The 288,358-nt window shown below is 40.4% G+C and overlaps 3 protein-coding genes and 1 long non-coding RNA gene across 26 annotated transcripts; 2 read left to right on the top strand and 2 right to left on the bottom strand.

Annotated features, from left to right (window-relative positions):
* Nucleotides 1-56,518: 56,518 nt before the first annotated feature.
* Nucleotides 56,519-90,782, bottom strand: LOC113598660 (uncharacterized). The gene is made up of 2 exons (XR_003419317.2): nucleotides 90,425-90,782; nucleotides 56,519-58,343 (listed from the first exon to the last, which is right to left on the bottom strand). It is a non-coding gene; the product is annotated as an uncharacterized LOC113598660 (long non-coding RNA).
* A 47-nt stretch (nucleotides 90,783-90,829) lies between these two features.
* On the top strand, nucleotides 90,830-105,209 carry CCDC28A (coiled-coil domain containing 28A). Its single transcript, XM_015080180.3, has 6 exons — nucleotides 90,830-90,992; nucleotides 92,848-93,047; nucleotides 93,983-94,146; nucleotides 99,485-99,639; nucleotides 101,536-101,558; nucleotides 104,639-105,209. The coding sequence occupies exons 2-6, from the start codon at nucleotides 92,890-92,892 to the stop codon at nucleotides 104,691-104,693; spliced, it is 555 nt and encodes a 184-aa protein (XP_014935666.3). The 5' UTR covers nucleotides 90,830-90,992; nucleotides 92,848-92,889; the 3' UTR covers nucleotides 104,694-105,209.
* A 1,978-nt stretch (nucleotides 105,210-107,187) lies between these two features.
* On the top strand, nucleotides 107,188-188,859 carry ECT2L (epithelial cell transforming 2 like). Of its 17 annotated transcripts, XM_053222176.1 has the most exons (26): nucleotides 107,195-107,483; nucleotides 107,748-107,876; nucleotides 117,972-118,063; nucleotides 119,876-120,072; nucleotides 121,113-121,239; nucleotides 122,391-122,503; nucleotides 140,788-140,950; nucleotides 143,765-144,017; nucleotides 144,866-145,034; nucleotides 145,783-145,921; nucleotides 148,158-148,326; nucleotides 152,276-152,404; nucleotides 158,528-158,620; nucleotides 160,642-160,824; nucleotides 162,619-162,722; nucleotides 163,120-163,242; nucleotides 167,871-167,957; nucleotides 170,147-170,361; nucleotides 171,645-171,792; nucleotides 173,215-173,288; nucleotides 173,388-173,544; nucleotides 174,696-174,761; nucleotides 176,703-176,791; nucleotides 185,278-185,450; nucleotides 186,821-186,944; nucleotides 188,199-188,859. In XM_053222176.1, exons 5-26 carry the CDS (start codon nucleotides 121,138-121,140, stop codon nucleotides 188,254-188,256), a joined length of 2,931 nt encoding a protein of 976 aa, XP_053078151.1. In that variant the 5' UTR covers nucleotides 107,195-107,483; nucleotides 107,748-107,876; nucleotides 117,972-118,063; nucleotides 119,876-120,072; nucleotides 121,113-121,137; the 3' UTR covers nucleotides 188,257-188,859. The 17 variants fall into 17 exon arrangements, 15 of the variants coding, with proteins under 15 accessions (XP_053078152.1, XP_053078159.1, XP_053078158.1 ...); XM_053222177.1 differs by having other exon boundaries at nucleotides 107,188-107,876; nucleotides 145,786-145,921; XM_027056760.2 differs by lacking the exon at nucleotides 107,748-107,876.
* A 138-nt stretch (nucleotides 188,860-188,997) lies between these two features.
* Nucleotides 188,998-275,861, bottom strand: REPS1 (RALBP1 associated Eps domain containing 1). Of its 7 annotated transcripts, none has more exons than XM_027056769.2 (20): nucleotides 275,304-275,859; nucleotides 228,735-228,858; nucleotides 227,010-227,206; nucleotides 226,732-226,885; nucleotides 225,883-225,944; nucleotides 225,136-225,298; nucleotides 224,791-224,854; nucleotides 223,323-223,477; nucleotides 212,027-212,148; nucleotides 208,458-208,538; nucleotides 202,898-202,985; nucleotides 201,602-201,703; nucleotides 199,802-199,874; nucleotides 198,362-198,480; nucleotides 197,486-197,550; nucleotides 194,953-195,138; nucleotides 193,875-193,970; nucleotides 192,075-192,223; nucleotides 191,272-191,377; nucleotides 188,998-189,266 (listed from the first exon to the last, which is right to left on the bottom strand). In XM_027056769.2, the coding sequence occupies exons 1-20, from the start codon at nucleotides 275,454-275,456 to the stop codon at nucleotides 189,198-189,200; spliced, it is 2,328 nt and encodes a 775-aa protein (XP_026912570.1). In that variant the 5' UTR covers nucleotides 275,457-275,859; the 3' UTR covers nucleotides 188,998-189,197. The 7 variants fall into 7 exon arrangements, with proteins under 7 accessions (XP_026912570.1, XP_026912569.1, XP_026912568.1 ...); XM_027056768.2 differs by having other exon boundaries at nucleotides 199,802-199,871; nucleotides 225,820-225,944; nucleotides 275,304-275,858; XM_027056767.2 differs by having other exon boundaries at nucleotides 208,458-208,535; nucleotides 225,820-225,944; nucleotides 275,304-275,857.
* Nucleotides 275,862-288,358: the final 12,497 nt, after the last annotated feature.

Raw genomic sequence — 288,358 nt, 5'->3', positions numbered from 1 at the left:
GAGTAAATGGAAAACACAACTAGACTCTAGTTATGCTGCAATCTGTATGGGTCAGGGTTCTCCAGAGAAACAAAACCAATAGGGTGTGTGTGTGTGTGCGTGCATGACCATCGTCTAGACAGAAAGATATTTAAGGAATTGGCTCACGCAGTTTTGGGGGCTGGCAAGTCCAAAATCTGCAGGGCAGTCTTGCAGGCTAGAGACCCAGGGAAGAGCTGATGGTACAGCTCAAGTCTAAAGGCAGAAATTCTGGAGGCAGAATTTCCTCTTCCTTGGGGGACTTCAGTATTTTTATCTTCAGACTTTCAACTGATAGGATAAGATCTCCCAATTACATTATGGAGGGTAACCAGCTTTACTCAAAGTCTAATAGTTAATTCTTTTTCTTTAAAATTTTTTTAATGTTTATTTATTGTTGAGAGAGAGAAAGAGAGAGAGAGAGGGAGAGAGACAGAGATGGAGTGCAGGCAGGGGAGTGGCAGAGAGAGAGGGGGAAGACACAGAATCCAAAGCAGGCCCCAGGCTGTCAGCCCAGAGCCTGACACGGGGCCTGAAGCCATGGACCATGAGATCATGACCTGGGCCGAAGGTGGACGCTTAACCAACTGAGCCATCCAGGCACCCTGATGTTAACCTTATCTAAAAAATACCTTCACAGCAATATCTAAATGGGTGTTTGACCAAACGCTGGGTGCTGCTGCCCAGCCAAGTTGACACATAAAATTAGTCACCACAAAAGCCACATCAGAAAAGTGGAATAAGAAATAAAGGCAATAAAATTAACAGTTCTTCAGCCCTTTATTACAGTTTTGTCTATTTTCCATCTTCCCTTTTCTCTCCCCCAAATTCTGTATTTATTTCTCAGTCTTCCTGTCTACTGCTCTTGCTGTTAGGAGAGGACTTTCAGATGCTCTGGGCCAACCTAATTTTCTAACAACTTCCTTCCTCCCTCCCTTCCTCCCTTCCTCCCTTCCCTCCTTCCCTTCCCCCTCCCTTCCTCCCTTCCTTCCTTTTTTAAAGATTTTATTTCCAAGCAATCTCTACACCCAACGTGGGGCTCAAACTCACAACCCTGAAATCAAGAGTCGCACACCCCACCGACCAAGCCAGACACCCCTCTTAACTTTCTACAGACTCAGAACCTAACCACAATTTTTTACTTCTGTGGCTTCAACTAGCACCACTGTGCAGATTAAACCCAAAATCTGGGCCGCCTGGGTGGCTCAGCAGTTAAGCATCCAACTTCGGCTCAGGTCATGATCTTGCGGTCAGTGAGTTCAAGCAAGCCCTGTGTCGGGCTCCATGCTGACAGCTCAGAGCCTGGAGCCTGCTTCATATCCTGTGTCTCCCTCTCTCTCTCTCTCTTTGCCCCTTCCCTGGTTGTGTTCTGTCTCTCTCTCAAAAATAAATAAACATAAAACAAAAGTCTATTTCAAAAGAACTCCCATTGCCAAAATCCTGCTGAATACAGGATTGGCAGCTTAAGTTGTATGAGTCCAAAGGCTAACAAAACTGTCCCCCAAAGCCAGCTCCTCCTCTATTCAAGCATGACTAGTTCCCCACTGGCCAATGAACTCAGCACCAGGTTTCTTTACCTGGTGACCAAGTCCCTCCCCATTTAAGCCCCAGGCTCTCTCTACAGTTAATCCCGGTATTGCATTCAGTCATGTATTTAACATACGCTGGGTCTAGTAGGGGGTGAAATGATGTGTTAAACAACATCAGCTCTCGGCGTGCCTGGTTGGCTCAGTCAGTAGAGCATGCAACTCTTGATCTCCGGGTTGTGAGTTCGAGCCCCACGTAGTGGGCAGAGCTTACTTAAAAACAGACAAACAAAAACAATGTCAGCTCTCAAGGCACTTGATCTGTAAGGACACACACAGTTAAGTACAAACACAGTATAACAGACAGATGCTCTAAGATGGGTAGGTCTGGAGTGCCTTGAGAACTCAGGAGAGAGCGAGGCACAGAGAAACCAGCAAACAGTCTACAACATACCTCAAATGCCACATCTCTAAGGGTCAGTAGATTTAGCCAAATTGACAAACTGCAGGAAAGGCCACCCAGTCAAAACCAACAGCAATTATAACTTGGCAGGGAAAGTTAACAAGGAATCGAAATATGTTTATTTAACTAAAGGATTGGAAAAATCAGCTTTACAACTAAACACAATTCAAAAGCCACATCTACTAAAATGATCTGATTATAAAATAAGGAAATGAACGTTGCTCCTCATCAGGGAAATACAAATCAAAACCACACTCAGATATCACCTCACGCCAGTCAGAGTGGCCACAATGAACAAATCAGGAGACTATAGATGCCGGCGAGGATGTGGAGAAACGGGAACCCTCTTGCACTGTTGGTGGGAATGCAAACTGGTGCAGCCGCTCTGGAAAACAGTGTGGAGGTTCCTCAGAAAATTAGAAATAGATCTACTCTATGGCCCAGCAATAGCACTGCTAGGAATTTACCCAAGGGAGACAGGAGTGCTGATGCACAGGGGCACTTGTACCCCAATGTTTATAGCAGTACTTTCAACAATAGCCAAATGATGGAAAGAGCCTAAATGTCCATCAACGGATGAACGGATAAAGAAATTGCGGTTTATATACACAATGGAATACTACTTGGCAATGAGAAAGAATGAAATATGGCCTTTTGTAGCAACATGGATGGAACTGGAGAGTGTTGTGCTAAGTGAAATAAGTCACACAGAGAAAGACAGATACCATATGTTTTCACTCTTATGTGGATCCTGAGAAACTTAACAGAAGACCACGGGGGAGGAGAAGGAAAAAAAAAAAAAAAAAAGGTTAGAGAGGGAGAGAGCCAAAACATAAGAGACTCTTAAAAACTGAGAACAAACTGAGGGTTGATGGGGGGTGGGTGATGGGTATTGAGGAGGGCGCCTGTTGGAATGAGCACTGGGTGTTGTATGGAAACCAATTTGACAATAAAGTTCATATTAAAAAGAAAATAAGGAAATGAATTAAACACATCTACACAGAGGCTGATATAGTCAAATCAATGCCATCTTTCAAATTAGTGATCTTGAGATAGTTAGTCCAGGAATAAGCCTGGAAACTATCGCTCTATATCAAAATTTGAATACCTGGTGATAGCTTTACGGACTTTTGCTGCGTCATGACTTCAAATGGTAAAAACTGAAAACCAACCCAGATGTCTATCGATAGGAGGATTACTAAACAGTGTAATGAGGACTGTAAGAACAGACACCAAAATGTTGATGAATCTGAAGCAGGCAGTAGGGCTGGCTGTGTGGGGAATAAAATTCTGTAACAAAGGAATCTTTTCCACGACAATTTAATCACACAGCTAATACGTGCATACAAACCAAAAATATAAACGTGCTAACAGATTCCAGATTCAATTTTGTAAAGATTTTGTAAAATTTTTGTAAAACAGATTCCAGATTCAATTTTGTAAAAACAATGTTTTTAGCAACACCGGCAACACTGGATTAAAGACACACTCTCTCAACAGGACTATTATAAAAAGAATGCTTTCACTGCAATGTACAGAATGGTACTTCCATCAGGTTTTTCTTTCAATGTCAAATTGCATCTCTCTATTTGTAATGATCAGTGTTCCAGAACTATGTTCCACGGGAAAATTCAGGGCAACAACCACTACTACAGTCAACATCCCCGTAATGTGGCAATTCCTTAGCAAAGGCAAAGAAGTAGAGAGAACTACAACCCAGTCAGAGCTCTCAATGCAGGAACATGGGCGCCTCGGTGGCTCAGTTGGTTGAGCGTCTGACTCTTAATTTTGGCTCAGGTCATGATCCCAGGGTCATGGGATTGAGTCCCACGCTGGGCTCCACACTGAGTGTGGAACCTGCTTGAGATTCTTTCTCTCTCCCTTTGCCCCTACCCCTGCTCATACACTCTCTCTCTAAAAATAAATAAATAAATGCAGAACAGCAGAGTCCCATTTCAGAACTTAATTAATAGCACGAGCCTAACAAGAAAAACCAAAGTAGAATTTTAAATACCTATTTCTGGGCTGTTTCAGAGTTCAAAGTCCAGTGACAGTTTAAGCATCAATTCTTTAGTTGAAGGCTTTTTGCAGGACCATAAAAGGCACAGTCTGCCATATAACAGTGTCCTTCTCAATGAAATCACAGCATGAAACAATGCCCTTTCTCACTGAAAGAAAAATGAAAGAATATTTCTACAACTGGTCAAGATGGGGTGAAAGGGAAAAAAGAATCAAAAGAACAATGAAGCAACTTGTGGCACCGTTAAAAGATAGCTTCAAGTAACAGAAAACTTCAACACAAGCACTACTTTCTAATCTACACCAAAATTTTGGATTTTGATGTTATGTCATAACCTGAGATAATGCAGCAAAATCACCTGAGTGAAGCCTCCGTTCTGCTGTGTAGAAAAAATTAGGGTGAAGCCTCCATCCTGCTGTGTAGAAAAAATTAAAGAGGATAGCATGACCATCACTCAACACAACATAATTTCTCTTAGAAACGACTGAACGGAAATGCATACACTCAGGACGGTATTCTACAGAACAGGGGGGAACACGCAGGATAAAATGTCGATGTTTGGTCAACCACAATGTTTTTGGCTCTCTTCTAGAATTTCATTCACTCACCAAATCCCACGAAAGTCAAATGCAGAGCGGCTTACAGAAGGAATTTCAGACGCTTTAACTGCCAGCTCAAGGAATATATCCTTATTTTATTCATTATCTTCTTTACTTTCATACCCTTTCCACCTAGCCATGGACATTCATTTCGAAGGGGAACTATCTAATGAGAGGTATTGACAGCTGGAAACATCCATAATTTTCAAAACCTGTTGTGTGCCAACTGGCAATAATAGTTATCGGGGAAAGAGGACTATGTAGAAAGTTCATGACTTAGTTCTACAATTTTAGCAGTTAATATTTAACCCTTCCTCTGAAATCAGAAAAAAAAAAAAACATTATAATATCTTTCTTACAGGCTCTGTGAAAAATTTAGGACCACTCAGAAAGAACTCTATAATGGACATACATGCCAAATATTAAACCAGCATGGACAGTCTCAACTTTAAGCAGAACTCCAAGGAGAAACAAAATTCCCTTTTATTACCCCAAATAGAGAAAAGTGTTTACTGTATTCAGTGACCAAAGTCACAGTATATACTGAAGTCGCCAGAAATTCAATTCTTACCCGACCATCTGTTCTATCTGACATCAGTTCAGACTATCACAATTTGGAATCTTTATTTTTCTTACTGTTTGTTTTTTTATTTTGAAGGGGAGAGGGGCTGAGAGAGAGAATCCCGAGCAGCACGGAGCCTGATGTGGGGTCAGTCTCATGACTGCAAGATCATGACCTGCACCGAAATAGACTCAGATGCTTAACTAACTGAGCCATCCAGGCACCCCTAGAATATCACAATTTGGGCAGCTACTGAGTAATTTTTAAACCCCCCAAAAAACAAAAACAAAAAGTACTTCTTCTTTTACTTTAGATTCTAGAGATGATGTAATTTCATTCTCTTACACATTTCAAATGAGGAAACGGAGGCCTAAAGAGGTGACAGAACCTTCCCAAGTGTCAGAGTGTTAAACACTAGAACGTAAAACCTTCAAAATTCCAACACTCTTTCAACTTCATCCATTGATAACCACATTTAGATCTCTCTCTGTCTGAATATTTGTATGTGCATATAAAGAATGTTAAGAAGCACCAGGCAGCTACCATCCCTGAGTTTATACTTCAGCTCAACTTCAGAGAGAGAGATATAACAGTAAAGCAAATCATTCCTTAATTTTTATTATTATTTAAGAAGAAAAGAAAGACATTTCGAAAGAAAGGGATCTTGAACTCACCCCAGAAATACAGGTGCCATTTCCAACAAATAGAGAAAATTTAGGCTGAAAATTGCCTAAATCATTCTAGGATCGAATATAATTAGGAACATCATTCTAACATATTCTCAATCCAGACATCATGCTTGAGACCCTAACCAGACAGGGCAGATGTTAGTCTTAAATAACTGATCACTAATCCGATTGTTTATCACTATTAACATGGCAGAAACAAAGGATGTGGGGCAAACACAAGCAAGTCGTAGCAGACTTGCTCAGACTGTGACAAACCAGCTGAGCTATGAAAAAAGGGGTTAGTGTTAGGAAAAAAAAAGGACATAAAGCTAGACATTTAGGAATATGAATAAAAAGTAAGTTAGTCTCTATACGACTTTTAGCTCATAAAATTTTTTCATAAGATTTGTCTCATGTGATCATTACCAAACTCTGGAAGCTAGACAGGACAATCCTCCCATGTTGCAGAAGCGGAAACCAAGACAGGCGACAGGGCATGGCCCGGGTCACAGAGTCAGCAAAGAGATGGAACTGAGAAGCCCACGTGCTGACCACGGAAGTTCAAACATCAGATCAGAAAATGCCTTGTGTGTCAAGACTTTAGACTTTAATTCGTAGGTAATGAGTTTTCAACTAAGAAGTGACATAAAGACTGTTTTAGCAATATGGAAGTTCCTCAAAAATTAAAACTAGAAAATCCCCTATGATTCCCCTTCTGGGTATTTAATCCAGAGAAAATGAAAACATTAATTTGAAAACATACATGCGCTCCTGTGTTCACTGTAGCATTATTTACAATAGCCAAGATATGGAAGCAACTAAGTGCCCATTTACAGGTGGATGACTACAGATGTGGTGTGTATATAGAGTGGAATATTACTCAGCCATAAAAAATAAAATAAAATAAAATTGTGCCATTTGTGACAACAGGGATATGGACCTAGAGGGTAGTATGCTAAGTGGAATAAGTCAGAGCAAGACAAATACAATCTGATTGATTTCCTTACGTGTGGAACCTAAAAAACAAAACAAACAACAAACAAAATAAAATAGAAATAGAATCATAAACACAGAAATGATGGTTACAGCAGGGGGGTGGTAGGGGCGGGGGTGAAATAGGTGAAGGAGATTAAGGGGGACAAACTTCAAGCTATAAACTAAATAAATCACAGGCATGTAGCAGCATAGGGAATGTAGTCAATAATATTATAATAACTCTATATGGCCACAGATAGTAACTAGACCTATAGTAGGCATTTCATAACATATATATATGTCAAGTCACTATGTTATATACCAAAAACTAATATAATATTGCTGTCAACTATATTTCAACAAAAAAACCCAATGATGACTAATTTAGGAACATTCATTTGGAAGCAAAGTCAAGGTGAATTTGACAAACCAAGGAATGACTGCAGAGGGAAAATTCTTAAAGGACTACTGAAACGATGTGGTCCTCAAATGACAAGGGCTGGTAAGTATACTATGGGGGCCCGTTTCTAGTGGTGATATTACGATATAAGAAGTACACATATATATGGTCTTGGTTTGTGGCACACAACTCCCAGGACCCTTGCAATTTCTGGAGGGGCAAAGATGATTGTCATTCACAGCAAGCCCCTTTCCACCACACTGGAATATATGTCAGTCAGGTAACTCTAGGTGATAGGGGCTGGTTACCAGCCACATGATTAGAAGGTTAGAACTTTCAGCCCCACCCACTGTCACTCCCACCCCAACCTCTGGGGAAGAAACAGGGGCTGCAGATGGAGCTCAACCATAAACAGCCAAGGATTTAATCAACCAGGACGATGTGATGGGCCCTCCATTAGAAACCCTAAAAAATGGGCTTCTGAGAGCCTCCGGTTGGTGAACACATCCACGTGCCAGGAGGGGACACCACGATTCCTCGGGGACAGAAGCTCCTGTGCTCCCCATGCGTACATCTTCATCTACATCTTTTCTTATGGACTTTATAATGGACTAATACATATTAAGTAAGCATTTCCCTGAATTTTGTGAGCTTATAGCAAATCATCAAACCAGAGGAGGGAGTTGTGAGAACTCCCCATTTATATCCAGTTGGTCAGAAATATGGGTGACAACGTGGGACTTGCAACTGGCATCTGAAGACGGGGCAGTCTTTTCAGACTGAGCCTTTAACCTGTGGGGTCCAGGTAATTAGTGTCAGAATTACTCAAGGGAAGGGGAAGACCCACACAGTTGGTGTCAGACATGTTGTCAGTGGTTTGCTAGTCTTGGTGATGAAATGGTTAAACTGCCCCCCAAAACAAGGGTTTTTTCCTCCTATCAGCCCTCCATGCAGGGTCCACTCAACCCAGAAGACATCACCACCACCTACCCCCAAAGACAAAATGAGACAAACTGAAGACCCACCTCCCATCTCTCCTCCTGGGAGCAGACAGAAGTCTCCATTTAAGAGTGGACTGAAGCTCACTAGGATAGGCCGTTAAGCCCCTGCCTACTCTGCTACTTTTATGGTCCCCCCCCCCTCCGCCATGAGTGTGGTGGCCCCATGACTCATACTACAGAATAAGGAAGACCTTGTTCAGAAAGAAATTGCTCACTGGTTTGCTACATAATGGGAGAAGCAAGGGAAATGAAAAGTCAAAGCTAACCCCTATGATCTGGTCTGATAGCTAGAAGAACAGTGGTATCCCCAACAGAACAGGGACGGGGGAGGAAGTGTGCAGGAAAGATGTTCTGTTTGAGAAGACAGACAGACAGACACATAGAAAGTGTCCAGGGGCTCTAGACAAAGGGGGTGAAATGAATACAAGCATCAAATCTAGACCCCTTTCAAAGCCCCACTAAAACTGCAATAAACGAACTGTTTTCAAAAAGATGGGGAGAATGGGAGGAGAGGTAACAAGAAAATTTTTGGAAGCTGGAATAGGAAACAAGTTGAGCAGTACCTGACTTGAGACTTGATAAAGCCAATCCTAAACCAGCGTGGAGGAAAGCTAAGAACCTATTCAATTTACACTGCAGAGTTCTCAAAGTTCAGGCATGGGTTGTAACAAGTATTCTGGAAGTAGAGGTCAACTGATTTTCTTGGGAAAGGGGTAACAGTTAAAATAAGCATTGACTGAAGATTGCATCTGCAGTCTGAACACCACATCCCCCATCCCACTCGAAGCCACCAGTCACTGCCCCTCACACACCCCGGCAGAAGACTGGAAGTTAATTCTCAAAAGAGGTTAAAACAGAGGGTTTCTGGCTTGAGAATACAAGGCACAGTCGAGAACCCACCAAAAGCAGAGGGATTAAGTAAACTGATGCACTCTGAATGCTAAGATACCCAGCCTTCTTTCCACAGTCTCTGGATAGCTGACAGCCAGGACTCACCCTCCAGCTAAGAGATTAAACAAGTTTTCTCTGGAGAATCTGACCAGCCTACAATGACCTAAGGTTACTGACAACAGGGATCCTGCACATAATCTGCCCACCCAACCAACAGGCTGCATCAAAACCCTCAGACCCTCAAAATGGCCTTTCATTCCCCCACTTATAAATGAGTAGACAACCAAAGACTACCAGACATCTCAGGAAAATCACTAAAATGAAATACAGAGAGACCAAAAAAGAAAAAAACAACTTGGAAGAAACACTGTTGAAGGTAAATAACACTTATAAAACTTACGAATATTCTCAAAGAGATAAGAAGAGACAGTACATCAATGAATTAAGAGCAGGTGCTATACAAAGGAGAAATGAAATAGTAGAAATGAAAAGCCCAATAGGAGGGCTGCAAGAGAAAGAAAAAGAAATATCGCAGAAAGGAAAACAAGACAATGAGATGGAAAAGCATAGAGAAAAGATAAAGGTGGAGGATCATTCCAGAAAATCTAACATCTGAAATTACAAAGAAGAGAGAAAATTAGGGAGAGGAAACGAAAAATTATTTCAAAAACTTCTTTCAAAACTAAAGCAAAAGATTTTCTAGATTCAAAGAGCTCATCAAGTATCCAACAATATTAATTAAAACACACACATTCACACTGAAGGACATCACTGAGATTTTGGAACACTGAGATTAAAGAACTGACTCTAGGGACACCTGGGTGGCTCAGTCGGTTAAGCGGCCGACTTCGGCTCAGGTCATGATCTCGCGGTCCGTGAGTTCGAGCCCCGTGTCGGGCTCTGTGCTGACAGCTCAGAGCCTGGAGCCTGTTTCAGATTCTGTGTCTCCCTCTCTCTGACCCTCCCCCGTTCATGCTCTGTCTCTCTCTGTCTCAAAAATAAATAAACGTAAAAAAAAAATTTTAAAGAACTGACTCTAAATCTTCTAGAGAGGAAAAGGAAGTTACACACAAAGGGTCAGGAATCAGGATGTCTTGAGCTTCTCTGCACCAACATTAGAAAACTAAAGACACCAAAAGAACTAAGAAAGCTATGTCTTCAAAACAGAAAATTTAAGTAACAGATTTTTAACCCAGGATTCCTTACCCAGCAAAACTATCAATCAAATGAGAAATAGCCTGTTGTACAGTATTTCTTAGGAAGCTACTGGAAGCAGAGCTCCACCGAAATGAAGGACTAAACCAAGAAGAAGGTGTTGAGGGAGACAGGCATCATGAGAGAAGAAGTCTCTAGAATAAGGAGAAAAGAGTGACAGTCATGCACCAGCCACAGAGAAATATCAACCTAGGTTGGAATCGATCCGAAAGCTCTGGGAGAAGAGCGTCTTCAAAAAAAAAAAGATAAAATTGATAGAATTCTTAAAGTAAAAAGAAAATACTGACAGGGTAGAGTTTGCAGTTGAGATAATAACAAACACATAAAACACACACACACACATCCCCAAAAGGGCCGGTATTTATGCCAGGGAAAACAAAAGGTATACAGTAAAGGAAAAGTAATCATGTCTGATGAAGGGCTCTGCTCTAAACAGCGTATGCTGTCTTAACGTCGTAAACATCGAAAGCTGAGCTACACAAAACCACAATATAAGTGTACAGTGGGGATATGGGGATGCGAGGTGAACGTGTATGGTGGGAGTCAGGTGGAGGAGAAGGAAACCAAGCTAAATTTTCACCTTGAGAAGTCAACAGATAATACCTCAGACTACAAAGGAAAACATGAAATAGCAAACCGAGCTGGATGTTTAAAGATATAGAAGTATATTTCTCAAAAATCAGCTAAAAACTTTAAATGACTATCCATGACCTTTGGTTCTCCACTCTAGTCAACCTACACTGCTCATTTCCATGGCCTGAAGCCAGCTCATCATCGAGGGAAAGGTTTACAGTATGAAATGAGTCACCATAAATCTTCTACAGCCACTAGGGAAAAGTCAAAGCAGGTAGTTTAACTGTCCCATAGCAGTGACCTCTTAGTCTGTCCATGCTAAAGACAATATATGACCTTTCAAAGTGCTGTAGTAACCATTAGTCAATGAATAATTTTATCACTGCCTCCTCCTTATGATTTTCTTTCCCCTCAATAGCTATACTTCTGATCACTCAGCACTCAACAATAAAACTTAAAAATTAAAGTATTTAACTATTATCTCTAACCAGGAAAATAAAAACCACCATATATGAAAAGCATACTTCAGCTTGGTCTAGATCCACAATGCTACCTGAGAGCTAACATGATCTATTTCTAACAGGAAATGGGGGGGGGGGGGGGTGAAACTGAACAAAAGAGACACAATAGGTAATTCAGAACACTTTCCAATTCTTTCTAAAACAGATATGACCATGGCTCACCTTAACATACTCCATTATGACTGTCAAAACATAAAGGACCCAGCAGAGTAAAAACATTTCTAGATTTCTCCCATTACCTCTTCTCCATTAGCCCAAATAATCAAGAAAAAAAATGAATAACCAAATATGCCACTATGATTAGAATACAGTAAAAACTGTATATTTCTTAATTATGCTAAATATTAAATTTTAGCTGTTCATATGTTTTCAGTGAGAAAGCCTGAGGAATGTGCAAAGTGATTTCCCAGTGGGGAAATATTTAACTAGGGGGGAAAAAAAAAGACTATTGTTATTTGGTCCTGCCCCATTAATATAAACAGACACTTAACGCAGCTAAGATTTAAGTAACTAGAACAGTTTCCCAGACTCAGCATTTTTTACCTCCCCTTCCCTTTCTCTCTTCGTTTTTATAGTTACAAAGAAAACTGTCCAGATTCATTTCTGGCTACAGAAATGGGGAAATCCAGCTCCATAGAACACAATCATTGCACAGTGTTCTAACAGTTCTTCACTGAATTTTTTTCAAAGTTCAAGCTAAAAAACAGAAGTTCATTTTCACCTTGGAAATCGAACTTGAAAGAAAAATGTGACCTCCCAGAATTTAATTCCTTCCAAGGAACTCCCTCAAGAACATAAATTGTTCAGACATAGCCACTTGGGGAAAACATTTTCAAGTCATGTTTGATACGTGAAGCTACATGGGACTTGACAGGAATAATTTTTAACAAGCTCAAGTCTGTCTTTTCTTTACATGTTCAACACGAATTAAAAACATGTACTTTACCAAAAGCTCGCTGGATTCTATAAACAATTCAGATCCTTTTACAGAGAATGCACAAGGGAAGTGGAAAGGAACTGTAATGCTTTGCATGTTGTTTGCTTAAAAAAAAAAAAAAAAAAAAAAACCACAATCTTTGAATAGAAATCAAACGTAAATGCATGCCCATATAAAACAGAGGTAAGTAAAAGAAAAAAAAAAATGAAGTGGGCTTTTCAAACTGACAAAACTGACTGTTACCCATTTAAACACTCCTAAAAAAATTTTAAAAGAGCCAGTACAAGCAGCCCCTTACAAACAGATATAAAAGTTCTGCATATACCTGCCAATTGCCCTACATGACCCTGCAGGCCACTGGTGGTTCACCTTCCCTCAGCTGGCCTGGAGCTCCTACCTGGAATGAACATCCACAGCCAACATTCTGGCTGAGTACAGGGTCTAAAGTGCTCAGTCCCATGCACCCACAGTCCATAGAAACTCTCCTATCCCCTGCTTCCCAAGCTTTACATGCACATGTCCTGCTATCGTAAAACCATGAGGTCTATCTCCCCCTAAAAAAAGGAATTTGGAAGCCTGATCTAAGTCACTCATGTTACGGAGGAAGCCAAGGTCACACAGCTTAGGGAAGGGGTTGGGAGGATAGAAAACTGTGATCTTGTATCCTGGCTGTCATTTCTAATCCATTTTGCCATAGAAAATTCTTCCATGATGATTAGGCCCTGCAGCGCAGCAGGTCTGGGTATCGATATCTCAGGAAGAACAGATTTTGGGGGGTGCTGCCCTGTGCCTGGTTATGCTTTACAAGCATGGTTAGTAAGAGGAAATGTATTTGTCGGTTTAAAATAACTTACAAATTAACTTTTGTAACTTGACAAGTTTCTAAACTACAGATTACATGTGTAATAAAACCAACCCATTGGAACTCAACAAACCAAAACCCCTAACTTGATTTTATCTGATCTCAATTTGAAAAGAGGAAAACAGCATCAAAACGAACTGATATCAGAGGTGTAACCAAAACACCATTTTTAGAGAACATGCTGAATAAACTGAATCCAATATTCTAGACTCTCAGAACTGAATTATCAAGATGCCCAAAACAATGATCTTAACTCTCACATTAAGTCCAATTATCAAACCTAGCCATCAGCTATCCAGAAAACTCATTTAACCACAGCACACGCACACTCATTAGGAAATTTTAAGAGTTCGATCAAATAATTAAGTCCAAGCCTTTATTCCAACGTCTTAACTTTATGTTTAGATTTTAATACACTCAGAAAAAAAGGTAAAAAAATAGTTTTAAAAAATAGTAAGAGGCAGTCCAAAGTACCAATTAATATTTATTGTTCATTATGGGCTAGGCACTGTTCTAAATACGTCATTTTATCTGTACAACCATTAGTATGGTGCCAATTTTACAGAGACAAAAAATATTAAGCACAGAGAGGTTATGTAATTTACTCAGGGTCACACAGCTAGTAAATCTTATCTCTTAACCGCTATGCTCTGCTGCCTTTTACCAAACTGCTATAATTATCTCTCATTTCTCCAAACTACAATGGATTATACTACACTAACAGCTACTTTGTGGGCAGATTATTAACTAAGGAAGTCATCCATGGAAAAGCTGCATTATATCAGGTAGAGCAAAGTAGGATTCAGCTACAGCAACAGAACGCCAACCACTCAGTACGTTCACACTGGTATATTTTTCTGGTGTTTATTCAATGTGTATGTCCCATCCACAATTAAGATTTCTCATGTCTGCCTAAGGTTTTCCTAGTTACGTCTTCTAGGAGACACTGAAATATCGAAATGGGGGTTTTACATAATCAGTATTTAGAGAGAATAATCCTCTCTTCTCAGATTTTGTTTAGAAAGTATGTCCCTACCCTGTGATTGTGGTGAGTCACCTCCCTGCTCTCTGGATGTTGTTTAAAGTTCCTAGGGAAAGGGAAATCAGAGAGGCTGCCTTCAACCCTGAGGATGAGGAACAAACCCAGGGGCTGGGATACTCATCTCCAAATACTCATCTCCCGCTAGCCAGCATGCCTCTAACGCACAAATCGGCAGGGAGCCAACGACTCTTAAAGCAAAACTCTCATTGTTGCACAGTAACGAAGCATTAGTTCATAAACCCATAGTGTCCTGGACCATATGGTCCAGCTTCTAGAGGAGCCTCTGGGGACTCAGCTTTGGCAGCCCCAGTCGCAGCCCTCGAACCAGCACAGGCGGCAGGTCTCCGAGCTGACTCACCTCTCTGGCTCTGCAGACTGCTGAGCCTATCCCCACGGACTCTGATTTAGAAGGTCTGGTGTGGGGCCAAGATTTTGCATTTCTAGCAAATTCCTAGGAGATGCTCATGCTGCTGACCCAGGAATTACAACTTCAGAACTGCTGATTTAAGTTCAATTCTTGGCTGGTGCCACCAGAAAGCACCACATAGCTGAAGGTATTCGCCATCAACAGAGGCAAATGTTCTAGAGAGTGGAGGGAAGGCCAGCCAGTCTCATCCTATCCTCCATCCCTAACAAGTAAACTAAGGAAACCTTGAGGTACAGGCTTGAGATAGTACTTTACAATGTGACAACATTTAAACATGGCAAGCTTGGGGAGAGAAGGGAAAGAGAATAGTCTCCCCTAATAGAGCAAATAAAAATAAGCTAGACATTGAGTGGTGCCAGGGTGGCTCAGTCGGTTAAGCATCCAACTTGTGATGTCGGCTCAGGTCATGATCTCACAGCTTGTGAGTTCGAGCCCTGCATCGGGCTCTTTGCTGACAGCTCAGAGCCTGGAACCCGCTTCGGGACCCTCTGTCTCTTCTCTCTGCCCCTCCCCCACCTGCGCCCTGTCTCTTTCTCAAAAATAAATAAACATTAAAAGAAGAAAAACAGAATAAAATAGAAAATACTGATCAACTCAGCCCACCTCATTAATTTTTCAATATTAAAATGAACTTGAAAATTCACAAAAACAGAATTGCAATCATTCACATTTGGTGTTAACACAGAACTCACCTATGCCATATTTTGTCTCTACCCCTTAGCAGTTGTATGACCTTGGGCAAACTACTTTACCTCTCTGTACCCACTCAGTAAAATCAGTAAAATGGGGGTGGTACTATGTATCTCCTCCAGTTTTTATGAGGATTAAATGAAACTGGCACATAGTAAGTATCCTATAAATGTTAGCTATAAATGTTATCCCATAAATGTTCATATGAATTATTTTTATTGAGCAGACCTTGCAATTTGCAAGCAATATATTTAGATTATGTAAAATATATTAATGGCCCTCAAAGACATTTCTCCCACTTCCATCATGCCTTCATTCCCTGCCATCATTACCATGGGTGAATTTGCTCAGTCCCTCGATGTTTCTATAGACTACTAATTTTTCAATTGAACCACCCAACATTTAGAATAAAAGGAATAAGTTTAATCACCATCTTCCCACAAAACAAGAGCCAAAGTTACAGCACGAGACAGTTGACAGATCGTTGTTTTTTAATCTTGTCGAGCTAAATCTAAACAGACACGTATGTTGCAAGGGCAGGCACCAGCCAAGGTGAGAAACCTAGAGACAGATGTCTGATTAAAGTCTTGGTAAAGCGGGAGGGGAAATGGGTTATCTGTTTCTTAAAGGAAAAAGAGAAATGTAACTTCTCTTTAAAAAACAAAGCAACATAACTTATTAGCAAACAGACATACTACTCAGCTAAAGAACCAATAAGGAGAGGACACAACCAACCATCTTTTGACTCCATGATCTGTTTGCTGTTAGGATACAGAGAACTGTCACTGGGGGTCAACAACCTTAGATACAAAATAGGGTTAATTTTTCCAGAAGATGGGGATGGCATCAGAGACTTAGCAATCTACTGGGCTGATAGAATTCCACCACATCTCCTCCTAGATGCTACCTTATGAGTGCAATTTACGAGCTCACAAATAACACAGAGAAGAATCCCTAGGGAGCCCCAGAAGATAACAAACCTCTGTCCACTTGATAACTCTTGTGTAAACAGACTTCAGAAAACAGCAAAAGGACTTCACTTGGGAGCCCACACAAAATAAGAAGCTGTCAGAGAGATGCACCCTAATGCGTCTCCTCTTTAAAACAGTCTCTGGATGTCTATGACCTGGGGAAAATTCTCACAATGTAAGCTAAGTTTTAAAAAATCAGGACACAAAACTACTTATAGAGAATGATGCCCTATGTTCCATTAAAAAATGTTATCTGTTGCTATATTTAGATATAGAGCCAGTCATATAGATAGATCAGCAAACAAAACAAAACAAAACAAAACAGGAATTGGACACTCTCTGGGTGGTGATACTTTTTCTTCTTTACATACTCTGCATTTTACAGGTTTGACCTTTATGGTGAATATACACTAATCTTACAATCAAAACTATTTTATGACCTACTTCCTAAAAGTTAAGGCTTTTTAATGTACTTCTACTTACACAAAACTTACATCATAGGTTGTGTTATGTTTCTGAGGCTACACCCATGAATAATGTGTAATTAGTCATTTCTGTATTAATTCAGTGCAAACCTTTCGTCTTAAGCAGGTTAACAAACAGGAAAAAAATGACTCAAAAGACCACAGTTGCTTCCTCCACATGTAGGTCATGTCACTCTGTCACTCAGTGAAATTAAAATCCCAAACAGACTTCATGATCAGATGCATGTATTTAGCCAATGAAAACACTATCTCAGAGTAAAACATTCACACCAAAATTCAAATGCAGCCCTATAGTGGTAAGAGTCCCCTCCCAAGCCAGGAAATAATTCACATTCAGCATGCAGGATATCCAGATAGAAGGCAGAAAATGCCCACTTTTAAATAGACTCAACCTACACTGTGTTGCTACAGACATTTAACACAAGTCCCTCCTCCTTTTTCCTTTCTTAATAAAGGAAAAGATTAATCATCTCTTGGGAAGCTCCTATTTAAAATATACCTAAAATGAAAGCATTGGCAATAAAAAAAAAAAGACCTTAAATTAACACTCTATTTCAATGTTAATTAATCTAATTTTTACCAAATGATTTGCATTTTCGGACCAAAAAAAAAATGCAACTTCACAAATAGAAAAAAGAAACTGGCCAAGAGACATACAGAAAAATAGTGAAAATAATCACTTTGAATTATGTATATGAATAAAAAAGAACAGGATAATCCTGAAGTTATGTGTATGGTAAATGGAAGGAAAATAACGTTAAATAATATTTTTATATTTGCATGAAGAAACTGGAAGGACAAGGAGAAACTAATAAAAGTGATTATTCTAGTGGGGGTGGGGGGAGATAGCAAAGCAGATAGGGGACAGAAGCAGGAGACTTCATTGCACAGCTTTTTGGATCTGTTTTTTCCAACAATGTAGATATACTGTTCAATAAATTAAATAAAAACTGATGCTAAGATGCTTGGGGCTGCATCATGATTTTCCGGCAAACTCAGCCCTCACCTAACGTAGAGGTAAAGAGCACTGGCTGTGGAGTCAGGCTGCCTGGAGCTTCTGAACATGCCACAGGCTAAGCTAATGGGTGTGACTTGGGGGGGGCGGCGGGGGAGGCAATGCCCTTGCCTCAGTGATGGTCACAGTGGCCAGGCCATGAGCTGGGAAACCACAGTGCTCCTCAGCAGTAGCTCTCAGATGCCAAGAGAATGAGGCATACACAGCATAGCATCTGCTTAGTTCAACTTCCTTTGCTACACACGGTCTCTGAGCCCTCAGAACGTCTCATTAGACCTCTAATACTGTCACACAGAAAGCCCCCATTCGATTTTACCGTGTGGTACTGCAATTTAAACCAGCCCATTACCACGTAGTCCTCTATATACTGCTGATAACATCTTGACCAGCTTTTATTTTTAATTTTTTTAATGTCTATTTACTTTTTTTTTAAATATGAAATTTATTGTCAAATTATTTACTTTTGAGAGAGAGAGACAGAGAGAGAGAGCACACATGAGCAAGCGGGGAGGGGCAGAGAGAGACGGAGACACAGAATCCGAACAGGTTCTAGGCTCCGGGCTCTGAGCTGTGAGCATAGAGCCCCACTCGGGGCTCAAGCTCACGAACCGAACCGTGAGATCATGATCTGAGCCGAAGGCAGACGCTTAACCGACTGAGCCACCCAGGTGCCCCTTGACCAGCTTTTAAAATCAGAAAGGGAGCTGGGAATCGAGGAAAGTATAACACAGGACATCCCTGCAGGAATAACCTGAAACAGTTGTCTGTCCTCCCAGAGCAAGATGTTGCTTTTCTGCATGCAAGGAAGTTTCTTGTAAAACAAATCAGAAGAAGAAGTCAAAATAAAGCATTACTAAAAAAAGAAAACTCCACCAACCCACCAGGAAAAAAAATCTTCCAGATTTATATTTCTTTCCAGAAGGTTTATATTTCTTTTCTAGAACTTAATTTTTAAACAAAATATGCTCTGAACATTTCAAATCAGTATTTTACATGTGTGGGAAGGCCTCCGTCCACATGTTTACAGGAAGGTCTTCTGAGTTAGATATATTCTAAAAATCCAACTTAAATTGGCAATCAGGACTTCAGAACAGATTTTCTTTTAGAAACAATGTCACGAATAAAGGTGAACTTTATTCCTGAACTTTTTTTTATTTTTTCTTAATATTTACTTTTGAGAGAGAGAGAGACAGTGTGAGCAGAGGAGGAGCAGAGAGAGAGAGACACACACACACACAGAATCTGAGCAGACTCCAGGCTCTGAACCGTCAGCACAGAGCCCGACACGGGGCTTGAACCCACAGCCTACGAGATCACAGCCTGAGCCGAAGTCGGACGCTTAACTGACTGAGCCACCCAGGGGCCCCTATTCCGTACTATTTAGTTACGCATCTGCTCATTCACGCGAGACTGTAAAGTACCTGTCTTATTCATCTTTGAATCCCCATAACTTAGCACCAGTACAATATCCCAAGATACATCTCCCGATTGGACGAACATCCTGCCGCCCTCCACGGACAAGATTCCTAACACACAACAGAGACCGGTGTTTCCAAAACTTGGTTAATCAGAATCACCTGGGGGTACTTGTCGGCCAGGCATGTTCCTGGCCTCACCCCAGACCTGATGACTCAAAATCTCCAGAATCGCGGGGAATCTGTTTTTAAACAAGGCCCTGGTGTGTGTGATGACTCAGAAAGTGTGGGAAACACGAGATGAATGAAATAGTGCTAACATGTGCTCCGAGTTCCAGGATGCCCAAGGAAAGCCGAGGTGTGAGCCGAGCCTCCCGGGCTCTGGGTGGGAGCATGAAATCAAGTAGCAGCAGGCTGGGCAACTGAGGTAAAGGGGAGTTCCTCCAGCTAGGAAACCAAGTGGGAGCTGAGCGGGTGTGCAGCTCCTACAATAGGAGGAAATAAGGGTGAAGAGGGCTCCGAGAAAGAGGACATACACACAAAGGCCCCGAGAGAAGGGCTCGCTCTTCCAAGCCTCCTGTAAAGCAGAGGGAAGCAACAGCCCTTCACACATTGCTGTCAGGAACCATCGACGCTTTCAGATCCCCAGGCAGAACGCTCCGGTTTTTCAATCAGAAGGTCGTTTTTGATTTGTTTTTTTAATGGGTATTTGTTTTTGAGAGAGAGAGAGAGAATGAATCCCCAGCAGCTTCCAACACTGAGTGCAGAGCCGGACATGGGGCTCGATCCCACGACCTGAGCTAAAATCCAGAGTCGGTCGCTCAACCAACTGAGCCACCCGGGCGCGGCCAGATCAGAAGTACTTTCGTGTTCATCACCGACACCCGCTGTCCCCTACTTTGGGCAGCTTTCACCGCACAGGCTCCAGCTGAGCAGCCTCACAGGGGTCGGCCGGGGTAACAGGCACACATCGGTGCACACACAGATGCTAACTCGGCCTTCTCAGTCATCTGCACAACAGGAAATGTTAAATACACGTTAGCGACGCGCCAGGAGCTGTGAGAAGTGGCTTAGATGCAGGTCTCAAATTTCTTAGCCATCTACTGAGAGGTTTCAAAACAAAAAGACGAGGAAAAAGGAAAAGACCAAAAGACAGGGGCTTACTCCCTCAGATATGTGCCAGGACTTCGCCACATCTTCTTGGGGTCGGTTTTCCTCATGTGAGTGCACAATGTCATGAGTCCCAGAGAGACGGCACCGCAGGATTTCAAGAGGGACAAGCCTGCCGTAGTTCAAACCCCAACTCCCTCGCTTACTAGCTGTGAACGTGGGTCAACAAATGACTTGTGCCTTAGCTGCATCACCTGTCAAACAGACACAATAACAGTATGCACCTCCTGGAGCTGTTGTACACACAGCAGACCCCCCTCACCCGCGGTTCCGCTCTCCACGGGTTCGGTTGCTCGCCGTGGCCGCAGTTCAGAAGCGGGCAATCCTCCTTCTGACACATCTCCAGAGGGTCAACGGCAGCCTAACACGATGTCAGAAGAAAACATAGTATGCACAGGGTTTGGTACCATCCAGGGTTTCAGGCCCCCACTGGGGGTCCTGGAAGGTCCCCCCACCGCAGATAAAAGGAGACTCCCGTATTAAAGAGTCTGGCCTAGAGTAGCTGTTGGCGTTAGCAGGCAATACGAAGTCACCAGAAAGCCCAATACCAAAAAGTTGGGATTGCACTCCTACAACCGCATTGATATTAGTAACATCATTTTTTACTTGAGGGATGCTAAATGCTTTGACAGACCTGTCATTTGATCCACAAGGAAAGGGACTGAGGCTGGGACCCCCAGGGCCTTTTCTCAGAAGAGCCCTCCCTCAAAAACAGAAGCTCCCTCTCTTCTGCTACATTTGTCTAAGGCATTGCTATGGTGCTCCTTCCGAGAAGTGCCGACCACAAAGGTAACATGTGAAGGCAAGATTACCATCGTCACCATCCTGTTGATTCTGAACTTCAAATCCTGCAGAACTAATCTATCCCAGGGTAAAAGCCAATTTGAGGAGAAATTAGATTAAAAAAAAAAAAAAATCACTAGGTGCCTAGCTAGGTATAAAGCATTTTATTTTAAACCTAAAACTTAATTTTTTTAAAGACATTAAAATGACAGCCCAAGGAAAGCACTGCATCATTTTTTTTTTCTGAATTTTCTTCCAAAATATTAAAAAACTCAAATATTTCTCTCATTAAAAAAAAATTTATTTGCTAGTCTCAATGCAGAAGAAATTTTAATATTGGGTTTTCCTCTTATATACAGGGAAATTAGATTATTGCTAGAATCACGTTCCAAACCTAAACGTAGGTAGTTTTTTGAACCAGGTAATTGTATTATACCCAAGAGTCAATAAGTAAATTGATGTTTTGGCTTAAAAGGACACTTCACAATTACAAAAATAAATAACTCTCTTGTAGAAATCTGACATATGGCAAATGCATTTAAACTACAATTCTCCTTCCATAATGATGTTAGCACTTTTTAAAGATGAGGAGGAAGCCGTGACCCCTAACCCCTCAAGACATCAAGCTCCATGCACTCCATGTGGGTCAAATATGATTAGAAAGAGTCCCTATAGTCATGAAGAGTTTATTTCAGACACACACACACACACACACACACACACACACACACAAATGTTTAAATCCCTAATCATAAGAATCAGAGAGGGATTATCATCGATCAGTGATATTTGCAAGTCAGTGTAATATTTGCTAGTTAGTATAATATCAGTGATATTATACTAAAATCATCAAATAGTAACTCCTCATTAGAATCACAAAATGCCAAGGTAGAGGTTATTTTAGTCAAAGTCTCTATTTAAGGAAACTAATGCCTGGAGGTGTTGAATAAATTAATCGGAATCTCCACCAGAAAATGGCAGCATGAAGTCACATTCCAGTCTCCCAATTCTCAATCCAGTGAGACCTCCTGTCCATTTCAGGGCTCCTCAAAGCGCGCTAAGCACACGGTGGCATTTGTTACTCATCCCGAAGCTCTGGCTCAGTAAGGCTCGGGAAGGATCTGGAAATCCGTAACTTTAACGAGAGTTCTAGACAATTCTCAGTGTCAGGCAAGCACAGAAAACACTGCTTTACTTCATACAGCCTCCTTAACCCGAGGCGCAGCCTGACTGCCTAGCTTCTGTCAGTTTCTGTCAATACATTCAGGGGCCCTCCAGGGATTAGAGGGGGGTGGAAACCACATTCCGACACCAACACCCTCCCTAGCATGTGGTATGTTTCAATGAAAGCAAGTCTTAAGCCAGTTTCACCAGAAATACAAACATTTTATCAGCAGGCAGGCAGACACAAATAGAACCACACTACCTGTTCTTAGAAGGGCAGTGAAGCCTCCACTCTCTGTCTTTAGAATTCTGACAGGTACCTGCATAGAAGGCTAATTCTGAGGAAGAAAGACATTCTGACATCAGGACAGCCAACCCTCTGGTTGGGACAGTCTGCTGTGATGTAGGACAATGCAGCTAGAGACCTCGAGCACCATCCAGCAGTATTAGGCTATAGCATCTAACACAGGCACTGCAAACTCACATCTTCTTCATGTAAAGACAGTGCCTATAAAAATCTTTCTGCCAGCCAACTATCTTCAACACCACTCATCTCTCCTATAAAAATTGTGTACCTTTGGCTCAGGTCATGATCTCTCAGCTTGTGAGTATGAGCCCCGTTGTTGGGCTCTGTGCTGACAGCTCAGAGCCTGGAGCCTGCTTCAGATTCTGTGTCTTCCTCTCTCTCTGCCCCACCCCTGCTTGTACTCTGTCTCTGTCTCTGTCCCTCTCTAAGTAAACATTAAAAAAAGAAAGAAACAAATCACACAGGGCTTGAAAGAATGAAACAGGCTATGAGGTTGGGTGCCTACTGATTTCTGCAAAGTTTGTTTTGACTGTTTACAGACCGGAGAGATAACTATCCACATTTCTAGCTATTACTATTTTCTTTAAATCTTTTTTTTTTTTTATGTTTATAGAGAGAGAGAGCACAGGGGTGGGGGTGCCCACGAGTGTGGGAGGGGCGGAGAGGGGGGGCAGGAGAGAACCCCAAGCAGCCTCTGCACTGTCAGCCCAGAGCCAGCTGGTTACGGGACTCAAAATCACGAACTGCAAGATGATAACGTGAGCGGAAACCAAGATTCCAATACTGAACCGACTGAGCCACCCAGGCACCCCTACTATTACTATTTTCAATTAAGCACTTATTTTGTCAGCAAAATTAATGAAGTTTGGCTTCTAGGGAAAGGAGCATACTAGTGCTTCAGCACAAAACCTTAAAAAGATAAGAGTTTACTTTTTCATTTGTTTTTAAAGTTGTTTGTCTTGTTCATGTAGATTTGGAGCCATGAGTATTATAGTCCCTCCTGACGGTTCTTCTCAACAGTGAGCACTAAGAAACCAAGTATTGGTTCCATTCAAATATGTACTGAGCTATTCCATTCCAGGCACTGTTCTGAGCTTTGAAAAAAACAAAGATGCAGCCACCCTTGACCTCAAGCAGCTTGCTGTCTAGCAAAGGGGAGCAGAAGTGAATACACAATTTCAGCCCATGCTGGTAAATGTGGTGATAAAGAGATACACTGGAGGCCCATAATGGATGCTGTTGGGAGCACTCCTTCCAACCTGGGGATGTCGGGACAGCATTAGGGGAGTCTTTAAAGATCGGTAGGAGAAAAAATAATGTACGAACTCTCCAACTTACGACAAAAAGTTATTTGGGATAACTACCTGTGAGATTTCGAGGAACGGCAAACCTGATGATTTATTTCTTAGAATCATAGCCCACGGCACTAAAATGCTGTTTCCGTATTACAAAGATAAAGTCCCCATGTTTTTGAAACAGCTGCAGAGACCCATCAGGCAAGGCAATATGCAGCATCTCCCGCTGCAGCTCAGGCTTCTGGTAAACTCTTTAGTTCCGTTACTTGTTCCTTGGGAGACTTGTTAAAAGGGTTATCTGACAAGAAGGATGAAATTAACAGTCACAGTTATCCTTTGGACTGTTTGTGGAATGTATCTAAACTTTGTTCCTATTTCTCACGTGACCCTAAAAGGAAGGGATATAAGTTGTGGGACCAGCAAGTGAGCCAAACAGAAGGTCTGGGCTCCAGGCCTGGCTGTGCTATGAGCCCAGCACACAATTAAAGTGAATCACTTCACCTCTCAGACTCTATCTCCTCCCTTGTTGAGTTAATGAAGTAGATGGCCTTCACAGTCAACTCCAAGTCTAAAAGTCTACGTGCCCATTCTAATGGAGTACGTTATTCGGAAGACCTGCCTAAAATGGTACCAAAATGATTTCAAAATGTAGCTTTCACTTTAGGAACAAATTTGAGGCATTTTTTTAAAACCTAATAGAAGTTAAGTAAAACGAATACATAGGTGTTTCACTGCTCTTTACCAATAAAAAAATTAAATGTGTGAAGGTGAGAAACCAAAAACTAATGTCTTTACAGTTCAGCTTTCTTCTCTATACATACACTGCCATGCTCACACATAATTACATTCCATAAAAGCCTTCTTTCTCCGTCATAAAAAAGAAAAAAAAAAAAAATGATGAGCCAGGTTTTCTGGTATAAAATCAAAGCCATTTAAGGTTCAAACAAACTTATGAAAAGTTTTTAAGAGAGTTATTTCAGTCGCTAATTAGGACAATTTTAGTTAATTTAGGGCACTTGGGCAGTTTCAGCTTTGAATATTAGCTGATTGGTGCATAGGCACACAAAGAGTAATGGTTAAATGCAAAAACAAAACTAGCAAAAGGAGGAGTTCGTCAGGGAGGTTTTTCTTGTTCTTTAATTCCCACAATAGATCAGTTCACTTAGCAGTCAGATCTGCCCCATCACATCATTCCTCACGGGTGAAATTCTCATTCACCCACACAGTCACTCCACACAAAAAAGACATAGAAGCAATGAGGCATGATGAGACTCCGCTAGGACAGTATATCCGGATGCAAGAGGTCATTATTCACAGTAAACAGATAGATTCCGTCCAACAACTTGATGAGACCACCTGGATTTCCCCCCCCTCACTTGGGGGGTTGGGGGAGGGGGAAAGCTCTCCCCAGTTGGGAACTGTCCACAACTTAAAAGGATCTGACAACACAGTGAAAGAGATGTAAAATGTAAAGTCATCACATGATAACTTCACAACGTGGAGAAAGGTGCACAGCAACAATACGTGAACACTTCCGGTTTTAAGGTAATTAAAGCATAGCCAAGTTCTTCCAGCAAGGGGAAAAAATGGAAAACCAGCTATTTGAGACAGTGTATGAAGTGACGGTGAGAGAGACAGTATTTCATCCAGAGCTGTGGAAATCTAGGCTCGTGTTCACCAACACCTCCCCTCATAGCCTGCAATCCATCAACGAGCTCCAATTTATTCTTTACACTTAGGATTAGGACCAAGTCCATGTACTAAAAGGGGAGAAACCACACAAATATCACATTGAAAGTGTCTCTGCTTTGGGCCAGCAGGAAATTCCAGTTACTTCATTCACTGGGGCTAGTTAAGCTGCTGAAATGAAACCGGTGCTTGGAGAGATCACTACGTCAGGACACAGACTTGATTTTCAGGATTGGAGGAGGTCAGGCAAAGATGAATGGGATTCAGTCTAAACTCAAGGTCAAGGTCCTTTGAATCACAAAGGGCTCGTGGGGTGGGAAGGCAAAATGGCCCGAGCACACATACACACACACACACACAGGCGCGCACACACACACCCCTTCACTCAAAGTCTGCATACTTTGATTTGTAGGTAAGAGCGCCGGTACGCGGTAGGCAGAGAGGCGACCAGCAGCCCTAGCGCTCACTGAGATCCCCTGAGGTTGTTACAGAGCCTGCCGGAGTCTCCAGGACTGTAATCATTCTATATATCCATACCTATATTGCACCCTGACTTCTCTTCTCGTATAGGCTACCTTCCCCTGACCCTTTCCCACGACCTTGGCTCCTCCTCTGTCTACAGCGCCCCCGGGTCTCCTCTCTGCCTCCCCACACAGAGAAGGACCGGGCAGGGGGACGGGCCAGCCCGATTCCCACACTCCGCGCCCACTCGTCCAGAGACCAAGAACCTCCCGGAATCCGAGTCTGAGGGCGCCGCACCGGCTGCCACCTGCAGCCGTGCCCACCCGAGAAGCCGACCCTCGAAGGACGCGAGGGGTCGGGGGCTCGGCGCCGCGGCCCGAGAGCCGACCCGGGGCCGCCAGGGGGCGGGAGAGAGCAGCTGGCCCGGCACCTCCCCACCTCGTTCCCCTCCCCCGACCCGCCGGCCACTCACGGATTTTCACTCGGCGGTGGTCTAGGCGCGCGGCGGCGGCGTGCAGGGCGTCGAGGCGGCGGTGCAGCGCGGCGGTGCGGCGGCCCAGCGCGGCCGCCTGGCCCTCGAGCTCGCCGAAGATGTCCCCCGCGCAGCGCGACAGGTCGGCGAGCTGCGCCAGCAGGCAGACCAGGGCGTGCGAGCTGACCTGCTCCAGCGAGCGGAAGAGCGGCGCGCCCGCGGCCCCGGCCGCCTCCGGCCGGCGCAGCCGCGCGGGCTCCACGGTCCTCTGGTGGAAGGGCATGGCGAGGGGCGGGGGGCGCGGGTTCGCGGCGCCGCGGGCCGCCCGGGGCGAGCGCAGCCCTCAGTCCACCCCCCGTCGGCGCGGGGCGCGAGTGCGCATCCAACACAAAGGAAAGTCCGGACAGCGGCGGGGCGCCGAGGGGCTGCCCCGGTGGCTCCTGCCGCGGGGAGGAGGCGAGGCGGGCAGGAAGGACCGACCGACGGACGCGCGGGCGGCCGGGCGGGCGGGGGAGCCCGGGCGGCCGCGGGGAAGGGCTCCGGAGGGTCGCAGCCGCGGCTGCCTGGGGCCCGGCCGCGTCCTCCCACCGCCGGGGTGCGCGGGGCCGCGCGGCGAAAGGAAGTTCAAGGAGCAGCTCCTGGGCGCGGGGCGCGGTGGCCACGGCGGCGAGTGGAGACGGGAGTCCCGCTCAAGTTTGCAGGGAGGCAGGAAAGAGCCGGCGGCTCCTTCCCTCCCTCCCGATTGGAGAGGGAGGAGGAAGCGGGGGAAGTGCCGCCGACACCGGGCGCGAGGGAGGGGAGGCGAAAGAAAGGAAAGGGGGAGGAGAAAAGGGCCGGCCCGGGGAACCACCTGCGGCTCTCGCGGCCGCCGCGCCCAGCGCCTGAGGGGAGGCGGCGGCCCCGCGCCCCAGCGGGGCTCGCCGCGGCGGCCCGGGGCGCACGGTCCGGGGGCTCCCAGCTCGCCGCCCCGCTTCCCTCCAAAGCCCACCGGCGTTTGGGCAGAGCCCTCGCCCGCCCCCGGGGCCCGGCGCGGGGAGGGGTGGAGCGCAGCGCGGGCGCCGCGGAGGCGGAGGCGCCGGGGACGGCGCGGCGAACCCCGCTCGGGCTGCTCACCTGCGCTCCGGCCCGCGGCGGCCGTGAGTCAGGCGCGCCCCGCCGCGCGAGGAACGCTCGGGGCCTCCGAGGGTCCCCCGGGCTCTCCCAGCCCCACCTTGGAAGTCGGCCAAGGCTTCTGGCGGCTTGGGTGGACCCGAAGGAGAACATCATTAAATCGCACAGTGGCCAGGGGGTTCTGTAGCCGACTAGGAGTCCGAGTCCCCATCCGATAAAACCTCTGAGGACCTCTTTTCTGAAGGGCTTCGAGGGAGCTTTTCTTAGCAAGTTGGCTCTCTCTCCTCCCACCGGAAAGGTTCTTGGCTGGGAGTTTCTCCTCCCAAGCCTGGGGGTGGGGAGATTGGGGAGTAGCAGAAGGGGACCAGAACCTGGAAACCTGAATTCGGTGCCTGGAAGATGCTTAAACTAACTCCTATTGACGCGATGATCGGGGGACAGCCCCCTAACTCAGACCTTAGGGTTAGAAGTATTTGAAGAGACTGAGGCCAGATTCCCAAAGCTAAAATCCTACTGGTCTCATCGCTACGTTTGCCCAGAAAAGGAACCTAGGTTCTTGGGTTTCTGCCCCCCAATTGACCCACACTGCTGTGCTGTCGGGTTGCAGTTTGGGAACCAGTCTATCAAAGCTGTGCTTGCTGACTGTACTGCAAAGTGGATTCTTCTCCCAGCGAGACAGGAGGAATGCAAGACAGGCAAGCCTGAGAGAGCAACTTGAGATAAAAATTTAGTAGGCAGAAATGTCTTGGGGTCTTTCCCCGGTCGTACAGCAGACCGTCTTTCACAATAGGAGTGAACAACAGTCTCCTGATCACCCACTCTGACCACCCTCGGGGTTGTTAGGAGGCACAAAGGAACTACTGCTCTCAGTGACAAAATGGCCTGGAATCCATGAAGCACTGTATAAACGGCAGGTACAGTATAAAGGTGTGCGGTTTCCTCAAGAAGTGTTTGTCGGGTGCCTGTTGAGGCATTGGCTAGAGATGCGGTAATGTGCACAATTAGCTGCATCCCTGCTATCATGAGGCTCCCCGTCTAGTGGACCACAAACAACATTTCAAAGTCATATACCATATAGTTCACCTACCTAAAGTGCAGGGGCACCTGGGTGGCTCAGTCAGTTAAGCTTCTGACTTCAGCTCAGCTCATGATCTCACGGTCCGGGTCCGTGAGTTTGAGCCCCGCGTCGGGCTCTGTGCTGACAGCTCGGAGCCTGGAGCCTGTTTCGAATTCTGTGTCTCCGTCTCTCTCTGCCTCTCCCCCGCTCACACTCTGTCTCTCAAAAATAAAAATATTTAAAAAATCTGTTAAGTGTACAATCCCGTGTTTTTTAAAATATATTCCCAGTGTTACGCAAGCATCATTGCAAAATCAAATTTAGAACGATTTCTAAATTGTTCTCAGTCGAGTTAAGTGGCAGACTTTGGCTTTGGTCATGATCTCTCGGTTCGTGCGTTTGAGCCCCACCTTGGGCCCTGTGCTGTCAGCGCTGAGCCCACTGTGGATCCTCTGTCCCCCTCTCTCTGCCCCTCCTGCCCTCTCAAAAATAAACATTTAAAAAAAAAAAGAACAATTTAATCACCCCTTCATGCTCCCCCTCACAAACAGTTGTCTTTAGCACTCACTCATCTTTGTTTCTATGTATTTGCCTCTTCTGAACATTTTGTATAAAAGAAATCATAAAATATGTGCTGTGTTGTGTCTGCTCTTGCTTAGTGTATGTTTCAAAGCTCATCCATGTTGTACCATATATCAGAACTTCGATTCTTTTTTATGGATGAGTAATATTCCATTGTATGGATGTTCCACATTTTGTTGACTCGTTCATCCATTGAGGGGCATTTGGGTTTCCACTTTTTGGCCATTATGAATACTGCTGTGAACATTCACGTACAAGCTTTTGTGTGCATACGTTTTCAGTTCTGACAAAAACATACCTAGGATTAGAACTGATGCATCCTGTGGTGACTATGTTTAACTTTCTGAAGAACAGCCAGACCATTTTCCAAAGCAGCTGCACCATTTTACATTCCCACCAGCAGTGTATGAGGGTTCCACTTTCTCCACATCCTGACCAACACTTGTCATTATGTGTCTTTTCCATCATAGCCATCCTAACAGTTGTGAAGTGGTATCTCCTTGTGGTTTTGACTGAGATTTCCCTGAGAGCTAATGATTTTGACATCTTTTCGTGTGCTTTCTGGCCACTTGTTTATGGAAAAGCTTCCATCTGGAGAAGTGGCTGTTCAGATCTGTTGCCCATTTTTAAATTGGGTTGTTGTCTTTTTGTCATTAAGATGTAATAGGTCTTGGGGCGCCTGGGTGGCTCAGTCGGTTGAGCATCCAACTTCGGCTCAGGTCATGATCTTGCAGTCTATGAGTTCAAGCCCTATGTCGGGCTCTGTGCTGACAGCTCAGAGCCTGGAGCCTGCTTTGGATTCTGTGTCTCCCTCTCTGCTCCTCCCCCACTCATGCTCGCTCTCTCTCTCGCTCTCTCTCTCTGTCAAAAATAAATAAAACGTTTTTAAAAATTTATTAAAAAAGATGTAATAGGTCTTTATGTAGTCTAGATACATGTTGTCTATCATGCATAACCTTTACTGCTCCAATAGTCTTGTGGTTAAACGTTGTTCTTTATGTGTTCGTCCTCATCCCTTGAACTTGTTTCTTAGTCTGGAAAGATGTAGTTTAACCACATAAACTAATATAAAAGGAGCAAGGACATGTTTGTAAATTTGTAAACCTGAGGCAATATGACTAGATTTTTTTTTTTTATCAAATGATTTCACTGCTCCAGAAGCTGAACTGAAACTCTATACGTTACCAGAACATCGAATAAATAGGATTCATGGAGAGTATCCATAAGAGCAACTTAAGTTCTATTGCCTACTGTCCCATTAACAGTCCATTCTAGGATGATAATTCTTCCTCTTCACCTGAATGACAGTCCCATAACTATTCTGTTCTCTCGGGTAATAGGAAATCCTACTGTTATTCTAGGAGATAAGACATGATCTCAATTCAGTAATTAAAATTACTTGCCCCATTCCCCAGCAGGGACTTTCTCTGGGCAGAAGTCCGGGCATGGGGCCTTGGGCCTCTCCATCTCACCCTATCCCTGCCAACTTGCGGACAGCGATATGGAGAGGGATTCGTGGAGGGGCAGGGAAGTTTGTACTAGACCAGCGCTCTGACAAAAGGGCACCACACCCTCTGGGCCTGGTGGATATGTGCATTTTCTGTGAACACTTCCGTGGCCCCTTCCTGGGAAGGCCTAACCATTATTTCCTGAAATAAGGCAATGAATTCTCTTGAACTGCTTATTCGACCTCAGTCTTGGTTTTCCTTCAGTCCACTCCACACACACTGGGGTCCTATGAACCCTCTAGTGGGACCCTTTAGGCAGAATCCCTTTTAAAATGACCGCAGGCTGATCCCCTACTGTGGACCCTACATACCAGGCATATCTACGAGGTTCATGGTTAAAAGGTAGAACATTCACCAGCCAGGCATAGCCCTCTCTCTACTGTGCTGCCATAGAATGTAGAAATTTCCTCAGGTGGAAGTCTAGCACCCACCCGCTGTTGGCCAGCAACATGTGCCAAGCGCTCAGAGGTCCCGAGGAACCCCTCCTCACTGGGCTTGGTATTGGATGCCAGTGTCCTTGCCCACTGTGGAGGAGGAGGAGGAAGGAAGAGAAGGCAGAACTCCCAGTGCAGCTCTATCCAAACACAATCTCCCCAATCTTCAGCCACCTCACTCTCAGACCCTCTGTATGAATGAGAATCTAGCCAGCCCTCCACCATTTGCTTTGAGATTTCCACATTGTGCTCTTCATCACAACTCATTCTGGCATCCAGCATCTGTCTTTTCCTGGTGCATCAGTCACAACTGACCATTTAACATTCTGGAAGGTAAGAGAACAAAACATTATGCGAATTTATCCCAAGAAGAATTGAATGCCAGCTACTAAAGGGAGGTGGGAAAAGAAAACAGTTTGGAAGAGAAGAGGTTTGGTGTGACCTGCCTTTAGAGTGTCTGATGGGCAGGAAAAGATCTGAGGGGGGAATCCACAGAGGAATTGGGGGCCGCGGAGGTGACGCTTAACAGTCATGAGAAGAGATGTCCCAAGAGCTGATAGGTGAGTGTAAGGAGCCATGAACAGACAGCCAAGGTCCAAGTGAGGGAAAGCCCCCAGCCAGAGGGCAAGAGAGGAAAGAAGCATTGAAGGAAACAGGGAAGGAGGAGATCTGAGGGGTGATTCACCAATGCGAAGGGTAGAGGGGCATAACGGTGGAAATGCGAGGGAGGCGTTTCTGGCAACTCCCAAAAGAGTGATTACATTATGACAGTAAGGACAAAAGCCAGATCTCAGGCATATGAATAGAGAGGGTATACATGTGATAGAACTAGAACATTCATGGAGAAAACTGCCTGAAGAGAAGCTCAAAAACTGGTTAGATGAAGCAGTATTATATATATATATATATATATCCCCTCGCAATGGTACTGAAAACCAGATATGGCTGAAACTGCTTACTCTGTTGGGCCATCCTTCCTCTTTCTGCCGACAGGACTTAACTTGTTTACCAGTATGTCCAGCCTCTTGACATCAGTCATAATTTATCTAGCCCTTTCTGTGTCGACAGTGATTAGTCAGGTGTGGCCCAGTTCTAAGCCAACGAGTTGTAAAGAGAATCAGGAGGCTTCAGCAAATATTTACCTCCCTAATGAGAGGAGGTGGAGAGGAGAAAGGCCAACTCATTCTCATCTCTGGTCAGACCCCCGACTTGCTGCCTTTGGATGCACTCGAGTGAGGATGGGGTGTTTGGAGCTACAGCAGGATCTTGAGACCAGGAGGGGCAGACCAGAAGAATCAAAGCCATCGTGCAGATACTGAGCTTACCCCACAAGGATGACTACACGTGCTCGTAACGTAGAAATCCCTGTGGTCCGGGGATCAGGAGCATTAATTAGCATTGCCTGGGAGTTTGCAAGAAATACAGACTCTCAGGGCCCACCCCAGGCCAACTAAATGAAGATCTATATTTTAACAAGTTCTCCCAGTGATTCAGATGTATTTTACGGTTTGAGAAGCACTAGCTGAAACTTCTATTGGATGGGTTTTTCTGTTACTTACAGTTGGATACATAGGCATTTATAAGGTGAAGAAGTAAGTCATCAAAGGATTGAAGATTCTGAAGAGATTTAGATGGATATGGAAAGATGAGACCAAGAATAAAAGTGAAGTTGCCCCATGGCCCGGGTCTCAGTAAAGACAGCAAACTCATGTTTGCAGTGGATGTCATAGGCAATGGTGAGGAGTTTCTTAGCAACTCAACAAGTGGTGAATACAGGAACTACCAGAGGAGGGCTCAGGGAAGTTGGACAGCTTGGGTAAGGAGTGGAGCCCATGTACACAGATCTACCCTCTGCACCCTAAAACCCCGGAACAGAGATAGTGGATGGCTCCAGATCAACGTAGTGTGAACATTGGCCAAGTAGCATGGGGCTGGGGTGGCCACGGTAATGGCGAGGGTCATCATCAAAAGGCTATGGAGTACAAGGTGGATTAAACAGTGTAAGTAAATGACCTAAATACAACAGCAAAGCTTCACATACAATCTGGGGAAGGCCCGAGAGAATGTTCAGTGGTTATGAAGGAGTAGAAGAAAAAATAGGCAAGAGCATGGTGACTAGAAGGAGGGGCACCAGGGGCACTTGGGTGGCTCAGTCAGTTGAGTGTATGACTTCGGCTCAGGTCATGATCTCGTGGTTTGTGGGTTCAAGCCCCATGTCGGGCTCTGTGCTGACAGCTGAGAGCCTAGAGCCTGCTTTGGATTCTGTATCTCCCTCTCTCTCTGCCTCTCCCTCACATGCACTCTCTCTCTCTTTCTCAAAAATAAAAATAAAACATTAAGAAGAAGGGGCACCAAATTTGAAATCTCAGAGATTAAGCAATGACTTATGATTATGTGAATTTAAAATAGAAATGTTCTTGGGGCACCTGGGTGGCCCAGTCAGTTAAGTGTCTGACTTCGGCTCAGGTCATGATCTCACGGTTCGTGGGTTCAAGCCCCACGTCAGGCTCTGTGCTGACAGCTCAGAGCCTGGAGCCTGTGAAGATTCTGTGTCTCCCTCTCTCTCTGCCCCTGCCCCACTCGTGCTCTGTCTCTCTCAGTCTTTCAAAGATAAATAAATGTTTAAAAAAAAATGTAAAGAAACATTCTTAATGAGAAAGAAAAGTTCAGCAACCCACCAGGGGATGTGTGGTTAATGTATTCTTGATAATTATCCAAAAGGTAAAAATTAAAGTCTACCTTTAATAGAAACAAAGTACTCTTCCCATTTGAAATGAAATACTTTCTATAGTGCTCAATAAATTTTTTTTCCTATCATATTCAGTAAATCTTACCAAATGTGACTCAAACTTTAAATGATAATGGATGTAGGACTTCACCTCAGGGGCTTGGGATAAAAACTGAAGCCAACTGTATTAGCTTCCTCAGGCTGCCATAATGAATTACCACAAACTGGGTGGCCTAAAACGACAGAAATGTATTGTCACACTGTTCTGGAAGACAGAAGTCTGAAATTAAGGTGTCAGCAGGACTCTGTTCCCTCTGAAACCTGTCAAGGAGAATCCTTCCTGGTCTCTTCTAGTTTCTGGTATTTGCCAACCATCTTTGGTGTTCTTTGGCTTATGGGTAGATGTGTCATTCCAATCTCTGCCTCTATTTTCACATGGCCATGTTCTTCCCCAATGTCTCTGTCTCTGTGTCTCTCCTCTTCTAATAAGGATGCCAATCTTATTGGATTAAGGGCGCCCCCCCCCCACACTCCAGGAAAACTCCATTTTAACCTAGTACAAGAGCCAATATCCTGCTTGCAAATAAGGTCACACTCTGAGTTACTGGGGGAGAGGTCTTCAACATATCTTTTTAAGGGAAAAACTCAGTAACACTAACCCAGTGAGACCAATTGTTTTGGATTAATTCCTTAAATAAAGAGATACTTCGTGCCCAGATTATTAGAGGCCAAAACCCCACAATGGCACATTACTCCCAGTTCCTGGTTCTGGACCTCTCTGAGTAAGTAAGGACAGTGGGTGCCAAGGAAGGGTGATAGGGTAGAAACACCACACAGCGCTGGTGTTCTGGGCTCTGCTCACATCACTCTTGTGGCGGTCACCCCTTCTTCTCACTCTATATCCCGCAAGGAATTGGGCTGTACCCACATCTCTGTTAATCTCTGTTCAAGAGTCCTCAAGAGCTGAGAAACCAGTAAGGTAGCCCAGCAGCCCTAGGCTACATCCGAATGTGAAATCAAGACTGGCACTCTCCATTCGCATTTTTTCATTAACATACCTGAAGAAAGAATAGAGAGAAATCCTACTAAATCAGTTCTAAGACCACAGTTGTAGAGGTCTGTATATTTTGTAAAGACTCCCAAAATGAGTGGGAAATAAAATAAGAAGTTCTGATAGAGTATATAGTATTTTCCACCTTTTGGACATATAGTACAAATTGTTATTGTGTTAAAGTCTAATGGTTGCTATATTGTTAGTATTATCTTTACCCAGCAGGGGGGGAATGCAACAAAGTATCATGGTGTCAGAAAAATACACCAGGCACTGTGGCATGTAGCATTCTGCCCAGGAACTACTCTAGTTTAAGTGCAGGATTTGCCAAGTGGTAGAAATTTCAGTCTAGCTAGTCTGGAGACTTGTAGAAACCAAAAAAACAAAAACAACAACAACAAAAAAAACCCCAAAAACAAAACACACACACACACAAAACAAAACAAAACAAAACAAAAAAACCAAACTTTTCTGCTTTTAAGAGACACTGGCAGGCAAGTGGTAATTTCCCCAAAATTAAAATGACACTGGCCTTTGACGAGCCAGAGATCTTCAAGTGCAAATCTGATTGTGTTCCTCCTCAGCTCAAAAACCTTCAAAGCCTTTTCATTATCTTAAGGATTATCTTTAAGGAGGATCATAAAGTCCAGACGGTGCTCTCCCTATCTTTCTCCAGCCTGATTTCCTGCCTGCTCAGACTATGTTTTCTTCAGTGAGAACATTCTCATCCTCTCTCTCTCTATCTCTCCCTCTCCTCTCATATTCTCTTCTTCATAGTTAATTTGACTCCCTCTTAAGAGTATGATTCCAATGTCACTTTCTTGACAAAATCTGCTCTTGCTTCCCAGCTCCCCAGCCAGATCAGGTCTCCCTGTGATAGGTCACTATACTTCTTGAACATAAGACAGTTTGTACTTATATATTTACGTGACTTTTAAATTATTATCTACATAAGAGCCCGGAAAGGAAATATATCAACTCAGATCGTTCGATTAAGAAAATTTAACAAAGAGACAGTGCACAGAAGTGTAAGTTAAGAATATGCCAATATCCTGGGTGGCTTAGGAGGTTAAGCACCTGTCTCTCGCCTTCGGCTCAGGTCATCATCTCACAGTTCGTGGGTTTGAGCCCTGCATTGGGCTCTGTGCGGAGAGCACAGAGCCTGCTTGGCATGCTCTGTCTCTTCTCTCTCTCTGCCTTTCCCCCACTCATGCTCCCGTTCTCTCACTCTCACTCTGTCTTCTCTCTCTCAAAAATAAATAAACTTAAAAAAAAAAGAGTGCCAACAATAGATGGCTGAGACACCCAAGGACCAGGAACAGTGGGAAGCCTTTAGGACCTTTTAGTCTGAAGGGTAGTCTGAAGGGTCCTTTAGTCTCCCAGGACTGAAGTCATCCACCTGCCTGCCGTTCAGAGTACCAGTGGCCAACAGGCATTAGCCAAATCCCTCTCTGGGACCTGTCCTCCACTAAAATGAACTTCCTCACTGAAGACATGCTGTCCCCCCACCCTACGCAGCAACCACATCAATGACTGATCTACACAGATGTAAAGGGCTAGCCCACTTGGCCCAAGTCGAGACAACTAACTGCAGGGCCATCCCAGCTCACTCTGCCCAATCCTGTGTTCCTCTCTTCCCTACCCCAAGTAGTAACCCCAAAAGCATTCCCCAGGAAACCTCTCACAGGCAGAGTATCAGAGTCTGTTTTCCATAGAACCCGACCTGGAAAAGGGTCAAAGGAAGAAAGTGTTACCCAAGCACTGTGAGGCCTGGTACCACGGAGAAGATGATCTCCTCTAAAAGACGAAGCACAGGGGCACCTGGGTGGCTCAGTCAGGTAAGCATCTGACTCTTGATTTTCAGTTCGAATCTCAAGGTTCGTGAGTTCGAGCCCCGCGTCGGGGTCCGTGCTGACAGCTCGGAGCCTGGAGCCTGCTTCGGATTCTGTGTCTCCCTCTCTCTCTGCCCCTTCCCTGCTAGCTCTCTCTCTCTCAAAAAAAAAAAAAAAAAACACACTTAAAAATTTTTAATAAAATAAATAAAAATAAAAAGTGAAGTGCGTTCACTGCCAAAAAAAAAAAAAAAAAATGTAGCACTTAAGCAAAGAAAGAGTGGCGAAGAGCTATCCCAACCTCTCCCGTCCCACTTGTCTGTCTTGCCTGTACTTCACATTGCTAGAAGCCACTGGGTGGTGGGGATCTGAGTCCCAGGGTCAGACAGATGAGAGAATAGATGAGGGGAGAGAGGAACAGGCACAAATAGAGGCTCACAAGAACAGTTCACAAGTTTTGCCTCTTAGCACCTATTTTCGCTCTTCCCTCAGATGGGAAGACTCTGATCCCCCCCACATGTGGGAAACACCTTGAGCTACTGTCAGTCAGAGGTCGTGTCAGTTCAGTCACATTATGAGAAGGACCGAAACTGTAATCATAACTCCCTTCACGACTGCACACAGGGCAGCTCCCACAGGAAAGTGGGAGAATAAAGGAAAAAATCAATTAGCGTAAGTTAGGCACCCACCTCTGTAACTAGTCTTGACATCAGAGCTGATGATCACAGCTCCCTTCTTCTGCCGTGTTCTCTTTACTCTTGGTCAGCACTGGTTGGGGTGACCCAGACCTTTATTCCCGCAGGTTCTGAGTCCTGAGGACAGGAATTTTCCATTGACGGTTTTGCGAAGCAACAACCAAATTTCGCCTTAGTAAGCAGCCAACACATCCCGTGACAGGAGGAGCCTCGAATAACCAAGCGGGTAGTCTTAGCTTCCAAATTAATGGAACCATGGCTGTGTTCTTGAGCAGAACGTAAGCTTTTTTCTCCCTTGTGAACAGGGGCTTCCAATGAAAAGCCACATGGCAAGGGGGACTGAGAGGTGCCACATGGGAATCCGCTGTGGTGAGCATGACAGAGAGAGAACAAATAGAAAATGACCAGCACGATGAGAAGAAATGAGAGAAGACGTGGCTCCCACCAGGGACCAGGGAAAGTAAAGGTCAGGAGAAGGGGCGTGCCAAATCTCTTAGACGTGGAAGAGATCGAAGATGAATCCTGAATATATAACAAGTTAAAAATAAAAATAACTATACCCCTTGGTAGATGATCCAACAAGTGGTTAGAAATAGAGCCTAATGCTCAAGTGAGAAGAACAGGTTGGAAAATACGCTTTGGAGGGGTGGTCATAGGAGTCGTTAAGTGAAACTCAGGAGGTGGATGAGATTCAGATTCAACAAACATTTATTGACCATCCTCCTGGAGATTTCCAGTCATCGTTCTCACAACAGTGTTGCATAATAAGTGGAACCGTCTCCAGTTCTGGCATGAGAAAACAGAATTAGAAAGATGAAGTGACTTTCTCAAAATTGCACTGAGGCAAAGAGCCTAGGGATCTCACCAAGGGAGAGAGAACAGACAGGGAGTTGTATTTCTGAGCACTTCTTATGCACGAGGGATTGCGCTAGGCATTTTGTTCATATTATCTCACTTAATCCTCACGTAATCTGATGCTCAGTTTTATCGCACCCATTTTACCCATGACGAAACAGAGATGCTCCATGGAGTTAAGTACCTTGCCCAAGATCACAGAATTAGGAAGAACAGAGTCAGAGTCTGAAGCCAGGTCAGGCACCAAAGTCTGTAACTGTTCAACTGTATCACACTACCAGGGGGCACAGAACACATTTAAGTGTTGAGAGAAGAAAAAAGATCCAAGAAAGAAACAAAAAAGAATTCCTCAAAAAAGCATGAGGAAATCCCCAAATAACCTAGTATCTTGGAAGGCGACGAAGGGGAGGAGTTTTTCACTGGCAGAGCCCGTGATGTCATGGAAAGTGCAGTGAATTCTAGCTCCAAAAGTGCTCCAAATGGGCTGTGAGACCCTACACCAATCTCTTAGCTTATCTGGGCTTTATTCCCTCAAGATAAAAAGTACAGAGGCTTTTACTTTACCTACAAATTTACCTATATTCATACTCATCATTAGCTCATGTCCAGGCAGATGTTCTACCTGCCTGTGCTTAGGATTCCACCCCTTCCTGCACCCTCCAACACCTTGCTCCTACAATTACCCCCTTCTTTCTATCTTTGATCTCTCTCTCCATTTGCCACTTCAGCACTTAAAACATACCCAAGTCTCTGTCATCAAAAGATTAAACCCCTTACCTTCATCCTGATTCCCTATATAATTAGCCACCCGCACCCCCCCCCCTTTCCCTTCATAGTCAAGCTTCTAGAAAAGTCTGCATTCATAGCATCCAGGTCCACAAACCAAGCCACTGCAATCTGCTTTCCCAGCCCTCCTGCCTCTGAAATGGTTCTGCTGATGTCACTTCCTGCTCATTCTGCCCCTTGACTCTATGCTGCCTCTCACATTATTGGTCATTCCCATTTTCCTGCAACTGTTCCTAGGTTTTCTGTCATGCTGTTCCTTACTCATTCTATAGCATATTTTGCTACCTTGGGGAACCAGAGTTATGAACACACTCTTCAGAAAATGCAGCCTTTATCTTCCTAAACCACCAAAGCCAACACACAGATCCTCAAGAAGCCGATGGACCTCGATTCCTACAGGCCTCTTGAGCAACTCAACCATGCCTATGACTTCAGTATCGCTTCCTACCTAACTCTTTATATCTTCAACCAGGGTTGACAACTCAGCTCTTACCACTCACCAGCTGTGTGGCTTTAGGACAAGTAGTTCACCTGTCATATCTCCGTTCCTTGTCTGTAAAACAGAGATCAAAATAGAATAATCCTGATATGAATGTTGTGAGTTACAACATGTAAAATTCTTCAGGCGTTGCCTAGTACCATGGTTAGTAATTAATAAATTTTTGTTACATAACTAGATCTCTCGACCTCCCTCCGTCCTCTAAGTCAATTTACTCAACTGATAAAGAATATTTCAACCTGAAAGTCCCACATAAATGTCCAAAACTGAGCTCATCTACTCCACCACCCTTCAGCACCTCTAATACCTGGACTAACCTTTACAGCACGCCAGAATCATGAACAGAATAGCAGTGATTTATCTATCAATGATTTATCTATCAATTATTTTGTATCTATCAATTATTTTTTTCAATATTATATGTTTTAAGTAATCTCTACACCCAACGTGGGGCTCAAACTCACGACCCCAATATCAAGAGTCACGTGCCCTACCAACTGAGCCAGTCAGGTGCCTCAATCCATCAACATTTTTGAGATAGAGTTGGTCAACTGCTACAAATCTGCCTCCCCATTTGTATCCCTCCATCTTGTCTATGTGGAAGTCTATCAAATGTCTTACTGAAATCATGTTGCCATTCTTTTGTTCTATAAGCAACCATCACAAGAACTATTGAAGGACCTGTGATTCAGAAAGGAAAATAGCTACAGAAAATTAAAGGCAGAAAAAAGAAAAAAATCTTTAAAATCTCAATCAGAGCAGTTAGATACAAATCTTTTACTGTTATTCAACATATGAAGTTTACAAAGAATAATGAATGGCAAAGATAAAAAGAAAACCTGAAATCAGGGGGAGCCTGGGTGGCTCAGTCTCTTAGGTGTCAGACTCTTGTTTCGGCTCAGGACATGATCTCCCGGTTCATGAGATCCAGCCCCGCCTTGGGCTCCACACTGACAGTGCAGAGCCTGCTTGGGATTCTCTCTCTCCCTCTCTCTCTGCGCCCCCCCCCCCACCTCACATGCTCTCTCTGTCTCTTTCAAAATAAATAAACTTAAAAAAAAATTTTTTTTTAAAGAAAGAAAACCTGAATCAAAACCACTTCTCTTAACCAATTTCTCCAACACCTTATTATGAAGGAATTGGAAATACCAGTATTATACTAACATGTATTATTTTTAGCACGTTGCTTCCATATTTATACTTTGCGTAACTGTTTAGTAATCCATATTGGATCCTTTCCATAGTATGGATTACTCCCTGCAGAGCTGTTCTTACTCAGCAATTTTTGAAAACTCAGCTGGCCTTTGTCAACAGATAATACAAGAAACAGCTTATAAACTAATTATTTTGTTTGCTTTGAACATTGTTTACAATAGCTTCGCTTGAAAAGTTCCTTTTAAACATGTTATGAAAGTTTTGTTTCCCAGAAGTAATGTTTTGTCTCTCATGGTTAATTAAAATTTTGTAAATGACCGTAGTTTCCTTTTCACTTTGGTTTCCATGAAATTTCAAGACAAAGTTACTATTCTACTGTCGTGTCTATGTTCTCCTGGCCAGGATATATGTCTTCTATATGTCTTCAATACCACCACCACAATGATTAATCTCCTACTCTATTTTCCATGGCCATCATTTTTTTAAGTTTATTTATTTAGAGAGACAGACAGACAGAGAGAGAGAGACAGAGAGAGACAGAGAGAGAGAGAGAGAGCAGCACAGAGCCCAAGTTGGACTCAATGTTATGAACTGTGAGATCGTGACCTGGGCTGAAATCAAGAGTCAGAAGCTTAACTAACTGAGCCACCCAGGTGTCCATGGCCATAGTTTTAAAAACATTGTATTCATTTCCTTTTTTGCATGTCTACCTAGTGAGCTGCCTCAAATCCTTGGTTAAAAAAGGTGAGGTGTGCATTAATTTTAGATTAGTTATAAATTAATTGCTTAATACGGGTGCCATCATTCCCAGTTAACCCTCTTACTATTTTTGATGTTCTAAGGTCACGAATAGTGTTTATGCATCATCCAGGGGATGTGCCTGAACCAAATGAGCCCACCTGGCAACTGCAGTGACCACCCACTGCCTGCACTGCCCAGACCAAATATGTCCCGCCCCACGTGGGTGTGCCAAGTCACCTCAACCATACAGTGGACCTCTCTCTTATCCAGTGTCCATGCACCAAATGTGGTTTCGTGAGATGATAAGGTGACTCAGATGAATTTATTATTCAATAGATTCATCATTTTCCTTCTCCAATTTCTAATTGAGGATCCTAACTCCATGCCTCTTACCTCTCCTTCCTCCCTCTTCTGGCCATTTAATGATTTCATTCTTCATTTTCAAAAAGAAGAAATGGATATAAAACATGAACGAACGCTACGCTGTTAAAACTGTGTACCTGAGACCAGAAAGAATTCAGAGACCGGTTCCCTCTAGTCAAAAGGAAAATGAAGGACATTCTTTTCTCATTTCAGGAAGCTCTGAAACAAAGTTTCTTCTAGAATTATCTGCAGAAATCTCTTGCATTTCCCACATGGAGTAAATATCTAAATTGTCTACGTCTTTTTGATCATGGAGTTCTAAGCAAGACATGGTCAGGAAAACTGACCTTTCTCAGTTACAGAGAAGTTATTTGAAGTTTAGGCTCCTTGATCTACTCTTTTTTCCTTTTTCTTTTCCACCCCTAGTGAAACCTAATACATGTATGTATATAACATTCTTTAAGGAAGTAATTATGTAGATACAAGGAAGATGTAATTCTCTTACTTAGTAAGTCTCCAGGAGAAAAATCTACAATGAGGGAAAAAATGCTTTCAGAGATGTACAATCCTTTGCTTTCATTTTTCTCACATCTTGTGAAAGGGCTACTTGTAATTCTACCTATTTCCATTGAAAACTGCAAAATGTTAGAATTTTTAATTGTTTTATCATACTTCAATAAACAAACATGGTAAGGGAACACTGTCAGTAACAGAATAGTTCATCACCTTGTGCAGGGGATTGATCGTTTGTACTATTTGCCCATCCCAAGAACTGAACCCAAAGAGATTCTTAATTAATTTGGGAAACTGGAACATTCTCAGAAACTTCCACAATAATATATCTTAGTCATAGGTGACTTTACTATGGAGGCAATGAAGCTGAAGCCTCAGGGCCTCTTTACTGGATTTTTCCTAAGCCCCGTAAGGGGACCTTAATGTGTCCACAGAGTCACATATTTTTGTAATATTTGCAAAGTCAATTGTTTGGTATTCTTTTTTTTTTTTTTTTTCTCAGAAAAGGACTCCAAAATTACATAAGCTTTGGACTGCATAAAATCTGGATGTATGCCTCATCTCAATGAAAAGCATTTTAGCAGTTTATTTTTCTCCACAGTAAGACTGTAACTATAGCAAACCAGCTCTCTTCTGTAAAATATTGTTTTAAGTGCATACGATGGAGAAAGAATGTGTGCCTATTTGGGTCATTTAAATTAGGCCATTTAAAAAGTAATATGGAAATGCAATTTGGAAAACAGTGCCTTCTTACTATTCAAATAACTCCAACTGTAATTTCAAGAATTAAGTTTTAACTTCTATTAATCATTTGGCCATAACTCATGTTTCCCAATAAACTAGGAAAACTTGGCAATAATTCAATATACAATTAAGATTTTATAAACAGAACCAATTTTTTTTAAGTTTGTGCCCATAAAAAGTTGAAATAATATGTCTTCCCCAGATCTCCCTATCTAAACAAAGTATATTAAGAAAAATAAAATCAACCATTAAAAATTGTATGTCCATTATAACCTGTGGGTTATAATATAGGAGACTAAAGTTTTCTCAAATAAGAATGTTTACAACATATGAGCATCTTTCATCAAAGAGCCCTCTTTCTGCAGTTTAAATCCTAAACTATGCCTCCTGATCTTAGCCACAAGGAAGTTAAAGAAAAAGGTAGTTTATAAGACAGCTTAGTAGCCAAGACCACCTAGATTTTTGTGAGCCATAGTCAACACCTCAAATTATACTGAGAAACAGACAGGCAGGCAAGGGGAAATGTGGAGTGCAATTCTGAACAAGTTATAATTTCATTCCTTGTGGCATGTGCCCCTTAGCTCAATGTCACATGATCTGTGGCTCCCGGTGGCCTCTTAGAGCAAGTTGCAGGCATCCAGCCTAATGCTCACAAAGGCCACCTGACACAGTACCCTCAAGACTGTCACCCACAGTAGGTGCTCACCCCTAAATACCTGTTGGTGATATCCCATGATGACTATGGCAAGCCAATACTGAGGATCTATTTGACCTTGCCCACAGCTCCCACCTAGGTCAACTTCTGTGCCCTTCCACAAAGTCTCTTAGATTTGAACTCCAGTGCTGATTCCATAGTTGAAATAAAAGACTCAAAGATTGATTTTTGCACTTAAAGAGTGAAGAGATTTGGTCAAGGACAAGTGTCTCAACTTCAGGGTAGGGAGGAAGAAGGCTAACAATTCCAGAAAGTGTCCTGATATCAGAGTTACATCAGTGCCTTTCTGCTTTAAAAGTGACCGACATTTTTTTTTTTAATGTTTATTTATTTATTTTCAGAGAAAGAGAGAGCATGAGCAGGGGAGGGGCAGAGAGAGAAAGAGAGAGAGAATCTCAAGCAGGCTCCGTACTATCAGTGCAGATCCTGACCCGGGGCTCAGTTTCATGAACCATGAGATCATGACTTGAGCCAAAACCAAGAGTTGGATTCTTAATGAATGAGGCACCCCAAAAGTGACTGACATTTTTGAGGTACATACAATGTGCTGGGCATTAGGCCATTGTCTATACATACATGGGCTATACATGCATTATCTCATTTAAATAACCACTAACAGGCCTATGAAGGAGGTTTTCTTTTTTTTTTCTTTTTTTAATGTTTATTTTTTTTTATTTCTGAGACAGAGAGAGACAGAGCATGACTGGGGGAGGGGTAAAGAGAGAGGGAGACACAGAATCCGAAGCAGGCTCCAGGCTCCGCGCTGTCAGCACAGAGCCCGACACGGGGCTCAAACTCACACACTGTGAGATCATGACCTGAACCGAAGTCGATCGCTCAACCTACTAAGCCACCTAGGCGCGCCTGAAGGAGGTTTTCTTATCGCTGCCACTTTACAGGTAAGGAAATGGATTCAAAGGGGTGGTGTAACAGTGAATAGCTAGCAAGTGAAGGAGAACTTTTGGATTAATTAATTAATTATTTACTTAAAGTAATTCCTACACCCAATGTGGGGCTTGACCTCACAACCCCAAGACTGAGTCATATGCTCTCCCAACTGAGCCAGCCAGGCACCCCCAAAATTCTTGACTTAAACTCAGCCTGTCTTAATCAAGACCTTAGTTTTGAAGACATTGCTAATGTGTCCCAATGCTTGAAACAGGAATTCCTGGCAATCTGTGACAGGATTTTATTTGGGACACAGATGCTTACATTAAATATCGAGAGTCATGTTCTTTTGAAAGTCTTTCAGTCCTTCTTTTCCTATCAAGGAGAAGGGTTCAGTTTGGTGCTGAATTGTCACCATCTCACTAACCCCTGCTCCTCTGCTTTTGTGAACAAGGAGCCCAAACCATAGTCTCAACCCTCGGCGGGCAGTGGTATGTAGCTGGAATTGAACAAGTATTTCCATGGTGTTTACTTTCATACACTTTACGTTTACGGAGTGTAATGTGGGTTTTTCATCATGTAGTAAAACAAATTTTCTTTTTCAGTAAACATATATAGTGATCATGTTAAAGAAAAATATTAGGTACATGTAATGATCAGCTTTATGGCTAGGCTATAATCCCTAGTGATCTCATCAAACACTAATCTAGGTGTTGCTATGAAGGTATTTCGTAGATATGACTAACATCCATAATCACTAGATTTATGTGAGGGGTTATTCCGGATTATCCGGCTGGGCCCAATGTAATCACAAGGGTCCTTAAGAGAAAAGAGGGAATAAAGAGAGCCAGAGAAGGAGCTGTGAGGACAGAAGGGATACAGCTACAAGCCAAGGGATGCGGGCAGAAAAAGGCAGAGAGTGGATTTTTCTCTTAGAGCCTCCCCAAAGGACGCAGCCCTCTGGACACCTTGACTTTAGCCCAGCGAAGCTGATTTTAGACTTGTGACCTCCAGAACTGTAGAAGAATAAATTTGTGTTGTTTTAAGCCACTTAGTTGGTGGTATTTCTTTACAGTGGTAACAGAAAACTAACACACTAGTCTATGATGTTTGCTAGGTCTCAAACAGCAAGAGTTAGCCTTTTTACAACACCTGCCTAGAAACTCTAGGGTCAGACTGTTTATTAACTGACTTGGAGAGGGGACGCCTGGCTGGCTCAGTCAGTAGAGCATGTGACTCTGGATCTCAGGGTTGTAAGTCCAACCCTATGATGGGTATAGAGATGACAAAAATAATAATAATAATAATAATAATAATGAGAAGAGCACTCTTCTCCCTAAATTTTCAATATGTTAGTTTATGCCTGCTAAAATGTTATTGGTGCATAGTAGGTGCCTGGGTCACCATTAGGTGCCTGGGTCACCATTAGGAAGCAGTCTTAGGACTGCTTCTCAACGAACTGCCCGACAGACTCCCAGGCCTTTTGACCCTCTGCTCTTATTGTGAATTTCTTAACCATCTTTAGGTCTGACCACCCAGTAGCTATAACCTTTTGATATGCCACTGGCCTAGAAATTGTTCTCCTTCTTGATTTCTGACTTCTCATTTAACTTAAACTTCTTATTTTGTCCTAATCTCTGTTTCATGATCTAGTGGCTGGTTTCATTCTCGCCTGGATCTCCAATGGGTACATGAACCTTATGCATTACTCAAGTACAGTGTTTAACCCATCGCAAGCATTGGCTTCTGGTCAGGAACTAGGCCTTTTTTATGGACCTCAAATTCAGAAGAAAAAGACTCCTTTTCTGGGGCGCCTGGGAAACTCAGTCAGTTGAGCATCCAACTCTTGATTTCAGCTCAGGTCATGATCTCACGGTTAGCGAGTTTGAGCCCTGCGTGGGGCTCCACACTCACAGCACATTCTCTCTCCCTTTTTCTCTGCCCCTCCCCTGCTTGTGCTCTCTCTCAAAATAAATAAACATTAAAAATAAATAAATAAGGGGAGCCTGTGTGGCTTAGTCGGTTGAGCGACTGACCCTTGATTTTGGCTCAGGTCTTAATCTCACAGTCTGTGAGTTTGAGCCCCGCGTTGGGCTCCGAGCTGGCAGTGTGGAGCCTGCTTGGGATTCTCTCTCTCTCTGCCCCTCCCCCACTTGTGTGCATGCTCTTTCTCTCTCTCAGAATAAATAAACTTTAAGAATAAATAAGTAAACTTTAAAACTGAATTTTTTTCTAGTATAGACCCATAGCTTATTTTTAAACAGTATCTTAAAATAATAAATGTAAAAAAAAATTTAATTGCATAGTACAAAAAGGTATTGAGCTTATTTTGAACCCCAGTTCCATTCTCCAGACGCAGGTGTGTGTGTGTGTGTGTGTGTGTGTGTGTGTATAAGACAGAGAGAGAGAGACAGGGAAAGTTATTCTTCCAGATGCATATGCATGCAAGGTTAGGTCTGTGTAGACTTGAATAGCAGGATTCTGTACACTGTTTTCCACATTGACTTTTTTTTTTACAAAAATATAATAATAATATTTCTTAGGGTTGTTGTGAGGATTAATCAATTAATCCTTAGTTCATCCTTGAGCACTAATTTTGTTCAATAAAATACATAGATTCTCTTTAAAAACAAAATGTCTAAGGTTCTAAAGGATGTTACTTAAAATTAAAGAATCTACTCAGTCAGTAATTTTTATTATTTCAAGTATTTTTATTATTTTTAAGTATCATTTATCTCTGTAAATAATACTTAATAAGCGTATTTTATACTCCTTTAATCGACATGAACTTGTAATTTTGTTTGTTTTTCAAAAAAATACTTACATAGAGCTTTTCATTGATGACTCAGCCTGTAAACTTGTAACTTTATATACATTCTAACAGGCATGTAAGTCACAGTTTGTGTAACCTTTTCCTTGATGTTGAACATTTGCGTTATTTCTAGCCTTTTGGTATGATATATAGCACTAGTAAAATTAAAAAATCTTAAAATGGAGAGAGATTTTAGAAATAGTTCCTTAATACAGGTATATCCTATGACATTCCATATTACCTGGGTTCTGCTTAATACATCTAGCGAAACTGACTGTTTCATGGAAAAGCCCATTCCATTTTTTCCATTTTGAACTGTTCCAATACAAAGTTCTGTACCTTTAACTCCATTTGTCCTTGTCCAGGCCTCGTTCGAGCCCATCCTGTATTTGCAGTCTGGACTCCAGACCTGAGGTCAAGACTCTCACCCTGTGCCCTAACCCACAGGCACCCATTATCCATCAACAACACGAACTTTTAAAAAAAAATATATCCGTTTTCAATGGAACATTTTTTTAAGGAGGTTTATCATATGTTTAGTCTTGATGCTTTTATATTTCCACAGAATGTTTCACAATTATATTTGTTAGTTGAGCAAATGTAAAACAAAGCTATATATTTACTTCTGATAGATACCATAGGCAAACCAGATAAAAATGTTGCTCAGTATATATTTTCAAGTTACTTTCACTTCTTAAATGAGTAGTGCTAATTGGCATTGACAAAATAATCATTGCCACTAAGTGAGCTATATCAACTCTTCACACGGAATTTCTGACACAAAATAGGATTAACAAACTAACAGCTGCTCTGCTAAACAAAGTTCCCTGGAGAATTAGAAGCTGTCAGCTTATGGCTCAGATGAGAACAAACTGTATTATACAGTCACCACAACATACTACAAAGTTGTGAAAACTATACATTTCTCCGGTTTTCTGGTATTCTTTGTACAAGAACTTCTAAGCTTAGGAATTCCAAAGAAGTTTAAATGAATACTAAACTAGCAATTGAATAATTTCAAATTTTAAGAAGGGAATGGAAAAAGTTGAAAATAATGTCATAAAGGGATCCCAGGATTTAAAAGGAAAATGTTGTGGGGCAATCTAGGCACAATTATAATGGTGAATGGGGACTAGACACATTGATTGTGAGATCCCATGGCTGAAGTTCAGGTTCCATGAGGGCTCTGGGACAGCGTTTTCACCCAGAAAAAGTCTGGCCCATTGTAGGCACTAAAACTAACAAAATTCCATGATTATGCCGGAAAATACAAATATAAACATGGATAAACACTCCACATTCAAACTTACAATGAATTGTTAACTAATCTTAAGAACGAAGACTAAATCATCTTAACCACAAACTTTATATTTTATTGAGACATGCAAATGCTGAAAGAATTCATTACCAGAAGACCTACACTTTTAAGAAATATTAAAGTCCTTCAGGCAGAAGAAAAATGATACCAGATGGAAATGCAGATCTAAACAAAGGAATAAAGAACACTGGAAATTGTAGTTATATGGGTAAATTATATGATTTTTTTTCTCTCGTTATTTAAATCTCTTTAAGTGATATTTGAATGTATAAACGAATATAATGACAATGTATTATAGAGTTAACAACATGCATAATTAAATTATTATACCAATAGGGTAAAGGCTGGGAGGAGAGAAATGGAAGTACACTGTTATAAGTTACTTTAAAAATGTGAAGTGATGGGGGTGCCTGGGTGGCTCAGTCGGTTAAGCATCCCACTCTTATTTTCAGCTCAGGTCATGATCTCGCAGTCTGTGAGTTCTAGCCCTGCCTCGAGCTCTGTGCTAACAGTGTGGAGGCTGCTTGGGATTCTCTCCCTCTCTCTCTGACATGTGGTCATGAAAGGAGCAAATCGCATCCACGAGCATATGTAAGTCTTTTAAAGAATAAAACCTACAAAACAAACCTCTAGATTTCCGTATGTGGACATGCATGTAGGTAAAGGTAGAGAAGACAGCAAGAACATTCCACCTCCAGCTGATAACTGAGTTCACCTCCAGGAAGAGGATGAGGATTGAGAGGAGTTACAAGGATATTTTCAGTTTGCCTGTTTTGTTTGAAGTTTTTACACAGGAATCAACACAACAGAATTTGTTTAACTCAAACAAATGAAAGAGCAGGAATAATTTGTACTCAGCATAAGCAGTATGCTAGCTAGCAGTATGTGAAATAGGTAAGGTCCCTGCCAAATGGAAATGGCTAAATGTACACAGTCTTAGGGTCAGTATGTTAGGGGCCTATGCACATAACTTCCAGTAATAAAATAACCAAATCAGTAATAAGAAAGAGAACTTTTTTTAAAGATTAATTAGGATAGGATATAAGGAACACACCATGTGTTACGTTTATGAATAGAACATTAGATTTTCTAAGGAACTGTTCTTAAGTTCATCTACAGGTTTCTTGTCAGAAACCGTGCATTTTCCCGTGGAAAAAATGTTTAGGTTTTCACGAAATCTGTTATATCACTGTTCTTTGGTAGGAAGCATCAGAAATACTCTGGAAAGTAAGGCAAAAAACTTACTGAACACTACGGAGGAGCTCACAGAATCTAGGAGACACGCAGTTTCAGCCCTCAGGAAAAACAAGAACCAAGTGGCCCTTGGATCTAGGCTCCTGGTGGACAGCTGGAAACATCAGTCTTTCTTGGCAACTGGACTCTCGAATCTCATGATACAAGCAAAGTACCGGGAAGCCCTCAAGTCTGTCTCAGCTTCCTCTACACCTAACACTGCCAGTTCAGGTCCTGAGAATTTTGAGGTTTCTGAAGACTTTCTGAGCTCACATCCCAGCTATGTTACTTACGAACCATGTGACTTTGAGCAAGTTATGTGACCATAACTACTTTCATCTATAAACACGGGATAAAATTATACCTAGCTCCTAGAGTTTTTGAGAGGATTAGGTTGTAGAATGCATATAAAATTATTAGCATAGAGTTTGTATTCAACTGACACTGGCTATTATTATTTCCTATTCATGAACAGAAATATTCCAAAATGTTAAGTATTCATAATAGCAGATGTATGAAAGAATCTTCTCTCCTTTTACAAATTTACTGTAACAAGAGTGTCTTTTTTTAATTGTAAAACAAATATTTTTTAAGCTCTGAATTGCAATAATCTGATGACTAGAATCATATAGGATTTGCTACTCAAAATTAGATATTTTTTGATCAAGGAATAATGTTTAGATGTCTTTAACAGAGTTTAAGAACTACAGTGTGAAATTTTACCCATGAAAATTAGCAAACTTTTTGCCTCCTAGACAAACATAATACAGTTCTTTAATCGGAACTGTTTTAGCTCAATAGACTCAAGTGATTTTCAAAAGTATGTATCTCATTGTTTGCCTCTTTTTTCCTATATTCACTATTCATGATAGTCTTGTTTTGGTCTTGAACAAATAAACATCAGAATATTTAAAAATACTGAGCTGTCTGTCCTGGGAAGAACTACATCCCAAATGACTAAAACCAAAAAGGTCACAAGATGTTTCCCTTCATTTTGTCATTTGATCTTAGATATGCTGCTTTCAAAACACAAGCTACAGTAAGTAGCTATTTAGAGACAAGACAGCCCAAATCTATCATTTAAAAGAGGAAATAAGTGGTGAGGACATTGCATTCTTCAACTGGAACTTCTGAACTGAAAAGTTTTTGTTTGAAAGAATTCCACATGACAAGGTATCAGTGAGACAAAAAGCCCCAGTCAGTGGCGGCAAATATCGTAAGCTGGCCACCTGTCCAACCAGCCTCTTTTTCTAGTGTGCTGGTTGGAAACAGAGATACTTGCTTTTCTAGACTGGCTGAATAGAAATAGGGTGGCCATGTGATTCAGTTCCAGCCAATATAGTATAAACAGAAGTCTCTGCTTACAGCTTCTAGAAAAGCTGTTTTAAAGACTGGGCTGGCAGTTTCCTTTGCACTTTGCCCTTCCTTCTTCCTCCTTCTCCCACTTGTAACTAACATGTTGCCTGAAATGAAGGTATCTTTCAATGTTCAAAATGAGAGCCACATGAAGGCCTTGCTAAGCCACCATTACAGCTATGGAAGCTTACTCCCAGATACCTTGTTGGTTGAAGTAAATATATCCTTCACTTGTTTAAGCCTCTCTTTCTTGGGTTTTCAGTTGCTTGCTGGCCAACACATTTATAACTGATAAAAGTAACATATCAGGGAAAACAGATTGCTCTCTGACATTAGTAGTTTATTTTTCCAGAGATTATGAAAGACCTAAAAAATGTTTTATCAAACCGCACTAGGAAGGCTTGAGAAACTTCCTTTATGTGATGGGCAATATGAATTTTGCTTCCCTAAGCATAAATTGATTCCTGAATCAATGTAAGGACAGAAACGTTTAAGCAAAATTAACATTTAAAAAACTTTCACTTTTGTGGAGAACGAATATATAATTTAAAGATAGTACCAATGAAATTCTGACATGTACATATATAATAGAGTCAGTCTTTTCAGTTCTTTCCCCCAAACAAGTTAAAAACATTCTTCACTACTAATATGAAATATCATGACATAACAATTACATAATGTTTTTCATTCTGGGGCTAGGGTGGGGTCTGTGAAGTAAATAAATGTGGCAACTCTCAGAACCAAACTGAGATAACCGAGCTCTCAACCGCTCCCTTCCCTAACCCCCTACCCATGACACGATGTGAACTTTGGAGACAGCTCTAGCCTGTTTCTATTTTTTATAATCAAAATGACATAATTGAACCTTAAGCTGATCTAGATTAGGCCAATCTCCTCTCAAGGAAAGAGACTTCTGAACTATAGGCAAGGTCTGGCTGCCATGAACGCTCTATGTCCACCTGTGAGATGTACACTTGAAGACCTCTGTAGATCTTCCAGATCAGAGTTCTCAGTCCCCAGGGATTAGCAGATGGTCATCACATGTATAATTTAAGGCATGGAGTTCTCCTGGGTTCACTCAGGGACACCCTTGGGAAAAAAAGAAATGGAGGAAGAAAAGACTCTATAAGTCTACCCCTGCCTCCACACCCCCGCATCTGAGCCTGAGCTGCTGTGCTGCAGGCACATCTACTTAAGGGGTTTTGACGTAAGTTTTCATTTGTGGGGAGTTTATATTGCTTTAAAAGAAAGGAAGGAAGGAAGGAAGGAAGGAAGGAAGGAAGGAAGAAGGAAGGAAGGAGAAAGAAAGAAGAAAGGAAGAAAGAAAAAGAAAGAATAAAGAAAGAAAAGAAAGAAAGAAGAAAGGAAGAAAGAAAAAGGAAGAAAGAAAGAGAAAGAAAGAAAGAAAGAAAAAGAAAGAAAGAAAAAGAAAAGAAAGAAAGAAAAAGAAAGAAACTATAACTGCATTAAGGTACATCCTAGTGCCAATTTTATTTATTTTTTATTTTTTGAAAAAAGAGTTTATTTTTAAGTAATCTCTACACCCAACGTGGGGCTCAAACTTAAAACCCCAAGATCAAGAGTCGTATGCTCCAGGGGCGCCTTGGTGGCTCAGTGGGTTAAGCGTCCGACTTCACCTCGGGTCATGATCTCACGGTTCGTAAGTTCCAGCCCCGCGTTGGGCTCTGTGCTGACAGACAGCTCAGAGCCTGGAGCCTGCTTCAGATTCTGTGTCTCCCTCTTTCTCTGCCCCTGTCTCTTTCTCTCTCTCTCTCTCAAAAATAAATAAACATTAAAAAAATTAAAACAAACAACCAAAAAGAGTCATATGCTTCACCTACTGAGCCAGCCAGGTGCCCCCATCCCAGTGCTAGTTTTAAATGCAAATACATTACTTGGGAGAGGTAACATTAATTCATCATCATTTCTACACACCTTAAAAACTAGCTAAGTTAGCAAATTAGTAAATTAGAGCATTGGAACAGTCTGGGACTATTCATTTGACTCTCAGATGGTTAATTCTTCACTTGTATTAAATAAAAATTGGTGTAATCCATGACCTTACATTCACATCCAAACAAATGTTGAATAAGTCACTTAATAGTTTCATAAACGTGGGCAAGTTAACTTCTCTAGGCTGTTGTAACAGAGCCACCACCTCACCAGATATGTGTTCCCAAGAATGTGTATGAAGCACCTAGAAGCACAGAAGACCTCTGATTAACTGTCCTCGGCACTGAGTACTATCAGCTTACCCTGGAGCAGAGGAACAACAGTCTGATATTTTTCCAAATTCTGCCTTTAGCTCAGTTGAAGCCTTCTGGACTCACCTCAATTCTTACTGTTGCACTTAGAAAAATTATTTTAGCGACAATGTTTCTTATTTCCAAATCTGAGCCATCAGCCATTTTTTATTGCTATAGTGCCTCATCCTACCATAAGGGTCTCTAGAGAGATACGACGTGAGCTCTTTCAAGGGAAATGCGCCTTCGTGATTCCTATGACCAGAGGGTCTGCCTGATATTTATCTCTTACTCGGTGAGTGGAGCCAGACAACATAGAAGCCACAAGTATGTCTCCCCCTTGGGCCCAGAGCAGAACCAGCCTGGGTTTTCTCACAAGTGCAGGCTCTGAGAGTGAGACCATGGATGAAGAAGAAAACAAACTCTCCAAGTTCTGCAGGGGGAGAGGGAAAGCGACGAAGCATAAGAGAAAGAGTAAATTGATGCCTTTGTTCCTCCAGAATGGCAGCCCCATTGTGCTGCTCATGTCTTTGATGTGTCCTTTAATGCTAGCCAGCGCATGATGTCAGACGGGGGGTGGGGGGGGTGGACCTGTGGTCACCTCATGCTTTCAAGGCTTGCTCTAGTCTCAACTCCCTCAGAACCACAGAAGTCCATGTTCGCCCTTTCCTCGTATAAAGCCATGTAGCCCTTACTACTCTTATCTGTAGCTCTCACTCGGAAGCTTTTACTTTTTTGGATAGCTTTTAGGTAGATGATAAATTCTTTGAAAACAGGATGAACACATTAGAAACAGATTTTAAACACAACAAGCACTTGCTAAATGTTTATAACGGATAATCAAGAGGAGGACCCCCTTTTGATGAAAGAGAACTTCTTGGATTAGAAGGGATTTGGAAGACTTCTTGTAAGTCAAGAAGTGTCAAAGAATGGTATCTAGAGGATCCACCAGACTAGAAAATGGGTCTCCAAGCATGAGAAAAACAAGACACCACAAGAAGAGGAAGTGGGTTTCGAGGCTAGGGGTAAGGTCAGTGCTTCAGGCACTGCAGGGACAACCACAAGGAGAAATTCTAGCCAGGAGAAGTCAATGCATCAACTCAAGTCCAAGACCGGGTAGCATCTGGTGGGTAGATCCGCATTTGAACCATTCCTCGGGGCCTCTTATGTGGCATTGGGGGAATACCCACTGTAGGACTTTGGACCACTGTGATTTGTCTATTGCAAAACATATGTACATAGTTGTCATTTGTTTATCTTTAAATAAAACTTGGTTTTACTACACTATAATTATTGAACTTGCAAGTGGAGTTCGTGCCAGTTTACTACACTATCAAATAGACCATTTTCTTGGGTTTTGGCTCATGCCAGAGAACGTGATTTTGGAGTCAAAATACTGTGTCACTTAAACTTTCAGAGCCCAGTTTCCTCTTTTCTGAGATGACAAAATTCCGCATCTTAACAAACCTTTGCTTCTAGTACCTTATCAAGCGTAGAGTAGACACTTCGTGAATATTAGTTTCCTTCCTTTCTTTATGCCATAAGTATATCTGGCAAGATGATTATAACTTGAGACATTAATGCATGTTTAAGCTATAATAAATGTTTCCTGTAAGAAAGTAAAGGAAATACCTTGAACTTTCAGAATCACTGAGGAAAGCCCAAGAAAGTATTTTGTTACTTTGGTCTTGTTCTTCCCCAAAGTAAATGACCTATTATGAAAAGCAAATCTGTCTTTCAATTAGGTTCTTTTTGTTTTAGGAAGTATTTTTCCTAAAATCAACTATAGGAATTAATTTACTTCCTTCAAAGAAGGAAATACTCTTTCAAGGGGCATGGATTCTTTTTACAACCTTTCTCATGCATGATGATCCTTTTATACCTGCATTACACATAATTTTAATTGTAAATGCTTTTGAAAAGTAATTTTAAATGGCATTTTCACTGTTTGATTTATAAGCTTGAAAATTAGTAGATTTTGCCTATATTTCTTAAGAATCTTTAAAAAAATTTTTTTTAATGTTTATTCATTTTTGAGAGACAGAGTGTGAGTGGGGAGGGACAGAGAGAAAGAGGGAGACACAGAATCCATAACAGGCTCCAGGCTCTAAGCTGTCAGCACAGAGCCCAAAGCAGGGCTCAAACTCACTGACAGTGAGATCATGAGCTGAGCCGAAGTTGGATGCTTAACCGACTGAGCCACCCAGGCGCCCCGGCCTATATTTCTAACTATCCATGTAGATATTCTTCTAAGGGCTCTTTGCACATCAAAAGGTTATGTAAATAGATACTTTTTTAAATAAACCTGAGAAAAACAGGAACCAATAATCTGTATTGGTCCGGAAAAGAGCAAACACAAACTTAACACTTTTCAATGCATCATGTTACAAATATCTTTTTGTTATGGTTAACAGGCACTAATGAGGTTGGAGGATATTGATTATATATACATCATTGTATTAGAAAAGAAAATGTCTATTCAGATACAAGTTACTATCTGTTGATCAAGAGCAATCATTAATAAACAAGAAAACAATGCACTTCAATCAGCTAATATTTATTGAGCATATATTATATGCCCAGAATTATGCCAGGTTCTACAAATCTGGCTGTGAATGAGACCCCTTACCTCTTACAAGTTACATGGTACTTTCAAGGATACATCAAAATGATAGAATCACGTATGTTTTTATTTTTTACTGCACAAAAACACAAATTAAAGCTTAACAAATTTAAACATATTAATTTTATCATTAAATAAATCAACAAAGCCAGAAGGTAGAGCCAAAATGGAAACTTAGCTGTAACAGCTACCGGTTTTATGGCCACTAAGCTAATTGGAAACTATTCTCTTCCTTTACAATTCGAATTAGCTACAGAAAGCCCTTCCACTCCCATAGGGCATATGAGCAACAGAAATTGAGATCAGAGGTTTGGAGGAACAGAGACAAAGTTCATACAAAGTAAAGCCATAGGTACCAGATTGGATTATTGCTCACAATTCTTCCCTCGGTCCCTCGGCCACGGAAACCTACAGCACACCAGAGTGGATGGGTGTTTCCCCCACTTTACTGATATCGTGTTATGTAACTTGCTCTGGTCCATGGAATGTCAGGCAACATGACATGAAGAAAAACTTAAATGTCCTCACGTCCTTTGGCTCAGTGTCTCGCACTCCCGTGACTGCCATGAAGACAGCCGATGCCAGTTAACTCTTGTCTCTTCAGTCTGGGCCCCAAAGTCAGACAGACAGGCAGTGCTACCCTTGACCCAAAGCCAAGAGCCAAGCTGTCCTGCAGCAGCCTAATGTGGTGCAACACTGCAGACTAACAGGCAAGACCAGAACTGCTTCCTGGTACGAGCCAGAGTGGTCTTGAGATCTTTGCTAGAGTTTTGGACCAACAGGTGACTCACTCACCACTGCTAGTTAAAATAGGCAGCGTATGGACAGATTCTAGTAATCCAACTGAAAACTAGTATGCGGACTTTATATGCAATTGGAGGCAGAGAGACTCTGTCAAACTGTACCATTAGTTTAAAAGCCCTAACAGAAGTAACAGACAACACTAGTGAATTATGGGACTTAGGTGGGAGTCAGCGGAAGGTGCAGAAACTGGGCCAAAAATGAATGAAGCAGGTCTAGACGTGGTAGGCTTGCCTAGCTGCTGAGAGTTGGCATGTCCCAGCGACAAAATGACACAGTCACCACAGGTGAATTGGTCTCCTGTTGAAACACAAAGCCTCTCTTTTCAATCCGTAGTTGAAACGTATTTTCATAGATCAAACACATTTCATAGAGTCATTTCATAGAATGAGACTTTGATATCGATATATTTGAAAGGCAAGCACAATAACGTTCTTCGTCTTAGCAATGAAGGAAAAGTACAGAAACGGACTTGCTATATAAATTCTACATTTGTACCAAGAGAAGGCTGAACGCTGTCACGGCAAACTCTGTGAATGAAGGTTTCACAATAGTTCAAAAAAAGAAAAGCAATGAAGAAATGGTTCACTACATAGCACACGCCTCACGCGTAGGACACGAAGTTGTGCAGAACTCAAAACAACCCGCAAGGTACTCATCAACGCCACATTCTTTGGCATTTGGGGAGAAGAAATTTAGTTTCAGAAAACAAAAAAATAACATTGTTGATTTAAACTCTTCTGGTTTGGTGGTTATGTTGGTGCCTCGTTTTTGTTTGTGTTTTACAGTTACAATAAACGTTAGAGGCAAGAGGTTTGCTTCAGTTTGTATGTTGTCGTGACAGAGAACCTAAACTCAAACTCGCTTAAATAGGAAAGAAGATTTATTTATTCACGTAGTGGAAAAGCCTTGGGGCTGTTTACTGTCATGAGTGGCTTCATCCAGGAGCTCCAAAAATGTAATAAAAATTCAATTTCTCTTAGTTTCTTGGCTCAGCCTTCTGCTGTGTCAGCTTCATTCTTAAGATTCATGCGGCAGCCTCTGGCATCTCCAGGGTCGTGTCTTCCTTCTTGCTACGAGGTCCTGTGGGAAGAGAGAAAGTAGACCCCATACAACTGCAGTATTCACCTCGATGGAAGCAATCACTACATTCAAGGCCACAGGCTCCTATGGCACAACCTAAAACACACAGACAGTTTTCAGTGAGAGGAGAAGGTGGGGAAAGTTTTCCCAAAATGAGTCCTATTAAGAAAATAAGTGGTGGGGCGCCTGGGTGGCTCAGTCGGTTAAGCATCTGACTTCAGCTCAGGTCATGATCTCGCGGTCCGCGAGTTTGAGCCCTGTGTCGGGCTCTGTGCTGACAGCTCAGAGTCTGGAACCTGCTTTGCATTCTGTGTCTCCCTCTCTCTCTGCCCCTCCCCTGCTTAGGCTCTGTCTCTCTCTGTCTCTCAAAAATAAATATCAATAAACAAAATTTTTTAATTAAAAAAAGGGAAGAAAAGACAATAAGTAGTGACTTTGGGTGGATAAGGAAGATCGAGCATCTTCTATAACAGAAGTCAGCATACATCCTACTGCTTCTGTTTATACGGCCACTAGCAAAGAATGGTTTTCCCACTTTTAAATAGTTTGGGGGAGGAATTTTATTTTATTATTATTTTTTTAGTGTTTATTTAGTTTGAGAGAGAGAGAGAGTGTGTGTATGAGAGAGAGCAAGTCGGGGAGAGGCAGAGAGAGAGAGAATCCCAAGCAGGCTCTGTGCTGTCAGTCCAGAGCCTAATGCGGGTCTGGATCTCATGAAGTGTGAGATCATGACCTGAGCTGAAATCAAGAGTCAGACGCTCAACCAACCGAGCCACACAGGCACCCTGAGTGTGTGTGTGGGGGGGGGTGGAGGGTGGGGGTGGGGGTGGGGGTGGAGTGTTAAAAAAAATAATAGTTCATGACATGTGAAAATTATAGGAAATTCAAATTTCAGTGTGTCCCAAATAAAATTTTATTGGAACTCAGCCACACTCATTAAGTTATATAGTGTCTCTGACTGCTTTCGTGCCGTAATAGTCACGACAGAGATGATACAGCCCACAAAGTCTAAAAAATGTACTGATTGATCCTTCAAGAAAAACTTTGCCAACCCCTGCTCTATAGGCTTATACCTATTGTTTTAACACATTAGAAGGTAGCATTATTGTTAAAATTATTTAGCTCAAGAATCATGGTCTTCAGCAGCGTATGTACTTTGAATGTAGATCACACATTCGCATTTGAGAACTTCAGTTTCAGCTATAGGATACTAAATATCAAAGATGTAACACTAAGCAGGATTTCAGTTAAATAAAAGAGAAATGGACATTGCCCAGAAAATGAGGATTCTAATAATGACAAGGAAATTTTGAAATGCTCCTGTGACATCACCCCCAGATGTTCATCCCATTGGACACAGGCAGTGCTATGTGGGAGAGTTGGAAGACATGAGGTGAGACACTTCTGTCCATAAGGGAGGAGAGGACGGATGCTTGACAGCCAAGCATTCAATTGTTTAGGACACATCAGTTACATGTCTCCCAAGTCCAGTCTCTTCAAAGCAAACCACCCTGTCCACAGCCCTGCCCATGATCTGGCTCCAAGCACATCACCGTGGGGTGCCCAATCCATAGCTCAATCAATGGCTCATCAACAGTAAAAGCCCTTGGAAGGGGACACCTGGGTGGCTCAGTCAGTTAAGCGTCCCACTCTTGATTCCAGTTCAGGTCACGAGCTCACGGCTCTCGAGATCGAACCCCACACTGTCAGCAAGGAGCCTGCTCGGGATTCTCTCTCTTTCCCTCTCTTTGCCCCTCCCTGTGCTCTCTCTCTCTCTTTCTCTCTCAATATATATAAATCAACTTCAAAAAAAATCTTAAAAAAATAAAAGCTCTCAGAAATGAACAGGAGTATTAGCTTCCAATAGTTTCCACAACAAATTGCTACCAACTGGATGACAAACTGCAGGCCCAACTGGAGGACAAATTTTTTTTTAAAAATTTAAAAAAAGAAAACTATAAATTAATATGTATTTTTAATCATGCATACATATGTTTACATATAAACTGCAATTATCATCATTATCTAGCATACAAGGAACCTGTGCTAGGCATTGTAAAGATATTAATAGAGGGACACCTGGGTGGCTCAGTTGGTTAAGCATCCAACTTTGGATTCCCACTCACATCATAATCTCATGGTTTGTGGGTTTGAGCCTCACGGCAGGCTCTGCACTGTTAGCTCAGAGACTGCTTGAGACCCTCTCTCTCTCTCTCTCTCTGCTCCTCCCCTGCTCATGCTCACTCTCTCTTCCAAAATAAATAAATAAACTTAAAAAATATATAGATAGATTCAGTTGCTTTTCTAAAGGAACTTAAGACAAATGAGAGTATGTGTTTCATAGCATACATATTAGTTTTGAAGCATTCTATAATATGTTATATTATAAATATATATATATACATATATATGTGTGTATATATATATATATATATATATATATATATATTTGAAATAGCAATAAGCTAACCAATGGAAAACTCCCCAAACAGTACTACACCTATAGACACATGCACACATGTTGTGTACAGAATTTGGTATATGAAAAAAATGTATTTTAAATCAGGGAGAAGAGGATAGATTATTGAATCATTGGTGACGAAATAACTAAGCATTTTTTTAAATTTCATTTATTTTGAGAGAGAGAGAGAGATGGAGGGGGGTAGGGGCAGAGAGAGAGGGAGAGAGAGGATCCCAAGTAGGCTGTCAGTGCAGAGCCCAACGTGGGGATTGAACTCACGACTCATGAGATCTGACCTGAGCTGAAATCAAGAGTCAGGTGCTTAACTGACTGAGCCACCCAGGCCCCCCTAAATAACTAAGCATTTTTTTAAAGTTAGGTTCTTATCTCATAACTTGTACCTAAATAGGTTCCAGGTAGATGAAATATTTGACTAAAAAAAGAAATCATATAAATATAGGGGAAGAAAATATAAAATGATATATTTATATAATCATGAGGTGGAGAAAGACTTTCTCAGCATTACACCGAAGACAGCAACCGCAAGATTTTGTGAGATTTGACTGCTATAGTGAACCCCGCAGAAGGTGGTCCCTCCAGAACAGACTCCAAGTGTTGTCCATAAGACAACAACCCTGCCCTATGCCAAATCCACAGAGCTGCATTCTCATTGCATCTACATCAGAACCACATGACCCGGCTCCGCTGGCTCAAATGTATCAAAGCAGCAGCAGATACCTGGCCCAAGTTGAACCAATAAAATGTACTTTCAAAGAATCTGGATTTGGGACAAAGAGCTTCTGGTTCAGTCTGATTGCTATATTGAATAGGGAACATGCAAACATAAAAGACACGGATGGTCATTTTCTACCCACCCTGAAGTAAAAAAAAAAAAAAGAAAAGAAAAAAAAAAGCTGTACCGCCAAGACCTGGAAATGAAGCAGAATACAGAGAAAAGCAGATATGGAGAGAGCATTTCAAACAGTGAGCTTCAGACACTTTCTGATACCTGGCTACATTGTTACCTTTGGGTCCGCTGAACTATATCAACATATGCATTGGGTGGGAGGTACAGGCTTCCAGCTGAGGAATGAATCAGTCACAAGGATGAAAGTCACAGCGTAGGGGGGCACCTGGCTGACTCAGTTGGTGGAGCATGTGACTTTTGATCTTGGGGTTATGAGTTCAAGACCCCTGTTGGGTGTAGAGATGACTTAAAAACAAACAAACAAACAAACAAACCTGGGGTGCCTGGGTGGCTCAGTCTGTTAAGCATCTGGCTCTTGATTTTGGCTCAGGTCATGATCTTGCGGTTCGTGGGTTCGAGCCCCCCCTCGGGCTCCGTGCTGACAGCTCGGAGCCCGGAGCCTGCTTCGGATTCTGTGTCTCCCTCTCTCTCCACCCCTCCCCCATTTGTGCTCTGTCTCTGTCTCTGTCTCTCTCTCAAAGTGAAATCAACATTAAAAATATTTTTTAATAAAAAAATCTAAAAAAATTAAAGGCTTTTAAAAGTAAGGTACAGCCATTGTGCTGTATGGTGACAGAAGGTAGCTGCACTTGTGGTGGGCACCACACAACATACAGACTTGTTGAATCACCGTTGTGCACCTGAAATTGATAAGAGTGCGTGTCAACTATACTCCAGTTGGAAAAGAAAACAAAACAAAACAAAACAAAAAACCCTAGCAGGAACCTTTTGTGTACCTCTCCCTTTCTTACATCTGAGTGGGATGCAAATGATTCCACACAAGCCTTGGCTCTTTTTCTCTCTCGGCACCTCGCCTGAAGAGCGGGCCTCGCAGTCTTGTTTCCCGCCCGCGGCGTCTCTGGCACGGTGGCGTAGGACCGTGGTAGCCCACGGCACCGACACACTGCACGCAGAGGTGCACACGCAGCAGTGGGGGAAAGTGCTTCTCATCTGTTCCTTCCACACGGTTCTGCCGAAGGTCTCAGTAGGAATGAGCACTAATCTTTTTTTATTATTAAAAAAATTTTTTTAACATTTATTTATTTTTGAGAGACAGAACATGAGTGAAGGAAGGGCAGAAAGAAAGGGAGACACAGAATCCGAAGCAGGCTCCGGCCTCCGAGCTGTCAGCACGGAGCCCGACGCGGGGCTCGAACTCACAAACCATGGGATCATGACCTGAGCTGACGTCGGATGCTTAACTGATGGAGCCACCCAGGTGCCCCAGCACTAATCTCTTAATGATGCAGTCTAGTGTTACACTTCCCTCCTTCCCTAGTTCACTTTCCTTGGTTTCTCATTTCTACTTCCTGGAATCACATCCCAAAGACACTACCACCATGTAACCCGAGACCAGGTTCTGCTTTTGGGGAAACCCAGAATAAGCAAGTTGATATCAGAAGTGGCCACAGAAAGAAAACCCTCAGGACAGGATTCTAAACCTGGATCACCCACTGGTCATGCAGCAAAAAGAAACCCATTGTTGGTAGTGTGTAAGATGCCTATAATCTCTGATGACAATGGTTTCATGAATTGCAATCATCTATGTTGGATTGGACTATGATGAAAGTGGAAGGCAAAGCATGGGGTTATGTGGTAATTTGGCAGTCGTGTAGACGGCAATGGTGATTATAAGAATTATAGAATGGTTTGGCATTTGTTCGCTGTTTTCCGAGTCTTGATAAAAGAAAACATACTCATGTCATCCAACTACCAACCCGAAGCCTACCATAAAAATACAAAGTCCTCCATGGCAGTGTCCTTTTGACAACTGGAACTGGATCCCCTGGATCTCTATATGGAAAAAGCGAACGTTGAGCTCTATTTCATACTATACCCTAAAATTAATTCTAGACAGGTATCATGGACTTAAATGTAAATAGTAAAATGATAAAGCTTCTAGGAAGACAACACAGGAGAGCATATTCATGACCTTAGGGTTAAACAGAACATAGAGCACTAACTATAAGAAAAGATTGATAAATGGACTGCATTAAAGTTAAGAAATTCTGTTCGCTGAAAGGCACCATTAAGAGAGTTAGAAGGCAAGGTGTCTGGCTGGCTCAGTCAGAAAAAACATGCAACTTTTGATCTCAAGATCATGAGTTCAGGCCCCATATTGGGTGTAGAGATTTTTTTTTTTTTTTAAAGAGGGTTAAAAGACAAACAAGGACTTGGAGCATGTATTCAACAAAGTACTTAGATCCAGAATATATAAAGAACTCTTACAAATCAATAAGAAGAAAAGTAGCCTATATGGCCAGATATTTATTTATTTTTTATTTTTTTTAACATTTATTTATTTTTGAGACAGAGAGAGACAGAGCATGAACAGGGGAGGGTCAGAGAGATGGAGACACAGAATCTGAAACAGGCTCCAGGCTCTGAGCTGTCAGCACAGAGCCCGATGCGGGGCTTAAATTCACAGACCGCGAGATCATGACCTGAGACGAAGTCGGACACTTAACCCACTGAGCCACCCAGGTGCCCCATATGGTCAGATATTTAAAAACTGCCCCCAAAACTCTCACAAAGAGGATAAACAAATGGCAAAATGCATATGACAAGATGATTAATCTCATTGCTCATCAAGGAAACACACATTATAACTTCAATTTGATAGTTCCACACTCCCACACGAATGACTTAAATGAAAAGGACTGTTAATGAGAAGTGAGTAATCGGTGAGGATATGGAGCACCTAGAATCTTAAACGTTGCTGGTAGGGGCATTTAAATCAGTACAACCACTTTGGAAAACTGATTGACAGTATTAGAGTTTTATGTACGTACGGCCAATAACTGGAAAAATTCTACTCCCAAAAGAAAGGAGGGTCTACATGCACCAAAAGTCATATGTAAGAATGTGCATAGCAGTTTTATCGTGATAGCACAAACTGGAAGTCACCCAAATGTCCATCAGCAGGAGAGTGGATAAATGAATTGTGGTACACTGTGGAATGCTCAACAGCAATGAACATGAACTAATGCTTCATACAACACATGAGTGCATCTCACAGATGCAATGATGAGCAAAAGTACAAACCACAGATTCTTTCATGTGAAGTTAAAGTATAGGAAAAATGCATTTATGATAAATGAGGTCAAACATTGATATCTTTGAGGGGAAATCGTTGATTGGGAGAGGGTCATGAAGGAGCCTTCTGGAGTGCTGGAAATCTAGAGTATCTTGACTGGGTAATACTCGCAAGGGTGTACATAAATGTAAACATACATCAAGCACTATGCTTAATATGAGTACAGTTTGCTGTATGTAAACTATAGCTTGATAAAAAGTAAATAAAAAGAAAAAAGGGTAAAAATGAAAATGAAAAATAAAATATCCCTCGTTTCCCGTGTCTGTAGGGCAACATATGCCAAAAAAAAAATATATATATATATACATATATATATATTTTTATATATATATATATATAAACACGGACTTTATATATATATATAAATACATATATATGTATATATATATATATATATATATATATATATATATATATATATATATATATCAGACTCAAGATTTAATTGTAATGGTGACAAAACCACAAAGGAGAGTGAATGCATGGTCTCAAAAAGTCCTGTATGCCAAAGTCAAGGCTGTGGTAGGAAAAGTTGTATCCTGACATCTGAGACGGTGACATTTGGGTGGATAAGCTGAAATATCTTAAATCCCCAGATTCCCATCAATCTTTTGCCAGGAGAAGCAACCCCTTCCCCCTTGCTAGAGAGAAAAATTTCACAATGGCTGGAAGCTTTGCAAAAACCTTACCTGAGTCAGGCGTCTTGCAAGACAATGCTTTTTTTTTTTTTTCTTTTTTTTTTTTTCTGTGTAAGATCTGCCACCACATCCTTCATTGCCTCAGGAATAACAAGTGTCTACTGGGAAAATACATTTCCTACTCTAGGAGGAAATAGCTTATACAATCAAAACAATTACAGGACCAGAATAATAAGTACTGGCAAGAACTGGAAGAACATGTGTGGGAGTGTATTTTGAGAATGTTCAATCGGGGTGGTGGTAAGGGGAAAGAAAATAAATCTGCATAGTGGGGAACTTGTTGACATTAAAGCACTCTCCTGTGACGTGGGGTTATGCCTCCTGGAAAGGAAGTCTTAAGTCATCTTGAAATGCTGCTCAGATGGGCTCCTGAAGGTTGGCCATGCAGATTTCTTGCTGTATATGAGGTTGAGATGGCAGAATGGTAAGGAAGGGGTCTCAAGGCTCGGAGAGGTAAAAATGTTAAAATAGATTAATTACACTTACTACATTTGATCAGAGAACCCTCTATCTGACTATATTCCCCAGAAAGCCCTAGAGAACACGGACTTCAATAAGGGAATAAGAAATGCACCAAGAAGTTTGCATTGGGTTATTTGAGAAACTCAGTGATACATCTCCTCTATATGTTGAAGAGAAGTCTGCCTTGAAACCAGCCTTCAAAAGAGGTGATAGAATTCTAGAATGACAGAGGCCAGGGAGTGGCACCTACCAACAGAGTCAGTATGGACAGAACTACCATAATAGTAGGCTGGAGTGACAATCAGAGTACCTCTACCCACAGAAATCCATGCAAATGGTTAATAGATTACGATGTTCCTAGAATCAAGACAGATATCCAGTCAAGGTATTACTTATTTGCCTTATAAAACAGCAACAACAACAACAACAACAACAACAACAACAACAAACAGCTGCTAAGATTGATGTCAGCTACAAAATGGAAAAATATTGTGGTCTCTCATTCAGTTTTAAACCAGCTCATAGACCAGAGCCTATGATTAAAGGGGAGTATGGGTCTCTTTGAGGAAGGACTTTATAATACCTCCTCAAGTATGCATAATAAACATCCCCCCAATCGTGTAGCCATTTACTATAGAAAATGAATGCTGGAGAAAGGAATCTTCCCAGACTTTTTGAAACTGTTACATAATAGGCTCTGAACTGTCACTGAAACAATCAAAGCCAAAATGCCATCATGGACCAGTGGGTAGAGTAAGGACTTATGGATGTCAAGTGATGAAGGCAGAAGTCTATGTTACTGTGAGGCTAAAAATATCTTGAAGATATAAAATAACTTTCCTAATGTGAAATTTGAATGAACATACTTACCATTTGGTAGAATTTTCACACTCCCTGGCCAACCATGTAAAAGTTATTGCAGGGTCGGTGCGGGGCAGGAGGGGCACCTGGGTGGCTCAGTTGGTTAAATGTCCAACTCTTGATTTTAGCTCAGGTCTTGATCTCAGGGTCATGAGTTCAAGCCTGACATTGGGCCCCACACTAGGCATGAAGCCTACTTAAAAAAAGGGGGGGAGGTATGAAGAAATCCTTGAAAATGACCCCCTCCATCCCTAATCAAAATGCCAAGACAGTAAATCGAACATATCCCAAGAGAAACTTCAGGAATTCACACAACTTGCAAATATTTAAAGGAGGCTGAGGTGTTGGTTTCCGTCATATTCCTGTTTTACTTGTATGACCTCTGCAAAAACCAGATGGATGATGTGGCTTAACGGTGGTGTATTAACCTTAACCGCTCGGTAACTCCAACTGCAGCTGATAGGCTGGATATAACATCTTTAACACAAAAGACCAGTACAAGCTCTGGTATGTGGTATGCAAACAGCTCTTGATCTTAAAAACATGTTCTTTTCAATACCCAAGGGTAAAGAAGATGAAAAACAGTTTTACCTTACACGAGAAGGACAGAAGTACATTTTATTGTGTTGACTCAGGTCTATCTAAACTCTTCTGGCTTCTTCACAATATTGTCTGCAAAATTCCTGATCATCTTGACATTCTCCAGAAAAGCAAGCTGGTCCACGATGGCATCGTAAGTAGGCTTGGCGAACAGGAAGTGGCAAGTACTCTGGGTGGCCTAGTATGACCTCTGCGTGCCAGAGGGAGGGGGATAAACACTACACACGACTCACAGGCCTGCTACTTCAGTGAAACTTTTAGAGATCCAGCAGTGTGGGATGTCACAGGCCACCTAAGGAATAGGACAAACTTGTACCTTGCACCACGAGCACTAGGAGGCACAGACAGGGCTTGGTGGGGCCTTCAGATTTTAAACGCAGCATTTACTGAATTTGGGGCTATCGCGCCAACCTATTATTGAGCAGTTCAGAGGGCTGCCGGCTTCAAGTGGGGCCTCGAGGGAAGAGAAAATGTTTTAGCCGTTTTAGGTCACTAGGCTAACGGAGAATCAATTGTATTAGAAGTATCCTTGATGTGTAAGGATTTAAAGGTACTAAGAATCACTGGTAAACCTTAATAGAAGAGAGGCAACCCAGCCCCTAGGTTTATGGTGGAGAGTGATGCTTTGGTGGCAGAGAACTAGTTGCCGTTGGAAAAGTGGCTCCTGGTGTGCCAGTAGGCCTCAGTACAGACTGAGCTCCCGACATGGGACGTCAAGTGACTATGTAACCAGCGCAAGCCATCATGAATTCGTGATGATAAGATCCATCAGACAGTTAAGTTCAGACTGGTGTAGCAGTCGCCTGTCATAAAAGGTAAATGGTACACACAGGATGGAGGTTCAGCATGTCCCCAAGGTTTGTGTAAGTTACATAAACAGGTGGCCCAAGCTCCCCTATCTCCTACTTCTATTGCACTGGTGCCTCATTTCGTACTCTGACCAACTGATGGGGAAAGATAAAACTCAGGCTTGGTTGTCAGACAGGTTCACTCAATATGTTGAGGGAGAGCCAAGAATGCACTGCTTGATACACACAACTCCATACAAAGACATACAGAGACAGACTTAGATGTGCCAATAAAGTCTAGCATTTTCTTTGATCATGGATGTGGACAGCAAACCACTGACGGACAATATCTGTGACATGGGGATAAATACAACTCATAAATATTTTCATGTTACATTATTATTTATGGCTATTACTACGTTGAAATTGGTAGTTATTAGTTATTACATATTTAATCAACAAAGAAACACAATTACTACATATTACTCTACGTAATTTCTTTCATAACCCCTTGTATTTTATCTTACGCATTTCAAAACACTATTTTGAGGAGTCCACTGGCTTCACCACGTGCTACAGAGGTTATAGCACAGAAATAACCGAGAATCAGGTCCAGAAGACACTCATCTAGCAGTGACTATGGGCGTATGTAGGGATAATCATGCCAACATTGTCCATCACACAGAGGAGCTGTATGTCCGTTGTTAGAATGGAGAAGTTAAATGCTGTAGCTTTATACTATAGATACATATACTAAAACATGAATTCATCTTAAAATCATAGCATTGGGTGAAGAAGTAAAGACATACAGCAAAATCTATGTGGTCTAATTTAAAACCGTGGCACACATGAAACGATACTACATATACTTCCATTTCTATGTATTTGAAGAACATATACGTACTCAAGAACCTGTATTACAGACGTCACACTGTAGAGTAGGAGCCTAGGGCCAAGGGTAGGTATAGGACAAGAGGGCTGCAGAAGGAGGGTGGAAAATGGAAAAAATTAGCTACCGCATGAGAGGAGCCTTGTGTGAAGCAGTAAGAAAGGCGAGTCATGAACCGAGAAGTATGCATAGTTCATCCTGCTGATTCAAGTTCAAACAAATAAGCCAAAAGACCCACCATGGGGTAGGATTGGAGTGAGGATGAAAGAGGAGAAGAAAATGGGTGACAGTCATAGAGGAGGGCACTTGTTGGGATGAGCACTGGGTATTGTAAGTGATGAATCAAGAGAATCTACTATATACTCTGTATGTTACCTACCTTGACAATAAATTATATTAAAAAAAAAAAAAAAGACCCACCATGAACAATATGTAAAGGCAAATGAAAGGCTAGGGAAAGTAATCACATAAAAAATAAGGCAAAGAGTTAATTTCTTTAATGCAGATGCTGTTATCAATCAATAAGGAAAATAAACAGATTTTTTAAATATGGACAAAAAAATGAAAGCAGGCAATTCACAAAAGAGGACACACATATACAACAAGGAAATGTTTAAAGTCACAAATAATACAAGGTAAAATACCCAGTGTTGTCAAGGGAGGGGAAAATCTAACCCTCTCAAGCACTGCTAGAGAGGAAGGGAAAAGTGGTACAGAAGTTCTGGAGGGAAATCTGGCCTCTATTAAAATGCCATGAAAATCTGCTCTAAAAAGCTGCAAATCCTTGGCACAACATTTTCACATGCAGAAATGTATCTTAAGGAAATAACCAAAGCCCACGAAACTTAGTTACAGAAACTTAGCTACAAAGTATTTACTGTAGCATTGTTTCTCACAACTGAAATGAGAATAAGGTGATTCAATCTTGGCAAAGTGAACTGTAATATATTCATATTATAGAATAAGATTATGTCACTGAAATAGTATCAATAAGATGGGAATGTGTTTAGGGACACCTGGGTGGCTCAGTCGGTTAAGCGTCCAACCTCGGCTCAGGTCATGATCTCACAGTTCGTGTGTTCGAGCCCCTTGTCAGGCTCTGTGCTGACAGCTCAGAGCCTGGAGCCTGCTTCAGATTCTGTGTCTCCCTCTCTTTCTGCCCCTCCCCTGCTCACGCTCTGTCTCTGTCTCAAAAATAAATAAACATTAGAAAAACAAAATTTTTTTTAAAAGATGGGAATGCGTTTAAAATACAGCGAAGTGGAAAGACATACACTTTGTGTAATATGAATAAATTTGTGATTTAACATTTATATAGTATTTTGAATCATAAAAGATTCACATTCATTAAAAGGATTTGGAAAAGAAAGGTCAAGAAGATAGAAATCACCCAAAGTTTCACCAAACAGATATATTCACTGTTTATACTTTAATGTACATTATATGGATGATAATCCAATGTAAACAAATGGAATAAAAATATGTTCTTTGGGAACCCAATGTCAAATTTAATTTCTCATCCAAATGTTCACAAATGAGTAAATCCAGTATGTACTATTTACCTTTATGACGGATTACTGCTACATCCACCAAAACTTTGACAGAACTAGTAACACAGAAAAGCTGAGATGCAAATTAGGTAAAAATTTCCAAATACTGATTACAAAATAAATGATTGAAAAGAGTAGGAAAATTGAATGGAATAAGACCCATGTATAATTAACATTTATTTATGTGTTTGTTTGTTTATATTTTTAAGTGTTTATTTTTGAGAGAGAGGGAAAGGGAGGGGCAGTGAGAGAGGGGGTACAGACAGAGGATCCAAAGCAAGCCCCACGCTGCCAGCAGGGAGCCCAAGGCAGGGCTCGAACCCATGAACCATGAGATCATGACCTGAGCCACCAACTGAGCCCCCCAGGTGCCCCAACATTTCTTTTTATCTAACCATCTCTGACCGTCAAGTATGAAGAAATTCATGATAAACCACTAAGAGGACACAAGTTAACATTCAAAGCTTGGGTTCTGGAGACTGGATGCGTAGGCTTGAATCACTGTTCCAGCACTTACAAGCTCTAGGTCATTGGGCAACCTAATGGCTCTGACCCTTGGTTTCCTCAGAATGGGGATGATAATAGGCCCTACTGTGGGGCGAAACGAGATAATATATGTAAAGCATTGAGAACTGTTCCTGGTTCTCAAGGAGCACACTGTAAACGTTAACTACTGGCTTTGCAAACACCAGTCAAGCAATGGAACCACGGTTTAAAATAGCTATCTGAAACCCTCTCCATCGTGTGTATTGAAAATGTAATTCAGTATGAAGCTGCACGCACATTACATTCCTTTCCTTCAAGTTAGCTCAGGAGAACTTTTTTTTTTTAAGTGGGGGGTTGAGAGAGAGAAAAAGAAAGAGAGAGAGAGAGAGAGAGTGAGAATCTTAAGCAGCTTAAGCAGGCTCCAATCTCAATGCAGAGCCTGGAGCCTGACATGGGGCTCAATCCCACAACCCTGGGATCATGACTTAAGCCGACATCAAGAGTCAACACTCAACTTACTGAGCCACCCACGCGCCCCAGGAGAGCTTTTTAATACCAGTATAAATACTCACGGCCACCATCAGAACTGTTAAAGTGGAGAATGACCGCCCTGCTGGATAGAGGCTGTGTGTGTATATGACATCTCAAAGTCAGTATACAGTCTCTAGGTGGATTAACTCTCCCGGTCCTTTCCGGATTCTTAGAATTGGGATTATGACACTTTCTATGCCCAATATACATTTTGATGTTGGCCTACAAAGATATTTAAGGCTCGATACTCATCTTCTCAGAACTTAAATCACTTAAGAGGATGATGTCAAAATACTTCAAAAAAAATAACTAAGCAGTCTTAGTATCTTAATTTTCTATTATTGCTGTAACAAATTACCACAAATTTAGTGGCTTCCACAAATGTATTATCTCACAGTTTGGGAGGTCAGAAATCTGAAATGAATCCCACAGGGCTAAAATCAAGCTGTCAGCAGTTCTGCGTTCATCCTGAAGGCTCTCATGGGAGTATTTGTATTCTTCCTTCCAGCTTCTAATGCCACCGACATGCCTCAGCTCATGACGCCCTTCAAAGACATCAATGTCAGGCTGAGTCCTTTCCATGCTGCATCTTGTTGGTTCTCTTCTCTGCCTCCCTCTTCCAGGTTTAAGGACTCTTAAAATCACAGTGGGCACACCTGGACAATCTAGAATACTCTCCCTGCCTTAACATCAACTGATTAGCAGGTTTAATTCTACCTGCAATCTTAACTCCTCTTTACCATGCAACCTAACATATTCATAGGTTCCAAGGATTAGGACATGGACATCTTTGGGGATTGGCAGGAAGATTACTCTGTATACTGCTCCTAGTAAATGATAATGACCTAATGAGGTAAAGAAATGGTACTTAACAGGAGTTTGGTGGCGTTTAATGTCACTGCAGCTGGGGATGGTCACGGAAAGCTTAAAGGAAAAGGTAGATTTCTTCTGGTCCTAAATGGATAGTTTTAAAAGCGGAGGGGTGTGGTTCCGGATCAGAGAAGGAAGAAGAACAAGGTCTGGAAGATGTAAGAAGTGAAGTGGAACCAGGGGACAGGGTTGCTAGGCTAAAGCAAAGGTTCACAGAAGGGGAGAATGAATGGGAACCAGAAGGAGAAAGGCTGAGGAGTTTCAGAGTCATCCTTTCTCAAAAATAACTGACCCCAGAGTGCTTTTTATAATTATAATGTATTCATAGATGACCATCAAAAATTAAAAGCTGTTTAATGTAACAACATCTTGATTAAACACCGTTAGAAAACAGTAGATACAGTGCCTGCCTGCACTAAAGTAGGCAGCCCAAACTGTCCCCTCAGATGAACTGCAAGAAATGATCAAATGTGGACATTCCTCCATTTTTAAGATTCATCCATAAAAAAAATCAAAACCTTTCATGAAGAACAAATGATATCTATTAAATATCTCTCATATTTTTATTATACAAAATAACACGCACAAATATTAAATGGGAAAGGGGTTTTTTTCCCCGTAATGTGGCCACTCGATGTTGAGGGTCACGCTGAAGGTCAGGTCCTCGTATCAGTTGCGTTAAGTCTACTCCTTCAGGTTGTCCTCACAAAACAAAGCTGCATTTCATGAGGTGCATCAGAGAAAAGGGAATATTGCACATATTGTGATAACCAAGCACTTTTTAAAACAGGCTGTTACAAAAATAACTGTGTTTTCTTTTTCTTTTTCTTTTAATGTTTATTTTTGAGAGAAAGAGAGACAGAGTGTGAGGGAGCAAGGGGCAGAGAGAGGGAGACACAGAATCTGAAGCAGGCTCCAGGCTCTGTGCTAACAGCTCAGAGCTGACAGCTCTGTGTCATCATGACCTGAGATCATGACCTGAGCTGTGAGATCATGACCCGAGCTGAAGCCGGACGCTTAACTGACTGAGCCACCCAGGCGCCCCGATAACTGTATGTTCTCAAAAGTTCACTTCTACACTGTTAATTTTAGGTTTTTTTATTTCTTAAAAATGTAGGGGGGCCTGGGTGGCTCAGTCGGTTGAGCGTCCGACTCCAGCTCAGGTCATGATCTCACGGTTCGTGAGTTCGAGCCCTGCATCGGGGTCTGTGCTGACAGCTCAGAGCCTGGAGCCCGCTTCAGATTCTGTGTCTCCCTCTCTCTCTGACCGTCTCCCGTTCTGTCTCTCTCTGTCTCAAAAAAATAAATAAATGTTAAAAAAATTTGTTTAAAGATTTTAAAAATGTATTGTGTACAGTGGTAAAAACCCAAGTCTCTAACTGTACAAAGGGTGGAGAGTGAAAAGCCAGTTCCCCCACCCTTGAGCCATAAAACCCAGTTCATCTCCCCAGAGACAACCACCTGTCGTTATCTCGTGTCCTTGTAGACAGTACCTTTACACCCAAATGGCAGCATATTCCAGAAACACTGCTCTGGACCTTGTTTTTGTCATTCACTTCCCAGCTTTTTAAAAACTGATGGTGCCACTGTTCAGCTTCACCTTGAAGTAGTCAGAGATTTGCTTTTGGATTCAGAAAGTGTGAGGGGCGCCTGGGTGGCTCAGTTGGTTAAGCGTCCGACTTCGGCTCATGTCATGATCTCGTGGTCTGTGAGTTCAAGCCCCGCATCGGGCTCTGTGCTGACGGCTCAGAGCCTGGCACCTGTTTCAGATTCTGTGTCTCCCTCTCTCTCTCTGACCCTCCCCCATTCATGCTCTGTCTCTCTCTGTCTCAAAAATAAATAAACCTTAAAAAAAAAAAAGAAAAAAGAAAGTGTGAAAAACCCAAGACAGCTTTTTTTTTTTCTTTCCTAATTGGCCTCTTTCAGCCTCAGATTCATGGGGAATGAGTGTAGTTAGAAAAGTTTAATTTATAATGGAAATGGAATAACATCATAAATCCATGTGGCAGATGAAACAGGAAACCACCCTACTACCACTAACAAATCAGAAAGAAACTAGTGATCAGGAGGTAATGACATCTGAAGCTCTTGCCCAGATAATAAAGAGAATAGCGAAGATTCCACATTGAAGGAGGTGCCTAAAAGGAGTAGAGGAACTAGGTTAGAATGGGGATAAGTGAGAAGGGAAGACCTTCTTCTAAGGGCCTGAGACTTTCTTTGCCTTCCTTTTCAGAATCAAGAGAAAGTCCAACCTGTGAAACTCTTCTGTGAAATTGCCCCAGCCCTTCCTTAGGAAGTTTCGTAGACCTGTACTGCCTGCTATGGTAGTCTTGGGGAGATGGAAAGGATTAGGAGACCAGGGAAAAGAGGAGATGTCCTATCCCTTCTCTTCCCAGATTCTGGAGGAGAGGGTACAAAAACTCTAGGTAATGGCAGTGAACAAGGCCAGCAGGTGACCTGAGGCATAGCCAAAGATGGTGGGAAAGACACACGGCACTAGACAGAATAAAGGCAAGAGGCAGCCCACCCAGCGGCTGAGTCTGCTAGTTGGTTTGGGTTTGAGTAAGCACACCATAATTTACTGATCCAAAATGACTTATCCTCTTTATGACTCAGCTTCCTCATCTATAAAATGGGGCTAGATATCTGAAGACTTAAGGCAAGTGTGAGTGTTAAGTAACAAAATATGTGTAAAAAGCTTAGAATGGTGCCAGGCATATTGTGAGTGCTCAATAAATGTGTGCCCCAATGATGACAGCAGTGGGTTTCAAAGTGACTTCAGGCCTGCGTGGCTCCCGACACTGGCCACCTCCTCGCCCACTCCCATCCCCACCAATGCTGTTTCTCAAACTCACCAGGGTTCTTCTGGCATCGAGTGTTCACATTAGTAGCCTCCTGTGCCTCCAACACCCCTTCCCAGATGCCTTAATGGCTCACGCCCTCACCTCTCCAGGGCTTGCTCATATGGCACCTGCACTGAGGGATCTTCCTGACTACCAACAACTCCCCCCGCTCTCCCTTCTCTGCTCTATTTTTCTCCATGACACATCTCACCATATCTTATCCATCATATTTTTCCTGTATCTCCTCCCCACCCTACATCCTCCCACTCACTAGATTGTAAGCTCTGTGAGAGCAGATGTTTTTGTTTTGTCTACTGATGTATCCCAGAGCAGTACTGGCATACCATAGGTGCTCAATAAATTCTCCTTGAATCAGTGAGTGAATATTTCCTAGTATATCCATTCTCCAATTTAGGCACATTTATACATGTATATTACTTCCAATTCTTGCTATTACAATATTGCAGTGAATATTGTATGTGAGTGTATCTAGAAGCAGAACTACTGGATCATGAGTTAAGCACAACGTTAATTTTCCAGATATATTTTCAATCAACTCTCCAAAGTGGTACTTATCATATTCCCATATGCAGTGTGAGACTCCTGCTTCATATATTTTTTTTAATTTGAGAGAGAGAGAGTGAGAGGGCATGAACAGGGGAGAGGCCCGGGGGTGGGGATGGGGAGAGAGAGAGAGAGAGAGACAGAGAGAGAGAGAGAGAGAGAGAGAGAGAGAAAGAGGGAGAGAATCTTAAGCAGGCTCCACACTTAGTGCAGAGCCCAAAGCGAGGCTTGATCCTATGACCCTGGGATCGTGACCTGAGCCAAAATCAAGAGTCAAAAGCTCAACCGACTGAGCCACCCAGATACCCCAATCCTTTTTCACATTTTTTTAAATTTTTTTTTCAACGTTTATTTATTTTTTGGGGGACAGAGAGAGACAGAGCATGAACGGGGGAGGGGCAGAGAGAGAGGGAGACACAGAATCAGAAACAGGCTCCAGGCTCTGAGCCATCAGCCCAGAGCCCGACACGGGGCTCGAACTCACGGACCACGAGATCGTGACCTGGCTGAAGTCGGACGCTTAACTGACTGCGCCACCCAGGCGCCCCTGCTTTTTCACATTTTTGATGGCACTTGATATTGTCAGACTTTTCAGTTTTTGCAAGTCTGAGTATTCAATGGTATCTTATTTTAATTTTCATTTTCATTTACCTGATTACTGGCCAATTTGAACATCATGTATTTGTTGATCATTTTGATCTTCTCCTTTGTGAATTACCTGTTCATGTCTTTTGTCCACATTTTTTATATATTCTATATATATATTCTTTTTATATCTTTTCTCTCTCTCTCTCTCTCTCTCTCTATATATATATATATATATATACACATAATACACCAATATTTTGTTAATTATATGTGTAGCATGTAACTTCTTCAGTCTCTCGTTTTAACTTTTTAAAAGCGATTTTTGATGCACAGAAGTTGGAACTCCATTGCTAAACAAAGACTGTCCCATGTTAATAATTTCTTAAAGGTGTTTAGAATTTTTCTTACATATATATAGATTTAAAAATACATTTTAGAAAAAAAATTTCCATAGGCATCCATTTTTTGGTAAGATCTATTACCATCTTATAGAATACCAGTGTTCCATGGACAGATTTGGGGAATGCTTCTCTAAGAAATAGGGACAGCCAGGAGGCTTTTGAGCAAGGTAGCGATGTGATGGGAACAGAGAACACTACTTACTATTTTCTTTTTGTTCTACCTGGGCAAGTTTGCCTCTGCCATCTTGACTTTACAGAGTTGTTCAAAAAATCTCAACTGATTTACACAATGGCTAAATTTATCATTCCATCTGAAGTTCTTGTTTTATCAAAACATTTGGCTAGGCTGACATCACCCTGCATGCCAAGGAGCTTAACAGGGTCTGGGTAACTTCTTTTCTAAAATACTTAATGGGAAATCTATATGCCTAACTTTGTATATGAAAGGTGTAATGTAGCTGTTAATATTCTGGCTATGCTAAAATTTGAATTATTTTTAAATATTTATTTATTACTGAGATACAGAGAGAGGCTGAGCATGAGCAGGGGAGGGGCAGAGAGAGAGGGAGACACGGAATCTGAAGCAGGTTCCAGGCTCTGAGCTGTCAGCACAGAGCTCCACATGGGGCTCGAACTCACAAACTGTGAGATCATGACGTGAGCCGAAGTCGGACGCTTAACCAACTGAGCCACCCAGGCACCCCAACTAAAATTTTTAACATTCTGGAATTGGGGTCATTTTAGTTAACCTAAATGCCTGATGATTATCAAGTGATCATTAAATGCCTAAAGTCCAGTGTGACAGAGGAGACTTTGAGCCCAAATCTTCTTTCCTCAGATTGTCAAGGAAACATTCTAGAGTCCTTATCAACTTCTATCCTTTAAAGATAGAAATGGTATGAAGCTACTTCTTGTAACTCAATTCTCATCCCCTTCCTTCTCACTCAGTTGCAGTCTCAGGTAAACAACATTGATAATTTAAATGATGTTTAATTTCCTCATTGTGTCCCACCTTCTATTCTTTTGACTTCTATTCATCTTCATTCAATTCTAAATTCTAGATGAAAGGAGTTAAGAGTAAAGTTGTTTAGGCATTGTTAGTTGAATGATAAATACAATTCATTCAAAGCAACAAAAAATATACTATTAAAATATCAACCAATTTAGCTTAGAGACTATTACCTTTTCAAATATCATAATTATTGATGTTTTAATGAGAAGAATTATTAAATAATTTCTAAGTCAGCCAAATAAGACAATAGTATGACAATCACTAAGGACAAGAGATAAAACTAAAGGCATATTTTTAAAGCAACCAACTTAAATGTTTATAGTCCCATGTGTATATAAAAGAAAAATAATTTGGGACACCTGGGTGGCTCAGTTGGTTAAGCATCCGACTTTGGCTCAGGTCATGATCTCACGGTTTTGTGGGTTCGAGCCCTGCATCGGGCTCTGTGCTGACAGCTCCAAGCCTGGAGCCTGCTTCAGATTCTGTGTTTCCTTCTCTCTCTGTGCCTCCCCTGCTCATGCTCTGTCTCTCTCTGTCTCTCAAAAATAAATAATTAAAAAAGTTAAAAGAAAATTAAAAAAAAAAGAAAGCGAATTTAATGATGAAGTAATGAACAGACAGGAGCAATGGTTAGGTTTGTTTCACTATAAAGTACTTGTTTTAAATATTTTGTCACCATCTTGTAAACCTCTCTCTTTTATGTAACAAAATAGCATCAATCAGGGGCACCTGGCTGACTCCGTTGGTAGAGCATTCGACTTCTGATCTCAGGGTCATGGGTCTGAGCCTCACATTGGACATAGAGATTACTTTTAAAAACCAGCATCAATCATTTTTCTCTGCTGATAGATTTAACTACTAAGAGATTCTTCTAAAAAAATTTTTTAATGTTTATTTTTGAGATAGAGAAAGAGAAAGAGTGCAAGCGGTTGGGGAGGGGGAAGGGGGGGCAGAGAGAAAGGGAGACACAGAACCTGAAGCAGGCTCCAGGCTCTGAGCTGTCAGCACAGAGCCCAACACAGGGCTCGAACTCTTGAGCCGTGAGATCATGACCTGAGTCGAAGTCTGACGCTTAACCAACTGAGCCACCCAGGCGCCCCAAGAGATTCTTTATATATCATAAAAAGATCCAAAGTGTAAAGTTAATTTTAATGCTACAGCATGTCCTATTCCAGACACTTGTCTGGATCTTTGAATTTCTCTTCATCATGTCCTAATATATGATCTCTCTCTCTCTCTCTCTCCCTCTCTCACCCCATCTAACAATTTCGCCTCACTCTTTGTGAGCATAGATTGGAAGAATAGTAAGGGCGCTCCTACACCCCAGAGAGAGTTTAAGTGATCACTGGAAGGGATGGGGAAGTCTTTGTGAACAACATATGGAAGTTCTTAGATGTGGGGTATCGTCCAAATAGCATCGCCTTGAAAAAAATCTCCCACTGAAAATTGAAAAATTTAATAACCTTAAAAGTCTGCTGAGTTACAGACAGGGCTCAAAATCATTTCTCTTTCTTCAGACCATACTAAGTAGTGAGTCAACGTTACAAAAGTAGGGGGGAAAAGCTAAAAATATTTAATATGAAAAAGCTACGTTTTTTCTTTTTCTGTAGTGTCCTCTTCCAGTGACAAACTGAAACAGTAACATTTATCAGTCTGGTTACAGAACACATTTATAAGTGACACCAAGATTTGGGAAGAGCAAAGTATGGTAAAGGGGAGAAATTCAAGGTTTTACAAGAAAAGGTGTGACTAAAATATTAGAGAAGTGTACAGAAAAAAAAGAATAATACAATTTTGGGCAGTTACGACTGACACATAAGGTGACAGATATAAAGGTGGTAATGACTAAAAGAAAAAGATCTGGGACTCACAAATATATTTCATTGTTTCAAAAAGCTGTGCTATATTAATGGCATTACAGCGTAAAAGACCTACCAGATGATCCTCTTTCTCAGAGTAGGTAAAATAAATCCCGAGCCATCATGCTTGTTACTTGAGGAAAACAACAAGATCCTGTTTACCTTCTTTCGGTCTAGTGTAGATTTCTCTCCTACCTGGTCTGAAGCTCACACGATTAGAACCACGCCTTTAGGTTACATAATGCATATAGGGCACTGGCCCAGAGGATACGATTGCACCCAGTGGATGGTGAAAGGCTCTCCTTAGCATGGATTCTCTTGTCAGATCACGCGGTCATGGATGGATGGATTCCTGTCTTACCCTCCCTTCTGCTGAATGCCTGTTTCTTTCAGGCAGTAACTTGGAAAAATGAATGGGATATAGTCTTTTTCCTTTAGGACCTCCTTGTTTGAGAGAAGACACTAATAGGAAGACAAATACAATGCAACATGATATATTTTTGACTACAATTGACAAAGGTTGAAAAGAGTAATATCCAGCATTAGCTAGAACATAAGAAAACAGCACAGAAACACCATTTCTAGAAGCTCAAATTGGTAACAGGTTTTCTGGAGGACACTGTGGCACTGTGTACGAAAAACCTTAGACAGCAATAACAAGTAAATAGAGTTCACCTCAACAGATCCTCCGAGCTCAGGATTTATCCTAAGGAAGTCATCAGACAAGTTTGCAAAGATGTTTGCACAAATATATATATTGAAGCATTTATGAATAGTGAATATACTATAGTGTCCAATAACAGGTGATTGGTTAAATGAATTTTGCTACATCCATACAACAGCGTATTATCACCATTAAGAGAGCTACAGATTTATGCAGTAAGAGATATGCTTTTGATATATGTTTGAGTGAAGGGTAGATTACAAAGCATAATACAGATGTGATGAAAATGACACTTAACCCCTGTGGTCTTCCTCTGCAAAATCTGTCACGCCAGTCTAATCATGAGAAAAAAAATCATACAACGTCGAATAGTGAGTCATCTTACAGTATCTCTGACTAGTACTTCAGAACTGTCAAGGTCATCAGAGCAAAGAAGTCTGAGAAACTGTCAGAACCAAGAGGAGTCTAAGGTGACACAAAAGAAAAATGTAATATGATATCCTGGATGGGATCCTGAAACAAAAAAGGACACTAGGTAAAAACTAAGGCTATCTGAAATCTGTGAACTTTAGTTAAAATAAATGTATCAATATTGGCTCAATAATTACAACAAATGTATCATATTAATGTAACATGTGAATAATGAGCAGTGATTTGAGAACTCTGTACTAGCTTTGCAATTTTTCTGTAAATCTAAAATGTTCTGATAGATTTTATTTTAATCAATAACAATCAGTTTTAAAGATATATATTTACTATATATAAGAAAAAGTGGGGAAGGATATACTTCAAGGGGTTAATTTTTTCAGTTAGATTTATTGAGGTATAATTTATATACAGTAAAATGTACTTTTTTTTATTGTGCAGTTCTGTTAATTTTAATATACATAGTCACGTAACTACCACCCTAATCAAGATACAGGACACTTCCATCAGCCCTAAGGCCCAGCCCACTCTCTGGCAACCGCTGTTTTCTTTTCCTTTGCCTTTTCCAGAATCCGTGTACACAGAACCACACAGGATGTACTCTGTTGATTAAATTGTTTTTTTCCTCAGAATGTGAGACTGTGGGTAGTAATTTCCTTATTCTTCTTACCTTGCTTATTTGCATTTTTAGCTTTTCTATAATAGACATAACTTTTGCTATTTAGAATAATAAAAGTAAAAAGTAATCATAATGGGCATTTTATTATAAGTGAAGAGATAATGCTACTGGAGTACTTATGAGGACATTTTTGTTGAAGATATTCAAGCTGCAGGATTATTCTACTAAAGAGTTAAATTCTAAGTGGCAACAGCAGTTACGAGGTGGGTTCTAGGATCAGCTAGAGCTAGGTAAAAATCCCAGCTCCACTACTGACCAGTTGTGTGACCTTGGTAATCTATTTGGTATTTTTTACCTTTAGTATCCCCATTTTAAAAATAGGGTTAACACAGTACCTGTCTCATACAGTTGTTAAAAGAATTAAATGAGACTGCATGCAAATTTGTGCATCACAGATATTAGCTACTAAAATCATTTATATCGTTTATTCTCATTCTCGTGATGATGCTATCACTATGATTACTGAGCTGTTGAGAGGTGGAGGATACAGGGTCGTTCTCGGCCAAGGAAGAAGAACTCACGAGAGCAGAGTTATGGAAGTGCCTCCAAGGACACAGTGGCAAGTAAGGGGCCAAGGGAGAGGAGGCAGATACCCAGAGCCAGGTTGTGAAGGGCATGCTCACCCAGGCCAAGGAATTTGTTCCTTACCCTTAGGCCCGAGGACAGAAACCATTTTGTTTGGTCATGTAAGTTGTACCTCTGGCTGTCTGTCTCACAGTAGCTTCATTTTTTATGCCAGGTCAGTCTCCCCTTTCCCCCTTCTACTCCCCAGGCTGCCAAAGCATTCTGTCCATTTCTCTGTCACCACATGTAAAATGGGGCACTGTAATCACCTGTTTACAAGCCTGCATCTCCAGGTAGGATGAGCTCCTGTAGACTCTGTCCCCTACCCCACATTATATTCCAAAGAGGTAGAAAATCCCTACCAAATATTTAGTGAATGAACAGTTACATTTTCTCAGGACAAAAAGAAAACAAAAACCATGAGAGGTTACAATTCCTGGTAGATATGTTTCCATAAGGAGAAAAAGATGAAATTCTAAGAACTGAATGATCAGAAGGAATAAACAGGATCAAAGGGGAGACAGACCAGAAGCTCTGCAGGAGGCTGGAAGGCTGGGGAGGTGGGGGCTGGGGGGGGGAGGGGCCTCAAGGCATGTTACTTAACAGTTTTGACTAGAAAATTGGGCAGCTATCATCAATTAACTCTTGATATCCTACTATATGCAGAAAGTGGTAGTTCTGTATATGTCAATATGAAACAAAATGTAAGATACATTGTTAAGTGAACAATGTGCCTATGCTAAGGGTGTAGGGGAAACATGTCTGTATACACACATGTACACATATATCCATACACTTATACATGCATGAGATGAAACCAATAACACGGGTTGTCTCTGAAGAGGAGAGTTCTCTTCATTATAAAATTTTTACTACCTTTTACTTTGAGACCACTTACGTACATTAATCTACTCAAAATTTGTTTTTAAAGAGATCCATAAAGTGGTATTTTAGAATACATTTCTAAAATTAACTATTAAAAAAGGAAGCCATTTACATACAAAGAAAAAAGGTCTGGAATGATATATACCAAAATGTGAATGCTACACATTCTGTGGATATTTTTTCTTTTCTCCTTTGCTAGTCTTTCCTGTTTCCATTCTCTAATTTTGCTGGTTCCTCCTTTTTCCCAGGGTTCAGTCCTTGGTAGTTTTCTCTGTCTGTGTTATTTTGGTGATCTCATGGACTCTCATGGTTTTAAATACCAATAATATGCTGGACAAATTTATATTTGCAGGCAAGATCTGGGCTCCAGGCTTAAATATACGACTGTTTATTCAATGTCTTCAGTTGGACGTCTAAATATCAGCAAGTCAAATATGACACAACCAAAAGCGAACTTCCTGCCCCCTCCCACACACTTCAACACATAAGTCCTCCCATCTTAGTCTATGGAAAATCTTTCTTGCAGGTGCTCTGGCCAAAAACTTGAGGGGTGCCTGGGTGGCTCAGTTAAGCATCCGACCTCGGCTCAGGTCATGATCTCCCAGTTCGTGAGTTTGGGCCCTGTGTCAGGCTCTGTGCTGACAGCTCAGAGCCTGGAGCCTGCTTCGGATTCTGTGTCTCCCTCTCTCTCTGCTTCACACACCAGGCATGCTCCCATCTCACACAGTGGTGCTGGTCCTTCCTCTGCTCTGACCCCAGATAGTCCGAAGATTCAGTTCCTCCCTTCTTTCAAGTCTCTGCTCAAACCTCACCTGCCTTCCTAGAATGCCGTGTCTATAACCCACCCACAGCCCTTTCCCAGCTCAATCTTTTCCCCTAAGAGTCATCCCTTTCTATTCTATAACAATGATTTGGTTAATTCAGGCATAATTGGCCATGCTCACATTTGAATACAAGCTCCAGGAGAACAGGGATTTTTGTCTGTATTGTTCACTTAATCTAGGAAATATGTGGCATAGAGTAGATACTCAGTAAATACATAGTGAATGAACAAGCTCGCATTACCTGTGATGTGAAGAACAATTTTTAGGGGCTTCTGGGTGGCTGCGTCAGTTAAGCGTCTGACTCTTAATTTGGCTTAGGTCATGATCTCACGATCTCATAGTCGTGAGGCTGAGCCCTGCACTGGCTCTGTGCTGAGCCAGGAGCCTGCCTGAGAGTCTCTCTCTCCCTCTGTCCCTCCCCTGACTGTGCACTCTCTCTCTCTCTCTCAAAAAAAAAAAAAAATTTATTTTTAAAAAATGTTTAAAAATTTTTCTTTTATTAGGAAAATTTATTGTTTATTTTTAGGAGAGAGAGAGCAGGAGAGGAGCAGAGAGAGAGGGAGATGAAGCATTTGAAGCGGGCTCTGTGCTCACAGCAGAAAGCCCAATGCAGGACTCCAACTCACAAACCATGAGATCATGATGCTTAACTGACTGAGCCACCCAGGCACCCCCCCCCAAATAATAATTTTAAAATAAAAGTCACTATAATGAACGAATTGCTACGAGTGTATGCTTAATCATTGCAAAGCTTTTTTGAATGTATATAAATATATTTTCCTTTCAGAAACCTTTCCATTTTTGTTACCTTAGGAAAATACATTTCTAGGTTTTACTTATTTTTTTTTTTCCTATTTATGAAGACTGAAGTAGCAAAATGCTTTTTAAAGTTTTCACTCTGGAAGAACATGGTAAACCATTTTATTTCAGTGATCTCCTTTTCTACCGCAGGCAGCACAGCAGAGGCTGGGCTACACGACAGGGGTGCCCATCTCCACCACCGTGTTAGCCTCTCCAAGCCTCCTTCTCCACATCTGGAAAATGGGAACGATCCCTCATACCGTCGTGAAGATTAAGCGGGACCAGAACAAGTATTTGCCAGGTGCCTTCATCGCCAAACGAGTGGTATCATCTCCGTTTTCACAGCTTAGGCAACAGGCGCCCAAGGTTGGGGAACTAGTTAGTAGGAGGGTCAGAAGCTTGTTCCCTACACAGGACATTCAGGGCTCTTGCCCTCTACCCTCACCACCTCTACTCTCTTTGAGGGAGGGTAAAGGGTAGGCCAAGCATCTAACGGCGGCCAGTTGGGAACTGAAGTCTGTGCCTTCAGCCCATGAGAGGTCACAGCCCCGAGCAGGGGCCTCCGATGAGTCCACCACTGCCACAACTGGGGCACAAGACCCCCCTCAGGCAATCATAGCTCTAAGCGAGTGAGAGAGAATTAACAGGGACACAGGGCAGTATCCTTCCTACTTCTCCTTTCCCATTCATGGAAATGATCACGCAAAGTTAAATCCCCCGCCTTTTTATTCTTCTTTCCGGGTCTCGGCTCAATAACTGATGTCCACCCCAGAAACCTCTTTCTCACGCTGTACAAACAGGGCACACTGTCCTCTTTCATCCACTTCCACCTCTCGTGAACTCTTAGCCAGGTACCTCAGGTAAATCCTTCTCCCTTTCTGACATTCTTCGGTCCATCTGCAAACTCCAAAATAACACCATTGTGGTTGGTAGGCACCAAAGTGGCATTCATGCTATACCGAATTGAGCAAAAAAACCAGTCATTCACTTTGAACTGTTCTAGGCTCAACGGTGCACTATCCCAGACAGTGATCAGATAGAGGTCACCTTCAAAGTCTTCTCAGATAAGTCCCTTACCCGTTTCTCTTTTCTTTTTTTTTTTTTTTTCTGAAAGAGAGAGAGAGACAGAGAGACAGAGAGAGCAAGCGCACCAGGGAGGGACAGAGGGAGAGGGAGGGAGGGAACCCTAAGCAGGCTCCACGCTGTACGTGGAGCCCAACGCAGGGCTCGATCCCACCGTGAGAACGTGACCTGAGCCAAAATCAAGAGTCGGGTGCTTAACCAACTGAGCCATCCAGGCGCCCCCCTTGCCTCTTTATTTTAAATTAATGTAACTATGGTGAACAGTGCCTAAGGAAGCCATAGGCCAGCTCAGATCCCAGTTCTACTATTTAGTAGCTGTGTGGCTTTGAGCAGCTATTTATCCTTTGCCCCAGTTTCCTCATCTGTGAAATGGGATCATAATGGAATCTGTGTCCTAGAGTTATTAGCAGGATTCAATGAGTTAATTCATCTAAAGCCCTTAGAATGGCTTCTGGCCCAGAGTCAGAGAAAAATAAACATAGGTCATTGAATTTCATCAAATATGAATATTTAATATTTTAAAAACATTTCTATTTCTTGATCTTTTTTTCTATGTTTTTATTTTACTTTGGAGAGACAGACAGGGTGTGAGCTGGGGAGGGGCAGAGAGAGAGGGAGACAGAGAATCCAAAGCCGGCTCCAGGCTACAAGCTGTCAGCAAGAGCCTGATGCAGGGCTAGAACTCACAGAGCGTGAAACCATGACCTGAAACGAAGTCAGTTGCCTAACTGAGAGTCATCCAGGTGCCCCTCTATTTCTTGACCTTTAAATTTTTTTAATGTTTTATTTATTTTTGAGACAGAGAGAGACAGAGCATGAGCAGGGGAGGGGCAGAGAGAGAGGGAGACACAGAATCCGAAGCAGGCTCCAGGCTCTGAGCCATCAGCCCAGAGCCTGACGTGGGGCTCGAACTCACGAACCGTGAGATCGTGACCTGAGCCGAAGTCGGACGCTTAACCCACTGAGCCACCCAGGTGCCCCATATTTCTTGATCTTTAAAATACTTTTATTACAGGAGCACCTAGGTGGCTCAGTCAATTGAGCGTCTGACTCCTGATTTCAGCTCAGGTCATGACTCTGGGGTTGTGGGATCAAGCCCAAGTTGGGCTCCACGATGAGCAGGCAGCCTTCTTAACATTCTCTCTCTCTCTCCACCTTCCTTTCCCCCACTTTCACGTGCACATGTGTACTCTCTGTCTCTAAAATAAAAATTAAAAAAAAAACTTTTATTACTTTAAACTTGAAAGAAAATTTAACTACAAATGGTGTTTCAGTCATATAATCGATTAAATATACTCTTATTAGGTAATCTGAAGATCTTATATTCACAATAATGTTCCTGTGGAAAGCTTATTTTGAATTCAGAAATATTGGCAAATGAAATTTTGAAGTGCATTTTATCTAGAAGATAGGGAATGCTTACGTTAAAAATGCAAATGTACATGAAACTATGACATATGATTTAATTTATCAGAAACTTCTTTACTCTTTTGAAATAGGATTTATTTCATAAACAATCCTTCTATTTCTATTGTCAGGCACCTGTGAAAAGTGTAAGTCAGAGGTGAAGGGATCCAGGATCTCCTTGCTTATTCACAGTGCTTGACTTTTACAAGGCTCGTGAATGCTAGAAAACACTGCGTTTGTATAAAATAACCTCTTTAGACTATACCATCTGCACTTGCCCGAGGGGTCAGTTTCCTGAAAATAATTTACTCAGCTACAGAACTCTGATCTGTACCGGTAACTACAATGAGCAGAAGGTTGCACTTGCAGTTGAGGAAGCTGATCCTACGAGCTACTTCCTTTCCATCTCTCCAAATAAGGCAACACCACCGCGTCTGCAGACCTGGTGAAGTTCTGCTTCTTTTGGAATTAACAGCAACAGAATACGTGTTGGTAAAACCGCCAGGTTTAGCAAAGGAAAACTCGATGACCAGCTGAAGGTGATTTTCAGATACATGAGGAGTATTTTTTTAGTATAAATGTGTCCCAAATATTGCATGGGACTTATACAAATAAAGCATTCTTTGTGTTTCTGAAATTCACATTCATCCAACCATCCTGCATTTAATCTGGTCATGCTGTTCGTTGGGAGATTATTTATTTCTAGACATATTACTGCTCACTCACTTTCTCTCCCCCTCTCCCTCCCCCCCACACATGCACCATGCACGCATGCAACTTCATAATTTGAAGGAATGCATGTGTTTTGTAAACAACTACCCTAATTTGTATTTATTATCAAGGTTTTGGAAACTGCTTTCGTTTGTGTTGAAACTAGAGGAAAAGTCCATAATCTCATGTAATTATATTTTATTACTTCTTTGGATCTGTACAATTACAGAAATAAACTAGAATTCATTTTTATTCTAACTCATTTATGTTCTCAAAGTTAAATGGAATCTGGTCTCAGAACAATTTAATATGAGATAATACTGCCACCTGGAGACCAGAGGCAGGTATGACTAAGAATCAATCTAAATTCTAATTCTTGAATAAGTAATCTGAGTTATGGTGACACTTGATTTAATAATGCCATCTGCCACTTGCCATCATATGGGTCTAATTTTTTCCTCATTTATTCATTAATTGAATGTAAATTTTCTAATTTTCTATTGTATGCCAGACACTACGCTAAACTTTGGGGATATAAAGATGTATAAAACCTAGATCCTTTCATGAGTAGCTAACAGATTGGTAGGAGAGACCAGCATGTTACCAGCTGTCATCCCATGTACCCCTACCCTTTAAGAGTGACGCAAAATGGAATATAATACTTGTCTTAATGTAGTGGGAAACTCCTCTCTTTCCAAGATTACAGCATAGACTGTGGTTTATAATTTTCTATTCACCTTGGACTCTAAGCTCCTCCTTCACCTGACATAGTGCTGTTTATACATCACGTTACTGTTACACACACGTTGTTCTTATTCTCCGTAAATCTCCCAAAGATGCAGAACACAATGCTTTTCCTTGATTTTCATAATGTTCATACAAAGCTTTGATCCTGTAGAGAATTTATCTTGAAGTTTGGAAGCATGGAAGACGTGTGTGTGTGTGTGTGTGTGTGTGTGTGTGTGTGTAATTAGAACACTACCAATTACAAATCGAACAATAGACCTCATTGATCTTTTTAAAGTCTTCTCCCTCCCTCCACTTTGACTCTCCTTTTTCACTCTGCTCCCTTCTTTGCTGTCCTTTTCTTCAACATTTCCCAACCCCTACCTTCTACTACAGTGAGCAATTCTTCCCAGATTATTATATAGAACAATTCAACTTTCTCAATTTCATATCCCCAAACTCAGCCTCCTGCCCACCTGTGCATATCCAACACTCCTTGCTCCATTATGACACACAATGGGCCATCTTCTTAGAGTATCATCTCCCCTTTTCTCCCTATGCAAGATTTATTTCCCCTTGACAGCTCTTAAAAAGCAGAGTGGTAGCAGTTTAGGTTTTAAATAACATCTTAAAATTTCCTTGTTGGTTATTATGTGTTATGAGGGCCTCTGCTACTCTTCCCTTCCTCCCTGCCTTGCTGCCCCCCTCCCTCCCTTCTACTCTCTCTGCTATACTGTAAGCTATCCCTACAAGTATTTACTAGTCTTGTGGTACTCTTTGGTGATACTGGTCAAATTAAGTTAAAATTCAACAAAGGAGAGAAAACTGATGGAAGGGTTGTTACGCAGTATAGCTAATTTTCTGATCAATGGTATACTTTGCTTTCTGGTTAAGCCTATAACACAAGCCTTCTTCTAAAGCTGGAGTGTTCCTACACAAGAACTTGGAGAAAAGATATTGGAAAGATGAACTGTCCTCTTGCTGAGATCTCGCTGAGACTGGGATATCTTGCTGATACCTTGCTGACAACCGACTGAGTGGCTCAGTTGGTTAAGCGTCCGACTTCGGCTCAGGTCATGATCTCACGGTTTCTGAGTTTGAGCCCCGTGTAGGGCTCTGTGTTGACAGCTCAGAGCCTGGAGCCTGCTTTGGATTCTGTGCCTCCCTGTCTGTCTGCCCTTCCCCTGCTCACACTGTGTCTCTCAAAAATGAATAAACTTTTTAAAAAGTTTTCCGATTTTTTTAAAACGGAGGGCGTGATGGTGGAAGGGCATCCCAAATTAGAATACGTGGGTTCTACTTTGTTCTGCCTCTCTAGCATTGATGTATTTATATCAATCTCTAGATACGGCTTCCTCATTAACAAATTCAGGAGAAATATGTGGTACTATCCATTGCCTCTTCAATCTAAAGATCCACAAACCTAAAACCTTCCTACACGGGAAAGGACATCCAGAAGAGGGAATGAAACCTGGATCTCGCCCCTCATTTAGGATAGTTCTGTCCCTCACAATACACAATTCCTTCTCCAGAAGAAATGTATATAGTGATAGAACTGTTTTGGTGACGAGAAATGTGCATTTATTAGCTTTTTTGAGTGTCAAAGTCCTCACATCTAAAAAGAGGGTAACACCTACCTCATGAAATTGTAGTGAGGATGGGACATAACGCCTGTATAGGGTCTTAACAGAGTAGTTATTAACAGAAATAGAATCTCATTTAGGGGCGTGGCATGGTGTCATTAAACAGAATCACGGTTTTTCATGGCGCCTTCCAAACTTTACCTTGAGAAGTCTCCGCGAGGTAGTTGATTCAGTTGCTATGACGACACTCCGGTTCCGCCTCCGCTCTTGCTCGACAGGCATGCTGGGAATTGTAGTGCGTGGGAGCCGACGTTCGGCCAGGGGGCGGGACAGCTTCCGCGAAGCGCTCTGGGTCTCCCGTGCCTGCTTCCACTGCCACGCCTATTCCTCAGTGCTTGTGGGCCACAGAACCCAAAATAAAAGTCCAACTATGGGTCTTTGTTTCCACGTCCGCCTAAAATACAGCTGAGAGCAGGACAGTAGAAGCAATTCGATGGCAAGGGCGGAGACGGGAGCCGTACTGGAGTGGCAGGAAGAGGCGAGGCTCCCGCCGGGATGGGGGTGGGGGGCGGGAAAGGGCGGGCACAGAGGCTCTGCCTCCTTGCGTCACTTCCGTAAACAAAGGGAACTGTGGTGGCGCTGGGTCCGGGATGTGACCCCGGCTCTAGCCGCAGCAGTAGCGTCGGAGGCTGCAGCTGCGGCGGTGGCTTCGGAGACTCCGGAGTCTTTGCAGGTTGAGGAAGAGGATTCCGATCCTCTCCTTCCTCAGGTATGAAGTGGAAGCAAAGGCGCTTCCGCATTGTCCTCTTTAGGCCCCTTCCACCACCCACTCTATCCACCGCTCAATTCTGGGAGGTGAAGGGTCACCGCGTTGGCTGATTGGGGAAGGAGAATAAAGTGAAGTCAAGAGGGACTCCTAGTCCTTCTTGAAGGCCGTGGGTTCCTGGCACTCAGTGAGTGAGTAACTGCGAAGGCCTTCTCTAAATGGTCCCTTGCTGCTTGTTGTACCGGCGGCTTGCCTTCCAAAAGCGGATCCATTTCCAGTCCTGGCCCCTCAGAATATCATAGTTTAGACCACTGTTGGTTTATTTGAATTGCTTTGCTACCTTTTCTTTTTCCTGTATCACCAAATGGTCTATTAACATTATTAAATTCGAAGGTCCATGTGTTTATGTGTCTCACACGTTTAAACAGATGCTTGTCTCTTTGGAGAACTGATGCCCCATTGTCTCTCTGCAGCTGTTTATTAAAATTCCATTTAATTTGTGTTCATGTCGAAACAACCCCAAAGTGTCTGTTGTGTTACTGAAAATTCTTCTTAAAGGAAAAATTGTTAGCCAAGATTTGAATGGATTTACACTTGGTATCTGGGATTAGAGACTGATCATTAGAACCTTTCCTTTAAAACTTTTGCTTCTTTGGGGGTATTATATATAAATCCAGTGGTGATTGTCTAGGGTCAGCCTGAGCCAACTGAGCTGAAATGGTTTAAATTCCAGTGCTGGTGGTACTGAGTTTAGACAATGGCAAAAAAAAAATCTGGTTTAGTTAAAATTTTTAAGTAATTATTTTAAGAGTGACATCAGTGGATTTGAATCTTTTTGAGTGGCCGTAGCATGATTACATTCAACACCATGTACACAAAAAGCTTAATAGTGCTAAAGCACTTTGCAATCTGATGAGGTAAATAGCCATGTAAATTTCTCATCTCATGATACAGGAAGCAATATAATTAAGAACAATTTAATAGTATGCATAAGTAAAAATGTAGAAGGATATTTTTCGATGGATGGCTGTAAGGAAGATAAAGGTAGTTAATACATGAAATAAGGGGAAATTATTGGATAAACAGAAGACCTTACACATATTCTGTATGGAAGGGCCAGCTAGAACTTCATAGTGTAACTTTTCTGATACTAGCAAAACTAAACAAACATATACAGTTTCATGTATCATTGGAAATAGGTAAAGAAAGTATATTCAGAATAGTCATGGAACGAGTTTAATTTTATAGAACTTCACTCGATCGAAGAACCAGAATCAGTATTATCCCTAGGCAGACACTGAGTTTGTGCTTGGTAGTTGCAATAAGGTTTCTAGTCATTAGTTAAAATGCAAATACCCCCTGTCAATTATACGTCTGTTATTCTTCGAAGAATAAATTTTAGCAGGGAGATCTAAAGACCACCTAGAGCTTGAGTCAGGCTGGGAATATCTATCACATGTCTATTTTGTTTCTTTTTTGACGCATTCTGGCTATTTTGTTTCTTTTTTTGACGCATTCTTTCCCTTCTATCATGTAGGCTCTTTGAGAACAGGGACTTTGTCTTGTTCACTACCGTCTTCCCAATATCCAGAATAGTGCCTGGCAAGTGGAAAAGAGTAAATATTTCTGGATGCGTGAATACAGAAAATGATGGAAAACATTTTTGTCTACCAGTCCATTTTGCTTAGAGCTTCTGTGTACATAGCACCGTAGGTTAAACTTAAGGGATCCTTATTTTAACTTTATCAAATGAGCTCTGAAATTCTCAATCCTCTTTAAGCCTAAGAAGTGGGTCTTTAAAACCCTTTCACTTTCACATATTCTAGCATATGTGTATAATTTTGCTGTATTTCCTTAGGTCATAAGAAGCTGGCCGTGGTGCAATAAGGAACTTAAAACAATGGAGGAGCGGAAACTGAAGAGGCGGAGTCCTAAGTCTTTTAGTGCCCACTCTACTCAGGCTGTTAATGCCAAAAAAAATGCCATTCCAGTTAGTAAAAGCACAGGGTTTTCAAATCCTGCATCACAGTCAACTTCCCAGCGACCAAAGTTAAAAAGGTGAATTCATTTCTTTCAGATTATCACAGCAAAATGCTGCCAACGTAAATACTAAATCTAGTAATTCTTATAACACTTGTTTTTCTCTTGGCTTAACTTTTAAAACAGTGGCAGCATCTATTATATGTGATTTAGAAAAAATTTGTGAAGGGTATAGTGTGTAGGGATTAGCACATGCAAAATGAATGACTGGTTTGAAGACCCTTACCTTGTCTCATATTAAACAGGACAGAGTGAGAAAAGTCATAGACAAAGTTGATGCACTAGCCAGAAGAGGGAAACAAATAAGTTTTTTTTTAAATTAAGCTGAGTGTGTTTTTATATATATATATGTATAATTTTTTTTAAGTTTATTTGAGAGAGGGAGAGAGAGAGAGAGAGATGGCAAGCAGGGGAGGGGCAGAGAGAGAGGGAGGGAAAGAGTATCCCAAGCAGGCTCCACACCATCAGTGCAGAACCCGATGTGGGGCTTGAACCCATGAACTGTGAGATCATGACTTGAACCAAAACCAAGAGTCGGACACTTAACGAGCTGAGCCACCCAGGTGCCCCATGGTAGGTTTTATCTTTTTTAAAAGGGTGGTTTTATTATTGTCATAGAAATGATTTGTCTTTGTTGTAAAAATTCAAACACAGGAAAAGTTCAAAGAAGAAATTTAAAACACTAAAGTCCTGGGGCGCCTGGGTGGCTCAGTCAGTTAAGCATCCGACTTCAGCTCAGGTCATGATCTTGTGGTTTGCAAGTTTGAACCCCACATCGGGCTGTCTGCTGTCAGCGCAGAGCCCACTTCGGATCCTCTGTCCCCCTCTCTCTGCCCCTCTCCTGCTTGTGCTCTCTTTCTCTCTCTCAAAAATAAATAAACATTTACAAAAACATTATAAAAAAATAATAAAGATAACTATATGCAATTAATGTTTCATTGTGCTATCTGCAGAGTGATGAAAGAAAAGACCAGACCTCAGGGAGGAGAAGGAAAAGGCACACAGCCGGCTCCCATTCAGCACTCCTTCCTCACCGATGTCTCAGACGTTCAGGAGATGGAGAGGGGGCTTCTCAGCCTTTTGAATGATTTCCACTCCGGAAAACTTCAAGCATTCGGCAAGCCATAGATATTTCTCTGTTTTTCTTTTCCAGATGCTCGCGTCCTATTTTCTGCATTTATTTTGCCATTCCTTTTTTTTTTTTTTTTCATATTTATTTAATTTGAGAGAGAGAGAGCGCACATGTGCAGGGGAGGGGCAGAGAGAAAGAGAGAGAGAGAGAGAGAAAGAATCCTAAGCAGGCTGCTGATGGTGCAGAGCTCAATGCAGGGCTTGATCCCATAAACCGTGAGATCATGACCTGAGTTGAAATCAAGAGTCAGATGCTCAATTGAGTGAGCCACCCAGGTGCTCCTATTTTGCCATTTCTTTCAAAAATATCATTTTCTTTTATTAAAAAAACAAAAAGAATCTATCGGCATAAAATGCAATCATCTAGATTTCATTTGTCATGAACTATAATTTGTCATCTAAAATTTCATGAAAAAGTTTTTGTAAGAAAGGAGGGTTAGTAAAAATGTTGAAGTAGGATTGCTATTATGTAATAACTATCCTGAAAGTAACAAATAAAAGGAACATTCTTCATCAGTTAAATATTTTAGACTTAGTATTTTAGTTTGGGAAAGCCTCAAGGTCATTTTTCTTTACCCTTTTAAGCCTAAACTTATTTCTTGCCTACCATCCCTGATTTTAAATTTAAAAGAATCTGGTGTTTTTGTTCAATCATGAAGCTATAAGAACAGTTAACTGATTGTTCCATTAGAAACTCTAGGTAGGTGGGGTGCCTGGGTGGCTCAGTCAGTTGAGCATCCGACTTTGGCTTAGGTCATGATCTTGCGATTTCATGGGTTCAAGCCCTGTGTCAGGCTCTGTGCTGACAGCTCAGGGCCTGGAGCCTGCTTTGGATTCTCTGTCCCCCTCTCTCTCTGCCCTTTCTCATGCTCTGTCTCTCTCTCTGTCTCTCTCAAAAACAAACATTAAAAAAACAAAACAAAAAAACCTCTGAGTAGGTATTTTTGTATATGAGTTCACAAAGTATATGGTCAAGAGTTTTTATGTTCAGCTTGCAACTTACCTTATAACCCTTCTCTGATAAAATTATATCCCTGTATTTTTTAAAGCAATTTGAAAATTATTGAATGCACACATACAGAATTTCACATGAATGCATAAATGTCATCAACATACATACTGGTTTTTTGAAGTGCTATCCTTTCCTCCCATACCTCTTTATTCCTTGGTTTTTTTCTTTCTTTTTTAATTAATTAATTTAAATTCTAGTTAACATATAGTGTAGTATTGGTTTCAGGAATAGAATTTAGTGATTCATCCCCTACATATAGTGCTCATCCCAGTAAGTGTCCTCTTTAATGCCCGTCACTCATTTAGCCCACCACCCCCAACACCCCTCCAGCAACCTTCAGTTTATTCTCTGTATTTAAGAGTCTCTTATGGTTTGCCTCCCCCTCTGTTTTTATTTTTCCCCTATGTTCATCTGCTTTGTTTCTTAAATTCTACATATGAGTGCAATCATATATTTGTCTTTCTCTGACTGACTTATTTCACTTAGCATAATACACTCTAGTTCCATGCACATTGTTGCAGATGGCAAGATTTCATTCTTTTTGAGCACAGAGTAATATTCCATTGTGTATATATACCACATCTTTTTTATCCATTCATCGGTCAGTGGACATTTGGACTCTTTCCATAATTTGGCTGTTGTTGATAGTGCCGCTACAAACATCTGGGTGCATGTACCCCTTCGAATCAGCATTTTTGTCCTTTGGATAAATACCTAGTAGTGTAATTGCTGGGTTGTAGGGTAGTTCTATTTTTAATTTTTTGAGGAACCTTCATACTGTTTTCCAGAGTGTCTGCACCAGTTTGCATTCCCACCAGCGGTGCAAAAGTGTCCCTTTCTCTGCATCCTTGGCAACATCTGTTGCTTCCTGAGTTGTCAAGTTTAGCTGTTCTGACAGGTGTGATGTGGTATCTCATCGTGGAGTTCCTTGGCTTCTTATCCCCTCCCTGACCACACCCTCTCTTGGCTCCACCTCCCCCCACCCCAACTAGATAACCATGTTAAGAACCAGGTGTACATCTTTTCATATTTGTCTCTAGGTTATGGCACAAATATATATATAAACATACACAAAGATTTTAGTTTTCATTGTTATACAAATTGTATCTTATATGTACTTGTCCCCATCTTGCTTTCCTCACTAAAGAATATCTAATGAAAATCTCTCCTGGTCACCTGGTATAGCTCTAATTTATTCTTTTTTTCACTTTTCTTTTCTTTTTAATTAAGTAGGCTCCGTGCCCAGTGTGGAGCCCAGCATAGGGCCTGAACTCACAACCTGAGCTGAGATTAATCAAGACCTGAGCTGAGATTAAGAGTTGGACGCTTAACCAACTAAATCACCCAGGCACCCCTAATTCATTCTTTTTTTCCAATGGCTACATAATATTCCAAGTTGTGAATATACCGCAGTTTATTCAACCATTTCTCTGTTGAAGGGCATTTACTTTGTTTCCATTTTTGAGCCCCTAAACATAACTGTGTAGTGAACATCTCTTTACATACATATGTATGTCAGTGCTTTTATTTCTTTGGGATGGATTACCATGAGTGGGATTAGTGGGTCAAAGCAGTAATTCTGATTTTAGTACAGGTATCCAGATTGCCTTCCAAAAAAGCTATTGTCCTTCTAGTTTTCATCCACAGTTTATGAAAGAACTCTTTTCTCTGAATTCAACCAGAAATAGGTATTACTAGCCTTTTAATTTTGCCAGACTGTTGGTATGAGGTGATATTTCTTTTATTACTGTTGAGTTTGTATATATTAAGAAGTTGAATTGCTCTTTTCAGGACCTTTACCCAGTTTTCTGTTTGGTTATTTATCCTTCTGTTGGTGGTGGTGTTGCCAATTGCTAAGAGCCCTTTGTATATTTTGGATACTAACCACTCCAGCTGCTGTATTTTGGCTTTTTTGTTTTTGTTTTTTTTTTAACCAAATTGAGTATGTTTGTGGACTTTATGGTATATTTAACCTTGTAAAAGTTTTGAATACTGAAATATGTTTTATCTTTTCTTATAGTTTCTGGGTTTCCAGTCTTGGTTAGACTATTAATTTGAAAAGAAGACATGAAAAACATATTATTTATTTCACAGAGATATTTTATTATATCTCTACCTCCTTGCTTTACCTTGACCCAGTTTAGATGGTATCTTTAGAACACTTTCACTTTCCCTTCTCTCTTCTCTCCCATACCTGAGATTTAATCTTTGAATCACTTCTTTCCTTTCTTGCCAACACCCTTTCGGCCCCCCCTTTTTAAAAAAATTTTTTAATGTTTATTTATTTTTGAAAGACAGAAACAGAGCATGAGTGGGGGAGGGGCAGAGAGAGAGGGAGACACAGAATCTGAAGCAGGCTCCAGGCTCCGAGCTGTCAGCACAGAGTCTGACATGGGGCTCAAACTCATGAACCGTGAGATCATGACCTGAGCCAAAGTTGGATGCTTAACCAACTGAGCCACCCAGGCGACCCTCTGCCCCTACTCTTATGTAGCTTGTTTTCTTGATTGAAGTCATTCTCTGTTATTTGTCAGTTTGCTATCTAGAAGTATTGTAGATACAAGGTGGATTGCCCATTGAATTCTTTCTTAATAGGTAATTTTTTTCTGTCTCGATGTTTGAAAGTTTTTTTCCTTATGTTTTTTCATCAATTTTGCCTGGGAATCAGTGCACCCTTCCTATCTACCAACTCATTTTCATCTGAATGGACATTATTTCTGTTGTTAATTTATTTCTCCATCTGTTTCTTTTTATCCTTTTGGAGCTTCTATTGTTCTCATGTTAGATCACCTGGATTCCTTGTGATTTCTACTTTATAGATTTATATTGTCCCCCTCCCCACTTTTCTCACTCTCTTTTTCTATATATATGTTACATATTGATACATTTATATGTATGCCAGTATACACACACACACACACACACACACACACACACACATACATACAAACACACACGCCTTTCTCTCTTGAGGTATTTCTCCCACTCGATCTTCCAGGTTACTAATTGTTAGAAAACATCATTAAAATAGAGGAAATATGAGATATTTTCTATAAAGAAAGGATGATTTTTAAAGAGCTGTAACTAGCTTCAAAATTATTAGTCAACATAATTTAATGTTGTCAATCTATGAAGATGATACAAATCTAGCCTGGGGAAATTATAATATAATTTACATAAATTCATACTGATTCAAGATATATACTTCAGCTTTAGCTGAGCTACAGTATACTTTTGAGAAAACCAAGGTTTTTTAGAAAAAATTTTTAGTATCAAGAGGTTGTAGAGGCTATACTTATGTATATGAAAATATGTAATATGTACTGTATATATTTTAGTTGCCCTGAGCAGGTAATGCCACCTGAGAGAACTCTACTCAGTAAGTAACGTAAGACCTGTCCTTTAGCAATTAAGTTGTCTTGCACTTACATTAGAGCATACAACTGAAGATACTACATTATGTTTCTCATGCTTCATAACATTCTTCATGTTTCATAAATATTTTCATCTATATTTCTTTTTTCAAAGTTTATTTATTTTTGATGGGGCGAGGGAGGGACACAGAGAGAAGGGGAGAGAGAGAATCCCAAGCAGGCTCTGCACTGTCAGAGTGGAACCCGACGCACAGCTTGAACTCACCAACTGTGAGATCATGACCTGAGCCAAAATCAAGAGTCAGATGCTTAACCGACTGAGCCACCCAGGTGTTCCTCATTTATATTTATTAAAGGAATAATTGGTGGCAAAATGATTCATGGTTGAAGTTCTTACAGGACGTTCAAGTTCACTCATTATAAAACGTTGGGTCGCTCAGTTCAAATGGCAGGTGTCAGATTGAACATGATTAGATCATGCTGTTGCTTCTAGAAATGATGTTACTATTGAAAAGAGAATTTTCTTTACCTAAGGGATGATTTGGGTTTTGGGGTTTTTGTTTTGCTTTGTTGTTTTAAATTTTTAAAAGATTTTATTTTCAAGCAATCTCCACACCCACTGTGGGGCTCATACTCACAACCTCAAGACCAAGAGTCGCAGGCTCCACAGACCAGACGCCCTGATGATTTTGTTTTTTTAAAGAAAATCTTTCCAATCCGATTTTCTTAGTACCCACAGCCATTTCTTAGATTATTGCTTTCCTGGTCAGAAATTCGATTTGTGTATTATACACAGAAAATAGGCAGTCATTAACACTGTAATTTACAACAGAAGGAAAACTAAATTCTTGTGAGTACCTTGAATTTACAAGTTTTTCCTCAAGGCAGTTAGTTTGAACTGTCCTAATCTTTATTAATGTTCTGGGATGTTCCCCCAGGAAATGAATGTTCCATTGAACAGATGGAACATGTTCGGGGAATGCAGGAGAAATTAGCTCGTTTGAATTTGGAGCTCTATGGGGAGTTAGAGGAACTTCCTGAGGATAAGAGAAAAACAGCCAGTGACTCCAATCTGGACAGGCTTCTGTCTGATGTGAGTATAATTCTTTTATATACTATAATTCTTTTATATAAACTTATGAAAGGATTTGTATATATTTCTTCATTCTTTCTTTAATCAAAAATTTTTATTGAAAGAAAGTTAATTGTTTTAGTCATGTTGAAGTATACCGTTTAGTGGTTTTCAGTGTATTCACAGTGTTTTGCAGACATCCCCACTGTTTAATTCCAGAACATTTTTATCACCCCAAAAAAGAAACCCTGTACCTCTCAATTCTCCCTCCTTTTCATCCCTTAGTGGCCTCTAATCTCCTCTCGGTCTGTACAGATTTGCCTATTCTGGATATTTCATATAAAGAGAATCACACAATATGTGGCTTTTTATGTCTGGGTTCTTTCCCTTAGTGTAGTATTTTCAAGTTTCATACATGTCGTGTCCTACTCTTTCTTAGGGAAACATATTTCAAAGAAATTGTCACATTTATATCTAAGCATATATTTTGAGAATGCTGGGAAATCTAGAAGTGAAAGATTCACTTCTGTACATATATGATACGATCTTAATGTATAAGGCGGTCCTGACATGATTAAATACGTTTTGTGTTATTTACTCAGGTAGGTGGTGGTTACTTATGTTATATACAGAACTATGTGTATGTTTCAGATCCTTTAGTGCATTGCTCTGTGTATTAGCTTGCTAAAGCTGCCATAACAGAGTGCCTTAGACTGGGTACACCTGGAATTTATTTCTCACAGCTCTGGAGGCCCAGAGTTAGTGAGCAAGGTGTTGGCAGGGTCGGTTTCTTCTGAGGCCCCTCTCCTTGGCTTGTAGATGACTGCCTTCATCTTTCCATGGCATTTTCCTTTTATGAGTGGGTGCCTATGTCCAAATTTCCCCTTCTTTTAAAGACACTAGTCCCTATTGACCTCATCTTAACTTCCTACCTCTTTGTAAGACCCTGTCTCCAAATACACTCACATTCTGAGGTATTGGGGGTTAGAACTAAAATGTACGTCATTTGGGAGGACGTAATTCTGTGTGTAACTATTATGATTCTTACACTGAGAGGTATTAATTAAATTGGCTTCTTTAAACCTTTTTTGGAGTAAAAATAAAGAAAAATTGAATTCAGTGTTCTTCAGTTTTGGAATAGTTTACATATTTACTAATGACAAAAAAGGATTAATTCTGTTGCTTTTCTTTATCCTTTGAGTAAGTAAATGTGAGAGAAATTGTATGCCTATACTTTTAAAGTTTCAAGCCTGTATGTTTTATTTCATATGTTTTATTTCACAAAGACTATGTTTAGCCTCGCAAGTATTTCCTTTTACCGGGTCCTCTTAAGAAATAGAAGCTTAATTTGCATTACATTTAGGAAAGTGACTGTGGAGTAGTGAGAAGACCAAATTTGAAACCAGAAAGGCTTTGTTTAGTCTGGGATTTGCACTTCAGTTATATCTGTGTAACTTTGTCAATGTAGTTAACATTTCTGTAACTTTGATTTTTCCCTCTGTAAAACAGGTGTGATTAATTCTACCACATACTGAAAACTGAATGATATGTGAAGTCTTTTCGTAATCCACAAAGGTTTTTAAGATTTTGATCATGAAAATGGCAACTTTTTAAAAAAACTATTAGAGATGATTATAATTGTTCATGGTTTTAAGAATCCTTATTGAACTCTAGTTTTGCTTATCTGGTTTAATTCTCTTCTCATATTTGTGTTTAATAAATGCTAAAGCTACTTTATAATTATTTTGCATAAGTGAATTTCCCAAGCTGGAAATTTTTGGGAAGTTTTTTTCAATATTTTATTTTTTCGTTTAGAGAAAGCTTAAATGAAAACCAGGTTACTTTAAAATGTGTAAACAATTATCTACTTATTTTTCCCATAAAAACTGAAATTAAATTTGTTTCTTTGTGTTACAGTTAGAAGAATTGAATTCTTCCATGTATCCTTTTGCCTAATATCAACAGTGAAAAGTTTACAAATTATAACTTCTGGTGAATACCTCAATCAATGAACAAAGACACCCATGATGATTTACTGGGGCCATTTCTCTTCTCCTTTGGTTTCCAAATGGAATTTTTAGTTGTTTTGTATGCTACAATTTTGTTTGTTTCTCATTTGTTCTGCTTTGCTTTGTACTGTTTTTGGATTTTTAAAACAAATTTTTAAAAATCAACCAAGAGAATTGAGGATTGGGTTAGTTGCCGTAGAAATTATCTCGAATCTTAGATTCTTAAGTTAAATAGCAGTTGGATATGCAGACATAATATGCCATGCTTAGTTTCCTGTCATTACATAGAATACTTTAGATGCATATACAAGGTGTATTATAGGAGGAGCTTAAAAGAAATCACCAAGGCGTGTGTAAAATATTCAGGTTTTGACATTACAGTTTGGAGCAATTATTTCAGGAACTTTTCAAAACGTGTTTTTGGACATAGTCCTAGGCACAACGTGAGATAAAGAACAATGAGAAATGATCCTGCCTATAAAATAATTTGAGAGGTATGACATCCTTCTGAACTAAATAATGAGATACCAAAAAGGATACTGGTTGTAGGGTCAAGACATTTGATTTTTGAAATTTGGTTTTGATAATTTTGCTAATTAACCTTGGGTAAATTGCTTAACATCTCAGAGTGTCCTCTGTAATATGGGATAATTGCTGCATATAATGATGGAGTAATTATCTAGTTTTTCTAAACTAATATATATATATATATTTATATATATATATAAATTACTATTATTGTTGTAACAGATACTGTTACTACTTGCTAAACTATACAGTAACAATGAAGAAATAAGTATATGCAAATTCCAGTGATAACGATTAATAGTTAATTTAATTGAGTACTTCCTAATTGCCAAGTATTTTATGAAGGGCTTTACCTGCATTTCCTCATTTGGTCCTACCCTTATAAGTAGGTGGTGTTATACTTCCCATTTTACAGATGGGTGTTTGAGAAGCCACATAAACTGTGGGGAAACATTAATGTAACATATCCTTGCTAAGAAAGACTTGAATATGGGGATAAGATATGAGTTAATTAGGGGGCTTCTCTTAGTAGTAATGCCTGGTGCTTTTTTCTTTTCTTTATACTCATTTTGAGCTTCATATTCTATGCTTTGTACTCTTTCTATGCTTGTGACATGTCAGTATCTCCTATCCTCTTATCCGAGTTTTTGTTAGACATTTAGACTCATTTATCTCACCACTTTGCCTGATTCAACCACCACAGTTAAACAAGGCAACATGACGGAACACAAGAGCATGGGCTCTAGGTTGTTTGGTTTCAGATCTTGGGAAGCAAGTGTGTAGCTTTGAGGCAAATGTAGTTTCCTCATTTGCAATAAATGTTCTCTCTATATTCATACTTTCCTCCTAATTTCCTTCTCTGTCATCGGTAGCCTCTGTTATTTTCAGTCTCCAAAGGTTATTTAAATCCCTTCTATGATTAGACCAGACATTGCTACTCGGTCGTGGAACTATCTGCCATTGAGCCGGGACATGGACATGGAATGATTTGCCACTTCTTGATTACATTTAGTTGTCAGGCATCGTCGGTTCTGCCTTTTATTCCTCCTTCATCCCCTATCCTCATCCCTTTATTCCATAACCTTTCAAATTTCTGTTCCAGCTCTGGAGATGCACTGTCCAATATGGCAGCCACTAGCCACGTAGCTACTGAGCACACAAAACGTGGCTAATATGAATTGAAATGTGCTAAAAGAATAATTTGTACACCTGATTTCAAAGATTTAGTATAAAAAAATAATGTAAAATGTCTCAAGATTTTTTATGATTGCATGCTGAAATGACAGCTTTTTTATATATTAGTGTGAATAAAATATATTTTAAAAATTATACCTGTGGCTTGCATTATATTTCTTTTGGACAGTGCTGCTGTAAACTTTAGACAATGACACTAAATAAATTAGTCTTCTTAAAAACATCACTCTCCTCTTGCCATTCCTATTTCAGACCAAGTTTTTTACCATGTTAGACTTTTTAACAGCTCTCAATAATATAATCACAGCCTATGCATCCTGTTATATTTTTCATTCCCACTAAGCTGGTTCTCTGGGTGTCTAAGAACACATCATGTTCATGCTCACCGTAATGCCTCTGTTCTGGTTGTGCTTTCTACCTACCACTGCTCTGGCCTCCCCCTTTTCCCCCATCAAGTAACACCGAAGCTGACCACTCTCATAAAGCATTTTATTTATACCTCCAACTAGCATTCTGCCTTATTTCACTATCTTTTGATTTTTATATGTGTTAAATTTCAGCCCTCCAACTGGATGGCAATGGCTTTGATGACAGCACTCATGGCTGTATATTTTTGCAACCTCTGCCATACGCGTATTGCTAGCATTTAGTTGTTCTCAGCGTATTCACAGCATTGTTGGAATTGGGTCTTGAAGAGATAGGTAGCAGGTGGATCATATGGATGGATGAAAGAGCAAGATGAAAGCCAATGATAAGAAGGGAGGGGGGTAACCTCTGCAAGAATTCCACACTAATTCTAATCTTGAAGAATAATTCAGGATTATAGGGAAAGTTTTAGAGCTATGATGATTTGATTTTTGACTTTTACAAAGAAATTGTTTTCCCAAGGATGATAAAGTGGTGTTGTTCTCTCCAATGATTTTTGTTTAATCCAGTAAGTTTTCATATTTGCCTCTCATCGGTTCCTTACCATGAAAATAATTCTTGCTGCGTGAAAATAATCCTGTGCTGTATTAGAATCTGAAACATAGTCTTGATTTAGTGCCTTTTTTTAAGTCTTCAAATTCTGGATATAGTATAATTACTTCACTACGTTTAAAAATTGTCTTACACATCCATCCAGGTTTCTCACAGTGACACAGACACTTCCCTTTAAACATATTTCCTTTATTTCAATACCTCTCTCCCTTAGCTCCTGAGTGTAATTCCCTGAAATTTATTTTTTTTAATTCCCCGAAATTTAAAAGAAGTACTCATTATAAAATGAAAATCTTAACTGATGAATTCAGACAAAAACTACATCTGGCGGACGCACAAGACGTCCCGAATACGTCCACCAGCTAAAAGGACATGCAGTTGCTTTGTTGCGGTTTGAAGAAAAAGAGCATTCTTTAATTTTGCAGCTGAATCCAGTAGCAGAATCATCTTCCACAACAAGGAATAAAGTACTCAAAGTACCAGTGCAATGATTGTTCTCACTGCTGCTTTTAGTAAAGTTGCCTTGCTGTCGTTCGCCATAACTGGAGCCTAGGCCTGGTTGAAGGCTTAATCAGGAACTGTGATGCCGAGGCTGTGCTGCTATGCTTTCTGTTGTTGCCTTACGGGGGTTATACTTGAAGCGCTTTGTGCAAAATGTTATTAATAGGGCTGAAGGTTCATCCTTTCTGAGCTCACCAGACTTACTCATTCCCGTGTTGATTCGAAGTTGATGATGCACAGGCTTTTGGGGGCAGCCCCGCTTCAGTTTACGTTAGACAATCAGTACACACACGGGTTTGTTTTCCAGGGGCCAGTGCCAACAAAATGTTAAATGAGTACTTGTGAAATTTGCTATTTTTAATAAAGTGATTGTTTAAATTAGTCATTATTGCCTTATTTTGAAGAAACCTGTAGTCTCCAGTCTGGGAATACAAGAGTTCAATCCTCAAAAGTAAACTGCATTTATAAAATTCGAGGCGCCTGGGTGGCTCAGTCGGTTAAGCATCCGACTTCGGCTCAGGTCACCATCTCACAGTTCATGTGTTCGAGCCCTGTGTCGGGCTCAGTGCTGACAGCTCAGCGCCTGGAGCCTGCTTCGGATTCTGTGTCTCCCTCTCTCTCTGCCCCTCCCCTGCTTGTGCTCTGATTCTGTCTCTTAGAAATAAACATTAAAATTTTTTTAAAAATAATAAATAACTTCAAGGTTATGTAATTCTCTTCCAGATTTTGCACCTTGTGGACATTTCAGTATTGGTGTCAGTCGTGAAAAGAGCACGGGCTTTAAAGTTAGACCTTGGGCTGAATACCCATTCTTCCCCTTAGCTTTGTATTCACGCACATTTACTTAGTTTCTTTGGGTTTAACTTTTGTTTTTAACCTGGAAAATGAGATTACTAACCAACTCATAGGGGTCATGAGGAGAAAGTGAAAAAGTGTGTGTAGGATGCTTATCACAGCTGCTGACACCCAATAATGTAGAGCAAACATTCAGTTTGCTCATTTTACACAGCTTTATTGATATAACTCCTACATAAAACTGACCCTTGTCAAGTGTACAACTCAGTGGTTTTTAGCGGGGGTCACAGTTGTGCACCTGTCAGCACACTCTAATTGTAGAGCATTTTCATTTCCAGAGAAACCCCTTGGCAACTCACTTCCCATTTCCCAACCCCCCTGCCATTGGCAACCACTAATCTACTTCCTAGGAACTTGCCTACTCTGAACATCTTGTATAAATGGAATCCTACATGGTCTTTCATGACTGGCTTCTCTTAGCATAATATTTTCTAGGTTTTAGGGTTCATCCATGTTGTGGCATGGATCACTAGCGCGTTCATTTTCATGACCAGATCACATTCCGTTGTGCGCATAGCCACATTTTGTTTATTCAATTGTAGCTCAGTCGCCTTCACATTTTAAAAGACGCCCCTGCTTCTTCCTCGTTTCCAGGACAGAGAAACAAGCACCTAATTGGGGATGCGTGAGTGAAACCCACTGAATGATACAAACAAATCTCAATCTTAGTAATTTTTGCCATTCTGAGCTCAAAGATTTTTGATCAACTTATCTGATTGCTCTTTTTTGATACTCGTTTTAAAAATGAGGAAATGAGCAGAATATTAAATACAGTCTTCCAAACTTTTCAGTTGGGTTGAGAGACCAGGGATTCCAGGGTGGGGAAATAGCGTTTTAGGGTCTGACAAAGCAAAAAGGAAATTTTGCCGCGTGACATGTTTTTCTTGGATGAGTCCTGAGATAGAGTGAAGCACAAGCTGTTTCCTGTGGGGTCAGTGACAGAGCATCAGATTGATCTTGTTTATTCATCTGGTTCATTTGTCCTTTGTGTCAAGGGACCCCATGTGGGTCTCAGGTAATAAAATTTTAGCTTCTCTAATTGGTACACACAATTTAAACATATGTTAAAGGCAACAGGAAAAAGCTGAGATGCCTGGATTAGAATAAAACTGTATGAGAATCAAATTTACTATATGCTGTATATTCCTTGTAGACAAATTTTAATTACCGATGGTAAAAAAACAAAACAAAACACCAGAGCAAACCATTTATATTTAGTGTACTTCCAGATCCCTTAAACGTGTTTGCTTTGGTTTTGGTACCTCCTGTATAACGCTAAACTTGACAAGAAGTATTAAAATATTCCGAGGATTTGCTGAAGATCAACCCCACCTTTCCCATCACACGGCCTTAAAACTGCTGGCTTTCTTTGCGACCAAGCTAACGCTGGCGTCAGTGTCCCATCTCCTCCTGGTTGGGGTCCCGCAGCCTGGCGTCTGCCCCTCCGCTCTAAGCCTTCGGGGGTCCCACCTCAGGCCCCCCGCCCCCGGGGGACGGCGGAGGAGCCGGGGCCCCAGACTGGCCGGAATCCCGCAGCGGCCGTGGACAGGCCTCGGTGGCCCACGCGGGGCCAGCACCCCCCGCCCCGCGGACACCTGCGGGCTGCGGCCAGGCGCGCGGGGCGGGGACTCCGAGGAGCGCGGTTGGGGCGGGGGGGGGGATGCTGCCCGTCCCCGTGGAGACCGCGCGCCACCCGTCCTCGCCGCGCTCCGGGGCGGCCGCTGGCTGCAGCCCCCGCTTGTCACTCGGCGGTTCAAAGAGGAGGCGCTCCGGCCCGGGTCCCTCGGCCACCTCCGGGAGGTAAAGCCCTTGGCCTCTGGGCCGCGCAACTTTTGCTTGAGACCCCTCGGGCACAGCACCGGGGCGGTTTAGCTTCCCTGCGCGACCTCCGGAAGACCCGAAGCGGCGCTGAGGCGGGCACCGCCCCTCCCCCACCCGTGACCTTGAGAGCCGCAGCAGCCCCACGATTATCCAAAAAGCTGCAGTGGCTCCGGGGAGAAACAAAAGCAATCTTTCCGTGGGTTTGACTTGGGCGGTGCCAAGGAAACTCTTAACCTCTTCCAGAGCTTTCATCTGGGGTAGAAATGAAGTCAAGTTATTGAGCACTTTGGAAAACAATGATTTTCATCCGACCCCAGACTGGTTCACACCAACGCCTCTCCTCCTTCTTCCAGTTTTCAGCTCTTCCCTACGGTACAGTCACGGGAGCGTGGGGAGTGGAGCTGGGGGCAGTGACGGGGAAATACACCCTGTTGAGAATACAGTTCCTGGTTCGAATTCTGTCGCTCTAGGAGTTAATATGCTAAGATTTGATTAACAGGACAAACAACTAAAGACATGATACTTCCTTTTTTTTTCTTCTTTTTAAAAGTACAAAGTGCTGCGCTTTTTAATAACTTTCTCCATAGTATCAGAACAGAATATCCCGACATCATCTGTATCGAAGTTCAGCAAAACCCAGGCAATTTGTTTTCGGGCCCTTCTTGACATTTGCGCACCTTGGGAGTCCTCAAAACTCATGCTCTAAAACTTATTTCAGTAGGAGAAAGTAGGGATTAGGAACTTGAAAGTTTACAACAGCCATGGCTGGTTATTTCTCCCGAATGAGTTTAAATAGTGCAATTGCTTCTCGTTGCAACTTTAATCTTGTAGTTTTAAACTTACTTATCGGGGAGCCAATCCAACATTTATGTGCATTTGGGCTCACAAGTACGGCATTTCCTATCACCTCCTGTGCCATCAGTAGTGCAGATTTCCTCAAAACATGCTGTTACCTTCATCATCCATTACTTTTTTGTGCATTTAATAAAAATAATATACCAGTTTATGTTCAAAATAAGTCATGTTTTTATATGCCCTGAAAAACAGGCATTTAAGTGGAATAATCTTTCATTTCTGTTTTCATAATCACACACATTGTCCTTGTACTCTGGTTTTTTCACAGTCTTTAAAACCAGATAACTCTTCAGAGGCATATTTAAGGGATTAAATTGGGATTTCTTCCCTACGCCTAGTACTTGATTCTTTTTTCATGTTGCAAGAAGACTTTCTATAGATTTTTGTTTTCCATGCATAGAATCTAAAAGTTTCTTGAGGAAGTAATGCCAGGTACTTACGTTAAAAGTTTAGGTGAGTTTGCAATAGCCTCTGAAATGTTGAAAATATAGATCATGCTTAAGGGATTAAATTTCAGATAATAAATGAGGCGTTGTGCAACTTGCAGGTGTGAATCATAAAAGGACTCAAATGTAGGTACCTCTGTGGCAGAGAACAATGTTTGTTTCTAACTTGCACTTCAAGTCATTTTGTCTACTACAGTGGGGCAGGACCAGGCGAATGTACATTTCTCCAACCGGGTAAGGCTGTGGAAACATCGTTAATGACAAAATGGTCCTGTGCTATCCTGGTGATAATGTAACGCTGTACAGACCGGCAATTGGCCAACCAGCCATTTCAACGCTTAATCTGGCTTTGGTTGTCACATAACAGGCTCCTCCCCACCTCACCCATCACCCCACCTTTTTTTTTTTTTTTTTTTTTTTTTTTACTAGGCATAGAGGTAGTAAGTAGTAGGTCAGTTGCTGAGTTCCTCATCAATATGCCAGTTGTAAAGGATAGTCGGCCATGAAAGAGAAATCGTATTTCCGGATTAACCCATAGCAGCCATAGATCCAATTTATTACACTCACTCTTTAGGAAAAATCCAGTATAATTTTTAAATTCAATAACCAACTATTCCCTGTACGACCTTGGATGGTTTTCTTTACCCTGTTTTTCTCCTCTGTAATCTAACTCCCAGGGTGAATGTGAGAAGGAGCTAGTGTGTGGGAAAAAGATTTACTAGCACAGTGCCGGTTAGAAGAGTCACTCAAACAAAAATTAAGATAAGTTTACCATTTGTTACATGGCTCCCTCCCCACTTTGATTTTGTAACAATCTGTATGTTGGATCTAGTTATAAATGAGAAGAGCCACAGATTGGGGTCTCCTATTTCATTACCTTCTGAGAACATACTTCAGAAACATTTAGAGCCCTTGTTTTGCAAGATAATGTAAGACAGAGATACCCAGTTGGTGTCATCCACACTGGGGCCTCAATTCCGTGGAAAACTGGGATATGAGCAAGGCAGTGAGTGGCTGGACCTTTACTTTCCCAGGAGTGACACGACACGCTACTTTGTGTGCAAATAAGAGAAATCCTAAATGATCAAGGAAAAACCGCATGGGACAGTACTGTGGCTCTTGGAGAAAGGACACAGAGCAAAGATGAAAAATGGATGAGAATCTGGTTTTGTATACTTAGGTTTTGAGTCTCCCATGGTGTTAGAAATAGTGGTGACTGCCATATTGTAAACATAATTCACAAGGAGTATTCTTGCCCCAGAATGCTCATTCCAAACGACTACCCTAAAATACTTCCCTTCCTTCCAATTTGCTGATGTTGTGAAAGAATGATCTGTCAGATGTACATATTAATTCGATTCTAAGCCTATTTTACCATCTAACTCACTTAATATAATGATGGGAATTACTAATAATATCCACATAAGTTGACAGATTGTCACAGCTGTGACATAGGTGTCAAATCCTAATAATCAGTGAAGGAATTTGGCTTTTTCTTAGCTAGTGACTTGCTTTTCAGCCCTTGAATTTGGAAAATTAGTAGATGCGAACAATTATTCCTTTACTCATTCAGCAAGTACTTGCCAAGTGCCTATTTGGTGCAAGTGCTAAGTGGTGGGCAGCTTCTAAATTGGCTCCCAACGACCCCAGCTTCCTGATAGCGATGCCCTTGTGAATCCTCTCCCCTCGAATGTGGGCTAGATTTGTTTCCAATGCAGGGGTTGCCAAATGTTTTATGTGAAGGGCCAGGTAGTAAATGTTTTTGGCTTTGTGGGCTATATGGTCTCTCACTCTCTTTCTCTTTCTCAATTAGTCAATTCTTCCTGTTACAGTATAAAAGCAACCTTGGACAATATGTAAATAAATGTGATTAGCTGTATTCCAATAAAACTATTTGCAAAAGTGGTTGGCAGGCTGAATATGGGCTGCTGACCACATTTGCTGACCTCTGTTCTGACTAATCAAAAAGCGATGCTGTTTTGCTTCTGGGATTCTGTTACACAAAGACGCCAATTTCCATCTTGCCTGCCGTCTTGCCCTTTAGCTTGTTCAGTAGGTGGAAACCAGCTGTCATTTTGTAAGCTAACAAGTTAGGAAGCTCACATGGGAGGGAAGCCTCCAGCCAAGGCCTGCAAGGAGCTGAGTCCCTGTTCCTGTGGTCTGTGGGAACTGAATCTTGCCAACAAACCACTTACACGAGCCTAGAAGTGGATCCTTCCCCAGTTGAGCTTTTGGATGACCACAACCCCAACTGAAACATGGTTGTGAGAGACCCTGAGTCAAAGGACCCAGTTAAACCATGCCTTGTCTCCTGACACAGAAACTGTGAGATAATAAATATTTGTTGTTTTAAGCCACTAGGTTTTGGGACTCTTTGTTACGCAGCATTAGATAACCACCACGATAACCACATCACATAACCAATACGCACTATGACAGGTTCCTATAACAATGAACAAGGGAAATCCTGCATATTATTTCCCCCTCTTGGAGATTCACAGTGAGCATCATCATAGTACAGTTTCTATAACATCTTACAAAAAAGAAACTTGTTTCATTGTGCTTAATCATTTCCTAAGCATATTTAACCATGGATCCTGCTTTTGGGAAATGACTATTAATATCATATGGAGCTACTATTTGGAAAAATATAAAATGCTGGAATATGAAAAGAAATCATTCAGTTTAAAGAAGTAGTGATTGCCAGCATGCCATTTGTCCTTGGGTTGAATAATCAGCAAAAATGACATCTTAAAAGAATGTAAATAATCCCGTGGAAATTTCTATCTCTATCGCTAACTCTCTATTGGCATTTTTATCTCTATATTTGTATCTCTATATATGATATACTGTACTCATATATTTAAGTCCACCAGCAGAGATAGTGACTGTTCTTTCTGCAATGTTCTGCTTATTATATAACTCAGTAATCCCTTAACACAGAGGATAACAACGATTTTAAGAACTTGCTAAATAAAAACTCCTTAAGTTGGCTCTTGGAGGGATTTCACATAACAACAGCTGGGCGTCTTAGGAAACTAAGGATTTGTTTTGATTTAATGTTGATTCAGAAGGAGGCATTTAATTTCCCACATTGCCATGAGGTTTTTATCTGAACAACACATTATTATACTGTAGTTTGCCAAGCACGGCATTGCTTTGCTTTACACATGAGGAAACTGAGGCTCAGAGACTAAATTACTTGTAAAGCTTTACTTGGGGGAAAGGAGGTCAGAGCAGGGATCCAAATTCAGTGTTGTCATGCTACCCTCTGTAATATTTCTAAAATTGTTCCTAATCTGGTACATGCCTTTCCAATATGTTCATTTTTAAAACATGCTTCCATTTCTCACATGTGGTAAGAAGAGCCTGCAAATGTTTGTCTTATTCTCAAAATCTCCTGGTTCTCCCATAAAGTTTCCTCGGCTACGCCAGGACCCATTGTTCTCTCTCTTCTTGGGATTTATAGCAACAGAGGGTTGCTTAGAAACTGAGACATTTTCTGATGCTGGAATCCCAGCTAGAATTTCACTGCCAAGGGGTCATCCAATTTTTTTTTTTTTTTTTAATATCTCCAGTAATGGACTTAACCTCCTGAGACAGCTAAAGCTGCTGAAGCGGTTGTTTTCCCACTTAGATTGATCCAAAATCTGTCTCTCTGACATCACACATTGTTCTTAATTTTGTCTTCTGGGGGATCACAAACCATGTGTAATTGATTTTACATATAAAAAGCCTTCAGATAGTTGATGTGCGTGTGTGTATGTGTATAGTGTGGGAAAGGGGTCCAATTTCTTCTCTCTTCTTTTAAAACAGATACTCTGGTTTCTATAAATGGAAAAATCCATCTCTTCTTTGATTTATCATCTAACAAGTACCCATGTATACTGGAGTCTATTTTGGACTTTGTCTCCTGTTCCCCTGGCTTCGATATTTGTCTCCATACTAATGCCATGTGACATTATTACTACAGCTTTACAGTGAGTCTTTCTAGAAACATGTCTCTCTCCCTTGTTCTTCCAGACTGACTTGACTATTTGGGGCCCTTTAAACCTCCATAAATATCTTAAAATCAGCTTTCCAAGTTCCACACACATACCACAATATCTCTTAGGATTTTTTAAATTCAGATTGCATTGAATTGGTGGATCCATTTGAGAAAACTAATGTCTTCATTCTTCCGAATTCTCTAATTCATGAATAAAACATATCACTCCATTTATCTCGGTTCTTTACAAGTGTTCTTCAAAAAAATTTTATCATTTTCTTCATAAAGTTTGCACTTTTATTTTTTTCTCGATACTTAAGAGTGTTTGGTTTTTTTATAAGTGATATCTTTTTAAAACTTCTTGATCAAAATAGAAGATGTAGGGGCATCTGGGTGGTCCAGTTCGTTAAGCGTCTGACTCTTGATTTTGGCTCAGGTCATGATCTCACAGTCCGTGAGTTCAAGCCCCACATGGGGCTCTGTGCTGACAGCACAGAGTCTACTTGGGATTCTCTCTCTGTCGCTCTCTTTCTCTGCCCCTCCTCCACTCTCTCATGCACTCTATTTCTCTCAAAATAAATAAACTTAAAAAAAAAAGAAATAGAAGATGTAGAAAAATATGCGAATCGTATGTATGGAACTCAGTGAATTGTAAAGTGAACCCCACTGGGTCCCCATAGATCAGGGAGCAGCACCCCAGAGTCACCTCTTATGTTCCTCCCAGTCATATCCTCTCTGTCCTACCCAAAGGTAACTGCCATCTTAACTTCTAACACTGTGGTGTAGAACCGTGTATAAATTAAACCACATAAAATGTGGCATGCTGTTTCCAGCTTCTTTTGTTTAATGTCTTATGTGTATGATTCACACATATTGTGTGTAGCAGCAGATTGTTCATTGATATATAGCATTCTCGCACAGGGATACATGACAATATATTTATCCACTTGACTGCTGGGGAATGATTGTACCCTTTCCAGTTTGGAGCTATCTGATGTAGCTGTGAATGTGCTCGTGGATATGTTGGGTCCACATGTTCGTGTTTTTCTGTTGAGTCCATTGGAGGCACACGTTCAACTTTAGGAAATAATGCCAAACCGTTTTTACAAAGCACTTACACCAGTTTGCACGTTCACCAGCTGTATGTGACTGCTCTGGATGCTCACCAGCATATGGCTCTGTCAGTCTGTGCTAGATAACAAACAGTCTCAGACCGAGGTAGCTTGAAACAGAAATCATTACTTTTCACGATTCTCTGGGTTTGCTGGCCTCGCCTGGCCAGTTCTTCTGCCTGTTATAGTTCGGGGGTCCTTCATATGGTTGCGTTCACTTGGGAGCTCAGTTGGAGCAGAATACCCGAGATGGCTTCATTCACACATCTGGTGCTTTGACGAGGGTGGCTGAAACAGCTTTGTGCTGGCTCAACCTCTGTCTCTCCAGATGGTCTCTCATCATTCTGTAATGTAGCTCGAGCTTATTTACATGGCAGCTAGATCCAAAGCGTACCAAACAAGAAACTGCAAATCTTCTTAAGGCCTAGGCCCAGAAGCCACACATCGTCACTTTATCAACCTCCATCAACATCCTCTGCCTCTTGATGCAAGAACTGATACGCATACACAAGGATGGGAGCAATTTTTCCTGGCCATATGTGCAGACAATATACCCCGTTGTGCTCTCTGGCCACAACAATTCACATGCCTTTTGTATGCAGAATACGTTTACTCCATCCCAAGACACCTAAAGTCTCATCCAATTATGGTACGAGGCTTGGAGTCTAATCTCTTGTGATCTGCATTAGGGCCAATTGCAAATGAGGCTCCTCGTCTGTGGCTTTTCTTGATCTGGAGACCTGTGAACCTGGCTGTCTCCCAGACACCCGCCTTATGCTGGTGACACACAAGAAGGGTAGTATTTCCTGTTCATAAAGACAGGAAACACAAGGCACATGGCAGTTGCTGACATAGCAACTCTGAAATTTAGCCAGGCCAGTTGCCCTGATTATTCCTCGACTACATACAGTCCAGGTCTCCTCCTTGGGTGTGGCCTCCTATTCCACTGTCCTCAGCTCCTCTCAGTTCTGCACTACTGACTCTTGGCTTCACCTTCTGAATCATCCATCCTTTCCAATAAGAAATGATTTGTGGTTGGGGCGCCCAGGTGGCTCAGTCGGTTAAGCGTCCAACTTCAGCTCAGGTCATGATCTCACGGTTCGTGGGTCTGAGCCCCGCGTCAGGCTCTGTGCTGACAGCTCAGAGCCTGGAGCCTGCTTCAGATTCTGTGTCTCCCTCTCTCTCTGCCCCTCCCGTGCTCACGCTCTGTCTCTTTCTGTCTCTCAAAAATAAATAAATGTAAGAAAGAAAGAAAGAAAGAAAGAAAGAAAGAAAGAAAGAAAGAAAGAAAGAAAGAAAGAAAGAGAGAGAAAGAAAGAAAAGAAAGAAAGAAACAGAGAGAGAGAGAGAAATGATTTGTGGTTGTAACTGCCTAGCTTTCTCAGCCTGCTTTCTGCCTATAGAAAGTTGGTGTGTCAGAGACCACTGCAAAGTTTCTTGGTCCCTTTTCTTTCTAGCTGGTCATGCTTTCACCAGAACAGTCTTCTTTCTATGCACCTAATTATAATCTATTTAATATAAGACCTCCTTCCACAAACCTCTTTAAGATAGACTCCTCTCTGCCTTGTGCTGTGATTCAAGGTGCTGTGGGGCAGTCTTTAAGATTCTTAGAAACTCATTTGTTTTCTTTATATAACTTTTAAAAATTTTATTTATTTATTTATTTTGAGAGAGAGAGAGAGAAAGGGGCAGAGGGAGAGAGAGAATCCCAAGCAGGCTCTGTGCTGACAGCAGGGTTCAAACTCATGAACCACAAGATCATGACCTGACCTGAAATCAAGAGTCGGACACTTAACCAACTGAAGCACCTAGGGGCCCCAAAACTCTTTTATTTTCTAAATGAGAGGGTCAGTACCATTGCAAACCTTTTAAAGACCTTATAAAGGAAGTCTTTGAAATGAGACCTTTATTATTTTGAGACTTTTTTCTAGCTGAAGATACTATATTAGATGTTCTTTATTTCCACTAAATTCTACCCCAAAACAAAACCGATCTTTCAGATCATTTCGTGTCTCCCTGACTGCATGATCTGCAGCTAAAAAAATCGGTTAGCCTTTTCTACATCCTGCTTAGAATCTCTTTAGTCAGGTCTACGTATTCCTTGGTACGTTTTCTATTGTCCGTACTAACGCAGACACCAGCGTCACTAAACGTTTCACTGCCACATAACACGGTCACCATTTGCCTGGCCTTTCGTAGCAGCCCCACTGCTCTTCTGCCTCTACTAACGGTCTGCTGACCACCCGTCCACTTTCCACACACTGCCTGTTCCTAAAGTCAATGCCCTATGCCCTCAGTTATGTTATGGCCACACTGTCCTTCCGGGTACCAATTTTTGTATCAGTTGTTAATGCTGAATAACAAACCAACTTCAAACGTAGGGCCTTAGCCCAATAACCACTGATTATTTCTCATGATTCTGGGGTCAATGGGGCCCAACTGGATAGCTGTTTTGCTCCACGTGTTGCTCACTAGAATGTTCCTTTCTCCACCGCTCTGCATGCCACCTCTCTCACACATCAAGTGACCATATATATACGTGAGTCTGTTTCTATTGGTTTGTCTATTCTTCTGCCAATATCTCATGCTGTTCTTTAGGGTAGCTTTATCACGAGTAAGTCCTAACATCATAGAGTAAGTCTTACCACTTTGCTCTTTTTTTTTTTTTCAATTTCTCTCTTTCTCTTTTTTTTTTTTTTTTTTTTTTTTTAGAGAGAGAGGGCATGTGAGCAGGGAAGGGGATGGGGGGGGAGAGAGAGAGAGAGAGAGAGAGAGGAGAATCTTAAGCAGAGTCCATGCTCAGTACAGAGCTCAAAGTGGGGCTTGATCCCCTGACCCTGGGATCATGACCTGGGCTGAAATCAAGAGTCAAACGCTCAACTGACTGAGCCACCCAGTCACCCCTTCTTTGTTCTTTCTGAAGTTGTCTTTGCTATTCTTGATACATTGCATTTCCATACACATTTCATAATGAGTTTGTCGAACACACACACACACACTAGCTTCTGGTTTTGACTGAGATCATAGAAATTAATAGGTTAATTTTGTAGAACCAACACCTGTACATATGTATGCTCTTATTTACATCTTGAGAGTTTTCTCTTGATAGGATGTTTAGTATTCTATGTGGAATATGTGTCCCTCACTGAACTTAAATTGGATTTTTAAAAATTATTACAAATGATATACTGTTATTTATGAGGGTTTGTTGTTAGTATACAGAAATACAGATTTTAAAAAAAATTTTAACATTTATTCATTTTTTGATAGAGAGAGACAGAGCGTGAGTGGGGGAAGGCAGAGAGAGAGGGAGACACAGAATCCGAAGCAGGCTCCAGGCTCTGAACTGTCAGTACAGAGCCTGATGTGGGGCTCGAACTCACAGACCTTGAGATCATGACCTGAGCTGAAGTCGGACACTTAACCGACTGAGCCACCCAGGTGCCCCCAGAAATACAGATTTTTAAATGTTGCTCTTATGCACAGCAACTTTGCTAAGCTTATGCATTATATCTGATAATTTATCTGTAGATTCTTTGATATTTTTTTACATACAGTTATGCCATTAATAAGTAATGACAACTTTTACTTTTCTTTTTAAATTAGTATACATTTTATTTTCTGGTTTCATTGTATTGGAGATAACCTCCAGGATAATACTGAATAAAGGTAGTAGTAGCAATCAGAAGGAAAGTTTCAACATTTCACTCTTAAGTTTAAGTTTGCTGTGTTTCTTATAATACATCCTTATTTGGATTACTAAATTACCTTCAAGTTCTAGTTTGCTAACATTTTGTTGTTATTGTTAGGAATGGATGCTGAAGCTTAGTAAATGCACTTTACATACCTACTGAGATCATTATATAATTTTTCTCCTTTGTTTTATGAATGATGAGAAGTACATTGATTTTGTAATACCAAAGCAAATTTACATTCCAAGGATAAATCCAACTTGGTGGTGATATGCTATCTTTTTATACATTGCTGGGTTTGGTTTTCTAAGATTTTGGTTAGGATTTTTGCATCTGTGTTTATGATAATAAACTTATAATATTTCTCTTTCAAGGTCCTTATTGGGTTTTGTTATCAAGGTTATGCTGACATCATTAAAGGACTTGGAAATAATTCCCACTTTTTTCATTCTCTGGAAGATTTTGTGTAAGTTTACTGTTATTTCTTTCTTAAATCTTTGGTAGATACAAATATTGGTTCCAGGAGCAAGATGCTACCATAGCAACGGCAACACATTCCAAATTACGTGGTGTTAACATCCAGTCTGGCACCATGAAACTGTTATTGGACACTTGGAACGATGTCAATCCACGTTATACAGCGCAAAAAACACTTGCAAAACTATAGTTTTGAATAAATAGAGTAAATGGCTTGTACTTTATGCAGAGAGGTAGAAAATGAATGTTCTTAGAATGAATTTGTTACTCCTGGCTGCATTTGCTGAGGTACCTACCAGAAATAGAGGCAGCTCAGAGAATAGTTGGCTAGTTTGCAAGCAGGAACGTAAAGGAATTCAGAGACGGCCAAAAACTCAGGTACTTGCTAGGTTAGAAGATGGAACCGATTCACATCTTCAACTAGTAAAGAAACCATTGAGAAGGCCTGTCAGCAACAGATGCTGCTTAGACCCTGCTTAGTGGAAGGACCAAGCAAAAGGATGGGGTTAGGATCTCTGAATGGAACAAGGTGATAACCCGCAAGTACTTTCAGTTGGAAAAAGATCTCAGGGAAGAAAGACTTAGGGTTGGGCTCTTCCCAAAGAAGCCTGACAGGCTCAAAATCCTTGCAATTAAATTCAGAGAGAGAGGGGGAGAGAGGGAAATGCCTCTAAACAATGGTAGAATATAAGAATAGAACACTGCCTGGAATCAAAGCATAACTTAGAGTAGATTTTGAGAAAGTTGTACCGTCAAAGAAATCACTGACATGGCCTGAAAGAGAATGCGATTGTTTGAGACTAAAAATGATAACTGGGCCCCAGCCTCGCACAGCAGGATTTTGGACTTGCTGTGGATCAACTATTTTATATGTCATTCTTCTCCTTTCCAAATGGGAATGTTTATTGTGGTTATCCTTTCCCTGCTCTACCATTGTATGTATAGGAGCTAGGGCCAACCTACCTTTAGATTGCTAGAGCATGAGGAGCTATATCTGGATCTGTAGAGACTGTTGTGAATCATCCACATCTTCTGGGATCTGAACTAAAAATACTGATGAGGTGGCACTTCTGGGTTGTGTCCGTTAAGAAGTGGGCGACTATGTTCTACATGTGGAAAAAGAAGAGAACTGACCCAAAGGGTGAACTGAGATAGATTGTATGAAGGCTCATGCTGTTGTATGATCCTCCCTGCTGGAGAGTAGGCTGGACCGAGTGACCTGTCCTGACTAACAGCAAAAGTGATGGTATATCACTTCTGACATTGGGTTACCAAGAAGCTGGCTTCTCTCTTGCGTGCCCTCTCTTGCTTTCTTATTTGCTCTGATGGAAGCCAGCTACCATATGAACTTCCCTGTGGAGAGGCCCATGTGGCAACTAAGACAAGAGAGGCCTTCAGTCCAACAGTCCATGAGCAACTGAATCCTGTGAACAACCACATGAAAGAGCTTCACATCCTTCAAATGAACCTGGAGTCCTAGCCAATCCCTTGACTGAAGCTTTATGAGACACCCTAAAGCAGAAATACCTTTTATGGCCTTGACTGTGTCCCCCCAAATTTCAGGTGGGAGCCCTAACCTCCAATGTAACTATATTTGGAAACAGAGCCTATAAAGAGGTAATGAAAATTAAATGAGGTTATAAGGTGGGACCTTAATCCAGCAGGACTGATATTTTTAGGAGGACAGGAAGAGACACCAAAGATCTCTCCCTCCCTCCCTCTCTCTCTCTCTCTCTCTCTCTCTCTCTCTCCCTCTCTCTCTCTCTGCTGCCTACCCATTGTACTCGTTATATGTACGCAGAAGAAAGGCCCGGTACGAACACAGAGAGGAGGTGGCTGTGTCCAAGCCAAGCACGCAGGTGTCACTAGAAACCAGCTCTGACAGCACCTTGATCGTGGACTTCTAGCTTCCAGAATTGTGAGAAAATAAATTTTTGTTGTTCTTCAAGACACTCACTTTGTGATGTTTTGCTATGACAGCCCCAGCAGACTGATTAGGTACTCCACTATGCTGTGCCTCGATTCCTGACCCACAGTTGTTTTGAGCTGTTAAATTTTGGGATGCAATGAATCCATTGCGATGGATGACTGATACATTACGCTAGGTTTATTCTCTATGTCCTCATTGTGTCCTCAAAAGATAGGCAGGTAGAATGCCCTCTTTAAGCCCTTCAGATTACTGCTTTCCAGGGAAAGAAAAAGCAGTATTCCTGGTTGGTAGAGCATCATCCCAATTTCTGAGTCATTTTCCCAGAAAAGTGAAAAACAACTCTGATTTAGATTCACATTTGGGTACAAACAGATGAGGACAGAATAAACTGCAATGCCTTGGAGTTCATGAACTCCTTGTGCATATTTGTATGGATTATCTTCCACAGGGATGTATATATACACGTGTATATATATGTATATATACACACATAATTTGCTGTAATTTTATCTAAATAAACATATAGATGTATGGGGCACCTGGGTGGCTCAGTCAGTTAAGCATCCGACTTCAGCTCAGGTCAAGATCTCACGGTCTGTGAGTTGAGCCCCGTGTCGGGCTCTGTGCTGACAGCTCAGAGCCTGGAGCCTGCTTCAGATTCTGTGTCTCCCTCTCTTTCTGCCCCTCCCCCAGTTGTGCTATTTCTCTCTCTCTCTCTCTCTCAAAAATGAATAAATGTTTAAAAAATTTAAATAGGGGCGCCTGAGTGGCGCAGTTGGTTAAGCGTCCGACTTCAGCCAGGTCACGATCTCGCGGTCCGTGAGTTTGAGCCCCGCGTCGGGCTCTGGGCTGATGGCTCAGAGCCTGGAGCCTGCTTCCGATTCTGTGTCTCCCTCTCTCTCTGCCCCTCCCCCATTCATGCTCTGTCTCTCTCTGTCCCCCAAAAAATAAATGTTGAAAAAAAAATTTTTTTTAAATAAAATAAAAAATTTAAATAAATATATAGATGTCAATGAATGGCAGAAATTATTATAATTCCGATGATGACAACATTAATATATTGGATGTTTCTAGGTGATCTTAATTGAAATGAATGTATATATCTTAGGGCTGGAAGAAAATAATTTGCTGAGATGTCAGCTCAGGATTCTTCTAGAAAAACTCTGGAAATGGAGTGCTTTCACACAAGATTCAGTGCCTGGACACCTTTCAGCAACAAGTCATTAAATAGAGAGGTAAGTTAGATATTCTGGAATAAAAGAAGTTTAATTTGTAGGGCTGATTTTACTGTGACATTCGGAGTCTCATGTCACCATATTTAAAAAAAAACAAACAAAACTCTGAAGAATTTAGTTTTGGAGTCACTTCAAACAAAAACAAACTTCTATTTGTCGGCCCCAAGACAGTCTCTTCTCACTCCAGTCTCCAACTCCTACTTTATGAGGAGCCCCAAGGTCTGCCTCCCCTTTCCCCTGTACCTCCAGGGACAAAAGAGAAGCCTCCAGAAAACACTGTGTGCTGGGGAGAAGAAAAGAGGAGGTGCTTTGGTGGTGTTCGATATGGAGAGTATTCATGTATAGTTAATTCTCTGTGTATTTCTTTAATCCTCTCTTCTCAGTTCAGTTCAATGGCCGGGGGATGCCCCTCCTTTGAAAGGTGGTTCAGGAAGTAGTTACTGACTGGCTTAGGCAGCTCTGTCAATCATTAACGGCTGATAGCTCATGCGTGGTTCAGGCCTGTTCCAAGGGAAGGAGACTAGCCGGGCTAAGGCCAAAGCCTGACCCAGTAATAAAGCCAGTGAGTTTGTATATATCATCTGAGCAAAGCTGGACCGACACCCAGGTTTGGGGGGGGGGGGGTCCTTGGCGTATGTCTTCCTTGGAGACACGTCTAACAATGGCTACTTAGCAATATTTATTAACTCTTGTTTTGGTGAGGGTTATAAAGATGTAGGACTGTGGGTTAGTAAAATCATACCTACTTAAAATGGCCCTGTTGTTTTCACTATTCAAGTGTAGCCTGTAGGTGTTTTCAAGATGAAATGTTTGGCATCTGTTTCCCCAGGCCACATTCGTTTAGGTAGAAACAAGAGCCAGGATTCATTACCTCTTTGTTCTCCAGAGAGGCCCTCCGAGGGGCCCCACTGTAATTATATCTCCTGGCCAGCCTTTCCCACCAGCCCACCCAACAAGCCTGGGCTTGTCTCTCTATCCCCAGATAAAAGCAGTTGAAGCGGAAGGGATAGACCTCTGCTACACAGTGAAAGTGCTTCGCGAACTGTAATGTGCTATGCCAATATTAGCCATGAGGTTGGTAGACTGTCTAAGGATTGCTTAGCAGCTTAGATTGAACTATACAGGAAAATGACATTTTCTCTCCCTTATAGCTCTTTCAGGAAAGAGTTGCTCTTATAAGTCATTGGTTTGACCTCTGGACTAACAAGCAACGTCAAGAATTCTTATTCACGATTTTTTTACGATGCACTAAATCACAGTTAAGGTAAATGTAGCCCAAGGATGTAATCATCATTGGTTCTTAAAGGAAGATAAAATATAGTAAAATGTTTATATAACCTTTAAGGGTTTCTTTTTTTTTCTTTCCCTTAGAAAGAACAAATAAAGCGACTGGTATTTTAAGGTTTATAAACAGAATCTTCTAGTGCTGCTTTCTCCTTGAGGATCAAATGGAGCCTTGGAGGGCTATAACACCTCCACACCACAGTGAGATGTTTAGTTTTTGCAAACATCAGAGACTTCAGCCAGTGAATTTTTAACATTCTCTTAGTATATTAAATTCTCCTTAGAATGGAAGGATAATATATGTCAAGTAGATATCTGGTACACAGGCGGTCCATAAATAATTGTTACCTGAACAACGGATCTGAAATGAACGGATCTGAAAAATATCCGAGGAGTGACCCGGGAAGTAACATTTAGGAATACGGGCAAGAATGGTTAACGATAGTCGCCACCGATTGCCAATGGCTTCTTGTTCTTTTCTTGCCCTTGCCTCCTATGTCTGTTATTTGCTTTGAAATACTCCAGCAGAGATGGTGTGATATTTGAATGCACTGGTTGAAATTACATACAGGAACAGTTAGTGTTTTGATCAGGATTTAATGCTCTAAGCGTGATTAGCTAGCACTGTTACTGGAAAGGTCACAATGTCTCAGTTATTACAAGATACTTTGCTAGTTAGCATAGCAACTATCAGACATGAGTTACTATCGGAGCAACCAGTGGCTTGTTCATTTCTCAGATGAACGGTAGAAATGGATTCTTTGGAGAAATTGAAGGTATTTAGATGTGGGACTGAAAATATTCTAGAGAGCCCTCCGACACGCCTGTTCCTGGCTGAAGAATCCAGCCAGCCCAGTAGCAGGTGCTTGTAAGACTTTATCCCCAGATCAATGGCCTTGCCAGTCTGGGGGTTTCTGGTAGCCTGAGGCTAGCAATGAGGGTAATAGTAGAATCTCGCTTCCGGAACATTGCACTTTCTCAACTGAGCAAACCTTTCACCCAAAGGACAGAGAGCTGGGACTCCTTCAAGCCCATAGAGGAGACTGCTTGGGGGTTGTTTACTAGGTTTGTTTAGGGAAACTGTAGGTATAGCAACGTTTGGTGTTAGTTGTTTTCACTACAGCCTGGTGGTGAGGTTGTGGGAGAGGCGAATCTCTGAACTGCTGAGGTAGCTACCAAAAAGCGCCAGAGTTGTGCAAAACCGGATTGGCCTATTTTAATTTGTAACACCTGCCTTCCACCCTTTCTTACACTTCCTCCTGCCTGTCTCTTTTCAGTCAGCCATTTCTTCTCTCCTACCTGCTTGCTCACCTGCTCTCCTGCGTACCCTCGCCTGCATCCGTGGGTGCACAGTGGTTTGTCCACAGACGGTCCCCGATGGAGTCACCAAGTCACCGGAGGGAGGCAAGCACCTTCCTGGCTGTGTTGAAAAAGGCTGCAAAAACAGTCCACAGAAAAATAAGCTCTTTAGTCAATGCTTAAAAATCAGGGAAGGAACTTTTTATGGGAGTCATCGGCTGGGTTTCCTTTTAGTCCAACTTTATAGCTTTCAAGATAAAATAATAGACCAAACCCCAAATCCAAAACTGCTTGTGGTACATCATGTTCTCTTCTCATGTATCATAAACCACGCAATTTTAGCTGTAACCACTGGAGGTCAATAGAGATCTTGTGGTATATTTTGAGGCTCATTAACATTAGGCCTGACATTTTGTCTCTGGAAGTCGTAGCCTTTGTCTGGTACCTGAGTTTTTACTATGGCATCAGGATATGGGACTAATCTGCTCAGTGGAATTACTTTGCCTTGTTTCATAGTAGCTGCATTTCTGCAGAGAGCTGTGTAGGTTTCATAGTTTCATATGAAGCTATTATTACGTATTCTGGGCTGCTGCTTTTAAGGGGAAGTTGTATGTCAACTTCTGGTCTCTAGATTTGGCATCCTGAACCCATCTTTAATTTGTAGTGGTGGTTTTGTTGCTGAACATCAATTAGTTTATTCCCCAAAATTTAGATTATTTTTTTTAAATTTATTTCAGTGAGAGAGTGTGAGCAAGCAGGGGAGAGGGGCGGAAGGAAGGAGAGAGAGAGAGAGAGAGAGAGAGAATATCAATGCAAAACTCAAACCCACGTGACCCTGTGATCACAATCTGAGGTGAAATCAAGAGTCAGATGCTCAACCAAATGAGCCACCCAGGTGCCCCTGGATTAAGTCTTTCTTCCTCTCTCTTTGGGTCAGCCATGTCTCCTCTCCTGCTAACATCTACAGAAACTATTTGCTCATAGTCTAATCCGATTCGAGTTATGCTTGATTTTAATCAAATGTAAAAGCCCAATTCACTTTAGTTTTTCAAGTCAGCGCAATCAACTTTCTTTTAGACATCTTTATTGATATAGAATTCACGTGCAATAAAAGTCATCATTCAAAAGGTACAAGTCAGTGGTTTTAGTATATTCACAGAGTTGTGTAAACACTACCACAATCTAAGTTTAGGGCATTTTCAACACCCCCGAAAGAAACTTCCTACCCATTAGCAGTAACTTTCCATCTCCACCCCCAGCACTGGGCAACCGTGAAATCTACTTTCTGTTTCTATAAATTGCCTTTTCTGTACTTTTCATATAAATACAGTCTTACAACACGTGGTCTTCTGTGACTGGCTCTGTTCTTGTATTGTTGTTAAATAACAAAATGCAACCAAGTAAATGGGCGGCACCCATTTAGCAAGTGGAGCTGGACTCTGAGAGGAGTTGTACAAAACAAAATGGAAGGAAAGCTTTTATGGTTGGAGGGTGGGGGTAAGAAAGCTATTAGCAAAAGAAAAGGATTGTTCCAAACAAGGCTGTTTGCTAGGGGAAAGAAAAAGCAACAGGTCTTATCACGTAGATTGCCTCATCTTTCTTCGGGGGATAGAGACCGTGTACCAGACTTGGTGGTGCAGATGGGAAGAAAAATTTTCCTGACTGACCGGTTAAAGCCCCATTTCTGGGGGAGGCTGAAACCGCAATCATTGGGTATTAAGCCGCGGTCTGGCAACTCGGTCTAAGTGACACCGTTTGGGGCCCGTGGTTTTCTCTGTTCAGCCAATGTTCCCAAGGGTCATCCATTTTGTAGCAAATATCAGTACTTCTTTCCTTTTTGTCGTCAAATAATATTCCATGGATGGATAGTCCATATTTTATTTACCCGTCCCTAAGTTGATGGACATTTGTGTTGTTTCCACATTTTAGCGATTGTGAATAATGCTAAGAACATCTGTGTGCAGGCTTTTCTAGATGGATGTCTTTATTTCTTTTAGGTCTCTACCTAGAAATGGAACTGCTGGGTCAAATAGTGACCATGCAACCAACTTTTGGTTGTTAAACATTTCTTTTGAACCCTATTTATTCTTATAGTCCCTGTTCCGCCACCACTGAATAAGCTTATGGATGCATGAGAGAATTTAGCATTGCTTGAATGTCTGAAGTATTTATATGTAAACTGGGCTGTATTGGTACAAACCCCGTTTTCAAGGCAGAGGAGCCATTGTTTAGATGTTTTGTTTTATAATTTCTGAATAATTTTGTCTTAATGGAAGCAGTCACAGTTATAAAGGTATTGAATAGGATATTGTGGTATAGGGTGGAACTGGGTTGTCACAATTTTCTTTGAAAGTTTTTTCTTAATCTCAGTGAGGTAAGATTTTTCTTTTCTGTGCTAAGCTATATTCCACATTGTTCAGATTTAAGAAGATTTCTTTTAATGTTTGTATTTATATTTGAGAGAGAGCAAGACAGAGTGTGAGCAGGGGAGGGACAGAGAGAGAGGAGAACACAGAATCCGAAGCAGGATCCAGGCTCTGGGCTGTCAGCACAAAGCCTGACGCGGGGCTTGAACCCACAAACCATGAGATCATGACCTGAGCCAAAGCCAGATGAAGCTTAACTGACTGATCCACCCAGGTGCCCCTTAAGAAGATTTCTTAAATGGAGTTTCATGATATTTAAGACATTTTTCAAAGGTTCAGCTTCTTAAGCCATCACTCTGGCAAGTTCTTCCTCACCTCAACTCTAGTGGCCCCTCTCCTGGGACCTTTCCTGCACATCTTCCACCCCCAGCAATGTTTACAAACCTCTATCATGGCATTTCCCCCAGTATATTATGCTTATATGACCACGTGTCTAAAAGCTTCCGTTAATGTCATCCCCCTGCTGCTCGATTAGGCTGACTTTTCCTATGACTCCCAAAAGGACACTGGGCTGTTTGCGTCTGTCCCTCAAAGAATCCCATGAGAAGTTTGCCTCTGGTCTCCTAGCCACACTGGTGGGACCGGTTTCTAATTGCCCCGACTCAGCAGCAGGCAACGCCCCACACAAAGGCCTTTCATTCCAGGGCTGGAGCTGTTCAAACCTGTAGCTTTCCCCGGTGGGTCCTTGGGGCGACATTCACGCAAGTGCAATCCCAAGACACAGATGGACTGTCTTCTTCTGTGTGTGTGCATGTGTGTGTGGGTGGAGAGGGAGGACATGAACAGCGAAGGATTCACTCTCATCATGTGTGTCCATCACAGCCGACCAGAAATGGGGTGGTCCAGAAAAATGTACAGTGAAGAGAGAATACCCCCCCCACTCACCTCCCTGCACCCGCCCCCTCTTTCCAAGCGGCCCGTGGGAGAGCTCAGGCCAGGATGTCTATCCCATCTGTGAACTGTGAGGAAATGTGGTGTATGCATTTCCCAGAGACGATGCATCTAGGTTAAATTTGAATTCAGAACAGCCCCATCACTCTGAGTTCCTGAGCACCCATTTGAAAGGAGACTGTTTCTGTGTGGAGGTAGCAGAGAGCATCTTCAAAGGCCCACTGGGTTTCTAAATATCCAAGACGAGTCTGGAAATCTGGTTCCTCCTGAGCCTTCTCTCTCCTCAGCCCCAGGTTTTGGACATGCTCCCGTCCTTTCACATAGATCACATGGTCATGGATGACCATCATTTGTCACTGGGGCAGTTTTTAGAAGTGGATGAAGCTAAGAAGGAAAACCCTTGGGTTTTATTGGGTGGGGATGGGGACAGAGGGAGAGTGGATGGTGGGAAGGTCATTGGCTTATGCTAGGCAAAGCCTGTGCGCTTGAAATTCTCACTTCCCATTTTGTAAGTGGTACCACTCTTCTCTGGTGGTGCCACACTTTAAAAGGTTTAACTTGTCTTTACACCACTTAGCACCACCTGACATTATGTTATATACAGTACTTGCTTACTTACTGTGTGTCCCCTCCACTAGACTGTAGCTCTGTGAGGGCAAGAACTTTTTCTGGTGACTCTCTGTGTCCCTAACACTGAGAACAATACTAGGTACACAGCAGCCACTGGGTAAATGCTTGCTGAATGAAGAGATCCTAAACACTCCTAATTACAAGAATAGCAAAAAAATGATCAGAACAACTTTTTCATTTGCTAGCTCCCTGGGAGGAAGGAACTTTTCAAGATATTCCAAGTTCTCAAGTATGGGCGACTACTAATACTTTGCTTCGCTCAAGACTTTTCACTATTGAATTAACTCAAGACTCCTATAAAATAATTCCAGAAGGAATTATGCACAGTAATAATACCCAAGGGTGGCATGTCACACAACTCCGGGGGTGCTGTTTCACACTGTCATCTGTGTTAATGGCACCTCCTGAAGTCGTTCATTGCACAATTTCCCAAATGCCGCAGCCCTGATAATTAACGCTACCAGCCATTTATAAGGCACATGATACTAGCTTCCACAGCTACCAAGAATCTTATTACTTCTGTGTAGGGGGAGTGAAATTCCCAGATACATCATAGGAAAATGGAGAAACGTTTTAAGAGAACATTTGTCTCTGTTCTGTATTGAAGAATCTGTTTAGGAAATGTCCAGGAGGGTTACGGCAGAGTAAGCATAGAGGTGGCTGCACACGAGCCCTAAGTAGGCTAGCAGGTCTTAGGAACAGAAGAAGAAAACCCCAAGTGCACAGTAAGCATTCAGTGGATGTTTGTCATCTTTCCTCCTGTTCTCCCGGTGTATTCTTTTGATGTCATGGTTAGAATGCTTTCAGGTGCAAATAACAGAAATGGAATTCAAACCAGCTTCAGAAGAAATGGGAATGCCTTGACTTAAGTTTGGTCTAGCTTCAGGCCGGGAGAGATCCTTGGATTCAAACAATGTCACCCAGGCCGTGGGGCCTGCCTGCCTGCCCCCCCTACTTCCCCCACCCCCACTGCCTTCTCTTAGCTCAGCTTCCCTTCCTCTGTTGCATAAAACTGAAACAGTAAGTGCAAGACCCTTGGGCAGGAAATTATAAACTTGTGTTAAAGGACAGTTAAAAACAAAAACTGAGAAGAAGATGTGCCATGTTTAAAGATGCCCATTGTCTTGAAATTAGTCTTAAAGTTCAGGTCAGTCCTAGTGCAAATTCCCAAATAGGATATTCTTATGGACCTCGAGAAACTGATTCTAAAGCGAATCCAGAAAATAAAACGGATAGTGACAGGGGCGCCTGGGTGGCTCAGTCAGTTAAGTGTCTGACTGTTGATTTCAGCTCAGGTCATGATGTCAGGGTTCATGGGACTGAGCCCCGTGTCAGGCTCTGCAGAGACAGTGGGGAACCTGCTTGAGATTTCCTGTCTGTCTGTCTGTCTCTCTCTCTCTCTCTCTCTCTCTCTCTACTCCTCCCCAGCTCACATGCGCATGCTCTCTCTCAAAATAAAGAAATAAAACTTAAAGAAAGTGGATACCAACAGTTAAGAAAAGCATAAATATAAAGGAAAAAAGGAGTAAGAGTTATATTACCAGATATTAAAACCACATTTACCCCTTTAAGAAATACCTGTAGTCAGATCTCAAGTATAGAGGGGAGCAAGGACAGAGACAAGTAAGAACTCTGAACTAAAGGGGCAACCCGTAAAGGTTGGGTAGATCAGACGCCTGGGCAGCTACATAGATGTTTTCTTTCTTTGGTGCCTGTTTAGTGGGCCAGACACTGTTGATTACCCGCGTGCCATCACCATTGCCTGTTTCTTCTCCATATTCCTGACAGAGGCCCTTCTCCCCGGGCATTATGTATTTCAAAGGTGGCTTGTCACCCTGCCCCACCAAGGGTGAGTCAGGCTTGGACAGGTTCACGATGATTCCACCCCCTTGGTGGCGTCTGGATTACAAAAGGGCACGTAGACACTAATTCTGCCTAAGGACACATGGCGAGTGGCTGCTGGAGAGCTTCTGGAAGAGTTTTCTTAGCTCTCAAAGGGACTTTAAATGGGGGCTTGAGGAAGGGACACGCCCTTTCCATCTGTGGTTCCTGTTGTGTGAGGATAATCACTCACTTTGTTAGTCATTCAGAAATCACCTCAGGGAATGAGCCTAAGGACCAAAGCAAACTACTGAGGAGGCAAAGTGAAAATATGGAAGATTCTGACCTTTGATGACCTCATTGAGTCCTTGAATTCACTAACCCTGGAGCTGCCCTGATTTTCCTTATTGCTTAAGTGAAAGGAAGATAAATAGGTTTAATATGGCCCATAATGATCCATTTATCCAGTCGTCCCTTCTCTGGTCATATCAACCCTCCAGAATTTAGCTGTGAACCAGCTACCTTTAGAAAAACAAAATGCATCGAAAGCTCAACTGACGCTCTTTACACGTGGGAGAGAGCCAATTAGATTCCCATGCAGGTCTCAGAACTTCATGAGCTCAGGGCCTCCAAAAGGAGTTCCACCTCCTCCTAAGACCGCACTACACACACCCAGTGCTTTGTACTCGGCTTGACACGAGCCCCGGGATCTGCTGCTACTGGGAAGTCAAATTCCCGGATGCTGAGAAGGGCTGGGCCCATAGGGTCACTTGGAGTTTGTAAAAACAGACTCTGAACCCCATCCGTGGAGATTTTGGCTCAACACGCGGGGATGGGGCCGAGGAAGCAGTATTGACTCCATTCCCAGAGTGCTGTGGCGCACAGCCAAGGGTGACCTGATGGCCCCAAGAGTCCACTCTTCCTCAGAGGCAGGAACGCAGGATGCATGAGTACCCCGTTCCTTCTATTCCCAACGAAACAGAATGATCTGTTCGGGTTCTCTAGATGCCTTTTTCATCTTTCCCTGGCACTGCTGCTTCGTGGGTTTCGAATGTTTCGTTGTGAGTAACCCCCAAACTTGACACGAGTAATAAAGGAAATATTTCCCTCTCATATAATTGAAAAAATCGGAGTAGGTTTGGCTGCAGTTGAAGCTCAATTCAGAGGTTCAGTAATAAAACCAGTGACTTGATTCTTTCTGCTCTTCAGCTCTGCCTTTGGCAGTCCTGGCTTCATTATGAGGTTTCCTCCGTTGTGAATGGACATAAAAATAATTTCTTTGTTTGAGCTTTACTCTGCTTGGACTAGCATAGGTCCATGCCTACTTTTGCCAGTTGCTGTGGCCAGGAGATTGACCCAAATAAATGGAATTAGCCTTTATTCATATGCATTTTGGAGCCAGGGATGGAATGGGCTTCTACAGAACCACATGGATCACCCTATAGAAACTGAAGTTATTTTACCGGAAGAAGGGGAAGTAAATGATGGGTGTCGGAAGAATGCTGTCTCTTCATCCAGCATTCAACAATTATTTACTGAATGCCTACCATGTGCCAAACACAACTCTGGGTGCCCGGGATTCAACACTAAGCAGAGTGTAAAACATTCCTGCCCTCTGAAGTTCATATTTTAGTAGAATAAAATATGTCCTATTTCAGGACAAGGGGATGTCCCTGCCCCTCACCGGATATCCGAGAGTGCAATGTAGCACCAGCACAAATATTTTGGAGTGTTTTCCATGTTTCAGAAGTTAGAGCAATGTGGCAGACTGAATAGTGGCCTCCAAGTATGTCCACACCCTCACCCTGGAACTCGTGGATGTTACGTGATGGGGCAAAGGCAGTTTGCAGATGTGATGAAGGATGTTGAGGTGGGGAGGTTATCCTGCGTGATCGGGCCTCAACGTAATCACAATCGTCCTTAAAAGGGAGGCAAGAGGCCCGACAGACAATGTCATGCCAGAAGCAGTGGGAGAGATGGAGACATGTGACAATGCTGTGCTTTGAGAAGCGGCCACGAGCCAAGGAAGGCCGGCCACTTCTAGAACGCGAAAGGGATAAGGGAACAGATTCTCCCCTCCGAGCCTCCAGAGGGGGTCAGCCCTGGCAGCACCTTGACTGGAGCCCAGTGAAACTGATTTCAGACTTCTGACCTCTGGAACTCTGAGAACATACATTTGCACCTCTCTAGGCCAGTTAAGTCAGCAGTAATTGTTATAATGAACAGGAAGTTAATACAAGTAGTGATTTTCTATTTTTATTATTTTTTTCATTCCTTATTCTAACTTACACGTGTTTTCTCAGCCCCTGCCAAGTCAGAAGCACCATACCAAGTGCTGGGGGCATAGCAGCAAACAAGACAAACACCATGCCTTCTTCCTTGAGGCTTGAGGTGCAGTGGAAGAGAAAGACTTTCAATAGTGAATGAGCCCCAAAATGGATGGAGTTTGAGGGTCAGCAGGAACGGAAACACAAAAACCATGCTTAGATTACATTATAGTGCACATCAAGTGTAAAGGATACAGGTTTCAGCAGAGGACAGGAGATGACATTGAGGGGGGAGTGCTCTGTGAGCGGCAGGAGCCTCCTCCGACAGGCAAGGATGTGGGCAGCAGGAATGGTCAGCCTGTTGGGGAGGTGGGGGGATTCTGTCAGCACCCCAGAAATATCACCCTAAAATTTCACTGCCATTACCTTACATGGTCACCAATATTGTTGCGAAAAATGGCTTCCCACCAGCCACATAACTTAGACCCGCCATGCTAGTTCCAGGTACACTTTCTTGCTCCTTCCCCAGCACCATATTGCTTCACTGGCCACAAGTTATACCGTATGTATCATACATGGAAGGTCGTACTGCACTTTGATAACAATGAGAAGTCTGTGTACATGCATTCTCCTTTATTTCCCAAGCAGGCTTGACCAGCCCCCCCGGATATCAGATAAATAGCTCCGACCGTGCTCAGTAGCAAAGGAAAAGTAAGGAGACCTCAGTGGGTCCAGGGGATCTGGACAGCCTTCCCCTGAGGATCTGACATTTAGGCTGGAGTCTGAAGGATACGTAGGAGGCTAGACAAGCAAAGACTAGGAGAACGAGTGTTCCACTTGGTAGGGACCACCTGTGTGGAAGCCTGGGGCCTTCTTTATCTCTTCAGTAGTAATTCCAGGCTTTTGTAGAAGCACTGGAACACGTGAGTAGGCAAAAAGAGGAAAATCACCCAGAATCCCCCCACCCAGAGATAACCTAATTTTTTATGCTTATGTGCCTCCATGTAGCTATGAATCAGCATAGACAAACTATTTTAAAATCTTTAAAAAAATTTTTTTTAAGTTTATTTATTTCTGAGAGACAGAGAGAGCGAGCGGGGGAGGGGCAGAGCCACAGGGAGAAAGAGAGAATCCCAATCCGTACTGACAGCACAGAGCCCAATGTGGGGCTCGAACTCACAAACTGCGAGACAGGGCCTGAGCCAAAATCAAGAGTCAGACACTTAACCGACTGAGCCACCCAGGCGCCCCAATTTTAAAATCTAAAAAGATTTTAAACTCTTCAGTCACCCTTCCTTATCGCTTTCTCCACACCCAGCTTTGTTCTCTCATTCGCAGAAGACTTCTCCCCTCCCTTTATTCCCCAAACCTAATCATTATTCTGTGTGACCCTGGCATCCGTTGTGGAAGCCCACCTAATCCAGACCCTGGCCGTGCCATAAAGTGGTGGTAAAGCCACCAGTCAAGACTCCAGGGTACTGCCCGGGAAGCAAGAAAGCAGGGACCTCTGCCAATGTGACTTCCCCTCTCCAGGCCACCGCTGCAAGCTGTCCTCTCAGTGGTTTTCATCGCAGTTTGGGCCGCTTCTTTCTCCTTCTTATCAGAAATTTAAGAGCTGAGAATTAGATTCAAGTTCCGTATTACTAAGCCTTGTTATTTTTGCAAAGTACACATTGTACATTCAGTAGCACACGGCAAAGTAGTGTCATGAATTATTTAAATGAAGATATCCTTGTCACAATAAAGGAGCAAAGCACATTTTGTTCATTGTCTCTTTACATGTTGTTATTTCTCTTCACGGATTTCTTACTTTGCAACATTAACTAAAATGCAATGAGCCACGATGTCATTACCACAAACTACCCTAGTTCTGCTGCTTGGGTACTGATTTTTTTTTTCTTCTTTTTATGTGACTGAAGCATTTTCCTTTTTTCTTGCTTAAGATTCATTATACTTGAATGTGTCCTTGTAGCAGTGCTTGCTACGAACAAATGTAAAACATGTATAAGTGAGGTCCGCTTTAAAAAGTAACTCAGATCCTTGGGGTGCCTTGCTGGCTCAGTCAGTGAAGTGTATGTCGGGGTTGTAAGTTCGGGCCCCGTGCTGGTTATAGAGATTGCTTAAAAATAAAATCTTTTGGGGGCACCTGGGTGGCTCAGGTTATGACCTCAAGTTTCGTGAGTTTGATTTGAGCAACGCATCAGGCTCTCTGCTGTTAGCATGAACCCTGCTTCAGATCCTCTGTTCCCATTCCCCTGCCCACACCCCCCCCCCCCCGCTCTCTCTCACTCAAAAATAAAATAAAACATTTAAAAAAAAGAAGAAAAAAGAAAGAAAATATTTTGGGATACCTGGATGGCTCAGTTGGTTAAGCATCTGACTCTTGATTCTGGCCCAGGTCATGATCTCATGGTTCATGAGATCAAGCCTGATCATGTCAGGCTCTGCATGATCAGCTTGAGATTCTCTCTCATGCCTCCTCTCTCTGTGCCCCTCCCACTTGCTCTCTCAAAATAAATAAACTTAAAAAAATAAAATGATAAATAAATAAACAGTAACTCAGATTCAGTTCTTCTCCTTTGCTTGGCTGGGATGGAACAGTAGACGGTGTGCGGTGGGAAGGGGGTGGGAACAAAAACTCAAGATACTGAGGCCTGTCTTTGAAAAGGAGGCTGAGAACATTTCTGTTTTGCACCTTATTTTATTGATCTGCTTTATAATTCTAAGTGAGAGCATACTGTCCTCCAAGAACCAGTGAAAGGATTGTGAAGCCTGTCTGGGACAGTGAGGACTCAGATCAGCGATCCCCGGGGATTAGCTGTTCCTGGTGTCCTCACTGCCTCATTGGGCTTGAATGTTAATCTCTCAACAATGAGAGGAGCCCTCATGACACTTTTATCTGTGGATACGATATGCTGCCAGTACATGCACAATTCCATCCTTTGCTCTCCTGCTTATACACACACACACACACACACGTGCACGTGCACACACGCACGCACTCCCCAGACTGGTATGCCAATATGTTCATTTTATCCATCTCTCTATCCCTCTATCTATTTACTTCTTTCTTTTTAATGATTTTAAAGTTTATTTATCCATTTAGAGAGAGAGAGAGCACAAGCAGGTAAAAGGCAGACAGAAAGCAAGGGAGAGAAAATCCCAAGCAGTCTCCACACTATTAGCATGGAGCTGATGTGGGGCTTGAACTCATGAGCTGTAAGATCATGACCTGAGCCGAAACCAAGAGTCGGACACTTAACCGACTGACCCATCCAGGCGCCCCACCATTAGGTTCATTTTGAACCACTGTTTTGTCTTAGGTTGTGACAAAGCTGCATGGACAGGGATCAAGAATGAGCAGTGGCCTCAGATAAAGCCAGAGGAGTAGAAACACCCAACATAATAGGCAATCATTAAACCTTGCAAATGATGTAGGCAGCCTCTTCTTTAAAAACAGAAATCAAAAAACCTTTTTATTTTGCAATAATTTTTAACTTATAGAAAAATTGCAAAAACTTGTGCAAATAATTCCTTTATACTTTTCACCTGGATTCCTTAATGGTTAACATTTTACCATTTCACCTTATTATGCTGAATTATTTGAGAATATGTTGCAAACATGATGCCCCACTAAAGCTAAGCATCTCAGTATGTGTTTTCAAAACAAACAAACAAACAAACAAACAGGACATTCTGCTGAAAAATCAAAGTACATCCTCCAATATCAAGACATCAGCACTGATACAGTACTATGGTCTAATCCACAGATTCCATTTGAATACTCCTGATTGTTCCAACAACGTCCTTTCCTTCTCAGTCCAGAATCCAATCCAGGGTCCTGTTGTATTTGGTTTTCACTTCTCTATATCCACCTTTGATGGGGAGCAGTTCCTCAGTTCTTTCTTGTCTTTTATTACTTAACACTTTCAAGAGTACAGACCTACTTGGGCACCTGGGTGGCTCAGTTGGTTAAGCATCCAACTTCGGCTCAGGTCGTGATCTCACGGTTCATTGGTTTGAGCCCCACGTGGGGCTCTGTGCTGACAGCTCAGAGCCTGGAGCCTGCTTCAGATTCTGTGTCTCCCTCTCTCTCTGCCCCTTCCCTGCTTGCACTCTGTCTCTCTCTCCTTCAAAAATAAAATAAAACATAAAAAAAAAAAATACAGACCTACTTTGTTGAATGACCTTCAATCTGTGATTGGCTGATACTTCTTTAAGATCACATTCAGGTTATGTGTTCTTGGCAGGAATAACACAGAAGTGACGCTGTGTTCTCAGCGGATCACATGGGGCATACTATGTCGATTTGCCCCGTTGCTCATTCTGTTGACTTATCATCACTTGGTTAAGATGATTAATTATTAGGTCTTTGGTACTTATTAATTAATAAGTAACTAAAAAGACTTTGAGTGATTAATTTTAAATTAACTTAAAAGTATTTGAATCTATGCAAGTACCCTGTTCCTCACCATACTTTCACCCACTGGTTTTAGAATCCATTGATGATTCTTATCTGATGTAATTATTACTGTGATAGCTGCCAAGTGCTCATTTTCTAACTTCTTAATTCCTTCTACATGTATTATTTATTGGTGTTCAGTTGCAAGATACAAGTTTCCCTTCTCCCAAGATTATAGATGAGGCTCCAGTTAGGCAAGCAGTTTGGGTAAATTAATGATAAAGACAGTCTCTGGGTCTCATGGGTCTTCAGCAACTTGTTTATGAAGATAACTAAGTTCTTTTCTCGTCCCTAATTGGAGATAGTGTTTTCATTTCACATTGGAACTTTCTGGGGCTTGACCCACCCTGTGGGAATTTAGCCTATGCATTCAGAGAAGGTCATAGAAAGTCAGAGAAGACACATTGCAGAATGAGATCCGTTCAGAGACAAGATTTGTCTTCCAGTGAGTTAATCTGTGTCCAATAGGACCTGGTAACAGGGTAGCAGTAGCCACTTAGCAGTGAAAAATAGTTCCATGGTCCCCATGGCTTGAGATAAAAGAGTTCTGGTGAGTTCCATTGCCAAATTTTCCAATCAGCTATGAGATTGGTCACAAACATCTGTAATTTCACTGAGATTGGAGGAGATTAGGGGTTCCAGGGAAGACTTCCATTTGCTAATCCTTGGGTTGCTTCCAAACTTTCTTGTTCTAGTGATTCTTATTCACATATGATGACCTATTTGGTGGCTTGGGATTATAACAGATGTTTATGGCCAATATCCAGAGAGGGCAATTAGGAATTAAGTATCTCTTTTTTTTTTATAATTGGTGGCTACAGGGCCAGCAATGCATCTTTCATGAACCATAAAACATCTCTTTGGTCTAAGGCCTACATAGCCCCCAGGTTTTTTATTCATTCAAGATCCATTTGTGCTTAGGTGGCACACAGAGTAATGTAAGAAGTGTTCTTGATGTATGCTATATTTTTATAAACTTTTTAAAAATAGATATCACATTAAGAAATTATTGTTGAGGGGCACCTAGGTGACTCAGTCAGTTAAGCATCCAACCTCGGCTCAGGTCATGATCTCGCGTTTCATGGGTTCGAGCCCCACATTGGGTTCTGTGCTGACAGCTCAGAGCCTGGAGCCTGCTTTGGATTCTATGTCTCGCTCCTTCTCTGCTCCTCTCCTGCTTGTGGTCCATCTCTCTCTCTCAAAAATAAATGTTAAAAAAAAAATTCTTATTGAATTTGTTTAGGCATGATGATGGTATTATAGTATATGCTTTTTAAAAATGCCCCTATTGTTTAGTAAGGCACACAGAAATATCAAAGAAGAAATCCCAAGAGAAATGAGAATATTTCAAATGGAATGATGATGATAATATAACACATCTATGTGGGTGAGATGAGTGCAGTGACCCGATGTTTTAGGCTGGCTTTAAAATAAAATGGGAGTGAGGGAGGAAGAAACAGGAGGAGGAGGGAGAGAGGAGGAAAAAAAAGAGGAGGAGGAGGTGGAGGAGGAGGAAGGAAAGATGATGATATAGCAGAAACCAGACTGGCTACAAGATGATAATTATTAAAATTGATTAATGCAGGTCATAATAGTACTACAAACATTAGGGTGAAATAAGACATTTTCACATAAAAAGAGAGTGATAAAATTTGTTGTCAGAAGACCTCCAGTGAAGAAAGGCTGAAACAAATTCTTCAGGCTAAGGAAATTGATAACAGATGGAAGGTTGGATGTACAAGCAGGAAATGGTATTGTGTGGGAAAATGTAAAATTTTAAAGTTATTTTACAGACATATGACTGTTTAAAGCAAAACCAATGTATTATGGGGCTTATAACATAAGTAGATGTGGTATCATGACCAAAGCTTAAGGATGTCAAGAACTATACCATTGCACTGTTCTTTAATTTTATATGAATATTCACTCTAAATAGACTATGAAATGTCAACGATGCGTATTGTACTTGCTAACAACAACTCAATTGCATAATGCAAGAGATATCCTAAAAAGTCAATAAAGGAATTGAAATGGAATACAAAACAATTTATTATCTCAAACCAAGACAGGAGAGGAAGAATAAATTTTCATAAAACAAATGGGAAAAGCAAAAAACAAATAAAATTAAGACCTGGATTCAACCATATCAATAATTATATTAAATATAAGTGGACTAAACCTTCAAATAAAAGGCAGTGGTGGTTAAATGAGCTTTAAAAAGAAAAAACAAAACAAGATCTAACTGTATACTGACCACAAAGGATACACTGTAAATATAAAGATTCTGATTGGTTAAAAGTAAAAGGATAGGATATAAATGCTAAGTATATAAAAGTAGGATGGCAATATTAATATCAGACAAAATGGACTTCAAGATGAGGAATGTTACTAGAAAGACAGAGAGGGACATTATATAAGGAGAAAAGGATCCCTTCATCATGAAGTCATAAAATAATAAATAGGTATGTACCAAATAATAGAGTTTCAAATTACATAAAACAAAACTGAGTAAATTATAATAGAACAACTAAACAAAAAAAATCAGTGAGAATATAGAACTGAGCAATCTTCTAAACCACCTTGACCTAATATTTATAGGAAATTAAAGCCAACAACTTCCCAATAGATGAGTTTTTTTTATGAGCAAAATAACTTTCACCAAGATACATAATTTCCTGGTCCAAAAAATAAGACTCAATACATTTTGGAATTGTTAAAATCTAATTAAGTATAAGTTTTAACAACAATGCAATAAAATTTGAGATTAAAAAATATAAAATATCTAGAAAACCCAAAAATATTTATCTAGAAAATCCAAAACTATTTGGAAGTTAACTCACTTATAAAAAACATGTGGTCAAAAAAGAAAACACAAGGGAAATTAGAATATTTCAAATTGAGTGACAATGAAAATACAACACATCTAAATGGCTGAGATGCAGCTCAAGTACAGCTTAGAGGAAAATATATCATTTAAATTCTTACCTCAGAAAAGAAAAAAAAGGATTCAAATTAACTATCTAAATTTCCACCTTAAGAAACTAGAAACAAACTCAAATTACACCCAAAGTAAGTAGAAGTAAAGAAATGATGAGGAGCTGACATCAATAAAATAAAAAATGAAGAGAGAAAATTTATGAAAACAAAAGCTGTTAAAAAAAAATTGAATTTATAAACTCCTGGCAAGAATAAACAAGAAAAAAGAAGAGAAAATTGTCAATATCAGGAATGAAAAAGGTAATGTTGCTATAGATCCTATAAACATTAAAAAGATAAAAGAGAATCAGAGGCTCCCGGGTGGCTCAGTTAAGCATCTGACTCTTGGTTTTGGCTCGGGTCACGATCTCACGATTTCCTTCACTGACTGCGCAGAGCCTGCTTGGGATTCTCTGTCTCCCTCTCTCTGCCCCTCCCCCACTTGTGGTGTCTCTGTCCCTCTCAAAACAATTAAATTAACTTTAAAAAAAGATAAAAGAAAATCATCAACCATTTTATACTAATTAGTTCAACAATTTAAATGGTTGTTTTGCAGATTCCTTGTTTTTAAGCGGTTTTGTGGATTCCACATACATGAATTGAGACAGTTTTACTGCTTCCTTTCCAATATGTATACTAGTTACTTTTTTTCCTGTCTTGTTGAAATGGCTAGGATCTCCGGCGCCTGTTAAATTGAAGGAATGAGAGTGAACATTCTTGGTTTGTTCTTATGTTAGGGGGAAGGCATTAATATTTCACCACTAAGTGTGATGTAGCTACAGGGTTTTATTCTAATAACACCGGGAAGTCATTGTAGGGTTTTACTTGCATGAGTGACATTATCTAATTTACATTAAAAAAACCAAAAACACTTGAGGGGGCGCCTGGCTGTCAGTCTCTGGAACATGTGACTCTTGATCTTAGGTTTGTGAGTTTGAGCCCCACGTTGGGCATAGAGGTTACTTAATGAAAAAAAAAAAAATTAGAAAAAAAAAAAACAACCCTCCACTGCCATGTAGAGAATGGGCTCTCGGAAGAGGAGTGGAATGGGGGAGCCTATCAGAAGGGGTTATTGCAGTTGTGCAGGAGGGAGAAGGAGGAGCTTTGCAGTGGTGATAGCAGTGGAGGTGGAGAGAAAGTGGTTGGATATGAGGGTACATATTTGTAGGGCTGACAGGACTTGCTGATTTATTGAATTTGGAGTAAAGGAAAAGGCAGAAAATCCAGATTTATAACTTAAATAACTATGTTTATTTCAGACCTTTTTCCTGTAGATTTTAGATATTTTTATTACTCACCTTTAGAATGGATCAGTGAAAGTAGATACAGTATTTTTAAAAATCTAGCTGTGTGTTACCTAGGATTTAAGTTTTGTTTTGTTTTTTTATAGTTAGAACATTATAGAAAGAACAATGACCAATAAGTATCCTAGATTTTTGGTCGGTTTTAGATACTAGCATTCTGAACTAAATTTCTGTGTCTTTCTTTGTAGGATTGTCCAAGAGTGGTTTTCAGAAAGGATGCAAATGGCCAAAGTGGATTTCTCTACGGTGTTACCGCGCTTCATTTCTCTATATATCTTTTCCTTTCTGAATCCAAAAGATTTGTGTGCAGCTGCACAAGTCAGCTGGGCCTGGAAGTTTTTAACTGAACAGGTTGACTACTTGTCACTTCCTACCGATAGGGCACAAATAACAGCTGTGTTCTGTAAGGAGACAACTGGGGTAGCTTCCTTCCCTGAAGACAGTAATGGACAGTATTTGAACCATAATTAACTTACCCTTCAGAGCAAACATGGGGAGAAGTTAAATATGATAATTTATTTTGTAAGTGAGCGGATATACACTATTCTAATAATTCGTGTAATTTTAAGAATCTTCAAATACTCAATTTAATTATTTAGAAAACATTTTACCGTGGCTAAAGAAGTCCACTTCTTTCCTGAGAAATTGTAGTTAAGCTTTGGTTATTATATGGTATGATTTTATCCATGATCATTCACCTCGAAAATTGCTGTACAACCACAACCTCATCTGATCCCTCTTTGGCTCACATCTGTTAAAGAATGTAAATCTGGATTTCCAACATCCTCTGCCATTAACTCCGCCTCTGGCTTGTCTCATTTTCTTCTTAAAAGATTTAATGAAATGTAATGGCAGACATACTTGAATACAAGTCAATAACTTACTTCTTTAACGTGTACAAACTTCCCAGAGTGGGCTAGTGTTGAGCTTCTGATCTCAGAAAATACCTAGCTTTCCATGGAGAGGCCACATGCAAAACCAACTGTTGAGTCCTGGGTTTACAGCATTTAAGAACCCAGGCGAGGTGTTGGCATATGTATTGTTTTCTGACTTTTTACTTTTCTATGTTCTTGTATTTAAGGAATATGTCTCGGAAACAGAATGTGGTTGTGGGGAGTTGTTTTTTTAACATTTGACAGTCCCTGGCTTTTAGCTGGGGTCATTCTTCTGTTTACATTTGTGTACATACTGATATATGTAAGCTTAAGTCCACCGTTTCACTATTTACTTTTTGTTTGTTCCTTGTGTTTTATATCTTGTTTCTCTTTTTTCTTTTGGAGTACTTCCATATTTTTCAGATTGTTAATTTTAAATTCTTTAGCTGTTTTCTCCTGGTTGTATTAGAGATTACAGCACTCGTTCTAGGGTGGGTTTTTTTGTTTTTATTATTATTTTTTTTACCACTTCTGAGATAAAGCCAGAAGCTTCGGACCCTGCATCTGCTCCCCTCCTCCCAGTTTCTATGTTACTGTCAAATATTTTAATTTTCTACACACATACACACACACATTTTTTTGGAAGAAGCGGGAAGTTTTATTGTTGCTCCCTTATTGTTGCTCCTTATTTCCTTAGCTGCTTTTACGATTTTTTCCTCCATCTTGTCTTCTGTCTTATGCAATTTTTTTAGGAGGTACCCAGAAATGTGCGTGTGTATGTGTGTTTCTCCTATTTTGTGATTTACGGTAATTTTTTTTTTTTTTCGCATCTGAGATTTTAGTGTCTTTTCTCAGTTTCGAAAAGCTGTCGGAGACGATCCCTTCCTATTCTGCCCCATTTTCTCTCCTTTTCCTCTGTGGTTCCAGTACTTATGTGTTAGACTGACTCACCCGCCCTGCAAGCTTCATGTTCTCTATGTGTCTTTTCCACCTTTCTTGGCTGTCAGTGTTTCAGCCTGCATCTTTCTTCTGGCTTTTTAGTTTACTAATTCTCTCTTGCTGGATTCTAATTTGCTTTTAAAACTGGTCCATTGAGTTTTAAATTTCTGCTATTATGTTTTTCAGTTCTAGAATGCTGATCTGATTATTTTACCAAAATTTCTCACCTAGCTATTTAATTTCCCAGACATATTAATTATAGGGTTGTTTATTTTTTAAGTTCGTGCCCAACAATTACAACGCATGGCTCTCCTGAGGGTCTTACTCTACTTAATAACAGATCATGAAAGACAAAAGGAGAAACAAACAATTCTTGTCCTTTGGTGTGCTTGGTACTTTCAATGGAGTATCAGATATTGGTTATAAGATATTTTTGCAGTCAATAATTTGAGTCTCTGGATGAGGTTATCTTCTTCCAGAGAGAATTTGCTTTTGTTTCTGGCATTTGGTTAGGCTAGGAATAGATGACTTAAATCCAGTCAGAGAAAGAGATTTTTCAAAGCTGGCTTCAGTCTTTGTGATAGTTGTCTAATTCCTTATCCTTGCTGATAAGGATCTCAGCTGAAAGCCTGGCGTGATCACCAAGGCTCTTGCCCTTAGTGAGCCCTGAATTTAATTTTGTTTCCTCTCCTCCTCGTGAGAATACCTAAAATTCTTTTCAGCTTCCCTGTCGTTCAGCCATAACTTTCTGCTTTGCTTCTCAGCCTGAGCTTTCCTTTGGAACTGCCAGATGCCTTGAAATGAAAAGTAATGCCAAATGTTGGGGTCACCTCTCTGGGTTTCCCTTCTCTCTGGGGTCATGGTTACATGAGACGTTGCATTCGTAGCTCTATACGCCTTCAAAGAATTGTTTTATAATATTCTGTCTAGATACTTGACTCAATTAGATCACGTGAAATTTGCTGTTCCCATATATCAAAGCTGGTTGCATACTGGCAAGATCATGTGGTTCAACCAAAAGTGTTCCCAGTGGAAGGTTTGGTCTGAAACAAACTAATACACTATTGCTAGTAGCAGAATTCTCAGAATCTAGGGTAAATCAAATGCTATGGGAGCAAGTGTACAAAGATGACTAATACATATATTCATATGTAACGTATCTTGTCATCAAAGACTACTTTTCTATGGAGTCAGGGATGGTTCTTGTTTGTTAGAGTCAAATTCAGATGACAAGTCAGCGGCACCAGAAATCTCAATGTAAAGAAGTTATCTGTGTACCTGAAACATTATTACTAGGAAACTGTCCTTAAAAATTTCTAGCAAACTCTCGTTCTCATTTCTTTTTCTGTAGGACTGCTTATGGATGCCCAAATGCATTAGGTTTGGGTGGTTTCTGCCCTATACTCCAACAGATAATGAGTATGGTGCTTGGAAGCATCATTACATTGCTTGTGTGTCCAACTTAGATTGGCCAATCCCTAGGGAAGCTACTGCTATGTATGGGACCTTGAATGAACCCAGAAGAGAAGATGAGGAGCTACAGGAGAGACAAAGAGAAAAGCGCCTACGAAAAATAATTTGGGAGAAAATTGCGCTACGTAAAAGTGAGCAGCATTTGAAAACTCTATCTTATCCAACTATTGTAGAAACGAATGGATTTACACACAAATTCCCACAGAGGAGGATAGTTAGGTCTTTCTGGAATAGCATGTGGGTGGCATTCTCTAAAGTATGTTCAGGACAAGTTCTCCCCCCCCCCCCCCCCCGTATATTTCAAGTTCATGAATAAGAAAAAAAAGATTTCAGATGAAATACAGAAAGTCAAGTATCAGTGCCTCCATTATTATTCTGGTTACTCTCGGGTTTAGGAGTTTAGGAAACCAAAAACAGGGAGAGAGAAGAATAACGCAGGCAGAATTGGGACTGGTGACAGAGAGGGAGGAATGAAAATAGGCAGAAGCAGGAAGAATGGCATTAAAAAAAGCAAAGTGGAAAGGGAGGAGGGATAAGACCTACTCTCAGCTAAGCCCTCTGATTTGCACAGTGCACAACAGTCATCGACAAAAGTGATTTGAGTTCTGCCATCTTTTTTTTTTTTTTTTTCACTGACTCACACCCGGTGAGATCCTAACAAATGGGAAGTTACTTGAAGCCAAGAAGAAATGCAGAAATGGACGTGATGCCTATACATTGATTAACTGGTTTTCACAAGAAAAGGGGTGCTGGTTCTCTGAGCTTTGTCTCTTGACCGGACATGACTGGTAACTCACAGCCACAGTGCTGAGACGATAAGAAATCCAAACAGAGTCTGTAGAAAGGGCTACAATTATTGCCATTTGGAGCAGTGCCCTGGTACGGCTTGATTTTTGATGCCTTTATCTAGGTAGACTTGGCTGAGAGAAGCAAGTAAGAACTGAAGTAAACAACTGAGCCGGTGCTATTTGTTTTTCAGAGGAGTTATTTAAAGTTCGACCCCCTTGGGCGAGCGGAACGTGCTGCTCTAGATTGTTAAAATCCAAATGCCAGCCACTTCTGTCCCAGACTGTGAGGGATCGAGTGGGATTACATGAAGCTTTGGAGAAACAGCTTGTTTTGGCATCCTTAGAAGCTTTGCCCAAGCGGTAAGCAAACCTCCGTCTCCTGAAAGCTCAAGACCATCCCATGATACCAAGAATTCATTCTAGAATAATTTAGCTAACACGCAGGGAGCTTGTATAATTATCTGGCTCCTATCCTATGAAACAGCAACAGAAATAACTCTTTAGTCCTCAAGACCAGTGGTCTTTAACATGTTCTCTGAAGAGGGAAATCTGTAACTTTCAAAATAAATTTTATATTTCAAATATTCTTGACCCTACAAAGAGGCTGGACTGTAGGACACGTTCTGTGCAAAGCTATTGAGCAAAAGTAACATTTTTTTTCAGTAATGTTTTTTATGGAATAAGCCTATCCAAATGGGACTGTGGGGGTAAGGGTAAGAGAATAGAGTCATTACTCAGAGAGCTGTGGGGACCAGATGATTTAGGAAATTTTAAATTTCTCAGCTGTTCCTCTTTAAGACGTCATTTTGAACCCCTAAGTATGTCACTATATTCATTCTGAGTGCCCGATAAACGCTAAATAAGTTCCAGAAGACCTTTCCAGTGTCCTTCAAATGCAGGAGGAGAGGCCCAAAGGCCAGCTCCAGCCCCTCCCCACTCAAGAACCCCATTTGCTGCTGTCCCCAAAAACCGCAGGGAGAGACTGAGGTCCTACGGCCACATGCCTTGTTCAGTATGAGTAATGCCCAGACAACATGTCGGTGCTCCAGCATCAAAATCAAATGAATAGAAAATTAAAATTTCACTTCTTCCCCTCTTTTCCCTGTAGAAGCAATGTTTCTGGAAGCCATTCCTATCCTTTGTTATCAAAGAAAACTTGGCATGGTGTTCATAAAAATGATGACAGCGGTTCATATGCTTCCCAGCTCCACATCATATTAATATCATCTCGGATTCCTGCATATGAGGTACAGAGTGTGTTAGGAGGCCTGCCCTTTTTTGAATTGGGTTGTTTGTTTTTTTTTTTCCTTTTTCATCCCCACTAGAGGACGTATGGCAATCTTTTGGCCCCCATGTGTATGAAAAGGATTCATCTTCTGAAAGCAAAACGGTGTAAGTGGAAATTTACAGACCCAAAATACTTTTAAAAATCAGAAGCGATAAAGATACCCATAAATCAAAATTACTTTTAAGAAAGCATGAAAGGCCAAACCACCTTGCAAGTAGTTAAGTGTCCGGTGAATTCTTACTGAATTGAATTTGTTGCACTCAGCCCAAAAAAGAGCAAGGTGATTAAGGATTATTTTAAAACCTCTTTGGAATGCCCAAGGAATTAAATACTATCATGTCACCACCATTTCTCAAAAGAAGAATGTCAGGAATCCTAGTTTGTGACCTATTTAATGAGGTGCCATTAAATTAAAATATGTTCTTTCTCTGGGACACGTGGGGGGCTCAGCCGGTTGAGCGTCCTACTTCAACTCAGGTCATGATCTCACGGTTCGTGAGTTCGAGCCCAAAATCAGCCTCGTTGCTGTCAGCGCAGCGCCTGCTTCGAATCCTCTGTTCCCCCCTCCGCCCCTCCCCCACTTTCTCTCTCGGTCTCTCTTTCTCTCTCAAAAATAGACATAAAAAATGTCCTTTCTATAATGAAGTTATATATTTTAATTTTAATGTGAGTAATAAGAACAATAAAGGAAGCACAAAGAAGACATAGGAAGCACGTATTTTTAGAGATACGTGAGTGTGTGTATTTGTATATACATGTACATATGTATGCATTGATACACAGGGACATATTTGAAGGGATGACACGGGCAGGTTGTATTCATTGGCCTACTTAGAAAGTGTTTTCAAAAAATTGTATTTGTAACAAAATGGTTGCTTTCAAGATATGAAGTCAGTATTCTTTCTGGGCACTGAAAGAAATTGACTCTGATCATTCACAACCGGCCGACTTAGTGAATACACATGAAAGCAAGATCAGAGCTTTGATCTCCAGGTGGGCCCCAGACAGTTTCCCTGATGTTTAATAAGGGGCATCAAGCTGGGCACAAAGGATAACTGGTGATAGAATCTGGGTAAAACAAACAAACGAACAACAAAAACCGGTTAAAAGTGGGTGGTGGGTGGGCTAGATGGGTGATGGGTATTAAGCAGAGCACCTGTGAGGAGCACAGTGTGTCATGTGTAAGTGATGAATCCCGGAAATCTACTCCTGAAACCAATATTGTACTGCATGGTGACTAAAATGTAAAAAATAAAGTAGGTCTATCCTCCTATTTGTCTTCTTTACATAAATCTACGCCATAATTACTTATTTTATTATACATGTGATGGGTGTTTAAGCAAAAAGTAGGTCGTAACCGTGTGGTAGTTCTTTGTTGGGTGGAACTGTGTGACCTTCAGAAAGTGGCATGAGGTTTGCGGGCAAAAAAAAAAAAAATCGTGGACTTGAATGACTTTCCAACATGTCTGCTGCTAATGAATTAACTTTATCACAATGAAAACTTTATTTGGTTGTTGAATTCAAAGCACAGTGGTTTTAATATTTATTTAAATGGGATATATTCAATCAGTCACTATCGATAATTCAAAACTTCATAATTAAGAGGAAAACTTTAAATCTATTTTAAAAGTCCATTGCGAAATCATATGATCTGAATTTTATTATGTTTAAAAGTTGCACATGTCTTTGCACGGGTAGGTACAAAAATAAAAAGACTGGAAGAAAGTAATCTAACTTGTTAATAGTATTTACCCCTGAGGGATGGAATTGTAGGTATACTTAATTTTCTCCTCTTATAATTAGAAAAGAAATGAAATTATTTAAATTTTTTTTTTTTAACATTTATTTATTTTTGAGACAGAGAGAGACAGAGCATGAACGGGGGGAGGGCCAGAGAGAGAGGGAGACACAGAATCTGAAGCAGGCTCCAGGCTCTGAGCTGTCAGCACAGAGCCTGATGCGGGGCTCGAACTCACGGACCGTGAGATCGTGACCTGAGCGAAGTCGGACGCTCAACCGACTGAGCCACCCAGGTGCCCCTGAAATTATTTAAAAAGAAACCAACAAAGGAGAAAGCTTATCTTCCTCCTTCCACAGTTTCTGACAACAAGTCTTTAAAAATCAGAGCGTATTACATACCCATTGTCTTTATTAATAAATATGCTAAAATAATGGGCTCTGTTTTCATTTTCTAGATAGTAGTGGACAGCATTAAGGCAGGTATCATTTCTCTGGTGTATGAACACTGTGGCTTAACCTTGGAGAGCCTGCTTTATCTCATAGAAAAAGCTCTGGATGGACGGAAGGCACAGAGTATGGGGATATTCAGTGAAGGAAACAGCAGAGAAATCAATTTACTCCAAGGTAAGCTGGGAGATTCGAGACAACAACCAACTTTGCAGCAATGCCTACCACATGTATGACCTCCAGAATACTATTTTTCAATTTGCTAACAGAATTGATATCCTAGCTCAAAGGAGTCATAGAGGAGGAGTCCCTCTTATTCAAGAAGGGTCAGCCTTTTGGTTCTATTCAGGCCTTCAACTGATTGGATGAGGCCCACCCACACTGGGGAGAGCTATCTGCTTTACTCAGTCGGCTTATTCAAATGTTAATCTTATTCCCAAACACTCTCACAGACATACCCAAAATTATATTTGACTAAATATCTGGGCACCGGTGGCCCAGTCAAGTTGATACGTAAAATTCATCATCACACCATTAAACAAAAACTTCCCTTGTCCCCCTTATTCCAGCCTCTAGGAACTACCATTATACTTTCTGTTCCTATGAATTTGACTACTTTATGTAGCTCATCTGAAGTGAAATCATACAGTATTTAACTTTGTGACGGGCTTATTTCACTTAACAATGTCATCAAGTTTCATTCATGTTGTAGATTATGAAAGGATTTCCTCCACTTTTTAAGGCTGAATAATATTCCATTGTATATGTGGATCACATTTGGTTTATCCTTTCATTTGTTGATGGACATTTATTTTGTTTCCACTTCTTTGTTTTTGTGAATAGTCCTGTAGTGAACATGAGTATGCAGATATCTCTTTGAGATTCTACTTTAAATTCCTTTGGATATGTATCCACATATGGGAATGCAGAGCCATATGATAGTTTTATTTTTAATCTTTTGAGGAACCTCCATACTATTTCCCACCATTTTATGCTCCCTTGTGCACTGTTGCAGACAGAAAGTGTTCCATTTTCTTCACATCCTCGCCAACACTCGTTGTTTTCTGTGTTTTTGTTTGTTTTTAGTTGATAGTTAACTATCTTAATGGGTTTAAGGTGATATTCATTACGGCTTTGATTTGCATTTGTCTAATGAATCGTGATGTTGAACATTTTTTCATATGCTTATTGGCTATTTGTATATCTTCTTTAGGGAAGTATCTATTGAAGTCCTTTGCCCATTTTCTAATGGGTTTATTTGATATTTTTTATGGAGGTGTAGATACTCTTTATTAGTCTAGATATTGATCTCTTGTCAGATATATGATTTGCAAATATTTTCTCCCATTCCGTATGCTGTCTCGTACTCTGTTTATTATGTTCTTTCATGCACAAAAGTTTTTAAGTTTGATGAAAGTATAGTAATTATAATAGCAGCAAATATCACTAATAGAATGCATTGTACTTCCAAATGGTTTATACCACAAAGGAAAGGATTGACTGGTATCATTAATTTGTTATGGGTCCTCTTTTAAAAATGTTAATGGTGGGGCACCTGCATGGCTCAACTGGTTAAGCCTCGGACTCTTAATTTCAACTCACATCATGATTTCCTGGTTTGTGAGTTCAAGCCCCAAGTCAGGCTCTGCACTGACCATGTGGAGCCCTTGGGGTTCTCTCTCTCTCTCTTCCCTGCTCATGCTCTTTCTCTTTCTCTCTCAAACTAAATACATACATACATACATACATAAACATTTTTTAAAAATGATGATCGTTATCCTTTCCGGGGGGAAGAAGATGACGAGTGTTTTAGAACTAAAGTTTCAGTTTCTAGCCCTCCTTCTACTATAACTTACATTCTTTCCTTGTTATACCTAAGATAGAACTGTTTTAGCATGAAATCTTCCACCTTTGGGCGATGAGGGAAGAAAGGGAATAAGATGGTCAAGGATCTGGCTGGCAGGGAACTCACAACATGGCCAAGCGAATACCTGAATCACCCATAAAACTGCCATCTCTGTGGCTATGTCGCCCAGTGATCTATTCCAGCTGCTAACTCAGGAACGGAGCAGGAAAGCTCTGGCGGGCTGCCGGGGCCCACTGATCCATCTGGGGGAATCCCGGGAGGGCTGCACAAACCGAAAGCATAGCTCCTGGCTGGGTTTGCCAACACTGTTGCTGAACAAATGCAGATAAACTCATGGCAAGAGAAGCCAATCACTCAAGAGACAAGGGTTTGGAAGAAAGAAAGGGAGACATGTATTTTGAGTGCCAGTAGCCAAGGAGAGTTGCAGGCTTGAGCCTAAACAACCGACCTCTCCACCTGCAAGATGGACACTAGAGTTTTACAGAGATGAGCTCCGTGGGGTACGTGCACGAGAGCAGGCAGGGGGCACGTGATCATGAGCTGGGGGTTGGTATGTGCTCAGCTCACAATCACGGGCAGAGAAGGGGACACGTTAGGTGTGGTCTTTAAGGCATTCCATTGCTATCAGGGCTTTTCTGGTCCAATTGGAAGAGTCCAGTCATTGCACAACGTCTTGTCAATGTCTCCAGAAAGTGCAGTGAGAAATAGGCATAATGGGTTTTCTTTGGAGCATGAGTTAAGCAGTCTTGTCTATTTCTGGGTTTAACTGTTGGGGGTCTTTGGTTGAGCAAGAGGGCTTGCTGACAGCTAGAACTCAGCATGCTTGGGACAGGTTTAGTGAATTTTATTATTAACGAAAACAAGCTGCTTTTGGTTTATCTTTACCTTATTTTTGTCTTTTTTTGTTCAGGTTAGCTGTGCCTGGGGCAAGTTACGTTCCACACCTGATTTTATATGCCGCCCCCCCCCCCAAAGTAAAGCATGGCTACTATTCGGGGTTTAAATTTACGATTAATTACATGGCAGCTCTCCTCTAAATGATGGAGAGGTATCAATTGCAAATTTATGCCGTGGCATAGTAGGTTCACCTCTTACAGAATAGAAGAGCCTGTTAGGGTTTTCTAACATCTCAGACTTTTTGTTCTCCAGATGAGACAGGTTTCTAAACTCTGCCTTTTTGTTTTCTTTCTTTAAAAATAAAAAAATAATATATATATATATATATATACATATATATTTAATGTTTATTTATTTACTTTGAGAGAGAGAGAGTGTGAGAGGGACAGAAAACACAATGGGGGGAGGGACAGAGACAGGGAAGAAAGAGCCACTCTGTCAGAGCAGAGCCCCACTTGGAGTTCGATTCCACAAACCGTGAGTTGATGACCAGAGCCAAAATCAAGAATCAGATACTTAACCGACTGAGCCACCAAGGTGCTCCCTTTGTTTTCTTTTTTAAATGTCAATAGTAACATAACAAAATACTTGAAAACGGAAGTTTTTCCCTCTATATAATTGTGGTGTTTCTGCAAGAGCTTTTGCCTTGAAACCAACAACAAAATGAAATCTCTTACTCCAGTGATCTCAACAGGTCCTTCCATTCTGTATCTAGACTTCTCGGTGGAAGGAAGTGAAATGTTGGGATTCTTGCCTGACTTTATTTTCAACTGCCTTCCTGGGACTTCAGAATTCAGAGTCTCCAGGAGTCCCTTAGAAATGGGTCCAAACACATTCTCATTAGTTGAATCATCATATAGAATTCCCAGGAAGTGAGCGTTTCCAGGATGGTTACCATCTCTGGGAACCTTCTGTTCTGACTTCTTTTTTGATTGACAACTGTGAGAAACATTTTAACTTCAGAACTTGGTTGCAAAAATCTCAGGGCTTGACTGACCGTCTACCTTGAACCCTGCTGTGAGCCTGGTAACACACTGCTGCTTTTGGGGTGTATGTACTTTAATTTTGGGGTATATATACTTTACTTTTGGGGTATATATACATTGGAGGCAGAGAGACGATGTCCTAAATCAGAGTGCACAGCGTCCAATAAATTCAGAATGTGAAGGAGATTGTGGCCATGTTGGGGTCCTTTTGTGGCCCCAGTGTGGTGCAGTGCTAAAGGAGAGGCACCCTCCAGACTGGAGTCTTAGGAGCAGATACTGGCTTTTTGAGTTGTGGTTGCTTTTTCACAAACCGCTAAGGGTTTCTATTCCTGATAATGTTACAGACTAAGAGGACATTTTGATTTCTTTTCCTCAGGTTATAAAATTGGTATTAAAAATTTATTGAGGCCTGAAGTGAGAGACTTCTGGGAGAAATTAGGAAGCTACGTGGCTCCTGAACAAGAAGGGGGTCATGTGGACCTCTTTGTACCACTCGGAGCATCCGGTCAGTTTTGAAAGGCGGTGGTCGTGCCTACTTTATAGTGATATTTTGTGGATTTTTGAAATGCCTTCAGTTCGTATGAGTTAGTCCCATGTTCTTCTTTATTTCTTTTTTTCTCTTATACCTCACATACTCAGGTATTTAGGGGGCAAAGAGTTGCGGTTAGTCGTCAAAGTAACAAGGGGCAAGAACAGAAATAAAGTCACTAGTGGCAAGAGCCAGCCAAGAACATTATTTGTATTTCTTCTGGAAAACATGGTAAAATCAGCCTCCACTATACAGGAGAAAGTGCCTGACCAGCACAGAAACCATAATCTATCAACCTGAGAAAAGCCTCCCCGCTGTGTTCTGAACCTGGAAGGAATGAGCATGAACTTGGTGACCAAAGATCTTGAACTTGAATCCTAGGCATACCACTTTAGCTGTATGGCCTTAGGCAAGTTTGTGGACCTCTGTTTCCTCGTACGAAAGTTAGGAGAATAGTATCTGACCTTACAGGACTTGTGAATATCAAAATAATGTAAGCACTTAAAAATAAATAATACAAATACTTAAATAATATTGGAAAATTAGAAACAGGTGAAGTGCTTGGTAAAGATGAGACTGGTTGCTGATCACCGAGGTTGCTGATAATGTTCAGCGCCCCTCGGTCCAGTATCAGTCACTATAATTCAAAGTTGATTTCAGTACTTGAAGAGAAACTTTAGAAACAATAAGACAGATTCACTTTCTAGACATCTATTAAATAAAAGCTCTGCCATCACGGGCTTATTTTTTTTTTTAATTTTATATATTTTTTAATGCCAAGCAGAGCAAAGCAGAGGGAGTATAAGATTAAATTTTCTTGAACAGTTTCTTATTACCCATTCCTTAGGGAACTGTGAGTCTTAAAGCTCTGTCTAACCCTCAGATTTCGCTGAACTATTCATACATGCAAAGCATGCCCCTGCCACAGTTCAACCAGGGAAAAGGGAAAAACAAAAGAATGGGAAGAGGGTTAGAGGAAAATGAATTGCAAAATATTGTAAATGTTTTTTCTTATACAGTTATTATAATTATGTAATCTTAACTATAGAAAATAGGTATAGAAAAATCTAGGAGGGAATACAACAAAATATTAACAGCATCTATCGCTAGATGAGTTTTCCAGATTTTCTACATTTGAAATCAAATATGGGTGGTGTGGGATTCCTCGGTTTAAAATCTGTGTGGGGCAGGTGGGAGTGGCGGTGGGGTGTGTATAGAAAAGGGTTTGGAAGGATGTATGTCAAGGTGTTAACAATGGATAAGTGATTTTTCTTCTTTTCTTTTTCTTTGATCTCTTATTTGTCCTGATTTTCTATAACGAACTAGTATTTTATAATGAGAGCAAAGCCAAAAATTTTAACTGAAGTAGAACAAAAAGAAAGGATTTGGGAAAGTAAAGCTTTGAACGGCTTGAAAATAAGGGCAAAAGGGGAAAAGAACAACAGATTTGGTGATATAAGAATTGTCTCAGGGCGCCTGGGTGGCTCAGGTGGTTGAGTGTCCAACATTGGCTCTGGTCATGATTTCCTGGTCTGTGAGTTCAAGCCCCACGTCGGGCTCTGTGCTGACAGCTCGGAGCTTGGAGCCTGCTTCGGATTCTGTGTCTCCCTCGCTCTCTGCCCCTCCCCTACTTGATCTCAATCTGTCTCTCTCTCAAAAATAAATAAACATTAAAAAAAATTTAAAGAATTGTCTCCAGTGAAACGTAATGGCGCTCAGATTTCTCACCACCATTTTGGCCCCCAAACCATCTCTAAAGTTCTTGTCAAAGGTCACTTCCACCCGGATGAGCCATCAAGACCCTGATTCAGTCAAAAGATCCCAGGTTCTCAGTCCAAAAATCTCTTTTCTGCCACCTCGGTCATCACTCTTGAGCTTGTCATCCCCGGAAGCTGTATTACCTCTGAAAGCTTGATCTCCAGCATTTTTCTCCCTCAGTACCACTTCCAAATCATGTGCCAAATAGTCCAACAACCATGTTCCAAATACTCCTACTCTAATAGTTCTTTGCCTGAAGATCTCCAATGCACACCCTCTCACTTTTACACTCTCTATCAACCTTGCCTTCATCCTTGGTTCCTTTGTTAAACCTGCGTTTAATGGTTCATCATTATCATTAGTTTCTTGCAAAGAATCCGAACTTCTTTGGCTCTCTTTCTCAGGCTAAATTCCAATGTTCCTTAAACACCATCATCTACCTAACCTCCGCCTGCCTGCACTAAAGCAGCTGAAGCCTGCTGAAAAAAGTAATATGACTTTTAATCTGACTTGACTTTGACGGCATAAATGTCGAATAAGATTGCAACACTGATGAGCACCTGGTAAATTCCTTTGGTAAATTCCTTTCCCACTCTTGGAGAGGACTATACCGTCCCTGCTCCTCCTCTGTCAATACTTCAATAACCTCTTTCAGCTGTTGACCTTGCCTTTTTCTTCCCTGAGAAAACTTCCGAATTCCCTTCCCACCACCAAATCCACCGCCTCCCCCCGCTTCTTACCTTCGCTCTCTGTCTTCCCTTCTGTTACGATGGCAGAAACAGCTCTGCCCGAATCAGAGATCCGGCATCCGCTAGGACTCTGTATCTCACCACCTTTCACCTCCTCACGGCCGCATTCCTATACTCAGTTCTCTCCGACAGCCTCTACCCTCTTTTACTGGGTCATTCCTATCAAATCAGGATCACCTGTAGCAGCAGCTCCGGTCCTAAAAAAAGAGAGAGAGAGGGAGACCATAAACTTTCCCTCGCCTATGTACCCTCACCTATATACGGATTTCTCGGTGGTTCTCAAATGTTCATGTGTATTTGAGTCACCTAGAGGTCTTGTGATTTAAGCATGGGACTCTTGATTTCGGCTCAGGTCATAATCTTACAGTTCATGGGGTCGAGTCCCGTGTGGGGCTCGGCGCTGCCCCCCGCAGGGCCTGCTTGGGATTCTCTCTCCCCCACCTCTCTCTATCCCTTCCCCGCTCTCACTCTCAAAATAAATACATAAGACTTTTTTTTTTTTTTTTTAAGTACGCATTGCTAGACCTTGTCCTAGCATTTCTTACTCAGTAGGTCTGGTGGGGCCGGGGGCGGGGGCTGCTAGGAATTTTCACTTCTAACAAGTTCCCAGGTGCTGCCGCTCCCGGGGCACGCGGGGAGAAACACTGGTCTATGCCGACTACTTTCCTCACCCTTCCTTCGCTCCTCATTTCACGCACACGGACACTCTTCCTGGAAACTCTCCTCCTTCTCTCCGTCCCCGGAACACCACCCTCTCCCTGCGCTGCCTCTTCCGTCAGCGGGCCCTTCCTGGGGTCCTTTGCCGGCTCCCCGCCCTCTGCGAGCTGCCCCGCCTTTCCCACCACCGCACTCTTTCCCTGGACAACCTCATCCGCTCCCGACTCTAAATCCGATCCATGTGCTCGGGACTCCCAAATTTGTGCTTCCGGCTCTGCGATCTCCCAGCTGCACACTCATAGCTAGCTTGACGTCCTCATACGAATGTTTAGTTTGGGCATCTAGGAGGCATCTCAGAGTTAACATACCTAAACGGCCGGGTTGCCCCCTCAGCACCAAACCCCCCCACCTGGCCCGGGATTCCTCGGTTAGGGTATCGTCATTCGCTCAGTTGCTTCATAAGCCCAAAACCTAAAATTTATCTGTTTTGGACATTATTTAAACATTTTCAAGCAACTTTACGAAAGGTATAAGTGACACCTAATAAACCGTACTATTTAAAGGGTGCCCTTGGCTAAATTTTGACATATGGATACGTGCCCTGTGAAACCATAAAACATCAAGATAACGAACCTAGTCGCCACCCCCCAAAAAATTTTCTTCATGCCACTCTAATTTTTCTCTCCTACTTCTCCCCACCCCCAGCCATGAATCAACTGTCCTACTTTCTTTCACAATATATTCGTTTGTATTTTATAGAATTTTCTATAAATGGAACCATACATACATCGTGCACTCTTTTTTTGTCAGGCTTCTTTCACTCAGAAGAATTATTGTAGATCCATCCATTTGATGCTTGTATCAATGGCCCACTGTTTTTTTAGTGCTGGGAATTATTGCATCGTACACATATACCACAGTTTGTTCAGTCACTTGTTGATAGATATTTGAGTTCTTTCCAGTTCCTGGGTCTTACATATAAAGCTGGTATGAGCCTATGTGTGAACATATGCTTTTAATTCTCTGGATAAATACCTAGGAGTAGAATAGCTGGGTCATATGATCAGTGTTAACTTTTTATATTATTTTGTTAATATTTATTTATTTTTCACACACACACACACACACACACACACACGGAGTGGGGGAGGGGCAGAGAAAGAGGGAGACAGAATCCGAAGCAGGCTCCAGGCTCTGGGCTGTCAGCACAGAGCCCGATGCAGGGCTCGAACCCACAAGCTGTGAGATCATGACCTGAGCTGAAGTCGGTCGCTCAACCGACTGAGCCACCGAGGCGCCCCTGGTGTTAACTTTTTTAACAGCGGCTAAGCTGTTTTCCAAAGTGGTTGTAGAATTTTTCATTTCCACTAGCAGTGTATGAGAACTTGAGTTGTGTAGCACCCCCACACTGGGTACTAGTCTCCTTAAATTTAGCCATTTGTGTGGGTGTGCAGTAGTATTTCATTGTGGTTTTAGTTTGTATTTTCCTAATGACCGATAATACTGAACATGTTTTCATGTGCTTATTTGCCATTCATTTGTCTTCCTTGCTGCAGTGTCTGTTCAAATCATTTGCTCATTTTTCAAATTAGGTTGTTTGTTGTCTTACTGAGAACTCTGTATGTAGTCTAGAAAACTGATTTGCAAATATTTCCTCCCACCCTGGGACTTATCTTTTCCTTCTCTGAACAATCCCTTTTGAAGAGATGAAGTTCTTAATTTTTGTGAAGTCAAATTTGTTTTTTTTTTCTTTTATAGAGTATGCTTTCAGTGTCATATCTGAAAACTCTTTACCCGACTCAAGTTCACAAGACTTTCTCCTATGCTTTCTTCTAAATTATTTATTGTTTTGACTTTTAGGTTTCTGATCCATTGATTTGTTTATGTTACATAGTGTTAAAGGTACAGGTTGAAGTTTTGTGGGTTCTTTTCCTTAACATATGGATATCTCATTTTTCCACCGCCATTTCTTGTAAAGACCTTCCTTTCTTTTCTCCATGCCTTCCTTTTGCATCTTTGTAGAAATCAGTTGAGCACATATATGTAGGTATACCTATGGACTCCATTGATTTCACTGGACCATTTGTCAGTTAAAAGATTGACCCCAGTAGGGCTTCCTGGGTGGCTCAGTTAGCTAAGCACCCAACTCTAGATTTTGGCTCAGGTCATGATCTCGTGGTTTGTGAGACTGAGCCCCACGTCAGGCTCTGCGTTATCAGCACGAAACCTTCTTGGGATTCTCTCTTTTCCTCTCTCTCTCTCTGCCCCTCACCCTCTCCCCCTCTCTCTCAAAAGCGAATATAGAAACTTAAAAAACAAAGACTAGACCCCAGTAAACGAAACACATCCCAACCTTTCAGCCACTGCCATCTTTTTCCAAACAATTGAAACAGTTTGGAGTAATTTGTTTATTCTTAGACCACAAAGAGTTAAAATATATAGCCCAATGTATTAGTTTCATTCAAAGTAACTCACTCTATGTGCTGAATTTAATAATTCCAACTTTATGCTGTGTCACTGAAGAAGGGGTGAAATTAATGCCATACTTAATTTTGACCGCTGTTTTTAAGTTTCAACAGTTTTAAATCTGTATTCTTTCAATGAGACTTCTCCTTTGAGTCAAACGATTTTCGAAAATGTATGTAGACTTTTCTCTGCCTTTGGCCTGAGTATTCTGAATTTGAAAATAAGCACCAGGTCAAACCTCATGCCATCTCTCTCCACCCTGTTGTGTAGTCCCCATAGACTAAGTGTTTGGACCTCGGCACTTAGGGGTGAGCTGTGAAGTGTTTGTGGACTGTTCCATGAGGGATTTGGATCGAAGATGAGAAGTCCTCGCAGCCTTTCTTGGCCAGCTTAGTGCTCCTAAGTAATACTTAACTGTTCCAAGGCAAAACCCGTGAGTAAACTAATGACAGTATTTTTGACTGCGCAGAGGCAGGAATCGAAGTTCTTTCTCAGCTGTCTCAGCTAACTGGCACGTTCTTTACTGCCCCCACTGGGACTGCAACTGGCTCTTACCAACACAGTAAGTACACGGGGGCTGACCACAGTGCCCGGTAACATCTACCAACTCCAGGGTCACCAAAAGACACAGCACAGCTAATAATACCGGTTCTGACTCATGTCAATTACTGTCTTCCATTCCTTCTCTGAAGGAATGCTGTCGCTATTCAAACTATGTCATTGCCTGCCACTCAGTCATTTGCTTAGAAAGGGGTTTTTTATTGCAGATATTCGCTTCAAACCATCATGTGGACAAACTCTATTGAAAACATCATGTTTTTAAATATATAATTTATTGTCAAGTTAGCTAACATACAGTGTATACGGTGTGCTCTTGGCTTCGGGAGTAGCTTCCCGTGATTCATCACCTACATACAACACCCAGTGCTCATCCCAACAAGTGCCCTCCTCAATGCCCATCACCGATTTTCCCACCCCCCCCCCCCCCCCGCTCTCTCGCTCCCTTCCACTCTCAGTTTGTTCTCTGCATTTAAATGTCTCTTACGGTTTGTCTCCCTCTCTGTTTGTGACTGTCTATATTTTTTTTCATTCCTTTCCCCCATGGCTTTCTGTTAAGTTTTTCAACTTCCACATGTGAGTGAAAACATGATTGTCTGTCTTTCTCTGGCTGACTTATTTCACTCAGCATAATACCCTCCAGTTCCATCCACGCTGTTGCAAATGGCAGGATTTCATTCGTTTTCATTGCTGAGTGAGTATTCCATTGTATGTATAAACCACATCTTCTTGATCTATTCATCGGTTGATGCACATTTGGGAAAACATCATTTTTAACAGTTAAACGTGTATAGTTGCTGATCTAGAGAAATAATAAAGAATAATTCTTCTTAGTGAGATATAATCAATATAGTGTCATTTGGAAATAAGAATTGCAGCTATAAAGTGACGGTGAAGGGGCTTGCTCAGGTTCCAATTCAACTGCATTATCTGAGAGGAAAAACAAAGATAAAATACATCTGCGAGCAAAATTTGATTTAGATACTAAAAGTTGCAAATATTGAATCTAAATGTGACATTGGCTGACCAGCAAGAGGACCATACTGCTCTGCTACAGTAATGGTAATATAATCATTTCCCCCTTTAAAACTCCCTGGCCTCCTATTACCTGGGGTTTGGGGCCACGTAGAAACCATGTAAAGCATGACTTCTCTAATGCCAGATGCCAAAAGGCTTTGGAGCCTGGGAAAAACTGGCATGATTGGAACTTGTAAGGGACAAGTTTCCACATATCTACAGAAAGCACATTGGCCTGATAGATTTTTGTAGCAGAAGTCACTCGTTCACTTTAGTTTATATGACTGCATTGCCATGTGATAGCATATGGGGCCTTATGGAGAGGGGACATCAGCCTGCACACACTGTTCTTTCTGGGGAAGCTTTTCTTCTTTTTCTCCTCCTCTGTCTCCTCTGCCTTCTGTTCGTCCTCCTTTTCCCTCTCTTCTTCTTAGTTTTCTTCTAGGAAAACATCTTATAAAGCGTTGTACATGTCTATCAATAAAAATGAGGGACAGGAATCAAATAAGGCTACCTATCCATCCAGGACAGAAAATCAGATTTAACATGCCACAATATCATTCAGTAATTGATTTTCAAGGAGAGAACTCTCTTAAGCACCCATTACAGTTTTAGAGAGAGATTTATAGAGAGAGAGCAACTTGACATGATGTAAGAAAGCTAGAGGGTTGGCGAGCCCAAGATGACTCTGGATGGCATGATGGGGAAGCCAGGCCGAGTGGGATTTTCTTGTATGTTCATTTTTAGGATGTAAAGCAAAGTCAGTATATTCTTACCCAGATGGCCACTCTGCTTCCTGATCTACAAATCCAGCGGCTACTTAATTTTGTTTTCAAATATAACATGTCAGCCTTATCTATCAAAGAATAGATAGGTATTTGAAATTATTTATTGTGTGCTTCTTGAGTTTGTAATTTTACCTTTGAAAGGAGACCATGAGTATTTATCTTAGTCTTCTAAGGAGAAAGATATTAAGCCTGAAATAATAAAAGGAGAAAATACTGTCAGTTCTCAGTGATTGGCTGGGACGACCGTGGGAAAGGGATCCCTTTGGCATCTACTTCAGTGAGTCAAAGCTGCAGATGTGGTCCAGCCTCGCGGACTTTCTGGAAGACACCTTGAAATCAGTAAGGAAACAGTTAAGTCCTCTCTTCAAGGAGTTGCAAAAGAACATCAGTGCCAAGATAATAGGTAAGAACTCTTGCTACTTTTGTTGCAGGTGAGTTATGAGGCTTGTTCTGCTTCCGGAGCAAATACAAGTTTAGGAATGGCTCAAGCGAACGTTGACCTTTGCACCTGTTCAGTAAAACTTGATTCCCTTTGTCCTTCATATCTCCTTTCGAATGTAAGGAATAGCCAATGAGAACAAATATGTTCATCTTCAAAATGCTGAAGCTAGTTCATTTTAAATGATACCGTCTTACTAATCCTGTGCCAGGCAGTTGACCTAGACAAAACTCACTAAGTGTTTGCTAGGCCAGGGGGCTCTGCCCTGTTCCCCACCACAATCTGCTCTAAAAGGTAAGCTCCTCTTAGACACAGCACCCATTACTTAAATTGTTCTGGGGTGGTGTTCTATTTATTTTCTATATAAAATACTCAATTTGGTGATGGGCTCCATGGTCCTCCGCTGAGCCTACTGGCATCACTGAATTTATTTTCCCATTCACACTCCTTACTCATGACTGATTTATCACAATAGAGTCTTGGAAACAGTTTTCTGTATTGGACCTTCCCCTAAGTCAGGCCCTCCTTTAAAATGAGGGGGTTTTTTTTTGGTTTGTTTTGTTTGTTTATCATCTGGTAAACCCTCCCATCTTTAACTACCTATTCAATTTATCCCTAACTGTTCCCATCTACCTTAAACACCCCTGAGATCAAGCCAGTAGTTAGTTGTGTCTTACTTCTTCCTTCCCTTCCCTGCCCTGTTTCTTATTGATGTCTTTTGCCACAATAACTGTCTGTACAAGAGCCATAAAACACAGCTATACATGTAGATATTTTACGTCAATATATGTTCTGCATCTCTTTACATCAGTGCCTCCAAAACAGGGCAAAACTGGAAGTGCTATTCTTGGTTTTATGTACTATCCACTTGACCACATTTAGTGGATGTTCAGCCAATACTGAAAAATGCTTATGAGGCTATAAATAGGGAGAAATTATTTCTCCTGGTTTTTTCATAGGTATTAAGGACCAAAAAGAAAAGCGAGAAAGTTAGCTTTTTCAAGATAGAAGAATTTTTTTAATGTTTATTTATTTATTTATTTATTTATTTATTTATTTTGAGAGCGAGAGAGAGAGAGAGAGAGAGAGAGCAAGCACACGCAGCAGAGAGGCAGAAAAAGAGGGAGGGAGGATCCCAAGCAGGCTCCATGCTGTCAGCACAGAACTTGATGTGCTGTGAGATCATGACCTGAGCCAAGATCAAGAGTTGGACACTTAATCGACCGAGCCACCCAGGTGTACCAAGAGAGAATTTTTAAATAATATTTGTAAGCAAGAAGAAGTTAAATGGAATAAAATACATTTTCACATAAATGTATGTTGTTTAAAACACTAAAAAACATAAAAGATGTCTGTGTAACTATGTTTGTATGTCATTTCCTGTAGACTTAAAGTATTTATGTACTTGAGCCCGTAGATAAAGGGGAGTGAGGATACATTGTGGGTGGGATTGAGAATCTAAAATTTAAACTTACAAGATTTATTTTCACATGTTCCCTCCTTATTGCCCAATTTATATATTCTATTTAATATCAGCCTTACCAGGATGGGTACTTTTTCATATGCTGCACATTTGGTTACTCTTGGTCAATTTATATTTTATCATGGTAGATAGCCCCCATGGCATAGTGGAATTTTACTTTTTATTCTTCACATTGTTATCCACTAAAAAGCAATGGTGAGGATTGAATTGTTTTCTGCTTGATCACATCTCTTATGTAAATCAATTACAAGGCAGATGGCCTTATATATTTGCAGGGCAATTCATGTTTGACCACATGAGTGTGGCTAACATTCTGAATAACCAAGAAATTGCACAAGCTCTGGCAGATGGATTGATGGAACTTTCAAAAGAAAATTCTGTAAGTGTTTCTTCAAAGAAAGCCAACCTTTTTCTTTTTTTTTTCGAAGAAAGCCAACTTTAAAAACCCAATACTTAAATACATTTTTAGTTTGCATTGATTTTTTTTTAACCATATTATCCCTTTGTATGAACAATTCCTCTGAGAGATTATATTGGGTTGTAAAACACAGCCACTGCGAGATCCTGGACAATAAGAGAACCAAAATTAACTACAAAGTACCATTTACAGATATTAGTTGAATAATACTTACTTTGTTTCCTAGACTTAAATTAATTGGGTAGAAAGAAGAAAACGCTGCTCTTTTCTGCTGCACTTTGATCGACCTGTATTTCAGATGAATGTTTTAATTGGAATTTCTTTCTTTTTTTCTTCTGGTGGGGGTTGATTTTTTTAGGACAAACCTCTGGAATTTTTGTCAAATTTTCTGCTGAAGAAAAGTAAAGAAAGCAAGGATTTTGGAGAAGATGTTATTCTGACAAAATGTGACCCAAAAGCAACATTCGATTTATTCATGAAGGTAAGGTTATTGCTGTGCTGTTAGACACACGTGGTTAAGAAATTCATACACAGTAATGATAATTCTACTTGGAAAGCTTTCAACTTGTCATTTTTCCTACGAATTTCCTTTTCATGGATTATTATAAAAAAAGGGTGTTTTGTAGTTTCCTAATAAGAGTGAAGCCACTTAATGCCGGAAGCTGCACTCCTTGACTAGAGAGACACGGTCTGGGCCCCGGGAACAGAGTCTATCATTTGCATTAAGCAGCTCGCTCAGCGGAGTCCTGAGATTGATTCGAGAGAAAACTTATGAAAAAAATTTTTTCAACATTTATTCATTTTTGAGAGACAGAGCAAGAGCAGGACTGGGCAGAGAGAGAGGGAGACACAGAATCCGAAGCAGGCTCCAGGCTCTGAGCTGTCTGCACAGAGCCTGACATGGGGCTCGAACCCACAGACTGAGAGATCATGACCTGAGCTGAAGTTGGACGCTTAACCACTCGCTGGGTGAGCCACCCAGACGCCCCAAGAAAATGGTTTCATGTGCAATCCAGGACACTTTTTTTTTAAAATAAAAGTAGGATGTGTTCTTTTCTTAGTTGAAATTCAGATTCATAAAAGGAAAAAAAGGTGGGTTTGAAGCCAGTTCTTCAAGCAAACAAGAATAATTTTGCCAGTACTATGTTCAGAATCCACCCATTCTTGGTTCAGTGAAATAATACGGATTCAGGAAATACGGAAAACCGCATTGTCATTCAGAGAGCTGGTTTCTAAGAAAATATCACTTCAGATGATGTCCATAGAATGTCACGTGATGCCCATAGAAAAATCACCTCTTGCTTCAAGGCTGGGGACACCACCCCAAACACAAACTCACCATGGAGACTGTTAGTGGGAATAGACCTGTGAGTTCTATCAAGCAGGCAAATACCAGGCTATTAACCTGCTATTCTGGAAGCCTCTCTTCACACTTCTTTGGTGGACAGCACAGTGGAGGAGAGGCAACCACGGAGGACCTTCTGGCAGCAGCGTCCCCTCTGCCAAGTCCCCAGATTGCTCAGCAAAATGAAAGCCATGCAGTTATGCACACCCACCCCTTGGTTGTTACCAGAGCAGGACCCTTGGTTTAACCTGCCCCCCACCCCCCCGAAGTGACTTATTTTTCTCAAGCACAAGCTTCCTTTCGAAGAAGAGTCTTAACACATTTTCAGGGACATCTAAGCCTTTTATAGGTCAGAGCCCTGCTTCCCTCATGCCCCATCTCTGAATCTGTCTTTTCAAAAGACTCTTGCAGACCATGCATTAGTCAGGTTCTCCAGAGAACCAGAAGTAATAGGAGATATATATACGTATATACATATATATGTGTGCATTGTGTATATATGTATATATATGTGTATATATATGTATATATGTGTATATATGTATATACATATATAATATTTAATTTAATTTTAATATATATTATGTCTAATATATCTAATATGTATATTTATCCGCACTGTCAGCACAGAGCCCGGTGTGGGGCTTGAACCCACAAATCGTGAGATTGTGACCTGAGCGGAAATCAATAGTTGGACGCTTCACTGACTGAGCCGCCCAGGCGCCCCTAAACATCTAATCACTTTAATAAAATAACACAGAATGTTTGGACTTCCAAGTTGCCTCATTGCTGGGAAGCAGGCCTGCTAATGTCACATCACCTGCCAGTAATAGAAGCACAGAATCGGAAGACTCAGTGCCTAGAAATTTCCTTGACTTAAAACAAAAATCAAATTAGGAAACATATGTGTTACATTCTTATTTGGTTTTCTGTTGTTTACTACTTAAGAGTTTGTGCACAAACCCCACGAAACAAAGTCGGGGACTTCCAGGAAGAAAAACCACAGCTTAAACGTAGGTGTGGAATTAGGATACAATAGAGAAATCGAGTTTCTCCACACATCGGAGTTTATTTTTTAAACTGTAGATACTGGGGTGTCTGGGTAGCTCAGCGTCTGATTTTTTCTCTCCGTTCAGGTCCTGAGCTCGGGCTCCTGAGTTCAAGCCTTGCATTGGACTCCGTGCTGGGCATGGAGCCTACTTAAAAATGGCAAATACATAAATAATAAATAAACTGTAGATATTTGTCCTGAAGAACACACAAACTTAACAGCCATAGGAATGGAAAATAACGGTTTCTGCTGAGATAATTGGTTTAGACCATTCCATAGGGGATTCTGTAAGAGGACTTGCCTGCCAAATCCAGGACTAGACACACACACACACACACACACACACACAGCTGTGTCTGAAGGTATGACTGGGCAGGGCCTACCCTCCATCCAGATGGCCCAGACTCTGTCCATATATGTATATACAGATAGAGGTATATGCACATGTCTGTCTGTCTACCTACCATCTGTCCAATCAGATCCTATCTGTCTCACTGGGCAGTAGTGACTCACTCTAGTGTTTACACTGATACTGTACAACCATGGCAACAGGTTACAAGCAGACCCATGGTTGTTCCTGAGTTCTACCTGTCATTTTCACAGCTATTTCTGCCCCTAATTCAGGCACTGAGTATCTTGTGGGAGAAGCATCGGCAGTAATCTGGAAAAGGCAAACAAGGTAGGAAAGTTCCTACCATGTCATCAGTGGCCTCCCTTATATGTCATGGAGGGAGCGAAGGCACAGGCCCACCAGCCCCAAACAGTAGTTTCCTTATAAATGTGCCAAGTTTGTTGCCCCGTCACCTCCTCTGAGTTCATCCCTAAAAAGAAAATAAGGGATGATGTCTTAAATTTAAAAATCATCTCTGAAATGTAACGAAATCATACGTATCGTATACAGTGAGAAAACTTGTTATTTTTAGATTCAAACAAAATTCACACGCCAAATCAACTTGCTATCCACAAAGAAAAATTGACGCTTAATAAAAGTGGCTGCTGCTGAGCCAGAGGTGAAGCAAAGCCCCAGTGTGAGTGAACAGGTTCTCTATAACCAGGGTGGTCCGGGGGGCCGTGCAAAAGCACTCGTGCGAGCCTGCGCAACGGGATGATGTCCCGGGTGAGGCGGTCTCCCTTATATGTGAGATCGACAGACGATTCTGTCCCATTTCGATTCTCTTAACCTTGGGCCAGTTTGAGTGTCGTTCTCATTGCATGTCTGCAGCCACGTCTATCTTTACAACTATTGGTGTCATTGTCACCACTGACGGCTTGAAGTCATCATGTCTCTATTAAATCACCAGCACTGCTGTTTATGCTGAAGAAGAGAGTGTGTTCCATTCATAGAAACTTTGATTTTGCCAAGATTCAAAGTAGATTCCTGCCCCCCTCCCCACCCCCAGCAGAAGTATAAACACATGGCAGGCTAACAGGGGACATCCACAAATGGGGGAAGCAAAAGAAATGGTGGAAAGACTCTGGGGCAGCTGCGAAGTGCGCAGGCTCAGGTGGGACCTCTGCAAGCCGGGGAGAAGCCAGCTGACTGCGGCTGGGGGACCAGGGCTCTTACTTCGGGTAGCCATAAAGAACGGCTGCAGTTACAAAACAAAAATTCCTTTTGCCTGAGTAGAATAAGGCAAAAACCCAAAAACAAAACAAAACAAAACAAAACACCCCAAAACAAAGTCTTGGTTATACACTGATTTTTTTTTTCCCCACTCTCGCCATAGAACTCAAGGGGTTACCGTGAGTAGTTTTATCTTTGACTAGGAAAGGCAGCAGTGATGAGCAGGAATCATCCTTACCTCTCACCACAAACCCGGGACCATTGTTCCCTTGCTAGGGAGGACCCTGCAGGCAGCAGGTGGGACTTTTTTTTTGTTTTTTAATGTGCTACTTTATATGAAAGCCACAAGGGAACATGAAGAAAGAATAAGCTATATTTAAATGTGGAAACAGGTTCCAGAGAGCGCATGTGGATTGTTTCTGACACATTTTCATTAGAGTAAAAAAAGGGTGGATTTTACAAAGTGCTGTGCCCTTTTTCTTCTGGCCATTTTATTATTTTTTCTAATGTTTACTGATTTATTTTTGAGGGAGAAGGGAGAGAGTGAGAGCAGGGGAGGGGCAGAGAGAGAATCCCAAGCAGGGTCCCTGCTGTCAGCGCAGGGCCCATTGCAGGCTGGATCCCATGACCCCGGGATCAGGGCCTGAGCCAAAATCAAGAGTCAGACACTTGACCAACTGAGCCACCCAGATGTCCCTTCTGGTAACTTTAAAAGTAAGATAAGCCATTTGTCCTCAACTGACAAATGACAGCAGAATTGAGGCAGAGGCCTGGAATGTGTGGGATTCCTCGTGCCTCAGTGAGCAGATAAGCCCCCCCCAACCCCCCACCTCGCCCCCCCCCACCCCACCCAGCCTCAAGGAGCAGGGTCTCTCTTCTGCCTCCCAGGGAGAAGGGGGCTGCACTAAATTCAGTTTCTCAAGTATAATGTAGTTCCTAGGAAGCTAAAGTTTACTTTTTTTAACATAAGATTTAATTTAAGAGAGTCATCAACTGTGTCAAGTGCTTAGTTCATTGTGTCTGGGGAGCACCGTGGTTGGGGCTGAAGGCAGACAGCTACTGAAAGCCTCCCGTAGGCACAGCACCCACTGGGCATTTAGACATCCCAAGGCCTGCCTCCAAATAATCAAGTCTGCATTTAATCCTCAGGAAAGAAATGTTAGAGAAGACAACCCTCAGGACGCAAAATCAAGTCTCAGCAAAGACGATCTAAATTTTGAGACGCTGGTTAAGCTGGTAAGCCAATGATTATATAGTAAGAATTCTCCATTGTTTTGCTCCTGACCACCCCCCCCCCCCCAAAAAAAAGGTGTCAGCCTTTATTCTGGTTCTTTTTTCTTGACAGTTTCCCTTAGGGGGGAAAAACTTAAATATAAGTGAGGGAATCCAACAGGTAGATTTTTCTTTTGAATCTGTCCTGGTCTGAAAAGAAATTAACCAAGAAATTAACTAATTAACATCTTGGGAGCAAGAGCCATCTCTGTGCTACTCTGATTTTTTTTTTCTTTCCTTTTCCTTTAAAAAAGTTTTTTTTTTAAAAAAAATTAGAGAGAGAGAGGGAGACACAGAATCCGAAGCAGGCTCCAGGCTCTGAGCTGTCAGCACAGAGCCCAACCCAGGGCTCTGGGCTAGAGCCCATGAACAATGAGATCATGGCCTGAGCCCAAGTCCAACATTTAATGACTGAGCCACCCAGACACCCTACTCTGATTTTCTAATATGACAGGAGGACAGCATTTAGAGAAATGGCACACGGACATAAAGCTTCACAGTTTCTAGATGACCTACCAACTCGTAGTCTGACTTCGAAGGCTGACTATAACATTCAGGGCCCTGTCTTTCTGTTTCCAAAGGGGAGGGCATGGAGGAGGTCGAGGCTTGGTCCCATCCTGCCCTAACACACAGCACACACAAGCTGCTTTGCCTTTCTTCATCCCACGTTCGCAAATTCATCCTGTTATCCTTTTCACAATCCCTTAAGGTAGATGTTAGCGACCACATTTTGTAGATGAGGAACTACGGTTAGAACACTTAAATGACTTCCCTAAAGTCACATGGCCTGCTGAGAAAGAAACTTGAATCCCACAGCCCTGAGCTCAACCGTGGAGTTCCTTCCCAAGCCTGGCCATGCTCTGGGGAATCCACCTGCCACAGCGTTGCCCGTGTGGACCTCATGGCGTGGGTGCTCGCTCACCCTCGGGTACACCCCCCGGAATCACCAGAGAGAAGGGGGTTCACATAGCGCCATGAATATGAGAGTATCTCGTCTCACTGTTGGTCACAACACCTGACAATGGTTTTAAGACAATAGGTTTGACAACTGAAACCTTAATTTAAAATGATTAAAAATATTGGAGAACTCCAATATTTTAAAAACATTTGTGCACATAAAAGTATAATACGGGCTCCAAGCCAGCTGCCAGGTGGGGCTATAAATATATATATATTTTTTTAACTCATTAGGAATGTCTAAATGGGTATGATATAGATAGATAGATCCTGTGTTTGAAAGATAAAACTTTACCAAAACAGCGTGTTTATAGTATTTCATAGAGTGAGTTTTCTGGTTTTTCTCTTACATTTACTTTATATTTGAATTCTGGTTCATGAAGTTATGGTTGATTTGTTTTGGGCAAAGATCACATGGCATTACACTTCGTATTGTTATATTTCATTTGGGGCGGTGTGGGGCATCCGAGGGCTTAAGGGAGAAGGAGAAATTGTGTTCTAAGAGTATTAATAGTTCTAGGCTCAAACACAAGGCCATTGCATTTTTAAAAATTAAATATTTTCATTGTTTTCTATTGTAAGGATACTCATTTTCCAACTTTTGAAAAGTACAGATAGAAGAGAAAGAATTACTTAGTCCCAGCACTGAAAATTAATTTCGAAGCAGATTAGTTGATAGGAGGGTTAGCTCATTTCACTTCTTCTGTCTGGAGTGTTGTCACTAAAACACTATAAATCAGTCAGTAAACACTGGGGAAAAGGCACAGGAGAGCAATCAAGAGTGGGCAACCCAAAGGCTTCCTCACTGGACTATCACCATCATGAAGGCGAGGTTCTGTGCCCTCCCATCGTTGTGTAGTGACCACCTAGCACGTGTCACCGAATACGTATTCAAGTAGACCAGATGGATAGACATCGAGCCTCAGTCTGGCCCCCTCGGGATCCAAGACTGGCCCAATGGAAGGGGCTAGTTGGTGATACCGGATCAAGCCGTGGTCAGCAGGGTCCACCACAGTCCCCTATCAAGGTCCCCTTCAACCTTGTATGCTGTAAACCCCAAAGGGGGAATCTCAGAATGACCGCCCGACTGTTCATCGGTCATTTCTCTGCCTCCCTCAGCTTTCAGGCTCTTGGAGGCTGTAAACACGGAAAGAGTCATTCTGCTTTCCCTGTGAGTCCTTAATGCCTTTCTACAGGAGAGAAAGCTCCAGATGGACTCGGCTGGAAAGCGAACGGGGGTTGTCAGGGAACTCTTACGGAGTGAGAGAAAATATGTACAGATGCTGGAAACGGTGAGAGAGGTCTACGCAGCACCACTGCAAGCAGCCCTGTCATCAAATAGAGCGATTCTGAGTGCTGCAAATATCCGGATCATTTTCTCCGACGTTTTGCGGATTCTAAGTCTCAACAGGTAAACTCTGTGTAGGCATTTCTTCAAATATTCACTCATCATGCCTTGGGAGGAGCCCACCCTTAATTATTTCAAAAGCTGTACAGAGGCTCTTCTCTGCCCTGCTCCGAGTCCCTGATCATCTCACGAGAGAGGACTCTTGCTGCTGGGCTGCGACCAAGAGTGAGAACTCCTGGGGGCTTATCCTTGCCTCAGTTCGATGCTGTGGTTCAAGGAGTGGAGCTGAGTGCCTGGGGATTTTGTATTCACTATATTGTTCACGCAGAAGGTGATGGGAAGAACTCTCTGTTTTGTTTGTTTTGTTTTGTTTTTGAGATGGTGGTGGGGAGGGTGCGGGTAGGGGCAGAGAGAGAGAGAGAGAGAGAGAGAGAGGGAATCCCAAGCAGGCTCCACACCCAGGGCAGAGCCAGTTGTGGGGCTTGATCTCATGACTAGGGGATCATGACTTGAAGCCAAAATCCAGAGTTGCACGCTTAAGCAGCTAAGCCACCCAGGTGCCCCTTTTATTGATTTTATTTTGATTTTTTGAGAGAGAGTGCCTGTCACTGTTCTTAATCAGCAGTGCCCAGGTGAGCAAAGGGAACGAAAACAAAGGATTTCATGGAGTCAGGTCACTAGGATACTGTACTTCGAGAACCCAAGGCTGGGGGGTCGGCTCAATGACAGCAGGTTGTTTCATGTACGCCCCAGTTGACAAAGAAACGTGACCACGTGCACCAGCGGTAAAGACAGAGTGAGCTGGTGCCTCTCTGCCAGAGGCAGAGTCACCTCTCTGGGTGACTCAGAAGTGCCTCACACTCCATGCCCTCCCCCCCCCCCCCCCCAGCTCCTGCAAAAGGAACAGGTTGAACAAGCCTCTCCCTGGTTTCAAGTCCCGTCAAGGATGGAATGAAGGACAACCTTAGGGTCTCAGGGAAACGGGCCGGGGGTGGGGGGGGTTGCATTTGAAGCGAGTCAGTCACTCTCCTCTGAGGACTTTAAGAAACCTTTGCCGCCCTCCTGGCTGGCCATGTGGGAGGGGTGCTGTCCGGGGCAGGCCTCCGGAGGCCGGCCGGGGCTTCTGGCTCAAGGAAATGAGGAGAGATGAGGCTTCTCCAGAGGCAACCTACGTCCTCACACCCCAGTTCCTCCCCCTTTCCTGGCAGACCTGCCCTGCTCTGTGTCAAGGCAAAACGACTGGACCAAAGCCCTGCCAGCCTGCGCTGATGACAACTAACCTGGTCTTTAAGTTTCCACGTTATCCCTGGCCACTCTTTCACGGGCATGCTTCTCTCCTATGGCAGGCAGTTTCTAGACCACCTGAGAGACAGACTGCAGGAATGGGGCCCGGCCCACGGCGTGGGGGAAATATTCCTAAAGTTTGGAAGCCAGTTGAACATATATACCAATTTCTTCAACAATTACCCGGTTGTTCTGAAAACTATGGAGAAGGTAATGATTGAGTTACCACCCAGGCACGTATGAGACCTTCTGAGCTCGAGAGGAAGTTTTGTGTGCGATCCAAAGGACTAGGATTAATAGGGAAGACTTCCTCCCTACTCTTAGCTTCCAGTTTGCTGTGAACTCTTCGGGGATGGCGACTCTGACTTATTTAATTTCGTATCACTAGGGACTAGCATAGTGCTTGATACATAAGGCCCCAGGAACTGATTGTTGGGCTGAATTAATCATACACGTTTCCAAGCTTTCTTCTGTCCCAGATACCCTGTGGTTCGCTTACAGAAAACCGTCGAACAATTAGGTAGAAACAAAACTGAGAGCCCTGATTCTACTCTGCCAAAACGTGTGGTCCTGCGTGGCCTTGACAAGCTCAACTCTCTTATGGAGAAAAGGAATCGATAACCCATGTTGCTTGGAATAGGGACACTCAATTTGAAAAATCTCATTGTGAAATAAGGAATTTCTTTGCCTTCCATCCCTTGGAGAGTTCATTATACACAATTCTTCCCACTGCGACCGACGCCATATGTAGTCTGGGCAGGAACATTCAGCTCCTTCTGCGTCACTCGCTGCTCTTGTTGGGGTCTCTTCTGATGGCCGGGAGATCTTTCTTTCCGCCCTCTTCAATTTGTGTGAAAAGCGCAGTAGAAGACGGCACCTTGACTTCTGCCAGTGTCGGCTGCGTCCACTCCGGCTGTGTCCGCCCATCTGCACTGAGGCCGAGGGGAAGGCTTGGGGGCTGGGAGGCCTCTGGGCGATCCCTGACCTTAGACGTCTCCCTTTGTAGCATTCTTCTTGCCCCACTTAGGGAGTTCAAACACTGCTAGACAAGTGAATGATGGGAAAGTTGCGTGAATAAGGCAATTTCATAGGACCAACCATAGGACGGAAATGGGAGCAGAGTGTCACATATTGTCACTAGCACGGGGTGTGCATATAAGCAAGTACTCAGTGAACGTTAGCTCTTAACATTACAACAGTGAATATTTGCCTTCTGGAAATTAGCATTACTGGTGTCTTTTAGGCACGTGTGTGCTGAGAAAAATGAGGTAACTTCCGGAGGGCTCTACTAAGATGAACGAATGCATTTTAAAACATATTTGGCACAGTGGAGCCTCTTTCTAATGCTCCTGTGGAAAACATAGTCAACAACAGTATTATAGGTGAATAGTTTCTTACTGTGGGGATAACACTTACTGCCTGACAAGCACTTTATGGAGAGGATTCTTCCTCTCCTTACCACGAGAGTTAGGTACAGTAGCCACAGGAAAACGGAGGCTCAGAGAAGTGAAATAACTTGACAGGGTCACATAGAATTAGGTAGAATTAAATTAAATCTTTAATTTTAATCCAGGCCTACCTGGCTGCAAAGCCATTTTGTCTATACTGACTCAGTTCACTGAATACCTTTAGTGCAGAGAAACGATACCAGCATTCCGAGCTTTCCTGAAGAGGCATGATAAGACCGTTGCTACCAAAATGCTGAGGTGAGTTCTGAGGGAAAGCACGGTGGGGGTGCCCTAAGCACAGGGCACACTTTGACCTTCCAAAAGTGACCAGCGTTCCATTTTCTATGCCTCCTACAGCCTCCCGGAGCTGCTCTTACACCCATCCAGAAGATTTGAAGAATATATTAATCTTCTGTACGCTCTGAGGCTTCATACTCCTGCAGAACATGTTGACCGTGGGGACTTGACCGCTGCGATTGACCAAGTCAAAAACTATAAACGTTATATAGATCAGGTTGGTTGCTGGTAAGAGTTGGTGTCCTTGAAAAATGTTACAATGCTTTGCGGTACTGACTCAAAGATCCTGAAATAGCTTATCCTGTCGTGGTGTTCTTTACTTCAAAGTCTTTTATCCCTTTCATGTGAAATCATCGGGTTCAGGGATTTGGAGCACTAAGGGCATCTATTCTAAGCCAAGCAACATGAGACACAATGTTTTCAGACATCTGTGTAAGCGCAATAGAACTTTTATTAATATGAAAGTTTGAAGACTCGGATATTTAGATTGATTTTTCTAGATAACTAAGAGGAAAAAAAAGCAAAATTCTTTGTTTCTGAAGGTACTTCTTACCGTGTTAATTAAATTTTTTGACTCAGTAAGTATCGCAATCATAATCATTCTCGGGGGTGCCTGGGTGGCTCTGTTGGTTAAGCATCTGACTTCGGCTCAGGTCGTGATCTCACAGTTTGTGAGTTCAAGTCCCACTTCGGGCTCTGGGTGGACAGCTGGGAGCCTGGAGCCTGCTTCGGATTCTGTGTCTCCTTCTCTCTCTGCCCCTCCCCCACTTGTGCTCTGTCTCTCAAAAATAAATAAATGTTAAAAAATTTTTTTAAATCATAATCATTCTCTGAAAGAATTTGGCATCGTGGAAGACAGTTCTATTGTTCTGAAAATACTGTTGTGATGGGCGTACTGCATGGGCAGCCAGGCTGAATGTAACCTGATAACATATTATGCCCTGAAGATACTTTCTGAATACAGTACTGTCACTTGTGTCTTTGTTTTAAAACACTGGGGATACGATGGGGCGCCTGGCTGAATCAGTCAGTTGAGTGGCCCACTGTTGATTTCAGCTCAGGTCACGATCCCAGGGTCACGGGATTGAGCCCCACGTCAGGCGCCGCGCCAAGCGTGGAGCCTGCTTAAGGTCCTCTTTCTGTCTCCCTTTGCCCCTCTACCCTGCTTGCATTCTCTCTCTCTCTCTCTCTCTCTCTCTCTCTCAAATAAAAATAAAAATAAATAATTGGGGACACGAAACTGAGATTCTTATTAAGAGTTATGAACATACTGAGCCCTCTATCAAGTGACATAAAATATTTTAAATCTAGTTTTTCTGTATAAAACTTTCATAATTTTAGTTGGCCTAAAATCACTTTGTTTACTAGATGAAGCAAAACATCGGTATGAGAGATCAGCTGTCAGATGTACAGAGAATCGTCAGGGGATGCCCGGTACGTATTCGGATGTGCTTACTACATCTCATGCTCAGGAATGTAACCTCCGGTCATCGGCAAAGGAGACATGCATTTTTCCATTCAGCTAACGTCTGTTGAGGGCCTGCTGTGTGCGATGTGCTGGCGAGCTCTCACATTTCACTTCCTTGCTAGCTGTAAGGGTGCATATGAGAAGAGGCACGAGTGAACTTGACCCCATCCCATAGTTTGTCTTCAGTCTTAGCTCTCTGATTGGTACTTCTGTAACATGACCTCCTTTGGGGAAAGGGGCCATGTCTTTTCTGATGTCATATCTCCCTGCACATAGAGCCTGGTGCAGGATTCTGCACACTGAGGATATCTAAAAAATCTCAGGAGTCATCTGTTAGCTGCTGCCTATATAGAATATCATCTGGTCCCACTCTACCTTCTCTCTTACTGCCTTGCCTACCACTTTATGATCAAAGAAATCTACTCATAGTTCTTCAATAATGTTAATCTTTCCTCACACATTTGTGCTTTGCTCATGCTTTGCCTTCTCCGAAATTGCCTTCCTTTCCCACTCCACTGGATAAACTCTTTATCCTTTAAAAGTCCAGTTCAGGGGCGCCTGGGTGACTCAGTCAGTAAGTGTCCGACTTCCGCTCAGGTCGTGATCTCGCGGTTTGTGAGTTCAAGCCCTGCGTCGGGCTATGCTAGCAGCTCAGAGCCTGAAGCCTGCTTCGGATTCTGTGTCTCCCTGTCTCTCTGCTCCTCCCCCACTCACACTCTGTCTTTCTCTCAAAAATAAATAAATGTTAAAAAAAAAAAAAAATCCGGTTCAGGGGCACCTGAGTGGCTCAGTCAGTTAAGCATCAGACTCTTGGTTTTGGCTCAGGTCATGATCTTGTGGTTTGTGAGTTCAAGCCCCTCATCGGGCTCCGTGCTGACAGTGCAGAGCCTGCTTGGGATTCTCTCTCTCCTCTCTTTGCTCCTCCCCCGCTCGCTCTGTCTCTCAAAAATAAACTTAAAAAAAAAAATCAAGTTCAATCATCACCTTCCTTGTGAAGTTTCCCCAACATCTCCAGCTGTGAGTTCCCCCTTCCTGGGTTTTCCACAGCACCTTGAACATCTCTCTCACGCTTTTTTGTAACCCTTAATTCGTAAGACTGGGAGCTCCATCAGGTATGAGCTATGATTTACTTGTCTTCTAGGAGTTCACCATATGAATTATGTTGAATTAAAGTATCAATTGATTGGAAATATTTATTTATTTATTTATTTAGGCCAAAGTAGGGAAACAAGATGGAGCTGTTTTGTTAGAATTTAGATCTGGACATTTTGGTAGGGAGAGTGAAGGTGACTGGATTACAAAAAGTCCCAAATCTTGGCACTCACAGAGTCTGAACTTTATCTCTGGATCGCTGTTCATAACAAGTGATCATCTCCATTGCTAGATCAGTACAAGGGCCTAATTTCTTAATTTGTAACAATCCATTCATTACCCTTTCTTGATAGATCCTTCTTTCCTGCTTCCAACCCTCCTCTTCCTCCTCCTTCTTCTTTTAATACTAGGAAAGCATTTACAGAATTTATAAATAAAACAGTAATTTCAGTAGCTTTAAAAATTAGACAACAGGGGCACCTGGGTGGCTCAGTCCGAAGAACATATGACTCTTGATCTTGGGGTCGTGAGTTCAAGCCCTATGTTGGGGGCAAAGATTACTTAAGACTTGAAAAAATAAATTAATTAAAAAAATTAAAAATTGAAAATTAGATAACACCCTCAAAATATAGTTTTCATGGTCAATTCTGTGGTCTAACGAAAGCCTGTTTTGTTAATAGTAAAAACACTCACTTTTTCATAATTAAACTGAGTTCTACTCAACAGTGTGCAGGATATCAAATGGTTCTGCAGTAGTGGGACTTCTATTTTCTACAAATTTATGAATGTGTCTAATTTTGTTTTTTATTTCACAGACTCTATCAGAGGAAAACAGATATCTGATTAGGGTCCAAGATGTAGCTCAGCTTCACTGCTGTGATGAGGCAGTAAGTTTCTCTTTAAGGTAAGCATTGAAGTATCCTAAGGCTGTGACTGTGACTTGCTCATCTTGTATCTGGGATTGAGTACAATGTCTGACATAAGTTTACAACAAATCTTTGTGCTGTACTGAAAACTTACACACACATTCCTCCGAGATGATGTAAGGTGCTTTACTCACTTACTCACATTCCAGGCAGCTACTGGATAGAATGGGAGAAAATACATGGTCTCTGCCAGAACCACAAACTGCATAGAAGCAGGAATTCTGAAGGTTGGTCACTTCCCTGCTGAAAGGAGATCCAAGTGGTGGGTATCACACCAGTGATTTGCTCAACTATAAGAAAGAGAAGGCCAGTTAATTATCCTCAGATAGTTATTGAGGTTAGTATTAAAAAGGTCTCACCAAGGAACCACCATTGTATTGAGGGCCCACTGTATCTGTTCTGCACCTCACAGTAGTGTAAGAACAGAAGATGGGAGGGTGCTAATTTCCATAAGCTAGCACCCCCTTTCCTCCTTTAGAACAAGGATGGGGGGCCTCTGGGTGGCTCAGTCCGTTAAGCTCCCGACTCTTGATTTCGGCTCAGGTCACGATCTCGCGGTTCATGGGTTTGAGTCCTGCAGTGGGTTCCAGGCTAGCAGTGCAGAGCCTGCTTGGGCTTCTCTTTCTCTTCCTCTCTCTCTGCCCCTCCCCCCCACTCTCCCTCTTTCTCTCAAAATAAATAAATAAAGACTTGAGGAAAAAAAAGAACAAGGATGGGCAAACTTTTTCAGTAAAGGGTCAGATAGTAAATATCCCGTGGCAACTACTAACTTCACCGTTGCAGCACAGAAGCAGAAACATAATGATCCAATACATAAATCGTACAGTCTTCATAGACAATACAGCACATAAATGAACCAGTGTGGCTGTGTGACAATAAAACTGTATTTATAAAACAAGTGGGGTTATAATTTACTGATCCCTGCTTTGGAAAATTATTTGCACAACTCTGTTCTTAGTATTAATGACAAAGATGAGAAATCAACAAACAGCAACCAAACTGGAGAGACAGCAACTCCCTTAATTTGTCCGATTTCAACAAAAGAAGTAAAAATGGATTTGCCTGTCATTTCAATGAATATTTCGGTGAATGTTTCCCAGAGGCATAGGTCAGTGTGTGTGGGGGTGGGGGTGGGGGGGTGGGGAGGTGGTGGTTGGAAGAAACCCAATCCTCTCACCTCTATTCCTACCTGGAATGATTCTAAATGAAAATCAAATTACACAATTGCGTCACTTTTGTCATGGTCACAGTGCTTTTGTTTCGTTTTGTTGATTTTGTTTGGTAACGTTAGAAGTGAGCTGCAGTGATGGAAGGAAACTAGCTAGCAAACCAGCAATTTTGAACATATTGGTGTAGTGGGAGACATGCTAGGGATTATTCCAGTTTTTTATTATTAGAATTTATTTTACCTTCATGTACTCATGAAGGTAACACTCCCTCTTTATGTAAGTCTGAGTTTCTGACCTACATAATTTACCTTTTCTCTAAAGACCTTCTTTTAACGTTTCTTGCTAGGAAGGTCTACTGGCAATAAATTTCCTCAATTTTTGTTTGTCTGATAAACTTTCATTTTTGAAGGATAATTTTGCTGGCTACAGAATTCTGGGTTGCTGGGGTTTTTTTTTTTTTTTTCTTTTTCTTTAAATGCTTATTCCACTGTACTCTCTTCTTGCTTGCATGGTTTCTGAAGAGACATCCAATGTCATTGTTGTTCCTCTTTGGTAAGGTGTTTTTTTTGTTTTGTTTTTGTTCTCTGGGTTCTTTCAAGATTTTCTCCTTGTCTTTGATTTTCTGGAGTTTGAATGTAATATGCCTGTGTAGATTTTTTTGGTATTTACCCTGCGTGGTATTCTATAAGCTTCCTGGATCTGTGGCTTGGTGTCTGTCAATAATTTTGTAAAATTCACAGCCATCATCACTTCACATACTTCTTCTGTTCCTTTCTCTTTATTCTCCATCGTCTTTTCCCATTAGATATATGTACATCTTTTGTAATTGTCCCACATTTCTTGGAGAGTCTATTCCTTTTTCAGTCTTTTTTCTCTTTGCTTCTAAGTTTGGCAAGTTTCTATTGATGTACCTACCTTCAGGCTCATTGATTCTTTCCTCAGGTATGTCCCATCTGCTAATGAGCCCATCAAAGGCATTATTCATTTCCATTTCAGTGTTTTCAATTTCTGCGATTTTATTTTGGGGGGTTTCCGTTTTTTTGTTCATATTACCCATCTGTTCTTTTGTTGCATGTTGTCCACTCTTTTTTCATTAGAGTCCTTACTTTGTCATAAATATTTAAAATTTCTGTCTAATAATTCCAACATCATCCCTGCCATGTGAGTCTGGTTCTAAAACTTGCTTTATCAAACTATTTTCTCTCCTCTTAGCAAGATTTGTAATTTTTTGTTGAAAGCTAGATATATTGGGTGAAAGGAAATGAGGTAAAGAGGTCTTTGGTGTGAGGTGTTATGTTTATCTGGCTAGAGGTTAGCCTGTGCTTACTGTTTGTTGTAGCTGTGGTGTCAGAAGCTACAGTTAATTCTGGTGTTCTTGTTTTTGTCTCCCCTTTTGTCACTGAGTTTCCCTAGAGATCTCTTAAATAAGGTCTGAACCTTCTAGTTCTTTTTAGCTATAATCCCTGTTGTTATAAGGAGTCCTATGGATGTGGTAGTCAAATGGAAGGAAGGGGAGGAGAGGGGAGTGGAGGGGAGGGGAGGGGAGGGGAGGGGAGGGGAGGGGAGGGGAAGAGTTCTATAGTCTTCTGATGAGGTCTTCGTTTTTTTTTAGTGAGCTGTGCCCCTAGGCTAGGACCTTCAGAAGTGCTTCCCAGTCTTGTTTTCTGTTTTGTTTTGTTTTGGTGCCCCTCTACTGACACAGGAAACTGAGAAGGAGCTGGAGGTACAAGTTTCCCTCCCCCATGTTGGTTCGATTCTGATAAAAATAGTTTCCCTTGAAGGCAGTCCTTTGTTAAGAAGAGAACTCTTTGGGCATGTTTCAAAAAAGTTACTTTTCCCTTCCCCATCTGGAAGAATGAAAAGATTTTTCTCTCGATTTTACAGTGAGAACCTGGTGGGGCTCCTGGAAGTAAAATTCCTGCAACTTTCAAATTCATGCAAGTGGGGACAGAATGTTCCCCTAAGGCTAGGCTTCCAGGAGTTCCTAATCTCTTAAACTAGTTCACTCTGTCTCTAGCAGTTAGTCAATTATCTTTTAAATATTCTTTCTTGATGCTGCTCCCTCAGGGAGTTTCTGCTTCCAGTAAGTGGTGATTCCCTTATCAGTGTGTCTCCCCAGCTTTTGGGTGGCTGGTTTACCTTATGACCTCAATTCTTTGATGGAAGAGTGGCTGATTCTGAGGTTTTTAGCTTCTTTTTTGTTGTGAGGGTGAAGTTAGGACTTCCAAGCTTTTTGACATGTCCAATCAGAAACCAGATGCCTCATTGTTTAGAATTTAGGCTTGTCTTCAGTATTTGGACAACAGAGAGTACATTTTGAGGATAATGAGAGGATACCAAATTATTTTATACTCTAACTATGAGGTACATGTATATTTAAATAGGCACTATCTCAGTGATTTGCCAAGCAACAAATGTACATATAATTTTACATCAACAGCTGAAATTAAATACAAGATAGTTTCATATTCCAGAAGATATTACAGAATATTTAGCCTGAAACTTTACTATCATTTTGGAAAGTCACATGAAACCCAAGAAATCCCATTCCTATGACTTCCATCAGGGATTTCTAATCAGAGGAAACTGCTAATATTTATACTGACTCACATGAGTATAAGCTTTTATAATTTACTATATTTTATTAATGCTATCTATCTATCTATCTATCTAACATCTATCCACCATCAGTCTATCTCTACACTCAACACAGGGCTTGAACTAATGACCCCAAGATCAAGAGTCGCACACTCCTCTGAGCCAGGCAGACACCCCTACAATTTATCATATACTTTAAATTTTCTCATTTGATATACTCATTACAATCACTTGGTGAAGCAAGTAGGACTGGAACCATGTTACGGGTGGGAATCTGGATTTAACTTGTTTGAGGCTGCAGAATAAGTGCTGGTCTGAAACTCAAAACCAGGTCTCAGTGCTCCTACTGATTAGACCAGCAGGTGGAAAGATGAATTAACCTTCCTCATAATAAACTCACCACCTGAGCAGCAGGTATGAAACAATGAATAAACAAGAGCTGTGACACACAAAAAATAAGTAAATATTTGCACCGTAAGTGAAAAAATTTCCTCAGGGGGTAGAGATGAAATCATAGAGTCATTTTCGAGTTAGGAAATTTGGGGTTATTATTTGTACCTCTGTGGATATCGCCCACAGAGTTTTGGGATATGTTAAGCTTTTATAATACATTATGGAATTTGGAAATTTTATAATATAGTTTTTTCCAGAAACGCCAATTTTCATTTATGTGACTTTAAGCCTGCTGGTTTTTAAATAGACTTTTTTTTTTTTTTTTTCTTTCCTTCCCTCTTTCCTACCTTGATGCAAAGGTGCCCAAAGGTGGAGCCTTCTAGGACTGGTGAATAGTGGCATGGCCTTGAATCACCAAATGGAGCCATCCACTTCTCAGACCAAGTCCTCTTGGGACTTGGAAAAACCCTATTACACTGCCAATATAGATTGTAAACTTTCCTTTTAGCCTTACCCCAAAAGACCTACAGTCATTTACCAGGGCCACTGTGTTTTGGGGACTTTCCAGGGATACCAGACTCTGAAGTGATTCTTATTCTGGAAACTCAAAAAGCCACACAACCCTCAAGTCAGAGTGTGGATGTATGGGAGCTACAGTTTTGGCTCAGGTCAGCTCACAGATCCGATGGCTCAGTTGTCTGTTCGTGCCCGAGGTTGTATTCTGAAAATTCCTTTGAAGGTTTTATGTATTTATAGTAGTTGGGTAGTTGGTAGTTTTGGCCCTCTAATACAATAAACAACAACAAAACACTTCTAGGATGATGTTAGGAATTTAAACTAGAACAGAGCTGTTACATTTTTGCTGAGTCATTTGACCTACTTCTGAGTAAGAAAAGAAATTCTATCCAAGTTTAGAGGAAAAACCCTACCCCTTAGGGTTGGTTCTTTTCAGTATGAGCAGAAGTGGCTTTCTGAAACCCTACTGGGATCCATAGTTTCCACTTTAGCCGCTATTATGTCAATATGAAAGATGAAATTATTTACTTTTATATATGTAGAGGAATTGTTACGTTTAAAAAAAAAAGTTCTGGTGTTTCTTGTCTGTGGATGAAAACTGTTGATCTTGAGGGGCTTAATTTAGTAAATGGCTTTGAAAACCTTCTTTCTAGATAGAACTCAGGTATATAGAGAGAGTAAAAGTTTGGTTTGCGAGTATAATTCATTCCAGAAACATGCTTCTAATCCAAAGCACTTATATCAAAGCAAATTTCAAGAACCCTGGGCTCAGTTGTGATTGTGTGACGTTCGGCGTCACGTAGACATTATTTACCAAGTTAAAACTTATTAGAAATGTTTGCTCGTCTTGCGGAACATTCGCAGAACGTCACTCACAATCCAAGGTTTTACTGTATTTTAAACAAAATTCTTATAAATCAGATTGAAATAACAGAAGCCTCTTTGTGCGTTTTCAAGCCTGTTTCCCTGTTCATGTCCTCTGATTGCAAGTGGCCTCAACTACGAGTTAATGTGCCCGCTCCTTCCCTTCCCTGGGCCACCTAACCACTCACATGCTCCAAGTGGGTCACAAAACTGGAATTCTTTCATTTACCTCCACTTTCAATATTACCCCTTCCAAAGGAAAAAAGTGATCATTTACCAAAGCAGACACTCCTTTCAAAGCCACTTCTTTAAATCAAACTTGTATGCACATTCTCTGATAATTGAGATAAAACAGAAAAATTTTATTATAGCTTTGAACATTTTTCTAAACTGGTTACGATAGGAAAAATAATTGTTATCAGTAATATGGTAAAATGAATGCCAAAAAAGGGCAATATGGGTGTTCTTTACCTACTTAAAGTGGTCATTCACCACATGTAGACCATTACATACCGACTTTATCTGTATAAATGTTATCTCCTGCCTTTCCTGCTTCCTCTCTCCCTCACCCCTATTGTCAGAATACCCTATCAACTTGACCTAGAATATTGTTTCTTGCAAGCACCCCAACTCCTTCCAGCCTAAATCATAATCACATAGAAATGGGAAGGGAATGTGTGAAAAAGAAAAAGCTGGCCTACGGTTGGGTGACCACAGCTCTTCTATTTACCCACACATCTAACACAACCTGTATTTCCTAATACTCTCCAAAAAGCTGAATCCGAAGCATAGTACTCCTTAAAAAATGTCTAACTCCTGGAACCAGTCCTTTGCCTAGCTTGACGTGGTTGTAACCAATAAATCACTTAAATGCTTCACTGTTCAAAATGTGGTCTGCACATCAGCATCATCTATTAGATGAGCTGAAAACCTATTAGATTTTAGAAACGTAGAAATTTGCAGGCTACTGTAGCTCTACGGCACTAAAATTTGCATTTTAACACAATTCTCCAGGTAATTTCAATGGACATTAAAGTTTGTACCACGAGGTGTGCCTGGGTGGCTCAGTTAGTTGAGCGTCCAACTTCGGCTCAAGTCCTATCTCACGGTTCACGGGTTTGAGCTCCGTATGGAGCTTGCTGCTGTCAGCGCAGAGCCTGCTTTGGATCCTCTGTCCCCACCCCCCCATCTGCCCCTCCCCCACCCTCTCTCAAAAACAAATAAAAATGTTAAAAAAAAAAGTTTGTACTATGTACAAGCCAGAACCATTGTATAAAATGGATTCTAAATGGTAATTATAGCAGCTTTTAGGGACAGCAATCTGGAAGTTTTCAATAAAAATACATAAACCCTGTGACCAATCAATCGAACCCCCTAAAACCTATCTGATAGAAATAACAGCATGTAAGGGATTTGTTTACATGTAAAGATCGGTTTATTGGAACACCGCTCATAGTGACAACAAAGGACTAGTGAAAGGAAGGAGAGAGAAAGGGAAGGGAGGAAAAAGACCCAGGCCTGTAAACAAAACCAATGTGCATCAAAAGGGCTACCCACACCATAAAGTATTAGTTGGCCATTAAAAAGGATAAATTAAAGCCATACCAGTTAACTTGAAGTGATTTCCATTGTGGACAAAAGCAGGAAAAAAGTGTGACTAATATTTCCATTTTTGTAAAATAATGGCAACCTATCTATAAATAGATGGGTATATTCGTGCAGATGCGTGTGATTACCTGAGCGGGGAAGAAAATGAAGAAAGCCAGGTACTAGCCTGGTAACTTGGATGAACTGAAGGTAGGGAGGAGGGAGCCAAGCAAAAAGAAAAAGTGACCAAAAAAGTACACTTAAAAAAACCAAGGGTATGGACTGATGTCACCTTAGCATTTATGTAAAACTTGATGTGGATGTTCAGAGACAATTTAAAAATTAAACAAAGATGGTTGAGATAAAAAACGAAGAGACTTCCTGTGAACATCAAGCCTGTAAAGTGGCTCCCTTTCTTGGAGTAACTGAGGATTGCTCGATGGTTCTAAGAGAAGAAAGGTTTTTGGTTATCCTTCCGTAAAACCCTGAGCCGGCTTCACTTGGCCACTCCTGGTGTGTGGGGAGGGGGATGCCGGGGACTCTGTGTTTGGGGGGAGGCGCGGCTCCCCTGGCTCTTCCCCAACCCGTTGCTTGATTCTCTGCTGAGAAGTCCTACTAGAGCACACTGGCACCTACCAGACACAGAGACCCGGCTCCAGCAACACAACAGCAAAGGGGGTCAGAGACGGGGGTGGACGTCACGTATTGCCTGTTGATAAACCATCGCAGCAATCTCAGTGAAAATGAAGAGCTGCTTAACCTTTCATACCGATGAAGTGTAGCATCTATTGATTTCCCTCCAATCAAAATTAGAGAAATTCGAATTTCCTACCTAGGAGTTCAATGCATTTGTCCCTGCTTTGTGCTTAAGACACCTTGTGCCACACTGGTTCTTGTGTTTTTCTCTACCCCAAACTGTTGTTACCCTTAAAGATGAAACCAAACAAAAACTTACTTTCCCGATTACCCAAATACTTCAAACATTAAAATACCAAACTTGACCGAAGTTTGAAAACACAGCTTTCCCACGATTCATGTCATAAAGGAGGAAAAGTTCAACGGCCATTTGCCCCACACTGATTGACCACTTGGCCAATGAGTAAGTTCAGACCATTCCATCAAGGCACCTTGAGGCCCACCCACAGCCCTGGTCTGAGAGACAGGAGGGACTATTCACATCTGAGAGACAGAAGGGACTACACAGAACTTCAACCAGCCATTCCAAAGGTCTGCAGTGGGCAAAAGCCTTGACAATTGGCTTATCAATGCAAAGATGATGAATTGTGTAACAAAGCATGTATGTATGTATACGTAATCCTCCTTCACTTTTAACACAGGACCTATGAACACACCCGTGATCTCAGTCTTTTTCTCTTCAATGATGCACTACTCGTTTCGAGTCGGGGCACATCTCATACTCCGTTTGAAAGGACTTCAAAATCAACCTACCAGTTCATTGCGTCGGTGGCTCTTCATAGGTTACTTGTAGAGGATATTCCAGATTCCAAATGTATGTATTCTTTTTCTTCCGAGTTAAATACCTTCAGAAAACTGTATTATATAATGCTCATTAACTATGAAAATATAAAAGTGGGAAAAGGACTGGGATTTTAATTTGCAAGTTTGCTGATAATTATCCAAATGTTTTTTAGGTTTCATTAATGTAAACTTTCATCTATTAGAAATAGCAAAAGAAAGACATGCTTGCATTTTCAGATGTGCACCCTACATATTAGGAAAACAATTTCAAAAAGCACAAAGGGAGGCATGAACGAACATCATCTTGAGTTCTTTGAAGCAATTGGCAGGAGAGCTGGAGCCCTTATAACCACTGCTCGCCACTTCTTGTAAATGCTACAATTTTAGATTATTATCCATCACTTTTCCATTTTACTAGGACTCTACACTGCCTATACTTGCTATTTTAGATTTCTATCTACATTCCCATCCCACTAGGACTAAGTGATTATTACAGATCTGTGCACCTTTTATTCCTTAAATTCATATTCAAGTTGAAAGTTCTTCTGTAATTAACAGATTTGCAAAGGATGTTTAGTAACAAACATTTCATTCATTAATAACCTCAACAGAACTATCGTCTGTTACAAAAAGAAATCCTACTTAAAAACACTACTGTGCCTATTTTTAGTTATTATCCTGCACTCTACTTCCCAAGCTTAAAAGGATCTTTCTCTTTCCTCAATTTCTATTAGGCCAGACAATCTGGCCAGTATTTTTCACTGCATGTCAAGGCAGGACGTAAGGATAAAGCTGGAACCAAGATCTTAGAGAAGGAACTCAATTAAAAGGGATGCTTCCCATTAGTGTTAGCCCCATTTTAAATCTGAGCCTGAAAAAAGATGAACACCAAAGGTGAAAATAAATATTTCCACCTAGAAGACAAACTCAGATAACCTGAGTTAAGCTGTCTATAATCACCGGGAATGGTTAAGGAGGGTAGGATGTCTGCTTTCACCTCCCCTTAGTAAGCTCTTCCCTGTGTCAAAACATCATTCTATAACCTGCTAGGCGGTTGGCACTCAAGCTACTTAACTGGCTTAATTCTGACACCGGCCTTCATACCAGCGTGGTGCAGGCCTAGGTCTCACATCTCTACCTGCACCAGCTCTTAGTGCAGACCTTACTGATTCAAAACTAACTGCTAATTACAATTGAACAATTACAAAGACAAAAGTTATCTTAGATATCTAAATTATTCAGTATTTTTAGGAACTTATATTCTAAACTGGATTTGTATTTGTTGGAATCCCTTTTTAGTTTTCAAAAAATTCTCAAAGTGACTTGGTCAATTCTTGAATTTTAAAACATTTTGATTGTGACCTGCCAACATTAATTAGTATACCTCAAATATTTTCACAGATATCAGGAATGCATTTATTGTTCAAGGTCCAAAACGTGAATGGATTTGTGCTACAGAGGCTGGGGACGACAAATTCCTATGGTTGTCAGCACTCCAACATGCCATCAAAAGCAGTTTGGACAAGTGAGAAAACATTCTGGGTGCTAATTCTCCCTGGCAAACACAATGTATTTTCTATTCCAGAAGATCCAGCAGGAAGCAGAATGACGATTTGTCACGGACATAGGAGAATGAACTAGGATGATCCCTAGGGACTTTAGTCCCTCCTAACTTTTAAGCTTTATCATCCATGTTCAACTATGTGAAATGTACAGTAACAATATGAGTCCAAAATTTTGAAGCACTTCTTTTGGTAGTTATTTTCATAGACAATATTATTTTGATTAATTTGAAAGTTTTACTTTGTGATCTAATGAAAAACAAAATTGGAATAAAAAGCGTTTTTTAAATGATCAGTTTAGAGAAATATTTTGTTGGTGACTTACCATATCTTTATAAATTTTCATGATATAATTGATTTAGAAATGTGTATAAGTAATATAAATAACTTAAAAACTTGTCGTCTATATCCTTAATATGAATGTAGTCCTCCAGAGAGCATTAAAAACAAACCACTACAAAGCACTAAAAAGTTTTCTGCGACTCTTAAGTGTTTTTTGGTTGCAAACTTCAAAATCTTCTTTCTTTCTTTCTTTGGCTTCAAAATTAAAATTTTAGACCTACCAAGTAAGTTTTAAAAAGTTAAATTAGACATTGTTAAATTAGAAGGTTGGTGGGGAAAAAAAAAAAAACATTTAAGAAACAAAAATAAAGGAAGTAAGACAATTCTGTTTTAAGAGAAACAGCAAAATAGGTGTTGAGTAGTTTTCTGTGTCTTTAAAAGGCCTTCATTCAATTATTTAACAAACTGAAGCCATAACCTGTTAGCTACCTGGAAACTTTTGCTGATGTATGCAGTAATAATATTTTTCACTTAAAGTAGATATTAATATTGGAAGCTTTCAGTTGTCACTTTCCTGTTTCATATTCTCCTTTAAGATAATAATAAAATCTACTAGTACAGTCTAGGATTGTGAACTGGGCTATATTAAACATCTTTAATAAACACACAGATTCCTTCTAATTCTTGAAAACTTAAATTCTTGTTAAAAAATATACAGAAGTTAAATATTGTGCTGTTTTATTAGTGTAAAATCACACTTTGATTCTGTCATGATATATCCATGCAGCTTAACATCTTGATCCGACAGACAGAATAAACCATTAAAGGGAACATCTGTTGTTGGTCAGCAGTGAATGCAAATTTACAAATGTGATCAAAATGTATTTATCATATAATGTAAAACAAATTCTAAGACAGTATATCATTCTTAATAGGGCACACCTCAGAAGCTCCGTTAATAGGAAAAAACCTGTCTCTATGGCAAAAGAATGAAGGACAGGATAGCTGAAGGTAAAACTGGAAATCTCAAGAAATTTCCATTTATTCTGTGATAATTAATGCCCTCAGAAGTTTTAAAACATTATTACCTGAAAATAATCCCTGTAGTGACTGATAAGCATAAGCTTCTCAGAGTCAAGTGCATAAATCATGCAAAAAATGGTGATGTTTGCAAGTGGACGGTACTTATGTTGTTGGTGGTTTCAACGCTTTCCCTTCCCTTCTAGGAGACAAATAAGAAAGGCCTGGCTTCGTAGCTATCTTGTAAGTTTACATGACTGCTGAGTCAAAACCTCACACACGAAAATTTTAAGTTACTGGTAAAATGGCTCAAATTTTCACAAGAGAAATGATAAATTCTGACCCCCAAGTGGACATGGAAGAACCTGAAAGTGCCACGTGACTCCTGAAGACTGCTGATTAGGGTTAAAGAGTGCCTCATGCAATATAGTTCTTTGGAATAAAAAAATTCAGTAGGAAACTCATTTTAAAGATTTTTACAAAAAAACCCATAGGTGCTTTATGTAAACCTAAAAGACAACTTGACAATTCATTTAATTTTGTCTCCCCTTTTGCAAATATTTCAGTCTGTGCTTGACATATAAACGGGAAGGCCGTTCTGTAAATCAAATCAGTGTGAGGTTCTGGCCACATAAGTGCACTGGACCCATGTTCCGTGTTCCTGATGCTACGGAGTAAAGAAGAGTGGGCTGTGCCAACAAAAACAATATAACCTCCAGAAAAAGTCATCCTGACCCTTTTATTGTTGAAATTAAAAAATAAAAGATACTTAAATACAGGTGAACATATAGGGCAAAACAGAATCATAAAATTCAATGTTGAATTAAGCAGTGAGCTGACTATCTGGGTCTCCAAATTGGCTTGGACCCAGAACTGCTTAAAAATGGGTATGTTCACAGTTAACGGCAATTGGCTTATAGGTGAGAGAACGGTCGAAGTTGTTCCAGTTGAACTTCCAGAGAAATTCTCTCCTCAAGAACATCCTGAGAAAAGATGCAAAGCTAAGTTATATTTCAAAGTACACAAAAATGAAGGCACATATACAACAACTAAGCATCAAGAAAACCATTTAAACTTGTGATGAAGGGATAGTCATTCATATTTTAAAAGGATACCTCACTTGAGAAAAGTAGTTTCTTTAAATGTACACAAAATTAAGATACGATCTTAACTGAAATCTTTTTCTTACAAAATAAATCAGGGTAATAAAATGTTTTTTAATTATTAGAAAAGCCAAAATTTGCAAATGATGGCTATTCATGCATGCATTTTGCATAAAACCTACCCCCTGCAGTAACAGCTGATGAATCAATTAAACAGATTCTTTCTCCTGGTGATACCTGGTCATAAAAACTCCTGAACCTCATCTGAGTTTCAGTTTCACAAAGAATAAATCTATTTTGCAATCAGAATTTCTAATCACTGTTGATTCTGAGCCGTCTTTTCAGACAGCCAGGAAATTCTAACTCACCTGCTTTGTTTTTTCTTTTTCTCGATCACCCTGATAGTATCGTGTTTTAACCAGAGCTACCTCTTCCTATTTCATATCCTACTTCCTTTTTCTGTTCTCAGATATAGTGAGAAAAGTGATTTTTAACATAGCTTCTATATAGATGTTTCTATAGGCTTCCTTAGTTCCTCAGAAAAACATGTGCTGATAAGATTTCCATCGTCAAGGTATGGTAAGCAAGCTTGTTCTCAGTTTTACATTCTTCCTTTACAACAGACCAAATTCATAACCATAGACTACAAATCTCTTCTTTGATCAAAGAGTTGTACAAAAATACCATTCATTCACAGGTATTTATCAAATGCCTAACATGCGCTAGGTTTTGGGGATGGAGACAATATGGTTGTGAGTTTATCTAGGGGAGCCCCAGTTTATTTCTGATGTCCTGGCCTACACATTAACACATCCCTCTCTCTTTTCTCTGAAAAGTATTTTGATTTGGACAATGTATTACGGTCGCCCTGAACAGAAAATATGCTTTACTCTCAGTGAGTTCATTTTAGTAGGCCAGAGAGACAAATGTGCCATGGACAGTAATTCCAGATAGTGTGATAAATGCTAGATGAGGGATATAAACAGAATGTTTTGGGAACGAACTAACTCTGCATTTATTTTACAAATTTCATAATTCAATTTATACTTCCACAGACTCTTTTCTCATCTTTGTGGTTTACAACCTTGCTACGCGAACTGAGAGCAACAGTCATCATCTGGAAGCTTATGAGAAATGCAGAATTCTCAAGACCCATGCCATACCTAATATGAACCAGAATTTACATTTTAACATGACCCCTGATTAACTGTGTACATGTTAAGATTTGAGAGCCACTGGTTTACAAGACATGAATATTTAATAATGTTGGTAAACCATAAATGATTCTGGCTAATTTTTATTTGGAGGGATTCAAAGAAATCACAGTAGTAAGAAAAACAAACCCATTCCTCTCAAGTACAGTTGACAGGAGTACACGCTGGCCATAAGCAGCATTTCTACTGAAGGCTAGTCTTTTCTCTTCCACATGTGACATGACCTAAATTGTCCGCATCCTCCTTCTCCTTTAGACCTGCTTGAGTCCCTTTAATAGATTCTGAGTTATCTTTGATAAAAGGATAAACTAACAATACTCAAATCATCTTAGAATTCAGTAAGAGCATAGAGAACCATGTCTATAATTTGGAGGTACCTGAGGTCACGACATTTCCTCTCTAGGGTTTCATTATGAAAGTTCAGGAATATTACAGAAATAGTGATGCCATATATATGTAGGGTATGGCAATCAGACCAGAATTGAATATGCAAAATTCCTTCTAATATGAAAAAGTTCAAAGGCGTAAAGAACATTTTCGATAACTCGTTTGTTTCTCTTGCTACCTGGGAAGTTCCATATAGCCTATGAATTGCTGGATCACTTCTAAGTTCCTATTAACTCTAAGATGTTTTGAGTCCATGGAAGTTCCCCAGTAGAGATTCAGAATACCTTTAATTGTTGCTGCAATTCACTGTTCAATCTGGCCAAAACTGTGTTGGTTTCCTTATTGCGTCTAATTGATGCCTGAATTGCTTTCTTATCTTTCCCAACAGACCTGAGAAGATAAAGAGGGGAAGAAAACATGACTTTCATTTCTTATCTTTAAATTCTCTCATTCTTCCCTGACCTATCACTAAATCCAGAAAGTAGAAGAGCATCTTTTGCCTTAATGGCATAGTTCAACCTCACTTGCTTGGTTTCAGTGGTCAGCCAAAAGTATCAAAGCTTAATTATTATTGTTTTAATTGTTCTTCTTCTGTAGAACTCATCAGTAACCCTCTTCTGTATACAACCACACAGTAAATATTTTAAATTGGTGGGTCATATGGTTTCTGCAGCATATTCTTGTTTTGTTTTGTTTTTTTTTCCTTTCTCTTGGCTCTTCTCTTTTTTACACAAATGTGAAAGCCTTAGTTCTGGGACTTACAAAAACAGGCCATGGGATGAATTTGGCGCACAAGCCCCTGAGTCAGCTGGATCTAAGACAACCGTAGTTAAAATATTAGTGTTATTCTACACTATCAATTTTTTAAAAATCTGCTCAAGGGTTTGCGTTTGGGTTTTAAAATGGAATTGAACTTAATAATAGAAAGAGGAAAAGCGGAAAGCATATTACACCTGCTCATAAAAGAGAAAATGCTTAAAGAGGAGAAGCTGAGAACCTCTGCTCAACTAAAGAGCTAGTCTGATAATTTAATTGCTGTGCTTTTTGTTACTAGTAATTACATTTGTTTCAGAACTACTCTGATTACCTAGGAATAGAAGGCTGTGATGCAAGAACAGCAGCTAAGACACCGGTCTTTTGTGTATGTTCATCAACTTCTGGCCTTAATTCATCTTCCGATTTTAATCTTCTGCGAACAGGTTTAGGTGGTGGCGCAAGGGGTGTTGTGCCTTTGCTCTGGAAGAGAAGAATTCCGTCAACAAGGAGCATGTCCTGAAGACATTCACGGTTAATTAGCACTTCACCAACATCATTTGCTTTCTTTAAACTGCTTATTCTCCAAAAATTAAAAGTCATCTGTCCCATTTTAAAACAATTTATACAGATGTAACCACAGCTAAGTTACATTTCAATAGGAGAGGCTGTTGACATCACAATTGTGAATGTACCTAACAAGATACTCTTCTAAAAAGGGCAACAGGAGTTCCTTGAGTCCCAAATCTGACTCAAAACTATAATATTCACAGTTTAAATGTTAACAAGAAACATGCTCAATATATATACCTGTTTAGTAAGTATAAAAGGGAGCCTCCAGAAATATGTTTCCATTATCCTAGGATTTCCTACTCAAAAATACTAAAATATATCAATAATAAAGCAATTTATAAAGAAGTAGAAAGCTAGGCAATACTTTAAAACTCATAACTAAAATGCACAATAATTGTAACTTTTTAAATGTTTATTTTGGGGGGGGGAGAGAGAGAGAGAATGCGCACATGCGTGTGACAGCATGAGCGGGGAGGGCAGAGAGAGAGGGAGACACAGAATCTGAGGCAGGATCCAGGCTCCAAGCTGTCAGCACAGAGCCCGCTGTGGGGCTCGAACCCACAAACCGTGAGATCATGACCTGCCCCGAAGTCGGACGCTTAACCGACTGAGCCCACCAGGAGCCCCAGTAATTTGTAACTCTTGAATACAAGTGGACATTTTGTTGGAAACTGAGATTCAAATATGGTATTTTGGCATTTACCATAACCTGATTTGATCTGTTCATAGATAAAAATGAGAATCAACTGCCATATCTTTGGTTAAGTGCTATGTGTTGCCGTGAGCTGACAAAAACACACTATTAAAAAACATCACAGAAATACGGTACAAACTAAGGTGTCCAGAAAGCACAATTTAAGCACTTTCAGAGGCATGTGCTGTAATAACTACTGGGAATATCTGGATGAGAACAGAAAAAAAAAATTACCAAGACACTTCTCTGAACAGAAAAATATGCCAGTATCTGTAATTTACTTTGAAATGCAAAAAACAGATACGAAAAACTGATGTAGATAAAGGACAGAGAGATACATGACAATGCAAGTACAGGAAACTGGTAATGGTACGGTCAAGTGTGGGTTTTTTGATGTATATAACGTAAAATTCTCTCAACTTTACCATGTGTGTCGAAATTTTCATGAAATGTGCTGGGGAAAAAATAATCCCCAAAACAGTCAAGAAGAAGAGCCCAGAGCATAACATTCTTCAAGCGTTGACCATTTTTCCCTATGACATTTAAGACTGCAATAAAACAAACTGAATGTGACCAATAAGGAAGCTCTATTTTATGCATGTGAAGAATGTAGTAACATGAGTTCTGAGAACCTATGGTCTATACTGGACGACAGACTATTATCTCCTAGAATTTTTAAACGGGCAGACCTTGTTCTGAGACCGACTCAGTATATTACAGTTCTGGCAGTGGGTGGGTTAGGTTGCTCTACAGTTAACTTTATTTCTAAGATTTCTGTCAGTTTTAAAATCTTACAAAGTAAAAATGACGTCATATAACATTTTATATGTACAAAATAACCAATATTATACAAGACTTGTCGCCTACCACATTGGCAGGAGCACTAGCAGCTGTCTTCTCTTCAATTTTACTATCTGTTTTGGCAACTCGAAGAGAACTTGCAGGATCAGAAGCTTTTTCAACCTAGAGATGAATATATTATCATTCCTAACTATATGTAATCAGTATAAAATTATGCATAAATACATATGTTAACAAATCAGAGAGTAAAATATTAAGAAAATGTTCAGTCTGATAATAAGGAATTTGAGAAAACCCCGTACAGTGACTATTCTGTCCTACAGAAAGGCAGGGAGCAGGGAAGGTGACAGGTCTCTGAGGGAGAAGGGGAGGGCTGAGAATGCAGCCCGGCGCAGTCTGGAAAATTCTTGCGGTTGGGGGAGCGGATGCCTCCACCCCAGAGAGCCGAGTACCCAATGCTCTGGGCACACCTGGACTTCCCCTCAGGCTCGCCCTGCCTTCCTGGAGGCACAGCCCACACACCTAGAGGCCCCAGGGCTAGGCAGAAAGTTACAGGCTTGAAGAAGCGGCTAGTAGAAAATTTCCCATGGATCGGATCTGTAAGAAGCTTTAATAAGTCTCTCCAACTTCACATTTATGTTTAGTGAGGTCGGGAATCCCTAGAGAAGTTCTTGCCGCTAGAACTAAACAGAATCTCCTGGAACGCTGCTGTCTAACTGAAGTGACTTACTGTCACACAAATGGAGTGTAGCTATGGTAACCACAGCCACTTATTACACAGAAATCTTCACCAAATCACACATCAGACACTCAGCATTAAGAAGCAAGCCCCTGAGCAGTGTTTCAGCCATGACCAGACGGTTGTGTTTGTATCTTTTCACACGACAACTAACTTCCACGCAGCTTCTCATTCTTATTAAGCATTATATTGCAACCAGCAGGTGTCTAAGACCAATTAAAGAAATTAAGAAGCACAGACCTAGGGAACAGAAATCCTCTAGAGCAGCAGCAGAAGATATTTTATTCACTCATGTCCATTCTAGTATCCACTTTTTAAAGGTTCCTCTGTTTACAGACCTACTTATGAATATAATGTGGGAAGCGTTTCCCAGTAGAAAATCAGCTAAAGCCCTTGAAAACTCACCGGTAAGACCTCTGCATGTTTCTCGGCTTCATCCTCTTGTTCTTCATTTACATTTGACGCAGCAAATACTTCAAACTGGCTGAAATCTGCAAAATTTGGTTGTTCTGGTATCTGCTGAGGTGAGGTACTAGTGTGAGTTATTAGGCCATCAGCATCCACTGGGCGATGCACAACGGGACCAGGAGCCTACACGATGGTTTAGGAGGGAGGAACACACATTAGTGTATTACTGGCAGCAACCTTCTTTGAAAATACATTGTACAAATAACCTTGTTACCTGTAAATTCAGGGAGGTGAGCTACAGTAGCATCTAGCCTCTAAAAAACTGTAAGTGACATGCTGAGACACTCAAGAGGTTAAGATGACAAACTTTCAATAAAAAAAAGATACTTTTAGGGGCAGCTGGTTAAGCGTCCGACTCATGAGATCAAACCCGGCTGGGCTCTGCGTTGACAGCACGGAGCCTGCTTGGGATTCTCTCCCCACGCCCCCCTCCCCGCCCCCTGGCCCCTGCTTGTGCTCGCTCTCAAAATAAATAAGTTTTTAAAGGAGATTTAGGGGCGCCTGGGTGGCGCAGTCGGTTAAGCGTCCGACTTCAGCCAGGTCACGATCTCGCGGTCCATGAGTTCGAGCCCCGCGTCAGGCTCTGAGCCATCAGCCCAGATTTCTGTTTCTCCCTCTCTCTCTGCCCCTCCCCGTTCATGCTCTGTCTCTCTCTGTCCCAAAAATAAATAAACGTTGAAAAAAAAATTAAAAAAAAAATAAAGGAGATTTTAAAAAAAGATACTTTTACAAAATTCTTATTACAAAGAAAGTACATCCGAGGACAGGGAGGGTCTGGCCCTACTCCCAGATTCTCTACTTGTGTCTTTTTTTTTTTTTTAATCGGGCCACTGCACAACAGTTTGTGCTTTAAAAAAGTTACTTTTATTAAAAAAATGTTCCATCATATTTCTAAAAAGGTTACGTTAAAGTGTGAAAACCACCGCTCTAACTATTTTCCCAATACTTTGGCATTACTTCCCTTCAACTTTCTTCCACTCCTCTGCCAGAGCAATCCTCTAAAATCTTCAACCCAAAAATACATTTATTGAGGATCTAACTTTTGGCTAAGCACTATAGAAATAACAGCAAACAAAAAAATAAGGCCCATGACCTAATGAAGCAGATAGTCTAGTGCAGGATAAGAGCAAGAAAACAAGGAATTAAAATACAGTGTGAGCAGTTTTATTGTGATGGAAGTACAGGACAACACAGGAATAAATCTGTAGTCTCTTCCCTGCTTATCCGTTAAAAATTCTCCATCTCCTGTAAGAAAAACTCTTGATCTGGAGATGCTCTACCCCTTCCCCGTGTCCACAGTTTCATTCCCCGTCACTCTGGCTGCACAGAACTAACTCATCTTCCCTTGATTATGCCAGGCAATGTCATTCCTTCTGATTGGAGGGCCCTCTCCCCAAGAAACACTACTTCATCTCTCAAGTCTTTGCTTAAAGCCTTACTTCCTTCGTTTTACTTACACCTTTTCAACGTGACCCTTGACTTCACTAGCTAGTAAAGCTGTGGCGAAGCATTTTACAAATAGGCCTGGAGCAGCACTTGTCCTGTAATTGTTTATAGGTCTGTCTTCCCTGCTGGACTGGTTCTTGAATCAAGTGACCAACTCCCTGGGTTTCCAGTTTAACCCAATATATATTTTCGATAGTACTTGAGGTAAAATACATACTAAAATCTTCAAATTTCAGTATCTTACTCGTAAAGACTAAGAAACCATCTTTTTAACTTCAAATAACCAACTTCATTCTAAGGATCGAACTCACAAAAATCAACCGAATTCATTCATGTAAAAGGTAGTCAGCCAGCCAGTTTCATAAAACTAACAGCTATAATCGAGAATCTTAGAACAGATTAGACGGAAACAATTTCTACCTGGCAGGGATACAGAGGTCATCTAACACTTCCTCTACTGCTGGAATAACATCGCCAGAGAGATGCAGTGAGGGCACTGAGGTGCTGCTAGATCCAGGACATAAATGGACATCTCCTGTCGCCCAACCTGTTGTTCTTTCCACTAAACCTTCCTTTATCAAGACATTATCATTTGGTCCACTTTTAAGCTTCTTTCAAAAGATAACTCCAATCATTATTCTTGACTTCCAAACAAGACTTAGCTTCTCTGAATGAAATGTTCATTAAGAATGACAATTAGAGGAGCGCCTGGGTAGCTCAGTTGGTTAAGCGTCTGACTCTGGCTCAGGTCATGATCTCGCGGTTCGTGGGTTCGAGCCCCATGTGGGGCTCTGTGCTGACAGCTCGGAGCCCGGAGCCTGCTTCGGATTCTGTGTCTCCCTCTCTCTCTGCCCCTCCCTTGCTCACACTCTGTGTGTGTGTCTCTCTCTCTCAAAAATAAACATTAAAAAAAAAAAAAAAAGGAATGACAATTAGGTAATTCCTGATCTTCAAAGTAATTCTAGAGTAGCAGTGAACACCTAACAGATAAGACCACCCAGTAATGGAAGCACTGAAGGATTACCTGTGAGGGCTGTGGCCTTGGAGGCACTGCAGGAGGGTGGGCAACAACCCCAGCCTGTTGTTGTCCTGAGTAAACACACAAGTTGTCTTTTTAGTAAATACACACTTTGCTAGTACAACAAACAGGTGGAGTGAATGTGATCAAATGATGAAGATTTGTAAGAATGTTTGATAAGTACTAGAAGGCATTTACTATCCTGTAAAACTATCTACATAGGACTTAATAACCAAGCCTCATGGCCCTTTCTCAGACCTCGTTTCTCTTGTTCTCTGCACGAGACAGTCGTGACATGCTTGTTTCCATAATACTATACCATCTTGGCTTTCTTCTCCTACTTCTGAATGCTCTTCAGCTATAAAATACGCAGACGTCCAAATTTTCTTTTTTCATTCACTCTACCGTTTCTATGTAAATGATTCTCAAATAATACAATCTTTCTTAACCCACAAGTCCAATAGCCTGTTATTATGTCCCCTTTTCCTCATCACTCCAAACTCATAATGTCCAAAACAGAACATCTTCATCGCCTGGTCCTAACTTTTCTATTTTGATCAACATAGTAACAATACAACCAGTTATATAGAAATTAAAACCTTGGAGTAAGTTATGTGTCTTCTCTCTCCTCTGTCAGCTTTCCCTCCTTAATCTCTCTCCACATGGTTGTTTTAAACTCTCTGGTGGCATCTCTCAGGTTCCCATCTTTTATCATTTTAACTCAATCACATTAAGAAAAAAAAATTCCTCTCACTTGACACCTTTTAATTTCAAAATTCTTCTTCAGATAAAAAAATGAGACATATTAAGAGAAAAGAAAATAAAATGTTGTGCTCTTTAATGAACTTTAGAATCAAATGATTTTATGGTCTTCTGACCCACCTGTGGTGACTGCAAAGGTCCGATTCATATCTAAAGATGATGATCTAGAATGAGAAGGCTGAGGCCTTGGAGGGGGAGGTGGTGGTGCAGTGTTATCAGGCGACGTTCCAGAATGAGACCTACAAAATCCACCCATTACACTTCGTGATGCTACTGGTATTGGAGCTTTCTTCTTTTTAAGCATTCAACTTGGCTAAGCAGCAAAGGATCTCAGTGGTGTGACATTTTCTCAAGTAGGTATGACAAGTATACCAATGAATAAAGAGAAGACTTTCTGATATACGTTAAACAAAAAATTATTTAATGGGGCAAATACCCTTTAATTATAAAGGATAATTATACATTTAAAAAATCTGAAAAGAAAGTTATTAACATGAATTCAAGGTAGACTGCAAACCTAGTAATGGCTTTCCCATTCCATTAAAGGTAATATTAGTTTGAAAAATCATTTTCAAGAAAGAGAGACTTCACTTTCAGATATGGTTAGCTTTCAACTTATTTAAAGTTTGAAGTTTGGGAAAGTGAAGCAGAATCTTGCTCAACTATCTGAGGTGACCATTCCCGTGTCTCCACAGGCCATCTCATCGTATAGGGGACTGTCCTCATTTTCGACCCCCCCCCCCCCCCAGAGATTCACTTTTTTGCCACCGAAGTCTTTTGTATTCTGAAAAAGAGTCTCACGGACTCTGACAATCTGCTCCTCACTTATAGGGATAAAAAGAAGAATAAAACTCAAGATGACTGAGAACTCTAAGATATACAGAAAGAATTATATGAAGAAGCAGGCTTTGACTCAAGAAGCTCTTCTGAGATTCTGTGTTACTTGTCTCTATATACATCCTCCAGGCATGTGGCCAAAGGATACTGAGCATGTATAACAGGAGAGGGGAAAAAGATGCTCCTGTCCTGTCCACGGATTTTAGTGGATGGTTAAGTTAAGCCCTTGCAGACAAATCCCTGGCCACCTTCACCCTATCCCACACCTTTTTTATTTGTGTCTGAAAAGTTCTATGTCACGCAGATCTTCAGGGAGGGTAGGTAGGCCAACATGAGGGTGTGCCATCTAGAAAGATGGCATCTCAAAACAATTGCTGACACTTGCCACCAAGGCTTTGAAAGAAAATCTGTACCTCTAGTACTTATTTAGACTCTCAGCTGTTTACCTTCACAAAGGACTACCTTAAACTGCTAATGCTACTACAGCACTTCCTAAACCTTCCAGAGACTACTGCGGGGTAAGATAAGGGTTCCTTTTGTTTTCCTATTAGAGTTGGAAAGAATGGAAATCATTTCCCTTCTACATAAACCAGGAGGCAACCTAACAGCGTTCAAAGAACTGAAGAATAGAGGAAAATAATTTATACTTGGTTCTAAAATAATTCTCAATATTACAATGTGACAACATATTTCATGTGTTTTTTTATTGATAGAAATACTGACCTTTGATGAGTTACATTGTTTCCAAGCTGCTCTGGGTCCGAAGTAAAAGAGTCTGAACTACTGTACCCATCTGCTGATAAATGGAATATACCCTATTTAATAATGATTTTTTATTCACTTTTTACTCTAGATACTCTAAACAAGTACGATAATTATTACTTCAAATCAGAGACATTTAAAGACTGGCTAATAGCTTAAGAGTTCATCCTAGTGTCGTTAAATGTTAACAATTAAATATAAATCAAATAAATCATGGCATATTTACACAACAAAATACTATGCACACGGAACAAGTTATAATCTAGAGAAGTTAATGTAAATAGGAATAAAAAATATGCATAGACCACAATAAAACTTATGAAATTAGTCAGAGGTTCACCATTTTTCGCCTGAGAAAGTATCACTGCCAATTCCTCAAACTCTTATGAGGAGCAGAGAACTCCAGAGGCAGCCTAATGGTTGTGATACAGTAACAGATTTTAAAACAGAAACTCCAGGGTCGATCTGAAGGAACACTAATACTACTCCACACTTTCAAGGATTATAAATTAAAGGGACTGGTTATTTGGTTTAGTTTCATTTCAAAATGTACCCCGTTCCTTTTTCTCATCAAATAACTGAATTGTTTAATTCTACAGGAATGATACTAAAACTACCCGATTTCTACTTGGATGTTCTAACAGGCACCTCAAACCAGAGATATCCAAAAGTCAACTTCCACTCTTCCCCAACAAACCTACTCTTATCACAGCCTTCCTCAGTTCCTAGTGTATCAGGCCAAAATTCCCTGAATCGCCCTTGACCTCTCACCCCCATCCTCGATCACACAGGTAAGCAAGTCCCACGTACTTTCCCCACCAAACAGAGTCAGAATCTGACCGTTTCTCAGCACTCCCACTGCTACCACTCCAGGCCAGGCTGTCATCTTCTCTCGCCTGTATTATTCTAATATAGTCTAAATATTATTCTATTATTTCCCTGTTTTGACTCTTGCTTTCTTCAGGCCTGTTACCAATACAGCAGCCGGAGTGATCCTGTTAAAAAATAAAGGCCAACCACATACTTCTTCGTTCAAAACCTTCTACTGGCTTTTCATCTCATTCAGTAAGAGCCAATCTTACACTGTTCCCTGATGACTACTCTAAACCAGGGCTTCATGTGTGCCCTTTCCTGTGCCTTAAACGTCCTTCCTTCAGATATTCAAAGCTGAATCCCTCATCTCCTCCAAATTTTAACCCAAGTGTCATCTTTTGGTAAGGTCTTCTTTGACTACCTTATTTAAAATGTCACTTCCTCTTCCCTTTCCCAGCTTTATCCTTATCCACTGTGTTAATTATCTCCTAAGATGCGAGCCCCTTTTTTTTTTAAACTAAGTTTTTCTTTTACACCCCCTACCGAATGGAAGCTCCACTACGGCAAACATTTTTTTTTTCTGTTTTAACTGCTGAATCCCCAGTGTCTAGAACAGAGCCTGGCACGCAGTATTCCATTAACACAGGCTGCATAAATGAATGTATACACAATTTACTGAGAGAGAGAGAAAGGAGCTGGTGGGAGGAGTCATGGACTAAACGTGGCTAACCGAGAGGGATGGCAAACAGAAAGCCTGCCTGGAAGCAGGTCCAGGAGGCAATGAGCAACCATTTACCCATCTAGAGGGTAGGAGGTGTCAAAGGGTTGACTAATCTCTACTTTATTCAGTAAAGGTAATATGAAATAGCTACACATTTGAATTATTCAGACTCTAAATTGAGACTCAATCAACTTCAAATGGAAGCTGTAATGCTATTTTTCACTTACCTACAGTATTTCCAGAAGCAAATTTCACCGATGAATTTATCTTACTTTCCTCTGACAGGTCAGACGTTTTCACAAGTAATGGGCTAGTGGGATTAGTATGATCTAGTAGAGAATTAATAGGTGAAAGTACAAGACCTGAATTAATACATTCATAAACCTCAGAGTTCAAGACTTCATTTAGGTATTTCAAAGAAGTAGCAGGTATGCCATGAGATATAAGACAAAATAGTATTTTTAATAAAATATAAGCTTGTTTATACAGAATTTAGTTTTCTGCAGTAACAGAAGATACTTTATAACAGAAGAGTCAAGTTGTATGTTCATACTTCATTAATTTTATCCCCTTCAGGGTAATTGAACAAAGCACCCCACATATGGTTGTAAAGTAAGTAGTTTATGGGGTGACTGGGTGGCGGCTCAGTCATTTAAGCATCCGATTCTTGATTTTAGCTCAGGTCACGATCCCAGGGTGGTGGGATCGAGCCCCGTGTCATCCTCCCTGCTAAGCATGGAACTTGCTTACGATTCTCTCTCTCTCTCTCTCTCTCTCTCTCTCTTTCTCTCTCCCCCTGCCCCTCCCATGTACACAATCTTTCTCTCTAAAAAAAAAAAGGTAATTTATAATGCTGATTTATATACAAAATAAATATACCTCTTAGAAGCCCTAACTGAAACATTTAATCTAAAGTAAGGAGAGGGGCGCCTGGGTGGCTCAGTCGGTTGAGCGTCCGACTTCGGCTCAGGTCATGATCTCGCAGTTCGTGAGTTCGAGCCCCACATCGGGCTCTGTGCTGACAGCTTGGAGCCTGGAGCCTGCTTCGGGATTCTGTGTCTCCCTGTCTCCCTGCCCCTCCCCTGCTCATGCTCTGTCTCTCTCTGTCTCTCAAAAATGAATAAACATTAAAAACAAAAAATTTAAAGTAGGGAGAAACTTCAAGAGTTCAAGCAAAACATACAATTTTTAAAGCTAAAATTTATTTTAACCGTAAACCTCTTTGGTTAAAATCCCAACACGCTTAAAATGTGAATTCACACCAGTTATCATAAAAACCCACGGGGTGTTGGAATGCCACATATGCCAAGAGTCCTTCCTTTAAGACTTTGTAATATAAACTCAACTGATACAAGATGAAAAGCACATACACGCCCGCATGTATATGCATGCTTGCAGAAAGGACTATGTTAAAAAACAGACAATGATGAACTAGACGTGAACCCCCGAAGAGGAACTGTGCGTTTAGTTGCCGCTAACCGCCAACCGGAGCCCGGCCCGGCAGCAGGCAGCAGCCCTCTCACCGCTGCCGGTTCTTTTCAGCTCCATCTCCTGCATGTGGATCTTGCTCGGAGTCATGCGGATGGGAACCGGATGCACGATAGCGGTGTCCTGCAGGCACACGGGAAACACAGACTTTACATCACAAGTGCCACGCCGACACCACGAAACGGTAAAAATTGACGACACTTTAAAAACTGGTGGACAGACTTTCTCATTCATGCGAAGGCAAGCGCGAAAATTAATTTCTTAATGGAATGTTTCAGAATTATAGTGAAAAGTCCAGTTCACTCTGCGTGCCTAACATTCTGGTTTCTTTGACAAAAAATACACTTTAGCTTGAGTGGTTAAGGTTTGAGTGAAAAGAAGATCCATGAAACTACCACTGAAGACAATAATCGAAGGCAGAGTGTGAGACGATCTCATGAAATTATACGAATTTGAACCTTTGAGGTTAAAGTGAACAACTATTTCGTGAGAACCCAAACACTTAACAGATTGAACTCTTTCACTAAACTGCTGAAAAAAAATGGACATTTACTTCTTCCTATACAAAACAAAGGTAATAATCCTTGCTATATTTTAACAGTAGGCACGACATGTACTTTCTACAGATTAGTTCTACAGAACTGTTTAAAAAACTTCCACAAAGGCATGCGTTTTTTAAGAGGAATAAGACTCCTACTCTTAACATTTTCACATTTTTCTTAAACCTTTTCATGACTGTAATACATCTGAAATCCCTTCGTGAGTGGCAAGTGTAGTTAAAGGAGTAAGGAAACTGGCCAAACAGACCTCCGAAAAGAACGAAAAGAGCAAAGTAAGAAGAGAGGATGGAGACAAGCCTCTCGGAAAGACAAGAGAAGGAGAAAGGTGCACCTGGGTACGAGGCAGACCTGGCCCTGGCAGCTGAGACCCACAGGGGAGGGACCAGGATGGGATCAAGCATTTGGCTGAATAGCAACTGACCAGTACTGCGAGGGGGCTCAGTTCCTTCTATGAAGACTCAGTTCCTATTTTGTGTGTGCTCCTACTAAAGACTAAACTTGAGACCCTGAAATTTCAGATATCTAGTTATGAGTTATGTTTATGATTTAGTGTGAAGGATCAGGACTTTTCAGTTTAAGTCAGACACCATTTTTGGTTGAGAGTAGCAGGCGACACGAAGCCTCTGCTAGACAAAGTTCAGTTCCATGACACTGTCTCTTGTTTGACAGGTCTCCCTGGCTTACTCTCGTAATCTCTACATCCAACCAATTTATGACAAATGAATTTTTTGTTGCAATTGTACTGATACACCCATTCATAGCAATTTTCTGCCCCCATACCAGCAAGGCTCTGGACAAAGTTCGAACATTTCCTCTACAACTCTAAAATCACAGTTATAAATATGAATACATATGTGGATACAAGTTTAGATTTCTCATATAATAAAGAGTCATTCTCAGGGAAATATTTTAACAATACACGTAAGATGTTCTTTGTTGTATTTACAGTTATAAAAAACATGGCTTTAGGGGATAAATACTACTTTCTTAACTCGCAATGTTAGTGGCAGAAATAAATGCCATGAGAATCAGAATTTAACCTCATAAAGCAAGGTCAAAGGAGAAAAAAATGATAGTTCGTGAGATAAGTTCTTAACTCCAAACCCCAAACTAGGAAAAAACAAGCAAAAAAAACCTTCTTAGATGTTTTAATATTCATCTAATATATATTTTGCGTGTGTATAAAATCAGATACATAGAACTTGTAACAGTTGGAACGATTAAGTAGCCTTTTCATATATTTCCAGTACACTCCATGGAAGTCACGATAATGATCCCAAGAAAAGAAAATCATGAATGTTCTATTCATCCTCCAAATAATTTCTGTTAAGTTTCTGTGCCAGCAAATCAATTCTGGGTCACATACTTCAGTCATGCAACCACTGGTTGCCGGGAGCCCGCAACGGCTGTACCCGCTGCAGGATAAGGCGGCCCCTCGCAGGGCTTTACACAGATGACAGGCCTAACCTACAACTGCCGTATGTGTCAGAAGCTTCGCTTGTGATTGAGACTTGCAGCAGGACAGAGAGCTTTGCCTCTGAGCATTTCCACATCCAAATCAAGAACCATGAACGCCTACAGGCTTCTGAATCCTGAGCCATAAGATGCCAAAGTAACACCTTCTCTGCTCCAAATTAGCATCCCCAAATTTACAGAGAAAAAAGTAGGAAGACTGACTAGCAGGCTCTGCCCAGTTTCTTCCACCTACTAAAATCACCTCATCACCTCTAGGAAACTCATTCCTAATCACTTATGGCACATTTGTGTCATATATTTGGACATCTGATTTCATGTACACATTTTAAATATATTATGCTCATTTATCTGTAGTTTCCACTTGCCTGAAATCCCATTATCCTGTCTGAACCCCGTCTGCCTACTTTCCACTTCTGTGTCACTTACCAGCTTGCTCTCTCTTGTTCCCATTGATCCTTCACATTGTTTCCTGCCTGAGTGATCTTCCCTAACTGCCTTTCTCACCTCATCTTGTCACGGCACTCCCGGCTGGCTCCTCGTGTCTAGGAGATTAAGTTCAGATCCCTGGTCTAGCACACAAAGTTCTTCCCAGTCTGGTTTCAACCCTTAGCCCCATCATTCGAATCGCCAACCACATGTCTACCCTATACTCTTGCCACTTACCAGATCTGCTTGTGATATTCTCTCTGCTTGGGATGCCCTTGTCCACTCCTGCCAATTCAGAGTTTCACTCAAACCTCAGCATACAAACATAACCTCTTTTGTGAAAACTTGCCCAAATACACTGGGTTGAGTGAGCTCACACTATTCTGCCCACAATCCTGCTCATGACTATATATGATAATTATCACAATCAGCTGTATTATAACCATCAACTTATAATGATTAAGCTGTGGTCTACTTAAGACTGGAATTTGTGTGTGTGTGTGTGTGCGCGTGTGTGACATTTTACACCCCTAGGGAGTATCAGAGGCACTTAGAAGGGGGCCCCACCAAACCAGGTGAGTTGGCTGGGCATAATCTGTAAGCAAACTACACTTCCTTTTTATACCCTGAATTACTCAGAAGTTCGGCGGCACTCGAGATTGGGCATACATCATGGCAAAGACTAGAGCATTACACTTCTCATCAGTCTAGAATTTAGTAGCAGAAGCAGATTCTACCAGAGGCTATTAATGATAAAGTAGTTCAACAAAAGCAATCAAGTTTCTGGAAATGAGCTATCAGAAACTCAATTTCATCACAATTCTGGGAGCCTAAAAATTACCCATCTCAGTGTGCATGTGGGGTCACTGTACTGTGTGATATAGATGTCTCTACGTGCTACAGAGAAGTGTGGGGCTTTTCACAGACTTTACCTTGTTGAGCCAATGGCTAATTATAATTTTTAGCTTTTAAAAACCATTCCATTAAATGTTTCCAACACTGTAAGGTATGTAAATGCATATTAGAACTGCAGTGGTATTTTTCTCTTAGGCGACTCTCTTCTAATCTGTGTGGACCTTACTTACTCACTCACTTGTAATTATTTATTGAAGCCTTGCAAAGGATCATTTGGGATTGTGGGTATAGGCTGTGTTCTGTAGAAGACAGTACGCCAGATAAGCAGTGAGCGAAGGGTAAGAACTTCTTAGATCCTCGATGGGAGCGGGGCATTTTCCTAATGCCAGGTTTAAAGTGAGATTACTAGTTGGGGAACAAAGTTTAGATTTAAGTTTAGCACCGTAACAGAAAAAAGATATTTCTAGGTACCAGATTACAAATAGTTAAGACTGCCAACTTTATCAAGTTTAGAGATCTAAATTCAAGTTAAAAATAGCAATTAACAATTTCCTAGAACCTCCTGCCACACTGAAGATAAAAACATAAAGTGTGGAGCCATATCATTTTCAACACTAGAGCCAGAATTCATAAATTTGGGTATTTTTTTCCAAAAGGTTACAAGAACATCAATATTATGAAGTCAAATATTTCCTGGCATTTCCTGCCAGTCATGACTCAATTTATTTTGCCTCTGAGTTTTATATTTTTATACATAATGTTCTTTCCTGGCCTGACAAAAAAATCGTCATACCATGATTATTGTCACCTCTCTTAAGGGTTAGAGAATAAAATAGAGCATTTCTTTATTGCTACATCAAACTTGCCTTCTCAAAAAAGGACTTCCATTAAGTATTTTAAATAAAAATAACTTGACTAAGTAGGAGACAAGAATAATATGGAGAAATAAAACTTACAGCAAAGGTAAACTGTCTTTCAGCTCATAGCACCTGTCACTTCCCAAAAGACCTTAATTACAGCCCTAACAAGCAGCAGAAATTATATTTTGTTTTTTTATTCCTCCTTAATTTTCAGATCAAAACTGAAGATTAATGCCCTCAAAACAGCAGTTAAGAGAAGCAAAAGGCAGATGATCTACATAGTTAATGAACTATGAAACAGACACTTAAAACACTTCCATAAGTTATCTGTTTTCAATATAACAGCATCCTCACTATTTCACAGATACAAATTTTTTAAAATTATGAAGCACACGAAAGATCCATTCATTTAAACTACTAAGATGTACTACTATCTTTAAATGCCATTTCTTCTAAATCCACATTAAATAAGGCTATTTCTATATTTAATTAAAAACTAATGGCTCTCTTTGATCAGAAACATCTAAAAAGAATGCCTTGTCACTTTTTCCGTATCTTTCCACTCAACTCATTTAAAAAAAAAAAATCCTACCTTTACTCTCTTCTTCCCTTCCTTCCTACTTACTTCCTCTTTTCTTTTTGAAAGGTGCTTATTAGCATGTCCTTCTCTTTAAGAGAAAAAATAAAAGGAAAAGGAGGAGTGAACAGTGAGAAGAATGGTTAATAGCTACGGTTTTGAAGTTTTCAAATAATTTGAGGGGCAAGTTGGGCATATATGAAATTAATTCTATGGGGATAGAATTTATTTTTTAAATCTGAGATGTGAACTTTGTAGCATTTTCAAAGCAACACAGTGAGCCACAGGAAGACAAGACGGAGGCTCTCTTGCACAATGGGAATCTGTGACCAACAACTCTGTATTCTTTTGCTGAGCTTGATTCTGTATAACAGAACTCAACATACTAATTAAGTCAAAGCCATATCTGGACTGTTAAAATAAAAGAGGACACTGAATATTTACATACATAGTACATATTACATGATGTGTAAGCATACAAATAAAACAGTATTACTAAGTGTCACTCACTGAGATACACAGTATATGTTTACTAGAACATACACTTAATTAGCAAATGAAAACAAGGTCAGCTAAACCAATTTTCACAAAATACTTCCTTAGACACATATACCAGATTGTAAAAACATACAGTTTTCTGCCATCAAAATAACTAGAAAATACAGAGAATGATTAAAAAAAAGTGTTCTTTCCACCATTAAGCACACAAAAATTGAAAAGCCTGCCACCATTTCCCTCTAAGCACTCCACTCAATCATGCATATCAGCTAAAAACCATAATGAATGGAAATTTGGGTTAATAAAATTAATTTCAAACAAGCAAGCTAAGTGATTGACTTACAGGATCAGCTGGTGCAATGTTAGAATCAAATTGGGTCAGAGTTTGTGAGCTTGAAGAGCGTTCACTAAATGTCTCCCACTGCTGAACAGACAGAGGAGAGACAAGTCAGCATGATGAGAAAGATGGAGTCAAAGATCATTGGAGAAGATTTAGCAAAGTAATTCAGAGGTTGCACTGCAAGTTGTGTTTCAAAGGCCTGACAAAATTCCGTAATTGCTGTTTTTCCATAAACATTTTATACTTCTCTATGCTGGGTCATCTTAAAATGTTAAGGCGGGCAGCTTCACATTCCAACGTAGGATAACAATTTATTGCAATCTCAACGGGAGAGATTCAAAGTATCACAGAATTAAAACTCAAAACACCCTGTAGGAAGAGAATCTAAGTGATATAAATGGCAACAAAGTAAAAATGTGAAGGGGTTGGTCTTGATTAGAGAAAGTATTACTTCAAATCCTTCTTTCAAAATTCTAATGTTAATGTATTGATTTGGTGATGCTAAATGAATCCTGTGTACCAAAGTTTTGGTCAAAACAAAGCAAGTCACTGTGACTTGCCAGTGCGACCCCTGAAAGATGATTCTATTATGTACGTGCACATATTTTATCCGTATGCAGAGATATTTAATAAAATATAATTGAGGTAAAATGAAAAGATTTCCAGAATTAATATATGTTTGAGCTTATGTCAATCTGTAGCAAGTCAACCCCTGCCATCAGCACTACGAACAGGGCCATGCCAGACCACAAGACAGAACTGCCCATCAGGCACCGCCCCCCACCCCATGCTAGAAAAATCAGAATGCGGCCACAATGAGAGCAAATCAAGCATCTGAGTTTGTGTTATATATAGAAGATATATTTTGATATGAAATACTACTCCTCTAAAAGAGGTACACGAATATCATACCTCTTAAAACAGGTGGAGTGATCATACATTAATTTTAGTAAATTCCATTTGTTTGGGAGATCTTAGTAATAAAATAGCTAAGAATTTTATATCAAAATTGCATTAAAATTTGATTAAGAATTATCAGTTATTCTCTGAAGAAGGAAAAACATCTACACATGTACAATATATACACACAAATGTTTACACACAGACACACCCTACTCTATTAGCCAAAATCCTTTCTATAATTCAGTGTGGAAAAGTATACATTTTTATGCTTCAAAGTTCGACTTACTATTTAAAATAGTGATATTCAATTTGAGAAGACATGTAGAAATTAAAGATTAGCAAATACGCTGATGAAAATTATCTACAAAAATAGATAATATAAATCATTCAACAACTCTCCCTCTAGATAAGTTTTTTCATAAAAATTAAGATAGAAATACTAATGCATTCAAAATGATTCTTGAATAAAGAAAACCCACAACAATTCACTTTTGTCACGGACATCACTTCAGTGATGTTATTAATATAATCAGTTTCTTCCATAATTATTGTTGCAGGGGTAGAGAAGAAATTTTTAAAATCCTAATTATCTAATTATGGAGAAAAGTTTAGATGCAGAAGATTTTTGCCAAAAAAAAAAAAAAAAAAAAAAGGCATTACCTATCTTATCTGGTGGCATGAAGTTTTACTTGGGTTTTTTAAGGTTATATATAAGCTACCTGGAGAGCAGAGAAACAACCCAGATCATCTTTACTTTAGTATAATGGCTAAAAGCATGCTGCTGGAATCCTAGTTATGCTGTATGACCTTAGGCGAGTTATTTAACCTCTCTGTGCTTCAGTTTCACCATCTGTAACATGAGGCTAATAATACCTGTATCACAAGGTTGTGACGAAGCTGTCAGGAGTTAACACATGTGAGAGCTTTTTGGACAGAGCTGGCACAGCAAAATTTATGCTCGACAAATGTGAGGTGCCATTATTAGTGTTAACCAGTGCCCCGTCCGTGTTTGCAGGTGCTGAGTATTTGCTGAAAGAGTATTAGTGCTTTGTGGTAGAAAATTAAAATGTAATTTAAATTCCATACCCTAAGTATATATACTTTTTATAAATACTATTAAAATGTCTCAAAATCAATGTTAGTTTTAGTAACATTCTGATTTTTCATATGTAGTTAAAAAAAATTGTGACACTCATGATGAACATTGTAGCAAATACTACAAAATGAAACTTGCTAGGAATATTGAAAGGAAAATGCAACTACTGAAATCAGAATTTGGAAGGGACTCCATTCCTCGTCTTTAATGATCACATGCAATTTTACTGAGAATGAAGATGGGCTTTAGAACTGAGTTGATTTAGAACGAGTTGCTTTTATTTATGAACTGATATCAATGGAATATAAATATTCCTTTAATCTGATAGTGCTTTTAAAAATGACAAATGAATAAATGTAGCAAAAATTAGTGATTTCAAGAAAACTGACCGTACTTTCTATAAAGCCTACTAGTAAATTTTTTTTCCTACTAGTAAATTCTTTTAAGCCTTAATTCCTCCCTCTAACAAGGACTTAGATGGTTATTTGATGATAAATGTATGTTATAAGGTCTCAGACACGTATCTGTGATTATGTCATAAAGCAGCTGCAAGTACTTAAAATTTGCCAGTTCCTTCTCTGCTTTCCAACTGTGTAAAATTAACTAGTGTCCCTTCCATCTAGTGTTTTTCAGCCTTTAAAATACATGGAAAACATACAAAGCTTAGAATTTTTCCTGAAACAACAAACTTCTAGGTTTGTAGCACTATAAAAGTGATATCAAAAACCAGAAGAAAAAAAGTACTTGTTCACAAAGAAAACTGCTCTCACAGACCGGGCCAGTGGTTTCCTAGGAGTTTTACACAGCATTAAGGTTTAGCAGAGTCGGGGGACCTCGGGCCTTCTCTTTTTCTAATCAGAGTGGCCCTATGGGAGGGCCTCTGGGCTTTTTTTTTTTCTTCTAATCAGAGTGGCCCTATTTCTATTGTTTTCTATAGAGGAGCTCAAGTAATGGGGGGAGGCAGTGTATTTGGTCTCAAATTCTGTTTTGCATGCTGTGCTTGGTCTGACACGATTTATCTTTTAACCACTGTATTTGGTAGTTAAATCGTTCCATTTTGTATAGCACAGAACTAAATTATTATAAATAGCTTGGTTGTAGAAAATGCTTTTTTCATGTGGAAAGCTGGAGAGTGACTTCTCTCACTTCCAATGCTGAGATACGGAATATATTATCACATACCTTGCTTACAGGAAATGAGAAGACCGTGTGATACGGTGGGCACAGCTGACTGAATGTCAAAGGATCTGTGTTTAAATCTTAGCTCCAGACCCTCTCTGGCTATGACATATGTGGGCCAAGATATCCACCCCTTTGTTAACTTCATGTGTCTGCCCCATCTAACTCACAAGGCTTTTAGCAGGAATAAGTGCTGGAAACCAAACGATAGTATTTATTATGAAAAATACTTGGAAAAGCTCAGTCATGTCATTATAAACCTTTATCACAGTCATATTGGGTATGTTCTCTCATGCATGCATACTGACAGAGCTATCTGCTGAAATTACTCTGTCTGGAACTTCTTACCTTATAATAATTAATGTTAGTAAAAGAAAAGGGAAGATCTGCTAACCTCACTGCTCTGATTCAACTCAGGCCAAGTCTGGTTTAGTGACGGCATTGACGGCGACTTGCTTGGAGGTGCTTCTGCAGGAGAGCCTGAATAACCTACCTCACCTGGCTGATCCCCAACGTCTGCAATTGAAAAACAGAGAAATTCTCTATAAACAATACATTTAGTTTAGGAATATTTACTTATAAAAGAAAATTGAACAAAAGATTTTCAAAAGCAGTAATTTATAAACTGAATTTCCTTTCCTTATGCTCCCCAAATAAACACTTTAAAAATCAAATAATCAGGCAATACTTATTAATGCTATGTATTGTCTACTCGGAACCATAGCTTTCCATGAAAATAAAATCCAGTCAGGCATAAATAGAGAAAAAGAGTGTTACACATAACAACAAATGCAATAGGCACATGCTCTGAATAATTTATTTTATTTTATTTTACTTTATTTTATTTTATTTTATTTTACTTTATTTTATTTTATTTTAATTTTATCTTACTTGACTAGATGTCTTTTTTAATTTAAATCCAAGTTAGTTAACATATGGTGTAATGATGATGTCAGGAATAGAATTTAGTGATTCATCACTTACTTATGACACCCAGTGCTCATCTCAACCAGCGCCCCCCCCCTTAATGTCTATCACCCATTTAGCCCATCCCCCCAATACCCCTTGAGCAACTCTCAGTTTGTTCTCTATTTCAGAGTCTCTTATGGTTTATTTTGAATCATTTTCTAATAATCTCACACCAGTTCCCAGAGTGTATTTCATGGAAGATTAATCATTAAGGTGCTTTAAAAAATTAGGCTTCCTGTTCAAATAAATGTGGTGATACTATAACTCCCTGTTGAACATCCCCATGCACACCTGTGTATCAAAGACTTGTAATGTCCTTGAACAAATAAACTTTATTTAACCAGCTTTTCCCAAACACAAACCATTTTTATCAAACAAAATCCTTCCATATTCCCTTGGAATATAATTTGGAAACTGCTGATTTAGAACTCATTCACTCACATTTTCTCTACAAACCTTCCCGTTACCAAAAAGCAGCATATATTGGCAAGGCAGACAGCAAAAGGAAAGGAAAGGTCCCAGGCTTGGGCAAAAAGCAAAGTCAATAAGCCAACTTTTATCATTACAATGTATAATTACATTACAATGTAATTACATTCCAATGTAAAAACAGAAGGAATTTCAACAGCAACTAAACTCTGAATCCAATTTTCCCAAATTTTACATGGTTTTGAATATAACCCCAGCCTGAAAATCAGATTAATTGCCAAATTAATGGGACTACTTAATCTATTGAGAACCTATAACAAAAATATGATTCTAAAATCTGTCAGCATCTCACTGTTTGACCATGGGCAAGTTGAATAAAACAGCACCTGAGTTTCTCCATCAGAAAGACATTTGCCATTAACTGTACTTCAAATTCCTAATAGATGGCCATATAACTTAGCAATATAAAGGTTTTTACCTTTCAACCTATTCATAAGCAAATCCTTTATATTTTAGGGCCTAACAGAGGACCTAATACATAGCAGGCACTCAAATATTTTTTGAGTTACTTTCAGGTTCTCCATTTAAATTCATTCTTCTTTACTGTTACTTTCCTAAAACAAAAATTACCTGTTGACATTTTGAAAAAGTTCTCAAAATTTCTCTTTGCCCCATTTCTGTTCCATGGCTATCTCAAATTTGCCATTCACTTACCCTGACATAACTTCTTTAAGTCCTAATTTGCAGTCCAGCATATTTTGATAAACTTTTGTTTTCTAAGATCAAGAATAGTTGCTACTTTTTTCTTAATCTTGTCCCTTTGTCAATAAACATGTCCGAGTGGTGTAGAACCAATGCCTCCTATAATATTCTATGAAGGCTCAAAACTCTCAGAGAAGGACTAATGAAAACATTATTTATGATAAATCCATTGTAGTTCTCAGTGTGAACGAAAATTACGGACTCTTCCCCCTATGATTACCAAGGGAAAGGAATTTAAGGAAAGGAAGATAATGGCTATAAATTTGACTGTTCCCTCTAAGTGAAATGAGGATGCTGAATGAAGCAACGTCAGAGATACCCCAAAGCAGGTATTCATATGGAGAAAAGCAGAATTAGAATAGTCTTAACCACAGAATGATTAATTTTCAAAAGAACCTATCTATCTAAAGTCAGACTGTATCAGTGAAGTTTGAAATGTCATCTCAGGGCAAACTGGGGCCCTGGTTTAGCTTTCCAGACTTCTGCTCTCCTGTGGCAGTCTTCTACTTACAAATTTAGGATCAGACTGCACCCTACCCCCACTTCAGGGCAGTTACAATTTAGGGTAGATTCTGGGAACCTCTTTGGTTCACTGGTACAAAACTGCCTTGGGTCCAGCCTCTCGAGGCCGAGAAGTGAAATGTTAGCCACCCAAATAATTGTACTTCATAATTATTCTAATAGTTATTTTCCTCGAGTACCAATTCTCAAACTGTGGTCCATGGACTCCTGGGGAGTCCCCAGGACTTTTTACGGGCTCTGAAAAGTCAAAATGGTTTTTGTAATGATAATAATGCTTTTTCCTGTGACGGCACCTACGACAATGAAGCAAAAGCAATGGTGGGTAAAACTGCTGGCTTATCAATAAGCAAAAATCAAGGCAGTGGCACCAAAATATATTAGTCATTATATCCTTCACCCCACGCATTCCAGTTAAAATAAACAAGAATGACAACTTCACTGAAGAACGCTCACAATTATCACACTAAAAATTATTTTTATGAAACCTCAACCCTGAAAACACATCTCAATACTCTGCATGGCAAAAAAAAAAAAAAAAAAAAAAAAAGGGAAACGTATACAAAGCACTCTATTTCATATCCAGGATTACAGTGGTCTCAAGGAAAAGTACTTGTATGACTCAGTTGTCAGCTGAACAGGCCACTTTTGTCATGGAACACCATTTTCCTTGAAAGAATAGCTGATAAACTATAATTATGCAGACTTGGATATGATGCAGGCATTTTCTCAAAAATGAATTAAGTGAGCCTGTCACTTCCAGGAAAACCAACTGTCTTCAGTATTTGTTACAAATGACAAAGTTTGAGCTTTCAAGCAAAAAATAAGAATTTTGGAAAATGTGTATCCATGCCCATACTCTCAAGAACTTCACAATGCTTCTTTGATAAGCTAGGTTATCTTAACATATACGCTTTTTTGACATTTTATAATAAAATGTCCCAATGTTTGAAAGAAAGGTCTGTATAACTCAATAAACTGATGTTTTACAAGTAATCAATGCGCTAAGTTACAAAATCATGCATGGGGTAAAAGATTCGCTCAAAGTGTATTCAAAGTGCAAGGCAAACCTATGGATTTTGATTTAACAGTACAAACAATTCATCTATATGGTTTCGGCTCTCAATTAACCTTTAAGAAATTACCATCTGTTGAGTTTTGGAGTAGTACCAAAGAACATCTGTAATTATCTGAAAATAGTCCTCCTTTTACTACTGAGGCCACGTTTTCTTCATGTATTAGAGACTGGCAACCTTTTTCTACAAAGGCCAGACAGTATATATTTTAGGCTTTGCAGACGGCCTATATGGTCTCTGCTGCAAACATGCAACTATTGCAGTGCAAAAGCAGCCAGAAATAACTTGTGAAGGAATGAGGTTGGTTTGTAGTCTAATAAAATTTTATTTGCGGAAAGTAAAATTTTAATTTCATATAAATTTCACGTATCATGAAATACTGCCCCCCCCCACCTCGATTAAAAAAACCACCGCCACCCCATTGTGCTTGTGGACTACACAGAGACAGCAGACTGTTTGCTCCTCAGCCTTTAGTTTGCCAATTCCTGACACATTTCAAACAACGTAACATATCCAACAGACTGAACGCAAAAGCAAATATGAGAATCTAGCTGTCTTCTATTAAACCAGATATTAAAGAGGTTTGCAAAGATGTAAAACAATGCCATCCTTTTTATAATTTTTTTTCTTATTTTGGAGAATACGGTTGTTTTCCTAAAAATATCTGTTAATATATAAAAGGCGTTCTATTGTTATTTTAAAACAAAGCATAAAATCTATCAGTTTTAATTTCTAAAAGGGTAACTATTTTGTTGAATAGGTAATTACCGATAGATCTCGTCCGCATAAACTCTTCTGTGGTCCACGATAATTTTTAAGAATGTAAAGGGGTCCTAAGACTAAAAAGCATGAAAACTCACTGTCCTAGAAAATCCAAAATTTATTTCTAGAATAAATTAGCAAAATCACACATCGCCTCTTATATAGAACAACAAATGGTAGTAGAAAAAGAACAAATTACCTATGTTCTAGAAACTAACAGTCATGAGACTGAGAAGCACTAGGTCTGTAAGTAAACCGCACCTCCTTCAACCTGGCTCCCTATAAATGCCAACCAAGAGCTTCACGCCCACCCACAGAAGTTAGTCTTTAAGACTGTATCTTGCGGAGGCAGGGGCGTAGTTTTACGCTTACCTGATGCAGTGTTCCAACCTAGCCTCCCGCTGGAACACTGTGTCAACCCTGCCTCCCTCCTGAGGGTTCTGCTCTGCCCCTGACATCATCAGAGCATCAGGGCTGAAAAAGAAGAGCATGAGCCTAAATTATTTGTTAAAGTAAACCCCAAAAGGGCTGTTATGCAAAAAGTATTTCCATGTATAAAAGTGGGTCTGGAAGACACAACCCTGTGTGATCACAATGACATACTGTCAATCTACATTTAAAGTTAGAAATGATTATATTAGATGAGTGCAAACTGTATTTTTAGGATCACACCAGAAAATAAAAACCCTGTCAGTAGTTTCCATCCTTCTAGCCTCCAAAGATTCTGAAAAGTTCCCAGATTCGGGTCGGTACAGCGTGCCTGCTGAACACTGGTCTTTCTCAAAGACCTTTGGTTTTGTTCTAGGTTTATCTTTCCATTGTTACACTAACATGCTAACACTGCTTCAAAAATGACTGCTGGTTGTTATTTATATGATAGAAATACATATGCTCCCTAGAGTCTTAGGGTTTAAAACTTATTTTGCTTTCAAGTAGCAAAATAAAGGTAGGAAGAATCCTTCAATCATGAAACCTCAGTCAAAGCTGCAATCTCATTTAATAGCTTTGTTAAAGCATAAACAGCTACATGTCTTATTTGAAATGTGAATATTATTCTTATAAAAAAAGTATTTAAAACAAAAAAATAAACTGGTTTGGATAAATGTTAAGTCTTCAAGTAAAACTACTAATGGTACATTTTTCATGCAGACTTAAAAGACAGGGACAAACAATGGATATGCAAAAAGAAATTAAAGAATTTAAGGTATACTATGCTTTGGTTTGATATTATACCCATTAAAAAACTACATTCTATTTGAAAAATTAATTTTACTCTTCTTCAACACTCCACAAAATGGAAACTTCTTCAGTAAGCAGACCTTTATACAGTCTACATAGTTTACCAGTTTTAACTTAAAACCAAGGATTTTTTAAGTACAAAACTGTGTACAATGTTTGAAAAGAAACATTCACTCCAAATCCTAATTAAATTGTAAACTGTTGACTTTTTTTTTTGCAGTACTGATCTTTTATAGGAACTATTATTTGACTCAGCTACTATACTTCAAAGAATATAATCTACAGATACATAGAAGGTTCCCATTATCCAAGAACAGCTAAAAATGGAAGAAGTGCATCTATGTGAATCCAGTTAAAATAACTAAAATTTCATGAAGAAAAAATAATTTATGTAGGGCTTTATTTTCAAAACTTAACACAGAAAATTGTGAAAATGAGTATCAAGACCAAAGAATAAAAGATGCTATAATTCTGGGGTGCAATTTGGTAGCAAAATTAATAAAAGAATTCAATCAGTGAACATTTACTGAGGGCCTATACTTAAACACAGTAAATAAAGACAAAATATTGAGCAAGATGACAATGCTTTCATTTATTTCCAGGGACTTCTCTTTCCTTTTTTTTTTATGTACAAAAAAATTTTTTTAACATTTATTTATTTCTAAGAGACAGACAGCATGAGCATGAGCAGGGTTGGGGCAGAGAGAGAGGGAGACACAGAAACGGAAGCGGACTCCAGGCTCTGAGCTGTCAGCACAGAGCCTGACGCGGGGCTTCAACTCACGAACCGTGAGATCATGACCTGAGCTGAAGTCAGACGCTTAACCAACTGAGCCACCGAGGGGCCCCTCCATGGAGTTCTCTTTCCTACAGAGGAAGTCAGAGGTCTTTCGTTTCACTTTTGAGTTTCATATCACAATTGTAAAGAAAAAGTACGAAATTTGTCCTTTATACAAAAAATAATTTAAAGTATCAGTAATTATTCACAAGGACTATTACTAAAGCTCTGATATTTAAACCATAATCCTTTACTTATTCTTTTTTTTAAATCTTATTTATTTTGAGAGAGAGCACGAGCAGGGAAGGGGCAGAGAGAGGAAGAGAGAATCCCAAGCAGGATTCACACTGTCAGCACAGAGCCTGACACAGGGCTCAAACTCATGAACCACGAGATCATGACCTGAGCCGAAATCAGGAGTTGAATGTTTAACCATCCAGCCATCCAGGCGCTCCTAAACCGTAATCTTTTAAAGCCCCTACCATGTCATCCTTGTAGAGATTTTCTCCTTCAAGTATGATCTAATCTTGTTGTCAGTGTCTTTGCCAGGAATTTATGGAGTTCTAATCATTTTGACCAATTTCATTAAATGGTGCATTTCTGCCAATATTTGGAACTGTACTGATTTGTCACATACAACAACCAACTATCTGGAAAAAAAGGACACTAATGTTAAGAACGTATATATGTGTGTATGGGGGGGAGGGGAAGGCTTGAGAAGTAATTACTTAGGTGTAAAGGTAATGATGAATATTAGTGTTTATTTTTTCCTCTGCAACTAAAGTCATTTGGGAGAGTGAACTTTCAAAAATAAAGATTGAGGGAAACCTGGGTGGCTCAGTTGGTTGAACCACTGACTCTTAGTTTTGGCTCAGGTCATGGTCTCACAGTTCATGAGTCCAAGCCCCTGACAGTGTGGAGCCTGCTTGGGATTCTCTCTCCCTCTCTCTCAAAATAAGTAAAAATAAAAAAAGCTTTTTTTAAATAAAGATTTAGGATTCTTTGTAGAAAATAAAGATATATGTATCTTTTTTGCAGCACTGTTTTAAAGGTAAAGTCAAGAAACTATCCAAAAATCCGTTAATAAGACATTGGTTAAATTAAGCCACATCTATATTATGGAATACACTGTATGATAAAGAATATGACAGCCGTATATGCGACAAAGTGCAAAGATGTTCAACACTATAAAAAAAATCAAGGATATATAGTGTGTACTTGTGTGAAAACAGGTATCTGCATGTGTTACTGTGTTGGCCTTTTCTATGTTAAAAGTTTCTGGATAAACAGAAAAGTCAACAATGATTGGCATCAAGCTAGTCTCAAGTATGGATTTTTGGTAAACTATCCATAAAAAGTTTGTGGCTTTAAAAAATATTCATGTTTAGGGACGCCTGGGTGGCTCAGTCAGTTAAGTGTCTGACTTGGGCTCAGATCACGATCTCACGGTTTGCGAGTTCGAACCCCACATGGGGCTCTCTGCAATCAGCATAGGGCCTGCTTTGGATCCTCTGTTCCCCCTCCCTGTCCCTCCCCAGCTTGTGCTCCCTCATGCTCTCTCTCAAAAATAAGTAAACATTAAAAAATGTCTATTCATATTAGAAGTACTGCAAGGAGATTGGGGATCTGTGCTACTACATAGCATCTCAGCAACAATGAAATACGCTCAATTTACTATGAAGCAGTGATGGTGGAGGAGGAGACAGAATAGGGAATAACTTCACCCATTCTCGGAGCGTCCCAACCAGGTATTACTACTCATGCGAGCAGGGTGGTATGAAGACAGAAAACAGTTTTAAAAACAAGTGGTTCAGCCACTTAGTCATTTCAAAAAACGTGAACGCCTACTTACATACTCAGTTTGCACCCTGCCAGGTGCTGAGACACAATGAACAAGAATGATCCAGTTACTACCCGCCTAGGATCCTCCAGGCTAGTTTAAGAGGGAGATATTACCAAATAATCACAAAAAATCTATGTCAAATTGAAACTGTGCTCTAAAGAAGATTCTCTGTGGACTGACTGAGCTGAAGGTGCACAGTATCCCAACATGTTTGGTTTTGTCCTTGAAGACTTCACAAAGGTGTTTCCATAGATGGATTTTTGTAGGCTTCTTTTTTCTTTTGGTAAGACAATAAAAACCAAGTTTCCTTGTTTATTTACCCTAGCTGCCCGATTCAGTGCTGATGTTAAATATTAAGTATTTTAATTCAGGCCCACATAAGCACTCCACCTACAGATCATTAGTTATTCTGTTTTACCTGACATTTAATCCTAAAAACCTCATCAAATAATTTTGGAAAAATTACATATGTCCCCAACCCAACCCATGTTTGCATGCATATAGAAAGCCTAACTTGTTACCCCAAGTGGCTGTAACTTAAGTCACCAGTATTCATCGTTTATTTTTTAAGTTACTTAAATTGCCAACACAGAATACCTGCAGAGCTAATAATTTAGTATGCCCCAACATCACAAATTTATGGTAACAAACAGCCATATTTCAAAGAAACGTGTTAAGAAAAATATCCTACTTTAAAAGTGGCACACATTTACCATTAATTCACTCAATAATTATTTGCTGAACAACTTATTAGTACCTGCCTGGCCAAGTGCTAGGTCCTTAGGATACTATAATGAACACGATACATTTCTTGTTTTTTGTTTGTTTGTTTGTTTTTAAAGAGCTCAGAGAAGTAGTAGAAAGAGGAAAACAAAACAAAACAAAACAAAACAAAACAGGATTCAGTGTGATGTGTGTGCTATAAGAAGCAGCATGTAGGCAATATTACGAGAGATCAGAGGAACAGGAACTACTTTTGCCTGTGAGTCAGAAAGGCTCCAAAGAGAATTCCAAAGCAAGCTCCGCCAAAGGAAACTCTTTGGGTATTTGTCTTTTAACTTTTAAAACTTCTAAGGTGAACTTCTAAAAACACAGCCATTTTAAATTATTTTTGTGGATACTGAGTGATCTACAGTGTCACACAATTTCTATATACAAAGGACTTTGTGTACTATGAATCTCAGGCTTATCATTTTATTTTATTTTATTTATTTAACATTTTTATTTATTTTTGAGAGACAGAGTGTGAGTGGAGGAGGGGCAGAGAGAGAGGGAGACACAGAATCTGAAGCAGGCTCCAGGCTCTTCCAGGCTCATTTTTTTTAAAATATGAATCTCAGGCTTAGGATAGGTAGGTGGAAAAATATTAAACAGTTTCTCCAACCCCCAAATTAACAGAATTCCAAATTTATAATTTATATGTAGGCAAAGCAGATTTGAGTTTAATACTGTGTAGCCAAATGTTTAGAATAAAGGTGATCAGAAAACCATATAATATTATGTTGGAATGGGACAAAATTATCTGTTTCTTTGACACCTTTAAAATTATAGTTAAAGCAATAGTAAACAGATATATGTAGGCAAAAAGCAGAGTGTCTACAGGAGCCTGGGTGGCTCACACTCTCTCTCTCTCTCAAAAGTAAATAAACATTAAAAAAAAAAATTAAAACCAAACCAGAGTGTCTCTTAGCTAAACAGATTTAACAGGGATAAAAAGACAAATGCCCAAAAAAGAAGTTCTTGACTCATCAACCTTAAAATTCTGGCAGTAAGTCGAGTTTATAAAGAACCAGAATTTATTTAAATTAAAAATAAAAAACAAAAGCCTCCACTGACTACATGCTATAGCCAAATTCACCAATCTGAATGCAACAGATAACAGGTTCAGACAAGTCTCTAGAAAATAACATAACAGAATAAACTTGACTTACTTCCTTGTATTAGTATCCTACCAGTTTTCAAAGAAAGTCACAGAAAAATTCTAGATACAAGGCCCAAGTTTTAAAATGATACACCACGTTTGTAGCTACCAAAATTTCTCCCCCTTCTGGCTACTATCAAATAAGCTAAATAGAGTTTTCATTTATTTCTTAATTAGAGAAATCAAAGTACTTTGAAGCAAAATTGTCAACAAAAATACTTAGCTTTCTGCTCAAGTTGAGGCTGCCTAATAGCTACCTGAAATGATCAGAAAAATCCTAGGATTCTCATAGGACAGTGTTTCTAAAAAACATAAAAATCAATGCTCAATTTTTAAATCAACTTCCTCGTTGCCAAAAGGTCAGTGTACAATTCAGAAACATGGATGGCATCAAATCCACATTTCAGGTGGAGAAACAGAAGGCAAAAAATAAATGGTCAGAACTTGCCCGAGGTCACAGGAATAATTAGCAAAACCAGAAGCAGACTCAGATTCTTAACATCAAGGAGAATGTTCTCTTCGTGACATTAATAACATGCATATGATTCCTTCTGTATAATTTAGACAATAAGGTCAGATCATGTGAATTTCTGAATTAAACAGACACTGCCTAACAGATAAATGCCCTTTGCAGAGCCAAATTATGCTTCAGCTTTTCTTTTAAAAGTATAAAATTCTTTCCATCACAATATCGAAAAGATAATTTAGATAGGAAAACAGAAAACAGTAATTTAATTAGTCTCATTAAAAATTTAACATTAGATTTCCTTTTATTCATTCTGAATTTTAAAACAACATGCTCACTTTTTTACCCCTTATATTCTTGTTTCCTTTAAAAAAAATGCCTAATAAATATGGGCATTTACAAAAGTATTCTTGTAAACACGGTAACAAAAGTGCGGTATTTACAATGAAACGCAAAATTTCCAAATTTCTTTAGAGTCTGAAGAAAAGAGTTGGGCTTTTGAAAGGAAACTGCTTGCAGACTGAGCTGTCTAATGATAAACCAGGCATCGTCCTTCAACAAATTAAGATGCATTAAATGGAAAAATATTGATAACACAGGCTACCTTTCCCACCTCAGACAATATATAATTCAACTAAAGCATTTGCCTTGTGGCAAAATAACAAGATTCTGTGAAATATTCTTAAAATCTCAGGAAGTCAAAAGTGTAAAGTAAAATAGTAGTGCATATAATTATTTATCTTTTTAAAGCTGACTAAGACAAACCATTAATCCAAGTTCAGCCTGTATATTACATTCTGATGTTAAATCTACATGCTCTTGAGGTTGTTAAGCTAAGTTTTAACAGCTATCTTAATTTTGCCTTACAAATCAAGTATGATGTTTATCAAGGCCTGTAACCAGGTCCCTTAGGCTCCCGAACTTACCTGCTGAGTCTTCCAAATCAATCAGTTTGGGCATTAAGCTTTCAGGGAGTTTTTCTGGTAAGTCATAGCCATTCTTCCGAGCAACTACCAGATGAAAAGCAGCACAAAACTCATCCAGTGTCAATGCTCCATCTTTATCAAAGTCTGAAAGTTCCCTGGAACACAAACTTGCCATAAATATAATCATTTGCTCTGGATCCCTTTATGTCTCAAAAAGAAGAAAAAGAAATCGTTTTCCAGAAAAAGTACAATCCATAACCTAAAAAATCCCACAGATGGAAAAAGTATAATAGAGCAAATATAGCAAACTGTTTAACTGTGGAACCCAGGCAGTGGGCATATGAGTGTTCAAGGCACAGTTCTTTAACCTTTTCTGAATACTTGAAATTCTTATAATAAAATGCTGAAAAGCACCCTCAATACATAAGGTCACCAAAAAAAAGGACCTTTAATTCATATGCATTTTTAGTAACGGGATAAAGTCAGGCCCATTTAATACGTCACTGAAATTTTTAAAAACTTTGTTTTTATTGTTATCAAAGTTCTACAAAGTCCTACTGTACTTGGGGTGCATGAGCCATGGAGTCAGATAGTCCTCAGGAAGGATGAGAAGTCTAAATGTTGGGATTGTGTTTGTCTCACAATCACCACAAAATAAAAGTGTAGAATATGAAAAAAAAATAGCATTCAACAGACTACAAGGCTTGATATTAAAAAGCAGCAGAACCCCCCCTTCCCCTCAACTATTGTCCCACTTTCTAGATGCAGAGGCAACCATTTTGTAGTTAATGCCTGATACCATAAACAGCAAGTGTATATTGCCAGTTCTTGATTTTTCAGTTTTAGGCATTATCTTTCTTCTGCTACAGCACTCAAAGCTACTAAAAACCCTACTAACAAAATAATTTAAAATATAAAGAAATAGATTGATATTGAGTAGAAATACCATTTATGCTTATATGATAATTGTTTTTAGAAAGTAACTTGTGGTTATAATTTGCTTTAAATAACTAATTCCAACTACATCACAGCTCTTGTGAGTCTTACTATGGACTTAAATGGGAGCTAAGCAATGTTCTTAAGCACATGGCTTAGTATAGGTATAGGTAATACATAACAGGTATAGGCTTATTAAAAACCAAATGGGATAAAGATAACCATGGATGAAGCAACTAGCTTTTCTTCCATGCATTATGCTAAGCAAGAAGAAACAGCTAATATGGTTTAAACAGCTAATATGGCTTAACGAATTTTAGCACTTTAAAAAGTACTGTATTGGCATCATTTATTTCTTTTCCAGAGAGTAAGATAGAAACTGACTACTATTGGAAGGCAATACTGAGTTATTTGGGGACATTCTTGAAAAGATAACTCTAATAGTTTATTTTTTAAGGTTCAAAAATCGACCTGCTGGAAACTCCTTTGAAACAACCCACATTACCTGATTGATGTGAAGTACCACACTTACCAAATGTGAGAAAGTTCAAGAATAGGAAGTTTTGATTTTGTAAAAAACTCTTTAGCTGCAGATCCTGAAATGTTAAAACAGTGTTGTTTAATGTTATTCTGAACGTAGAGATCCAAGAATAAAATGAAGGTAAGAGTCTTAAGGCTTTTTTCATTGGGAAAAAGGTACCCTTAACACGTGTGCACGTCATGTTTTTGTCTCCAGTGATTATCAGCTTTTTAGACACACAACTTGAGAACTGATTTTCTTTATAATCTCTGACCAATAAAAACCATGCCTTTGAGATTATGAAACTGAGACTTTGTCCTGTCCCATCTACAAGAATCTCTGTTTTTAACAACTCACCTGGAATAAATCCGTTTAGATCAGGCTGAATGGTTTTAAATTGATTTACATAATACTGTCTTTGTTCATCTGTTATTTTCCAAGGATCATCATAACTACTGGATTGCCTACGAATTTCATTGGCAGTTGTAGCTGATGCTACAGTTCGTACTGTTGTCTGGTCCTGTAATGAAACATTTTTTTCCTCAGTACATTTTCTATCTGTAATGATTATATGGGCCAAGATTGCTAGGTTACTCATCTTTGAAAATAAAACTTACTTTCTGTGAATGTTTAAAATACAAGAAGTCTTCACAAACTCATCAGCAAACCACATATTTGTTATAATCAAGTTACTGAATGTTTCTGCACGATGATTATATAAGTGCGTAGAATGATAGCAATATGTAAGCAACAGAAAGTTATGAAAAACGTGCTAAGAAAGCCAAGCAAATAGGAGATATTCTTAGGGGCAGACAACTTTCAAAATTTCACTGAATAATTAGAAAGAAAATCAGCCAAAACTTTTAGTGAAACATTCCAATGAGAAGAGACTTTAAGAAAAGGCACAGAGCAGAGTTCTGTGTTCTGTAAAAGGAGTGAACTTGCATTTATCAAGTGTGCCACAGCAAAATATGAAAACAATGACCGCAGCAATACTCTGAATGAAGCAAATAAAAATGCAATACCAATAAAATGTCACACCTGGACAGAAGCAGGATGCATGGTTAAAAGAGTACTGGTTGGTGGAGTATCTGCAAAACTGACCCAGTTTTCTTGTGGTGGAGGTGGAGAGTGCCCTGACCACACTGCGTCACCCGCAGAAGAACCTAGGGGGAGAACAGTACACATGCCGACTCACTTTTGAAGAAAAGCCAACTGTTTTTAACCATAGGTTTTTAGTTGTAACTCACCACATACATATTATAGAAGTTTTCTTTCCAACTCTAACTCTGAAGAAATGTTAACAATTTCCAAACTGAATCTCTTCTGTCAGTTTAAAATTATATCTCAGGATACCTAGGTGGCTCAGTCAATTAAGTGTCCGACTCTTGATTTCAGCTCAGGTCATGATCTCACAGTTTGCGAGATCGAGGCCAGTGGGGCTCCGTGCTGATAGCACAGAGCCTGCTTGGGATTCTCTCTCACTCTTTGTCCCTATTCCCCCACCCCCCCCCCTCCATGCACACACATGCGCTCTCTCTCTCTCAAATAAAATAAAACAAAAAAAGAGCTTTAATAAAAAAATTGAAAATGAATAAAATTATACCTCATTGAAATTTTTTAAATTGTTACTGTGTGCTTTCCTTGTCAATACTGGAGCTAATGTAATATATACCTAATATTCTGGGAAGTTATTATTTACCCATTTCACCCTCAGAGCATCTGATATTGATCAACTTTGTCTAAGAATTATATGTATTATGTAAACGCAATTACCATTGTTTAAACTGATGTATCTGCCTACAAATTTTCATGGTTGGCTTTTGCTTCTAATTAAGGCACTTAATTTATAATTAAAATTATCTTGGAGGAAACTCTGGAAGGAACATCATCAAGCTTCCTTTAATTTACAACCCTTAATAAATAACTGTCTTCTAAAGAATTTTAAAATACCTGATTGAGCTTCACCAAAGGGAGACCAAAATGGCCCAGGTCCTGTAAGTGGCCTCTCGCTATTTCCCCCACTGGGGTGACGGTTGTGCTTCCTCCATGTGTGTGGAGAAGTTGGTGGGGACTGCTGTGGTGAAACGACTGGGGATGCAGGTTCCTAGAAAGAATATCATTATTATTCTAAGACTTAAATTTTAATCAACAAGGCACTCAATAAGTTTTGATGTGAACATCTATACAGCACATCAACCGATAGATAACGTTTACGTGCACATGATTACCTGCTGATCTGCAGACGTACGAGGCTGGACAGGGTCATGGCTTACAGATCCCTTTTTCACTTGCCCCCTGCCAGGTGGTGGGGGAATTACACCAGAATAAGACCCTTGATTTTCAGAATCTGAAGAATATGAGGCTGCATGGCGAGATTCCTGTTCATTCTTTGAAGCAACAAATCTCGGCAGAGGAAGGTCCTTCACTGTTAACCACAAAAATAATTATTACTTTAAAAGAAAAAGGGGCACACATTACAACTGAAATATGAATTAGATATTAAAAAGAATCTTTGTAAAAACTGATACAGAAACCACAGACACATGTTTATCACTACATTTAGACCACCTCCCTTACACTGTTTAGGGAGACTCTAACCTAGAAAGTAGTAGCAACACTAAACTGACCTTCTAAAACTGTAATAACTGTCCTGTCTGGCTCTATGCTTGCAACTGAGGCTACCAGATGCCAAGGTCACTGATAGTAACTGACAGTTAGGATCTGAACCTAGGTCAGTCTGACCGGGAAGGCTAGGCTGTTTCTACTCATACTGATTCTCTTAAGTAAGATGCTAGAGCTGTAAGCAAAACGTAGAAAATGTCACTAGATTGAGACTAGATTAATCTAGACATTTTCATGGCACAAGTTCCTGAAAATATTTTACTGCTCACCTGCCAACGACACAGCACAAGGCATCATATCTATCCCGTTTTAGTCTGGCTTATGACACTTCTGCAGCAAATATCCTACATTCAATTTTAAACAGAGAAGAAAGAAGACAGAACTTCTCTGCAGGTCAACCATAGCTCATACCTTTAGACCAGAACAAAACAGTAGCAGAATTTTTAACAGAAAGTACACTTCCCTCCACTATGATTACCTGCATCTGCCTTGAAACTCCACACTTAAACCAAGCTTATTCAGGATGTAAGTAAAAGAATTCAAAAGTACCTGAAAAGAATATACACTCTCAATTCTAGAAGAATGATGTGTGGCAAACCAGAAGTCCACAATGAAAACCTCACACTGACTAATAAACTGAGCTGGTGCTTAAAACTATTTATAAAAACTCTAACATTACAGAAAACCTCAAGTGTTCTCTTTCCTCTTTTTGCTATGACAACCAAAGAACTGTCTGCATTTAAGTGCCTACCTTTACAGAATTTCCACTGACTTGGGCATCAATAAGCCTCCAAAGCATAAAAAAACAAATTTTCCTAGGTGATACTTATAAGGCAGCCAGATGTCTGTAACCAGGTTTTAGTCTGCCGATATTTTAGTATTGTCTCTATCAGAAAGTTTTGGTTAATAGTTTCTAATTTCAAGTGTATAGCTTTCCCACACAAAAACCCACAAGTATAATGCTATTTTATACTCAGCAGAAAAGAAGAATATAAGGAAGGCATATAAGAAAATGCTCACTACAATTCATCATTTACTTTGATAAAATTATTCACCTAACCTCTTTCTAAGCAATTTTTAGTGAATTAGTTCTGAAAAATCATCACTTTCAACAATTTTTATATTATCATCAAATATGTATTAAGTACATACACGCCATAACAGATTTAGGAAAGAGATATTTTTCTAATATTCGCAAATGAAAAAAAAAAGCATGGTAGTGAGATTAAAGCCATGACACTTAGGGTCACAAATGCCACTAAAATATCAAGAAGACTCAGCAATTCTACGGACTTTATTTCATTTCAGCTACTAATGTACTCCATATTTACCTGTATTTATACTTTCCACTCTTAAAGGGAAACCAGACTGGGCAACAGCTACAAGTTTCAAAGCAATGTAGAACTGACTTCTTCCAAAATAACCAAGCCTCGTTGCACCACAAAGCTCCATAATCTGTAAGAGAACACAATGTTAAATACTAATGACAATAAGCCTCCAAATAAACAGGTATCTAACATCTGTTTGTAACTTCTCCAAAATACATAGCTGACACAGAGCATATTACACTTACTGACAACCAACTTCCTCGGGTTTCAGTCTTAGAAGTCTGAAAATAAAGCACTGACCTTACGATTATGAGGGTTATATAGTTCCCCTATTTATGTATTTATTTTTAATGTTTTTGAATGTTTATTTGGGGGGGGGGCAGAGAGAGAAGGAGACAGAATCTGAAGCAGGCTCCAGGCTTCGAGCTGTCAGCACAGAGTCCGACACAGGGCCTGAACTCACAAACTGCGAGATCATGACCTGAGCCGAAGTTGGTAGCCTAACTGACTGAGCCACCCAGGTGCCCCAATAGTTCTCCTATTTAGAAAAATCTATGTGATACACAATTTTATTTTATTAGAATTACTGTGTTTGCTCAAGAGTCATATTTTTCAGAAACCAGGCACCATCCACTCTTCATACACACTGTACATGCAACAGGGCCAAAAGTCCCTGCAACTAAAAGATTACTATGCAGCCAGTTAAAGTAACAGTCATAAAATGACACAGTAAGTGGAAAAAAAAGCAGGATATGTAATTTTAACCACATAAACACAAATCTGAAAAGAACCAGATATATAAAAACTCTATCGGCAGTTTTGTCAGGGGAGATCAAGAATAGGGTTTTTTTCTCTAATTTCCCACATTGTATTTAATTGTGGTTATATTACTTTTCTTTAAAAAAATTTTGTTTGCTTTGTTTTTTTTTAAAGCATGAAGGTCTTCAAGGATCGCCACTGACCATTAGGTCATTCAACAAGTATTTCTAGACTAGCTACAAGTTAAGTATCCGACTAGAAAGAGAATTTTAGGTTATGAGATTTAATTACAACTCCAAAAGCTGGAGTAATGTCTACTGTACAGACATTATACTCTTAAAATAAAATAAGCATTAAGTATCCTTGTCTCACCTTCTCAAAAGATACACATTCCACACTCCTGTGGAGCGTATTTGGTCTATTTTCTTTTTTCCTCAAACACTCAAAGACGAAGGTACCTAGTCGTTACGGGTGAAGTCGGTAAGTATTTATTAGAATTGCAAAACAAGCACCTACAACAGTTCAGCAATGTGTCAAATCACAATAACAATTTGTTTAAGCACACAAGAAGACATTTTTCGTGTGATTGATCAGCAATGGAGGAAGTTCCTGATTCTGCCACTAAGGGGCATCACTTCTGTATAAATTTAAAAGGGCAAGGAGGATAAGGAGGCAGATTCATATCAGCTATGAGGAAAAGAAAGAGTTGAGAAGGCCACACAAGCCTTGAAAGATACGCAGGCATTTTGTTAGGATCACCACCCCTATCCATTATCCTTTTCTGCCCACGTGCCATCCTGTAAGGGATCATTACATATCTTAGCTACTTTTGCTTATAAAACAAACGTAAAACATCTAAAATACGTCCTTGTACGTATGCTAGGTAAAGGGACGACCTAAAGGGAAATTGCATGTAGTTGGTTTGTTTATCCCTGTTATGTGCGTTTCAGGTGCCCATGGGACAGTCAGGAGGAGATGCCCAGGGAACAGTAAGAAATGCAGGGAGGGTGTTCAGAAGAGAGCACTTTGCCGAGATGTGCTCCACACCTGGGAACCAGACAACAGGTGATGACTGAAGCTGAGGGAGTAAATGAATGAGACTGCCTGCAAGCCCAGAGCCGCGAAAGGGAACTCTGGAGAACACCATAACCTAAGTGTAGGCATAAAAAAGAGCCTACGAAAGAAGCAGTAGCAAAAAGGACCAGCAGAAGGAGGAAATCAAGGGTGTAAAGAGGTTTTGGAAGGTGGAAGCAAGCCTGAAAGAAAATCATTACTGCACATACAGATTCATGTACAAAGGGGTTCACAATGAGAAGCAACCTAAACTCACCACAAGAACTGATTATGAAGTAACTATATAATGAGAAAACCGTATATTTAAAACCCACTGCTTACAGTATTGTTTTGAAAACAAAAAGGAAGATACAAAGCAGTGTATATAGAAGTATAATCCCAAATATATTAAGATACGTACATATAAATGGTAGTGAACATGCCAGTGATTATTTCTGGGTGCTGAGAGTAAGGGATATTTCTATGTTTTCTTTACATAAGTCTGTATTTACTACTAAAATATTTAATTTCTTTAAATCAGAAGAGTGATAGATACTTTTCAAAAAAGAAAACTAATGGGAACAAATAAAAAAGGAAAGAAAACGCATTCGATATTTTGCAATTAGGAGGTTTTTTGCTGCTGGAGCACTAGTAGAGATGCAGTAGGGTAAAATTTCGTTTGTAATGGATTAAGGAATTAACAGGAGGAATGTGAGTGGAAAGACAAGTACAAAAACAGGTTAGGATGCTTGACTCTCAAAGAAAGTGTTTAGAAGGGTAATCTTGTTTCTTCTCCTAAGTCTCAGGGCTAGTCAGTGGAAGAACTGGCTCTAGAAGCCAGGTCCTTGGATTCCAAACCCAAAGCTCTTTCCAAGGGACTAGAGGGTAGTGGGGGGAGGGGGGAGGGGCTGGAGGGTAGGAGAGCAAGGAAGGATTCTACCTTTCTACAATATCAGGCATAACAAACTTTTAAGAGTTGATATCTATCAAACTGTCCCATCAGGTTGCAGGAAGGAGGTTTTAAAAGGGGAGATAAAAGAGCTCAAAGGCAAAATATTTGCAGTCACTTCCCTATGATTGATCCTGGCCACGACACCTAAAACAAACTCACTTTGTAGCCCAAGTCAGGCATTATGTGTCACTGAGGACTATGTTTCCAAGCTACCCCAATTGGAGAGACCACAAATCCTTGAAAGCAGCAGAGGAAAGAAGCTTTGAATACAAATTTGTTAACAATCTCTGATGAAACAGTATCAGGTCTGGTTTCCCATCACAATCTTGTGAATGCAACAAAATTTGTCTCTAAAGAAATTTTTGGAATAATTCCTAGAAGCAGAATGCTGGACCAAAATATAAGTACACTTAAAAATGCATTTGTGGGGTGCATGGGTGGCTCAGTCGGTTGGTTTGGGCTCAGGTCATGATCCCAGGGTCGTGGGATCGAGCCCCCATGTCTGGCTCTGCGTTGAGTGTGGAGCCTGCTTAAGATTCTCTCTGTCTCTGTCTCTCTCTGTGCCCCTCTCCCCAGCTGTGCTCTTTCCCTCTCTCTCTTAAAAAGATAAAAAAATGCATTTGCTATCACCAAGTGCCTTTCAAAAAGGTTACTCAAATTTATTCTCCCACTATCAATATGAGAGTGTTTCCTTATCTCCTTTTCTCCAGTAACCTGAAAAGGCCACTCACACTTACATGAATTTTTTTCTGACTGCTTTCCTTGCTTTAGATTTATAATATTTAAATACCTGATAGAGTTATTAGCCCAGTCCTCAATTTTTTTTCTCGTTTAGAATTTCCTGGACTATTCTCATATTATTTATTCCCCCAGGTAATCTCTAGAATCATTTATCAAAATAAATTGTGACTTTAATTGGAATGGTATTTTATTCATCATCTTTTTCCTAACTTCAACGAGACCACTTCTAGTATTTTGTCATTAAGCATGGTACTAGCTAACATTCTGCAACACCTTTGTTATGTGAAACTATTCAGCTAGTTCCACTCATCTAAGAGTTTTGTTTCGGGTTTTGTGTTTTCAAAATCCACAAACAGAAGTTAATACTATTGTGTGCATTTTGGGGCAGAAAAGTAAAATATCATAATTTTTCTCTTTGGTCCATTAATGCTAATAATTAATAGAGTTCCTAACATCAAACCATCCTTTGATCCCTAAAATGAATTCCATTTAGTCATGGTATATATTATTTTTCAAATTATATTTATACAATTTTAACCACAATCTTAAAATGATTTGGCCAAAAAATAACACTCCTGTATCTGAAAGGTTTGGAAGTGGTGCTATGTTGGCTTTGTAAACACGACTAACAAGCTTTACTTTTTTTTCTCTCTGCTCTGAAATACTGTAAATAGATTTGGAATGACATGTTCTGTAAAGATTTGGAAGAATCCACCTGTGACACACCTGAGCAGGATTCCTGATATGTGTCTATTTCTTCCATGTCAGGTGGTATAAATTAGGTTGTCTACCTCTAAAATATTTGGTAATTGGGGCATCTGGGTGGCTCAGTCGGTTGAATGTCTGACTCTTGATTTTGGCTCAGGTCATGATCTCACAGGGTTGTGAGATCGAGCCCTAAATCGGGCTCCGTGCTGATAGTGCAAAGCCAGCTTGGGATTCTCTCTCCCTTTCTCTCTTTCTGCCCCTCCCTGGCTGGCTCTCACTCGCTCTCTCTTTCTAAATAAACAAACAAACATTTTTAAAAGGTAAAACATTTGATAATTTCTGGGAACATCATTTATCGCCTCCAAATTTTGAAATTTATTAGTCTGGCATTATTCAAAGTAGTCTCATTCTTTTAATTGCCTCTCCGCAGTAATTTCGCCTTAGTCTACATTATGCATATTTGTGAGCATGACTGCACAGCTGCCTAATATTGAGAACCACTTAAAGTCCTTGATAGGGTACAGATACCCAGATCTCTTCCATTAGATCCTAACTCACCTAAGAAACCCAGGGCCAGTTAGTAGTTGCTAGTCTACTACTGCCAGCTACTGAAAACCATTAAGCTTTATTTTCATAACATTGTAAAATTTACGTGCTCATAGTAAAATAAATAAAATGGTACTTAAAGATATGGAATTGAAGTCCCTACAATCCCCATCAGAAGTAACAATTCTTTTCATATGTTCTTCCCCTTTTTCCCACATGTATACAAACACATGAGCACGCATACTTAACACTTTTTACACATATAGTCATACTATATATGACTTTTCACACAGTATTACCTGAAGATCTTTTTATATCAGCATACATAGATCTTTCATGTTTTTTTTTTTACATAGCATTATGTGCATGAATATACCTATTACAAATTAACCAATTCCCTGCTGACAGACACTTAGGTTCTTTTAGCTTTCTATTATAAATAATGCTGTAAACATTCCTGTGCATGAAACTTTGTGCACTTGTAGAACTGTAGGGCAAATTTCTAGAAATGGAATACACTTTAAAAAAATCTTTTTTTTTTTTTAACATTTATTTATTTTTGAGAAACAGAGTGAGACAAAGCATGAGCGGGGGAGAGGCAGAGAGAGAAGGAGACACAGAATCTGAAGCAGGCTCCAGGCTCTAAGCAAGCGGTCAGCACAGTCTGATGCGGGGCTCGAACCCACAAACTGTGAGACCATGACCTGAGCCGAAGTCGGACATTCATCTGACTGAGCCACCCAGGCGCCCCACAGAAATGGAATACACTTTAAAATGTAGCATAATGGAAACTAATTTGACAATAAATTTCATATAATTAAAAAAAAATCTTTTGGGATGAGCACTAGGTGTTGTATGGAAACTAATTTGACAATAAATTTCATATAATTAAAAAAATAAAATAAAATAAAATGTAGCATAGCCAAGCACTACAAACTGGAGTGACTGTAGCATCTTACTAACCAGCACAGAATCCTGGCTGCTAGTATGAGACAGGAGAGAAGCTAAAGTTTTCATTAATTGTATTGGCTTCACAAGAATATCAATCCTAAATAGGCAGTATTGACTTCTTGTCTCTACACTCTGTTCCATAATACTTATCAAAAAGCCACCAACTTCCAGGAAGAAAAGATAAACTAGACTGTAGTTCATTTTAATACTTACAGAGATCAATGTGGTTAGGGAATCATTCTGTATCATTTATATAGTATTTGAGCAAGTTATATTACTTTACTGTGTCTGTTTCCTTTTATGTAAACTGGGGAAAATAATATACTACCTCTTAGGATTGCTGTGAGGATTCAATGAAACCATATTTAATAAAACACAAAAGTGTCTGGTCCACAAATAATAATTATTTTTTATTCACTACCCTGATCATAATGTACTTTATTCAGTCAAGGACTTCAGAGACTAAGTCATTCTTGAAAACCACATTCTCTTGAGAGCCAAGAACTAATGCCTTTAAGCACCAAAGTGGGTTTTATTATAGTTTTTCATGAAAATTCTTCTAAAATATAAGATGCTTTCAAGCCTTCATAAGTATTTTGAAGTTCTGGTTTAAGACAATATACTGAGCACAGGAAATTACCTCTTCTCCCTTCAAAAATCTCCTTAAAATGATACTAAGGGAATAAATCCACAAAAATAAATAAAAGAGAAGGGGCAACAATGAGCAGACAGGAAATCTCAACAAATTTTAGCAATCAGAAAGGAGATGGGAGTCATGCCTAAAACAGTAGGTGGAAGAAATTAGTGCCAGGAGTATCTATAGAGACAATTTGTCCTGCAAAATCCAGGGACTCACCCAGAAATGCCAGGTATGACTAAGGGGGAGATTGGGACAGAGATTAAGATCCCTATCTCTACAGCTGCTCACAGAATATTAGCAACCAGACTTTACCCTCCAAATATAAACAAACAAAAAACTGGAAGTTTTCTCTTTAAAGAATGAAATGTAGGGAAGTACTAGGTCAGCTGATAAGGATAGGGGTTGTTGCCCCAGAGAAAGGCTTCTGTTTCTAGCATTTAGCAATCCAGTAAGAGTCAGCATCTGACCCACTCCTCCCAAAGTAAGGCAGCCTTTTAAGGAGCTAAACCCAAGTACACAGAGCTCAGTTATTCTATTGCTGCATTAAATGTAAACAGGTTACCAAAGATCAACAGGCAACTATGGAAAACCTACATAATGGAAGAAAACTGTCAAATTTAAAAACAGGGGGAAAAAAAACTGAGGGAAAGATATAATTCAAGAAAGAAAGAACACTTAAAGATACTCTATTCAGTATCCTCTGCCAGATTTCAGACAATTAATGCTTCCATAAAACAGGAACAGGATACTATGAAAAAGGAACAAAGAACAAGATGTCAGGAAATATACAAAGTTCAGCAGAAATACTAGAAGATAAAGAAAATTTCTCCAGAAGTAGGAAGGGGAAAGGTGAATTAGAAAATATGGGAGAAAAAAAGAGAATTAATTTGAAAGGACAAAATTTACTTAAATGAGGTCTACAAAAAATGTAGAGAAAACAGAAGAGTAATAAAGAACAAGAGATTTTCCCCAAATCCAAGGACAACAAGCTTTCAGACAGAGTCTAGTGAGTGCTCCACACAACAGGTGAAAGAATTCCTGAACACATTACTGTGGAGCTTCATAACTGCAAGGATAAAACAAAGATCCTAAGAGCATCCAGAATCTGCATAAGGGAAGCGAGTAAGGGGGAGAGGTGCTGATCACTAAGAAGATATATTAACTGCACTGGAATCAGACTTCTCATCAGTAACACTGAATATTAGAAAATAATAAAGCAACACCTTCAAGGTTCTAAGAAAAAATTATTTTCAACCTAGAATTCTGTATCCAAACTAGCATCAAGATGATGGAAAGAACAGACACTTTTATAGATGCAGAAATAAACAAAGTTTATCTCCTATGAACTCTTTCTTGAGAAAATATCTGAGGATGTTATTCAGCAAAACTTAGAGGCAGAGCATCCAGAAAAAAACAGATACACGGCAAGAAAGCAGGGAAATAAAGCTGCAGGATGACAGCTATGCAATTGACCTGGAAAGCAACCAGTCCAGATTAAAATGACAGAAAGCTCCAGAAAGATTTCAGAAAAAATAAAGGGGAAGAAATGGAGATGAAGGCAAACAGTAAAAAAAAAAAAAAAAAAAAAAAAAAGGGGGGGGGGCAATCGAGAAAGTTTAGAAGGGGAAAGCTATAGAAGAATGTAATCACGGGGCGCCTGGGTGGCTCAGTAAGATTAAAGGTCTGACTTCAGCTCAGGTCATGATCTTGTAGTTCATCAGCTCGAGGCACGCCTCAGGCTCTGTGCTGACAGCTCAGAACCTAAAGCCTGCTTCTGATTCTGTGTCTCCCTCTCTCAGCCCCTCTCCTGCTTGTGCTCTTTCTCTCCCTCTCTCAAAAATAAAAACATTAAAAAAATAATAACAACAACAAAAAGAAGAATGTAATCATAGTACTATATTATACTAATGGATCTGCAGTAAAAATATTTTTATCTTCATAATATAAATATATTTTTATTTTTAAAAAAATATCAGAATATATTAAACAATTAAGAATTATGATTTTAGGCGCACCTAGGTGACTCAGTAGCTTTAGGGTCTATTGATTTGGGCTCAGTCTTGATCTCTCAGTTGGAGAGAGGTCTCTCCCTGGTAAGCTCGGAGCCTGCTTAAGATTCTCTCTCCCTCTCCCTTTGCCCCTCCCCCCCCACACGTGTGTATGCGCGCCTTCTCTCTCTCAAAAGAAAAAAAAAAAGAATTATGGTTTTAGAACAATGTGCAAATGTTCTTAATATTAAATACGTAAAAGTATAGCTAACAAGTTTAAAGAGATAAGGATAAGGAAGGTGAAGGATAAGGAAAAATGCATGGGCTTCTGGCTTTTGGTTTAGTATGTAAGAAGCTTAGAAGTCAAAAAACTCCATTGTAACAAACAAAATGTTGAACAAACTGAAAAACCAAGAACTCTCCTTAGATCTGTAAAAGTCAGGTCACAGAGCACACTGCTGTCCCCCTAACTGAAGGCTAACAGAAGGTAAATACAAAGAATCATAACTTATTAGAGGTGAAACCCATCAGCATTAACCTCCTTGAAACTAGCGTCAGGGAAGGAAAGACTGAACTGTAACTGATGAATTGCTGTAGGCTCAGTGAATACAAATCTGAGATAAAAACTTCAGGGGGACCTAGTTATAGGGAGACCTTCGTCATACCGTGAGTTTTACCTCTCGGAGCTCTACCAAGCTCTCACAGTGCATAGGAGAGAAAAGTCCCTGCCTGTGTGCTTCTGGCAGAGGAAAGGAAAAAGGAACCATTCTGAAGTCCACCAGAAATCCACTTGTTCTTCTCAACAAGGCTTATCCTCAAGAGAACCTACTTAACCAGAGCCTAACCTGCCCAGGTTTATTGGAGCCTAACTGACCTGGACGAAGGGAAATACCCACCAGCTCTAGTCTATCTATCCATCCTCTCCCACCTAAATGGGGGAGAGTAGAGGCAGGTAGGACTGAGAAGCAATTGCAAAATTCACAGGTATACTAAAAGACCTGAGGCATAATCTTAAGACTATAGAATGCTAGCCCCCCCAAACACCTTACCACAACATTACCAAAGATGTATTTATAGTAGTTCATTAACCCAGTATATCATGTCTTGGCTATCAAGAAAAAAAAAAAATCACAAGACATACTGAAAGGCAAAACAAATAAATAAACAAAGAAAACCCCCCAAAACCACAATCTGAAGACACAGAGCAAGTGTCAGAACCAGTCTCAGATATGGTAGATATGCTGGAACTATCAGACCAGGAATTTAAAGCAACTATGATTAATATGTGAAGGACTCTAATGGATAAAGAAGACAGCATGCAAGAACAGATAGGCAACGCAAGAGACCGAAATTCTATGAAGAACAAAAAACAAAAAAATGGGTATATGTAAAGAAATGAAGAATGAGTCTTTGATGGGCTTTATTACTAGACTGGACATGGCTGAGGAAAGAATCCTCAAAGCTTGAGGATATTTCAATAGAAAGTTCCAAAACTGAAATGCAACCAGGAAAAGAAAACTGAAACAAACGAAATCTTCAAGAACTGTGGGACAACTAAAAAAAGGTCAAACAAATGTGTAATGAGAAGACAAGAAAGAATGAACAGAAGTAATATCTGAAAAATAATGAGTGAGAATTTCCCCAAATTAATGCTAGACACTAAACCACAGATTCGGGAAGCTAAGAGAATACCAAGCAGGGTTAAGTGCCAAAAAAAAGTAGACCTAACACTTTTAAAAAAAATTAACTCCAGAGGCACCTGGGTGGCTCAGTCAGTTAAGTGTCCAACTCTTGATTTGGGCTCAGGTCATGATCTCACAGAGAGTTCGAGCCCTGCGTTGGGCTCTGCACAGCGGCGCCTACTTGGGATTCTTTCTCTCTGCCCCTCCCCTACTCTCACTCTCTCTCAAATAAAAATAAACTTAAAATAAATAAATAAATTAATAACTCTAAACGGATTACAGACCTAAATGTAAAACATGAAACTATGAAACTTCTAGAAGATAACACAAGAGGAAAACCTGATGGCCTGGTATGGTGATGACTTTTTATATACAACACCAAAGTCATGATCCATGAAAGAAATAATTGATAAGCTGGACATCTGGTCTTCAAAAGATAAGGTCAAGAGAGTAAGATAAGCCACAGACCAGGAAAAAATATTTGCAAAAGACTTATCTAATAAAGGACAGTTATCCAAAATATACAAAGAACCCTTATAACTCAACAATTAGAAAACTAAAAACCTGATTAAAAAATGGACCAAAGACCTTAAGAGACACCTCACCAAAGAAGATACACAGATGGAAAATAAGCATATGGAAAGATGCTCCACATCATATGTCATCAAAGAAATACAAATTAAAACAATGAGATACCACTACAAATCTATTAAACTGGCCCAAATCTGGAACACTGACAATACCAAATGCTGGTGAGTCTAGGGAGGAACAGGAAGTGTCATTCTGGTGGGAATGTGACAGTTTGGCAATTTCTTATAAAACTAAATGTACCCATACCATACAGCAATCACTCTCCTAAAGGAGTTGAAAACTTATGTGCACACAAAAACCTGCACACAGATATTTATAGCAGCTTTATTCATAATTACCCAAACTTGGAAGTAACCAAAATATCCTGCAGTGATTGAATGGATAAACAAACTGTGGCACATCCACATAATGGAATGTTATGAAATGAACTATGAAGCCGTGAAAAGATAGGGAGGAATCTTAAACACATAACATTAAGTGAAAGAATATGAAAAGACTACACACTGTATGATTCAGCTAAACGGCATTCTAGAAAAGGCAAAACTATGGACACAATAAAAAGATCAGTAGTTGCCAGGGGTTGGGGTGTGGGGGGTTAAAAACTGAAACATTTAGGATTCTTATAGCAATGAAAATAGTCTGTATGCTACCATAATGAGAGATACATGTCATTCATTATACATCTGTCCAAGACCACAGAACGTACAACACCAAGAGTGAATTCTAATGTAAACTATGACCTTTGGTTGATTACAATATACGTCAATGAAGGATCATTAGTTGTCACAACTTTACCTCTGATGGGGGATAGTGATAATGGTGGAGGCCATGTGTGTGTGGGAACAGAGGGTATATGGAAAATATACCTTCAGCTCAATTTTGCTATGAATGTTAAATTGCTCTATAAAATAAAGTCTGTTTTTGTTTTTTAAAAAAGGCATGGACTCACTCTCAACTGAAACAAGAATTAATAGGACAAGAAATAAGCAAAGTTTGAAGCTAAATATAACAAAATTTTGGCAGAACAGAAATAAATGAAACCCTTACTATATAGCAAGATAATGTCTAAAATTGATAAACCAAAGTGGGAATTTGTAAAAAGAGAATGGAAGTAATCATCAAATAGTTTAATAAGTTCAAAGTGGTTTTTATAGGAAACAATATGAAGTATAGGGAAGGAGAAGAAATTGTTGCTCTTATAAAGCCCTTACAATCCTTGATTTTTTAATCACATGCAGATTATTATCTTGATGAAAACCGAAAGGATATAGTCTGTAGAGATCTAGTAAACAGACTCATATTTTTGACAGTATAGATTTTATAAACAGATTAGTATACTATACTGTACTGCAGTTATATATTTAAAGCTAAGAAAAAGTGGAATGTTTTCTTCACCTAATGGACTAACACTATCACAGAGTTTTTGTTTTATTCTGTTCTTGGTAATGATTTGTGACTTTCTCCTTGTTGCCAAGCTCTTACTTTGGCTCTGTCAGCGGTCTTTCCAGTTGTTGGACTTCTGCCTTGCATGCCATGGCTTAGAAATAGAACCAAGTTTTTAAAACTGTATAAAACAAGAATAAATAGTTCTTTAATAGTTATAACTAGAAGAGCTCACCAAAGAGCAAAGTACCCAAGTATTATATTTTACTTCTGGATATACAAATATATATAGTGGTGGTGGTAACCAGGTGTGTTGGTTGGGGAGGGAGGCTAACGTTTATTGAGCACACATAATGCTAAGCACAAACCCAATTACTCAAAGTATTCCCATTTAATCCTAAAAATAATGGGGCAGAATTGGTATCATTATCAATTTACAGAGGAAGAAAGAGAATCAGACTGGCCAAGTCACTAAGGCCAGAGGACCCGAAGGGCAGAGCTATAATTCAAAGTTATGCCTATAATAATCTTCTACCAAGACATGCTGTATGTTGTCTTTTTCCCAAGATATGTCGGCTTCCTCAGGGCAAGTACCCTCACTAACTTCTAAAGCATGTCTTATAGTCCAGACTGCCTAGTACACAGTGACAATGAAAGAGTACTTTACATGTGTAAGAAGGGCTCTTTAATTCTGGGCTCAGAACATGAGGTACAGGAATGCTAACAACAATAAAGGTGTAGAGAAGTTCTTTCTTTTTTTTTAATTTTTTTTTTTTTTTTTAACGTTTATTCATCTTTGAGAGACAGAGAGAGACAGAGCATGAGCGGGGAAGAGGCAGAGAGAGGGAGACACAGAATCCGGAGCAGGCTCCAGGCTCCAAGCTGTCAGCAAAGAGCTCAACGTGGGGCTGGAACTCACGAACCAAGAGATCATGACCTGAGCCGAAGTCAGACGCTCAACGGACTGAGCCACCCAGGCACCCCGAGAAGTTGTTTCTTATTTGAAATATGAAAGACCAAAGTAGATGCCAAATTACATAGATAAACCTGAATCCATGAGAGGAATTTCAAAATATAAGAATACAGAAAATGAGGAATATATTGAAACTACACAAAATATGGAGAAGCATCGGCCTATATTCTCTCCAAGATGAAATTTTATGAGTGTTTAATACAGTTGACTCTTGAACAACACAGGAATTAGGGGGGCCAAACCCCCATGCAATCAAAAATACACTTCTAACTTTTGACTTCCTAAAAACTTAACTAAAAATCTACTATTGACCGGAAGCCTTACCAATAACAAAATCAATTAACACATATTTTGTATGTATTATACTCTGCATTTTTACAATAAATAAGCTAGAGAAAGGAAAATGTTATTAAGAAAATCATAAGGAAAATCAGAATACATTGACGGTACTGTACCCGTCTTTATAAAAAAACCAAAAATCTGTAAGTGAACCCACCCTATTCAAACCCATATTGTTCAAGGGTCAACTGTATAATAAAAACTAAAATCCTCCCTTTCTAGTTATTATCAGGTTAAAAATAAGGTGACCTCATTGTTCTCATTTTTAAAATAAAAGTTTAAGTGGGACTGAATCAGTGGCAAAGCAGACTATATGTTTGCTGGCTTAAAAGCTCAGGCAGCTTAGGCTGCATATGTGCACCACTTATATCTGGCTGCCCAAATCAGTGTAACTTTTACTGTTCTATTCACTTGTTAGACTAGTTTCTACACCATTCTGACTCATTAGCCTTACTAACATGGGAATATCTGTAATGAAGATTCACAGGAACAGGAAGATCATGGAATAGGAAGGCTATTTACTTGTTATCATACTTAATGATCAGAAGAATCCTCTAATGTTGGCTACCATTATCTCCAGTTAATAGGAAAGGAAGATGAGGCTAATAAGGGGCAAGGCCAGGATTCAAAGCCTTATTTTTTAGAACTTTTAAATGTTTTATTAAAAATTTTTTTAATGTTAATTTTATTTGTGAGAGACAGAGCATGAGCAGGAGAAGGGGGGGGGGAGAGAGAGAGAGAGAGAGACAGACAGACAGACAGACAGACACTGAATCTGAAGCAGGCTCCAGGCTCTGAGCTGTCATCACAGAGCCTAATGTGGGGGGCTCGAACTCACCAACTGCAAGATCATGACCTGAGCTGAAGCTGGATGCTTAGCTGACTGAGTCACCCAGGGGCCCCCTTTTTTAATAATTTTTTTAAAAGTTTATTTATTTTGAGAGAGAGAGAGAGAAAGAGAGAGAGATAGCACGTACAAAAGCAAGCAGGAGAAGGAAGGGGCAGAGAGAGAATCCCAAGCAGGCTCTGCACTGCCCACAGAGCCAGACGTAGGGCTCAATCTCAAGAACCGTAAGATCGTGACCTGAGCTGAAATCAAGAGTCAGACACTTAACCAACTGAGCCACCCAGGCACCCCAGGATTCAAAGACTTATTAGTCTTAAGTCCAAAGCTCTCTATTCCCAGCTGTCTCGAAAGCATAGCTAAGCAGAACTCTTAATATTGGCATGCTTATGGAACAGTACAGTAGTTCCAAAATGTATTCTAAAGAACATCAGTTAAGCTAAAGACTCTGTAGTTGAAGACGTTGAGATATATTACAGCCCCCTTGGAAACTGCACAAAGCATTTTTAAGCCATAAGAGACACTAAAAAAAATCCTATAGTCTAGAAATAAACCCCCTTTTGGTTTAGATTCAATTAAAATGCTTCAGAGCTAGTGGTCCATCAATCAGATGCTTGGTATAAAACACTTTGAGAACTAATGTTGTAGAGCCTAGAGCATTTATGTTCACATTTTTTGGTCTTGAAATCCCTTATACACGCTTTAAAAAATTACTGAGAAACAAAAATGTTTTAATAAAAAGTTATCGAGAACTCCCCCAAAGCTTTTGCGGATTATATTATTGATATTTACCCTATTAGAATTTAAACTGTGAAATTTAACACTATGTATCTATAAATTCATGTAGAAATAAGAATAATCCCATTACATGTAACATAAAATTTTATGAAAATAACTACTTCCCAAAATTAAAACAAAAACAAAAACTGAGTGTGGGGGCACCTGGCTGGCTCAGTCAATAAGACCATGTGACTCATGATCCTGGGGTCACAAGTTCAAGCCCCATGGTGGGCACGGAGTTTACATTAAAAAACAAACAAACAAACAAACAAACAAAAAACCTGAGTGAAAAGAGTACATTGTTTTTTTATATAAGCAAATTTTCCTTAATGTCCAGCTTAAGAGAAGACTCTCATATCGGCTTCATATTTGATTCATTGAAATATGATGCTTTATTTCAAGCATAAGAGAACAGTCACTTCACGGGGATTTGTATTGGAAAATAGAGGACGATTTATATAGCCTTTTCAGATAATTCTGACTCGATGTTTTGATACGACACCAAAACTCAACAAATGGTAACTGCTATATGGAATCCAAAGCCTTATCAATAAACCTTTTTGCATATCTTACATTAAAATGCATTGGAGTCCCTATCAAAATACCACCAGCCTTTTTCACAGAGCTAGAACAATCAATCCTAAAATGTGTATGGAACCACAAAAAACCCTGAATAGCCAAAGCAACCCTGAAAAAGAAGCGCAAACCGGGAAGCATCAAGATCCCAGACTTTAAGCTGTATTACAAAGCTGTAAAACTGTAATCATCAAGACAGTATGGTACCGGCATAAAAACAGACACATAGATTAATGGAACAGAATAGAAAACCCAGAAGTGGACCTACAACTATACGGTCAACTAATCTTCAACAAAGCAGGAAAGAATATCCAGTGGAAAAAAGTCTCTTCAGCAAATGGTGTTGGGAAAACTGGACAGCAAAATGCAGAAGAATGAAACTGGACCATTTTCTTACACCATACACAAAAGTACATTCAAAATGGCTGAAAGACCTAAACATGAGACAGGAAACCATCAAAATCCTATGGGAGAACACAGGCAGCAACCTCTTTGGCCTTGGCTGTAGCAACTTACTAGACTTACTAGACACATTGCTGGAGGCAAGGGAAACAAAAACAAAAAGGATCTATGGGGACTTCATCAAGATAAAAAGCTTCTGCACAGTGAAGGAAACAATCAAGAAAACTAAAGACAGCCTATGGAATGGGAGAGGATGTGTGCAAATGACATACTGGGTAAAGTGTTAGTATCCAAAATCTGTAATGAACTTATCAAACTCAACACCCAAAAAAACACAAATAATCCAGTTAAGAAATGGGCAGAAGAGAGGAATAGACATTCTTCCAAAGAAGACATCCAGATGGCTAACAGACACGTGAAAAGGTGCTCAACATCACATCATCAGAGAAATACAAATCAAAACCACCATGATGAAATACCACCTCACACCTGTCAGAATGGCTACACTTAACACAAAAAACAACAGACGTTGGTGAGGATGTGGAAAAACGGGAACACTTTTGCTCTGTTGGTACGAATGCAAACTGCCACTTTGGAAAAGCTAGCCACTTTGGAAAACAGTATGGAGGTTCCTCAAAAAGCAAAAAATAGAACTACCTTATGATCCAGCAATTGCACTACTAGGTATTTATGCAAATGTTACAAAAATACAGATTCAAAGGGGTACATGCACCCCTATGTTTATAGCAGCATTATCAACAATGGCCAAACTATGGAAAGAGCCCAAGTGTCCATCAACTGATGAATGGATAAAGAAGACGTGGTATATACATACAATGGACTATTACTCAGCCATCAAAAAGATGAAATCTTGCCATTTCCAACGACATGGATAGAGCTAAAATGTATTATGCTAAGCAAAATAAGTCATCCTGAGAAAGACAAATATCGTATGATTTTACTCATATGGAGAATATAGGAAACAAAACAGAGGAACATATGGGAAGGGAGGAAAAATCGAGGCAGGGAAGCCACCATAAGGGATTCTTAACTACAGAGAACAAACAGAGCTGATGGAGGGAGGTGGATGGGGGATGGGGTAAATGGGTGATAGGCATTAAGGAAGGCAATTGCTATGATCAGCACTGGGTATTATACGTAAGTGATGAATCACTAAATTCTATTCCTGAAACCAATATTAACGCTGTATGTTAACTATGTATGTTGACCAAATATGGTTAACTATGTATGTATGTTAACCAAATACTGACACATTTCATTTATAAAATAGTTTAAAAATCATATTTGTTAATATCACTACCAATTTCATCAGAAAAGTCATGAAATATTGAGAAGCAGTCAAGCACATGGTTGCAGACATAAGTTTTTCAAAATCCTAATTTTTTGCCAGAAAGCTTGAATTTTATCATTAGTAATAAAAAGCACCAGTTGTTTTAAGTTATCAGGTACACTTTCTTCATTTTCAAGAAAATATCTGCCCAATATCCAAGCTAGCTGTTCAGGAGAATTTGCAGCTAGTTATTTTCTAGAGGTCTTATAACCAAACAGTCCCTAGAACACATAATAATACTTCCCTACTATTATTCATTCATATATTTCATGGTAGGAAAGTCACAGACTAGCCTTGATGTTAATCCCACTCTTTCTGGTCCTCTATTGGTCCTACATTATGCCCTAACCTAACTTTCCTTCTAATGAGAACTCCGATTTAACGCCCCTGGGAAATCATCTAGATTTGTGAAGAATCTTATCTGTTCACTAAAGGTACTCCTGAACTCTTTCATATGAATTCTGGAAATCAGAGATCTACAATAATACCCTCTTAAGTCATACTAAGAAGTCAAAATCCCTTAGGAAAATGCTGGGAGTTTGGAGCAAATATAATTCCCTTGCTGGCACTATAGGAATTGTAAAGCTTTTGGGAAAACCTGGAGGAAAGAATTGATCTGTGATGCTAAACATTGAATCAACTGGTGCTTCGTGTAGGATTAAGCCATTTGAAGCAGTCAAGAGATCTGTTACACGGACCTAGTGAGAGCTTGATGCGTTTGGTGAGTTAATGAGTAAAACTGAATAGATGACTGAAAAAAATGCATAGTTTGAGAAGTTGAATAAATGACCTTTCATAAAAAAAAAAAGAAAAATGATATTGCATGAAAAACTAGTACAGCTCACAACTCAAAGTACTTTTCCTCAAGACAATCACCATACTTTAGTATACAGCAGAAGTGCTTTATGACTACTTACCATTTCATTACATGACATACTAAACAGACATATATTTAAGCATTAAGATTTAATAAAATTAATGTTTTTCTATACACAGAACATTCTTAAGTGAAACTGGCTTCTTTACTGCACAGCAGGAAAGAACACAATAGTAGTAAAGTTTGGTAATTACACTGATTTGGGTTAAGGAACCAGCACTACCACTACTTTTGTCCTATCGACACAAATAACATGGTGGGGAAAAAAAGCAAACAACATCTTACTGTGTGTGTGCGTGTGTGTGTGTGTGTGTGTGTGTATACACACACACCTATATATATACATTTTTTTCAATTGGCTTCATGCATAGTGCAGATCCCCACGCAAGGCTTGAACTCACCACTCCAAGATCCAGACCTGAGCTGAGATAAAGCTGGACGTTTAACCGACTGAGCCACCCAGGTGCCCCACTATAAAAATAATTTTGCCCTCACACACCAGGGGTCTGCAGACCAAACTCTGAGGAATGCTTTTAAAGAACACACCCTGTTCTTCCACAGAGTAAAAACAGAGAACGGTGACAGGAGGACCTCTTGCTTTGATGCCAATGCTCTCTACTCCCTGCCCTAGAACAGACACCGGAAACACAACGTCTACGGGTGCAAACAAGTAGCATACATTAGTGAAACTGGCCAGGTGGTGGATGCAGTGTGCGAAGGAGAGCAGATATGAAGGAAACAAATGCTACCGAGCCCTAGCTAACTGCTGTTAGACAAGAGTATCTACCAAATGATGCCATCTTCAGGTTTTTCTGACGCTGGAAATCTGGAATTTTCTATGACATGTTTTCATTTTTAAATGCTAATGTGGACTCAAAATAATTTTTAAAACATATGCTAATGAGCCACCCATCTACACGTTCTGTACAAAGGGTGTTCTACGGTTAATAGTAGAAAAATAGCCTAGGGGCGCCTGGGTGACTCAGTTGGTTAAGCATCCGACTCTTGATTTCGCCTCAGGTCATCGGGCTTGTGCAGAGACTGCTTGGGATTCCCTCTCCCTCTCCCTCTGCCCCTTCCCTGCACGCATGCTCTCTCTCAAAAAATAAATAAATCAGCATTAAGAAGAAAAGAGAAGAGAAGAGAAGAGAAGAGAAGAGAAGAGAAGAGAAGAGAAGAGAAGAGAAAAGAAAAGAAAAAAAGAAAAACAGCATAAAATCAATGGCAAACCTGCAATAATGTCCCTTCAGGTCCCCTAGCAAGCAGGGTAGGAAAAAAGTGAGACCAAATTTCATAAAAGATAATCATTTACACACACATTATTACATATTAACCTGACCTGCTTAGGTAATGGTCCTAGAGTGTTCAAGCTAAGATTCTGGACGCACAGAAAAAACAAAAATTCTCAGGCCATTAATGAATCATTATATAATGGTTTTATATAAGATCTTGTTACCTGGCAAAGTGACTCAAGGTACTGAGACAACTGAAGAGTAACCAAGGGAAATTAACTGTAAGAAAATGTGTTACCTCATCCTTCACTGGTCTGTCCAGTGAAGGTACAGTTCTTCTTACACGCTGATTTCCACAGTATAAATAATACAAGAATTCTGGAACACCTCTTCCTCTTTTCAGCACATCAAGACTGCTCCTGCTTCAGGGTCCCTGCACATTTACTCTGCTCCTGCACTGTATGCTTTCCCCTCAGATCTTTCCTTCGCTGGCTTCCTCTGCCAGTCAGGTCTCAGCTCAAGCGTCATAATCTCAGAGACCTTTCTAGAGCACCCTACTGTTTACTTATTTATTGTCAACATCTCCCACAAGAATGAGACTCCAGAGAACAAGGAATGCCTCTTACATTCCTAGCACCTAGAACTCCTACTGCACAAGTATCAATGTTTGTTGGCTGAGAGAATAAATGAAAGAAGTATTTTTTTAATGTCTGTTTATTTTTTGAGACAGAGAAAGACGGAGCATGAGTGGGGGAGGGGCAGAGAGAAAAGGAGACACAGAATCCAAAGCAGGCTCCAGGCTCTGAGCTGTCAGCACAGAGCCCAACGAGGAGCTCAAACCCACAGACTGTTGAGATCATGGCCTGAGTTGAAGTTGGACGCTCAACCGACTGAGCCACCCAAGCACCCTAAAAGAAATATTTTTAATCAACTTTGCTGCAGTCTCTATCCACTCCCATACATATGCTACCAGATTAACAATCCTAATATATAGCTCTAAATAATATTTATATTTAAAAGAACAAACTTCTAAGTCCATTTTTCAAGATTCTCCATAATACCGTCCCAAAATTCTTTCCCAAGTCTTACTTCAGCCAATCTATACTGGGCTATGCTGTCTTCATATTTGTCCTTGTGTCTCAGCAGATCACCTATGTCTGCCTATTAAAATTACACCCCTTCCTTCACGAACACCTTAAAAGCCTCCTTCTTCCTGTAACATTTTTTATCCTTCCTCCTCCATAAGCAAATGATTTTTTCTTTGTACTTGTACTCCAGCTTCTACCATTTGACTTGAATTATCTGTGTAATTATGTTAACCAACCACACACTTCTGATCCCCCCTCCTTCCACTAAGCTCCTTGGGGGCAGAGACGACGACTTAGTCATACCAGAACCAATGTAAGATCTGGCATTGTACCGTGCACATGGCAGGCACATAGTGCTGAAGGGAACTGCTCCCTCATGGTGCCCAAACACTCCTGATTTACCAAATTCACTCTGTTAATCTTCACTGGAAGTAAATCTTTCTTCCTTTTTTTTTGGTTTTTTTTTTGCATAAGAATTAAATCTTTCTTACTTGGGGGCTCCTGGGGGGCTCAGGTCATGATCTCACAGTTTGAGAGCTCATGCCCCACACTGGGCTCTCTGCTGTAAGTGCACAACCCACTTTGGATCCTCTGTCTCCCTCTGTCTGCCCTTCCCTCTCCCCAACACGCTTGCTCTCTCTCTCTCCCAAAAATAAATAAACATAAAAAAAAAAAATCTTTCTCACTTGGAAAGATCATTTTTATCATTTCCTTAAAAGTTGAAAATTTTCTAACAGTAAACATTGTTTGATTTGTGCAAGGAAATTTAGATTACACATGAACCACGCACACTGCACATCACCTTCACCACTGCAGTACACAGGCGCAAACAGAAAAGGTTAAAAAAAAAAAAAGTCAATGGCAAAGAAGACAGGGGCATACATTAAAGCCCAGTTGTTCCATTAAGACTTAACTTCCTTTCAAACACTGCTGTCCACACAGAGGATGTTTAGTTTGTTTACAAACTATACAAACATACTAATCGCTAGCATTTTCCTTTGCTATAAAAGCAATTTAAATACACAACCTGTCCAACTAACAAGTGGGTATCACTACACTCAAGAAGCATGTTTGCATTCCCAAATAACTTTAGTCAACTCCACTGCCAATGCCCTAGTAAACACAGATCTAAAGTGAAATGCAGCCTTACCAACCTTCTCAAGATATTCCGCGGTTGTACTTGAGCAAATACACTTTTGCTACATCACTTCCATATCCAAAACCATTAGCGCTCATTGCTCTCCTTATGCAATTCCAAGGATCTTTGATTTCAAACTGCGGTTCAAGACCACACTCCTTTGCTTTCTCCTGCTATGAGTTTATCTTAACACTTCTGTAAATAAGTAGGCATTCTCTTGATTCTTTTCTTTCACTTGTACCTTCACGCATTAACTCCTATTTCATATTTCAGCCACTTTTCTATCCTCTTAAGAGTTCTCCAAGTCTTTGCTCAACAGTATGTCCTTAGGTAAAATACAAAACAAACTGTTATACATTGTTGTGTTGACACTGGCACACACTATTTTATAGACTACCTCAAAAATAAGAAATGTATAAAATTTGTCATAACTACTATAGTTACATAGCAACATCAGTCTTTCTTCGAGCCCTTTTTATGTATCAGGCACTGAAGTATCAGGTAAGTAATGGATAAGTATTACTCCCCTTTCTACATTTACAAAAGGTCTATTTTTCAATACAAAGAAAAACTACAAATGTCTCCTATAACTGTTCAATAGAAAAAGTTTAAATATATTATATAATATATTAAATATATTATATTATATTATATTATACTTTTTCATCTACTAATATTACCATAGAAATTTATCAAAAGAACACACTGTAACAATACAGATTATTGCTATAGGACCTCGAAGCTTATTAGTATTCGGAAAGCAGATTTTATTCTACTTGCTAAAGAAAGGAACCATAAAGAATGTGTTGACTTAAATAAACGGTCAACACAAAAAAGGACTGAGGTAGATTTTTAAATTGCATGGAATTTCTTAACTTGAACTTCTGGATAGTGTAGGTAATTAAAGAAACTCATCCTTTTTAGCAATATCTGACTCCTAACTCTTTAACTACAAATCTTACTTGCTTTGGGCCATATAAACTCCCGTTAGCAATCTACTATGATTAGAGTAGTACATATAGACCAATAAATATTTTACAGCTTATAATCAGTATCACAGTCATTAGTTATCTAAACAAATAAAACACTTCTGACAGCCTTAAACACAAAGACCCTGATATGAAAAATAGTATGACTGCCTACAAAGTTGGTTGGTAGTTCAAGTCCCAAATTCCCAATTAAAATAATGATTTTTTTGTATCTTCTACATTAACCAAAAAATAAATAAACTTTAAAAAATAAAAAAATACAGAGTAAAAATAAGAAGAAAAACAACAAAAAATGCAGACGTGGTTTGAAAAATCCCACAAACCATCTCAAACTTAAGCTTTAAACAGTAGTTTGTGCCTTTAGAAAATATTATTGGGGCATGAGGATAGTCTGGTAAAATAAATCCGGACAGTAAATATACTTAGAGTGACCATAAAATGTACATCCAACCTGGGACATTTGCCAGAGTGAAAGGGGATACTATTTATAATTATACCTGGACAAGAGGAATAAGCCAGATTGTCACAAGCAAACCCAGGCTTATAACTGCCCTTCTAAAACACCTTTAAAGACAAATGATCCTATTTAACGAGTAAGATACATAAGGCGACAAAAAAGGCCAACACTTATACCCTGTTTCCTTAAATATGCCATATTAAATATTTCTTAAAAAATTTTTTTTAAATGTTTATTTATTTTTGAGAGAGAGACAGAGTGCAAGCAGGAGGAGGGCAGAGAGTGTGAGAGAGGGAGACACAGAATCCGAAGCAGGCTCCAGGCTCTGAGCTGTCAGCACAGGGCCTGATGTGGGGCTTGAACTCATGGACTGTGAGATTATGACCCGAGCCTAAGTCAGACGCTCAATCAACTGAGCCACCCAGGCGTCCCAATATTTATTTCTGATTGAGGAATAATATTTTTTAGGAATTGTTAATAGTAATCAAACCCCTGTTTTATTACATGGAGGCCTAGTGGACTATTCTGGAGCCACAGTAACTCCTAATTTGTCAAATTTTAAAAATATAATAAAAGTCAAAACATTTGAACACTGTAGACCAGATGTCAGGCTAAGCACTTTACAAATTAGCTCATTCAGTCTCCGCAGAGGGAACTTTTATTCCTGAAGGACAGGGCCTTTCACCCCTATTTTACATATGCGAAAACTAAAGCACAGAGAGGTTAAATTAAGTGGGGAAGCTGGGAGCCCCACAGAATGCCCTTATCTATGCACTCTGTTACTACGCACTCTGTTGCTCCTTTCCTGGGGGCGTGATTCTTCCTAAACCCACAGAATACAGCGGCGATCTAAAGTGTCTGCAGTCCGTGAGCAGAGTCCAAATGAACAGGGCTAAGCACCAGTACATATTCTTCTTTACCAGTGGTCGGTCAGGCATCAGCAAACACGGGCCTGGGAACTTACTGTTACTTGTGATAAAGAGAAACAGTTCATTCACTCAGGATAGTGCTCTAACCTGTGCTATGTGCTACTGCAGGTTATTATAGGATAAGGATGATAACAATAATGATGAGGATTATGATAAGCTAACATTAATAGTGTACACACAGTATGTCAGGTACCAATCCAAGCTCAGTAACACATTAACTCATGTAATCATCCTAACAACTTATGAGGCAGGTACAGTTTTACAGATGAGGAAACTGTCACACAGCAAATTAACAGAACTTGGATGGAAACGAATGCTCTTAACCACTACAGTATTTTTTAAGCAATCACGTCTGCCCAGTGGTAAATTCACATAATAAGGTGAATTATACCAGAGCTTTACTATGTTATGTTATATCATAAAAACAAGAGTTTTTGGGTTTTGGTGGGTAGGCCAAAGAATCAAGTTTTGGTAAGTGTTTGTTATGTGACAACAGGTAAGTTACACAAGATATCTCAACTTTCCTCCCAAACAAAAGAAAGGTTTGGATTCTACCTCTAAAATCCCTTCTTAGTGGAAATACTATTTCTCTGAATGCAAATTTCCTATCAAATCTATAATTACAACACAAAGTACCCTCTGAAAACATCTAATTTTTAAAAATCTGTTTCTGCCAAAATATCAAATAGATTACTAGCTACGTGCCACCTTTAAAAAATGACACAGATATGTATTTAAATATGAATTGTTATGAAAAGCAAAAATATAAGGAGTTAATAAATTCACTGTTTGAATTGGGGATCTAAGTGGAAATAATTACGTGACTTGCTAAAACCCTGTCCTGTAAATCTAGCTCTAAACGAACAATATCTGGTGTGAAATTCAAGCATCAGTATTTCTGTGAATGAGTGTTTTATCATATTTTTGTATTAAATATTTGATAACGAAAACTTTCTGCACTCTAATTTTATATTGTCTTAGGGTCAATTTCCCCCTGTATCAGAGGAGTACCAATTAAATTACTCAAGAAAAATAGGGAAATGATTTGGCTTTCCATATTTGTTTTACAACCAACATCTTAGGTACCTAACTAATCCACAGAATAAAAACTGCTACTTGTCGCAAAACCAGGTATATTTTACAAAATAGATAAAAACTGAGGAACAAGAATAGCAAATGTAACCATGGAACTAATATGAATTCATGGCACTACTGTAAAGAAATGCTAGTAAATTATATATATCAATATCAAATGTCCTGTGGCATTTTACTTAATTAGAAAATGCTGTAACATACCAGAAATTCATAATGATTCAACGTCAGTCCCTTCAATTCTCTGGAGTTCATTAAATCTTCTGTTGAGTTTAACTGCATGCTATAGTAACTTTAGGGTACAGGTAGCTCAGACTAGTTTTGCAGAAGGCCTCCTTATTCTCCCTTGCCAGTTTACCATGATCTCAGTGCAACAATGCTTTATACTCAGCAGGTGTTTAATAAACATATACAAGTTCACAAAACACCTTCCATCCCCACATCAGAATGATAAGAACAAAGAAAAAAATTCTTAGGAGTTCCCAAAAAGCTACATCCTTTCTAAGGAAGTATTAACAGTAGTAGCTAACGGCTATACAGCACTGCTCCAAGTACCAGGCACTATTCTAGGCATTTTAGCAATTAATTTAGTCCTCAAAACAATCCTATAAGGCAAGTGCTATATTATTTCCAATATGCAGATGAAAAAACTAACGTCCAGAGAAACGAAAGCCCACAGTAGTTAAGTACTTGCTTGAGAGTAAGATATCCTAAGAATTAAACAGTGCCTTTAAAATTCTATCAAAGATTTTTAGTTGACTAAATGAGGAAATAAATTATAAACAGAACTGATAATGATAAAAAACTACTATTTATCTGGGTTGTTTGAGGTTTATCAAACAACCTCAAATAACCCTAAAAAGAAGGCACTGGTGGGGCGCCTGGGCGGCTCAGTCAGTTAAGCATCTGACTTTGGCTCAGGTCATGACCTCCTGATTCGATTCGTGTGTTCCAGCCCCGCGTTGCTTTTGGCTCTCTGCTGCTGGAATGGAGCCTGCTTCAGATCCCCTGTCCCCCCCTCTCTCTGCCCCTCCCTCCTGCACTCTCTACTACTCTCAAAAATAAACATAAAAAAGGGAGTATTGTTATCTTCATTTTACAAATCAAAATAGGCAAAGAGAAAGTTTTTGCCCAAGGTTACAGACTAAAAATCAGCAGGGCCAAAATATGAACCTAGCTTTGTGAAACTCTAAAGTCTGGCTTTTTCCATTATGCCACCGTCTCTTAAACTTGAGACATCTGCACACCTCCTTCACAAATTCTGCCATGTCCACAGGCCACTTGTGCTGTTATGTTCCTAACATGTCTTCTTTACATCACGACACTTAAGCTAATAGATATATTTTAAAAGGAACTTGTATCAGAATATAAATAAAAAATAAGTATCGCATGAAATAAATAGAAGATAAAAACTATAATAAGTTCAAGGAAAACAAAACTGCTATTTAATTTCAGCTAAATACCATTATCTGCAAAATATGCTCGTGGCTACCACATCAAGGCCTACCTGTTCTTTATGAAGAGAGTAACGTGTTAGGAAGGTGTTAAAAACTTACTAGTATCAAACTACAATTTCTCCTTTATCCATTTTGTAAAACAACTGAACAGGTTACAGCTTTCTTACTGTGTGCTTTCACACCCTGCTGGGTACATATCCCACACTTCAGGAAACAAATCCTAAGGCTGTTCTACTGCCTCCCTTAATTCAAGTATGCAGCCATGCCTGCAGTCTTTCCCCTACTCGTGGTTTGGAGAATGCTCACACCAAAAAGGAGGCAGACTGGTTATTGTAATTAGCAGCACGACAGGAACACCTCATCAAAATGTTCTCCTCTAAGGTACTCCATACAGTGTTCACAGTACATAGTGGGCCGCGGGAAGCACACAAAGTTCTAACACACATCCCCTGTTCTCAAGGAACTTCTAGCCTAGTTGTGAGCATAACACACAACTGAAAAATATAAGCCACTATAGAAGGCTGTCATTTTACACATCAAAATGGCTGGGTGTCTTGAACACAAAGTTTTGTCATCACATGGAGCTAGATTCGAATCCTGGCTCATGCTGAGCATGTAACCTCTGGAGCCCCAGGTTTCTCGGCTGTAAAACAGAAACAATGCCTGTTTATAAGTGATCATATGTCAAACAGCTCAATGCCTGGCCCATGACAGATGCTACATACTTAGGACTTGATACTGTAAGGATTACAGGGACTACTATGGGTTGAAAATATTTATTGGGGGTGGGGGGGTGGGGGGAAGCAAGCCTGAACTGGACCTTAAAGCACGGACAAGTTTTTGGAAAGTCTACACAAGATGGGCATCCTAATGGGGGGGGGGGGGTGGGCACAGGTCAAAGCAAAGATTGTAGTGGTGACTAGGTAGCAAACTAGACAGAGCTCAACGGTGAGGGCTCTGAATACGACTAATTTTTACTGAACATTTTTGTAGAGTATCATGAAATTTTTTAGAAATTCATTTATCTGTTCTTTAACAACTACACAAAAGCTAGTTTAAATTGAGGCTACTGCAGTAGTTCAGCAACAAGGTGGTAAGAGCTCAGGTGGGTAACACAAAAGACAGGAAAGAATGAACCTTTCAAAAGCTGGAACCTTTCAAAGAAAGAAAATCTGAAGGATCTCACAGGTTGGACATAAGGAAAGGAGGAGTCAAAGCTAATTCTGAACAAGAGAAAGAGACACTAGGAAGAAAGGATGCTTAAGACATATAATAACAGAATTTAGGATCACACGAGCAAAAAAACCCTAACAACAATATCCACCAAGAAGTCATTCAGTGTCAATTGCAAGGGAAATGGTAAAACAAGGTAAGGTCCTAAGAATTTGGTGACTAGGATAAAAGTGAACTTTAAGAATATCCTTTTTCAAAAGGATGCAGGAGAGGGGGTAGTACAAAAGTTGGATTACTAGTGGGTAAGGAGAGTATACGCAGCAGAGAGGAAATCTGGGTCATTTGTTATTTGGCAGCAAAAGGAAGAAGAAAAATAGGGAAGGCAGCTAGATGGGTGTGCAGGGTCAAAGGAATAATACAGGAAGCAAAAAAGAGCACTATGCAGAAAACAGCCACGATACAACCCAAGTAGTAACTATGACAATGTCCCTTTGGTCATTTGTTACATGCAAATGAGAAACACTAAGTTTGGATTCACTCCAGAATCAAGTCCTAGCGGAGAATCTGCAGAAATGTGATGAGGGAAGAAGACTGCTAACCCTAGGGGTTCAAAACTGTGGGTACTAGCAGAAAAGTCAACCATAAACTCCCTTCCTCTGGCTATTAAAATCCTTAGCCTTTGCAGGAAGGCACAGAAAACAGTAGGCTCTTATATTTCCAAGGTTTCACATCAGCAATTTCTATTATTCTTGTGAGATTTATACAGGCCATGACAAATGGTATAACCTGTCATTCTGACATGGCACAAGTCTCAATGGCCTCTGCTTGGGAATATGCTATCCTTGTGTGACATCACATGGGGTGCCTCACACCCTCATCTTTAACGGGTCTGTGGTCTTCTCCTTTCAGCCAGGTATGCTGGAACTCGACAGAAGTGGTGCTTTATTACATTTTATGAAAGACAATATATGCTGTGATGCCAAGATACCCAGATTCTACCATAATTTATTTTAGTTGCCAACAAACTCTTAGTTATGTTCGTCTGTAAACTTACAGTCACTCTGCTATAAAAAAAGAAATGGGGGAGGGGGGCGAGGGTTCTGAAAGGGAAGAAGGGGGAACTGGCAATGTCAGTCAGCAAACCACCGAAGTCAGAGCTCCAAGAATTCTGTGCTATTTGTTCCTGTTCTTGCTGCCTCCTCTTCTCTTCTCATGCCCAGAATGTTGGCTGTGGTGGGAGAGAGAGTATCCATAGCGCTGGCAGAGGAACATCCAGGGCTACAAGCTTCACCACCCCCACTTGTTACTTCGCTGAGTGAGCGATCCAGAATCGCCTTAATTCATCATCCCAATCACATCTATGAATGCATAGCAAGAGGCAGGGCTAAGCAACTGACTTGCCCTAATAAGCTGGCTATGTTTTCTAAACATCTACTACGTGCTTTTGCTGCTCTAGACATCATGAGGTCATGAAGAGAAAGAAACCTGAATTTCATTCAGTTTGCTTACAAAAAGCAATCTAGTGCAAGACACACACACAAGTATGGAGGGGGGAGACAAATGAAAAGTCTCACAATGAGGGTGAGGTTGTTCAAATTAGATTTCCAAAGCCTACAAAAGCTGTCGTGTTCTGAAAAAGGGGGAGGATGCAAGCTGGGGGAGGTGCTGCAGATGAAGAAAGGAGCATGATGAAAAGAAACCGATAAAGAACAAGTAACTGTGAGAAACAGAAAACAGATTTGCTGGGTGGGAACACAAAGTCCACGTTAGGAGAATAAGCAGAAACAAGACTGCAAGATGCAGGAGTGAGCTGGTAGGTATTTTTAAGACTGGTAGACAGGACTCCTCAGATTTGATAGCTCTCTCTGTCGTTGCTGGGCATTTTATGAGAGTGCTATGCTTTCCCTCCCTAAGTGTCAACTAAATTAAATTAGTAAGTACTGACCTGTTTCCTTATTTAGATTGCCTACCACTTCCTGCTTACTGTCAAGTTCAAGAATTAGAAATTGTACCTCTGAAGGGCAGAGAAACTCGTGAGTTCACTACTAAAGTGAACCCTAATTACCTTTTAAAAAAACTAACAGAACAGCCTTGAGAGACAGCACCTTAAAGAAAAGTTACTAGTATGCATGATCACTGTATCTGACGAGTCACTTAACAACTTCAAAAATATTTAACTAGTGTACTCACAGTCCAACTGAAAGATCTACACAATCTTGTCTTAGAGGTTTCATATTGTTCAAAGGGGCTCATACATCGTCTTTTGGAATTTTTAAAGGAGCATGATAAAGCGAACAGGTTACACTAGGACGCATCAACCTACTGAGGAGGGATGAAGACGGGAAGTGCCAATTAACCAGTCCAGTAGGTTTTGGGTGTCTACCTATCAAGGAAAAGATCTACATAAGAACAGGATGCTAGAAGCACAAGTGTTACAGAAGTGCAAACATACAGAACAGTGTAGGAAAATTACAGACGGGGTCATCTTGTCGCGACCATCAGGAAAAAGTAAGAAGCAGGATGTCAAATTCAAGCAAAACAAAACACAAGTGGTATATTATAAAGTTTTTAAATTATTATTTCAAATACATTTCTAATTCCATGGAAAACAATACAACATTACAGAGATGTTCTTGATGATTCAGAGATTATTTAAATAAATATTATGTCTGCGACAAAAATTATAAAGGAAACCAAAGGACTTTAAAAACGTAGTTGGGAAGTATCTCAATACAGAAATGAACTCATCATGAGAAGGATTTGTTTTGAATGCCACGGAAGAGAAAGTAAAACCTCAATAACAATGGGGAGAATGTTAAAAAAAAAAAAATCTAGTAGGAGTTAACCAAAAGTCTAAATTAAAAAATATTTTTGAGTGGCGCCTGTGTGGCTCAGTCTTGATTAAGCATCCCACTCTTAGTTTCAAATTCAGGTCATGATCTCAAATTTGTTGGTTCAAGCCCGCATCGGGCTCCATACTGACAGTACAGAGCCTGGGATTCTCTCTCTACCCCTCCCCAACTCACACTCAAGTGCTCTCTCTCCCTCTCTCAAAAAAAAAAAAAAAAAAAGCAAACTTTAAAACAAACTTAAAAAAAATGTTTTTTGAAAGCAATATACTAACTTGTCAGCAAGAAATCTGACTTCCACTCTTAACACCTCCCTGAAACCCAATATTGAGTTTTGTGGCATGTGACAGACTACTCTTTCCAGGACACGCTGTCTTTCCTTGCCTCTCTGTTCATTTTCCTCCAACGTCCCAAGCAGCTACCTCAGGCTTCCTCTTTCTTTCACTCAACAAAGTCATCCTGTCTGATCTTCTTCATACCTATGGCATAAGCTGCCACCTCTATGCTAAGCAGATCCAAACCATGTTTCCATGAACTCTCTTCCAAGTTTCAATCCTCTGAAGCTAAGCAGGCCCTCAAAAAAGCCAAATAAATGAATGTTACCCAGATTTCCTAGAGGAGATCTTGACTAACTTTGCTTTAGCAAACAGAAGTGCTCAGCTTAACAATCTATTAGAATGTTCTTAGTCTTTAAATAAAAGTTTTACATAAAAATAGTTTTTAACTTTATCCCTTTAATAAAATTAATATACTTAGCTGAAAATAATCAGTGTCATCTAAATAAACGTAGCAGAAGAAAGTATTTTTAAGTTTTATTTACACAATGTTGGAAGCCATGTGCCTGAATGATACAGGTAAAGAGGTCTTCTAGCTGTTAGATTCTAACAGGACTCCCAGCACTACGGGCAACCTGCACGCAGGTACGGGCGTCTCAACAAGGTCTGGAAATGTCAAGTAATTTTAAAGTTCTTCTTTGGGAATTTAGAGTATTTTAGATATGCTAGAGGGCAAAGACAGAAGCATAGAAGTAGGATAATAAGTATTACTCATATAATACTTAGGAAGTAGAACATAGTGGTTAAAAAAGAGACGACTTAAATCCCAACTCTACCATTTACTAGCTGTGTGATCTTGGAGAAGTTACTTATCCCCTCTGAGTCTTCATTTTAAAAAGAGGGACAGTAGGGGCACCTGGGTGGTACAGTCAGTTAAACATCCGACTCCTGATCTCAATTCAGATCATCATTTCGTAGCTTGTGAGTTTGGGCCCCACCTGCTTGGGATTCTGTCTCTCCTTCTCTCTGCCCCTCCCCCACTGGTACAAACAAAAAACAAAATGTTTAAATAAATAAATAAAGATAACAGTAGCTGGCACACATTAGGTACTACACAACAACATTTGTTAGTACTGTTATTATTATTATTATTATAGTATCTATTAAAGTTAGTGATAAGCATACATACTTTTGGGAAAAAAAAGATAAATTCATGCTCATTCATTCAACATTCAGCAAACATGTAACTACCAAAAATGTGTCTGGGATATGGTCATGAACCTGATAGGCAGTTACTGTGCTAGACTATTGGAGCTTAACAGAAAGGGCAGGAACCAACTATCTTTCCCTCATCTCTACATACTCCGTGCTCTGGGTGCATATGATGGTGATGATAGGTGTTGTATAGTGATTGTTGAGTTAATGATAATGTAATTATAGGATATTAAATAGGAAATAAGTATTTTAAATATATGGACAGAATTCAACAGATCTATCCCCCCCTCCCCCCGCCGCAAAATGGTATAGCAATGCTACAGGGTAACTGACTTTCAAGGAATTTGTCCACAAATCTTCAAGAACTCACTAATTCTAGAGTATCCTAAAAGCATACATTTGAATACCAATACCTGGCAGGCTTACTATAAGGATTAAATGAGATCTTGTGTTAAGTAAGAATCAGGAAGCTGCAGTGAGATACTGATAGCATTCCTCAGCCAAAATGCAATCACACTACATGTGGATGTCTTTGGGGACCGCTTACGAACTAAAATCTCTTACATTAAATATGCAAATGCTTCTGGGTTTAACATCCAAGGTTCAACTTTATGGAGGCTAGACTAATTTCAGGCAAATATAATACTTCCACATCCACCTTGCTTTCCTAACAGTCTCAAAAAAAATGTCACAAAAACTCTGAGAACTTAAGCGAGAACACCTATGACAAAATCTGTGACAAAATCGCTATGACAAAAGTGCAATTTACCATTTATTGCAAAAGAACGTTTCAGATATAATGAAGTTTGCAATCCTCATGTTTAGTGAACGGCCTCAGTCAGAAATCACCATCAGGTCCGCACAAGCTTTAAAGCCACTAAGCTGTGACTCTCCAGCTTTGAAATGCCCACGAATCTTGCTACACAGACGGACTAACATGGCATCTCACCCAGCACATTCAAACTTCAGCACAATGTCTCCCCACAAAACTACACAATCCTCCTCACTTCTTTATTTCTGTTAATGGTTATAATCATTCTGCAAGCTACATAAGATCAAAACCTTAAAATCATCCTTTATTATAGTCTTTTGGTGGTATACTTCACTTCAGAAGAACAAATCCTCTAATTACATAGTAAAATGGTGAAACAAGTGGCATTACTGATAGGATCAAAGGATTGGGGGCAGTATTATTAATTTCGTGCAACAAAAATAACAAAAGGTATAAATCTAGGTTGGAAGAAATACGGAGAGATTTTTACTATTAAAGACAAGATCCTATAAATTGGGAGTTTTCTCATATAAGCAGAGTTTGACTGAATGAAACTTATGTGATCACCCTCTTAGAACCAGGCACTCTGCTAGATGTTTACACTTCATTTCAGTTTGGTACTATGAAAACTTCTGGCATTATCTGGTATTATCCCCAGTCTACAAACGAGGAAATGGGAGTCTTTACGAGAAGTTCAGTTACTTGTTCAGGGCAAGAGAGCTAATAAGCATCAAGTGAATATTCAAATGTAGAACTGTCACATTCCAAAGTCTAGGCTATTCTAACTATACAGGACTCAATACTTGTTGACACAATATTATAAGGGTGTTATAATGAAAAACTTTTCTATGGAATATAATTAAGTGCTCTAGAAAAAATATGAACTCTTCTAAGTTAACTATTAAAAAATATAATATAAATAAACACTCTAGTTTAAACATACCTCTGATCCTTCTAGTCATAAATGAGATACAAATCAATAATCCTTAGTTTACAGACAATGATTTGTCAAGGATATAGATATTTCTATTTCCACATACAACATTTGACATAATCCATGGACAGGAAGCAAAGATCTCTCTTAGATCAGCACCATTAGCAGCTATTTTTTATACAAAGGAGCATATTAATACTGTATAACTGTGAGGATTTGGTTCCAGATCTATGTACTTATGCAAACTCACACTGGATACAATAATTTAGAAACACAAAGATGCCAAATCAGTGCTTCGGAGTAACAGTAGACGCTTTTAGCTACAAAAAGATTAATGATCGTGACAGTGATTATTCCAATAGAAGACGACAACTGGAAGCAGTCCTTCCTACAGATTAAAACTACTATTCCAAATACATAAATAAATGAATAAATAAATTAATTAATTAAATTAAAAAAAAATAAAACTACTATTCCATCAAGTCACTACTTACCAGGCATGATTATTTCAAACTCATGCTATCTTTGAGGCATTATGTTTCTGCAATTTTCCAAAAAACTAAGATATCTTAGTTAAGTGTGTATAAATTCAGCATACAACCTAAAGTCAACAGATAGAAACTGGTCTCAATTCGCTCTAAATCACAACTTTTCAGCCACTTCTAAATCTATTAAATAAAGTACATATAAAAAATTGAATACCAGATAAAGCGTGCAGAGCCAGCACACAGAAGCAGTGAGTAAATGTAAGCCCGAATTATCATCCTGGTGCTTCATGTAAATATACTTGGCTGTAATGAATCTTCATATGGCAATCTCTTCTACACATAAAAATTATCAATGTATCACTTTTCATATCACGTCCAAAACAGAAGGTCCTTAACAAACGCCACATTATATAAGCGATATTGAGGTTTTGTAATTAGAACTGTATTATACACACAGTAGAGGGCCCTTTATTCTCTACAGCAGTCACCTTTCACATTCTCCAAGATGACTATTTCATACATATTACCCTACCCTGCAAAACCATCTTCAAAAAAATTTACAGTTTGAGGTATAATTTATATACCATAAAGTTAGACCATGGTGAGCATACGATTCATTGAATTTTAAGAAAATGTACAGAGTTGTACATCATCACCACAATCCGAAGTTAGAACTTCACTATCGCCCCAAATGTTTTCCTCTAGTGTCTCCACTCCTACCCTGGCCTCAGGTAACCACTGTTCTTTTCTAGACATTTCATATAAATGCAAACACATAATATGTACTCTTTTGTATCTGGCTTCTATCACTTACAATGTTTTTGACATTCACCTTTGTTGTAGTATTTACCAGCAATTTTTTCCTATCAGAATCGTACTCCATCATATGAATATACCATATTTTGTTTATCCATTCATCATTTGATGGACAGCTGGATTGTTTTCCAACTTCTGACTGTTGTGAATAATGCTCTTAAGAGACATTTGCAATTCTTTATGTGCACACATTTTCATTTCTTTGGGGTAGGTCTTGTTAGTGGAATTACTGATTCATTTGATAAGCTTGTTTAACTTTTTAAGGAAGAGCCAAACTGTTTTCCAAAATGGCTGTACCACTTACATTTCGAAGAACAGTGTAGAAGGGTTCCAGTTTCTCCACAATACCATGTAATGTCAGTCTTTTTAATTACTGACCTTCGAGTGGGTGTGTGACAACATATCATTGTGGTTTAATCAGCATTTCCTTAATGACTAACAACACTGAACATCCTTTCATATGCTTCTTGGCCACTTCTATTTTCTCCTTTGGTGAAATATCTATTAAAATCTTTTGCTCATTTTTAATTGGGTTTTTTTCTTTATAACTGACTTGTAAAATTTCTTTATATGTTCTAGATTAAAGACCTATACTATGTTTGTAATACGTAACTATTTTCTGCCAGTCTGCGTCTTGTCTTTTTACTTTCTTAAATATCCTCTGGAGTGATAAAGTTTTTAAACATTTTAATGAAGTCCAATTTGTATTTTCTTTTACAATTCATGCTTTTGGTGTCATCTAAGAACTATTCTTGACACAAGATCAAAAAGATTTTCTCCAGTGTCTCCTAGAATTTTTATAGTTTGGAGATTTTACAATTAAGTCTATGATTATTTTGAGATAATTTTTGTGTATGGTGTGAAGTATATACAACCATACATCCAAGTCCATATTTTAAACATATGGGTATCGAAGCACCATTGGATGAAAAGACTATCCTTCCCTCATCAAACTGTCCTGATACTTTTTTCATAATCAGGTGATCATAAATGCTAAGTGTTCATTTCCGGACTCTCATTTCTGTTCAATTAATTATCATGCTTAGTCTTATGCCAATCACTGTCTTGACTAATGTAGATTAAAGTAAGTTTTAAAATTAGGTAGGGCAAATCTTCTATTTCCTTTGTTTTGGCTATTCTAGGTCCTTTACATTTCCCTATAAATTTTAGGATCTGCTTGACAATTTCTACAAAAATGCCTCCTAGGATTTTGATAGGGATCTGGTTGAATCTACAGGTCAGTTTGGGAACCACTGTCCTCTTAACAACATCCAATCTTCCAATCTATGAACAGACTGTCTCTCCATTTATTTAAATCTTCAGCCACCTGGGTGGTTCAGTCAAGGTAAGCCTCTCTAACTCTTGATTTCGACTCAGGTCATGATCTCACAGTTGTGAGATCGAGCCCTGTGATTGGCTCCATGCTGAACATGGAGCCTGCTTAGGATTCTCTCTCTCTACCCCTATCCTGTTCGTGCATGTGTGTGCTCTCTCTCAAAATAAATACAACTTTAAAACATTTATTTAAATCTTTAATCTTTTTTTTTTTTTTTTAGAGAAAAAGAGTGCACCAGTCGGGGAGAGGGGCAGAGGGAAAGAAAGAATCTTAAGCAGATCCAGGGATCATGACCTGGGGCAAAGAGTTGGACGCTCAACTGGCTGAGCCACCCAGGTGCCCCTAAATCTTTAATAACTCTTAGTAATATTTTGTAGTATAAAAATCTTGGGTGTTTTTTTTTTCTTAATATCATTTACTTATTTTGAGAGACAGAGAGAGAACATGCACGAGCACAGTAGGGAGGGATAGTGAGAGGGAGAGAATCCCAAGCAGGCTCCACACTGTTAGCACAGAGCTCGAGGCAGGGCTACAACTCACAGACTGTGAGATCATGACCTGAGCTGAAACCAAGAGTCAGCTGGTTAACTGAATGAACCAACCAGGCGCCCAGTGATTCTTTAACAAAAAAGAGAGAGAAAGAGAGAGAGAGATTGAGATTTTATTTTTACTTATTTTTATTATTTATTTGTTTATTTATTTATTTTGAGAGAGAACACATGCAAACAAGGGAGAGGGGCAGAGGGAGAGAGAGAATCCCAAGCAGGCTCCATGCTCAACTCGGCACAGAGCCCAACATGGGGCTCAATCCCACAATCCTGGGATCATGACCTGAGCCAAAATCAAGTTAGATGCTTAACTCACTAAGCCACCCAGATGCCCCAAGATTTTATTTTTAAGTAATCTCTACACCCAATGTGGGGCTCGAGCATACAACCCCAAGATCAAGAGTTTCATGCTTTACCAACTGAACTAGCCAGGCACCTCATCTTTTGTTAAATGTATTCCTAAATATGTATTCTTTCTGATGCTACTGTAAGTAGATTTTTTGTTTCTTTCATATTCAGATTGTTCCCACTATTAAACTGTTATTTTTGCCTCAGTATGTAAAACACGTAGAAACTATTAGGCTGGAACATCAGAATTCTCCTGCACTGAATCTATGTACCTACTTGTCTCTATATCCATGTTCTTCCTTCTTCCCCCCTTTCAAAATTGAGGAAGGGATCCCTTTTCTTTTAAGTCCATTCTCTGTGCAGTTGGGCTCCTGAACAATCTTGCTTTTTCAATGCTTCCTTCATCTTCCTTTCTTCCCTTTTTATCCTAACAACTAAAATCATGCTGCAGTATGTTTTATACTAAGGAAGGAAGGAAGGAAGGAAGGAAGGAAGGAAGGAAGGAAGGAAGGAAGGAAGGAAGGAAGGAAGGAAGACTTCCTGTATATCCTCATACACCTCTAGCTTCTACCCCACCGTCTGTTTCCTTTCATCTGCAAACAGCTTTCAAACACTATACACTCTGTCTCTAATTCCTGGGCCATCGGATATCCCTCAAGTCACTCAAATCTGGTTTCCATCTCTACCAGTCCATGAAATTGGCTCATCCAAGTTACCGATGACCTCTAGACTGCCAAATCCAATGGCCATATTTCTGCCCACATCTTCCCAACTTCTCAGCCAACCAAACTCAACACAGTTAACCATTCTTTTCCTCAAATACTTGCATTGCTTGGCATCCATGGCACGGTCCAATATACATTCCCAATTTCCCTACAACCTCTCTCTGACTGTCCTTCTTAGCTTCCTTCCTAGCGGCCTTCCAGTTTACCCAACTTAGAAATGTACTGCATTCCTCAGGGTTCTTTGCATTTCTAGTCAGTCTTTTTTCTTTCCTCCCTGTCATCTCTTCCTTCTCTTCCTCCCTGATTTCATCTACGTTCTTGGCTTTTAAGTGTCATTGATAATCTTCAAATGGACATCTGCAAGCCAAATATGTTCAATCCCCTCTGGTAGAGGCACCCCTGACAATCTTGCAGCATTCTAAGAGCCTAGGACAACAACAAAAAAAAACCAAAAAACCCCCTCCTGAATTCACGACTACCTTTCCACCACACACCAAACCACCCGCCCCCCAAAACCCATTCCTCTCCCAACCGTAAGAACAGTGACTTCCCGCAACATCCCTGAGTTCTTCCTTCTCCCTCATGTTCCATATCCAATCCATTATCATGTCCTCCTATTTTTACCACCTCAAAGTATCTCCACTATGTCCACTCCTCTCCATCCACTGCCACCGCACTACTGTTAAGCCACGGTCATCTCCCATCTGAGCTATTGCATATCCACTGGCCAATCTGTTTCTGTTTGCTCTTCGCTCTACACAGCGGGAGAAACTTTAAAAAACAATATAGCTAGGGGCGCCTGGGTGGCTCATTCGGTTGGGTGTCCAACTTCAGCACAGGTCATGATCTCACCACTCGTGAGTTTGAGCCCCCCATCGGGCTCTGTGCTGACAGCTCGGAGCCTAGAGCCTGCTTCCGATTCTGTGTCTCCCTCTCTCTCGGCCCCTCTCCCACTCCCACTCTGTCTCTTCTCTCAAAGATAAATAAACGTTAACAAAAAAAAAATTTAAAAAAAAAACCCCAACAATATAGATGATGCTACTCCCTTAACAGAAACTTCGCATATTTAAAATCCAAACCCCGTACCGCTGGGTACAAGGCCCTGCAGTGTGTGGTCCCTGCCATGTTCTCCCCCTGCCCAAGGGCTCCAGCTTCTCATTTCCTCAAACACATTAAGCTCTTCAAACTTCAGGCCCTTCACATGCTTTCCCTCCACGTGAACATCTCATTCTCGCTCCCTTATCTCCATCCATTTCTCCTCAGAGGAACCTTCCCCTACAACTAAGTAGGTCCCCAAGTCGGCAATGATTCTGTATTAACTATACACGGTTCTTTTCCTTTTTAACATTAGCATAATCCATGAAGGCAAGAAAAATTCCTGATTTTTTACCACTGTTATTATATATATACCCTGAATATAAATAGTAGCCATTAAGAAGTATTCATGAAAACATACGAAACTGACTTAAGACAAACATTATGTTTGGCATTTCACAGGCCTGTCTGCCCGTCCTCAAAACTTTCTTAACATAGATGTCCATGGGATGAGCCTGACTAAATTGGAGGAAGGCTAGCAACCTCAAATTATATGCAAAATTTTGTGTGATTGTATTTTTTAGACAGATGTCGTGTAGGTGCACCAGAATTTCAAAGGAATCCACAACCCAAAAGAGGTAGGAGATACATGATCTTATAAATTCTGGCTTCATCATTTAAGAAGGTAGATTCAAATTCAACATAAAGTCAATTCTTGAAACAAAACGAAGAAAAGATACAGCATTTTTTTTTAAAGGCCAAAGTCCTATTTACCAAATTTCAATGAAACTTAGTGTATGGTATGAATTTAAAAAAAGATTTCTGAGCTGAACTTATTACACCCTGATTTTTATGTCACGCCTATATATGCAACCGATCAGACGAGATTATTTTCTTTTAATGTTTATTTTTGACAGAGGAACAGAGTGCCAGTGGGGGAGGGGCAGAGAGAGAGAGAGGGAGACACAGAATCCGAAGCAGGCTCCAGACTCTGAGCTGTCAGCAGAGCCCGACGGGGGGCTCAAACTCCCGAGCTGTGAGATCATGACCTGAGCTGAAGTCAGATGCCCAACCGACTGAGTCACCCAAGTGCCCCCGTAGATTCTTTTATAGAGGTAAAGGACGGAAAAGATGAATGAAGATGCATCTATATCACAGGAAAGGCTACAAACAATGAAACCTATATGAGGCAAAAGGTGATAAATGCCAAGTTGTATCACCCATTTCAAATTCTCACTGGCCAAATATCTACGGACCTTACAAACCTTTCAGCAGTTCCCTCATGTATACAAAGTCCCTTCAGCATTCCAGGCTGAGATTCTCCTCATCAAATCTCCAAAACTTGTAAAAGAAATCAATTCTACTGTTAAAACAGTGGACAACTAATTTCAGGACTGTGCACTATGTTCTTAAGGGTGTGGCTGGACACAGTGGCCATTTCAACACTCTAACACGTTTCTTTGAAAAACCCAATCCAGGGGTGCTGAGTCAATTAAGCGTTGGGACTCTTGATTTCCGGCTCAGGTCATGATCTCACAGTTGGGAGGCAGAGCCTCCGGGACAGGGACAGGCTCCATGCTGAGGGTGGAGACTGCTTAAGATTCTCTCTTCTTCAGCCTCGTGAGTGCCACCAGCTCATGCTCTCTCAAAATAAATAAACAAACATTTAAAAAAAAGAAAAGAAAAACCCAATCCAATCTCTTCAGGCTGTGAGAAAGAAAATCCAGACATTAAGTGATCTGTTCAAGGTCACAAGGCTGGCTACAGACAGGACTGGAACTTGCCTCCCATGTTTAGAGCTCCTTATACCGGCCTGTATGCTCTTCTACAGCTCCATCAAAATGCTTAGCATGAATTCCCAAAATACTAAGACACTAACTCTGGGCTATTCATTTAAAAGCAAAAATAAAAGGCTAAAACTAGCAATGATATAGGAAAAACAAATTTAAAAAGCAAATAGGATACTACAGAAAACCATTAAGTGTCACTTCTGTCACAAACAGTATGCTTTTCAGCTGTATATAGGAAAGTGTCTGATTAAGGCAAGATTGTTTTTGTAGTTTGTTGTAACTGTTTCAATGATCCAGAAATTACAAATAAAAAAGAAATCACTGCTCCAGAACAACAAACCTGACATTTATTGTATTAAGTTTATAACTTTCAGTGAACAAATGAGGCTCTCTTTCCTTACGTTAATACTATCACTAATGAATAAATCTTATAATTGAACAAATTTCAAGAGAAAAGCAAAATGGTTTATGTGTCACTGTTGTCATTTTCACCCATTAAATTAATGTGTTACTCAAATATTCTACCAAGATGTTGCTCAACACAAATGATCTAAGACATTTCTTCAGCTTCATTAATAGGGACACACTGGTTAGAACCTTCAATAAAAGAACCATTAGTACTAGAACCTTTTCTCAAACTATTACGCACTGAAAATTTGTATGTAGTTTTAAAACATTTCCCAAAGTAGGGGCTCCAAGTAAAAGCTAAGAAAACATACTGATTAGTGTGGTAGCATACTTTCCCTCGTCTTTAAAAAATAAAATAAATTATTTCTAGATCAGGTGATCTTGAAGTCAATGAATTTTTTTTGCTCAGCAAAGAGCAAAACTCCTCATGATTATATCCTATGAACCAAATTTTTCTCCACCCAGTCCTGTTCCTCTCTGTTGTTAAGCATAATTCTATAAAGCTGTAGCTCATTCACTTTGTCTACTGACAGTCTACAAAAACGAACCTTTCTTTAAAAAAAAAAAAAGTTTATTTACTTATTTTGAGAGTGTGAGAGCTCCTGCGAGCAGGGGAGGGGCAGAGAGAGAGGGTGAGAGACTCCACAGCTGGCCCTGAGTTTTCAGCACAGAGCCCAACGAGGGGCTCAATCTCACAAACCATGAGATCATGACCTGAGCCAAAACGAAGGGTGGGACGCTCGACCAACCGAGTCACCCAGGCACCCCCCCAAAACAAACCTTTCAACTCAGAACAGCACTGACTCTACCATTCCAAAACCAGGGTAATGAACATACTTTAAGATGTCTGCCAGCTGTAGTAATATAAAATTGTGTCTCTGTGTGCATAGGATACCAACTACAAGAATCTTCCTATTTCTCTTAAGTGGCTGTGTCTCAAGACATCATCATACATGAAACTATTGACCATGCAGAGAAGGAAATCCACACATAACTCAAAATCAAACAATCTTAAATCTCCACTCTTTAGGAGAACTATGGGCAAACCAATCACATGAACAGTGAAAGTAAGAAAGATCTGAAAGGTAACAAGGAATAACGGTAAAGGAGAGACGCTTTATTCACGAACAGATGATTTAACTTCTCTGCCTATCAGGTGCCTAGTTAATAAATAAAAAATAATACACTTTACAGGGTTGTTGTAAGCATCAAATGAGTTCTTACATGAAAATGATTTGCCCAGTAAAAGAAACATAATAGGCACTCAATAAATGCCAGCTCCTTCCCCCTTCAGTTCTCGGCCCTCTGTTCTTTGTTTTCTACACTCATTCTCCCAGATGACTCAGCCTTCTCATGACTTTTATTAACAAATGCTGAAAACTACTACATCAATCAAAGCCCTGATGTGTACATGCATGCCCACAGTGTAAGAAGCTGCCTGCCCCCCACCCCCAAAATACTTAGGTGAGAAAAGCAGAGAAGACACCCCAAATATCTGAATTTCACCGTAAGAACAAGCACTCAGTGGGGACAAACATCCATGTTTCCAAATATCTCCTGAAGATTTCCATTGCCATCTCAAAATGCCAGAAGTCAAATTGCCAGTATCTTTTACCTAAAACCAGACTCTTCCTGCCCCCTTTTTAGGCGGTGAGTAGATCCAACAAAGAATAATCCTTGCTCTACCCTTCCCTCATCTAAATATCACTAGGTAACCCAGGCCCATCAAATCTATCTTCATAATTTCTATGAAGTTCTAGCCTCCTTTGCTGTTCCACGGTTACCACCAGAGTCCAGAGTCCAGGTGAGGATGTCTCAATCTCAGCACCACTGACCGGCATTTGGGGTTAGATAAATCTTTGTTGGGGGGCTGGCCTATGCACTGTAGGATGTTTAGTGGCATCGCGGGCCTCTGTCTGCTAGATGCCGGGAGAATTGCTCCTTCCTTACGAGTTAGGACAACCCAAAATGTCTCCGAACAGCACCAAATGCCCCTGGGAGATAAAATCATCCTCCCCGGTGTCTCCCCCACTCCTGCATTTGAGCACCGTGGCCTCGCTCCTCACCATTCTCAACAGAGAATGTGTTCCCAAATTCATCTCCAGCTTCTTCCCTCTAACTCCTGCTGCACTGATCTAAAGGCCTTGTAAAGCATGGCTTTTATGAGTCATTTCTCTTACACTACAACTCCCTGTTACCTTCACAATTAGTTCAAAGCTCTCCACCCAGCCTTGATAATTTGGCCTCAATTAAACATTATCCAACAAAGCACCTCACATAGTGTCTAGCCAGCAGCCCTTCAGTAACAGACCTGTTCATCCAGACCTGTTTCCTAATGCGCAGCTGTTACCCTGGTTGGAATGCCCATCACCCAGGATCCATTCCAGACCACTGCAAAGCCTCCTCCTCACCCCCCACCCAAGGTCAAAAACCATTAATGAGTCTCCACTGCTTACTGAAATATGAAATCTTCTGCCTTCTTTAGGGTCTTTCTCAGTATGGTCTCTTTCTAACTCTATGTTCCATTATCCCCCAAATATACTGCAGCTTCAGCAAACCTTAAATCTGCTAGTTCTTGAAAAGGCTCCTCCTCCCCTTTCCAACTTCGGTCTTGTTTTTTTCTCTGTCTGAAAGTCTTATCCGACCCACTGCTCTCCCTCCATACTAATTTAATGTCCATCTCAAGTCAAGAAGGCTTTCCTGACCATAACCTCTTCTGCACCTCTCCTATGGCATTCACATGGGTGCTTCATGTTACACACGGGTATCCCTGTAATTTACAAGGTCCTTGAGAGCTTCTTACTCCTCTTGTGATGGCCTGCAACACCTAGTCCAGTTAAGTAACTCACTCAATATACAGGAGCTGACCCAAATGTATCCCACTTAGAAAGCAACAAAGGACTGTCTTCAGACAATCCCAAACTCTCTTAAAAGAACTAAATCCAATTCCCCTTTTAGCTCACATTTTACACTTTAGGCTGATTTTTAAGTAAACTGCCTTCAAGATATCCATAATACTATTTAGTATGTATTACTGTAAGAGTTCTGCTTCAGCAAGTTTCTGCAGCTTCCGACTTGTAACTGAATCCTGAATATTTATGGTATTTATGCCCTCTCTTTATACAAAAAGGCAATAGAAATTTCTTTTCGAATATTAATAAACCTGAGAAAAACACAAAAATAACTTGGATTAAACATATTTCAAGCAAAGGGTAATGCTGATTTGTCTATCCTAAATACTACTAAATAATACATTAAAAGTCCTAAAGTCTTCATGCACTATTAAAAATATAAGTCGGTTTAGGGGCACCTGGGTGGCTCAGTCGGTTAAGCGTCCGACTTCAGCTCAGGTCATGATCTCACGGTTTCTGGGTTCGAACCCCACGAGCCTGCTTCAGATCCTGTGTCTGCCTCTCTCTCTCTCTCTCTGTCCCTCCCCTACTCACACTCTGTCTCTCTCGAAAATAAATAAAAAGATTTTAAAAGTTAAAATATATATATATAATTAAATATATATAATTAAATATATATATACACACACACACACACATATGTGTGTGTGTGTGTGTGTGTGTGTGTGTGTATATGTCAGTTTATTTCGGCTCCCCCTCCCCAAAAACATAAACTGAAACAGAACTTGGGAAGTTTCTCATTAATTTTAGTTCCTAAATGACTTGAAAGTATGTTTTGTTATTGCTACAAAAAAAGGAATATCATTAATGAGCACATTCTGGCTAAAGGTCTAACCCCAAAGCCATCGGAGGAAGTAGAGAACCCCACACTGCCACCACCATTCTTTTTAGCAAGGGTTGGCAAACTACAGGCCCTGTTTGGTATGCTCCTGAGCTAAGAATGGCTTTCACCTTCTTAAAGAGTAGCAAAAACAAAAACAAAGAAGAATGTTCGACCATAAGTAGCCAGCAAAGCCTAAAATATTTACGTTTTGTCCCTTTATGGCAGCATGGCTTTGAGACTCCCAGCTGTCGTTATCTAAGACACCCAACTTTTCCTCCCAAGGTTTTTTAAAAAGCATTATGACACACACAAAATTATGCAAAAGGACAGAGCTCCTTCAACTTGGTCATAGTTCATGCACAGGTTAACTTCGAAAACAGAGACCTTTATGGACATTTTTATGCCTCCAGAACTGTTGGAAGAAACCGGACTCTCACTCTTCAGATGAGCAACGCTTACACTTGAAGAGTGGAAGTGCCTGGCCCAAAGTCACACTGCCAGTTCACAATAAAATGGGGTCAAAGACCCAGGCCTCAAACCTCCTGATTCAGTGCCCTCTGGGGTATACTACATTACACCCATGCATACGGCTTTAGGTTTTGGAGAGGTGGGTAACCTGGCTTGGATCATCACAAAGATGAAAGCTTAAAAACTGCTCCTGATATGCTGTTTAGACAGACTCTTACCAGCAGCGATGAATCATTAAACAGAGTAACAATAATGTTCACCACATAAATTAGGTAAGAACTTCTAGGAAACCTTCCATTTTAAAAACAGATGTGATAGAGAAAGCTTAAAATGTACTCTGCTTGCTCCTCTAGAGCTGCGGATCTGATTGAGGCAAACAGGCACGTCTGACTTCCAGCTGCTCAATACTTACTTATCTCCCAACCCCAATCCCTAAGTTCCACTAAATGTTACCGAATGTGCATCAAAAAACTGTCCAGTTTACATCAGCCACACGTTCTATAATTACAAGTTCTTTCCATATCTACTTGCAAACTACTAGCTATAAATTCAAATTTTTGATCTCCCCAAGAATTCAGCTTCCTTAAGAAAAAGGCTTCTTCGATTCCTACAAAACCCACTTTGTCTCGCCCGCTGGCTTATTCAAGAATTTAAAAAACATTTTACCTATACTGATAACTTTACTACTCTGCAGGATCCGGAGAGCTATGTTATATATCAGGATCTACGATTCAAAGAAAGGCATGGTAACAATCCGACATCCTTCATCTGAAGTTACTCTTCCAGTTGTGAAAAATACAGATTTTGAGAGGCAGCCGAGAAATACTGGACTTAGGTTCTTGAGCGAGAATACACAGACCTCCGCCCCCCGCCCCCCACCGTATCTCTGCGTGACTTTTGTCCTCTAACAGCGACCCCTCCCCCTCGACCGCGCCGCGAGTCCGGGCCACCCGGGCACCTGCGGCCCCAGCCTGCAGCTGGGGAGTCCGGGGCACAAGCCCACGGCCGGCGCTGCTGGAAACGGCGCCCACTCCCACCCCCTTGGCGGCGGGCGGCTGGAGGCCGGAGCCGCCGGGAAGCGACCGGTCGGCGGCCGGCAGAGCCCCGGACGCGACCAGAGGCGAGGGCGGCGGCGTTACCTGGAGGACCACGTCGTTGGGCAGCTGCGCGGCCCGGAATAGCTCCAGCACCCGCCCGTTGGCCGCCACCTTCTTGGTGCTCTCGATGTCGCAGTAGGAGAAGAGATCCGAGTAGTATTTCTGCTCCGCATCGCTCAGCGTCAAGCCTTCCATCTTCGCCTCCGGCTCACGGCCGCCCCGCCCCGCATGCAACACCCGGAGCCCGGCCCCACGACCCCGGGACGGCGGGGGCTGTGCGCGGCCCGGCTTCCTCCTCGCCCCGCGAAGCCGCGGGGAGCCCCAGCCCCGGCCTCACGCGCGCGGGGGGCGCCCGAGCAACAGGGCCGGGAGGTCGCGAGGAGGGGGCCCGGCTGGGCTCGGCGCGCCGCCGCCTGCGAGGCCCCGCGCAGTCCCGGGCTCGGCGCAGCTCCGGCTCCGGCTCGGCGGCCGCGGGGAGGGCGCGGGGAAAGGAGGCGGGGGCCGCCGCGGCGCGAGGCACAGGCGGACTCCGCCACCGCCCCCGCCGCGGGTTCGAGTCTCCCCGGCTCTCAGGCGCTTCCCCCCAGACTTCCCGCCTCGGCTCCCCCTTCCGTCCACGCCCCCCCCCCTCTCCGGAGCGGCGGCACTTCCCGGAAAGTTGTGGGGCTTCGAGTCTAAAGTTTCGGGGGCTCTGAGCTGAGCGTGGCCGCCGCTCCGCCTCCCTCCGCCGCCATTTACTGCGCCCCGGCCCGGCCCCCGACGCGCCCGCACCAGCACTGACAGCGGCGGCCGCGCTCCAGACCCGGATGTGAGGCCGGGAGGAGAGAGCGCGAGAGGGAGAGAAACACCCACCGGGCTGGCTCGGCCGCTCCCGGGAGAGGGGGGCCGCAGCGCCCCCTGGTGGCCGGAGCCCCGCGGCGGAGAGCCGCCCCCAGCCCCGGAGGAAGGAGCTGGGATCCCGGGGCCACGGACCAGGGGTCCACGGCAAGCTGCTCACTAGGACCTGGGGAACTCAGGTACGGGTTGCAGTTTAGATCGTTTCGAAGCTTCTGGCACTAAAGGTTTCATTCATAAACGTTGACTGAAAGGGGAACATTGTTCAGGTTACTATGATTGTATCTGTTGGTACCTTTGTTGTTACCTTCTAGATGTCAGATGTTTCTGAGGATAAATGCAATATTTCTATGTGCTCTGAAGAACTATGAAGATGCTATCTGGGAACTTTCATAATGACACTAACACTGAGGCTTAACTCCCACTCTTACTCCAAGCATGTTTACCTGAGAAGCAAAATTTGATGAATAGAGGGAAAAACTGGCAAAGTTTTCTTCTATGTGCAAGGTAGTTCTGGTCCCCGGGAACTTAGTGCCATAAATGTATACCAACACCTCTGTAAAGTCGCATAGGCCCTGGGCTGACCTCAGGGGCTCCTGCCACTCCTAATTTTCTCCTTTACGAAAATCCTGCCCTGTTCTGATCGGTCCCGATCAGAGGAGAGTTGTAAGATATCCGGAGTAGAATATCTTAAGGGTTTATACTTAGGAAATATTTTAAAAACAGTGGTTAAGGCTATTTGTTATACAGGTTTTTCCATTTGGGCTTTTATTGTGTCTTTTAGATGTTGCTCCCTAGAGTTCTGATCCTATAGATGGCCCATAGGAGGAAATTATTACAGGTTCCCAATCCTTTATCCAAAATTCAAAAAGCGCTGAAAATCCAAAAGTTTTTTGCAGCGCTTTGGCAGCAAAATCTTCTCTGCCTCATTTGGAGGCCAAATCTTAATGCACATGAAGCTATTTATAATCTTATTTGTGCCACTTAGTGTCAACATTTACTCATTTTACTCCAGGCCTTTATGGGATGTTAATATATGCATAGTTACAGGCATTTTATTACTTGTCTTTAAAACATATATAGGGTTTTAACCTAGTGTATGACTATATTTTATGTATATAGATACATTTATATACATGTATCTAGATACATGTGTATATATATACATATATATATATTTTTTAATTTTTTTTTAACGTTTACTTATTTTTAGGACAGAGAGAGACAGAGCATGAACAGGGGAGGGGTAGAGAGAGAGGGAAACACAGAATCGGAAACAGGCTCCAGGCTCTGAGCCATCAGCCCAGAGCCCAACGCGGGGCTCGAACTCACGGACCGCGAGATCGTGACCTGGCTGAAGTCGGACGCTCAACCGACTGCGCCACCCAGGCGCCCCTACTTATATATTTTTTATGTACACACACACACACACAGGCCTATGGAGCTGTAAATACTTTCTAACTGGACCCCTTGACCAGCAGCATTTTAGGTAGATATACGTATATAATATATATATATTACATATACACATATGTAATATATATATACATATACATTTGTATATACACATATACATATGTGTATATATATACATATACATATGTATATATACATATACACATATGTATATATACATATACATATGTATATATACATATACATATGTATATATACATATACATATGTGTGTGTGTGTGTGTGTGTATATATAAAACCTGCCATTAAGCTCAAGTTGTCCTATCTCTAAAACTTTCAGTTTGTCACACAGACATCTCACATACCCCTCCAGGGGACCTGCCGGAGGTGACCAGACCCCCACAGATGATTTGTCTTCCAAAAGCGTAAATTGGAGGAGCATAATGGGGTAGGGATTGGATCACAAAGGTCTTCAGCGTCTTACTCTCCACCACCTTTCCTAGGCCTTGAATCTCTCCTGCCCCAGGGCCTTTGTTTCTGCTGCCTGAAATACTCTTCCCACAGACCTTTGCATGACTTGTTCTCCCACACCATTCAGGTCCTTTTTCATCTGTCACCTCCCCAGAGAGACCTTCCTCTCCACATCTGACCTGAAACAGCCCTACCACCACTCTCTATCCCCCTCCCTGAATTATTTTTCTTTCTAGCACTTGTCACTACCCGACATTAAAGTATATATCTGTTCACGTTTTTAATAGCTAATAGTCACCGAGTGCTTACTATGTTTCAGGCACTGTCCTAAAACTTTATGCTAATGACCACATTAAGCACAACAATCCTATGAAGTAGGCACTTAATATTTTTATTGGACAGATGAGAAAAGCGAGGCACAAATGGATTAAGTAATTTATTTATTAAGTCACATTGTTATTAAGTGTCTGGATCTGGGATTCAAAACCCAGGAAATCTCAATTTAGAATCACTGTCTTAGAGCCTTTCTTACTTGTTTGTTAGGTCTCCCAGCTACCATCCCTGTATTTACCAGAAAATACTTGTTCATTGCCATGCATCCAAGGCCAATAGTGTTCAGCAGGAACTATTTGTTGAATGAATGAATGAACAAACAAACTGATGACGTGATGAGCCAGTCGGTACCCTAATCTCCTAACTCGGCTCCCTTAACTCCAGCAACCTCCAGCCCCACTCCTCCTTAGCAACCTAAAATACTTGCTTCCCTTCCAAGTTCTGGAATTCTGAAATTTCCTTCTCAGTCCACAACGTGCTATCCCTTTCGTCTTGCCTCCCATTCCTTGAATAAGCCTGCTCCTTATCACCTTTGGGTTCCTCTCTCCCAATCCTAACACATATTTCATGTGTTCAAAGTGTACTTTGAGCATCTTGCACCGATGTAAAATAAACTGCATGATCTTGTCCTCGGGGATCCTCCATCTAGGGATCTCATTGTCAGTCATGTCAGGGACACCCTAAAACACCCTGATTCCCTCATGCATTGCCCTTCCCCACTCCCCCTTGCCAAATGCTAAAACTGAATTGACCACAACATGTGAGTTACAGGATGTTGAGGTGGGGGGGGGGGGGGGACTCCTGCGGTCTCACTGCTCTGTGAGGCCTTCCTAATAGGATACACACTGGGAGCAAAACCAAGCTGAGGACGAAAAGTCACCAGGACCACATGATCCACCCCCCCCCCCCAAAAAAAGAGCAACGTCAAACCCCCACCCCTAAGGGCTTACTAAGAAGCAACTAAATGGACCCTACAGCCAGCAACCACCGCTTAAGCCCCAGGCCCACTCCCCATGTTCCCGAAGGAGTCCTGAACATCACTCAGCTTGTGCGGAGCACTGTGCCTGTGTGAGATCTCCTCCCAACAAGCACACACTCCCCACACCGGCAGGCCAGGCGCTCAGAAAGACAGGGAGGCCTGCTCTAGGGGGCCTGCCTTCTCAGCCCCCTGCCGTATTCTGGGTGGGCTTGGTGCTGGAGAGCTTGACAATTCCACAAATGAAAGAGATTTTTCTCTATATCCGTCACTTAAATTTGTATTTCCAGGTATGAAAGGGGGAAAAAAAATACAATTTAACACATGCTCTTTGAGGTCAAGTTTAATTTTTCCCTCTAGTAAACATTTCTAGACCCATCAATTTTTAAAAGTGACATCATGAGAAAGCTATTTTAAAACAGATGGTCTATATTATATAGCTACAAATTTAAAGATGCGGGTTTTCAGGGGAAGATCAAATAGTTGGTTACTGCCAGCAAATGCCTCAATTGTTATTTAACTGGAAATCTCTAGGTTTTTAAGGTAAACTGTATACAATAAAATTCATTGTCTCTGGTACACAGTTCTATGAGATTTGATGAATGCATATAGTCCCATATCTACCGCCAAAATCAAGATGCAGAACCATTCTGTGACTCCCCCCCTCCAAGTTTCTTTGTGTTGCCCCTTTTTACTCACCTCTGCCCTCCACTCTCAGACCCTGGCAACTACTGATTTGTTTTCTGCTTCTACACTCTTTTTTATTTATTTATTTATTTATTTTTTAAATTTTTTTTCAACGTTTTTTTTTTTTTTAATTTATTTTTGGGACAGAGAGAGACAGAGCATGAACGGGGGAGGGGCAGAGAGAGAGGGAGACACAGAATCGGAAACAGGCTCCAGGCTCTGAGCCATCAGCCCAGAGCCTGACGCGGGGCTCGAACTCACGGACCGCGAGATCGTGACCTGGCCGAAGTCGGACGCTTAACCGACTGCGCCACCCAGGCACCCCTCTGCTTCTACACTCTTACCTCTTCCAGAATGTTCTATACATGCAATTCTGGGGTATGTAGCCTTTTGAATCTGGATTTTTTTTTTTCACGTAGCATAATGCATCTGACATTCTCCCACGTTCTGGCTGCTATGGTGGTTCATTTTTTTTTTTAATTGCTAAATAGTATTCTGTTGCATGAATGATTAGAATTTGTTCCTCGATTCACTAATTGAAGGACATTTGGGATGTTGCCAATTTGAGGCGATTATTATCAAAGATACTGTAAACACGTATGTACGGTTTTGTGTGCGAATTTTGTGTGCGAATCTAAATCTTCATTTCCTTCTTGGGTAAATATCGAGGAGTGGGATTGTTGGGTTATCTGGTAAGTATGTGTTGAACTCTAAAAAAACGGCCAGGGGCGCCTGGATGGCTCAGGCGGTTAAGCCGCCGACTTCGGCTCAGGTCATGATCTCGCGGTCCGTGAGTTCGAGACCCGCGTCGGTCTCTGTGCTGACAGCTCAGAGCCTGGAACCTGCTTCAAATTCTAGGTCTCCCTCTCTCTCTGCCCCTCCCCCACTCATGCTCTGTCTGTCTCTCTCTCTGTCAAAAATAAATAAACATTAAAAAAATTTTTTAATGTGTAAACAGGAAATCATCTGACGGGTAGAAATTAAATGCATGTCTAACTAAGTCTTGGGTCAGGGCGCATGGGTGGCACAGTCGGTTAAGCGGCCGACTTCGGCTCAGGTCACGATCTCGCGGTCCGTGAGTTCGAGCCCCGCGTCGGGCTCTGTGCTGACAGCTCAGAGCCTGGAGCCTGTTTCAGATTCTGTGTCTCCCTCTCTCTGACCCTGCCGCGTTCATGCTCTGTCTCTCTCTGTCTCAAAAATAAATAAACGTTAAAAAAAATTAAAAAAAAACCAAAAACGGCCAGATTCTGTTCCAAAATGCCTCTGCCACGTTGCACTCCCACCAGCCATATATAGAATTTTAGTTTCTCTTTATCCTCACAAACCCTTGTAACATCATCCTAAGGGATGTGTAGTGGTATCTCGCTGTGAGTTTAATTTGCATTTTCCCCAATGACAAATGATATTGAGCAGCTTTTCAAGTACATATTTGGCATCTGAATATCTTCTTTGGTGAAGTGTCTGTTCAAAACTTTTCCCAGCCTGGGGGCGCCTGGGTGGCTCAGTTGGTTAGGCTTCTGACTCGGGTCATGATCTCATGGTTTATGAGTCGGAGCCCCACATCAGGCTCCATGCTGATATATGGAGCCCGCTTGGGATTCTGTCTCTCCCTCTCGCTCTCTGCCCCTCCCCGCACGCCCCCCCCCCCAAAGTAAATAAATAAACTTAAAAATAATTTACAAAAACGTTTCCTATTTTTTACCGGGTTGTTTTTCTTATTGTTGAGTTTTGAAAATTCTTTGTACATTTTTGATACAAGCCTTTGTCCGAGACATGATTTGTCCGTATTTTCTACAGTCTGTGGCTTGCTTTTTTATTTTTTGCAGGATGGAATTGTTAAAATTTGGATTCAGGCTAACTCAGGGGTGACCCTGAAGGACATTTAGTGAGGGGAAATCCATTGGAGAGAGTTTCATTTAGTGCACCTGGTCATTAACTTTGCGTAAGAGAGATTGCCCTAGATAAGAATATGCATAAACCCACGGAGAGTGACAAATGGTTGGGCCTATAGGGCGGGGGCATGGAAGAAAGCAGTTTAGAAGATCAGGGAGGAGGAAGTCTAAGGGAGAAGCATACAGTCGAACCTATGGAAAGAGGCATGGAGTGTAAATATCTTCGTACTGTGTGCTGACACCCACCGGAAAGCATCCGCTATGGAGGAGGCAAAGGAAACCAAGTCGACTAAACAACCTGGTTAGTGGATGCCAAGTAGCCTGTGCAAGGTGCCACCCCCGTCTTGGCACACTGGCTTGGGAACTGAAGAGCTACTGTGGCAGCAATGGAAGGCACGCATGGGCCCCACATTATGGGTCTCCACTTACCAAGGCCAAATATCAACCTGCCAGCAAGAGTTGAGCTCAGCTCAGCTCAGCTCGGTGTCAGCTCAACACCAAATTGAGTTTCTGATGCACCATCGTCCCTCGGGGAGATCAATCCAACACTTGGTGACAAGTTGATTATTTTTCCTGGAATCAAACATGTTCCTTTTTGAGGTGGGGGGGAGAGCACGTGTGAGCGAGTGCACGTGGGTGCACAAGTGGAGGCAGGACAGAGGGGGAGGGAAAGAGAATCCTGAGCAGTCTCCACATCCAGCGCAGAACCCAACTGCCAGCCTTGATCTCACTGTGAGATCATGACCCGAGGCGAAATCAAGAGTCAGTCCTATGCTTAACCAACTGAGCCACCCAGGAGCTCTGGAATCAAACATGTTCTGGACAGAAGTTTGTTTTCCTGTACACAAAGACTTAGCCAGCAATATACTATCAGAGAGCCTAAGCATTTTTTCCATCCTCCCAAAGCAAAACATTTAATAGTTTTTCGTATATTGCACTAGAAAAAAATGATTTTCATATTTGATCTTTTGGTTTGTGATCAAAAAGGATCTTATTCTATGTACACTGTTGAATACCTCAGCATTCCTTTTCCCCACCCACTTAAAATGTTAAGGACACCTTTCCAAATATCTACTCTTGAGTATATATTTTTGATGATTGTTCAGAGAAATTTTTTTTACATTACTCTCCATTTATTTAGGTCTTCTTTAATTCTTCTCAGTAGGCTGCTGCTATATATTTATGTTTATTAATGAAGTATATCCAAAGGGTACCTAGTTAATCTTTTAATTTTGTTTTTATAATGATCATGTCTATTCTCCACTCCATATACTGGTATACAATATATATTTAGATCAAATGAGTATCTTTTGATCTTATTTTTTCTTATTTTTTTCTTATTTTATTTTATTTTTTTACCATTTAATTTCGTTTTTTTTAATTTACATCCAAGTTAGTTGGCATATAGTGCAACAATGATTTCAGGAGGAAATTCCTTAATGCCCCTTACCCATTTAGCCCATCTCCTCTCCCACAACCCCTCCAGTAACCCTCTGTTTATTCTCCATATTTAAGAGTCTCTTAAATATGAGTCCCCCTCCTTGTTTTTATATTATTTTTGCTTCCATTCTCTTGTTCTGTGTCTTAAAGTCCTCATATGAGTGAAGTCATATGATATTTGTCTTTCACTGACTGACAAATTTCACTTAGCATCATCCCCTCTAGTTCCATCCACGTAGGTGCAAATGGCAGGATTTCATTCTTTTTGATTGCCGAGTAATACTCCATTATATATATATATATATATATATATATATATATATATATATATACCACATCTTCTTTATCCATTCATTCGTTGATGGACATTTGGGCTCTTTCCATACTTTGGCTACTGTCGATAGTGCTGCTATAAACATTGGGGTGCATGTGCCCCTTCGAAACAGGCCATATGTTTGTAGGTCCATTTCTGGGTTCTCTATTCTGTTCCATTGATCTGAGTGTCTGTTTTTGTGCCAGTACCATACTGTCTTGATGATTACAGCTTTGTAATACAGTCTGAAGTCCGAGGGTCTAGGCATTTTTATCACAAACCTAGAATCTGTGTAACATCACTTCAGACTGAGAGACTCCCTTTATAGCAATACAAATGCATTACTGTAGGATTCACTGGACTTCTCACATGCCACATCATGCAGAAGTTGCTGACTTCAGAGAGTATAGAATGGCCTTTTGAAGGTGCCGTTCACGTGTCAGCCTGGAGATGATATTCTGTACCTATGGATCCCTACATTCCAGGCCACTAAATGAATGGCCCTCTATACTACCACATCTCCAGAAGGCAGACTGACTAACCGAGACACAAAACCAAGGGATAGAAGTCAAACTGGCCCCATTTGCCTTTGCCCTCAGCAACCTACTTGGGAGAGGGGAGGTTGCACTTCCCAGCCCCTCAATTCTAGGTTTGGAGCATCTGGAGGTCCTGGTTCTTAACGGGGAGTGCCGCCACTAGGAGGCGTATTATAAGTCCCACTAACCTTTAAGCTGCAAATGCGGTCTAGTCACTTAGGGCACCTCCTGCCAATAGATTAGTAGGGAAAAAAAGAATCAACATACTAGAGGTTAATTGGACCTACTAATCAGGAGAAAACCGTGCTTACTTTATGCAGTTGAAGTAGAAAAGAAGATGTTTCACACTCGGAAGACCACTGGGGTGTCTTCTGGTGCTCCCCTGTTCAGTTTTAATGATAAATGAACAAGTGTAACTGTCACAGTCTGAGAAGGGTATGGTGACAAGGGACGCAGACCACCCAGGGATGAAGGTCTGTGTCACCTTACAAGATAAGTCACCTGGGGCTGCAGAGGAGTTAGCTGAGGTCAAGGGGAATCTAGAATGAGAAGTAGAGAGATCATGGATATCAGACGTGACCTTGAAATGAGCTGCAATCGTGGCAGATATAGTTCGCTCCCCTCTCTTTCCTCTTGTAAACATTTCTAGAAAACAACATCCAGAACAATCCTGGGGGAGTTGTTCCCCTATGGGTAAATACATCACATGAAGCAAATGGTCTGAGTTGTGTCAGTTGGACCACGGTGGTTGCTCTGGGATGCGACCCCGATTACCACCCCTCAGGACACTATTCTTTCAACTGTTAGGAATGTTGGAATGTCAGGGGCTCACAGCTGAACCCCTCTCCAGGAATTGCCCTTGGAAGAAGGAAGATTCCTCACCTGAGTTTATATGTTCTAGGGGCAGCATTACAACCAATGGCCACCCAGTGGCTATAGGAGCCTAAAGGTCTCCACACTGTTTTGAGACAACTTGAAGAGCCATCTCAGCTCCAGAGTTCTTCCAGGAATAGGTGGGTGCCTCTGACGTTACCACACTGCCAATCTCCCTCTGCCCAATTATGAGCTTTTTCCACTTCACTCGCATGTGTGTGCTGTTCCTGACAACAATTATCAATGAACTGCCTGTACTCAAATCTTCATTTCAGTGTGTTTCCTGGGGAAACCAACTTGAACCACCCACACGCTTCTGCTCCTATTAAGTAAGTTGAGTTCATTAGTGCTTACCAACCTGTTATACTTATTATAGTAATTGTTATAATTGGGTGAAGCATTACATAAACAAATTAATTATGAAAACGGGAAGACGGTTTTCTATTTTATAAAAACTAAAATTGATGTTTTGGGAAGATATGATGTTAGTAAGTTGCTGAGAAATGTTGCTGTGGAATTGGCTATGGAGCTCATTGAAGAAACAACTGGAGTTGGAAGAAAACATGATACTGTATCTATGTGTTGGGCACACAGATTCAGTGTGTGCTTCTTATTTGATTGATTGATGTGGAATTTAGAATGGAGTGTAGTTTCCTATCTGTAATCAAAATTTCTGGGTTTTTTGTTCCTGAAAAATCTCTTACTGTTTTTGTAAAAATATACACATTGTGAAAATAACAACTCAGAAAAGGATGAAGAAAAAAATAAAAATCACCTGGAATCCTGCCATCTGCAGGCAACTTCTATTAACGTTTAGGTGAATATTCTTGATATCATTTGTTTATATAATTTTCATTTTCAAAAAGTTTTTATCTATTCATTTATTTAACCTCTACTCCCAACGAAGGGCTTGAACTCATGACCCCAAGATAAAGAGTCACATGTTCTTCCTACTGAGCCAGCCAAGCACCTCTTGACCCAAAATGATAGACGTACAAGAACAAATAAAGGGATGGATTAGATAGATAGACAGATATACATTTTATTTTATATATATTACTACTTATTATATAAACAAATATGTCAACCGAATGGATGCATTACACATTACTACATGTTTTTATTACATACTATATATATAATTTGCCCCTTTATTTGCCATCGGATGCCTATTTCTTTGTAATCCTTTGTAGCAAATCTTTTCTACTCAAGATTGTATTTATAACAGGAGCCTTCCTTTTCTTTTAACTTGAGTCTTATTTCTTTTCCTCTTTTGGGGCCATCAATATAAATGATAGAATCAGATTAACAGATTAAAAAAACACAAGTGAATTCTCCAGAAACCACTTAAGGCAATCTTATCCTGTATTGCCAATGGGATCTATTTTCATTCCCTAACTAGGAGGGAATCATAACATGATTATTTTTTTGGATGGTGCAGCTATAAATCAGTGTTTCAATAATGACATAGAAAATGCCAAATAAATTTAAGATTTCATATTAGCATGAGGTTCATCAGGAGCAAAGGCATAAAAATCTATACAAATTTGTTGGCGCAGCAAAAATAAATCAATTCTTTATAGAAATAGAATTCTCAGAAGAGATTAGCCAAAAATGAAAATGCACTTTCCTCCAAAGAAAAATCAACCCAACAAATATTTATTACTGACTCTATGGAGGGCCGTTTTCCCCTCTTAGTTTCTTTTGTAAACATTCTCAATTTAGTGTTTTTCCAATATTATGAATTTTTAACAAGGAAAAAAGCAAAATGGTTTTCTTATTCTGTGTAATACTGAAGCCTGCAGAGGTAGTTGTAAAAAAATACTAAATGCAGTTTGCTTGCCATTAGTAGCATTTTCTAAAGTGAAAACTCTGCACTCGGGCTGGGTCACCTCCAAACACATCAACTTTTTAAACTATTCATTTAACAGCAACAACAAAATTATCTGTCCTTTATTTTACTTCTACAACTTTTATTAATTTCTGCTAACTCCCATTATCCTACCATGAAAATATTTTACAGTGCCATGGATTTCGTAACCTTTCATGGTGCTTAAGAGCTACAGTGTTTCTGGGGTGCCTGGGTGGTTCAGTCCATTAAGCGTCAGACTTCGGTTCAGGTCATGGTCTCATGGTTTGTGGGTTGGAGCCCTGGGATGGATTCTGTGTTGACAGCTCAGAGCCTGGAGCCTGCTTCAGATTCTGTGTCTCCCTCTCTCTCTTTCTCTCTCTTTGCCCCTCCCCCACTCATGCTCTGTCTCTGTCTCTGTCTCTCAAAAATAAGTAAACATTTAAAAAAAAAAAAGCTACGGTGTTTCTGCTTTGTAAAGTTTTTTTTCCATTTTAACCCTATATCATGCTTTGCTGTTGCCAGTATTTCATTTTCTGAGGATGCTTATGTCTGTGCAACCTTAAAAACTAAAAATGTATAGAATGAATACAAATCTTAATGGCGATAACAATGAGAAGATATCAAGTTGTAATAGACACACAATAATCCTAGTTTGAGACCAAATACACTTGGGTTTGAAACTTGATTTTGACAATTATTAGCCTTGTAACCTAGGGCAAGTTTAATGTCTCTCAGCCACAGCACCTTCTTCTGTAAAATGGAATGCTTTATTTGGTCAAAATAAGAAAGAGAATGAACATAAAAGGTTGTTATTTAACTGCTGTTGAACAACTGGCAGCTATTATCAGTGACAAGCATGATCAATTAAAATCTGGATTTTTTTTTTAAGTTTATTTGTTTATTTATTTATTTACTTTGAAAGAGAGAGAGAGAGAGCATGCTGGGGAGGGGCAGAGAGAGGGAGAGAGAGAGAATCCCAAGCAGGCTCCACTCAGCCAGCATGGAGCCTGATGCAGGGCTGGAATTCATGAACCATGAGATCATGACCTGGGCCAAAATCTAGAGTCGGACCCTTCACTGACTGAGGTGCCCCTGATTCTGGATTGTTTTTAATTTGGCTCTTGCACTTTGTTTAAATAATTCAAGCAACCAGGGGGCATATCCTTTAGTAAGACATAACTATTTCAAAAGTCATTATCAGCTCTCATATTCATTTTCTACTAGACTTTAAGTTGTTAGTATACTCTAAACCCTCTAGATAAAGAAAACCTGACCTGTATCTAGTGATTTGGATACATTCAACAAGTGTTATAACCAGTAAACATTTAGTGTTTAAAATCTTGTATCAGGATAAGTATCTTGTTTTAAAAATTAACTATTTCTGTACAGGTACGTAAGTATAGTGGGATCAAACATTAAAATACTGTAAGTGGCTTTTTAATTTCCTCTAATGAACATAATCTTCCTCAGTAGC

The sequence above is a fragment of the Acinonyx jubatus genome, chromosome B2 (genome assembly GCF_027475565.1).
Source record: "Acinonyx jubatus isolate Ajub_Pintada_27869175 chromosome B2, VMU_Ajub_asm_v1.0, whole genome shotgun sequence".
Taxonomy (NCBI): Eukaryota; Metazoa; Chordata; class Mammalia; order Carnivora; family Felidae; genus Acinonyx; species Acinonyx jubatus.
The sequence above is the reverse complement of the archived record's forward strand: the minus strand, read 5'-3'. Positions and strand labels throughout refer to the sequence as shown.

Coding starts and splice junctions, on each gene's coding strand:
- CCDC28A (XM_015080180.3), top strand. CDS start 92,890: ATGGAGGAGCGGAAACTGAAGAGGCGGAGTCCTAAGTCTTTTAGTGCC. Junction 99,640..101,535: donor TGGACAGGCTTCTGTCTGAT/GTGAGTATAATT, acceptor TTTGTGTTACAG/TTAGAAGAATTGAATTCTTC. Junction 101,559..104,638: donor GAAGAATTGAATTCTTCCAT/GTATCCTTTTGC, acceptor TGATGAATTCAG/ACAAAAACTACATCTGGCGG.
- ECT2L (XM_027056760.2), top strand. CDS start 121,138: ATGTCAGCTCAGGATTCTTCTAGAAAAACTCTGGAAATGGAGTGCTTT. Junction 140,951..143,764: donor GGAAGTTTTTAACTGAACAG/GTTGACTACTTG, acceptor CTTTTTCTGTAG/GACTGCTTATGGATGCCCAA. Junction 162,723..163,119: donor AACTTTCAAAAGAAAATTCT/GTAAGTGTTTCT, acceptor TGATTTTTTTAG/GACAAACCTCTGGAATTTTT.
- REPS1 (XM_027056766.2), bottom strand. CDS start 275,456: ATGGAAGGCTTGACGCTGAGCGATGCGGAGCAGAAATACTACTCGGAT. Junction 227,207..228,734: donor AGTGGAAAGTATAAATACAG/GTAAATATGGAG, acceptor TGTGGTTAACAG/TGAAGGACCTTCCTCTGCCG. Junction 208,539..212,026: donor AGTTGAATCAGAGCAGTGAG/GTTAGCAGATCT, acceptor CTGTCTGTTCAG/CAGTGGGAGACATTTAGTGA.